We start from the raw sequence: 288,358 nt of genomic DNA, 5'->3' as shown, positions 1-288,358 counted from the left end.
TTGTTTTTATTGTTTTTATGTTTTTAGCGCTTTTAATATTTTAACTGTTTTTATGTATTTTACGGCTGTAAGCCACCTTGGGAGGGCTTCTGCTCTGAAAGGTGGCCAAGAAATGTTTTAAATAAATAATAATAAATAATACATAGCCTTTCCTGATTGGCATGAGATCTTGCAAGACAAGTTCAGCCTTGCGGTTTCTCAGATGACTTTCGCAATCAATGATCTTCCTATTGTACCACTACACACAACATCCCCTGCAGCATGCCACTGTTTCCAAGAGAAAGAGACAGGTCCATTAGCCTGGCTTCAGCTGTACATTCCAGCCATAGCTCTGGTTGCTTCCTATTGGAGGTGCAGCTTGGGTTCAGCATGTAGTCACTCCTGCAGGCACGTGGTGTGATGGATGCTGATTGGTACTTCTAGTGCAAACACTGGGGACAGTCCTTGCTGCCACCAAAAGGTCCACTGCAGGGTGCTCTTTTTACAGGCTGGGTGCAAGAGGGAAGAGGAGAAAGGACAACCTTTTCATCTAGGATTGATCCTCCATTCTTTTGCATTTACACAGGGCACAGCCAGAGTGCAACACGGCGTAATTACACAGCTTTCCAGTCCCCTCAGCTGTATTAATCTGTAGGGCAGAGATAGTGCACTCCAGATGTTTTGGACTACATCTCCCATAATCCCTGACCTTTGGCGATGCTGGCTGGCTCCCCATGGGAGTTGTAGTTCTATATGTCTGGAGCTCACCAGCCTGCCCACCCCCTGTTAAAGGGGGATTGGAGTTAAGATAGTACTCACTCTGCCACAGGCACCACAATAACTTTGTACGTCGTTGTGGGGAAGGAAGAGGGAAGACCTGCATCCCCTGATGTGGAAGAAAAGCCTGTTTGTGTTTAATACATTGGAGAAATTGTTCATCCTGCCAAGTTTAGTAAGTCCTAGTGTGATCAGTTGTGTTAAGTGCCAATTCTGCATGTTAAAGCTGCCTAGAGGCGGTTTCAAATTATGCACCCAATTTTTTGGAATGTAGAGGAAAGAAGTTTTGCTTATTTGGGTCAGATATGTCATGACCCTGTTAGTTCTACATGTGTGTCTGGCAGGTTCTACAGATTAGTAGAACTGAATTTGTACAGAATTCCTAAAAATGCTGCATTGTGACAGCCTAATTTAGCAGCTGTGAAGAGTACTTAAACACATGTTGAAAATCTTGTCATTCATACTGAATCAATTTCCCCGAAACGTCTGTGTTCCCTTATTTTTTGTTGATTGGGGGGGGGGGGAATCCAATCCATAACACTCTAGTTGTGTACATACAAATGTATCATGCTCCCACCACCACAGCTGTAAACAGTTTACATCATTTATTAGATGTCCCATATCATTATTGTTTATTTTTCACATACACGTCCTACCATTCCTTGAAGGAGCTCAGAGTAGCATTACTGGGGTTGTCCCATTTTATCCAGCATACAGTGGCTTGCACAAAGTCACTTCGGTATTTAGATGAGATTTGCATGATTTAGCACTGCTTTCTGCAAATAATACTACTCCTAGCTGAACCTGGGAAAGTAGCATGTACAGGAGAAGGCTAGAACATCTCCCCTGCTGAGATTTTCGTGCATAGCTGCACACAGAGAAGCATTAATCACGTGAGCCCTGCCTGAAGCGATGCAGTCCACACACTGGCTTACCAACTCATTGGGAAACTAGGCTCTATACAGATTCAGCCTGAATAAGGACAATTAGTCTCGGCCCCCCTGACCAGGGTTCTGTTTGCACTGGCTCTCAGTTGCAGTGGAGGCTGGTGGCTCCGATTTCGGTGGGGCTGTGAATTGATTCCAGGTTTTGATCAGAACCAGCCAGAACTCTAAGGGGATTACCCAAAGTGCTGAATGCAAGCCTCAAAATCAGCACCTTGGATAGCTCCTTTAGAGTTTTGGCTGGCTCTCGCTGAAACCCAAAATGAATTTATGACCCTACCAAATTCGGAGCCACCAGCCTCCACTGCTCAATCATACTGGTATGCTTTGAACAGGTTCACAGATGGGAAACCTGCTCATTTTCTCCCAATGATCATGGAAGTAGGTACACAATAATGTGGAGAAATATTAGCATGACCCAGGAAATAAATTTCTACTATTGTGTGGCTACACCTTTTCCAAGCACCACAGTCACAAGAAGTCACTTTAGTGGGCTCCATAAACCACTTACTTCACACTAAAGTTCCTTCAGGTGTTCATGTACCTGCTAGTATAATCAAGTGCAGAAAATAAGAGCACTTTACATGTGTGAGTGGGCTGTTGATTATGAACCTGGGTCCTCCTGCACAAAGCTTTTCTAGAATCACGATACTCCTGCCGCCCCACTGTGGAAAAAAGTCCTGAACAGTGTAACAGAGCCCCCTAGAGCATCTGTGATCAGGCCACACCTCTGGAAATCCACAACAGATATCCAGGGTTTTACTCCCCAATATACATTCAGAGATGAATCTTTTTACGATACCTAAGCTTGATGAAACCCCTTCATGGATCACTGCCTTGTTGTGGAGAAGGGGCTTGAGTAACTCAGTGAAGCCATAAGCTATGCCGAGCAGGGCCACCAAAGACGGACAGGTCATGGTGGAGAGTTCTGACAAAATGTGGTCCACTGGAGAAGGAAATGGCAACCCACTCCAGTATTCTTGCCAAGAAAACCCCACGGAACGTATCACAAGGCTAAAAGATATGATGCCAGAAGATGAGCCCCTCAGATCGGAAGGTGTCCAATATACTACTGGGGAAGAGCAGAGGGAATTTCCACATAGCGCCAGAAAGAGTGAAGTGGCTGGGCCAAAGCAGAAAGGACACTCAGCTGTGGATGTGTCTGGTGGTGAAAAGAAAGTCCAATGCTATAAAGAACAATATTGTTTAGGAACCTGGAATGTCAGATCAATGAATCAAGGTAAGCTGGAGGTGGTCAAACATGAGATGGCAAGACTGAACATCGACATCTTGGGCATCAGCGAACTAAAATGGACAAGCATGGGCGAATTTAATTCAGGTGACCATCATATCTACTACTGTGGGCAAGAATCCCTTAGAAGAAATGGAGTAGCACTCATAGTCAACAAAAGGGTGGGAAAAGCAGTACTGGGGTACAATCTCAAAAACGATAGAATGATCTCAGTACAAATCCAAGGCAAACCATTCAACATCACAGTAATTCAAGTCTATGCCCCAACCACGGATGCCGAAGAAGCTGAGGTTGATCGGTTCTATGAAGACTTACAACACCTTCTAGAACTAACGCCAGAAAAAGATGTCCTCTTCATCATAGGGGATTGGAATGTTAAAGTAGGAAGTCAAGAAATCACCAGGATAACAGGCAAGCATGGCCTTGGTGTACAAAATGGAGCAGGACAAAGGCTAATAGAGTTTTGCCAAGAGAACACGCTGATCATAGCAAACACTCTTTTCCAACAGCACAAGAGGTGACTCTGCACATGGACATCACCAGATGGTCAATCTCAAAATCAGATTGATTATGTCCTTTGCAGCCAAAGATGGAGAAGCTCTATACAGTCAGTAAAAACGAGACCTGGAGCTGACTGTGGCTCAGATCATGAGCTGCTTCTTGCAAAATTTCAGCTTAAATTGAAGAACGTAGGGAAAACCACTAAACCATTCAGGTATGACCTAAATCATATCCCTTAAGAATATACAGTGGAGGTGAGGAATAGATTTAAGGGATTAGACCTGATAGACAGAGTGCCTGAGGAACTATGGACGGAGGTCCGTAACATTGTTCAGGAGGCAGCAACTCAATCCATCCCAAAGAAAAAGAAATGCAAGAAAGCCAAGTGGCTGTCTGAGGAGGCTTTACAAGTAGCTGACGAAACAAGGGAAGCGAAAAGCAAGGGAGAAAGGGGAAGATATATCCAACTGAATGCAGAGTTCCAGAGAATAGCAAGGAGAGACAAGAAGGCCTTCTTAAATGAACAATGCAAAGAAATGGAGGAAAACAATAGAATGGGAAAGACTAGAGATCTCTTCAAGAAAATCGGAGATCTCAAGGGAACGTTTTGTGCAAAGGCGGGCATGATAAAGGACAAAGAAGGCAGAAGCAGATGAGATTAAGAAAAGGTGGAAAGAATACACAGAAGAACTATACAGGAAAGATCTGAATGTCCCTGATAGCCATGATAGTGCAGTCACTGAACTTGAGCCGGACATCCTAGAGAGTGAAGTCAAGTGGGCCTTAGGAAGCATTACTAACAACAAAGCTAGCGGAGATGACAGTATTCCAGCTGAGCTATTTAAAATCCTAAAAGATGATGCTGTTAAAGTGCTGCACTCAATATGCCAACAAATTTGGAACACTCAAAAGTGGCCGCAAGACTGGAAAAGGTCAGTTTACATTCCAATTCCAAAGAAGGGCAATGCCAAAGAATGTTCAAACTACCACACAATTGCACTCATTTCACATGCCAGCAAGGTTCTGCTCCAAATCCTACAAGCTAGGCTTCAGCAGCATGTGAACCGAGAACTACCGGAAGTACAAGCTGGGTTTCAAAGAGGCAGAGGAACTAGAGATCAAATCGCCACCATTCGCTGGATCATGGAGAAAGCAAGAGAATTCCAGAAAAACATCTATTTCAGCTTCATTGACTATGCTAAAGCCTTTGATTGTGTGGATCACAACAAACTGTGGCAAATTCTTAAAGAGATGGGGGTACCAGACCACCTTACCTGTCTCCTGAGAAACCTGTACGAGGGTCAAGAAGCAACAGTAAGAACCAGACATGGAACAACCAATTGGTTCCAAATTGGGAAAGGAGTACAACAAGGCTGTATATTGTTGCCCTGCTTATTTAATATATATGCAGAGTACATCATGAGAAATGCCGGGTTGGATGAATCACAGCTCAGATTTAAGATTGCCGGGAGAATTCTCAACAACCTCAGATACGCAGATGATACCACCCTAATGGCAGAAAGCAAAGAGGATCTAAAGAGCCTCTGGTTCAGGGTGAAAGTGGAGAGTGAAAAAGCTGGTTTGAAACTCAGCATTAAAAAATCTAAGATCATGGCATCTGGCCCCATCACTTCCTGGCATACAGAAGGGGAATAAATGGAAGCAGTGACAGATTTTATTTTCTTGGGCTCCAAGATCATCGCAGATGGTGACTGTAGCCATGAAATTAAAAGACGCTTGCTCCTTGGGAGGAAAGCTATGGCAAACCTAGACAGCATAGTAAGAAGCAGAGACATCACCTTGCCGACAAAGGTTTGTATAATCAAAGCTATGGTTTTCCCAGTAGCAACGTATGGCTGTGAGAGCTGGACTATAAAGAAGGCTGAGCGCTGAAGAATCGATGCTTTCGAACTGTGGTGCTGGAGAAGACTCTTACGAGTCCCCTGGACTGCAAGGAGGTCAAAGTCAAATCAGTCCATCCTAAAGGAAATCAACCCTGAGTGCTCATTGGAAAGACAGATACTGAAGCTGAAGCTGAAATATTTTGGCCACCTAATGCGAAGAGAAAACTCTCTGGAAAAGACCCTGATGCTGGGAAAGACTGAAGGCAAAAGGAGAAGGGGACGGCAGAGGATGAGATGGCTAGATAGCATCACCGATGCCATGAATATGGACTTGAGCACACTCCGGGAGAGAGCGCAGGACAGGAAGGCCTGGCGTGCTATGGTCCATGGGGTCATGAAGAGTCGGACACGACTTAACGACTGAACAACAAAGCTTGATGAAACTGGCCATTCCTTTTATAATCTAAGTTCAGAGCCACATACATTTCTGACTGGGCTCCTAGACCACTGACAGAGATATAATAGCTCTTGCTGTTGGACAAAACAAGTCCATCTCCACGTTTAGGCCAGCCCTTGACATCATCTGGTCCCCAGCATTTCACCTGGGGACTGGCTTTGCTGCATGGGGGCCTTCACCAACTGGGGAAAGCTTGCACACAGCAAAGCCACCCTGAGGCAGCAGCTAGAGGAGTAATCCAGCCACCCCCTCAGTGGGGGCCACTTTGCCTGTGCTCCATTCTCCTCAATGGAGGAAGGCGCAGTGTGAGCAAAGCCACCCCAACAAGCTAGAACACTGCAGCCATTGTTTTGGTCAGGGCAGCTTTGCCCCCACTGTACCTTCCCCCACTGGGAGGATGAGTGGCACACTAAGCAAGGGGAATCCTCATTATCTCCAATCATTGATTGGAGATAATATGGGGATCCCCTTCCCCACCCTATCCCCAAGCTCCTGGTAGCCACCAGGGATGGAGCTTGGGGAAGGGCCCACAGAGGGAGCCGAGTCCTCCATGCCCCAATGGGGAACCATCGTGGGGCAATTAGTTCTGTGGGCCAGCGGTTCTCCCTTCTTGGCGTAGAGTGTTCAGGTGAGGATTAGCCTGTGGTGGCAGCCTGTGATTTTGGCAAAGTCTGGGAAGGTAGAGAAATGAAATTTGTCTCTTTAATCAAGCACAACTGTAGCGGTACCATGTGGACACTGAACAATAGCAGCCAGGTGCACAGAGCCATGTTATCATCTGGAAAGAGCTAGCAAAACAATCTTTGGCTGCAGTCCTAAACACAAATACTAGTTGTTGGGAATACTGCAACCTTGCCTGCAAGTTACAGGAAGGTGGCAGTGTTGCAATTAGCTAGTTAATGCATGGGAATTTTGGGCATAGCTAGGCTTTGGATTTCTATAGCCTACAGTGTGGCTTCCTGCAAGATCACCGCAGGAAGATCTTCCTCTCCCCCTGCCCCCCGACCATTGCTGGGAGCATATGTGTGTGCACTCACTCTCTCTCTCTTGCCAGTGTTATAGAAAACAAAGAAATGGACTGATCAAACTTTGAAACTATATGCTGAACCTGCATTTTAATGTAAGAAACTATAAGTAAACCATTTTACCTTTTCTTCACTAAAGAAGGATGTGGTCTCTTCTTTTTTTAGCCTTTGTGTGCATGTGGGACTGGTAAATGCTCATTCTGTTCTGCCTTCTGTTTTTTCTCTGCTAACTGCCTTTTTAAGGCAGCAGTACCAAATAATTTCCATCACTAGAGAGTAAGCCCCACTGAAGACCATGGAACTTATATCCAAGTAACACACATAGGATTGCACGTCATTGTAGTGTGTATTTTCAGGCAATACTGAACTTGTATATTATACTTCCAAATCCAATAGCACAGAGAGAAAAAAACCCAATCAAAACTGGTTGTTTTAGTCAACAGCAAGGGATGGAACATGGTGGTTTTTTTCTCACAGTATACAGCTGTGCATGGAACATGGTGGCTTTCATTCAGAGCATACAGATGTTTTGCTGCTGGTTCACTACTGGCTTCTAGCTGCAAGTGATGGCTGTATTACAGAGGGAATTTGGGGGCTCCTGTAGTGAAGTTTTTTTTAATGATTTGTCTATTTCAAAAATTTACACACACAAGAGAAGTATAACTTACTTTCATAATTATATTTAATATAGTATACATGAATAAACCACATGCAATTGTTGCTTACTTATCTTTATTGGGGGCGGGGTTCTACATGGTTTTTGATAAAGCAAATAGCTGCTGGTTTTAACTGATCGTTGAATTGTACACTTTAATCATTGTATTGAGTTTTTAAATGTTGTTAACCACCTTGAAGTGCCTTGGTGAGCAAGGAGGCATACAAATATCTTAAATTAATGAATAACCACATACAGCAAGGTAAGGGGAACTTGGGTCCATGGGCCAAATCCAGCCTTCCTGGCATCCAAGTCATGCCTTCTTTCCCCTGACCACTGATCATTTGATGGGTTTCCAGCTTTTGCATGTTTTTCCCAGTTCTAAAAGGTGTAGTGGTTAGAGTGTTGGACTGGGACTTAGGAAACCTGGGTTGTAGTTCCCACTGGGCCATGAAGCTCACTGGGTGAATTTGGGCCAGTGACTAACTCTAAACCTAACCTACCTGTCTCTCAACTCCCTGGGTGAATTTGGGCCAGTGACTAACTCTCAGCCTAACCTACCTGTCTCTCAACTAATTCCCAACTTAGCCTACCTGTCTCTCGACTCATTGAGTGAGTTTGGGCCAGTGACTAACTCTCAACCTGACCTACCTCTCAGGGCTGTTGTGAGGATAACATGGAGAGGAGGAAGACCATGTAATCCACCTTGGATTCCTTGTAAGAGGGGAAAAGGCAGGATATAAAGGTAACAGTATTTTTTTAAAGGTTGAAAAGCCTCTCCTAAGGCTTAGTTAGTAACAGGAAGAGCTTTAAGCTAAATTATGCTGGCACGTTTGGTATTTTGGTCCCACCCATTTTGCCTTGGGCTCCACCCACTACTGAAATGTGGCCCCCAAGAGCTCCTCCCAACTCAGTTTTGGCCCTTGGGTTGAAAGAAATTCCCCACCCCTGCCACAGGGGACCAGGAAGACTCCCTACTTTGTCCTCTAGATAGAGTTGTCCTTTAAGATTTATCATTATTTCTCACATTTCTATCCACCAAGGACAGCGTGAATGGGGTTACATTAGGATGCTTACTACAAAGTAGGTTAGGCTGAAAGATAGTGGCTGGGCAAGACCCTCAAGTTCATTTCATGGTGAACAGACACTTGAGTCACTTTGGTCAACTCATTGGCACCAACTATTGGCTGTACCCTCACACTGGATATGGAATGGCAGAAACCTGACCCATAATACTGGTGCAAGTACATCAGTCAACGTTTGCAACTCATTAATGCAGGCCTAGGCAACCTTTTTGAACTGTGGGCATATTTGGCCATTTAAGAAACTGTCCTGGGCACCACCACAGAATGGCTGCCATGGGAGGCATGGCAAAGGACAAGTTACTTGCCCAAAAGACTGAGTATGAGGCAGAGGTGGGGTCTTAACCACAACATACTAAACAACTCCTTTGGATTCACTGTTTTCAGCACCAATGGAAACCTACTTCACAGCAAAATATGTTTATTTTAAGTGGGAGGGGAAGAGTGCCTCAGTGGATGCCGAGAAAGGTGTCCAGGGGCCCACTGGTGCCCATGGGCATCATGTTGCCTATCCTAGCACTAACGTATCAGAAATAAAAGCTGTATTTTTACCCTGTTTTTGAAAATAAGCCCTGAAACAACCAAGTAGGAGTTTAACATGGTTCTCTCACCTTCCCTTTCTAAATATTTGCTCTCCTGAGATCAATACCTCTGGTTAAGTATGGGGCAAATGAAAGCTGTTATTATTAACACTCAGACGTAGATCACTCTCAGCACAGCCGGGTGCTTTAATATAAAACCAGGCTCTATAAAAAGGGAAAAGTCAGAATGCTGTGGTTTGGCTGGAGAACCCTACCAGATTTCAGCAGTTCTCTTGCTGGAGCCAGAGTGCAATTCTAGTGCCAAACATTAAGCTGCACAGAGACACTGTATGGACAAAACTTTGCTTTGTCAAAAACCCCTTCTCCAGGATGCTAGGGCTCCTCCTTCTGGTACTCCTATCCTTATATAAGGCAAGCAAGCACCACATGTTAATGAAGTCATGTTGACTAAAACAATACAAAAAGGATTGTGCACTCTCTTGCACACAGACAAATACCACCTTTCTAAAGGAAGGATGAGACTCTATGGTTGCTCCAAGTGCTTTAGTCTTAGCGGTACATGTGTTTCTTGCTTTTGGTTCCCAATTATTGCCAGCCACCTGTTCTGTATCCTGCTAGAAAAGCACATCTTTGGGAGGTCAAAGAACAGCAGCTTCTCCCCATAAAAGGAGTAATTTTTCCAATTCGTAATCTCTCTTGTCTCGAAGAGAAAAAATTCCACTGCACCACTTCCTAACTCTACAACAATTGCTTGCACGTTTATTAGCTATTGTAACACAACTCTATTTATTGTTTAAATTCAATATGTTGACAACAGAAACACACACCCATCATTTTTGGCTTCCAACCCCTCTTTGGAGCTTTAGTTTTATTCAAACACACAAAACCCAAGAGTTTTATTATAGGGCTAATGACTCCCATAATTCCTTCCTCCATATCTTATTTTGACAAAACATTACTGTTCTTAATAGCAGATATCTGTTAATCAAGTACAATCAATGAAACGGCAGTTATCGATGCAAACATGTAAAAAGTTGAATGGAACAATGAGTGATAATGTAACAGCTCCAAATAGAAAGCATGCACCCCAAATGTTGATTCAAATGTTTGTCTCTTCCTATACAAAGAACATGTCCCTATAGGAAAAGGTATAAAACCACATGCAGATCACCATGTGTTAAGATTGCACATGCATCTGAGTGCGCCTGACAGTCCCTCTGGGTGAAAGGTACTGCTGCTGAATGCGAGGTTGATGAATGGGAGAACAACGGCTTTCCAGAACTTGATCCTGGATGAGTACGCCAACCTGGCTTGTATCACGGAGACCTGGCCTCGATCGACACTTTGTGTCATATCATTATGGTAACGCTATATCCATCTTGCACATATATACCTCATGGGACACACAATGACATTTGTTGTGGTATTTTGGATAATGTGGAATAAAAAGCATGAAATAACACAATATGGTATACAGAATGTGTAACGTGCTCCAACAGTTATCAGTGCAGTTCAGTACCACTATAAAGCAGTAGTGTAGATCTAGCCCTGGTTGGATGAGACTGGAGGAGTAAAGCTCTCCCAACTTTGCCCTCCTGGGTTCTCCGTGTTGCATCGGGTAAAACCTGTGTGTGTGTGGAGTCTATTGTGATTCTGAATGTGGCTGTTCTGGGCAGTATAAGGATTCTGTTGGTGCACTGCCTGCCCTGCTGCCCATAGTCTCCCTTTCTGAGCTAGGCGGGATAGTTTTGGGGATGGTACCACTGTGGGACTTCAACATACATGCTGAGGCTGCCTTGTTAGGAGTGGCTCAGGAATTCATAGCCTTCATGGTAACCATGGGTCTGTCCAACTTAGTATCTAGTCCCACTCATTTGGCAGGGACCGAACTTTGGATCTAGTTTTCTGCACTCAGTAGGATGATGGCTATCTGCACGTGGAGGAACTTTCTGTAGTTCTGTTGTCATGGACAGATCACTACCTGGGGTGGGGCTTAGACTTACTGGAACTCAGATCCTCTGCAGGGATGGGGGGGGGGACGATTAAGATGGCCTACTCCAGGAGACTGATGGATCTGGATGGTTTCCTGATGGCTTTTGGGGATTTTCCTTGGCAGATGATTCTATCAAAGCCCTGGTTGACCTCTGGAATGGGAAAATGGGAAAATGGCAGTTGACACAATCACCCCTGATCATTCTCCCCCTACGGAGCAGAGCCAAATCAGCCCCTCATTTTCCAGGGAGCTGGGGACAATGAAAGAAGCAGGACAGCAATTACAGCAGAAAACTTAGAATGAGTTCGACCAAACACATGCTAAAGTTCGTTTGAAAGCCAACTCTGTGGCAGTGAGGGCAGCAAAGAAATCATACTCCTCCACCCCATTGCATCTGCACAGAGTTGCCCAAAAGAGCTTTTTCAGGTAGTCAAAGCCTATTACACTCTGGCCCATGAGAAGAAAACGTTGCCCACTTGATAGCCTGTTGTGACTCAAGTTTCTCAATGAGGCAGATTATCTAGATCCATTTCAATCTGGCTTCAGGCCTGGTTATGGGACAGAGGCTGCTTTGGTCACCTTGGCAGGTTATCTGCACTGGGAACTGTACAGGGGGAATATGTCTGTGATGTTACATGTCTGTATATATAGAAGCTGTAAGTATAATAATGTGTTCCTGTTATAAGTCTATGGTTATGGTGAGTGTCTCTAGAGTGAGAATGGGATGAATGACAGGAAGAATGGTGGATTTGCATGTGTCAGATGATTGGCTGAGTGAGTGAGGAGGGGTGAAGTGTGTGAGCTATAAAAGCTGGGGGCTGTGCTGTGTGAGTCAGATAGGGCTCGGAGACAGGGAATTGGTGTGTTAAGATTTTAGAACCGAGGGGGGGGGGTCTGTAGTGATTGTGAAGTGTTTGATTTGAGAGTGTGATCTGGTGTATGGTGTTGGGGCTGACATCCAGGGCCCCACAGCCCATGGGAGCGCCCACATGACCAGCCAGAGAGCAGCTAGAGAGAGAGCAGCAAGTTGATGATGGCTTCAGGGCAGCAGAAGCAAACTCCATTTTATTCCTGTAGTCATGATGGCGCTGTGATTTACACATGTTTAAAATGCAAAGCAGCACGTCCTCAGAGTATTTTTTTAAAACAAATCAGGGTTGGTGTACAGTTTTCTTGGTGGTGTGGATCTAACATACCAGGAATGTAGAAGTTGTAAAGCACGGAACTGCAACAATGTCGTGGGGAGAGAAGTGTTACTGGGGTGCTTCACAACTGAAGTGATACACATGGCCACCTGAAGGGGCCCCCATTAGATCATTAAGTCCAGGGTCTAAAATGACCCACTGCATACAGCGGTTGGGGTTCTGAGCTTACAAATATAGAATGAGGACTGTTAGGTCTTGCAGGAAGTAAATGTAAATGGGCCATTAGAGTATGAGATTTTAGATAATTGGTCCTCACAGTATCACTGAGGGAACATTTACATTTTCTGATCATGCTGTCATAGTGGTTCACTCCAAAATATTCTCGCAATGGTCAAGTAATGGTCAACTACAGATCCTTCTGAAGGAATGCCTACTTTGTTGTCAATTGAAAAAGGGCCAACCCTTACATTAAAGCAGACTGTCAATTATTTAGTTTATTATTACACTTTTTACCACAGTAGGGGAGCAGCATGGCAATTTTCTGCCTCAGGTAACATAATGTCTTTTTAAGCTATAAAAATTGAATTTTTATAGATTAAGTTAGTTTACAAAGGACAGACAGCCCAAACTACCGAGTGGTAGCGCTTCACTAGTTCCTGTCTCCCATATATTTTTTTCCCTACTTATGCAAGTGATGAAGATGGATGGCACGTTTTGTTAGAACTCCTGCATTATTTTAATAGTAATCCATAACATTTGCTCTTTATACGACACATGCCACTACCCACGTTTACCACTGTTTGAATCTTTAAAGGGCCAATCCTAGCAGGAGATCCAGAGAGCTCTGGCATTGGAACCTTTGACATATCCAAAGCCCTCCTTGGCTCATGCCAGCTTTGTGGAAGTGAGGGAGGGGTGGCGTACTACTCTGTTCCTTTCCGTTCTGGGGGTGAGGGGATAGGTTGACTGATTTCCTTTCCATTACAAGCATCAGGAAAGGAAATTATTATGCCTGTTCCAGAGTTGCAAATTTTCCTTCATGTTGGGGTTTTCCTTCATGTTGGGGTTTTCATGTTGGGGTTTTTAATGTTGGGGTTTTCATGTTGGGGGTTTTCCTTCATGTTGGGGTTTTCCTTCATGTTGGGGTTTTCCTGTTGGGGTTTTCATGTTGGGGTTTTTCATGTTGGGGTTTTTCATGTTGGGGTTTTCCTTCATGTTGGGGTTTTCCTTCATGTTGGGGTTTTCCTGTTGGGGTTTTCATGTTGGGGTTTTTCATGTTGGGGTTTTCATGTTGGGGTTTTCCTTCATGTTGGGGTTTTTCCTTCATGTTGGGTTTTTCCTTCATGTTGGGGTTTTCCTGTTGGGGTTTTTCATGTTGGGGTTTTCCTTCATGTTGGGGTTTTCATGTTGGGGTTTTTCCTTCATGTTGGGGTTTTTCCTTCATGTTGGGGTTTTCCTTCATGTTGGGGTTTTCCTGTTGGGGTTTTCATGTTGGGGTTTTTCATGTTGGGGTTTTCATGTTGGGGTTTTCCTTCATGTTGGGGTTTTTCCTTCATGTTGGGGTTTTCCTTCATGTTGGGGTTTTCTTGTTGGGGTTTTCATGTTGGGGTTTTTCATGTTGGGGTTTTCATGTTGGGGTTTTCCTTCATGTTGGGGTTTTCCTGTTGGGGTTTTTCATGTTGGGGTTTTCTTTCATGTTGGGGTTTTTCCTTCATGTTGGGGTTTTCCTTCATGTTGGGGTTTTCCTTCATGTTGGGGTTTTCCTGTTGGGGTTTTCCTGTTGGGGTTTTTCATGTTGGGGTTTTCATGTTGGGGTTTTCCTTCATGTTGGGGTTTTTCCTTCATGTTGGGGTTTTCCTTCATGTTGGGGTTTTCCTGTTGGGGTTTTCCTGTTGGGGTTTTCCTGTTGGGGTTTTTCATGTTGGGGTTTTCATGTTGGGGTTTTCATGTTGGGGTTTTCCTTCATGTTGGGGTTTTCCTTCATGTTGGGGTTTTCCTTCATGTTGGGGTTTTCCTGTTGGGGTTTTCATGTTGGGGTTTTTCATGTTGGGGTTTTCATGTTGGGGTTTTCCTTCATGTTGGGGTTTTTCCTTCATGTTGGGTTTTTCCTTCATGTTGGGGTTTTCCTGTTGGGGTTTTTCATGTTGGGGTTTTCCTTCATGTTGGGGTTTTCATGTTGGGGTTTTTCCTTCATGTTGGGGTTTTTCCTTCATGTTGGGGTTTTCCTTCATGTTGGGGTTTTCCTGTTGGGGTTTTCATGTTGGGGTTTTTCATGTTGGGGTTTTCATGTTGGGGTTTTCCTTCATGTTGGGGTTTTTCCTTCATGTTGGGGTTTTCCTTCATGTTGGGGTTTTCTTGTTGGGGTTTTCATGTTGGGGTTTTTCATGTTGGGGTTTTCATGTTGGGGTTTTCCTTCATGTTGGGGTTTTCCTGTTGGGGTTTTTCATGTTGGGGTTTTCTTTCATGTTGGGGTTTTTCCTTCATGTTGGGGTTTTCCTTCATGTTGGGGTTTTCCTTCATGTTGGGGTTTTCCTGTTGGGGTTTTCCTGTTGGGGTTTTTCATGTTGGGGTTTTCATGTTGGGGTTTTCCTTCATGTTGGGGTTTTTCCTTCATGTTGGGGTTTTCCTTCATGTTGGGGTTTTCCTGTTGGGGTTTTTCATGTTGGGGTTTTCATGTTGGGGTTTTCCTTCATGTTGGGGTTTTTCCTTCATGTTGGGGTTTTCCTTCATGTTGGGGTTTTCCTGTTGGGGTTTTCCTGTTGGGGTTTTTCATGTTGGGGTTTTCATGTTGGGGTTTTCCTTCATGTTGGGGTTTTTCCTTCATGTTGGGGTTTTCCTTCATGTTGGGGTTTTCCTGTTGGGGTTTTTCATGTTGGGGTTTTCATGTTGGGGTTTTCCTTCATGTTGGGGTTTTTCCTTCATGTTGGGGTTTTCCTTCATGTTGGGGTTTTCCTGTTGGGGTTTTCATGTTGGGGTTTTTCATGTTGGGGTTTTCATGTTGGGGTTTTCCTTCATGTTGGGGTTTTTCCTTCATGTTGGGGTTTTCCTTCATGTTGGGGTTGCTCTGGGGACTGGGAGGACTGTAGGATCTGTAGGATCCTCCCCCTTTCACCTTTTTCTGACATCATAGCTCTGACGCTGGGGATGTAAGGGGTGGTGGACATTACTCCAGGGGCTAGGAGAGAAGTTCTAAGGTTAGACCTCCCCAGCATGGTCCAGTGGTGGACCACTCTCTCCATCCTCAGAGGGGGAGATCCGTACAATCCTATGACACTCCCAGGGGCAACAGGATTGCAGCCTCAAAGGTTATTAGTAGAGTTGCAATATTTAAGTGATTAATTGCTCAGATTACTCAATTTAAAAAAACTTTTAATTGAATAAAAACATGCCCACTGTTAAGTAGTCATCAGATTTGAGAGGGATAGATGGATGGTTGATAGGTAGAACAAGTGCTTACAAAACCTCAAGATGATAAACATGATCTTAAAAGAGGCATTCCCACTTTTCTCTCACAAAGGAAGGAATGCCTGTTCTAAGAAGATACCTGCTATGGAATGTATGCATTATCTAAAAACAAAGTAGGCTCCTTGCTTGAGAAATATTGTTTTACTTATACACAAATTTAAATCAATATATCAACAGTGCAATCATATGCATGTCTACTCAGAAGTCCCATCAGGTTCAATGAGATTTACCCCCAGCTAAGAGTGTATAGGATTGTAGCCTAAATTGACTAACACTCATATGATCAATCACTTAAAGACCTATGCAGGAGTTTGCCTGTTCATGTGTAGGGCTAAAGTGTGGAGGGGTGGGTGGGCATGTAAGCCCTGCCCCCAGCATCTCCTGTACTTCTCAGCTTCAGACACATGAAGGTCTGAAGAGGGCTGTGTAAGTGAAGGTCTACACAGAAGATAAGTGCACAGGGATGCTGGGGGTGGGGCTTACATGCATGCCCATGGCCCCCTCCACACTTTAGCCCTACACACATGCAGGCAAACACCTGAATAGGGCTAAAAGTGTCTTTAAATCAGGTTCCCTAGTTCTTGGGGAATGGAAGGCAATGTCCTCAGGGGTCCAGTGTATGTGATAAGCTTACCATTCTTGGCAGAATACATGAACTGAGACACACAGTATTCCTTTGTATTTACAAAGATATGTGTGCTTGGCATTTCACCTCTCCATTCTTACATCTTTAAGGGACAAACAGAAAAAAAACAAAATCAAATGCAGACCTGACGTTCTCTCCTTTGCATCAGTGGTTTCTAAACTTTCAGTACAGGGCTCACTGTACTGAGTGGGGGAGCAGAAGGGAAGCAGCAGAGGGGGGATGGACATGGGATCTAGTAACAAAGAAGCCTTCAAGGAGAACTGTCATTAGGTGGCCAAAATATTTGAGCTTCAGCTTCAGTATCTGTCCTTCCAATGAGCAGTCAGGGTTGATTTCCTTTAGGATGGACTGATTTGCCCTCCTTGCAGTCCAGGGGACTCGCAAGAGTCTTCTTCAGCACCACAGTTCGAAAACATCAATTCTTTGGCACTCAGCCTTCCTTATAGTCCAGCTCTCACAGCCATACGTTGCTACTGGGAAAACCATAGCTTTGATGATACGAACCTTTGTCGGCAAGGTGATGTCTCTGCTTCTTACTATGCTGTCTAGGTGTGCCACAGTTTTGTGGCCATTGTTGAGTGTTCCAAATTTGTTGGCATATTGAGTGCAGCACTTTAACAGCATCATCTTTTAGGATTTTAAATAGCTCAGCTGGAATACTGTCATCTCTGCTAGCTTTGTTGTTAGTAATGCTTCCTAAGGCCCACTTGACTTCACTCTCTAGGATGTCCGGCTCAAGTTCAGTGACTGCACTATCATGGCTATCAGGGACATTAAGATCTTTCCTGTATAGTTCTTCTATGTATTCTTTCCACCTCTTCTTAATCTCATCTGCTTCTGTTAGGTCCCTGCCTTCTTTGTCCTTTATCATGCCCGTCTTTGCACAAAACGTTCCCTTGAGATCTCCGATTTTCTTGAAGAGATCTCTAGTCTTTCCCATTCTATTGTTTTCCTCCATTTCTTTGCATTGTTCATTTAAGAAGGCCTTCTTGTCTCTCCTTGCTATTCTCTGGAACTCTGCATTCAGTTGGGTATATCTTCCCCTTTCTCCCTTGCTTTTCGCTTCCCTTCTTTTCTCAGCTACTTGTAAAGCCTCATCAGACAGTCACTTTGCTTTCTTGCATTTCTTTTTCTTTTGGATGGATTTCGTTGCTGCCTCCTGAACAATGTTATGGACCTCCGTCCATAGTTCCTCAGGCACTCTGTCTATCAGGTCTAATCCCTTAAATCTATTCGTCACCTCCACTGTATATTCATATGGAATACGATTTAGGTCATACCTGAATGGTTTAGTGGTTTTCCCTACGTTCTTCAATTTAAGCTGAAATTTTGCAAGAAGCAGCTCATGATCTGAGCCACAGTCAGCTCCAGGTCTTGTTTTGACTGACTGTATAGAGCTTCTCCATCTTTGGCTGCAAAGGACATAATCAATCAGATTTTGAGATTGACCATCTGGTGATGTCCATGTGCAGAGTCGCCTCTTGTGCTGCTGGAAAAGACTGTTTGCTATGATCAGCGTGTTCTCTTGGCAAAACTCTATTAGCCTTTGTCCTGCTTCATTTTGTACACCAAGGCCATGCTTGCCTGTTATCCTGGTGATTTCTTGACTTCCTATTTTAGCATTCCAATCCCCTATGATGAAAAGGACATCTTTTTTTGGTGTTAGTTCCAGAAGGTGTTGTAGGTCTTCACAGAACCGATCAACCTCAGCTTCTTCGGCATCCGTGGTTGGGGCATAGACTTGAATTACTGTGATGTTGAATGGTTTGCCTTGGATTCGTACTGAGATCATTCTATCGTTTTTGAGATGTTACCCCAGTACTGCTTTTCCCACCCTTTTGTTGACTATGAGTGCTACTCCATTTCTTCTACGGGATTCTTGCCTACAGTAGTAGATATGATGGTCACCTGAATTAAATTTGCCCATGCTTGTCCATTTTAGTTCGCTGATTCCCAAGATGTCGATGTTCAATCTTGCCATTTCATGTTTGACCACCTCCAGCTTACCTTGATTCATTGATCTGACATTCCAGGTTCCTAAACAATATTGTTCTTTACAGCACTGGACTTTCTTTTCACCACCAGACACATCCACAGCTGAGTGTCCTTTCTGCTTTGGCCCAGCCACTTCACTCTTTCTGGCGCTATGTGGAAATTCCCTCTGCTCTTCCCCAGTAGTATATTGGACACCTTCCAACCTGAGGGGCTCATCTTCCGGCATCATATCTTTTACCCAGGATTGCTGCCGTGCAATGTGTGGAATGTTCCTCTGATGAATTGTTACTGAGTGAAGTTCCCAGAACCCTAGAAGATTTTACACAAGCAAAGTCTTTCCTCAAGATAGGTGATCATGTGCAACATCTCCTATGGGTGCTCCAGACATATCAGGATAGGTTTACCCTTGTACCAGAAAAACTACTCACTTTTTATATTGTATGAACAAAATCCTGAGAAGGGAGGAAATTTAACATCATTCCATTTTTATGTTTCTTGTTCAAGTTTAACTTTACATGCTTTCGTATACTCCGGGTGTGTAGCCACATTGGTCTGTTGCAGCAAAACCAAAGAGTCATATGGCACATTAATCACTAACAAATGTACTGTGCCTAGGGTGGCCAGATGTAAAGAGAGGACAGGGCTCTTGCACCTTTAATATTTGTGTTAAAGAGGGCATTTCAGCTGGTGTAGCTTGTCATGCAAGCTACACCTGCTGAAATTCTTTCTTCTACACAACTTGTATAGGTTCAGGACAACTGTCTTCTTTTCACATCTGACCATCAGGCACGAGCTTTTGTAGGCAAGAGGACACTTTATAGCAGGTGCTGCTTCCTGAAAGATAGTAGTATGACTTTACTAATGAATTCAATCGGACTACACATATATACAAAGATGTGTTTTGTTTTGAAAGATGCAGAATGCTCTAATTCTGAGACATAACAGAACTTAATACTTTCAGTGCTGTTTCTGCACATACAGGATTACGCTGTTGTGTTAAGCACAAAAGCAGTATTAAATATCACCTACTGAAACAACAGGATTATGCTGTTGTGTTAAGCACAAAAGCAGCATTAAATATCACCTACTGAAATAAGGCACCTATTTATCTTGTGGCTTCACACATTCCAGCCAAATTCTTAACATTGTTTCCAAGTCAACTATAAATCCTGGGCATCTTTGGTATTTGCCAAAGTATTTTTGCCCCAATTGTTTATGAAGAAGATTTTCAGTTCAAATGAAACTGATATGACAGGACACTAATTTATTTCCTTGTTTACTGTCATGCAGCTTCAGTCGTTAATAATACGTTCGAAGGAGTAAAGGAAGGTTTTAAAAACCCAGGTGTGGGTGCATCATAATGCAAGTTTCTTATTACTGATGAAAAATAAAACAACAAAAAAGTAACAACAGTGTTCAACTTCTGAGTATTGGCTGAAGAGAAATTGCACATAAAACCTACTGGAGATATTGGGGAACACAAATGTTTGGCTAAGATGCCTTCTACTTGACTGCTTGAAATATTTTTCCACTGTGCATGAACCAAAATCTGTTTATATGAATACATTTATATACAAATTAATCCCATTGCTCGGACAATACAAGCCCTTTTCTTCTTCTACAGTTGTGATATGTTAGAAAAGGGATAGGCATGGCGCCCATGGGCACTAATGTGCCCCCAGACACCTTTCATGCTACCCACCAAGGTGCCCTTACCGTCCCACTTTTTAAAAAAATTAACACATTTTCTTACCGGCAGCTGAGATTGCTGTTTCTGTTGGCACTGAGTTCAAAGGAGTTTAGTGTGTTGGGGCTCGGACTCCACCTCTGCCCTGTACTCAGTCTTTGGGGCAGGTTTACTTGTCATTTGCCAGCCTCCCATGGCAGCCATGCCCAGGACAGATTCTCAAATTACCCAATGTGCCCACAAGCCAAAACAGTTGCCTACCTCTGTGTTAGAACAACAATAAAACTTTTGCCAACCCTGATTTAAAAACAAAAAACAAAAAAAACTCTTGTGTGCAGTTTTGCATGTTGAACACACTGAAAGCATAGCACCATCACGTCTACAGGAATAAAATGGAGTTTGCTTCTGAAAGCCTAATCACCTGCTGCTGCTCTTGGGGTGGTCACTTGCCCACCCTCCAACTTTGACCCCATGGAACAGTTCCCTACTTTTGGTGAAGAGCAGGAAGCTGGATGTGGTTTTTTTTCTTTTTTTACAGAGCGCTCTTATATTGTTACTGGCATGGTGGAGCAAAGAGAGTGGTCTGAGTTGGATAAAGAAATGGGCAAAGCCCAACTTCTTTGAGGCAAGACACTGAGCAGCAAGAAAGAAGAGAGAAATTTAGATACTCTGTATTCATGGTGAAACTAGCAGATACCATGCATGCTGTCGCTTTAGCCTCCCCGCCACCTCCAATGTCCATTGAAATACCAAGCAAGACAGAGTTATTGTTCTGTACTATAATCTATAGGATAACTTGCCTTGGGTTTATTTTATTTAATTTTTTTAGGTCAATGATGCTCTATGAATGATGTGGGAATCAGGGACAAAAAATAAATGGCTTGAACCCGGTCTAGACGCAACACACAGTCATGTGTATTATTTCTCAAAATAAAAAGCAGTCTTGGGAGGCTGCATGTTGAAGCAGAGGAAAGTCAGTAGGGTCTACTGAACGTTTTCGCCTCTTGTAAAATTGCTTCCCCCCAACCCACGACTGTCGATCACAATCCCATGGTCTTTACCAATCGCTCTTTAATTTGCAATGCTGAATAGATGCCACAACAGAATGGTAAAGGTAAAGAGGCTGGCAAAATCGATGTCAGCGCCTGCCTTAGGCTGACAGTAGGGTAAGATTCATTTGTGTGGGTAGGACAAAGAAATCTCAGTCTGACTCCTCGGGCAAAGAATCCACGGTGCAAAAATGACTGTAGCAACCCTGAATACTAATTGACACACTTTAAAGTTTTCTATAGAAGATTTTTGTATTTAAACGATCAAGGCTGGGTTAACTGAAAAGGCAGCCCACCGTTCATGATGGAGGCTTGCTGAGACTGTAAAGAAGGAGTAAGTGCTTTGACATTACACGTAGCACATCAGTTCTCAGTAGTCGCGTACTTGAACTGCCAGAGTTGGCACTGCAATACTGTTGTACCCAAACCATGTAGAAGTTTTTAACAGCATATTAAACACTATGCAGAAGGAGGGAAGCCCACACATTGGAGCGATGAATATGAAAAGCAAAGGAAGTGTCAAAGCGTGCTCTTACGATTTTTAAGAAATAGAGTAGCATGAGGAGAGAAGAGCGGTTACCCCAAGCGCCACCAGTTCTTGTTCTCTCAGCTCTGGAAATCTGAGCAGCCACCAAAGCAGGCCTACATAACTTTCAGCACCATCCTATGCATGGTTACTCAGAGGTAAATCCCACTGAATCCAATGGGGTATTTAGGATTGCAACTGTTGTGATCTACCAAGCCCCCAAACAGTCCGCTGCCAGCCATGTTTTGCAGCCTGCCACATCATTGCCAGTCTTCTATTTTTGCAGTCCCAGCCAGGCAGAAAAATCATGTTTTGTTACCAAACATGGCCAGTGTACTGTGTTTGACTTGGTGGTCACAGGATGCCCTGGGCTGCTCTAGACAGCCCATCTGTTTTGCCAGGACCAGCCCTACCATGAGGCAGTGTGATATGACCATCTCAGATGGCCGGTGCTGGGCGGCAGTGGTGGCAGCCACCCTGTTCTTCCTGGGCCCCCCAGTTGTTCCCTTCTGTTAGAGAACAGGGCCCTGTATGCCACATGGCCTGACCTGGGTCACCTATGCTAGCCTGTTGCCTCAGGTGCAGGGGGAGGATGCCATTCCATCATCAGTATTGAAATAAGAATCAACTGCCAGTCCAGCCAGCATCTGTACATAGAGTGAGTAGGGTGTGCTATGTTGTCTTTTGCTTCAGGCAGCAAAGTGGCTTGGGCCAGCCCTGCATTTTTCTGAAAAAAGCTTCAGAACTTTGTTTTCAAAGAAGACCCTCTAGTAACTGCTAACTTGCCAATAGCACAGATTTGAATATAACCATACTCCCTTCAATGGATTATCCCTCCTAGGTAATTATTAATTAGTGAAGTTTGCTTTACAACCTATTTTGTTGTGGCTGTTCAGTACACAGAGAGGATCTTCAAGATGTGCACTGCATTTTAACTTCAATGGTTCCATACCTGCAGAATACTAAACAGCTGCTGCTTCTGTATAAATTCCGATTAGCATTTGCCATGTTTAATGCATTGTTTATACTGTTCTGTCTCATATGAAAATAATATACCTTTGCATCATTCCTGATGCGAGAGCTCAATGTATGCATATACATTTTCATATATTACAGCTGTACTCATATACCCACTTACCTGGGAGTAAGCACCACTGAACTCAATGGGACTTACTTCTCAGTAGACAAGTATAGGATTACACTGTAATATAATTGCATCACTATTGGGTCAGCCATCAGAGCTAGATATAGTCTTTAAATACATTTGGTTGTAAAATACATTTTAAATGTAAAAGTTTTAAATGTAAAATACATACATTTAAAATACATTTCAGTGGATTTTTAGTGCACAACCTAATTTTAAAATCAAATATGCAACTCTCTCTCTCTCTCTCTCTCTCTCTCTCTCTCTCTCGGCTCATGGCAGGACAAAATACTGCAATACTTGTTTAGAGGAACAACTTGCTTAGGCATCTGTAAGTTAAATGATCAGCACAGGCCTCCACTATAGATCTGCCCTTTACAGGAACTTCCTCAAGACAAACAACAGCAAGACAAAACACAAGAACCTTAGCTGAACAATAAGAACATGGAACAGTGCCACCCACTGATTGGAGTTGTTGCCTATATAATCATTACAACACAACTTAAAATTGTTTTAGGGCACAATCCTATGGGGATAGGCGGCCGCCTCCAAACTCGGAGGTGACTGCCTATCCAATGCAGGGCAGGAGAAGCGCAGAGAGGATCATCCCCTCCATGCTTCAGCCGCCCTGCATTTGTGGCTAGACAGCCGATTTTGGCTGTCTAGCTGTGAGAAGGCGGAATGGGGAAAACAGCTGCCGGACAACACATTGAAATGTCCTGTTTTCGCTGCTCCACACTCCTCTTCCAAGCACAGGGCACGGGGCCATTCCGAGCTGCCTGCAAGGCAGTGGGGGAGCAGGGGAAGGTCATTTCCCAGAAATTGACATATCCTATGGTCATCTAGCTGCTGACTAGCGGCCGTAGGATTGCTCCCTTAAAATAGTTTTTTTTAAAAAAAAAGTTATATCTTGTTTTTCAGCCAAAATTGGCTCCCAAAGCAGATGTACTGGTTGGAGGCCAGGGGAAGAAAGTATCAGATGATGATATAGTATAGATTTTAGGCTTTTTCCTCCAGAGCCAGGGGGGCAGGAGGTGCTGCAGATGGACTGGACCTGGATTTTTCTTTTTGTTGATTGTTTAAAATTGTTTAGGGTGTCTGTGTGTGTGCACGCTCGCATGAGAGTGAGTGTGAGTTTGTGCTGTCTGTTTATATGTTCGTATGTAATTGGTTTTATACTATGTATAATATTGTATTTTGTAATGTTTTTAATCTCTGTAAACCATCCAGAGCACTTCAGCTATTGCGCAGTATGGAAATGTAATAAACAAAAATGACATGACATGACGAATTCAGGGACTGGCTTGTTAGTAAAGATGCCATTCCATTTATCTTAGATCAAACATGCAACTAAAACCTTCCCATTCCCCCCTCCCACACCCACACACAATAATGCCACTAGGTACTTATAACAAAAACATTTCAAGAAGATTACCATACATTATCTCAGTAATTCTTACAGGATGGCTATGTTTGGATGTAACGGCAAACCATAGTTTGGTCTTAAGGGAATGAGTGTTAATGTAGGGATGTACGAAAGTCACTTACCTTTTCACGGATTCTGTTCATGGTGGGGGGGAGGCGTTCCGTCCCTCCCCCCGGAATCCTCAACGGGGGGGAGGTGATCCGGTCCTCCTCCCTGGAATCCTCGACAGCCAGCTGTGCTCTGCAGCAGCTCCACGGAGCAGCCAGCCAGGCCCAGGCCCATCTGCAGCCGGATTTCCAGCCGCAGAGGGCTCTGGGTAAAAATAAAAAAAACCCCATATGCAAATGGCGGCGGTAATGGCCACTGCCATTTGCATTCCTTATTTTTCGCCGTCTTAGTCTACGTCAATATTTACGTAGACTAAGACGAAGAAAAGAAAGGGGAACGCAAATAGCGTAGTGGACGCTATTTGCGTTCCCCTTTCTTTTCTTCGTCTTAGTCTACGAAAATATTGATGTAGACTAAGACGGCAAAAAATAAGGAACACAAATGGCGGTGGCCATAGCCGCTGCCATTTGTGTATGCGTGTTTTTTTTTTAACCCAGACGTGATAGGCTACGTAAGTCTTTACATAGCCTATCACATCTATGGGGGGGGGGGGAAGAAAAAAACACAGACTGCAAATGGCGGCGGCGGTGGCTGGTCTGAAGACCAGCCGCCGCCAAAGTCGCCGCCGGAGCCGCCGCCAACCGGAACATCCGCCCCAGGTAAGTCTCGTCCCGGGGGGGATCTGCTGGGGGTGGGGGGGTGGCAGGCCGTTCCGCAATAGATTTCGGGGGGCCGAATGCACTGGCATTTGGCCTCACCGAGATCCGTCACGGAATTCTCTGACATCCCTATGTTAATGAACCTTGAGCCTGCAGGTTTCCCACTCCCTTCTCCTTAGGCATGCCCTATGAGGGGGATATTGAAAGCTCTTAGTTCTGTTTTCAACAAACTGCAGTTACTTATTGTGTCTGAACCTAGACAAAGTGTGGTTTCTGTTAACTATGGCTTAGAGCAAGGGTGAGCAACTTGTGTCCCAAATTAGAGTGGCCACTTATGGAGTTCCAGAAAAGAGGAAATGCATTACCCAAAAGTGGGCACAGATTTGCATAACATTTGCATGTGCTAATTTATATGTATAGGTGTGCATACAGAAATCATTATTATAATTTAGGGAGAAATACAGTACATCTCAGCATAGTGTGGAAGACTGTAACCAGGTGACCTGTGTGCCTTGCTCTGTTGGCTGTCCAGGTGCTGTGGATGGGCAACTTCAAGGTCCAACTCTTCCTTCTGAGGGTTCTTTATCTGTAAACTGGACTTTGACTGGTTGGCCCTTCAGCACAGGACATCTTCAAAATAAAGGGCAGTCCTCTGGCAGCCCTTCAAATAGAAAAGTGTCCTCTGTAAAGAAGGGCACATGGCCACCCTATGTTTTGGCCTACAACTCCCATAGGCCCTAGCCAACATAGCCAATGGTGAGGGATGATGGGGGTTGTAGGAGAAAACACATGGAGGATCACAAATTACCCACCCTTGCCTTAGAGAAAGAAGCCAGTTTCAAAGCATGTTTACTTATCTTGGTTTGTTTTCCTAAACCACAGTTAACTCTAACTACAGTTTGTCTGGGTTCAGACATAAGGAGCAGTGGCAGTTAGTTGAGAACAGAAGCAAAAGCTTCCAGCCTCCTCCTCAGGCTGCGCAAGTAGCGGTAAACCAGGATTTAACATGACATGTGAATCAGGCAGAGCCCTGCACAGTAGGCGAGTGCTGCGATATCCATACTGCAAATGGGTAGAGGGAAAGAGATGAGAGAATGGTAGCTTGCCACCTTGTTAATTCATGACTGAGGTAAGACTTTATCCAGGGATTTCCTTGTCCAAAGTTTACAGCTATACTGCACCGGCTCACTAAAAGCACAGCTTAGATACGAAAACATATCTTACCTCATTTTTGGATGTGGCTGAACATTTTACTGCATCATTCTCAGATGACTTTGAGCTGGCATGTTAAAATATCCACCCGCACTTGGGGGAGAAATGTGCGTGTGTGCGCACGCGTGTGCGTGTGATGAAACAAGCACTTCCCCATGTATTCCACAGCCCTGACTTCAGTGCCATTTTGGTACATTTGTGAATTTCCCATTAGCGCCATGCAATCAAAATCAAAATTCTTTGATCAGAGAAAGGTGCTCATCAGTATTTCCTTTGGAAGACAAGCTTTTACCCACGAAGTAACTGTTTATTATGAAGCCACCTTGAACCAGAAAAATAAAACTCTGGACAATGTTCCTATCGGTGATGATAGCTACCCTTTTCTCTGAGCCAATTGCTTTAATGGCCCTGCATTTCAAATGCTGTTCTGATTGACCTCTGCATAAAAGCATCCACTGCTAGGCAACCAGGTTTTTTGCTGGTCTCTTGGGTGGCCACTTGAGACTGGTTTCTTTGTATTTATATGCAAAAAACAACTTCAGTTGGCCCATCATATTCTATATTCCCTTTGCTATTTATTATCTGACATATTTTTGCTTGGATAATAACTTATTGCCTGACAGCTATAATCCTGTATTTGTGACAGTCCATTTTGTTGCTATAGAAATGAACATAGTGTCAGAAATCCAGCATCGTTACAACTTGACTGTGGTTGGAAGAAGCCATGGGCTCAAAAGCAGGGGGGAAAGCCATTTCAAACTCAAATATCATCAGCTGTTAGCTGGAACACTAAATACAGCCGAAAGAAATGAAAGGTCAGGCATTTTGCTTAGTGAATTTGTGTTTGAAATATTAAATATTCTTGTATTTACATCCCTCAGAATGCCAGATTTGGCCCTGGAGCTGCCAGCTGCTGATTTTTTTTTTAAATTATGCTTTTGTTTTCATCGTTCAAGCCTACTTTGGAAGGTTCTGGAACACTACAAGACAAAGGAAATGTTGACATAGCACCCTTCCCCAACCAGCTGCTGTCCAAATGTCTTTGACTTCAATTCCTATCAGCCCCAGCCAGCATGGCCAATGATCAGCAATGTTGGGAATTGTAGTCCAAAATATTTGGAGGTCACCAGGTTGGGGAAAACTGGCATAGTATGTAGAGCGGGATTGGGCAAACTGTGGTCCTCCAGATGCTTTGGCCTACAACTCCCATCAGCAGTAGCCAGCACAGCCAATGATGAAGGATGATGGGGATAGGCCAAAACAGCTGGAGGGTCACAACACATCTGTGGGCATACCCTTGATATGAGGGTATCACAGAGCCTCTGTGATGGCAATTTCCACCTGATACTTTCTTCTTAAAACCTAGTAGCTGTTTGGAGAAATGTAATACATTCTCCATGAACAACTAAGACTGGTTGAATATTGCCAAGGGGGATGTATTTCTTGCCCCAAACAAGAAAAAGGGGAGATAGCATGTAAAATTACTTGTAAGTGGCAACTGTTTCTTGGAATCATCCGAATGAGGCAGTGGCAGTTTCAAATATGTATCTGCTGTTTTTAAACAATAAAGATTTTCAGTGACAAAAAATTGCTCTATTATTAACATCAGTGGTTGCAAACATGCAGTTTTAGCACCACCTAAAAACTTAAGAGGCAATGTGGCACTGTGAACAGAAATGCAGACTTAGATGGGAAAGATGTAGCATCAAAGCCCTATTCTGCCACTGGGCCAATCACTATCTCTAGCATACCTACCCTACAGGAGTTTCGCAAGAATAATATTGGGGAGACAGTAATGCGATGCCTTCTGTGCTGCTCTGAACTAGGGATGTACGGACAGTGTAAAATCTGCTCCATCTGTGTTTCGTGGATTGTCCATCTCAGATGACTTTGAGATGGCATGTTAAAATATCAATTTTTTTCCATCATCCGCTCATAGAGGGATGTGATTCCCCCCCGTCATGCAGAAATATACGCAAATAATTACGTAAGAGGTTTCGCAACAATTTATGTAATTTACCCTAGTACGTATTGTCCCCATTCCATTCAACTTTCCTCAGCAGAAACTTGTGTTTTCCTACGAATAAATATGCGTAAATTTCAGGAAAGTAAAAAAAAACATCCAAAAGTCCATGGACTCTGTGCAGCCTGAGGGGGTCGCTCCGCAGCGGATTCCGCAGGTCAGATTCTTAGAAATCCAAGCTCATTTTAGTCCATCTTGAATTTCTCCAGCATCCCTACCCTGAACACTTTGCAGAGGGGGATGGAAACAAACATAATAGAGATGGTAATTCACACAAACACTTTCGCTGTCATCCCTTCCAGATGCTTCGCATCCAATATTTCAGAGTGGATTCTGCTCCGTGTGGATCAGACATGATGTTGTAAAAAGTGGCTAGATCAGTCTTGCCAACATTGTGCTCTCTAGATATTTTTTAACAACAATTCCCACCATCCCTGACTATTGACCATGCTGGCTGGTGCTGATGATAGTTGTAGTCAAAAATATCTGGAGGGCACCAGGTTGGGAAAGGGTGAGCTAGCTGAACAAAGGGTGCTCTCATGGGTACTGTGACTGAATAAAGTTACACCCAAATTTTGTCTCACACCTATTACATTAAAGGGAGCATGTAAAACATTCACCATTCTGTTAAAAAGGGTGGTGTCTGGGTAGCAACATGTTGCTTCATGCACTGTGGTCATATCCAGTCAGTAAGAATAGCTATAAGCAGACTAAACAGACTTTAAACTTTACCAGCTGGCTGTCTCCAGCATACAAAGTTGGGTGTGCCATGAAAATATTTAGATAATAAGCATCGATTCTGATGGATAATGATTTTACACAAGGAAAAGCTCTGTGGAGCTTCTAAGTGCCATCATTTCCCTTTATGAACTTACAAATGGCTAGAAGAGATGTTATAAGTGCTCAAAGTCACCAGACAATTGAGGGTTTTGTTTTCATCCATAACGCTTAAATGTTGTTTCCTAAACCACTTCGTAATTTTAGACCGGACATCTCTATTGTCAAAAATGCTCATTAGTGTTACAAACATCTCCCTTCTGTGTTCTATCTCCAGTAATAAAAATCACATGCCTATTCAAATAAGTGCAGGAGAGGCTCAAAATTAGTTTGCACAGTTCATGTGGGGAAATGCCTAGTAACTAGCATTTCTAGGCCTCCTTCACATATAAACAGAGCAGCGTGTGAGATGCTTCTCTCTGACAGACCACCACACTTAGGGATGTGCAAATCAGCAAAACTTGAGCTGGCCAAAGTTCTCCAAGATCATTCTGACTTGAGTCCGTATCAGATACATGCTCTGCTTTTTTTTGCATGCAAACCAATGTGTATTTTTTGTGCATGGTTTTCAAATGTATGCATCAATTGTACACATCTTTGAAATGTACATATTCTTCTCCCATTGATTAAAGCATATTTGTGCACATTTTTCAAAAGTACAATTTTTTTCAAGCACATTTTTCAAATGTATGTATGCTGTTGAACTCTTTTTTTTTTTAGTCCACAAATCATAATGCAAGCTCAAAAAAAATTGGACTTTGACTGCAGATTGTATCTGAGCCCATGTTCGCTCTGGAAGGTGTCAACTGGGTAAATCCTGATCAAAAACAAACTGAAACGAATTTCTCATACATCCCTACCAACACTGCACACACTATATGTGCAAATATTGCAACCACATGGGTGGGGTAACTTGTGTGAATGCTTCCTAGGGCTACTTGAGGAATTTGATCATTCTGATATGAATGAATTGATCTGATCTGCATTTCCCAGACTAATGTGTGGCTGGGAATAGAGGTATCCACCCAATTTTGCACTTCCTGGACATTCCAATTCAGTTCTCAGCTCAAAAAAGTAACAAAATTGTAGGTTTGAAAATGCGTACCTTTTGAGATCAAATAAAGTTTGAGAGAAAATATGTTTAAAAATTCATACAACTCAGAAGCAACCACCGATCCAATGCAGGGCAGGAGAAGCACGGACGGGATCATTCCCTCCGTGGTTCAGCTGCCATGCATTTATGGCTAGACAGCCGATTTCGTCTGTCTAGCCGTGGGACCTCGGAGTGCAGGAATCAGCGGCTGGATGACACATAGGATGCGTCGTACCAGCATTTCCGACTTCCTTGCCCCGACATGCCCCCAGGAACGCCCCATTTTTACTCTTCCGAGCACGGCGCATGGGGCCGTTCTGCACTGCCTACAAGGCAACACGGGAGGGGGTGGAGGTCAGTTCTCAGGGAACCAACCTATCCTATGGCCATCTAGCCACTGACTAGCGGACATAGGATTGCTCCCTTAGTAAATGATAACTTACCATGGTATGAATTAGGAATGGATGAATCCATCAAACTTTCTCAGTTTCTTGTTTTTCTGATCTTAAATTCATGGAATCCCGTTTCTCTATCACTTTGTGGGTTTTTTTTTAAAAAAACTCCACAGGAACAGTCATATGTATTTTTGCATGAATTTTCCTAATATATGCATTTTATATGAATTTTTGCCTAATGGGTATTCATTTTTACAAATCATTTAACCTAACATAATGCATTATTGTGCATTATGTTTACTAATATATGCATATTTGGGTCCATTTTCCCATAATATATACATTTTTACACATTTTGTATTAGAGAACTACATTAAAAAATGTGGAGAAGTGTGAATAATGAAGAATAACTGTGTTTCACTTTGCATAATGGTTCAGAAAGTGCAAATCTGGTAGGTTTCCATTAATTTCTCCCCTATCCCGAGTATGAATACGAACAGATGGAAGTCAGTAGTGCCCACCCTCTTGGTGAAAGGAATTTTACCACACATGCATGTCAGCCACATAGAAATCTACGGAAATCAGGAGAAGGAGTATCATGCTGCTCACCATGGTATGCTGCTTCCAATGTGGTTGGACACACTGTGTAATGTATAGAATGGCTGGTGAGGTGGCAGACTGAGGAGGTAGAATTCTGGATTGTACCAATTCATATTGGAAGTTGCGGCTGTTCTTTGAGCCACCAGCAGCCCTCGGGCCTTACAATGAAGAGCACTGCACATACATTCATTCCTTTCTCCTCCTTCTTCCATTCTGACTGGCAGCAGGGGGAAAGACACTGTCTTTAAATACTCCTCTCCATGAAAAACTCTCTGCAATAGAAAACTTACACAACAGAGAGGGGTTGGTAAGAATCTCTCTCCTAGTGTGCTAGCTTATTTGCAGAGAGGTGCTTTGTTTTGTTTTTGAGCATTGGAGAGGATTCTAAAATGGCATCACCCACCCACAGCCTGAGGTGGTGCAGACCACTCCCACTTCATCCCGCTGCATTGTGTCAGTTGGGTCCAAAAATCATCTTACAAAGGTACAGCATTACCTTCTAACCACCCTCTGCTCATTCCAAAAGCAGCATTAGCTCCCCAACCACTTCATAACTGCCATTTCTCACAGGCTGTTTTTAAATCACCTTGAAACAGCTCCAGGGTGGCCACCCCCAGAACTGAAGAAGCATTTATGGTCTATGACAATATCAGGCACATGTGAGATGCTTTGAACCAACGTTATTATGTATCATGTTTGTACAGCTAAAAGAATAGAGCCCCAGCAATCGTGGGAGGCACCACTAAAAACATAAACATTTGGTGCAAATGTCAAGGATTGTTTTTTAAAGACCTTGGCTTTTTATCAATTACAAAGGGTGTACCCAGGAAACAAAGGTACAGGGGGCGTGGAAGTAACAGTGCGTCTTAGCTTTTCTAACTTACCCACTCCATAATTGAGATTCCTCAGAGACAATTGATGAGAATGGCATGTGAGCATACCACATGTCTACAGGTACCTGCTTTCCTTCCACCCCTGCCCGCAAGCCCCAATCTGGCGCCAGGAAATAATGGCTGTCAAGAAGCCAACCAGATGACAAACATAGTCTAGGTTTGCATACACATAAGCTAATTTCTCCCCCTACATATTCACTGTTCTTCCCCCAGTCTTGCTCCTTTTCAAATATTGATCTCAGCAGGCATTACTCCACTAATGCACATAATATATATTTTCACAATCTACATTCACCTTCAAAATGCAAGATGCTACTTAGGTTTGCATTTTCTCCTCTCTCTCTCTCTCTCTCGGTTGATGGGAGAGAGCCCCTCCCTCTCTTTGTAACAACAGTAAAGTCCATACAAAAGAGCTTCTTTTGTTAAAAAAAAAAGAAAGATAAAAAAGAAAGTATGCAAAGAATTTAGAAAGTTTGCTTTTGCTCCTTGAGCTACAAATGCTTTCTATATGAGAAAATTAGACTGAGCAGACTCACACGAGCTCCATGAAAGGTGATCACATTAGAGTTGTTCCTCTAAGGGCGTGACCTATCAATTCATACCAGCCAGCATCTGAACTCACTATTTTTTGGTAGAGGATGAGAAGGAGTCTTTTTACTACATAAGTCAAGGGTCCCCAACCTTTTGGGACCCATGACCACCTTTGGGAATATGAGAAACTGCTTGGGCACCACCACAAAAGGTCTCCCATAGAGGATGTGGCTAGTCACATAATGGCTGCTGTGGGGACCTGGCTAGTCAGAAGACAAGCAATTCATCCAAGAAACTGAGTACAAGCACCAATCCACGTTTTTGACCCCAGAGAAGCACAAAAAAAATACCCAGCTAAGGTTGCAATCCTATGCATGCTTACAGGGAACTTAGTGGGAATTGCTTCTGAGTAGGCCTACATAGGATTGCTCTGCTCATCCCACACACACCTTTTCCTAGCCCCAAAGGAATGAAAATGAATCCAGCCTGAAAAGGAAAGAAAAACTTTTCCCTACCTTGACCCCAGGCTCAGACATGCTGTTCCCCACTTGGCTCTCTCTGTCCTCCTCTGACATCAGAGCCCCTGCCCAGAAAGGTGGTGTGTGTGTGTGTGTGTGAAGAACAAGAGAAGGGGATAGAAAGGGAGAGAAAAAGAGCGAGGGAGGAGGAAGAAATAGCAAGAAAGAGGGATGAGAGGGAAACAGCAAGGCTAGGAACTAGGAAGGAGGGGGAAATAGCGAGAGAAAGACCAAAATAGGCTGGGGGGGGGACAACGAGGTAAAGACATGTGGGCAGAGAAAGAGTGCAGCCAGAGACTAGGAGGAAGGGTGAAATAGCAAGGCAAAGGGGTAGAGGGTAGAAAAAGAGCAAGAAAGGGGGTTGGGGGAGAGAAATAGTGAGGCTAGAGGCTGGTAGTGGGGAGTGAGAGCAAAGGGGAAAGGTCTGTGTGTGTAGAAGATGATTGGGCAGGCCCGTGAAGCAACTCTTTCCTTCTCTTCCTACCCACGGAATAGCTGATCAGTGGCAGGTCCTGGAACAGGAAGGAGAACCTGGGGCCCTAACATTAAAAAAATTCGTCATTAAAAATAATTTTTTGAAGGGGGAAGAGAGCTTTGCAGGTACCATTGAAGACCACCAAGGGCACCTCATGTTGACCCCTGATCTAAGCTACTTGCCTTGATGTTATGCTTTTGCTGTTAGATAGTCCCACCCTGCTCTTCCTTTGAGATGGCAAGACTCACGGCCACTAATTTATATGTGACCAGCTCCTGCTTCCTGCTACATGACCTTTCATCCTAGTTGCTTCCTAACTCTACTTCCTCAGCTTCTCACCTGAAACCCAACCCCCAAATGGAATCTTGGATGCTCAGTATTCCCACTGTGAGCCTCCCAGAAACTCACCAGCTTTCTGCTTGCCTTGTCATCCTATGGGGCATTGCAACTTCCCCAACCTGAGGCCCTCTAGTTGTTTTGGACTGCAACTCCCAGCACTCCTGACTACTGGCTGAAAGGAGTTGAAGTCCAAAATATCTGGAGGATTCCAGGTTGGGGTGGGGAGTCTGGTCTAGAGCCTGACTTTTAGGTGGAGCATTGAAATCTGATTATTACTAGCACAACGTTCCAGCTGAGCTGGTCCAGCTTCCGCCAAGGCCATCAACGTCCACCTAACACCTGCAGTAATGGGAGGGTGTTTCCAGATAGCGGACTCCCAGAACTACTAATCTAAAGGCATTGTGCAGCTAATCTGTCTTTTTCTCCATAATGGATTTTCTGTGGTAAGAAAAAAAGACAGAGAGATCATCAGTGGGAAAACACAGAAGGGTTATGAGTAGAAGATGATGTCTGGATGTTTCGTAAAATTCCATGAATGAGGCAAGGCCATGGCATGGTCAAAACCTCATCTGGAAGCACCCTGTGTCAGAAACGTGCTGTCACCTTTAATGACCTCTGCATACTGAGGAAGACACTCACTTTAAGGACAGGAGTAAAGAAGACAGTTTATCTTCCCCAGGTTGATCACATTTAGTACAGTCACACAGGGTGCTTTTTAGTGGGGTTCCCTGCTATGCAAAAAGTCACATTCCCTATGGACAAGGACAGAAGCACCATGAAAATGGGAGAGTGCATCTCACTTCTATAATGTTCACCCCTCCACCACTGCAGAAGAGAGGGCCATGTGACTCCTTTTTAACGGACGCCTCTCTCCTATTTACTGAACCCCACTCTTACATAGACATGTTCATCACACTTTGACTGGGTTCGCACAACAACCCACCATGGGCAGCCATGTCCCCACCTCCCACCCCACACTTTTGGTGCACTTACTCCTTTGGCTTTTTCTCTCAGTTTTCAGTGCTTCTGCTACTGGGTCCCTTCTTTCTCTTACTCTTATTTCTCCCCTGAGCCTTTGCAACTGTGCACAAATTAGCTGATAGGCAACCTCGTCTTATCAATTTCCTTGCATGTTACCTATTCCACTTTGCCCAAGGGAATTGACCAGGCAAGACTCCACATATTGGACAGCCATAAGTGTACATTTTTGCACTTGCAAAAGCCTGGGGGGAGGGGATTATGACCTCAATTGCACATTTTTGAGGCATCAAAAACAACAACAACAGGGGAACAAAAAGGGGTACTGATAAGAGCAGGGAGAGGGAGACAAGTCGGGTTTTGCTGCAAAGTCCCCTAGGATACATGACAGAGCTGACTGGAGGACTGAGGGGGAATGTGGGGGAGAACAAGCCATGGCAAGCCTGATCATCTGTCGGTCGTACCATGGGTTATTCTGTGAACAACCAACCCACAGTGGCTTATTTGCAGGGTATCTTAGAATGATATGCAAATCTGCCTTTTGACTCACATGAATGAATGAATCATCATGGATTAAGGAAATAAGCATCAAGCTATACCTGATGCTTTTCAATTCATTAAGAGATGACCATGAGAGATCAAGGGCTATGTGTGCATTCTTGCATAAACCAGCCTTCTATGCAAGCAGTAGAAGAGCTTGGTCTATGTAAGAACATAAGAACAGCCCTGCTGGATCTGGTCTGCACATAACGACAACCCAGAGTATGGCTGAGTATGGGCTGTTGTTGCATCATGGAGGGTTGTTGAATTGTGGGTTGTTGTTACAAATGAACCCTGAACTATGTTTAAACTATGGGTTGTTAACCGCAAACAATCCAGGAAGAGAAAGCATGGTTTGTTGTTGGGTTGTGAACTCTGGGTTGTTCATGGTTAACAACCCATAGTTAAACCATAGTGCAGGGTTTGCACATAACAACAATTCACGATTCAACGACAACCCATACTCAAATCATATTCAACTCTTACTCTGGGTTATTGTTATGCATGAACCAGGTCAATATGTATATTCAGTCCAATATCCTACTTCCTACAGTGGCCAACTAGATGCCTATGGGATGTCCCAAAGCAGGACATGATGAGGGCAGTCGCCCTCTCCCACTGTTGTTCCCCAGCAACCAATATTCAAAGGCATGCAGTTTCTGATCTTGAAGGTAGTATACACAGATCATGACTAGTAGCACTGATAGACTCATCCTCCATGAATTTGTCTCATTTGTTGTTAAAGCCATCTAAACTGATGGTGGCTGTTACCAATCTTGTCACAGAAAAAAATCCACAGTTTAACTGTAGGAAAAATTCTATGAAATTATTGGGGCAGGGTCGAACAAGTGCACTTTTTAGCCAAAATCCAAGTAACCTTCGTAACAGAGCCAGGCAATGAGGAAGTTGTAGATTTACACCTGGTAGATTAAAGACTTTAAAAGGAATGTGGGATGAACGATTTGCTCACATAATACAGAATGTAAGCCGTTGTATGCTGCCTTTAAGGCTCAGGTGTACAGTGACATTTTGGGAATTGGGAGTTAAAAATTTGTCAAAGAACAGCCTGCACCGAGACAACTCCCAAGCTGATGCTGGCAAACGCTGCAGAAAAGCTTTCTTTTCTCCCTGAGGCAGGAAGACACACCCGAACTTCCTGCCAGAGTCACTTCCTGAGCTTTCAGGTCCATCCCCTATGAATGAGCCACACCTCTGGGGAGCTTTCTGTTTCATGCCAGAAAATATCAGTCAGCCAATGCTGTTAACTGTGTCAGGGTAGTTTAATTCAGAGTGCCCCCCCCCCCGTCCCCTGCACACACACACACACACACACACACACACCTCTCTTTCCTCTTCTGAGCCTCAACAGTTCAGAAAGAGAAAGCTTTCCAGACAGGGATATTTCTGTAAGCCAATCTACTACTGAATTGGAGGCTCTGAGAATTAAGGTCACAGCTTACTGTGACAGCTCCTTTACATGTGGTGTTTTCCTATGGAGAGCAGAGAGATGTCTGATGCACTAGACGTGGGGAGCGTCTTCCAGCCCCAGGGCCAGATTCAGTTCTGGAGAAACTCTTGGGAGCCACATTCCAATGGTGGGAGGGGCCAAAGGGGGTGGGGCCAAAAATACCACCATATTGTAGCTTGAAGCTCTTACTGCCAGCCACTCAGCCTTAGGAGAGGCATTTCAACCTTTTGGAATGGGGGAAAACTTGTGCGAAAGCTGGGAAGCCACTAAACAATTGGTGGCCAGCTGGAAGGAGCTGGGGCCAGGGGAAGGGGAAGGGGAAGTGGCCCCCTGGGGACCCCAGAAGTGCTGCATTTGGCCCACAGGCCTGAGCTTCCCCAGACTTGTACTATATCATCATGCAGTCGACCCAGCTAGCCAGAGACATTGGACAACACAGTGCCGATCTCTCAGGAACAAAGGTGGAAGCTATTTTTGATGCTGAATGAATCGCCATTTCAACCATTCAAATGTGGCATTTAAGGGGGTTGGCCCCAGTGGCTGGCATTATGACATGCCTGCTGAGACCCCCTGCCTACAGGTGTCCCCTGCCCTCCCATCACTGCTTCACTCACTGTTCACTCTGCTTCCATCCCCTCCCTCTGGCCCAGAAGGCCAGGCAGGAGAACACGCAGCAATGGTGAGGAGGTGGTGGAGACAGGACTCGGGCTGGGGCCAACCCCCACTGCCGCCCAGACAGAACGGGTGAGGTGAGGAAGCAGGCAGCAGCGGCCAGTGCTTCTCCTCCCTTCCTCCACCATTCACTCGTTTTCCCTCCCGTTCTGTTGGGAAACACTCTGCTAGGTAGCTGAGCGAAAGACTGGCAACGGCCCTGAGGCCCAGGGGCACCAGCAGCCACCAGCAGCTCGTTGCCTCTCTCCAGAGGTGAGTGAGCTTGTTGCAGTGATCTGCCCAGAGGGGGGAGGCAAGGAAGGAAGTGGCAGCAAAGAGGAAGTGGGGGGTCACTGATTTACAGGTGTCAAAGGAAACTCAACAGGCAAGCAGATGATGCCGATAGTTTACCTGCTGTGTTGGTTTTTCTGTCTGTCAGAAATGGTAAATCCGGGTTGCAGAACCTCTTTCAACTGAAGGCCACATTCCATTTTGGAGAAGCTTTCAGGGGCCGCATTCCAGTGGCGGGTGAGTCCATAGGCAAAAGGAGCAGGGCCAAAATGCCAGCATATTTTAGCTGAAAGCTCTCACTGCTACTAACTCAGCCTTTGGGGAGGCATTTCAAGCTTTTAGAATGGGTTAACTGCACAAAAACCAGGAAACCACCTGGTGGTTGGGGGAAAGGTGGTTTGGCCTTTTGGGGAAGCTGGTCCCCAGAGGCCCAGATTTGGACCCCAGGAGAAGGGATTTGGATCCTGGGCCTGAGGTTTTACACTCCTGCTATAAACAACGGGGGGCTGTCGAGCTCCTTGCTGGCCACAATACACTCCGGGGGCTCTTCTACACCAGGCTTTTACTCTAGTTCTGCTCTGCCCCCAAGTCAATCATGTCAGATGACACCCCCCCATTGCTCATGCAGTGTTTCTTGCCCTAAATGCATTTTTAAAAACTATTTGTGGGAGGTTTTCCAGTCACAGCAGCTTCCGTGCAGTTTGGGAGTCCATGTGACCTCATCTGGCTTCAGCGCAGGCTGGTGGAAGTGGCTGTGATTTGCAGGAGGGAAGTGGTGGAGGAGGGGTTGTATATAACAGGAGATTCTGCTTTCCTTTCCCAGTGTGAGAGAGAGAGTTGGTAGTAGGAGAGTTCTTTACTATTGGATTGTGCTAGTGCGGCAGTTCCCACTACCCAGCCCTTCTCAGTTTCATTTCTTAGTCTTCCCTTTCCCTTAAATCCTTCTTTGTGTGTGTGTATATTTGGCTTCCCCCCTCCCTTCTCAGTTACTATTCCTTCCCTTCCCATTTTTCAACTCTTCATCTATATTCTTATAAAAAACAAAAAGTACCAAAAACAAACAAACAAACCCCATTTTCTCTTCCATAGGCTTTAGACAGATAGTTAGTGGTAGTGTTATTTCCCTTCTGCCCACCCCTTAGCTTGTATAGATACTTTTTCTTTCTGTAGCTGCTTTTCTTTTGGTCCTGTGTGTGTGTGTGTGTGTGTATCTGTGTGTGTGCTGTGGGCACAAGCAGTGTGTGGCCAAAGCAGTACACTAATACACAGTCCAATATATATTGTGGGGCAAAGCACTACACAATACACTTTTGAAGCATCTTAGGGGTACCACCACCCATGGTGCTGCCCTTGGCAGGAGCAGAGGTGGGCATGGGCAAGGTGCTGGTGGGGCCAGCAGCATTAGCAGCCAGGCTGACTCACCTCCAGTCCGGCTGGTTTGTCCTGTTCTTGGGCAGCTGTATCCCAGTCAGAGCATTGCCTGGAGGTCACTGTTTCAGGAGGTAGGTGCTGGCGGCAGCAGCAGCAGCAGCTTGGCAGGAGGACCATCTCCTCCTTCTTCTGTAGTGGGAGCGGGGAGCCCGGGGCCCTCCTTACTGCTGCCCTCTTCCTCTGCCAGCCTCTGCCACCCATGCCCGCCCACCATGCCACCCTCTGCGCAGTAAATAAACTCTGAGCGGGTGAGACACTCTTCTTAGCCTGTCCCACTTGGTTCCTCTGCCACCAGGGGGACTGCACCAGCCTTGAACACACGTGTGTCTCTCTCTGCCTCTCCACCGCTCTGCCAGCCTGCGTGCTGCCCTCCTTGCTGCTGCCCTCCTCTGCCAGCTTCTGACACCCATGCCATGCTGCCCAGTTTGTCCACTGCCAGGGAACTGTGTCAGCCTTGAACGTGCCCACCTGAGTGTGGCTGGCTGGTACTGCTGGTGGCTATGACTTAGCTCCCTGTAAGATGCCCCCCCCTTTTAAAAAGAAACACTGGGAAACTTTTACCTGTGGCAAAAGCCTGTCACTTGTTTGCCTGTTGCTTGTTTTCCCCTGTGTACATCAAATGATCATAAGAAGGATATGATCAGGCTAGGCGATATGCATTTTTAAAAAATGTTTGTTTCATCTTACCCTTCCTTTTACAAATGGGGAAAGGGGCTGTCCAAATGATCAGGGGCTGTCACAACTCCTCTATAAGGAAAGGCTTCAGTGTTTCGGCTATTTAATTTAGAAGAAAGGCAAATATGAGGAGGGATGTAAAATTATACGGGGAGAAAGTGGAGCAGTACAATAAATAAGCTCCTCAGAGTTCAGTGTGACTTACTCCCAGGTAATGTGTATTGCAGCCAAAGAGAGGTTTAACTTTTTTCTTCCCTTAAGGAGAAGAGTTCAGGTCATCCAGTGAAGCTGAGTACTGGCAGATATGGGACAGAGAAAAAGAAAGTACTAGGGGAGAGGGATTATTTTGCACTTCCAAAAACCCTACACCAGAGATTAGGGATAGTGACCTCCTAATTGTCACCTTAAACACCTTCTGATTAGGATCTTTAATCTCCTGTGTAGCTTGACTTTTTTTAACTGCTGTGTTTTTTTGTTTTTGAGAAAATTTATGCATGGCTAGCACAACAGTTGGCTGGTATACCAACTACGCCCTTATCTGGACAGAGGTAGCCTAGCTACAGTTATCCATGCTCTGATAACTTCTCGTCTGGATTACTGCAATGCGTTATACGTGGGGCTGCCTTTGAAAATGGTCCAGAAACTTCAGCTGGTCCAAAATAGGGCAGCAAGATTGTTAACAGGGACTGGCCTGCAAGCTCATATTACGCCAGTACTTTTCCAGCGGCACTGGCTGCCAGTCCATTTCCAGGCCCAATTCAAAGTGCTGGTATTGACTTCAAAGTCAATACCTTAACGGCTTGGGGCCAGGTTACCTGAAGGACCGCCTCCTCCCATATGTGCCTGCCTGGACATTAAGATCATCCTCAGCAGCCCTCCTCCATGAGCCCCTGCCAAAGGAAGTGAGGTGGGTGGCTACTAGGAGGAGGGCCTTTTCTGGTGCGGCACCCCAGCTGTGGAATGAGCTCCCTAGTGAGGTTCACCTGGCACATACATTGTATTCTTTCTGGCACCAGGTGAAGACCTTTTTTTTATTTTCCTAGGCATTTTAGCAATTTAGCTTTCTAGACTTTTAGCTTTGCTGTTTTAAATCTGTATTTTAAATCTCTGTATTGCTGCTAGGTACAAAGAGAGCTTTGGCTATTGAGCAGTATAGAATGAAATAAATAAATAAATAAATAAATAAATTTTATAAAGCCACTGGACCTAAGTGTCTGAAATTTGGCAAGTTCAGTCATCTCCATAGGGGCTGCTGCATCCCCAAATTCCATGCACTTATGTGGAAGCACACAAAAAATATAGCTCTTTGCTTTGACAAAGTTTCTTGAAAAAAGCAAATTTTACCTGTGGCTAGCACAACAGTCCTAACTGAACCTGTCTGAAATCCGGCAGGTTCAGTCACTGCCATAGGGACTGCCAAGTATCCAGATTTCATGTATTTAGCATAAAAACTAAAAAAAAAAAGTTATGGCCATTTCTGTTCTATGAGTGCTACACACTGAACTCTAATATGGTAGCCCTGCCACCTGGGTTCCCACCAGTACTTAAAGCAAAGTGATGTGTCCATACCTTGTCGACGTGCAGAGCTAAACTTGAAACATTTAAATATTGTAACAGTCGTAGTGATGCCAGCTGAAGTGAAGAATGAACACGGATCTAAATGGAAAACTTAGCCGTTCAACAATCATTAACAGCTTTACTATGATAGGAGGGATGTTTGGACATTCCTTCTGAGCACCTCTGAGCTTGACTGAAGAAGGGTTCCATTCTTCCCTTATGCTCTTCAAAATGGCAAAAATGCTCCCCAGAGGGCATCTGAGATAATCACACTCCAGTAAATGAAAATTAAGCACATCAAGTTGCCACTGAAAAATTTGGGAGAGAGCTCATTGTCAAAAAAAACAAAAAAAAAAGCAGAAACCTGAATATTACAGCATCTGTTGTGTTTGCAATGATGTACTGCTGTGAGTGCCATTTCCTTGCTAGTAACATTGCTGAAACAATGCTAGCAGCATACATAAAAAGCAGCGTATACAAAAAAAGAAGAAAAAGAAAGAAACACTTTTGCATGGCAGACTGCATGAGAAATAGCATTAGTTGGGGCATATTTGGGTGGAGTCTTGCGGCATCAACAAGCTTCCTTCTAAAAAAAAAAAAACCCTTAGCTCTGTGCTAAGTAAGTGCAGTGCAAGTCAATGGGAATTACTTTTGAGTAGAGATATTTAGCAGGGCAGAAGTGGAGATTTCAAAAGAACAGAAGTCATCCCAAAACAACCTGCTGACTTGAAGTCTCATTTGGGGAAAAACAAAGCACATCAAAGTGATTAACATTATGTGAAGGTGCTGTGCTCCTCTGGAAAAGCAGAGATTCAAAACAATAGACTTCCCCACCCTGTTTTTGGCTCCGTGCTGAGTAAGTGCAGTGGAAGTCAATGGGAATTACTTCTAAGTAGACATGCTTAGCAGGCTGTTTTCAGGATGGATGTGATTTCAAAAGAACCCCGCCCCCCCATGCAGACTTTAAGGCTCACTTGGGGAAAAACAAAGCACGATCATGCGCAGGTCCTCTCCTCCGTGCAACTTTCCCTTCCTCCTATCAGCTCTGCACCTCCCAGCTGGAACCGAAGGCAGTATCGCTAGCTGAGGTCACACAGACTCCTAAACTACACTGAAGCTGGCACCATGGGAAACCCCCTCACAAAAGGACTTGGCAAAAATGCAGGTTTTACTGCATGAAAATGCACAGTATTTGCAGGGAGGGGGAAATATCATGTGCCATGATTATCTGTGAGGCGCAGTCGCACCAGAGTAAATTCCCAGTGTAGGTGGGCCCATCCTGGACCCTTTCCTGTCTAAATATGCATAAGATTGCAGCCTTTGTCTTTAAGATGCCACAGGAGTCGGTTGTTTGTTGCTTTTAACAAAAAAATTCTTTCCTCCATTTTATCTCAGGGTAATGATCTACTCCTTGCCTATGAAGGTATGCTCTAAACAAACAAACAAACAAACAAATTCAAATGTGGAAGCAAATATGCAAAAAAAAGAAGTATATACACGTTTACTACACAATCACTTATCCAGGGGGAGTAAGTCCTCCTAAACTCAATGGGATTTACTTCTGAGTCCATATTTATAGGACTTCACTATTAAAATACAGAGATTTGCTTAATTCGATTTCTGCTGCCTGCTTCTGTTTGATTTATCTGGCAGTACAAAACGTTTGAAAAGCTTGACGCTCTGAGAACAAAGACTGGGCACCTTGTCACAGTGGTGCTCAAGGGCAAAATGAAATTCTGCATTCAAGAGATGAATTACACCTTTGGAAAGGAAGAGGAAAAGCTTTATACTTCCAGCCATAGAGGTGGCCCAACCCTTCTTAGATTTGGCCCATAGACGTAGCCCATAGTATCCAACCTGTGGTCTTTCACCTTGGCATACTGCAGTCATTTTCTGAATGAATGTTGTCACAAATGCACACTTGGTAAAACTGCTAGAAGTGCAGCATGCCCAAAGGCCTGGCTTTGATGACTTAACTAATACTACAGGTTTGTGTACTTGTCTGAGAAGGAGGTGATTTGGGAAATCAACTTTTAAAAACCCTTCTTAATTACTTGCAAAATACTTACATTCCATTTAAATCTTCACCTTCCTGTGACTCATTTAATCGTGTGCATGGAATAAAGGCAGGTCTCTCTCAGAGCTAGATCTAATGTTTATTAATGTTGGAAGGCCTTCATATTAAAGTTATGTAAAGTTGGTTAACCTGTGATGAAAAACAAGCTGTAAGTTTGCCAAGTATTGTTAAAGCACTTTTCCTACAGGTATTTATAGAAAAGGAAAACACACGTCTCCTTATGGCTAGGGGCAAATGTGTGTGCATTTTAAGATGAGGAGTCTTTTGAGCGGCATTGAACAGTTTCAGAAGACCTACCTTCCTTCCTTCCTTCCTTCCTTCCTTCCTTCCTTCCTTCCATTCTTTCTTTTTTTAACTCTTCAGAAGATGAGCTGGCATTTCTGTCATTGCGAAAAGGGAAAAGAAGTCCTAGCTCAGTGGTAGAGCACTTGCTTTGCGGGCAGAAGGTCCCAGGTTTGATCTCAGGCATGTCTAGGTAGGGTTGGAAAAACTCCTGCCTGAAACCCTGGAGAGCTGCTGCCAGTCAGTGTCAACAGTACTGGGCTTAGATGGACCAATATTCTGACTCAGTATGAGGGAGCTTCCTATATTCCTGTTCCTAGGTGAGTCTAAGCGTGTGCAGCATTCCTACCTGTAATCATGAAGTTACACTGGGCATTATCAAATGGCTGGATTAACTATTATGCTATATACATTATAGGAGGGGTGCAGAATTTCTGGCCTGTGAGCCTAATCCTGCCCATAGGGAACCCCGATCCAACCTGCACTGCCTTTTGAGGTTCCTCCGGTGGGTGGGGTTTAGGCTCCAACTCCGACCCCCTAGGGGAAACTCCTTGGAGGGCATCGCCAATTGGAGATCAGAGATAATAGCAGGCATTCCCCTGCTGGCAGGTGGGAGCAATGCAACCCCCCACCCTGTTATCTCAGATTGGAGACAGCAGTGGAGATGCCTGGCAGCAGGAGTTAGAACTCACCCACATGCCAGGGTTTGCGCTCCTCCCCCTCTCATGGGCAAGTCGCACCGCCTCTCATTCCTGCTGCTATCTCTGATCTCAGAGGTAGCAGTGGGAATGAGAGGTGGCAGGGGTGGGGACTTGCTGGTTGCTCCAGTTTCATTGGGACAGTGAATCCATTCTGGGTTTTAGTCAGAACCCTAAAGTAGGGATGGAGGAGAAATCCGCTACAGATTCAAATCAGGCCAGATTCTCAAGAATCCGACCTGCAAAGTCCACAGCGGACTGACCCCACTCACCTCCAGGTCCACTGGATTTCCTGCAGGGTGGCTCTCCAGCTCTGTCAGTGCCGCCAAGGCCCTTCTTCCATGTGTCGGCTGTCAAGGGCTTCCTTAACGTCTGGTGCGGGGGAATAAGGGTCACAGTGCGGCTGGAAGAAGAGCCACCCTGCACAATCTGACAGACGTGGCAAGGCTCTAGGGAAACCCATGGGTCCCCAAGTGGCCCGGATTTCCCTGATGCGGACCCCCCCCCCCAGACCAGAAGTCATGGGGTTCTTACGCCCCTACTCCAAACAAGCTATCCAAGGTGCTGAACCCATTTTGGGATAGGGTTCAGCCCTTTAGTTAGCTCCTTTAGAGTTCTGACTGGTTCTGACTAAAACCCAGAATGGAGTCACATGCTTACCAAAATTGCAGACACCTAGTGGGTTCAGGCCCTCTGTTGTACAATCATTTCTCCAGCTGCCTGTTGACTCCCCAGCTTTCCAGGGGAAGACATCATGAGGTCCCAAGTTCAGAAAATATTCTAAAACTGAACTTCAGAAAGTAAAGTATTACAATTGTTTGCAAGTTAAAGTCTAAAGTCTAAGAGTCAGAAACGGTCCATAGTTACCCAAATCCTTGGGTCCAGTGGTCCAGCGAAGATCAGTGGTGAAGCAGTGAGAGAGCAACATGAAGAAGTGAAATTAGGCTCTCGCTACCTGTGCTTTTATACACTTGTTCTGGCCGGAGGTGAGAACCCCAATGAGTGGTGAGGTAACCATCTTCCAATCAAAAATGGGTGTCTGTGGTTTTTGCCACTCACATACTGCAGAAATGTGGTTCACATTACAACCTTCTTCAGACCAAGTGACAGTTGACCAAACCCAGTGACTGTCCTTCAAACATTCCTCCAGCCATACCAACATATTATTTACAGTCATCCATTTTGCTTAAACTTGAGGTTCCCACATGCAATTGCCCACAATCCTGAGAAATACTACTGTAGGTAAAACCAGTTGCTATCGGGTGCTGGCTCAATGATCATACACATTTACAATTGTCCCAGTAAGTATACCTTTATTGTGTAGGATTGTAGCCTTAAAGCTCTTAGTTAAAGGTGTTACAGTGTCCAACTAAAGTGGACATTGTAACTCTTTCATTTACTCTTCTCTAATAAACACAATTATGGTGTCTTGAAAAACACAACAAACACATTCTATAGGGGTGCAATTAAAATTCACTGAAGTCCTTGGCTTGGATCCTGAGCTAAGGGAATGGAAGGACATTCATGGATGAAAGTTCCCTATCCCCTTCTCCTTCCTACAACCACTGGCACCTCTTGAGAAGACCCTCTCTGGAGGGTCAAGGGTCCATCCCAAACAATGTGGGATGAGGCATGGGAGCTTTTAGGGAAGGGAGTTAGCTGCCCCATATTGGGAAGATCCCACCTCTCTGTGCCTCGTCCCACATTGTTCAGGGCAGATAATTAGTATTATAACCTGGCTGCTAAAAGGAAGAAAGAAAGAAAGAAAGAAAGAAAGAAAGAAGACTGGATACTACACTTCTCTGAATTTCCTTCCGTTCAGTTAGCCCAGGATCCAAGCCACTGTCTGTAAAATGTAACTACTGAGAAATGTGAACATTTTTAAAAAATTATATTATTTAAGGGATTATATACCACCCTTCATAAACATCTAACCCAGGGCAGATTACCATTGTGAGTGGCCCTTATACACTGCAAATGTCAGACCAATAAGCACTATTGCATTACCTATTTAGCATTTCCCAGTCTCCTCTGTGACTTCAGTTCTTAATTTCCAGCTGACAGAATGCAACAAACAGTTTCAGTTAGTTCACGTTTGATATTACACAGCAGACTCAAGCAGAAATGTCAGCACAAACCTGTTCTTTTGTCAGCAATCCACTGTGTAAGGTTGCCAAAAGTAAACTGCAGCCCCTTCGGAGACCTACTGTTAACCGTCTTAAAATGACAGAGTGCCCTCTACTGGTGATAAGCGTTGCATGCCCTAATATTGTTCCAGTCAAGAACCTGCAAAGAACTGTGGAACCAAGCACCGAGTGCTACATCACAGCTCTGTTTTAATTTATTAATTGCATACTATGAATACGGTTAAAAACACATCTGCATCCCTCCCTCCTCTTCTACGGGGCCTACAGATGTGATGAAGGGAAAGCAAGCAACTAGTCAGGCGTCCCCTTTTTATTTTATAACCTTTCATGAACTTGAAGGCTTGCTCACAATTTTACAACTTCTCGGTTGATCTTAGTATAGGTACTGCTGTCAAGCCTGCGTGGAGCTATCTGTTCTCCAGACACCACTTTCTGTGGTTCAGCAATAAGTCCTACAACATCCAGCATTCTCCAGCCAGCTTAGCTGACTGGGCAATGCTCAGAGGTGAATGACTTTTTTTTTTCTGGCCCAAACAATGGTAGTGGTGAATAGTGTAGCATTCGTTAAACTTTGAATAGTTTTCCTTGACACCGATTGGTGTGGAACTCAAGGACTTGCGACCTTCCACAGCATCTAGTTTGGTTATTTAAGTCAGTTGTTCCATCCGTGAGTGTGTGCCGCTGCTGTGCATGCCATTGCTTCTGTAGCAAAAATGACACCACCCCCACACAAGTGGGAGGAATTAGCAAACTTTGAGGAAGACCAGGCAGAAGCATTTAAACTAGTGGAGGCTGGTGGCTCCGATTTCAGTAAGGTAAACTGTATAACCTGGGCAACCTGCATAAAATGTTGTGGTGTTGAGGATTTCAGCCACACTATTGCCTCCCTACTCCCATTTTCTGCCCACTACCCAACAGACAGTCAGCATTCTGTAGCCACTGAGCACACTCAGCTCTCCTTGGGCTGTTTGGGGGCTTTTTTCTAAGGATGGCTTTAAGCGGTGGAGGCTCCAATTTCAGTGTGGCTGTGAAGCCATTCGAGGTTTCAGCCAGAACCAGCCAGAACTCTAAAGGAGCTATCCAATGTGCTGAACCCATTTGGGGGATGAAGTTTGGCACTTTGGATAGCTCCTTTAGAGTTCTGGCTGGTTCTGGCTGAAACCTCGAATGTATTCACAACTCCCTGAAATCAGAGCCTCCACTGCTTAAAACCATCCTTAGAAAAAAGCCCCCAAACAGCCCAAGGAGAGCTGAGTGTGCTCAGTGGCTACAGAATGTTGACTGTCTGTTGGGTAGGGGGCAAAAAATGGGAGTAGGGAAGCAATAGTGCAGCTGAAATCCTCAACACCACAACATTTTATGCAGGTTGCCCAGGTTATACAGTTTACCTTACTTGTAAACTGTGTAATCCAGACTTCCCCAATGTGGTGCCCTCCAGAGGTTTTGGACTACAGCTCCCATCATCCTCAGATAGCAGATGCTGGGAGTTATAGCCCCAAAGATCTGGCAGGCACCACATTGGGGAAGGCTAGTATAACCTCATCAATTCTATATCTGGGTCGCAATGTATCATTTTGGGGGAGAAATATTCAATTTTGCCACTAGAGGGCAATCTATTTTCCTCTGAAAACTATATTGCAATTTGCCAGGATTTCCCCAAGTCATATTCGGATGTAAGCAATCGATGAATTTAAGATAAGGATGCGAATATGCAACCCACATTTGCAATCAGTAGTTGCACTCACAAATGATAGCAATACCAGGAAGAACTCCTGGGATAATTCTTTCTTAGGTCCTTCTCCGTGAGCCCCTGCCAAAGGAAGTGAGGCGGGTGGCTACTAGGAAGAGAGCCTTTTTTGCTGTGGCACCCCGGCTGTGGAATGAGCTCCCTAGTGAGGTTCACCGGGCACCCACAGTGTATTCCTTCTGGCGCCAGGTGAAGACCTTTTTATTTTCTCAGGCATTTTAGCATTTTAGCTTTCTAGACTTTTAGCTTTGCTGTTTTAAATCTGTATTTTAAATCCCTGCACTGCTGCTAGGTTTTATTCTGGTTTTATTCTGGTTGTATTGTTATATTGTGGTTTTAATGCTTTTATATTATATACTGGTTTACTGTGTGCTTTTTGGTTTTAATTTTTGTGAACTGAGAGCTTCAGCAATTGGGCGGTACAGAAATAAATAAATAAATTTTCAAAACTTGACATAAGAATGCTGGATGAGCAAATCTCATCCTCCCCACAGAATGGCTACCACCTTTGTTTCCAGATTGTATTTTTATGTAACAGGAAGATATTCAACAGGTAAAGCTTTCCCTATCACTTTATCCATGCTGAGGGAAAGCTTCCTTTCTTGCATGTTTGCCTCCCATCACAGAGCTATTAAGGGGACAGAACCCTGACTGGAAGAGAGAGAGAGAGAGAGAGAGAGAGGCAAATCTATCTTCCGCTTCCACTGATGCTGAACAGTGTGCGTGCTAATAAATCCTTCTCGATTGACTGATTAGATCAAATATTCACATAACATTTGCTTCAGATCTAGAGCTAGTTACAAATTGAGATATGTGACTGATCTTTGGTTCACCATCCAAATGCAGGATTAAAAAAAATACTTAATTTTATTTATTAATTTTAAATTACTCTTAGGCCACCTTTAAGGATAGAACCCTCTCAAGATGGTATAGAAGATTTTTTTTTAAAAGCATACAAAAGTATACAAATAGGCAATAAGTAAATATATAATAAAATACTACTAAGCACTATAAAACAGATATAACACCAATAAAACCTACAGTCCACAGATTATGGGAAGACCAGAGAAAACAGGTGGGTCTGCAAAGGAAGGGCCTAACAAACCCCTGTTGGAAGCTGATTCCAGAAGTGCAGGGCCACCAGGATTGCTAAGCAGCCATCCTAAATCCCCAGGAGGGCAGCTAATAGGCTGTTGGATGCTACAGACCTCCCTGTTGGCTCTTGGACCTTCCTCTCTGCAGGCAGAGAAAGCCTGTCAGAGGCCTCCTTGTTGCATTGTTGAAAAGCTTCGCTAGTGCCAGCTCCAGGTTTTTGAGGACCCCTGGACAAGACACCCTCAACAGGCCCCATCCCTCAGCGACTCTGCCTTCTCACCACCATTGTCATGAGCTGCTATTGCTCCTCATCTCCTCCCTCATCATTACTACCACCTGCTTGCTTGACAGGCAGACAGCCAGCAAGCCAGTAGGCAGTGGCATCTACTGTTCTTCCTTTTCACCACCACCATTGTTTGGGCCAGAGAGAAAGGCAGGTGAACAAGCAGGTTGCAATGGTGAAGAGAAACAAGTCCTGGGGGCTGCTGTTAGTGGCCCCCTGCTGGGGTGTGGGTCCTTGGCAGGTGCCCAAACATGCCTACCTTTGACACCAGCCCTGAGCTCCACTGCCATCACTGTTTTATTTATTTATTTATTTATTTATTTATTATTGCATTTATATCCCGTCTTTTTTCCTATTGCAAGGCACCCAAGGCGGCTTACATGATCCTCCTCCTCTCCATTTTATCCTCACAACAACAACCCTGTGAGGTAGGTTGGGCTGAGAGTGTGTGACTGGCCCAAAGTCCCCCAGTGAGCTTCCATGGCCGAGTGGGGACTAGAACCCGGATCTCCCAGCTCCCAGTCCAACACTCTTGCCACTACACCACACTGGCTCTTCCAGTTCCGCTATTACGCTCTGATGGCTGTAGTGGAACGCTCAAGTCAAGCTTGGGTTATGAGAATTATAGAATCATAGAATCATAGAATCATTGGGTTGGAAAGGGCCTACAAGGCCATCGAGTCCAACCCCCTGTTCAATGCAGGAATCCAAGTCAGAGCATCCCTGACAGATGGCTGTCCAGCCTCGTCTTGAATGCCTCCAGTGTGGCAGAGCACACCACCTCCCGAGGTCATTGGTTCCATTGTCATATTGCTCTAACAGTCAGGACGTTTCTCCTGATGTTCAGCTGGAATCTGGCTTCCTGTAACTGGAGCCCATTATTCCGTGTCCTGCACTCTGGGATGATTGAGAAGAGAACATGATCCTGGCCTTCCTCTCTGTGACAACCTTCCAAGTACTTGAAGTGCGCTATCATATCTTCCCTCAGTCTTCTCAAGGCTAAACATGCCCAGTTCTTTCAGTCTCTCTTCATAGGGCTTTGTTTCCAGTCCCCTGATCATCTTTGTTTCCCTCATCTGAACCCTCTCCAGTTTGTCTGCATCCTTCTTAAAGTGTGGTGCCCAGAACTGGACACAGTACTCCAGATGAGGCCTAACCAGTGCTGAGGGGAACTAGTACTTCCCGGGATTTGGAAGCTTTGCTTCTATTAATGCAGCCCCAAATAGCATTGGCCTTTTTTTGCAGCCACATCACATTGTTGGATCATATTCAGCTTGTGATCTACAAAAATTCCAAGATTCTTCTCGCTTGCAGTATTGTTGAGCCACGTATCTCCCATCTTGCAACTGTGCATTTGGTTTCTTTTTCCTAGGTGCAGAACTTGGCATTTATCCCTATTAAATTTCATTCTGTTGTTTTCTGCCCAGCGCTCCAGTCTATCCAGATCACTTTGAATTTTGTTTCTGTCTTCCAAAGTATTAGCTATCTCGCCCAATTTTGTGTCATCTGCAAATCTGATCAGCATTCCCTGCACCTCCTCTTCCAAGTCACTAATAAAAATGTTGAAGAGCACTGGGCCCAGGACTGAGCCCTGCGGTACTCTGCTCGTTACCTTTCCCCAGTTTGAGAAGATCCCATTGATAAGCACTCTTTGAGTCCGATTCTGTAGCCAACAGTGGATCCACTGGATCGTTGTTTCATCTAGCCCACTTTGAGTTAGTTTGCTAATCAGGGTATCATGGGGCACTTTGTCGAAAGCTTTGCTGAAGTCGAGGTATATGATGTCTACAGCATTCCCACAGTCCAAAAGGGAGGTGACCTGATCAAAAAATGAGATCAGATTCGTCTGGCAGGACTTGTTGTTGACAAATCCATGTTGGCTTCGAGTAATCACTGCATGGTTTTCAAGGTGCTTACAGATGGATTACTTTATCATCTGCTCTAGAATTTTCCCAGGGATCGATGTCAGACTGGCTGGTCTGTAGTTCCCAGGTTCCTCCTTTTTACCCTTTTTGAAGATAGGGACAACATTAGCCCTCCTCCAGTCATCTGGCACTTCACCCGTCCTCCGTGATTTCTCAAAGAGAATGCACAGTGGTTCTGAGAGTTCTTCTGCCAGTTCCTTTATTAATCTAGGATGCAGTTCATCTGTCCCTGGAGATTCGAACTCATTCTAAGTAATTAGGTGTTCCTTGACCATATACCTATCGATCTCAAGCTGCAATCCTGTCCCTTCGGCCCATACTTTGCCTTTGCCAGAGGGGGTCACAGACCCTCTTTTGGGAGAAGACTGAGCCAGAGTAGGAATCTGCTCTACTGCCTTTTCTTTGTCATCTGTTATCATTTCCCCATCATTATTTAATAGCTGAACCACCATTTCTTTCCTGTCTTTTACTATGCATGTAGCTGAAGAAAGCCTTTTTGCTGCTTTTAGCATCCTTTGCTAACCTCAGCTCGTTCTCAGCTTTAGCCTTCTTGACGCCATCCCTGCAATTCTGTGCTACCTGCCTGTATTCTTCCTTTGTAGCTTGGCCTTCTTTCACTTCCTGTATGTGTCCTTTTTTGTTTTCAGGTCATCTCTAAGCTTTTTGTGAAGCCACACTGGCTTCTCCTGTTGTCTTCCACCTTTTTTTTTTGTTGGAATTGTTTGTAATTGTGCCTTGAGAATTTCCTTTTTTAAAAGCTCCCACCCATCTTGGACTCCTTTTCTCATTAGAGTCACTTGCCATGGGACCTTACTGATCATTGTTCTGAGTTTATTAAAATCAGCTTTCCTAAAATTCAGGGTACGCATTTGACTACACTCGGCTTTTGCTTCCCTTAGAACTCAAATATAACATGGTTGCTTTCCCCCAAAGTTCCTGTAACTGCTACTTTATCCACTATCAGAAGCCTTGGATCTGCCAAATCAAGGCCTCCTGATTCCCCCAATATGCCCTCAGAAAGGCCAAAAGGTATACCAGCCATGGAGCTGGTGTATTTCTTTTCCCTCATATTAAAACCAATGGGAGGAACTTTTGTGGGGGAATGGACCATCCAGTGGCGGGAGGAAAAACACAAACAAAAAAGCCACCTCTCCAACTTTTGCCATGGCAGGCATGAACCCAGTAGCACTTCAGAAATTATGGTTCCTCCATTGTGGACTCTCCCAGAATTGCTCTGTAAGAACAGAGGGAGGGGGACTCGTGATAATGAGAAATTGTATTTAATAGAAGGTGAGCACACTGTGCATGTTCTTTTATAGCAGCGATGGGGAAGTTGTGCCCCTCGATGCTGTTGGACTATAACTCCCATCACCACTAGCCAGCATAGCTATGGTAAGGGGTGATGGGAGTTGTAGTCCAACAGCATATGGAGGGGCTTTTCTAAAAAAACTCTTAACATCAACAAAATGCTCAGCATCATGTAGGTAGCTGATATGCTGTTCACCCTAAATTTTCAGAATGGCCACTTTCTAGATGGTGAAATTTGAGTTCTTGGCATACTGTCCACTGAAGCCTCAGGATATAAGCCTCAGGTATCTTTCCTTTCCTTTTTGTTTCAGAAGCCTCTCTCTTGGTTTAATTTCCTCAGTGGAATGAACATGCTTCCCACAGCAACACTAAGCTGAGGAAGCTAAAAATGAAACCGGGCAAACCATAAATGTTTAAAGCACATGGCAAAGCCAAAGGGGAGCCAGCCAACGAATCAACTTGCCACCTCACTGCTGCTTTATTGTTGATGTGTGGAAGTTTTGAGACGTTTCTGTAAATGCCAGACAGTAACACTGAAATGATCTCCTGGACTTTCCCTTGCATAGGCACATCATGCTGCCAAGCTTCTGTCAGTCATATCTCCCTCCGCTAGACTGAAGTCAAGCTGGCTTGCCCACCACTGCAAACAAGGAACAGCTGGAGGAGCCTTTGGTGCAGAGGAATGATCTTACACGTTGTAGCCATTCACTAGCTTGATGGACAGAAGGCGAAATCTCATCCTGTTTGGATCACACTGCCGGCTTCCCAGGCTGTATGCTGCAGGCAGCTCTCCTGTGCCTTCCTTCTGTCCCCATTATAACAAAATTGCAGAAACAGTTACAGAGACACGCTAGGGTTAGGGATGGACAGATCTGTCAATTTCTGTCTCGGTTGGGTTGCTTTTTTATTAGGGTCACGTGGATTTGGTCCTGTTTCTGCATGATCTTGCAATTATTCTATTTTTAAAAAATCCATGCATTTGCACACATTTTTCCTAATGAATTTTTGCACACTTTTAAACATACACATATCCTCCCAAGTACTTTACATTGCCAAAATGCAGTTTTGTGTGCATTTTTCTCAAATAAATGCATCTTGTGTGCCCTTTCTCCAAATATTCACATTTTTGTGCACATGGAATAAGATTATTTCTTTATCAGGTTAGTGTGTCTTTCCAGAGCAACCTTTGAGTGATGGGTGGTCTATCATACGAGGCTTTTTTATTGATAAAATGTCACCAGAAACCCATCCTGCTTGGTCGTACCTCTAGCTAGTCAAATTTTCTACAAGAGTGGTCACTTGAAATTCTTTTAAACCCTCTTCCAATTATGTATTCTGAGGCCATTTTCCAATTTTTTTCTGTTTCCATCATTGACACTACTAACAGGAGTGTGACCAGATGCTTGTGGAATATATTTGTGTCCAGAAACGTTATCAAATGAACTTTAAAAAAGATCATATGGTATGCTTTAGCATGTTATTTTCGATATTTGAGCCAATACTGCCTTCTGAACAGTTTTTACTAAGGGGCAAGACCACCACATGTTAATAAGACAGGGTTCACATAACATGCTAACCCACTATGGGTTATTGTGTTGTCAGAACGCAGCGCATCTTCCACAGGGTGGTTTGTTAATAAACCAGTGTAGTTTATTTTTCTCAAACAAGCCACTTTTAGAACACATCTGGGTTGTTCAGACTGGTTAACAAGCCACCCTGCAGAAAACGCATTGCATTCAGACAACATGATAACCCATCCTATGGAAAAAGCACTGCATTAAGTCAACACAATAACCTACCCTGCTGAAAACACGCTGTGATCAGAGAACACGATAACCCACGGTTCAACAACAACCCACACTGGGTAGGTTGGTGTGTTGTGTGAAACCAGCCTAGGAGTGCCATGTTCCCTGCATCCTCCCCCCGCCCCAATTATTAATGATGGGGAAGGCCTCTTCCTGAGATCTTGGAGATCCATTGCCAGTCAGAGAGGAGGCAACACTGGGCAATACAGACTAGCAGTGCGATCTGGCATTAGGATGTTGCCCATGTTACTCGCAGCCAGGATGACACTCACCTAGGAACTGAGATTGTGCTAGTGTGTGCAACAGCAGTGCCTGCTCCATGTTTTAGGCAGCCCTTGGGCAAGGCACCCTGAATGAGCTCCCCTCACTCCATCAGGCTACTCCCTCACTGCCACCATAACCATCTGCTGCTGTTCCTCTTCCTCATCATTTCTGCTTGCTTGCCTGCCAAGCAATTGAGCCAGCGAGCCAGCAAGCAAGCGGTGGCAGCTACCCCTACCCCTTCTCCCCATTGCTGCTGTTTGCTTGCTTGCTTTTTTGCCCTCTCCATCTGGGCCAGGACCAGGGCGAGAGGGGGGTTAGCAGGCAGGTTGCCGTGCTGAAGAGGAGGAGCAGGTTGAGGGCAGTGGAGGCTGGTGGCTCCAATTTCAGTGGGGCTGTGGATCCACTATTTGAGGGATGGGGTGCAGCACCTTGGATAACTCCTTTAGAGTTCTGGCTGGTTCTGACTGAAATGCAGAATGGAAATTGGAGCCATTAGGCTCCACTGGTTGAGGGGGCTCTTGTCCGTGGGGTCCCTGATGAGGTGTGGACCCTTGGCAGGTGCCTGACAATGCTGGTCCTGAAGGCAAATTAATGATGATGATGAAAAAGAAAAGGCACACGCAACCATTCTGGCTAGTCAGTCAGCATTTTTATTTGAAATAACAATGCTTTGCATGACACAGTTTATACATTAAAAGCAAAACGATTGCCTTCATTCCACATGGTGCAATACTGAAGTGGCAGATCTGAAGCAGCGCAGGAAGAGTCTGTACAGGTATATATAGATAAATAGAACTCTGGGTAACTCAAATTAAACCAAGTCTTACAGAGGCTACCAAAAAGAACAGTGAATTAGCTAGACACATCACTATATACACAAAATGCAGGGAGTAGAAGGGAAACTAGAAGAGAAGATACGGGAGACCCTGGAGGGAAAAGTAACTCAAACTTTTTTTGCATATATAGCCACATGTCGCTTTAATTGCTCAACACAAATATTATTTTTTATTTAGTCCTCATTGAGGGCAGAATATACACAAATGATGTTCAAAGAACACAAGGTAGATGAAAATAAACATACAGGGTATGAGTTGCTCTTCATTATTATTTTTAGTGAATGTGTAGAATAAGAGCTCTTGGTGTTTTAAAATTATAAGCTTCTTTTTGTGCCTAGACTTTACACCAGCCTTTCCCAATCTGATGCACTTCAGATGTGTTGGACTGCAACCCCCATAATCCTCAGCCAAAGGCCATGCTAACAGGGAATGATGGGAGTCGCAGTCTAGAGGGCACCAGATTGGGGAAGGCTGCTTAACACAAAGTGAGAACAGTTTCCTCCTCCTCCTCCTCTTCCTCCTTCTTCTGGCATCATATATTTGCTGCTGGCATTATGTTTTTTTATATTCAAAGTTTCTGAACAACCATACTGGGCTTATGGTCCTACACTTTTCCTAGCCTGGCCATTGGATTCTTTGAAAATTTAACCTCAACAAGCCCTTTATCTAACAATGTAGTACAAGGGTGGGCAGATGTCAGGCTTGTCTAATGTATTTTGTTTTTTTTAATGGGACCACAAGATCCACCAGCCAGAACCAGGTGCAAGAGACATATGCTTAGAATGAAAGAACTGAGTGCCTCCAAACACATTCTGAGCAGAGGAATATGTTTTCGGTACCAGAAGTGAGCTGAACCCACAGTCCTTTATCACAAGCATTCACTCCTGGTTATCCTCAGCTCTCTTCATTTCAGCAGCCTAATATAGATGGAAAAAGCCATTTTGCTGTTGCTATTGTTAAACATTTGGGAGTCAGACATATTTGCCCATTTACTGCAAATCATTCAGAGATGCAACAGTGGATCCCAATCTACACCCTGCCCATCCCTGATCTAATATATAAAAGCTGGTTCTATGCCAACAGCACGTACAGAATAGTGATATCACATTTGCAGAGAAAACAGAATATATGCTTTGCTGTTTCTCCAAGGACAGGACTCAGTCGTTTTTGAGATAAGACACAAAAAGCTGGTTAGGCCTGCATAAACTGCATCCTGTGGGAAGGGAAAGATGGAATGATCACGGGCATTTCCCCTCCAATTCCTAGAGAGAACTAAAATGGCCGTAGAATGGTGATATGCTTTATCTTCCCAAATAATCCAAGTGTTTCCCCTTCCACAACACTGTCACTGAGCCACATCAATAGTTACCACCATCTTCCCACCCCATTCTTGTGCAAACATCTCTGAGGCAACCATGGATGTAATGGGAAAATCCCATGTGCCTGGCTGCACCGTCTTGAGAAGATACCACGCATCACCACTATGCAGCAGGACAACACAAAAACCAAAGATTGTCTGTGGGGCCTGATGACTATTTTAACCACTGCAGCTTGAATTTGGGATGTGGAGTAGGCAGCCATTTTATTTATTTACTTATTTATTTAAAAGCAGTGGTATCAACACATGACTTTTTTAGGGGGGAGTGGGGGGTTCAGACATGGTGACTCAGCCATCCTAACGAGGCAAAGGAACAAGAATATCCACATAATTGATAGGGAAGAAGCCCGACTGGCCATTTAGCATCCCTTCATACCAGTTTTCATCAATCTGGTTTGTGAGGGTAATGATGTCACCCTCCTTAAAGCCCAGCTCCCCTTCATTTTCTGGATCAAAGTCATACAAAGCTCGACAGCATGGCTGGTCCAGAGGAAAACCTACAAAGAAAGGGGAAAACAAAAACAAAGTGTCAGGGCCTTGTAGGCTATAGCCAAGATTTGAGTAGAAGTAGCCTGGAAGGGCTTGGGCCTATTCAGTCTCTGGAATGTCAGAGTCTGTGTGAGCCTATCTCTGTCAGAGTTCTCAGAGCAAAGCCAGGGGGAATCACCCAACTCCCTGCTGGTCTGGCCTCAGCAGGCAGGGAGGCTGGAAGCTGTCCGTGAGAACCTGACAGAGGTGGGGTGGGGTTTGCAGAAGGGTCGCCCAGGTTGAAGCGTCACTGCTGTCAGATTGCTTGAGTGTGTGTGCTGGGGGGATCGGGAAGCCTGACACAAAGCAGTTTAGGAAAAGCACTATTGGCAAAATGGGTATTAACCACAACAGACAGATGGAGCTTCTATGATTAGGAGCAATGGACAGTACCCAACTGTGCCATTCCATTAGTGCAAATGACATTGTGCTAGTGGAAGCTAGGTTCCAAACTATACACAAGAATAGAATCCAACTAATGTTATGTTTGTGCAAGCACTCCTGTGCAACCTGTTGTGCAACTGGTTGTGCATTCTGCTTGTACAACCCATTGTGCAACTGCTTGCGCAAGCATAATGGGCAACTGCTTGCACAACAGAAAGATTTACTGGTGTTCTATTAGCCCTATTTCAGTTTGCTTAATGACACCATAGGATACTGCCCAATGTATCTCTGATTGTTAAATGTTAAATGCCTCCGTTATTATAATTTTGGCACCAGGTCAAGACTTTCTCATTCTCCCAGGCCATTTAGGAATCTGCTATCTTAATATTTTGAACCACTGTTTATAGCCTGTGTATTTTTAGTTATGCTGTAAAACTGGTTTTCTTGCTCTCTCTGCTGGAAATTATTATGCTGCAATTGGTTGCTTTACAGTATTGTATTTTGATATTGTATTTTATTATTTTGTGTTGTGGCCACTGAGAAAACAAAGTTATTGGGCAGCCTATATAAAATGGCCATAAATAAATATTTATTTATTATTTTATTTATTATTAATTTATTATTTAAATAAATAAATAGGTGCAAACAGGAAGGGATGTGGCTCAGGGGCAGAGCACCTGCTTTGCATGCAGAAGGTCCCAGGTTCAATCCCTGGCGTCTCCAGATAAGGCTGGAAAACCACTGGCCTGAAGCCCTGGAGAGCTGCTGCCAGTCAGTGCTGACAACAATGGGCTAGATGTTCCTAGTCAGAAGGATCTGACTCAACATAAGGCAGCTTCCTATGTTCCTCTGCTCCAGAAGTGAAGCACTACCATCATGAACAGCAACTTTGCCAGATTTTTGTCAGGAAAGTGGTACAGTGGGGAAATGTTAACCCCTCCTCTCCCTGTACCACTGCCCCAATCTGGCTCTATTTTTTTAAAACAAAGCTACACAAATGCAATTGCACATTTAATGTTTGACCCTATGGCAGCCTTGCACTAAGCTGGACACAGCCCACCAGCCATGTAAGGAGGCCACACAAGGGCTCAATAAACCTCAATAAAAGGACAGGAGCCCAGAATGCCAACTTAGGGCTCTTCTCACCTTCAAATCCTCATTGGCTGAATGCATGGTGGTGTAAGTGGGATTATGCCTACCGGCCCCATCCTTGAGCTCCATGCATTGGTTTGGATCCAGATTTAGTAATTGAAACGAATGGGGCTTGACTTAGTCATGACTTACCCACACCACTGATTTCAATAGGTCTATTCTAAGTATGACTAAATCTGAATCTAACCCATTCAGCACGAATGGGGTTCCACATATATAGGTTCTGCATGCATGATCAGGAACTCAGATTGGGTTCCCCATGACATGGAAGAGCCTATGTCAAGGGTGGGCAACTTGTAGCCCTCCAGATGGTTTGGTCTACAATTCCCATCAGCCCTTGCCAACAGAGTTAATGGTGAGGGATGATGACAGCTGTAGGCCAAAACTTCTGGAAGGCCACAAATTGCCCATTCCTGGCCTGTGTGGATATGGTTGTGTTCATATAGAACTCGGTTCAGATCTTCCAGTGACCGCACAGAGGTTCAAGTGGGGCCAGCAGGTGCAATCCCATTCCCCACTCCACACGTTCAGTCAACACAGATGTTGATGGTGAGAACATGGCTCTTGTTTCTGCAGGTCCCACTCTGTGTCTTCTTCTTTTGTCTTTGCTCTCAAGTGGTTTGATCTAGCTAGGAATAATTGTATCTATGCCAACCCAGGCATATCAGAGGAAGGGTGGGGAAAAATATGAAGGATAATTAAATGATATATGCTGCTTTAGAAGACGCACCTAGAGGAAGGACCCTGCCTCTGCTTTTCAATGCTGTTTGTATCATCTCCAAAGAGAAACTGAGTGCACGTCTCTGGTGGTGAATTGCATGAGGTGTTCCCATATCTGATGCCATGCATCTTACCACCTTTGGGGCATTATGTCAGGAATGCAAAACACTGGTACATGAGTCACTCATGTGACTGCTTATCTTCCTTCAACACAATTTCCAAACCAACTCTCAGAGAAGCTTTCCTGTCCTAGGGTCTTCAGCCCCTCCTTTCCAGTTCCTCTTACCTGAGGGCTTTGGGGTGGTGGCATTAGAGATCCCTCCATTCTGTTGAGTATTCTCACTAAAGTCCAAGCTCATGCGGGGCTTTGGCTGGTATTCTCTCCTGGGCTGAACTGATGCCTCTTTTATCCTGCCAGAAGATGAGCAAAGCCTGTTAGATTATAGCAATTTGTCAGCAAAACTAAGACTATTAAAGGCAAAACCCTAGCCTGAAGGAACCAGAGGGTCTCCAACAGACAAGCTAGTCGGGTATGCCATTACGTATATCTTTTACTATGTAGACCAGCCTTCCCCATCCTGGTTCCCTCCAGATGTGTTGTCTAACACATGGATGGATGGTGGATGCTGCGAGCTGCAGTCCAACACATCTGGAAGGAACCAGGTTGGGGAAGGCTGATGCAGACTCTAGGTTGCCTTGGTGAAAGCAACAGCCATTGTCCTTTGGGCCCTAAATCAATTACCCATTTTTAATTTGTTATCATGACTTCTCTGTCACAAAAACCCAATGAACCAAGTGGATGAAGCTGGCCGGCTTCCCAGCAAAGAGGTGCTCCCTGTGCTGGGAGAGTCTGCTTGGACTTCCCTTGCACTTCATCCTGCATATAACCTACTCACTGGGCCCATGTATACAATGGCCTTAAGATTCATAATGAGGCCTGCTTTACCCATTATGTGAGACATCCATTACTATGTCTTTCTCAGGCTACACTGAAGATATTGTAAAGGTATCCTTAACAATGTATACTCTGAATTCATTTCATTCGTTTTCATGTATTATATTTCTATACCCTATTATATTTCTATATTCAATGGCCAACACTCTCTGGGCAGTTTACAAAGATTACAAAGGTCCCAGGGCATGGCCAGAAGGCACAGGAGGCAGCCACCTTGCTTGAAGCTAAGCAGGTCTGGGTCTGGTCAATGCTTGGAGGGGGGACCACCTGGGAACCACATGTAGCCACCTTGAGTTCCACAATGGAAGAAAGGTGGGATATAAATATAAGAAAGAAATACAAATAAATAATTAAAACCATAAAAATATTTATTTCATTTCTATATTTCATTTCATTTATTACAAATACAATACAATAACATAAAACCCATGTACAAAAACATAATAATTTTAAACAATCAACTGAAATCCCAGGACTCATGAAAACAGTATCATATGCTGTCAAATGCCTAAGAGCAGAGGGAAGTCTTAGCCTGGCAAAAAGGTGGCAATGTTGGTGCCAGGTGGAGGTCACTGGGGAGAGTGTTCCATAATTGGGGGTCTACCACCGAGAAGGCCCTCTTCCTTGTTGCCATGCTCCATGCCTCCCCGCAAGGAGGCACTGGGAGAAGGCCCTCAATCGATGAGTGTAGTATACAGGTAGGTTCACTCCCATAGAAGTGCTCCCTCAGGTATTGCAGGCCCAAGCCAGGTAAGGCTTTATAAGTCAAGACCAGCACCTTGGACTGGATTCAGAAACATACAGGCAGCCACTGCAAATGAGCTGGCATTGGTGTTACATGTTCAGAACTTCTAGTCCCTGCTATCAATCTGGCTGCTGCATTTTGCATAATCTTCAAAGGCAGGCCCAGTAACATCATCTGGAAATTACCAGAGCATAAACCACTGAAGCCAGGTTATCCCTGTCCAGATAGGTACAGGAAACATGGGTACTGCTCAGCTATGGTCAGGGAGTCCTTGATGAGTATATAAGTGTTGGAAAAACCTGGCTTGTTGCCCTGGAATGCATGAAACAGCCCTAAACAAATTTAAGCTGACATGCGGCACAGGGGTTTCCAGGCAGACTGTAGCACCTCAGCCAGCACTGAGCTGCTCAGACCAAGGAGCCAGGCTGCAAGAACTTGCTATATAGGGGCAAATCGGACCTTATTGGCTCCTCAGGTCACCGGATCCTGCTGGGTTTGGGAACTGTAATCGCCCTCTAGCCATCCACAGCAGCTGAATTCCAAAGTAGCAGAGATCAGGCTCACAGTGGCTTCAAGCCGCCTGGGTAGCACAGGGCGTACGGTGACTGAGCCCTGCTGCCAAAGCCCTGGGGCCTTACACCAGGGGTGGGCAGAAGGTAGATCTCCAGATGTTTTAGATTCCACTCCTAGAATCTGTAGCCAGCATGGCCAATGGTCAGGAATGCCGGGAGCTGAAGTCCAAAACACCTGGAGGCCTACTTTCTGCCCACTCCTGCCTTAGACTGTGGTTTTCGACTTTTTGCAGTTTTCCCTGGAAACCTGCTTGTTAAAGTCCCGCTCCCTTTAAAAGGAAACGGGCATTTCTGCAAAGCGATCATGTTCTGCAACTGGAAGTCATCGTTCACATCTGCAGTGGGGCTGAGGCTGTGCAGATTCCCAGGCTCACTAACCCTCTACTGAACGCTCTGTTGGCAGAGTGCAACGGCGTGGACTTGTCCAAGGTGGCTAATGTTAAGAGCAGCCTGCGGGGGCACACAAAGGCTACAGCTGACCAGAAGGGCAAAGACACATACATGCAGCCAGAGCTGCACTGCTGACAGCCTGGATCATTAAAAAACAACAACACACCAAACAAACCAGTGAACCACAAGCTCTGCAAATTAAGAACAATCGGAAGTCGAACTAAGTGCAAGTCCAGCACAGGTACGCATGACTTTGAGGTGAACAAGGCCACCATAATCCCCGCATCTACACCCATGCCCTAGATAATAAAAGAAAGTTACAAAACCGTTCCTTTTTGCAATTATTTCATTATTATGTCACCAGAATTGCCACCCAATATTGCCTCATGTGCAATTTGAAATTTCTGCAGATTCTGGGAAATTGGATTCCCAAGACCGTAACTCTTCAAATTTACCTCAAAGAAGCTCAAACAACTTTGATGACAGGAGCAAAATTCCTAAAAATTTTCCAACCTCGTTAACTTTTAAAAAATCCAAACAGGTCTCGTTACCAATCATTCCTACCAAGGACTAAAAGAAAAAGATGGGAGCAGGACTGCGCGGAGTCATGGCATATGTTAAGAGTCACGAAAGGAGAAGAAAGCAAGGAAGTGAGTGAGCAAACAGCGAGCCTGTGAAAGACACAGGAGAGGCCCCACTTGATTCACACTGGATTGGTCTCTTCCTCCCTTCCCCCTCTTTTTATGCCCAAGTCGCCCTTGGGAAATGTAGTTTTCTAAGGGCTGCTAACATTGCAGCCTTTGTGGCCAGATGCCAGAGAGAGAAGGGAGAATCTTTCCTTCCTTCTTTCTGCTTGCTGCTGCTACCAAAGTTGGGGAGGAGGAAAGGGAAGGAGGGGACAAAAATTTGAGGGCCCTACTCCTTGCCTTGTTTTTGAAGCAAGTATTATGAGCCCCAAGAGTCATATTTCTGAATCTGAAAATAAAAAAGAGTGATCTCTCTGAAGGGCTTCATTGTCCCTCAGCAGCAACCACCAACACAGCTAACGGAGATATATTCTCCCCGTCTTGACTGGTCGTGGCATCCCACTTGCTCGTCCAATCAAAACAACATGCAAAGTCAGGAAGGCGGTTTTATACCCAGCATTGGCCCCAGGGAACAAACTCGAGGTGCCGGATGTAGTACTCTGCTGTTGAAACTAAACAGCTAGTTTCGGGATGGGACATCAGCCTGGAACCTCATGTACGCTTGTACACGTTTCTAGGTGGAAGTGCCGTGAACACATATAATGAACAAACACACGAAGCACAAAGTCTTCTTGTAGGAGAGCATCGTATTGTTACGTTTCTCCAGTCCTGGGATCCCGAGGTAACCCAGTGCTCCTCCCTAGCTCATCTTTGCAACCACTGAAATCATGATGGATGCAATGCTAGCCTGAATTTCACTAAACCTGGCTGTCAGAGACAAACTCCAGAGCCTATCCCCAGTAAACTATTTTCATTTTTAGATGTCAAAAATACCTATCCCATGAAACCCAGAAATGCTTCAAACTGTGTGTTACAGATTTGGATGATGCATTATATTTGCCATGGGGGATGCCACCAAAACCAAGATGCCACAATGGTGAGTTCTCACCCCCTACGCACACACACACCATTATGTTTAGGCATAACATTGGACACTGCAGTCACACTGTAAACCTCCATGCCCCATCCAGTGGCCAATAGGACATGGAGCACGTACACGGAGACTCAAGAAAGTGATGGCAACATCCCCATTTACACATGCACTGACTTGCTTTCTTCCAGACTCGTAAGAGGATACCTCAAGTCTTCCACTGGCATTTATTGCTGTTTTGATCAGATTAGAAACCACACTGGAAAGGGCATCACCTATGTGGTTCTTAACCATGAAATAGCAGTAAACCATGTAAGCAAAATCCTCTGCATGTTCTCTTACTGGCATGGGAGCAACTGGGACAGCAGCTATGCTAGTAAGTGCATATCTAAAGAAAGATCTAATTGTGGAGGTGGGGGTGATGATGACTCACCACAGGGAGGATGTTTTGGGTGGAAATGTAACATGCTCCAGCCTTACGTGTAGCTATGCATTTTATTTAGTGGAACCTGTAACTAATTGGAATTTGCTCCTGTCTTCAACACACACACACGCGCACACAAAACCACAATGCAATTTCATGTCAGTTTTTCTGGCTCGACGCCAAAAGCAAACATGCAATTTGTAATTGTTGACTACCTCTCTTCCAGCTTGGAACTAACTTGCTGGAGAATCTGTGTGGCTTGCTTGTGGTACTCCAGCTGTGCTTGTACCAGTGCAGTAAGCTGGCTCACTTGTTCAATCTGAAAAGAGAAAGCCTTAGTTCAACATTACCATGCAAAGAGCTTTTCTTAAGGCACCAGCCCTCTGACACTGAAGAGGCAGCGAATACAGTACAATTCACATCGAACGGGATACTGGAAATGAATGCAAACTTGGATGCAAACTTGCATTACAACCCTTGAACGGTTGCATTACAACCACTGTGATGTAAACTTGTAACGTAAACCTGGATGTAAACTTGGAATGTAAACTTGGATGTAAACGTGCATTACAACCTTTCTTCACCAAGGCTGGCCAGAAAGTAGCCTGCAGGTCTACTTTCTATAGTCCACCATTGGCCATTTTCTGGAAGACCACCTAGTGCCAGATGTTTTCTGGTATAAGTACTAAGTCAGGAATATGCAAACTGCTGCCCTCCAGATGTTTTGGACTACAACCCCCATGTTTCTTTACCACTGGCCATGCTGGCTGGGGCTGATGGGAGTTGTAGTCTAAGACATCTGGTGGGCGCCAGGCAACCTAATCCAGGACTAGATGGTCTGGTCCGGCAAGGCACTTCTTTTGCTCCTAAGCAAGAGTGCATACACAGAATCACTTGGCACAGATGATGACTCAATTACTAAGGGAGAGTGGGTGTGCATGCTAGCTTTGCACATCTAAAACGCGACCGGCAGACTAGATTCTAGTTTTTTTTTAAGAAGACCATGCAAGACTAAAGTTTTGGACTTCCACTTGCAGCAGCAGCCCCAGCCAGCATGGCCAACGGTCAGGAATGCTGGGAGTTGTATTCCAAAACATCTGGAGGGCACCAGGTTGGAAATAAGCTGCTTTAGAGCATATAACCCAAGGTGGGGAACCTCTCTCAGCCCGAGGGCTGAATTCTGTTTCAGAGAGGCTCTTGGGGGCTACATTCCAATGGTGGGTGGGGCCTATGGAAAGGGGTGGGGCTGAAGGCAAAGGGGGCGGGGCCAGATATAAACACATGCCAGCGTATTGTAGCTGAAAGCTCTTCTTGCCACAAACTAAGTCTTAGGAGAGGCATTTCAAGCTTTTAAAATGGGGAAAAACTGCACAAAAGCTGGGAAGGGGTGGGATCAGAGGAAGGAGACGTGGCTACTTGGAGAAACATGGAGGACTAGTTTTGGCCTCTGGGCCTGAGTTTCCCCACCCTGATATAACAGTATCACCATATCTCATTCATCTTGAATAGCATTCAGAGGCAGGTCACTATTACTCCCATGGTTGGATTTAGATCTGAAGCCAACTGGCGATGACATACCAAGGCCATTCAGTGAATTCACAGCTGAGCTATCATTTGTTCTGTAATCTGTGTTTCTCAAATCCAGCTCCAACACTATCCAAGGTTTACCAGAGCAGGTTCTTCCATACTCTCATTTGAATACAAGTTGGTAGCACGTAGAATACTTTACTGATGGAGGCCAGTCAGCCAAAACATTTCCCAATGTCTTGACCTTGGAACTCCAGCAAGGCAAACTCACTTTTCTAGCAGGATGTTTACATTCATTTGTTATATAAGACTTGATCTTAGAAAGCTAGATCTGCAAACTCATGAAAGAGTGTCTAGGAAACATGAATACAAAACTCAGTTCTTTGGTTTTTTGTTAGTCATTTTAGAAAGTCATTAAACTGCCAACAAAAATGTCAATATCACAATGTATTCAAAGGATGTAAGAGGAAGTAGCTCACATCCATCTCTAGCAGATTAAACATGCTTGACTCAGCAATTTCCTTTGACTCATCAAACTTCTCCAGAGCTTGACGGAGTTCCTCATCTGGGATTTTGCCTTGTCTTTTCTTCTTGTAATCAAAGTCCAGGCGTCTGCCTTCTAATTTCTTAAGGTGGTGCTGAAAAAAAGGAGAGAGTGTCACAGATTTTAAGAGGGTTAACAACTGGAATTGCTAAGAATGGCTATTGAGAATAGTGCTAATTCATCTCCAAACAAGGAACAGGATATATCTTATTTTTAAAAAGGCAAGCTGTAAGAGAATGGGAATGCTTAATAATTAAGAATTTAAAGAACTGAGTAAGTAAAAAGTAGTGGTTGTATTAAGGGAAGACACAAGCAAGTTCACAAGGAATTCTGGGTAATTTATATAAAACCTAATTCACAAGGTGGCCTGGATAATCTCTAAACAAAGATGAATGTTAAGTTAAAGTCCTATCACCAAGGGTTAAAGGATTATTTGAGGGACGATGAGCTACAGACTGTAATGTTCAAGGTCAGAAGTTTATCGGGACTTTGTTGGATGATCAATTTATCATCCAAGGTCAAAGGTGTACTTAAAGTTTTGCTAATCAGTCAATGGTCAATAATCAATTGTCAATAATAAATTTTGTGTAAGGAATGTAAACACATAAACTGGATGTGTGTGTGTGCGTGTGTGCGTGTGTGTGCATGTCTTATAGGTAAGGGGTAAAAGTTGAATTAACACCTTTCAAGTCCCATCTACAAAAGCGAAAACATAAATTCAGAACTAATCTTACCTTATCTGAAACATATATCTTAAGTCTCTTTGCTTATATCTAATCTCTTAGGAATGTTGAGTAACAATTGTTTGGATATATGTGTGTGTTTATGTGTGTCTGCTATCTGTGTATATGTTTGTATGTAAACTGTTTTTACATTATGTACAAAATTGAATTTTACTATTTTTAAGTTTTTTCAATCTCTGTAAACCACCCAGAGAGCTTTGACTATTAGACAGTTGTTGTTGTTCAGTTGTTCAGTCGTGTCCGACTCTTCATGACCCCATGGACCATAACATGCCAAGGCCTTCCTGTCCTGCGCTCTCTCCCGGAGCGTGCTCAAGTCCATATTCATTGCATCCGTGATGCTATCTAGCCATATCAAAGGAGATCCCCTTCTCCTTTTGCCTTCAGTCTTTCCCAGCATCAGGGTCTTTTCCAGAGAGTTTTCTCTTCGCGTTAGGTGGCCAAAATATTTGAGCTTCAGCTTCAGTATCTGTCCTTCCAATGAGCAGGCAGGGTTGATTTCCTTTAGGATTGACTGATTTGACCTCCTTGCACTCCAGGGGACTCATAAGAGTCTTCTCCAGCAGCACAGTTCGAAAGCATCAATTCTTCGGCGCTCAGCCTTCCTAATAGTCCAGCTCTCACAGCCATAGTTACTACTGGGAAAACCATAGCTTTGATTATGCAAATGTTTGTCAGCAAGGTGATGTCTCTGCTTCTTACTATGCTGTCTAGGTTTGCCATAGCTTTCCTCCCAAGGAGCAAGCGTCTTTTAATTTCATGGCTACAGTCACCGTCTGCGGTGATCTTGGAGCCCAAGAAAATAAAATCTGTCACTGCTTCCATTTCTTCCCCCTCTATATGCCAGGAAGTGATGGGGCCAGATGTCATGATCTTCATTTTTTTAATGTTGAGTTTCAAACCAGCTTTTGCACTCTCCTCTTTCACCCTCAACAAGAAGCTCTTTAGATCCTCTTCGGGTGGTATCATCTGCGTATCTGAGGTTGTTGATAATTCTCCCGGCAATCTTAATTCCAACCTGTGATTCATCCAACTGATACGTTCCATGGGGTTTTCTTGGCAAGAATACTGGAATGGGTTGCCATTTCCTTCTCCAGTGGACCACATTTTGTCAGAACTCTCTGCCATGACCTGTCCGTCTTGGGTGGCCCTGCACGGCATAGCTTATGGCTTCACTGAGTTATGCAGGCCCCTTCGCCACAACAAGGCAGTGATCCATGAAGGGGATTGGACAGTACAGAGATGTAATAAAGGAAATTAAATTAAACAGTACGAATGTGAGCCTAATTTATGAGAACCAACTGATTGTGGAGATGATTCTGAGGTACCATACGGAACAAGAAAGTACAAATATGCTATAATGTTTGAGGATATCAGCTAATTTAACACCTAAAGTTCATGCCAGCATGCCTGAAAGCTGGTTAACTTACTCAGAGTACAGGTTAAACATACTTGGACTTAGAAGAAAAGGCCTTCCTATTGAACTACTAATATCTAGACATCTTTAGCAACAAGAAACATAAGAACTTAAGAAGAGCCATGCTGGATCAGACCAAGGGTCCATCTAGTCCAGCATTCTGATCACACAGTGGCCAACCAGCTGTCGACCAGGAACTCACAAGCAGGGCATGAGTGCAACAGCACCCTCCCACCCATATTCCCCACCAACTGGTGTACATAGGCTCACTGCCTCTGGTACTGGAGGTAGCACATAGCCATCAAGACTAGTAGCCATTGATAGCCTTTTCCTCCAGGAATTTGTCTAACCCCCTTTTAAAGCCATCTAAACTGATGGCCATCACTACTTCCAGTGGTAGCGAATTCCATAGTTTAACTATGTGCTGTGTGAAGAAGTACTTCCTTTTATCTGTCCTGAATCTCCCACCAATCAGCTTCATAGGATGACCCCAGGTTCTAGTATTTTGAGTGAGGAAGAAAAATGTTTCCCTATCCACATTCTCCACACCATGCATAATTTTGTAGACCTCTATCATGTCTCCCCTTACCCTCCGTTTTTCCAAGCTAAACAATCCCAGCTGTTGTAACTTTCTCTCATAGGGGAGATGCTCCAGCCCCTTGATCATTTTACTTGCCCTTTTCTGCACCTTTTCCAGCTCTACAATATCTTTTTTTAGGTGTGATGACCAGAACTGTACACAGTATTCCAACTGTGGCTGCATCATAGATTTGTATAGGGGCAGTATGATGTTGGCAGTTTTATTCTCTATCTCTTCCCTAATTATGCCTAACATGGTGTTTGCCTTTTCTTACAGCGGCTGCACATTGGGTTGCCATTTTCATTGAGCTGTCCACCACAACCCCAAGATCTCTTTCCTGGTCAGTCACCACTAGCTCACATTTATGAACTACTGAAAACGTTTATGAACTATTGTTTTTATCTCAGGCTATTCTGTATTGCAGGGGTGGGTAACTTGTGGCCTTTTAGATGTGGTTGGACTGCAAGTCCCATAATCCCTCACCATCAGCTATGCTGGCTAAGGCTGAAGGGACTTGCAGTCCAGCAACATCTGGGGAGGCTCAAGTTGCTCAGCCCTGCTTTACTGTGATGTTTATGTTTTTATAATTGGAAGAAGTGTGTGTGGGTTTTTTAATAATAAAGATGAAAAGCAGATTCAGAGGGTTTTTTCTCCTGGTGAGAGCAATCCTATGGCCCCTAGACAGCGGGGGGGGGGATAGGATAGTTTGGATGCCTGGATCCGAGGTTGGAGACAGCACTCCGATCTCAGACCCAGAAGTCCAAGCTCCCCACCCCCTCCCCCTTGCAACCAATGCGGAGAGAACTGCGCCAGCTGCCTCTACGAGGTCACAACAGCAAACTCAGAGAGGAGGGAAAGGGGGCAGTTCTGGGGGCATGGAGGGGACAGGGGAAGTAGGGATAAGAACTATTCTCAGCCCTCCCCAGCCTCCTTCCCTCCCTCTCAGAAGAGTCCTAGCTAGATGGGCAAAAATGCCTGTCTAGCCAAAATGCAGAGTGGGAGAAGCAGAGGCCAAGATCGCCTCTGCACTTTTCCTGCTCTGCACAGGGTGCCTGTCAGCCTCCAAGTTTGGAGGCTGAGGGGATCTGGACAGGATTGCACCCTTAATCATTCTCGTTAGTGCAAAACCAGAACTGAATCCACCTAAAACAATCCTTGGTGTATTCTTTGTTTGAAGCATACTAATCAGTTATAGATAGTTAATTGAGAGCAAGAAGCACAACAAGAGTGTCTGGAAGTCCACACCTTTGCTATTATAAACACTGTGGCCTAAATAAAGAGACAGTACAAACTAGTATGGGATGCAGTGAGGAAATACCCACAGATTCCACTGCAGAATGTGGAGCATAAAATGCTTGCATTTCAGATGAAGAGCTGAGGTCATGTCAGAGAGCTGTTTAAATATGAAACTGGCAAGTCAGAGTGAGTGAAGGCTGAGATACACAGAGCAAGGGAGCCACGTGATCATATTTTTAAAATATATAACCCTGTTTAGCTAAATATGCAGCTTCCTTATTTTTAAAAGACAAGCAACTTTTTGCTTACATAATATTTATTTCCATATAGTTGATGAGATAATTTCACAGGGTATCCAAGATCAGCAGTGCATCTTAACTGCGCTGTTATTTATTTTCTGACAGCACACTGCTTCCCCGGCTGTGTCTGTTCAGCAGGTATCTTTTGAGGGTTATCGACTAGAACACTGGAGGCAGCCCTAGATGGCCTAAGCCCAGTTTACCACAAGAATATCTTCTCCCATATGAGCCTTCCCAGACTCCAAGATTTTTAAGAGACGCTGTTCCAAGATCTTATTTTTTAAAAATTGTTATTTCCATACAGATGCCATTTCACTAGCCCTGAAGTGGCACGCAACAAAATCTGAACAGTACACGAGGGTTTGCAATGACAGCAAACTCCATCAACGTTACAGGCCTGCCTTCCCTGACCTGGTGCCCTCCAGTTCATTTCCACTTCAACTCCCAGCATTCCTGACCACTGGCCATCCTGCATGAGGCTTATGGGAGTTGAAATCCAAAACATATAGAGGGTACCGCGTTAGTGAATACTATTACAGGCCTAAGGGCTAAAACAGGCATTACTTCAGGGCGCAATCCTATCCAGATGCCTGCCAGCCTCTGAACTCGGAGGCTGACAGGTGTCCTATGCAGAGTGAGGGGGGGTGCAGAGGCAATCTTCGCCTCCACGCTTCTTCCATTCTGCATTTTTGCTAGATGGGTGTTTTTGCCCATCTAGCTAGAGGTCTGCAGATGGGCGGGGTGGGGGGAGAAGAGACTGGGGAGGGCTGGGGATTGCTTGTATCCCCACTTCCCCAGTCCCCTCCCCTCCCCTCCCTGCCTACAGAACTGCCACTCTTCCCTCCTCACTAAGGTAGCTGTTGTGACCTTGGGGTGGCAGCTGGCACAGTTCTCTCCACACCAGCTGTGAGGGGGAGGGGGAGAAGCGCTGTCTCCAACCTCAGATCCAGGAATCTGAGCTACCCTATGGCCCCGCAGACACTGTCTAGGGACCATAGGATTGCTCTCTTAAATCCATATCTAAGAACTATATCATTTTCAGTTTTACTCATTTTATAGTAAGTGTGGGAACTCCCGTTCAGATCAGAATCCTTCCATGGATGGGGGGGGTAGGGGGACTTTTAAGATCTGGATTGAGCCTCCTGTACCTACTCTAGAGTAAAATGGGGGGGAAGAGATGTAGATCTGCTAGATACAGATTTAAAGTAACGTCTGTTTTGGCCCTAATTCTCATCATCTCAAAGAATGATGAGTAGAATGAATAGGACCTTCTCAGTGGTGGTGCCACAGTTATAGAACACCCTCTCCAGGAAGGCCAGCCAGGCTGTTCCACTGTTTCACAAAGCTTGTTAACCCTTTTTATTTGGGCATAAAGTTTGAGATGGCATCATGGCCGGAGTCTTTGCCATTATACAGCTCTTTTTGGTGTATTTACCAAAAATCTTTGTAAATCCCTTGAATATTTTGTTTAAAATGCAGTAAGTACACTTTTATACTATATGTTATAATCACTAATGTTACTGTGGACTCAGTGATTCGAATTCTGAAAGGACATATGTCCACCTGAGAATTCAGCTGTTGTGGATTAGTTTTTAATAGGGCTGCACATTTCTTTTGTAAAACAAGGGCTGTTTGTCATTCATTCGGGGATGGGGACTTATTTATTTGTTACATTTATGTCCTTTCTTTCCTCCAAAGAGCCTAAGATGGCATACAAGGATGGCGTCCTTCTCCTTTCATTTTGTCCTCAAAACAAGGTCAGGCTGAGAGTCAGTGACTGGCCCAAAGTCACCCAGTGAGCTTTATGACTGGGTGGGACTTGAGCCTGTGTCTCCTGAGTCCCAGTCCAACAGTTTAACCACTACACCACACTGGCTCTCACTCTAACCACTGCACACACTAACCTTTCTCCAGTGGCAGCAGAGCTGATTTCAGCAGCCATATCCTGGTAGCTGCCACTTTATTTTCACAGAATGCCTTGGACATTCTCTTGTACAAAATGTTGTCCAGTTGGAGTCACCATCATTTTTTTGGTGGCTGCCATTTTTTCTCCAGATATCCTGCAGTTACACAATGACCTGGATCACATGACAACCCACCATGGTGATCACCCATGATGGGTTATCATGACATCCAAACCTGGTGCACTTTCCACAGGGAGGCTTATTTTTCACAAACAAGCCACCCTGAGGACCCATGGCTCATTGTTGGGTTGTTCAGGATGGCTTGTTCTCAGGGTGGCTTGTCGTCACGTCCGACGCCGGCACAATGGCCTTGGCATGGCTTGCTGGAAAGGGTTACTGAGAGCTTTGGCTATTGGGCGGTATAGAAATGAAATGAAAAATAAATAAATAAATAAATAAATAAATAAATACCGAGACGCTCAGCAAGAGTAGTGAAAAGCCCTGCTGCTCCTTGTAATCTCACTGGTGCTGCCACCATCCTCCCTCATCTCTTGTCAGTGCCCTCCACCCTGTGCTCCTATACACTGAGAAGAAATGAAACCAGATGCATTCACAACCTTTTTTCGGTCTTGAGCAAGTGCACAGATGCAAAAGTCCATTGCTATGAAATTTGCATAATTTTCCCCTCAGCTTTACTGCTCTGCCATGCAATTTGTGTATTCTCAGTGACCAGATTCAGTGCTCTGCCATGAAATTTGTGTAATTTTCCCCTCAGTTTTACTGCTCTGCCATGAAATTTGTGTAATTTCCCCCTCAGTTTTACTGCTCTGCCATGAAATTTGTGTAATTTTCCCCTCAGTTTTACTGCTCTGCCATGAAATTTGTGTAATTTTCCCCTCAGTTTTACTGCTCTGCCATGAAATTTGTGTAATTTTAGCAATCGTCCTCACTGCTCTGTAACCCACATGTATATCTGACAGCTAACAATGGAGACCAAGGGAGGAAGGCAACAAGCATGAAGGGACGGGGAGCCAAAAGTGGCCTGTTGCTGCCCAAGAAGGAGCTTTTGGGATGGGGTAATTACTGCAGGAGTAGGTGAAGCAGTTGCTTAAAAAAAGGTGTTTGCTAGCAAGAGAAGCACGGAAGTGGGGGGGGGGGATGAAATTGACAAGGACATTGACAAGAGGGGGATATCAGTATGCTGGGTTAAATAGCAGACAAGTGGTCTTGTACTCTTGCACAAGACCCCCTAAAATATACTTTTTAAAGGCTGCAAATGCATTATGGCATTCATAAGCGCTCAGAAAATTTATTCCCTTTGATGTCTGATGCGGGGGGAGGGGGGAGGAATTTCCCTCAAAAGCAAACCCAGCGGACCAATTGCAGAAAGGGTGCTGATGTAGGGACCAAGGAAATGAGGAGTTCTGCTGCGAAGGTGCCTGGAATACATGCTGGGAGCTGGTGGGAGGACTGAGGGGGAAAACAAGCAACAGCAAGCCGCAGAGCACTTGATTGTCTGTTGGGTTAGCAAGCAAACAACCAACCCATGGTGACTTATTCTCAGGGTGGCTTAGTGTGACATGTGAACCCTCCCCAACATCTGGAACGTTTTGAAAGGCCACCAGGATGTGGCTGCCAAAGTGAGCTGTGCTACGGCTCCCATCACAAGCAGCAGCAAAACTAAGAAACAAAGAAACAAAACAGTGATATATACTTTTAATAAATAATTAATATTTAATAAATTAATATTTAAGTAATAATTGATGGGATTGTGCAAACAGCCCTCTCCTCTCAAGAAATTTCACATGACTTATTTTGGCCTCCCTCAAAATTCCTCAGATGTTTTCCCAGAGAGAGAACCTCCACATTTGCTTCGAAGTTTAGTTCTGGCAAAATCCAGAGAGAACATAGAGATATGGGTAACCTCCAACCCCCATGCCATTTCTCTAGCCTTACCAGAAGCCTTTGGTCTTGCCTCAAGGGTTCCTCGGAGGTTTCACTCAGGTAACACCCCCCCCCCAAAAAAAAATTTGCTTCAAATTTTGGTTTAGGCGACAGTCCTGTGCAAGTACTATATATTTGAGTCTGAATATTAATTATATTATTTTCTTTCACAAGAGTTACTCTTCTTTGTATTACTGGTGCTGTTGCTTTTATATCATGGAAGAAAATGGACAGTAATTTGAATTTTCCTATTTGATCAGAACAGTTGTATGCTTTTACAAAAGCTTGAGTTTTGAAAGAAGACATAGCAGACTGCATGTTTAGGTCTTAACTAAAGGCTCCTTCACACGGAGCTTTTATCCTGAGATTGAGATTGCTCCTTCATGGAAGTTTGCGGGCTCTTTACATGATGCTGTGACCCTGCCGTGACCCTCCCAGGCGTCTCCTGCACTAAATGCCCTTTGTTCTGTTTTAAAATAGATCGCAGATAATGAGCTATCAAATTACCCCGTTGTGTTCCGCTTGAGTTCCCTCCGTGAAAAGAGGAAAAGTGGCAAGAGGAGGAGCAAGATCACTGAAAGATAATGGAAGACTCAGATACAGGGAGAAGGAGGGGGAAGGGGAGGGGGGCAAGGAAGCAGGTGAAAGAGGGAGTCGTTGTTATCCTGCATTTAAAATGGAAGCAGAAAGCCCCGTTTTAAATGCAGGGTTTTAGGCTGGTGTGGAGATGCCCTAAATGTTATAAGAGATATGGCATGGCAACTGATCTGTTTTTCTTACCTTGTGATGTCTGGATAAATGTGGCGTTACTGAATGGTGTGTTTCTCTGCTCCCCCTCCCATTCTTGGCTGTTGGCTGTGGGTCAGGGCAATGCTAAATGTGCTGCGTTTAGTTTGCCATTATGAAGAAGAGCAGGCAAAAAGATCTAAAGCAACAGCAGCTCAGTGTCTCTTGTAATGGCCACTTAATTCCTTAGCAAAATTCATTTATGGCAATACCTGTATTTCCCTCAGATCTTTGTCATGGAGATTCTGAAGGGGATCAATAAAATTCTGTTTCACGTCAATGTCCAAAGAATCTTTCACTTCAGAAAGCTCCCTCATTGCTTCCCCAACATCCTCTAGAGCTGGGCCTGAAAAAAATAAGAACAGGATCTTCTCTGTCGTGATGCAAATACAGAAAGGAGATGTTTCCACATTAACATGGAGCAGTAAGGTCTAAGAAAATTCATCATAAAAATAAAATTTTATACTTGGCTTTAGTAATTTGTCAGGAAACAAAACCATGTGGCATTTTTGGCAGCAGGACATCTAGACTTTGAAAGCCATAGCAAACAGCCACCAGAGAGACGTTCCAAATTCTAAGGGTCAATCCAAACCCAGCCCTGGGATGCCGGTTATTTATTTAGGAAACCATTTATATCCCACTCTTGCACCTGGAATTAGGCCCCTAGAGCAGCTTACAAGTGCAAACATGATTAGAAATAAAAGATCATACGTGTGGCAGGGTGTGGAAATGAGCTTTTAGGTGAACTGAGACATACATCCCTAAATGCCTCGATGAGTAGACAACACTCATAAGATCTGTGCACCCCTTTTCACACCTCATGCAAACAGGGCCTACCTGTGTAAGAATTCATGCCAGTACATCCTGGTTCAGATTGAAGATAATATGTGTGTTGGGGCTTAATGCAACTATGCCAAATGGCGTGTGCACCTTGCACAGTTGGACTTGTGTGAAACAGCCCAAAATTTTAAAGACGTTTTATACCTGATGTGCTAGTTTGAGAAAACCTGACAACTTTGACCTACGATGCTGCTGCAACAATGAATTTGACTGAAAATTAGGGAGCCTGTATTTGCTTCATGCTATTCTCTAGTTGTGAACATGTAATTCATTAAAATGTATTAGGCCTAAAGATTGCCCAAAAGCAATTTGGCAAGGCAGACACAGACATCCCACAGAAGTTGGATTTGATTATTCATTTTGTACCAGGTTCTCTGCACACACTTACAGATGTGTTTCTTTCTATCCAGCTTGGCTGCTAGCACAGAAAAAAAATGCCTGTCTTGATAAGTCTGTGAAGTGGAAGATTCACGTTTTGGAACCCTGGCAAGATCCAGTCCAAGGTAAATGATGCCCATTGTATTTTACAAGATTAAATGAGAAGAAATCAGTTACCAAAGTTGCATTCATCTCCAAGTTCTCTTCCAAACTTTAGCATTGCATCTGCTAGCAGTGCCTCAGCTTGAGGGTAACCAGGTCCCTTTTCCTGGCCTCTAATTTTGGACATGGTGTTGAGCATGCTGAGTTTAGCTCTGGAAGCTGCAAACAGATAAACAAGCGAATCAGCAAAGAGACAGTAAACTGGGGAGATGAGGAGAAGAAGACAGCATATGAATGAAGACAGAATTAAGATAAGAAGAGGCATCACAGCATTCTTCAGTGAGCGGGTGAACTTGGTTTCCTCCGAGAAAACTGAAATGACAGGTGTGCATATAGGATGGCCACTTATGCATTGCCAAAAAAGAGGAAATGCATTGCTCCCCTCGCCAATGAAAAAAGAGGACAATAAAAACATCGCATAAAATGTGCAAATACTCATTTAAACGTATAGATGGACATTTTGGAATAGTTACTATCTTTTATGTAGAAATACAATAGATCTCACCATAGCGATAAAGACAGTGACCCTGATATCCAGGTGCTAACTGCTGATGGGCAACTTCAAGGCCCTGTTTTCCCTTGTAACAGTTCTTTATCCTTAAAACAGACATTGCAGTGGGTTTGACACCAGAAGAACTGGCGAGGAGTCAGATTTGAACTGACACAGTGTCCTATATGCTGTTTGAAAGCTTAGATACTTGTGTAGCTTAACATAGTAAATAGATATTAGTAAGCTTTAGCTAACCAAGGTAGGCCCCTTGTATAACAGGCAGCTTTTTAGTGGGCCTCTCATATGCCTTAACTGGTACCAGGAAAGTACAGCCACAGCTGTTTGGCCTATGTGAAGTGATCTCATCCTTCGAGATAAGGACGTTGTTCTTCTCTCCTGGGAGATGCGAAAGAGAAGCCCCCCTTCTCCTGAGAAGCTCCTGAACTACAGAGAGATGCCTATAAAGTCCAGCAGGCTGGTTTTGCTCTTTGGTCTGGCTCCAAGGGGGAATACACGCGCTACCAGCTTGGAGAAACTTGCCGGTCCTAGGGGAACCTTTTGAACACTGTGGGGACCCCAGGGCAAAATCAGCTGTGGCGAAGGTCTGCTTTGTCAACTGAAGGGACATGAGCTTTCTTTGCATATTCTTTCTGCCTCTGTTTATCATCTTTCTGTAATCAATAAACTGTTAAGCTGTTCCGTTTGTGATTTTGTCCTACTTTGGCATATCTGAATCTGGTTTAATTGGGACCTAAGTAAATCAGGACCACAAAATCAATACAGATGTGGACTGGACAGTCCTTCAAATCGAGGATGCCGTCAAATAGAGGTCTGTCCTCTGTAAAGAAGGACACCTGGCCACCCTAAAGCAAATCTTAAGTCAGTCGTCAGTCTTGCACCTTCCCCCACAGTTCAGGTGAGCTGCCTGTCCACCACTGCAGCTGCTGCCTCCACCTCTTCCAACTGGGGAAATTTGATGAAGCCATAGAAACAATCCTCTTCCTGCATGGCCACCTCAGATAGGGAGGACTCTGCATCATTTGCTTCCTCCTTTCATTTGGAGCCTTGCACGAAGAGAGCAGATTGCCGGCCCTCCTCCACCTTGCCCAGCCCTGCAATGAGCAGCAGGCCGAACTGCAGAAGGCTCTTGCAGACTTGGTCCTCTAAATCTTTGTGCCACGTTCCAAAGGAAGCTGTTGCTGAAGACACATTTTGAATGCACAAAACATATGCATCTCACTTCAGTTATGCAGGTGCATACAAATATAAATGGTGTATTTTCTACTTCAGATATATGCACCCTGTAAGCAGGAAAGGCTTGGAGCCTCATGCGTGTTTATTTTGAAGGGGACTGAAGTGATTTGTTACTGATGCAAGACACATATAATTTGTATTTGGGAGTACCAACAATATTTTCACTGTTAGCAGTCTCTGAGTACAAACATCTCATAGGAAGCAACCCTTATTCGTGTGGTGACTCATCTATTTAAAATGTGTTTGGGCTGAGGTACCTCTGCAGAACAAACCACTGAGTAACACACAATATATGTACCCTAACCCACCTCACAAGACAGGAGGAAAATTATAAGAATACTGTTGCACAAGATGCCAATGGGATACGGGATGGGAAATAATAGCTTCAATACAAGGAGCTATAGTAACTCCCCAAGCACCATACACTCTGTTTGTGCCACTGAAAATCCTTCTTAGGGGCACTAAAGCCAACTACTGCATTGTTTCTAGCCCTCTTGAAACCTCAGGGAATAGCCATTCCAGGCAAGAGCTGTTGCAGAACTTCCTTGTAGTCCTCAGTTATAGACTGGGCTATAACTAATGTCCATTCTCATGAAGGAAATCTGTCTAAAACCCAAGTTTATCCCAAAGGGACAACAACAGGGTATTTCAGTCATGTCCTCCATGTGTCCAGTGTTGCTGGCTCCAACTGCCCCTGAGGCATCTGAAAATGGGTGCCTACATGCCTACCCAGGATACCGGGGTGTTAAACCTCTTTCAACCTGAGGGCCAACGTCCGTTTCAGAAAAGCTCTTGGGGGCCACATCACAGCGGTGGGTGGGGCAGGGCCAAGCATGGCAGCATATTTTACTCTAAAGCACTTACTGCCAGTACCTGTGCCTTAGGAGAGGACTTTGCAACCCTTTAGACTGGGGGAAAAAGCTACTCAAAAGCCAGGAAACCACCAACAATTGGTAGCTGCGGGGGGAAGGGGCACAGCCATCTACCCCTGCTGTACATGCCCAGGCACCCCTTCTCAGCCATTCCACTGAACACATGCCAGCAAGCATGGTGCTTTCCCCCATCCATGAGTAGACTGAATACACAGAGGTCACGCTGATAAGAGCTAAGAGCACTTCCATATGTGCTCAGCATGGTGAGATTTGATTTCCACGCATTCAAATCTACCAAGCCATCTAAGATGGAAGTCACTCATGCAGAAGTCAGCACGTCGCTTCTAGTTCTACACGCAACAGAGTTTTTAGTACTAGGATGGGAGGAGATGAGGTTGTTCAGATGTTCAGTCTGTGACTGTGTCTGTGAATCTAACATTATTTCAGCCAGATGTCACAGCTTCTTGCCTCATTAAGCAGCCGGCACATTTCAAGGGCACCGATTGGAGCAAATGTTGGTGTATTACTAAGCCTGAGAACATGAGGCTCCATCTATTACTGGCATATTCCCCCTGCTGTTATGCACAGAATGACCATGGAAACCACACTACAACCACTGATGGCCATATTTTTTCAGGCTTCTTACATCATGAAGGCTACCCTGCATATGAGAAAACTATCGGTCTCTGAGGAGCATTTCACTTTTTTCTTTTACATGCATGTGTAAACACAAAATACATACATGTACTAAATACACATTTATCATGAATATATATACACACACACATGTGCACATACATACACCTAAGTGCACGTGCACGTGCACACGCACACACACACACACAGAACAAATATGCAGGTGCACACATGGGAAATAGAATTGGCATGCAGTGGTAAACATGGGCAGCCCAGTGGTGAAGCACATGCTTTACATGTGTTAAGACCCCAGTTTTCTCCTTGACTTCCTGAGAATGGGTTGGATCCAGGTTTAAGCTGGATCAACTGTGCTGGCAGAAGTAGACTTCCCCACCTCCACTGTCCCAGGGCATCCTAAAAATGTTACACAGAGAGCCAGGAGACCCTGCTGAATGGGGTGAGCTGCAATGTTGGGAAGATCCCCCAAAATTGGGCAGAGGGACCTTCTGCGAGAAGAGCTCTTCCTCTCACAGAAGGGCACTTCCTGTTGTGAAAGGCAGATCCTGGATCCAATCCAATGTGAGGACCTGTTCCCAGTCAGAGTAGACAATGGCCTGGCTTCTGACATCCATTCTGCTCATGGAACAGGGCTTTACCATTTCCACCTCTCCCCTGCAGCTCCCCAGCGTCCCTCAAAATCTACCCCTGGGAGTCGGAACACGATGGCACATGGTGCAGGGGACTGCAGGAGGAAGGGAGGGTGGGCAAATATTGGGCGTCCCTTGCACCTTCGCTCATATGAGAGCACAGCATAAGACAGCTTCAGGTGCTGCCCACCTGGTTTTCACTGTGTATAGTACAAAGCAATTCCGAGTGCTGTGGTCCTAAGAAATATGAGGCGGTGAGGCTCTGTTGGGGAAGGGAAAGCCGAACAGCTTTTTACATCAATTAGGATGTTCCTTACAATGAAGATCATTTCAGAACTATGCTAACAAGTTTAGATCCATCAGCCCAATCTCCCGGCTTTTGCTTTCCTGCCAAGTTCTGCCATGTCTCCTCCTTGATCACAGTAATTGAAAAGCTTTTAAAACCATTGATGTGTATTACACTTCATGGAAGAAAGAATGTTCACTGGGTTGCACTGTGAGATAAATGGAAAAACAGTGATCTAGAAAAAGGATGCAATGGAGGCCTGTCCAAAAACTCTTCTCTATGTGGTATGGGTTGTATGTAATGTTAGTCATACTTAGAGTACAATCCATTGAAATAAATGGGACTTACGTCAGACTAACATTAGATACTGCCCTATATGTATAAGCATGAGGGGAAGCAGACATTATTCTTTACTCTTCTTTAAAGCATTATCTTAAGTGGCCTTGGAAAAGGACAAACAAGCTCTAAATCCAAATACACTCTGAGTCATAGAGAAGCGCCATTACCTGGGTTAGGCTGAAGGTATTCTATTGTCTTGGTCATTATTTCCATCACAGCCCTGCTGGTGACATCCACTTTCTGCAATTACAGAATGAAAGATAAAGGGGAAGATGGAATGAGGATGGACAAACACATTCAGTCCTTCGGTTACTTTCTATACTTATTTCTCCATAGTTCTTTGTATTTGTGTCATTTACCACATATAACAGCAGTTTTGTCAACAGGAACTACAAGTTAACTGACCCAATTAACCGCTCTGTTCCAAGTGACGTGGTGTGTGGCAGAACCCCATACCTACTATGACAGAAGGGATATAATGCTGCAGAATCGCCTCATACAATCCCCTCTTAAGTGGGCCAGCATAGGAAAAGAAGCCTCCAAGTGGCTGTAGTGCCCACTGGTCCTCACAGCCACCTGTTACAGGTGAGCCTGCCTCCAGATCTCACCTTGCCCTGGTTTCTGGGAAGGAGAGAGCTGCTGCCCAGTCACCCTCTGGCAGTACCTTGCTTTTTCTTGCAGAGAAGATCAAGGAAGTCACTTCCTGACTGTTTTCCTTCCTTGTTCTCTCTTAGGTTGACATTTCCTGCCTGCAGTTGGGAAGGGGAAGAGTAGGGAAAAGCATCCAGTGTCAGGTAGGACATGAAAGGAAAACAACTGGGGAGCAATTTTCTTCTCCCTCCCTCTCTCCCTCCCTCCTTCTTTCAGCAGGTTAGTGTGCAGCTGCAGCCCTCTCCTTACCCAGGGCATGATAAGGGCTAGAAAGGGGTGGTGATCTCCAACTGTGGGTGCCTGTAATGGCTGTCAGGACAAAGAGTTGCTACGGGTTCTGGGTGGCCTATGAACATGCAGTGGCTCACCGAGAGGCTAACAAATGAACTACACCTTACTCTCAGAGAAACCTAGTCCCAATAAGCAGTTGCAGCCTTCTAGGCTGAAACAGTGAAGATCTTATATTGTATCTCCTGCATGGATATGATGTAAGGAAAAACTATAGTAAATGACCTGATCCATTTACTATAATAAATGACACAATTGATCCACATTTTGAAGGGCAGGGAGAAAGTCCTGAAGTTGCTTCAGCCCACACCACTAGAATTAAACCCTGAACTGACTAAAGATCAGTGGGAATGTTATATCCATACCTTTCAAATCCTGCTCCCAACACTGCTGTTGGCATATTGGGTGTGATGAGATACAGAAGAGTAGGGGCAGTATAGGACCATTACTTGGGACATGATAAGTCTGTGTTACTTACAGATAGGAATGGGTGAATCCCCCGACGTCTGGTCCTTGGGGGGCGGGGCTAGTTTGCAGGACAGCTCTCCAGCGGTCTAAAAGGTGGGATATGTAAATTGTGGCCTTTTACACCACAATGTATGTAGAAGGAAGTGCTTTATGGCCACAAATGCCATGAACTACACAATTTACAGCTGTAATTTTCCTGCAATAGGTTAATGGAGCCCGCCATCAACCTATTGCGCCTTTTTCAATGCCAGAGAGCTGTTCTGCAGGAAATCTGAAGGACCTGGAGCTGAGTGGAGCCAATCCACTGCAGGTTCTGGAGGTCAGATTCTTGGGAATCCAGCCTTATTGGAGTCCACAGCAGATTTCTCCAGCATCCCTACTTACAGATGACGCTATAGTAGCCCTTTCCCCCAGGACTCTTTAATGGAGTTTTGCTACTATTAAACCATTCAATACAAATCAGCTGCAAACATTCTCTGTCTCCTGGGAAGGCAATAGGAATACTGGAACTGGTTTCCCATTTCTTTCACTGTAGCAACAATGCCAGGTTTATTGGGCCCTTCCCCACCACCCTACCACAAGCATCTTGAGATCTCGTTCAGTTCCTACCTTTTGTGCACAAAATCTCACTCACATAATTCATGCATGCTACAGTGGATACGCAGATCCCTGCCTCCAAACCTATGTGACTGAAACCAGCACAACCCTGCTGGCTTGCCGACAGCTTGGGCAGAAATGGGAAAATAGCCCTTGCTTAGCTACTGCTGCTAACCAAACCTCTATCCAGTTCTTTTCACACACACCTGCATTGATGTGTATACACAGCTATCCACTTGTGTGACTAATCTCCTCTCCATGGCCTCTATTTCTTCACCCACCTGCTTCATTGTCTGATGACAGTAAGCTCTTTGGGCGGCTGGGGAATAATTAAAGTTGGCTGGGGAATAATTAAAGTTTATTATGTGTCGTTACAATGCTTAGCACAATGAAGCACTTGCCTAATTGAGGTCGCCAAGCACCGACATAAAATGGAAAGGCAAGAACAATAAAAGGAGTGAAGGAAGAATTAGAAAGAGCTGCTCTAGTAACACTGAACTGCGGATCCTCAATTCACCTGTCACTCATTCATGAAATTCAGACAAATATTCTCTTGAATGCGATGGGGGTTTTCATTCATTCATTAATTAAATGTATACCCCACCCCCCATTTTATCCTTACAACAACCTTGTGAGGTAGGGTAGGCTGAGCGAGTGTGATTGGCCCAGTGAAATTCAGGGCTGAAGTGAGATCTGAACCTGGGTCAGCGCAGCTCTATATGCTTCACCACCACACCACACTGGCTGTGCAAAGACTGAAGAAGAACCAAGCGACACTTTTTCTCTGGATACATAGTCTAGGCCACTTATCTGTTTAAAGTGGATGAACTGGCCCTAATTTTAAAAGTTCAAGATTCCAAGAAGAACAATGGAATACCACCTGTGTGGGGTGACATGCAATTTCCAAGGTGCTTTCAGACACAATACTCTAAAACTGAGGGCCAAGCTAGATCCGACATTAAATGCAACTTTGCATTGATCGTACATGTTTGAAAAAGGCAGATAGCAGCCACAGTGGTAGGGGCTAATGAGTGGTGCAAATAATACATTCGGAGAATGATTTCATCAGAATTGCAGCAGGGTAGAAAAGGATTAAATTGCCCTTCCCCGCCTGCTGCAATCCTGATTATCTGCTCTTCCCTCTTCCAAGCCGACTTAGGGATGTACGGATTTTGTTAAATCTGTTCCGTCTGTGTTTTGGGGGTCATCAGGTGTCTGCTCATTGATGGAATCGGATTTTTTTTTTTTTAAGGATGCCTGAGAATTTCATTCCACTTGTGCCTTCTATGAATTCGACGTGCAGATTCCAAAGCAGACAGGCCTTTTCCGAGTTGCATGGATACTGTGGACTTGTGGACCAGTTGTTGTTTTTTAACTTTGAGGGGGATTTGCACAGATTTTCTCTTGCACTAATTAGCACAAGTGCAATTTTGTGCAAATCCCCCGCAAAAGTAACAAACTGGTCTGCAAGTCCACGGAATCTGTGTGACTTGGAAAAAGCTGGTCTGCTGAGGAATCCACAGGTCAGATTCATAGAAATCAAAACTCATTTGAATCCATTGTGGGTTTCTTCAACACCCCTAGCAGTTGCTATGTAAAAACATTTTTTTAAATCTGCATGTTAAATACAAAGTTGCATTTAACATCATGCCTAGTTTAGCCCTGAGTAGCAGTTACAATAAGAGTTTTCAGATCCACCTCTGTTCTCCTCCATGTGTACAGATCTTCAGAGTAGATTTTAAAATAGTTTTGCCACACAACTGTCATGCAAGCAACAACTACTGAACTTCCTTCTTCTGCAGTGAACTGATGTTTCCAAAGTGGTGCCCATGGACACCAATGTGCCCATGGACACCTCTCTTGGCTCCCATCAGGCTCCCTGCCCCTCCTGATGTTTATTTCAATTCTTAAAATTTTAAAAAATTAATTATTTTTAATTGGCATACTCCAAAGCAAAGGGCTGCTCTCCACCCCCATCTTTATTTATTCAAAATAGTTTTGTGTCTTGGAGCTGTGACCTCACCTCTGTCTTGAACTTAGATGCTTGGCAACTTACTTTTCTTTTAGTCTCACCAGTTTTCCTTCTACAAAATGATTGTTTTGTGACTGGCCATGTCCAACATGGCAGCAGTTTTATGAACGGGCAACCCCCCGTGGCAGCCATTTTGTGAGAGTGCCTATGACACACTATCAACATTCCAAATGTGTCCAGCACCCCCAAAAGATTGAGGATCCTGTCCTCTTTTGCAGCTGGCCACCCTAGGGTTCACTGAATGTGCTTTGAATGACTGGACAGGGACAGTAAACAACTCCGACAGGAGATCTCCAAGATCTCCACTGCAAGGTAGAAGAGCAAAACTCCCCTCTGGAGATCGTTAAGACTAAGCAACCCTTTAATTAGGATCAGTTCATGTTATTCTGCTGTATCAGTGGGAGGACCACTTCACCACACCTGCTGTGCACCTGGCCTTCTTGTTCCTTTGCTGTGGAGGTGTTTCTTGACCCCTCCTTGTCCTTACCCCTCAAACTCATGGCACAGCTGTTTATTAGAGCAAAACTATATATAGTAATCAACTCCTTTCATTGCAGCCCACCGATTTTTAAAATGGCACATATAGGCAATCAAACAAAGACAGGAGAAGGAATACATGCGAGAGCTAGCTCATGTCTGGACATCTTCTTCCCATCCACGTCTGCAGCTGTTAGGTTATCATTCAATTCTCTGTGGCAATCCATTTTGTCAGTTTTTGTGGGTTCAGTAAACAAAAGAGATCAGCAAACATTTCATAGGGTTTGACAGATCAGTTTGTGTTGCTGAAGTTGTTGAAATTCGCACCACGACCCAGATGTAGTCACAGTGGACAATTTGTAAGACATAACAACTTGGATACAGTTGTGCAGCCCCATTCACCTCAAAAGATGCCTCCAGTCAGCTTAGCAAGGCTCAGATCAACTTCATGATGGAGATGTGCATCAAGAAGCACATTCATGGCTTCTGGTTTGGGACCAATGTAGCCCTGGCAGTTTCCACGGACTCTTCGTGGGAGCTTTCTCAAACAGCTTTTTAAAAGGTTGAAAAACCTTTTCATCTCCCCCCTAGAATTGAAAGGGGAGGCAAGGCAAATAACTCTGGATTTTTGCCTGGATTAAGGTAACCCGCACGTGATAGTGGAGGAGCTGGAGGCCAGGGTTATCCCCCCAGGGCTGTACCAGCGTGAAAAGCTGTAATGAGACTTATTTTATAGGAGAAAATAGGGCTGGCATGTTCCATAACAATATATCCTGCAAGAAAAATCAGCAACCTATGAGAGACGATTTAAGAACTTTGAACAATATTTGAGAACATCTGAGGACCTGTAAGATTTATTGGAGAAAATTATGGCTAAACCGAGGAGACGAAAAGGGCTTGCTTCAACTCCTCCCACAGCTGCTGTGTCAAAGGTGCCGAGAATAATTTATGATGATGAAAACCCTATCTTTGCAGTTTTCAGGACTAGTTCAAAGGCTGGACTTAATTCAAAATTCCATCACTGATATGCAGAGAGCCGTGGATTTAATTAATGTGTCACAGAAAAAAATGGAGACTAAATTAATGAGCTTGAAGACTGAGTGGCAAGAAATGAAACTGCGACACAAGTTATTTGTAAGAATATATCTGACAGAATTTCTCAATTGGACGCCTATATGAAGAGAGCCAACATACGTATAGTGAGGATTAAAAGTTTGTCTAATGATGTGAAATTGTCTACTTTTGTGGATAAACTTTTGCATGAGATACTTTCTATATCCTCTGATTATTCTCTTGATATTGAGCAGGCATTTCATGTGCCAAATCCTAAAGGTAATGATTATACAATTATAGTTCAATTTGCAAAAGTCTCCACAAAGTGTTATATCCTGAATTTGGCAAAACAAGCTGGAAGCCTTTCCTGGAAACAGGATAAAATTATGCTGTTCCCAGATTACATCAAAGAAGTGGTGAATAAAAGAAGGCAATTTATCAAAGCAAAGAACCTGGCAAAACAAATGAACTTACAATATTACTTAAAATATCCTGCTACACTTTGTATTGTGTCTGAAGACCAGATGAAGAAGTTTACGAATCATGAAATGGTGAATGAGGCTTGGGTGAATGTTAGAATGCATGAGAACTCTGTCACAATTCAATGAAATGGAATTTCTAAACCAGTACTGTTAACTACTTTTGTGTAGCTTCCATGATCTAGGCTAACTCAGAAGAAATGATTTTATACATATTTCTTTACCTTTATGTATTTTCTTTTTATTATTTTTCTCTCTCTTTCTCTTTATGTTTCTTCTTCTACTTTAAATTTTAAAATAGACAAAATACCTAGTATAAAATATTATTGACTGTTGAAGATTCATCTTAAGTTTTATTATTATACAATACTATCTTCTCTCTTTTTGATTATTATTATTATTATTATTATTATTACTAATATTCAGGCTTTTGGGAATGAAGTGTAGAAGTGTTGCGTTGATATAAAAGATTGTTTTACTAAATTGTAAGATTGTATAATAGATATAGTTTTTTAAAAATAGAATACCATTGGAGGTTGGGAGATGTTGGAGTTTAAATTTAATTCTTAAGGGGTGGAGAGGGGGAGACAGGGAGGGAAGGGGAAAGAACTTGTTTCTTTTTTCTTGACTTCCTTCCTTCCTTCCTTTCTTCCTCTCTTTCTGTTATTATGGTGTCCTAACTAAAATATTGTATGGATGAGAACCGAAGTATTGAGTAGGTTGTTGGTAATTTTGGTAGTGTTTATAAAGATAAAATAAATAAAAATATATTCAAAAAAGAAAAGAAAAAAAAGAAGCACATTCACACTGGCAAGGCAACCTGTGTGGATCTTTCTTCCTGGACTGGGGCATTAATGTTCACTTTCCAGATCCTTTTATTCACTCTGATAGCACATGATAGGATAAAAGCAACAGTACCTCCTCAATACAGCAGTAATAAGATATAGATATCATTTACATATCTGATTTCCTGTGCAGTATATTTAGCATTTTATTGCACTTGAGACTGACACCTGATTAAAGCCATCTAAGTTGGTTAACAGTAGGAGTTTTGCAGGGCAATCCTATGTCTACTCAGAAGTAAGCCCCATTGAATTCCATGGAGTTTACTCCCAGGATAGGGTTGCAGTCTTAGCTGAATAAATCTACATACATTCACATATGAAAAGCAGGCTTCATTTTCAGATGAAGTATACCTGTATCACAACAGGCATCCTTTAGAAGAGGCACTCCCGCCACCCTTGGTTTTTGGAAGACTTTGGACATAAACAACTTGCAAAAAATCAAACTTTGCTGCCCACTCAGGGCCACAGTCCAAAATTCAGTCAAAAAGTTTTTAACCCACTGATTGAACTGAAGTTAGATGCATCACTGTCACTGCACATGCTTTCGCTTCCTGAGACCTCCAGCACAAGTCTGTTGATAAAGAGACCTAGATGTTTTGGCATACAACTCCATCAGTTGTAGGCAGTATAGCCAAAGGTGAAGAATGATGGGAGTTGTGGTCCTCCAGATGTTTTGGCTTACACATTGCCACCCAGCCATAGAGACACGTGCCAGCATTGCCATGCACACCTACTCTGTTTCTCCTTTTACAATGAAGCAAAAATGGGGATGTTTTGTCCTCCAGATGATTATAGCACCTCGTTAGATAGGCTCAAGCTCATGCAACATCTAAACACAAAGATGTGGGCGGACAGTTTGTTCTAAAAGATAAGCATATTACTCAAAACCACACATAGGTGTGGGGCTGTTGCCCATAGCTTTGCTTTGCAAACAGTAGCTTCTAGCAATATTTTTACATGACACAGGGACAATGCTTGCCAGCAAGGGCTTCATGGGGAATGTCCAAATGTGTAAGAACCACCATGGTCATGGTGTCCAGCCATACTGTGTTGACTGAATTAGGATGTGGCCACTTGTTATTTGTAGCCCTTGGTCAAAAATAATGAAAGGTAACTGAGTGATGCTGTAATAACATAAGGGTATAATAGTGATTACTGTCAAACTTACTCTTTCCATTTCTTTGAAGTCCTCATCTAGCTTGGTTCCTTCTGCTCCACCAACCTTCTCACTCACTTTCTGTAGAAGGAGAAAAGCAACATGATAAATCCAGGTGAAACTGATACACAACAGTAATTTTGCTTCAAGGGTTTAGTTCCTAGTGCAGAATGGTTTTCCTTGATGAAGGTATGGATGTCTACCTATTTCACTTGGAAACCAAGAAGACACTTTCCTCTCATTTGGGTCCACTAGTCAACAGTATCAGAAGGCAAGGCAAAGAAAGAGGAGAAGCTATGCCAGATGGCTGTTCTGGCAGGAAATTAAGAATGGAATAAGGATGCAGAAGCATCCCACTATTTGCTCTGAAAGGAGCCTGATCCTTCACTCACAGTCCAAAGTTAGTCCTACTTAGAGTAGATCCACTGAAATGAATGGGACTTATGTTAATCATAACTAACTTCAGTCCCATTAATTTCATTGGGTCTACTCGAAGTAGGACTACCACTGGATCCTGCCCCAAGTGTTTTGCACATGCTCCAACTGTGTGCATTCAAAACACTCACAACTGATGCTCAAAGCGCCTACTGCTGCCTCTCCTGCCCACTTCAGGGCCCACAAAACTTAACTGGGGCAGGAGAAGGGGTGGTGGCTCAGCGGAAGCAGCACAGATGCTTGTTGCAGCCATTTCCCATATGGGCAAGGAACTGGGACCATATGTCCCATGATACCCCACAGGGAATTGATGCTATTCATGAATAGCATCATTTTCCCATGGAGGATGCTCAGTCATGTGGTGGGACATAACAAAATTTATGGGCTGTGTTTGGCTTTGCGAGTCACAAGCTGTGCAGACCTAACGTAAATGCATTTCCTCAGAGATGGTTTTAATAAGAATTCACAATCCAGCTAAAAATTCACATCTGGAAATGTGCAGCTGGAAAGGCAGTCAAGAGCTACCATGGAAATTCCCCCCAGGTTTGTTACTGGTTACCTGAGACGGGATATTGGGAACTGCAGGTTGGCAGACTTGGTTGGCAAGGAATCCCAACTCACTGGCAACCCCCCCCCCCCAAGCTCGGTCCAAGTGAGCTTCCTTGGATAATGTAGTGGGTTAAACTGTATAAGACAATAGCCAACATTTGGCCTTTGTTCTCCCTGAGGCCTAGTATTCTCCCACTCCAGCAGGAGGAGAGGTGCAGCGCCACTGGCCCGTCCCATCCTGCCAGGTAATTTAAGAAGCCTGGCAGCATGTGGGAGGTGCCCATGTTGGGATGGCTTCCCACACCAGCGTTACACAAATTTCTCAAGGGTTGGCACTGGACTAGAAAGGTGCTAGGGCTTCTCATGTTACCCTGGTGGCGTGGGAATACATGTGTGGGCTTAAGCAGGAGCGAGGAACATGTGGCCCTCCAGATGTTATTGGACTGCACCACCCACCAACCCTAGCCAGCATAGCCATGGTGAGGGGTGATTAGAGTTGCAGTCCAACAACATCTGGAGGGTCCCAGATATTCCCCAACCCTGGGCTAAAGGCAGGTCCAGAGTCTGAAAAGGTTGAAGACTACTGTAACAACTTCCCTCAGCAACTCCTAAAGCAGCAAGAAGGATTAAATTCAACGTGGGACCAAATTTGGGAGAATGGGTCTTACAGCGGTGTGTATCGCCAAGCTACCAAACCTTCACAGAGCAGCATGCTGTTTTCAAGAGCCAGTAGATAATATGCATCATAACAGCACTAGATAACAGAAGATACTTAACAAAACAAAACATTAAGCGCTTAGAACACGTAAAAATTAGAACATGCACTAAAGAGGGACATCAAATAATATTTAAAATTCATACAACCATTTGCAGCATTCTCCCCCTAATGTTCTCTGCTGCTTTAGCAAAATCTGCCCAGTCCAGGTTACCTGGATATTTTTGTTAGCTAATTTTAAAAAATCATTACTTAAATCTTGATGCATCCAAGGTCTTTGTTTAGGCTCTTCTTGGTAGGAAACCCTCTGATCCACAATTATACCTTACTGATGAATAAAAAACAGCACTCTGTAAGCTAATGGGATAAGTATATCTTTCACAGCTTCTGAGTACCAAGGGCATAAAGATAGTTCCATATAATGGGCCCAGCTCAGCCAAAGTCAAGTGCTGCTAAGCTGCACTGTTTTCACTGCGAAACATTTATGTCCTTAACTATTCCACTGAAATCAAAATGATCACGCCACCATCGTTTTGAGATTCTTATTTCATTTTCAACACTTCTATCCCACTTATTTCCCCAAGTGGGAGGTGTTTTGAGATCTACCATTTATAATATTAGAGCAAGAAGATCAATAGCCATGCTTATTCCGTATTAACATACTGATTTGTCACAATTACTAATTCAGATTATAATCAACATGCATCCTTAGCTAGCTAATTAAAACCATCACGAAAAGAAGAAAACATTTAAAGATTTTTTTAAAAAACAAAAAAGAAAACCTCCAACTGTTTTTGACTATGTGTGAATACAGATTACAATTTTGTCACATATTTTACCTCACATTTGCACCCAATGTGTGGTAAAATTCTCATTACCATTTGGGAGGATGATGCAGGTTACAAAGCTACCCCAGGATGAGAGAGAGCACTTATTCTGGAATAGCGTGGTTGCCTGTATGGGCACTGTGTTAACAAAAGATTGATTGAAGTGTTTAAGAACTCATATCTTTGCGAAGGTATGGCCTTTAGCAAGGTTGCTACACCATGTCTTTTCTGGCCATATCTTCCGGTAGGTCTGAGTACGGTCAATTCCTGGATGGGAGACAATCTGGGAAGCTAATGTATTCCATCTTGAGAATTATGATAGAAGAGAAGGGGAATATAAATTGTTTCTGTAATGGCCCTCTTCATTATAGTATGCAATTTATATAGGTATGCACATGTGTATACATGCTACCCCACTACACTGTACATTCACTATCACATGTTTATCACTCTTTTGCATGTACATTCTCTCTCTCTCTCTCTCTCTCTCTCACACACACACACACACACACACACACTGAATAGTTTTTACCTTCCAGACTGATAAGTAATATTAATCAGGCAACTACCCAAAACCAATATGAAAAATTTCTTTCTTAAGCTTTATCTATCTTATTGAAAGTGGAAAACCACATGGAACGGCAGTCAGGTGACAAAAGCTATGCTGGAAACAGGAGTATGAGAAATTAAGACACTGTGTGAGAATGGATTACTACAGTCATGCCTGACTGGATGGCACTGAGGTTAACAAAGAACAAGCCAGGCAGGACTTCTAATAGCTGGCACGACTTCCAAGGGAGGACAAAAAAGAACCCTGCAGCATCGTGGAAGAGAACAATCCGAAAACTGAATGGTGTTAAACCATCTTGGAGCACAATCAGGGAAGCCAAAGCATGATGCAATCAGCCCAGAAGCAGCACTCTCAACAATTCCATTGATTCCCTCACCCTTTTAAATACAGGTTTTTTAATTGTGTCCAATTCATCTATACTAGGGGTGGGGGACTTGTTGGCCAAAACATCTGGAGGACCACAAATTCCATCAGCACTAGCAAGTACAGCCAATGGTGAGGGGTGAGGGGAGTTGTAGGCCAAAATATCTGGAGGGCCACAAGTTGCCACTCCCTGGTCTATACCCTTTGAGCTTATAGAAAAAAGGGTGACATACTGTCATCAGACTACATGCCACTCTACACAGTAAGATAAGCAAAAGACCGGTCTTTGCCCCAGAAGCTAATGATCTAAATTCTTATTCTTATTATTGGTTTTGTTGTAATATTTTTAACTACCTATTAATTTATATTGCTCTTGTATTGCTTTATATTGATTTTAAACTGTATTACATATTTATTGTAAACCACTTAGAGATTTAAGGATATAATAACCGGTATACAAGTGCAATGGAAATGCAGAAGATCACTGTCATTTCAAGGAGTTAATGGTGCACCACAAATGGGTCCTTCTCATGTCTAGACTTCTGCTTGGGCCTGTTGGTTTTAGTGGTTAGCTGGGCTTCTTCTCATTAGATTCCCACAGCCTAGTTGCCTGTCTGAGATGGCACAGCTTGAGAAGCTAGCAGACGGCTTCTGATGACATCTCAAGGTTGGCCACTTGTTGTTAGCAGAATAGCTGGAATGGGAGTGATCTCTGCTAGGCTACTGCCAAGCGTTCTCGAAGTCATTGGAGTATAGCCAGAGTAGGAGGGATCAGTGGGATAGTAAATGTGTCCCTGGGACCCACCCAATTCAGAACCTTGACACAGGGTGATCTGGAAGGGACTGTGTACTTATGGCCATTATTGGAATCATGTTTACTCTATTTTTAGGAAAGCTGATTTTAATAAACTCAGAACAATGATCAGTAAGGTCCCATGGCAAGCAACTCTAATGAGAAAAGGAGTCCAAAATGGATGGGAGCTTTTAAAAAAGGAAATTCTCAAGGCACAATTACAAACAATTCCAACAAGAAAAAAAGGTGGAAGACAACGGAGAAGCCAATGTGGCTTCACAAAAAGCTTAGAGATGACCTGAAAACAAAAAAGGACACATACAGGAAGTGGAAAGAAGGCCAAACTACAAAGGAAGAATACAGGCAGGTAGCACAGAATTGCAGGGATGGCATCAGGAAGGCTAAAGCTGAGAATGAGCTGAGGTTAGCGAGGGATGCTAAAAGCAACAAAAAGGCTTTCTTCAGATACGTGCATAGTAAAAGAGAGGAAAGAAATGGTGGTTCAACTATTAAATAAGGATGGCAAAATGATAACAGGTGACGAAGAAAAGGCAGAAGTGCTCAATTCCTACTCTTTTCTCCCAAAAGAGGGTCTATGACCCCCCTGGCAAAGGCGAAGTACAGGCTGAAGGGGCAGGATTGCAGCTTGAAATCGATAGGTATATGGTCAAGGAACACCTAATTACTTTGAATGAGTTCAAATCTCCAGGGACAGATGAAGTGCACTCAAGAGTAATAAAGGAACTGGCAGAAGAACTCTCAGAACCACTGTCTATTCTCTTTGAGCAATCATGGAGGACGGGTGAAGTGCCAGATGACTGGAGGGGGGCTAGTGTTGTCCCTATCTTCAAAAAGGGTAAAAAGGAGGAACCTGGGAACTACAGACCAGTCAGTCTGACATCAATCCCTGGGAAAATTCTGGAGCAGATGATAAAGCAATCCATCTGGAAGCACCTTGAAAACAATGCAGTGATTACTCGAAGCCAACATGGATTTGTCAACAACAAGTCCTGCCAGACGAATCTGATCTCATTTTTTGATCAGGTCACCTCCCTTGTAGACCGTGGGAATGCTGTGGACATAATATACCTCAACTTCGCTTTCGACAAAGTGCCCCATGATATCCTGATGAGCAAACTAGCTCAAAGTAGGCTAGATGAAACAACGACTACAAAATCAGACTCAAAGAGTGCTTATCAATGAGATCTTCTCAAACTGGGGAGAGGTAACAAGCGGGGTACCGCAGGGCTCAGTCCTGGGCCCAGTGCTCTTCAACATTTTTATTAATGACTTGGAGGAGGAGGTGCAGGGAATGCTGATCAAATTTGCAGATGACACAAAATTGGGTGGGATAGCTAATCCCTTGGAAGACAGAAACAAAATTCAAAGTGATCTTAATAGCCTGGAGCGCTGGGCAGAAAACAACAGAATGGCATTTAATAGGGATAAATGCCAAGTTCTGCACCTAGGAAAAAGAAACCAAATGCACAGTTACAAGATGGGGGATACATAACTCAATAACAGTACAAGCGAGAAGGATCTTGGAATTGTTGTCGATCACAAGCTGAATATCAGCCAACAATGTGATGTGGCTGTAAAAAAGGCAAATGCTCTTTTGGGCTGCATTAATAGAAGCATAGCTTCCAAATCCCGGGAAGTCCTAGTCCCCCTCTACTCAGCACTGGTTAGGCCTCATCTGGAGTACTGTGTCCAGTTCTGGGCACCACACTTTAAGAAGGATGCACACAAACTGGAGAGGGTTCAGAGGAGGGCAACAAAGATGATCAGGGGACTGGAAATAAAGCCCTGTGAAGAGAGACTGAAAGAACTGGGCATGTTTGGCCTTGAGAAGAGAAGACTGAGGGGAGATATAATAGCACTCTTCAAGTACTTGAAAGGTTGTCACAGAGAGGAAGGCCAGCATCTCTTCTCGATCATCCCAGAATGCAGGACATGGAATCAAGGGCGCAAGTTACAGGAAGCCAGATTCTGGCTGAACATTATGAAAAATTTCCTGACTATTAGAGAAATACGACAATGGAACCAATTACCTAGGGAGGTAGTGGGCTCTCCCACACTGAAGGCATTCAAGACGAGGCTGGACAGCCATCTGTCGGGGATGCTCTGAGTTGGATTCCTGCAATGAGCAGGGGATTGGACTCAATGGTCTTGTAGGCCCCTTCCAACCCTACTATTCATACTATTCTATGATACTATCCCAGGGAACCCCACTGGGATTCTGAAAGGCTCCCCAGTGGCAGTAGGGACCTAAGCCTTGTTTCCTTGCTCTGTAGTGTTCTACTTCTTCTTTAATTACTTTATTAATTTGCTTCTGTTTAATACAATGTTTAGCCTTCATCCATTAGTATGTTTATTGTATTCTGAATCCTAAAAAGAACCATTTCATCTTGGCATCGTAAGTAGTATAAATAAATAAATACATACATACATACATACATACATACAACTTAGATCTGAGTGGAGAAAAAACAATAGTAATAAGGGACAAATACAAGCAAATGCTGTTTCTCACACACACACACACACACACACACACTCACACATTTGGTTGGGGACTCTATATGTTCAATGAATGTGCAGCAGCATTGTGGCTGTCATTGTGGCAGCTGGCCATTGCACATCTGCAACATGACAACACATTGGGCTTCTCCACATGGGGCTTTTATCCTGCGATTGAGATTGGTCACTCACGGACATTTGCGGGTTCTTTACATGACATCATCAACTTCCAGCGCCTCTCTTGTGCTTTCTAAGCATTTCTGTGACTTAATTTGAAACAGAAACAATGTAGTAACAAAAAGATCCGGTTTCAATCTGTTTCCATTTGTCTGTGAAAAGAGGAAGTCCGGCAATAAGAGAAGCTAGACCACACCACCATCTAGTGTTTGGATAAATGAAACATACAGAACTTGTGGATAAAGAGGGGGAAAGGAGGAGAAGGGAAGCGCATGTAAAGGGCCCATTTCAATCCTGCAAAGAATCTGGAAGGAGAAGCCTTGGTAAAATCACAGGTTTAAAAGTTTAAATCACAGGTAAAATCACAATAAAAAGCCTCTGTGTGGAGAAGCCCATTGTCTTGTATGTGTGTAGGTAACTCATCCCTAATCTGGGACATATCCTTTACAGGGTTCCTGATTGCAAAGAGAAGTGCTACATGTCTGGGTATGAAGTAGATATGACACAGAACGTGCATGCAGTAGCAGCACAGGCTGCTGGCCTCCAGCTCTCTGCATGCTCATTCAACACACCTGAACATTGGCACAGAGTTCATCCCTACCCATATTTCAGTTGGAGATGCAGACTAAAGGGCCAAGTCAAAGGTGTGAGTTTTGAGATGGTTTTGAAGGAAGAGAAAGAGGCAGCATTCTGCAGGTGTTCTGGGATGAAGCTCCAGGCATAAGAGAATATGGGCAGAGTCCATTTGGAAGCCAACAGCAGTAAAGACATGGGACAAGAAGATGTCAATATGTATTTTAAAGTAAATGTTAAAGTATTTTAAAATAAATGACCACAATTATGAGAGTATGGCACTTATCTCCTATGCTATAATTCCAAGTAGTCCAAGTTTGCCTGTGCAGGTCTAAACACCCCAAATACTAAACAGGATACTGATCAAGGGAACAGCAGCCCAAAGACTTTAACACATGGAGGTAACTCTGTAATTAATCCATCGCTACTCATATGACAGAAGAGGAGATCAAATGGACCAAGGCTTCATTCTCAATTTCTTACGCTACTTAAGAGTATCCATCTCCAAAGAGGAGTTGGAGCGAACATTTTTATCCTTCTTTTAATAGTGTTTCCAGGATGATAAGTACCTGCAAGGTGTTTTGTTTTTAGAACTTTGGCCTATGTGTTGTAAAGGTCTGATCTGCACATCTGCTTTCTTGAATGATACAAGTTTCTCTTTAGGGAAACAGGCCCCTAAAGTTAAGGTGGCCACTTAGTTTGATAGAGAAGCAGATAAGTTAACAAAACGAATACAACAAATAGAAGGATGTGGAGTGCTGCCACCAGCCATCCTTGCACTAGCATGGAGAAAAGAGCAGAACACTGTCATAACAATTCCCTAGCAACAGTGGTGCAGTCTATACAAAAAGTGGATGGAGTTGTGTGTGTGATGGTTTTTTATAGGACGAATTCCAGCAGACACTGGTAAACAATATTTATAAATGTTAAGAGAATTACAATTTTTCTGAACATTAACCACAAAACTGAAAGTACTCTAATATCCCTATAATCTCTAATAACCCTTTCACTATTGTAACAGTTCACTATCTGGCTTTCCTTGCCATTGAAGATCTGTATCTTGTTAAGACAGCTGGTGATCTGTGTCTTTCTCTGTCTCGTTCTTTAGCTGCAGGTCTCCCAATCTACCTGCTTCTCACAGCCATTCTGTCCCACGTCAATCTTCCCACATCCAGTCCTTCACTGTCTGCGGCACTCTCCAAATCCAGTTCTTTCGGCTTCACTCTCCTCCCTCCCTCCAACTGCCTCTCAACCGTCCCCCCCATCCATCTTCCTCCTTCCCAACATTCCATTATTGTAGTACTTGCCACATGTGATCTCCACTGTCAGGAGCTACCATGGCCAAAACTGGACATCCTCATCTCTGCATGCAGCTGCCCCTATGTGATGAGCAGACAGAACTACACTTTGGAGCATCTTTCTGGGCAGAGAAGTATTTCAGGACAGCTCTATACTGGCCCCTCTGACCCCGGTTGGCCATTGGGCTCTCCTGGACAGAAAGCATTGACTAGCATCCTTTTGGGGCTGCGAATTTGCCTATCAGCAATAATCTTCTTGGATCTACTGTGTTTTGTTATGTTCTTTGGTTCTGACTTGAGTCATCAGTTCTGACTACTACTCTGGCTCCTCAGCAGTGACTCCTGGCTCGACCTCCTAGTTTGACCATCCCGCCCGTGCCACACAACATCTGGCTGCTCTCTGACAGATGCCCACTCCTCAGCCCTGCTACCCAGCAGCTGCATGAATCTTTTAGAAGGCAAAATGGTACAATTTAAGAACTACAGCGAGAGATCAAAGGCAACCAGAATCAGGCTACAAGAAAGCACATTAACATAAATGAAAATCTCTGGACCAAATTCATCATATGGTTAGTCATACAAGTTCCCGCTTCCAAGACAAGGCCCTAGCTTTATGGCAGATGCCATGTGCAACTTTGCACATAATAAATATTTGTGAAAAAGTGTCGTAGGTCAACACTCAAAGGCACTGTCAGTTGATCTGTGCAAGTTGAGGTGCCTTTGTGGGTGATTTCATCTATGTATGGTGCTTGACTAATCATGAATTTGTCTTGGAAACGCAGTTGGCATGATACAGGAAAGGAGGAACTAATAAAGGTTGGAATCCATTTGTAGTCTTGCATGCTTTAATCAAAATGTTTCCCTGCTTACACTTGAGTTCTGAGTAGTGTGCTGCTATATGCATGTGATCATGTTTATATTTGTAGGGTATAATAATATGGTATGCTATATTTGCCACTCTCTTAGAAAAATCAGTACAAGAAAAAAGAAAAGAGTATTTGGAAACAGAGCTTGATCAAGGAGGGCTACTCAGTCACAACCTGGACACGCACTGAATTATTCACAAAACATTCCCAAACGCATACAAATCCATGGAAAAAAGTCAGGCAGGGCAGTATTTAGTCTTGCGGAAAAACAGTTGAGGGCCACCTGATCATGCATATCCTCCTGCTCTTCCCAAGAGTTGTGGCTAGTACATTTATCCTAACCTCAAGTTACCAGGATTCTGCAGCTGGGACTTGCAGGCTGCCTCATTCCCCCTCATCCCCAATTAAAAGCCCCTGCCAAAGAGATCACCACCATTCAGACACACTGTCCTTAGGCTGATATCTTTAGTCTGTGCCAGACCTGTGACTGGAGGCGGCTGGCCAAGTGCACCAACATATGCAGATGCCACTTGTATTGTCAGCTGGGAGCTCCTGGGCTGAATCGGCAAGTCATGATAGCAAAAACATCTGCTGAGTCCCCCTTGGGGATATCAGAGAAATCCATTTGAGGGGTGGAGTTCAACAGGTTTCCTAGCTTCGGCCCCCTGGACTTTGTTTCAGTTCCCGCTGCGACACCCAACTTGGTCTGCAGCGATTTGGGCCAATTCATGGATTTTCTGGGCATTTTGCATATTTTTGTGCAGGTTATGCAATATGCACAATTTTTTGAGTAATTTCTGAGCAACTTGAGGAAATTAAGGAGATCTTGTGCAAATTCTGGCTGAATTTGCACAAATTGCCCAGAAATTTGTGGAAATTGTGGAACCTGCAGGGAAAATGTGCAAAGAAAAGTTCTCAGAGTTCACAAATGCAAACTCTGATTCACAAATGCAAATCGAGTCATACACAGCTCTGGAACTCTGTCAAGTAAAAAAAGAACCAGATTTCCCAGCAACGTACATCCCTAAGAAGAACCTAGGGGAGAGGTGGTGTCAAGGTTTAGCCAAACCCAGACCTGGAATAGGGGTCACCTCAGAGGATCAAGGGGAGCAGGACTCACCAGCAGACCCCTGCAGTGTCAGCAGCCCTAGGGAGACGTGAGACCCAGACATTCCAGATGCAAGATCAACGATCTCCACACTGGTTGCTTGGGTTCCTGCACGGCTCCTTTCCTCAACATTTCCAGATTGGGTCTATGAGCTAGAGTTTCCCCATAGTTGATTGAAAGATATGCGCTCTCTCTCTCCCTCCCTCCCTCCCTCACACGCACACGCACACGCACACACACACAAAGGATGTTTGGTTCCTATGACAAACAAGGATGTAAGTGCCGCTCAATGTAACAAGGCAAATACCAAGTGCTGGCACTGTAGTAATCTAACAGCTAACTTTATTTACATATGAGGAATGTACCTGAATATGTGTCTGGAAGCAACCAAAACCCTGTCAGTGCAATGATTGGCTACAGTTTCCCATTTAACCCTAAGAATATTCTTCTTGGGTTCTATGGATAACTCACTTAATACGAAGCACCAAATCTTAATTTACACTCTTGTTAGCAGCTGCACAAATTCTGGTTGCTTCCAAATAAAAAATGGTAGTAACTCCCAGAATGAAAGAATGGTTAGGTAAGAACTGGAAAATTGCAGAGAGGGCAAAGTTAACACAGGCCATACAAGAGCAGGTACGGAGAAATAAAATGAAGAATTTTGAAATATTTTGTTTACTATTTATTAACTAACTTAAAAGACAATATAATTTTTGTGTAAACAAATGTCGGTGTTCCACATTGAATAAATCTTCATGCAGTGTAGTGTTATATGTACTTAATAAACTTTGGAAATAACGTGTCTTACATGGTCAAATTAAATTAATTTAAAAGAATTGCAAAGGGATGGGATGAAACAAGGGAGCTAATACACTGTGCCATGCACTGCTTAAATACTATGTGGGTGATTAATTACATCGCCCAAGCCATTATACACAAAGGGATAATAAAAGTACTTAGTAAAATGCATTTTTAAAAGCAGTTTCAAAGCAGCATGACAGATATTTACAAGAGTCAACTTTATCCCCCATTGTACGGCTTTTAAACAGAATGGCTGTAAAGGTGCTTGGCTAACGGCAGATGTGTTAATATACGTTTGATGACCTTCCTTTTATTTCCTGATGGAGAAATATCTGCCTTTAAAAAGCCAGCTTTTCGCTGTGCCAGATCTCATAAGACTGTCCCAAAATCTGCTGTGAGATAAAGATCTGTCACTGCGGGTTTGTAACCTAGGCTCAAAAGCAAGCATTAGTCGTGGTCTATCTGGTCCTCTAGCACAGGGTGTGTGTGTGTAGGGGGGGAGGAAGCGTATGACCTCTGACACTTTTCTTGGCACCCGCTGAGATGCCCTACCCTTCTCACTTGTTCTTTTTTTATATATATATTTTCCCCATAGGGGCAGCTGGGATCACTTCAAAGCTAAGGGAGGGCTTCTAGCCACTGCCAATTTCCCATGAATGCCTCTGGGCCATGTGTGAGGCTCAGAGACCTTCTTAGGAAATGAAGATGGCGGGCAGCTGCAGGTCAATGCATTCCTCTGCAACGCACCCAACCAACAAGAAAAAGAAGGGAGAAAAGGCAAAGGAAGCCCTAACTCCCCAAAAGGATCCACCCTCATCTCTGCAGAAATCTCTGCCAGGACTGGCCTCAAACATTTTGCTGCCCAAGCAGAAGAATAAGATGGCGCCCCCTCCCCATTCCATGGACTGCCGTAGAGTAGCAGTTGAAGTTTTCTTCAACACTGGTAATGGGACAGTGTCCTCCACTGCATCGGAGCAGCAGGCATACATAGCTCTGTCCTCCAACTGAGGGGAACAGATGGTGGCTCCCTCCCAGGATCTGCTTCCTGAAGCAGTCGCTTCACTTGGTCTAATGGTAGGGCTGGCCCTGGTCTCCCTTGATTCAGGAGAATCCTTCAGAATACTGACACCCACAGGGACAATGGTGTGTGTGTGTGGGGGGGTGATTCTTCTGAGGGCAGGTAATCTTTATTCTTTCACACTAAAAGTCCACCTTTTCAGGAATCAAATGAAGTACACATCCAGTTTTGATTTGGAAAACAGTGTACCTTGCCTGTAAGACATTTGGAAAACACTCATCTATAGCCATTGGTACAGGATCTAACGCACTAATGCTGTAGCAGCACCTCTGAAAGCATAAATAGCAGTGTTTAGTCAGTGCTGATATACATGCTATGCTTTTGTTCATATTGTTTGGAGCCAGTGTCGAATTCAAATTATCTGAGGCTAATCTTACATTCTTTTTAAAGCAGATTCCTTGAAGCTCTATGTGCAGCAGTTCAAGGCTGCATGATGTAGAATAGATATTCCTGTTAGTCGGGCATTAAAAACAAACACGGAGTACATGAGCAAGAGCTGAGATCTAGTTTGGCAGCAATGGTACTTGCTGCATATTCTTCTATCTTGCCAGCGCATCGCTGCAGAGTCTGTGCTGCAGTGCTATTGCTTCACATCTAAAGCTGCACGTCCACAGGGGAACAAAAGGCAATGTAGGCATGGGAGGACAGAAGGAACAGTGGCGAGGAAGTGCTTGAAAGTACAGAAGATCTGCCTTGCCCAACGTCAGCAGCAGCACCGCACAACCACAGGACAAATGATGCCAGCAATGATACATTGCACATCCTAAAAGCAAATCTGGTCCTGGTATTTCTTATTGGCGATTGTTAAAATTGTGTATATATGCGCATGCATGTGTGCGCATGTTGTCTGTTTATATGTTTGTATGTAAATGATCTTTATAGTACGTACAATATTGTATTTTTACGGTTTTTAATCTTTATAAACTGCCCAGAGAGTTTGGGATATTGGGTGGCATAGAAACGTGATAAATGAATGTATCAGTGTTGCTAATTTCAGCTAACAATTTGCACAGCATAACGCCAAGTCAGCAATGGTTGAAAAAAACAACAACCCAGCAACACCGGAAACATTTTAAAGTAATGGTGCTGCTTCGCTATCATTATGGAAGCTTGCTAGAAGTACTTCTTCACACAGTGCATAATTGAACTATGAATTCACTTCTACATGATGCATTGATGGCCACTAATTTGGATGGCTTTAAAAGATGATTGGACAAATTCATGGAGAAGAAGGCTATCCATGGCTATTAGCCAGTGGCAGCTGGTGACTCCAGTTCTAGAAGGGCACTAATTCTATTCTGGGCTTTAGTTACCAGCTGCCAAAACTCTAAAGGTGCTATCCAAGGTGCTGAATCTTATCCCCAAAATAGCTACATGGCTACATGCTACCTTCAGTATCAGAGGCAGTATGCCTAGGTACACCAGTTGCTGGGGAACATGAGCGGGAGGGTGCTGTTGCACTCATGTCCTGCTTGTGACTTTCCCATCGACAGCTGTTTGGACACTGTGTGAACAGAATGCTGGACTAGATGGAGCTTTGGTCTGATCCAGCAGGGCTCTTTTTATGTTCTTGTGTTCCTAATTGGAATATGCAGATAATGATGGCCTACTGTCCAGGGCTAAAAGGATCACCAAGACATGTCGCACTTTGGAATAATTGCTATTACTATTTTTAAATTATATTTCAATTGACATTTCAAACAAGAGTGTAGCTCTTACAAAACAAGACATAACAAACCAGCGACACACTTGCAAAGAGTAGAGTTGCATAACTGATGGGAATGTTACAGGGAGAATGCAAGTGCATCAGTAGAAGTTATCTGTATTATGCTCAGTCAAACCAATTGTGGGAGAGCATCAGACAAGAACTTGAGATGAGAAGGTGGAGGGTTGAGATTGGAATATTCTTTGTCTGCAAACATAATAAATGGGAACCATGTTACCATGATCACATCTTGTTTTGTTATGCCCTGGAGTATTCTGCATATTCAGTTTTCACCCAGTGCAATTTGCCAAAGATCTGAATCCCTTTGGTGACATCCAGTGTTTTGCTACCATCAATCTGGCTGCTGCTAGCAGCAATATAAAAATATCTTTATGGACTAAGGACACAGTCCTATGCATGCTTAGACAGAAAAAAAGCTCTACAACTCCTGCCACCATGACTGTCTGGCAAATGCTGGGAGTTGTAGGACTTTTTCTGTCAAGACATACATAGGATTGTGCTCTAAGTTGTTAAGGGAACCTTGAAAAAAATCAGTAAAAGGCCCAGCATAAATTCTGGTACTATATCTTGTTGAACTCTCTGGGAGACGCTTCTCAACACTTGTTGCCAAAATAGTTTTGTATCCAGACACAGCCACCACATGTGGAATTAGCTTCCCCACTCTTCGCATCCCCTCCAACATAAAGGGGATAACATTTTATTAATGTGATGTTATCTGACTAGTGTTAGGTGCCAGCTATGTACTAGCTTAAATGTTGCTTCACAGTTAGTAAAATAATGAAAGTGTTGCTTCACAAACATGTACCGATGGAGCAAAACGTTTTCTACATTCAAGTTTCAAGTGCAGGAAGAAGAGTTGACATCTACCATTTCTGAAGTTCCAAAACCTTGGCAGATAGCATCAGCATGACAACACATGATGTGGATGAAGCATCCCCGGCTGAAAACAGCTGGTTACAAGAATGCACATATCAGGCTGAGTTATTGTCATAATAATACGTGACCTCAGAGTAACATCACTGCGAGAAGGACACTGTATCTCTCTGCTTTTTTAAATAATTGCAATCTGCTAACTATATTTAGGATGCAACTTGATGTTTCAAAGGAGGTTTTATTTGATTGATAAAGTTATGTGATACTATTTTTCACATTGTCCAGAGCACCTTCAGGGAGAAAGCATGGCTAAGAAATAGGATCCATCAAATCCTCAAGGGCAGAACTAAACAAGTGTGCACTTAGGACCTCTGAAGATTGTATAAGGCACTCTAGAATAACCAGTCTTGGTTTTAGTAGGCGGCTATCCAAATACTCTTACAGGTGACTGAATCTATCCTTATAGGTATCTGCAGAAACCCTTTGTATTGGCCTTAATACATTGGTATGTATTTTTCATCCCTAGTGTGTTTAAGGTTAGTGCAACAGCCCAATCCTATGCATATTTATTGTGAAGTAAACTTCACCATGTTCAACAGGTATGGAACACCATATTCACCAAGTATGGGTGAACAGGATTTCAGCCCTAATATTTTAAATGTTAGTGTCCTACGTAATAATTGTAGCATTGACATATATTCAATGGCAAAAAAATCCAGAGATATTTCAGAAGAGAAGTGCCTTTGCACCAACACTGCCACATGTCTTTGCTGTAACTGCTGCAGATATCACTTGCAAGGCCATCCCAATAGCAGAGAGCTAGGGTGTCATGCAAGCTACACCTGGCTGAAATTCCCTCCTCTGCACAACCATTTATTTATTAATTTATTAATTTAAAACAGTTATATCCCACCCTATATCATTAGGATCTCAGGGTGGCATACAGATAAAATCAATTTAGACAGTATAAAACAATAAATAATTTAAACAGCCAAAAACGTATTAAACCATTAAGCAAGCTAATAGCAATTTAAAATCTAAAACAATAAAACAGTTAAAACAGTGTGCTTCTTTAGGGAAAGCATTTAGCCCTCAAAGGCTTTGATAAAGAGCCATGTTTTAACTTGACGCTGAAATTAAACCAATGTCTGCGCCAATCGGGCCTCCAAGGGGAGGGCATTCCATAACTGGGGTGCCACAGCAGAGAAGGCCCTCTCCCACGTCCCACCATAGTATATGTCTCCCACTGGTGGGACGCAGAGGAGGGCTTCTCCAACAGATCTCAGCCTTCGGGCAGGCATATATAAGGGGAAGCGCTCCCTCAAATATTGAGGTCCCAAAATACTTAGGGCTTTAAATGTCATCACTAGCACCTTGAATTCTGACCAGAAGCGTATCAGCAGTCAGTGCAATTCCTTTAAGACGGGTGTTATGTGATCTTTGCAAGATGTTCTGGTCAACAGTCTAGCTCCTGCGTTTTGCACTAGCTGCAACTTCCAAGTCGTCTTCAAGGGCAGCCCCATGTAAAATGCATTGCAGTAGTCTAATTGAGAAGTTAAAGGTGTAGGAGCCCTGTTTTTCACCTAGCCACCCTAATTTCTGCATGACACACCATGCCCTCTAGACACACTTTACTTGCCTCTGCCTCGGTACAGCCAAGAAGCTTCAGAGTTAAAATAGTTAATGCGTTTTTAATACATTTATCTTACAGTGAAGCATTATTCATTTGTCTGCCAAAAAAAATAATCAGTCAATCTGGACTCCAATAAACACCTTCACTCTAATATCACTAAGCTCTCAGAATTATGCAGGTCACAAGCAGCATCCCAGCTTTGGCTTGAATTATATGTCACTCAACCTCTGTATGCATCAAAACGCTGGCATTTAAACATTTTTGTGACAGCTCACCCTCTCCAGCAGGATTGCTGAAGATTCACCTTATCTTTACTGGAATATTTGCTAGCAAAATGTCCATCATTATGATTGGCAGGAGGGATTGTCTATAGCAAGGGGTGAAGGGTGCATCTCTGTATGTTGATCAGAGCCATGCAAGATCAAATGAGCTGGAGAAGACCCCTTGAAGTATAGGGGGCCTAGCTGTTCAGGCAGGCATTTGGGGTGTGTTAGGGTTTTTTTTAGAGAAGTGTTGTTTTGTTAATTTTTGTTGGTTGTTCAGTTGATTATGTAAATTTGTTACTAGTATTGTATGTCACCTAGAGTGGCTGGGTAGCCGGCTAGATGGGAGGCAAATAAATAAGTAAATAAATAAATAAGCTAGCCTTCTCCAGCCAGCCAAAGTTCCCCTCCCCTCTACTCATTAGATGTTCCTGCTTGCCCCAGGGTTGCTTCTAACTTCTGCATCTTGCTTCCAACATGCAGTCTCCCCCTACCCCCATTCCATATGCAGAGTCCTAAGAATATGTATAGTTTGGGGTGGGGGGAGAGAGCAAAAACACAGGAGCAGCTTTCTAGTGAAAACTAACAAACCGGGTAAGGTTAGATTGGTCCCCTTTTATGTTAACAATCTGTTTTCTGAATTTCACTCACCAGCATGTTTTCCTACTTTCAAATCTTTCATTGTACATCAGCTTTCCCCAGCCTGCTGCCTCCACATGTGTTGGACAACAACTCCCATCAGCCCTCTATCTGGGTGGGGATGATGGGAGTTGTTGCCCAACACACGTAGAGGCAGTGGGCTAGGAAAGGCTGGTGTACACCAATGATATGATCCTGTTATCTGCTACACAAATTGGACTGAGGTGGTCACTCAAGCAATACAGAACTGTTTTTCAAAGTGAATAGTTAAAATGGGGATTAAAAGAACCATTAGAATCATCATTTTTGGAAACTGCCCTCCTTGCCACAAATGACCCCTTGAAGGATAGGAACTAGTACTAGTCCAAAATCTCAAACTAGTTGGGGAATTGGTGCCCATGGAAGCCCGATCTGGAACTTTTTAGTCTCCAAAATAAAAAGTAAAAAATGATTATGGTGAACATCATAGAGATTTGTTTAGTTATCAATGTTTATTTTTATATGTTATTTGTATACAAAAATGAAAGGTGGGATGAACATGTGGAGGATAGAGGGTGGGGAAATGGGGTTGTTTATTTATAAATTAAAAATGTTTCAACAACACGTTAATTAAAAAATGAATAGTACAATGAAAGTGGATACAGATCCTCCCCTGCCCCAGCGCCTTTCATAACACTTGAACTTGGTCACTCAATGAAATTGATTCAAGATAGACAGAAGGAAGAATTCCTTCATATGCTGTTTTATGAATTTAGAGAATCCTCAGCCACAGCATGTGGTGATACTCAGTGGCTTAGATGGGATAAAAGGGGAATTAGAGAAATTCATAGAGGATCTATCAGTGGCTATTATATGATTACCAAATAGTAAGCTGCCCAAAGAACACCCTGGTTGGGTGGCATACAAATAATGTAAATTAATAAGTATGTGGCTAGCCATTATGGGAAACAGGTCCCTGGACAAGATGAGCTTTGATTAGATTCAACGGGGTCCTTATGTTTGGATATATCATTGCTGATTTTTATTGTACTAGATATGGCATATGGGCGGAATATTAGTTTGGAATTTGAGACATATTCAAAACAAAGATGTTCCTTCATTTGGTGAGGGCATGCATGCCAGCACAATTCCTGCCTCTCCAGCTCAAAGGGTCATGTAGCAAGTAATGCAGAACATCCCTGCATGTGACCTTGGAGAACAATTGCCATTCAGAGCAGACACTACTGAGCTAACTTGACTTCGTATAAGGCAACTTCCTATGTTCATAATCATTCACATCTGAAGGGTTTTTTAACAGGCTCTACAGAAATGTTACCTTTAAGATTACTACATCTCCAGTAGTAGGACAATATAGCAGGACAAGGTTTGTGCAAAGAAATTTTGTAGAGGTAGGCATCCCGGCACCCTCCAAATGTTTTAGACTACAACTCCCACCAGCCCCAGCCAGCATGCCAATGCTTAGGGTTTACGGATGTTGTAGTTCAAAACATCTGGAGGGCACAGAGTTGCCTACCCCTGTTGTAGATTATAGGAGGACACGGTTTGTGTGAATAAATAGATATAAATGATTTTATTGCTATGCTTTTGGTTCCTCACATCTCCTACTAGTTTTACTTTTATAAATGTTGCGATGTTCTTATATTGATATTAACATAATGTTTTGAAAGGCCAATATTGGTTATATTTTCTGTGCCGAAGTCATTGGTGAGACCTCTTTGTTTAAAACAATATACTGAAACTGAAAACATATGGCATGTACATCTTCTGTTGCAACCGGGCATCCATATTCCCAATTATAATATTTGGCTTACAAGAAGAGTATAAAAGTTAATTGAGGATTTCAAAAGAGAATTCTCATGTTAACTGGAGATGGAGCAGTAAAATCTTGCTCACTAATCTAAAACAACAACAGTAATAATAACCTGCATCTTTAGTCCTTTCTAGGATTAAAATAAGGCTAGCTTTTCAAAACTCTGGTGAGCTGAAGAGGTAATTGCCTCTTCACAGGACTGCTTCTGTGATTCTGATCATCTTTTCTATGACTTCATTTGGATGATCCTGTAAATTGCAAGATAGATTAAAATTAGTTTGCTTCCCATGGCTCAATTAATTATATTTTAATAATAACTCTGTGTGATGCCTCATCTTTAATAAGCCACAGCTTTGCAAATTAAAGGTTTCATTTATTGTGAGAAAAAAACTAGCTCTCTTACTAGCATCATACTTAAATTCAGCAGCCTTGACTACAGCTGGAACATTACAGCTGGCAAAGCAGTCTGTCTGGTGCTATGTTAGGTCTGTGTTGATTATTCTTTTTGTTTGATGCTTCTAAGTCAAGTTGGCTTGGGATACTACAGCAGGCATTGGGTTTGGATGAGAGATGTACAGTTCTAATCCCATTTCAACCTAGATATCCAACACAGGTAGCATTAGGGATGGGGGAGAATTTCTCCCCGAAACTTCGGGGGGGTGAGTGCCAACGCATTCGGTCCTCCGAAGGTTGTTCGGGGAGAAATTCTCCGCCCCCCCGCCCCCCGCCTCCCCCCGCCCCCCGGGATGGGACTTACCTTTCATGAATGTCCCTCCTGGCGGTGGGTCCCGGCGGCGGTTCAGCAGGTCTTCGTCAGGGGTGGGGGTGGCAGCGGCAGACGGTCTTTCGACCGGCTGCCGCCACCACCATTACAAGAAAAAAAAATGCCCCTGTGATAGGCTACGTAACGATTAACGTAGCCTATCACGGCTAGATTTGCAAAGTCAGCCGTGATAGGCTGCGTTAATCGTCATGTAGCCTATCATGGGTGACTTAAAAAAAAAACAAAAAAAAGCGCGTACGGATAATGGCGGCCCCCATAGGGAGCCGCCATTCGCATTCCTTATTTGGTCCCTGTAGTCTACGTAAAGATTTACATAGACTACGGCGAAAATAAGGGCAACGCAAATAGCGTTGCCCTTATTTTCGCCGTAGTCTACGTAAATCTTTACGTAGACTACAGCGACCAAATAAGGAACGCGAATGGCGGCTCCCTATGGGGGCCGCCATTTGCGTACGCATTGTTTTTTTTTTCAAAGTCCCCCGTGATAGGCTACGTGACGATTAACGTAGCCTATCACAGCTGACTTTGCAGATCTAGCCGTGATAGGCTACGTTAATCGTTACGTAGCCTATCACAGGGGCGTGTTTTTTTTCTTTTTTTCTTTTGAAGTTCGCGACCGGGGAGACGGGGCGCTTCTCCCCGGCCTGAATTTCGGCCGAGCGAGGCGGGAAGCCTCCCCCCTGGCCTGAATTTCAACCGGGTGAGGTGGGAAGCCTCCCCCCCCCGGCCTGAACTTCGGGGGGAGCAGCGAAGCGCCTCCCCCCCACCGCGAAGCAAGCTGCGAGACCAGGTAAGTGACTTTCATACATCCCTAGGTAGCATTACCCCGAAGTTCAAAAGTGTGGGGTCCGTATCTCATTTCATATTGGCTTTGCATTGGATATTTTGCTTTCTGTAAACTTTTTATTTTATTTAAATAAATAATCCCACCTTTCCAATACAAAATGTTGCTCAAGGTGGCTAACAACAAAATCCAGATTAACAAAATCTTAATTAAAACATTAGTATAAAAACAAATACATGACAAACACAATTTAAAAACACAACAATAAAAGAAATAAATAGCACCAAGCAATTAAAGCTACGGCTGTGTACCACTTGGGTCCAGAGCCCGAGTAACGAGGCAAAGCAGGCTGATTCAGAGGTGCCTCATCTTGCTACAAAGCAGATCAGAACAGCACCGAGGTGCCCCGAACCGAAGCAGGTCACCTACGAGGTGCCTCGGTCTGCGTCATACATTTGGAGCTCTTCTTATGACTTTGAGCAGCCCAGACAGGCTCCTGAAAGATCACACAGAGGGGCAGCAGGATGAGGAGGGAGGGGGAAGGGGAGAGGATGTGGAGGCACCAAATATATCAATTTGAGAGAGATCCAGCCACTTGGAGGAGCAGGAGAAGGGGAGAGGAGATGGAAGAGGAGGGAGTGAGCTTTGCTGTGAGTCAGCCTCTGTTTGCTCATTGTAAGAGAGGTGGTGTAACTGGAAAGGACTGTCTGAATGTTACTTGGCTAGAGCAGTGGTCTCCAAAGTGGGGTTCATGCACCCCAGGTGTGGGCACAAGACAATCCACTGGGGTATGTGAGCCGCCTGATAACTAAGCAGCCTCCTGCTGCCCTGACAAGCTGCCACCGTGTGCAATGATGGTGGTGGCAGCAGCAGCAGGATGGGACGGGAGCTGAGAGGGAAGCTCCATGGCTTTTCTCTCTGAGCTCCAGGCCTATCCTGCCTCTGCTGGGGCCACTGGGAGCAACTGTGCCAGTCACTGCCAGGCATGGCTTAGGAAGCCTTAACCCCTCCCACGCTCCTTTGGCAGAATGAAGCTGAGAAGAAAGTGTGCGCTATGACAGCTATGTTAGTGTCTCCCCACCCCAGTTTATTCATTTAAAAATACAGAAAATTTCACTGTAGTTGCTTATCTTCCCTCCGACACACTTTTTCAATTCTCTCTCAACCATTAGTTTGCCCTTACTTTGAGAGAGAGAGAGAGAGAGAGAGAGAGACTTTCCCTTGTTCTTGGCTCCCCTCCACCTCCCCTTCTCAATTCCTGTATTCCTTCCCTTCCCATTTTTGATCTCTTTTCCCTTAAAAAACAAAACAAAAACCCTTCCTCTTCTGTTAGGATTACAGTTAGTCCCCCGCCCTTTGCTTGTTTGTAGTTTAGTGTTTGCTTTACTTTTGCTCGTGTGCGCACTTCTGCTGCGTGGACATGCAAACAGTGTGTGTCAAAGAAGTACACACAGTCCGCATTTCCAGAAACAGTGGGCAAAGGACTACACACATTAACAGGTATTATTTAAATAATATAATGCTACACTGTGTGTTGCAAAGCAAGCCAGCCCAATATGAAGCATCTTTGGGGTCTTGGCAGGGGCAGAGGTGGGCGAAGTGCTACTTTGCCATCCTGGCAGGGTTGCTGTGTTGCTACCTGCCTCTGTCAGTCCAGCAGACAACTGTCATTGCTCTTCAAGTCAGTGTGCCCACCTGGCAGGGTTACTGTCTTTGCTTCCTGCCTACCAGCCAGTGTTTTCCCAGGCAATTCAGCCAAAGAGACTCTGAGGTTATTGACTGTGAATAGGAAAGTAGCACTATTTGCTCTTCAAAGAAACCTACAGCAGAGTTTAGGGATAGTGACCTCCTCACTGCTTCAACACCTAACCTAATTATCCCTTTATGAACTTTGGTTTGAGTTTCTGAGAAAAGCACATTTTACCTGCGCCTTGCACAAAAACTAGTGGGCCAAACTGTCTGAGATTTGGCAGGTGGGATGCCCTCCAGGAGGGCTGAGAGGTTATGGCCATTTGTGTTTTCCCACACAAGTCAATGGGAAAATGTCAAAAACAAGTGATTCACCTGTCCGAATCTCACTCTCAGCTGGATCCAAGTTGAAGCAGATGGGGTCTGAAGCAGTCCAAAGTGGAGCAAGGCCGCTTTGGAAGATCTGAAGCAGCATCCAAAGCAGAGCGGGGGATCTGTGCACAACCCTAATTAAAGCCCCCCTTCAGGAACAGACCAGCTTATATGCCAAGGGTCTGCCTGAATAAAAATATCTGCCTGCTGGCAGAAGGACAATAGAGAGGGACATGGCCTGGCCTCCTTTGGCAGGGAGTTCCAGAGCCTGGGAGCAGCCACCAAGAAGGCCCTCTCCTGTGTCCTCACCAAACATGCCACTTTTGTTACCGTCTTATATTTTACTTGACATTAGACCCAGGCAGGGTTGCCAAATACCATCCTAAAGAATTGGACTTTCACTGAAATTATGAAGCAGCTTTCCCCCCGTATCCATTTATTTCCCTGTTCCCAGTCCTTCTGCTCACATTCCTGCTCCTGTGCTCTGTTATACATGCCTCTGCCTTTCATTCCTACAGTAAGATTTGCTCTGCATCTCTGTACCAAAGCAGCGGCAGCCATTGACATTTTACAACAGGCCAGAAACCTATATGCAGGGCTGGCCCAAGGCATTTTGCTGCCGGAGTGAAGACCAAGACAGTGCTCCCCTCCATTCCACATACAAAAGCCGACTGGACTGGCAGATTTATTTGTCTTCAGCAGTAAAGGCAGCAAGTTAACGTAGGGGGCATAGAGCAGCCTTCATGGCACACAGGTCTTTTCTCCAACAGCTTGCTGCCACCTCCCAGCATCTGCCGCCTGAGGCGACTGCTTCATTCTGCCTAATGGTAGGGCTGGCCCTGCCTATATGTACACAAGCACTGCACGCAGGGATTTTTCAGGTTAGGGCTGCTTCCACGAATACTTTGTGCCCAAACTTTAGGACTCCTGAGCAGATCTCAACCTGCCAGAGCAGTTTAGCAACCTCCAGAAGCTAGGATTCACCTGCTTGCTTTAAGGGAAAAATGAGCAGAATGGTCCAAAATTTCCCCCGGTGTTTCATCATGATGCTCTAGTAACTGCTGCAGCTCAAGCTTCTGCTAACAGTCCATCATCCCAGGATTAGGGATGTTGCAAGTACTCTTCTTACACTCTTATTTCAGATCTGTTCTAGTGCAGCCATGCCTAGAACTGGTCCCAAAATAACAGGGTGTAAAAGCTCACTGCAACACACAGTTGCACTCAATGCAAGATGACTACAGGCTGCCAATGTACTATGATTCACAGAAGCTCCAGCAAGGTCACTTATTGCTCCCAGGCATTTACTTTGCACTTCTGTCATCTCAGCAGTTACCGAGGGAACTTATGGACTGCTTTTATGGAGGATCTAACAACAAAAGCTCCCACACAGAAGACTTTGGGGCTTATCTATTTTAACTACTTCAATGCATTTCTATCCCACATTTCCTTGGGGAGCCAGTTACGCACTGCGAGAAAAGAGGATACACGTCGCCAAAAGAGAGGACAAAAGGAATTTGCATAAAATGTGCATCTATTAATTTATGTGTACAAATGAACGTGTAGAAACTATTACTAAAATTTAAATAGAAACGCAATACATGTCACCATGACCAGGTGACCTTTGTGCCTGCTCAGGGTAGTGCTGTTCAGGCGCTATGATGAGCAACTTCAAGGCCCCTGTCTCCTTTGTTATGGTTCTTTATCTTTAAACCGGATTTGGCATGGACAGCCCTTGAAACAGAGGACTGTCATCTGCAAAAGAAGACAGGAGGCCATCCAACCTTTCCTTCATGGCAGCATACATGGTCTTCCCCCACACATTTTGTCCTCACAATAATTCTGCACGGTGGCTTAGGCTGAGAGATAGTGACTAGCTCAAGGTCACCCAGCGAAGTTCATAGCTGGGCAGGAATTTGATCCTTGGTATATCCAGGCCTAGACTGACACACTAATCCCTACACCACCTTGGCTCTTTTACCTCATCTTATGTCTCTCCATCAGATCCTTGACCCTTTGCCATGGGAGCCTTAACGTTTGTACCAGACCCTAGTGAGAACGCCCCTGAAAAAGGTTTCCGCTTGGTGGTGGTAGTGGTGCTACCCACGGAAGCTGTAAACGCATGGAAGCCACTTGTCACGTGGTTGGAGCTGGTCTCATGAAGGGTTCCCATGTACTGCCCTTCCGTGCTGCCGGTGTAGAACATTTTACTGGGTTTATTGCGTACTTCCCCAGTAATCTCTCTGCATACATATTTTTAAAAATCATGAGCTGTGCACCGAACAGGCAGAATTAGTCCAATCAATGCAGAACATGCAATCATGTGCCAGAAGTTTCAATTCCCCACAACAGTGTTGGATAAAGCTCCTATTTCAATCGCTTTATATCATGCTTTCAGATATGTTTTTCAATTTACAAGGGTTTGAAAAAAACAGAGAGATATTTTTCTAAGCGCAAAATGACCATTGAGTCTTCCTTGTTTCCCTCTTTCGTGTGGAGATCTGTGACTTGAGTTAATTTGCCATGAAATGATAGGGGGGCAGGAGGGACAGGACAGAAATATGAATCCTAACTTTGTCTTAGGATTACCAGATACTTCCAGATTATCATATCATACCTAATTTCATAATATCAAAATAGCTTTCTTTTCAGATATATGTGTGAGAGCAGATTTCTGTTGTGTGAGAGAGAAAATACAAAACATTATATAGCAAAAGATCCCTTGCATTTGGAAATTGCCTAGTACAGTGTTTTAAACAAAACAGAAACAAAAGCCAGAGAAATAGTTGGCTTATTTGGGGCCAGATCTGTGTTATAGGTGAAGTAGGCAGCTGTCAGGGGTGGCACTATTCAAGAAGCACCTCTGTTTTCACTAAGTGGCCTTTAGGCAAACAATTTCCTCTTGGCCTCAGCTTACTATCTGCAACTAGGGATGTCGTGGGCATCCGGCAGGGGATCAAGGCTTGGTGAAAAATCTCTGGCTCGGGCCCTAAGACATCAGTCCATGGGTTGCTGTGCTTGCCCGACTCAGCGCGTGCCAAGTCAGACAAGGGCGGGGATCTCCAATCTCTCACCGAGCTGCAAAATGGTGGTTCTGCCTTTTTTGTAAGGGTCGATGTTATGCAAGTGGTGTAAAATCATTTCTGCCATTTACGCCTGTAAACTTGTGTAAATGGCTGCTTTCCAGCTGCTATTTGCATAAAATCGGCCTTTACGAAAAAGGCCGAGCCACCATTTTTACATGACATGGTGGTTTGGTGAGGGATTGGGCAGCTGCACGCTGCTCACCGGGCACTTGTACACTGCCCAGAGACTCACTGCGTGTGGCAGCCAGGGGTGGGCGGTGGGGGTCTGGCAAGTGGTGTGTGACCCAGACCACAGTGAGTTCACCCATCCCTATCACAATATACAGATAATAATACTGACCTACCTCATAGGGTGGTTGTAAGAATTGCAAGGAAATAACGTGCATGAAATGCCCTGAATACTCTAAATCACTCTATACATGTTAAGCACTGGGTTTTATCCAATGTTAGTTCTACTTTATCTCACACACCACTAGAATAGACCCATTGAAATGAATGGGGCTTAAGTTACGCTAACATTGGATTAGGGGTGGACGAAAGTCCCTTACCTGTCGTCCAAGGACGTTCGCGGTGGGGGGGAGGCGCTTCGCTGCTCCCCCCGCGAAGTTCAGGCCGGGGGGAGGCTTCCCGCCTCACCCGGCCGTGAACGCGAAAGTTTTTTTTTAAAAAAAAAAACTCCCCCTGATAGGCTATGTGACGATTGACGTAGCCTATCACGGCTGACTTTGCAGATCTAGCCATGATAGGCTACGTCAATCGTCACGTAGCCTATCAGGGGGCGTTTTTTTTTTTTCTTTGATTGCAATGGCGGCGGCGGCAGCCAGTCGAAAGACCGGCTGCCGCTCCCGCCCCGCTCAAACACCCGCCGAACCGCCGGCCGGACCCGCCACCGGGAGGGACATTCGGTGAAGGTAAGTCCCGTCCTGGGGGGGGGTGCGGGGTGCGGGGGGGGGGTTCGGAGGATTTCTCCCCGAAACTTGTTCGGGGGGCCGAACACGTTGGCACTCGGCCCACCGAAGTTTCGGGGAGAAATTCTCCGCCATCCCTACATTGGATACAATCCATAACTGCCATGCTGGAAACAGCTTATAAATCTGGACTGTGTGGCTGTTTCCAGTACGGCTGGCTCACCTCCCACACAAACTGAGATGCTGCCCTGACATCCCCAGCAACACAGCACCTTCAGTTGGCGCAGGGGTGCCCTTGCCCTGCCTAGGATGCCAAAAATCTTTGCAACGGCTTTGGGTCTATGTACAGAAAACTGGGGAAACATCAGCTTTGCTTACCCAGGCAAAGTATCTTGGGATGGTCAGATGAAATGCTTGCTGTTGTCACAATGTAACAAGCTTCCTCTGCAGATAACCTAGAGTTATATAAACTTAGCTCTCAGGGCAGCACTGTAATGACATAGCTGAACGACTTCCACGGAAGATTACAGCACCAAATCAATGGTTTTCACCACAGCAAACATTTTCACATAAGGTAAGTGCCCATTATAGTCCCTTTCGACGGGGATGCTGTTTTTTTCCAATTACATGAGTCAATCTTCCCAGTGGTGAAAATGGCTTAAGATTTCCAAGTAACCTTCTATTATTGCTCTCCATTGGGAGCTCCAGCACAATACACGATCCAAGAATAAATTGGGAGAATCCCATGGATGCAGCAGCATTAAGTTTCTTAGTGGGATGCTGGGATACATACATACATACATACATGATTGTCAGTTCCAAAATGATATTGTAAAGCAGAGGTTTAAAAACTTTTCAGACCTGCCTCACATCTGAAACTGCACCATGGGATCCACCCCACATTTCTAACCATATGCCAATTTCTTAACATATGCCAGTTTTTTCTCATTTCTCTCTCTTTAGGATGGACAGGGATCCATTACCTATACCCACAGAAACAATAAGCCCAGAGAGCTTTGTGGACCTCCCAGAGAGCTTCGGCTATTGGGCAGTATGGAAATAAATAAATAAATAAATAAATAAATGTTTGTAGTTGCAGTTGTCATGTATCAAACTAAGTTGTCACAGTCTTACTGTGCTAACAAGGATCAGTGTAGGGATTCAAATGCTTTAGACATGGGTTGCACTGACAATTACCCAGTGTTAACAGACTCAGTGTTTATTTAAGGAACAATGAAAACAAATTCACAGTAAACTGAAGTCTGGGATGAAGGCAATTAAAACCAGTAATCTCCAAAATCAATTCACACCCAGCCAATCCCTTCTTCCCTCTCTCAACAGTCGACTGGCAAAATTCCCACCCCCAAATGTCATTCCATGGTCCTTCACCTCACCCCTCTCACTTACTGTAATGCTCCATACTCCAAGCCATCTCTTCCCCTCTGCCTTCCAAATACCTCCCCCGCCCCAACACTAAAAGGAACTCTGTTCTCCTGTACAACTGGTCATCCTTTTCTCTCTCTCTCTGCCTCCTTTCTTCTCTTGAGAAAGGAAAGCAGAAACAGCAAAGATGGCAGTGGTGCAAACCATGTATGGGTCCCAACCCACTCATTGAAGTCAGTCAAATGTCACATTGTACCTCACAGGCAGTTTGGTCTCCCTTCCCCTTTGACCTCTTTATCTCACACACCGCTACCTGTAGGAACATTCAAGGCTTCCACCTCTGTGCCATTATTGCTCATCTTGAGCATAGGCTTTTGGTTCAGGACATTGCAGGAAGTTAAGGGAATAGGAGGCAGTCCTGTATGCATTTCAAATGACCATGGTTTACCCTAGTGCAGGAGCTGTTATCCAGTATAAATCTGAACAGCCTGAAACTAGATTTCCAATGATGTAAGTATTCCTCAGAGTTTTAGAGAAAGCTTGAAAATACCTCCTCCTTTTTGCGGGTGCTTCAAGATGAGGCTTTTATTGTGCAATTGCTCTGCCTCAAACTCAGAATTTTATGGGGGAGGGCCACCAGACAATGACTTCCATTTGTAAGCCTGCTGCTTTTTCCCACCATTTCTTCTGTCCTTTACCTTACCACAAAATGTCTGTTAAGGAGGGAAAGACAGAAGAGCTGCACAATGTATTCTGATTGTTAGTGCTAGAAGCCATCCATCTGGAAAACATCCTTTCTTTCCCTCTTCATGCTTTTCGGGCCCCAAAACAATTCAAGACAATTTGAATTCTTTAACCATCCAAGCTAAGTGATTTATGTAAAATTAAGCATGTTGGTGGGAAAGATCTGCCTTGACTGAAAGGCAGAGACCAGTTACAGTTTTCCTCAATTCTATTCCCATACCCTCCTATGTGACTTCCCATACCACCCTGCTTGGTCAAGGAAGCCACTTGGGAAAATCCTTGCACAGGCAACTTTTTAAAATGTTTTTAATTTATCTTTGCTACAGCGGGTCTACTAGACTGCAGCATGCTTTTTTCCTCTTTCTGGATAGATTCAGGCACCATTTCAAACAATCTAATGTAAATACAGTGAACACACATGTATTGTGTGTATGGAGAGCCAGGGCCTGCAGGAAAAGCTGCCACCACCAGGGAAGAGGAGTGCCTGCTGCTGCTGGGCCTGCTGTAACTGCTGCCGCCACCAACACCAGGCCTTCCCTGCGGACTTCTGCTGCGCAGACCACCAGTCCCTCCAGGACCAGGCCCCCAGGTACCAAGCCAGCTGTGCTGCTTCCACCTGCCCCTTCCTGGAGGGGCTACATAAGCTGGCTGGCTGAGGTGGCCTGGGAGAGCCAGGGCCTGCAGGAGAAGCTGTCACCACTGGGGAAGAGGCCTGCTGCTGCGCCGCTGTGGTACTATCACTACTGTGGACTCTTGCCTGGCAGTATTTTTAAAGGGGATTTTTTAATTGGTTTTTTTTTTAATTTCTGGGGGATTCTGTTGTGTTTTTAGGGGTGGGTAGCCTGCCTGATATAGGGTTCGCAGTGGCTTAGTGGTTAAGACGCTGAACTGCTGACCAGAAGGTCGGCAGGACAGCAGTTCGAGACCCGAGTGCTGCGTTACTGAGTGAGCTCCCGTCTTCAATCCCAGCTTCTGCCAACCTAGCAGTTCAAAAGCAAGAAATTGCAAGTAGATAAATAGGTACCACTTCGGCGGGAAAGGTAACAGCATTCCTTGCACCTCAGTGTTCAGTCATGCCGGCCACATGACCACGGAAGCGTCTTCGGACAGCGCTAGCTCTTCAGCTTAGAAATAGAGATGAGCACCACACCTTAGAGTCAGACACGACTGGTTGGGGACACCTTTACCTTTTTTTAGTCTGCCTGATAGGTGGGAGCAAGGGAGCATGTGTCCACCAGATGGAGGCAGTGGGGGGAGCATTAGGGGCCAGAACATACTGAGGCTGGGCAGCAGGCACTGGCAGAGTGCTAGGGGCAGGCCATGCCAGGTAAGGGGAACAAGGGGGAGATGTGTAATATCTGTTCACTGCTCCAGGCCTGTCCAGAGCTAAAGGATGGCTGAGGGAGGCGTGACTCCATCCTCTGGCCTTCGTTTGCTGCTCTGCAATGCCAAGTCTGTTACCCAGAAAACATCCCTCATCCATGACATGATCCTGGATGAGGGTGCAGACCTGGCATGTATTATGGAGACCTGGCTGGCTGAGGCCACTGATCCAACTCTGGCAGCCATGTGTCCAGCTGGATTTTCGTATGCACAGCAGCTGAAGGCTGGGGATCGGGGAGGGGGAGTGGCTGTTATCTACTGAGAGTCCTTGGTCTTCACCAGACCCCCTCTCCGGGAGATCAAGGTTGGGCCCGAAGGGCAGTCTGGGGATTCTGCTCATGTACCGTCCACCCCGCTGCATGACTGACTCCCTGGCCGAGGTGCTTGAGGTGGTCTCTGATGTGCATGTATAGTCCCCTAACTTATTGGTGTTGGGGGACTTCAACGTACATTCAGAGGCCGTCCTCACAGGAGCACCTCAGGACTTCATGGAGACCATAGCTTCCTGGGAGCTGCACCCTATTCCAACTGGGCCCACTCATGTAGCTGATCATGCGCTAGACCTTGTGTTTGTTTCTGGAGAAGCGGGGAGTGATCTAGAAGTCAGGGGTATATCCACCACCCCCTTGTCATGGTCAGATCACTACCTGGTGACGTTAGACTTCTCGGTTCCACAACCCTTCTGCAGGGGTGGAGGACCCATTAAAATGGTCCGCCCCAGGCGTCTTATGGACCTGAATGGATTCCTGAACGCGCTTGGGGATTCTCTGGAGCACGCCAACGGCCACTCGGTCGAGACCCTGGTGGGTGGCTGGAATGCCGCAATCTCTGGGGGCATTAGATCAGGTGGCTCCGAAATGCCCTCTCCCCCTGAACAGGGCTCGGATTGCACCATGGTTTAATCCGCAGTTACGAGCTCTGAAACAGGAGGTGAGACGGGTAGAGCGCCGGTGGCGGAAGTCTCGCTCCAAAGACGATCAGAAACAGGCTAGAGCTGTATCTTCAGCCTATCACATGGCGGTGAAGGCAGCAAAAAAGGAATATTATGCTGCCTCTATTGCGTCTGCAGAGTGCTGTCCCAGGAGGCTGTTCCAAGTGGTCCGGAGCCTGGTTGGTCCAGTGGCTCCGGAACCGCTGGAGCATTCTAAGGCCTCCTGTGAGGCCTTGGCAAGGCACTTTGCAGATAAAATTGATCAGATTAGGTGTGTTACTCTGCACGCTGTGGATACAGTTAGTGAGCAAGAAGCGGCCTGTGGCAAACCGGTTTTGTGGGATCGGTTCCAGCTTCTTCCTCCTGATGAAGTGGACAAGGTGCTTTCATCTGTAAGGCCGACCACCTGCTTACTTGATCCTTGCCCATCGTGGCTCATTATGGGGTGCAGAGAGAGACTGGGTGAGGGGATCAGGGCGGTGGTGAATGCCTCCCTTGAGGAGGGAGTGATGCCATCAGTCCTCAAGGAGGCAGTGATAAGACCACTCTTAAAGAAGCCCTCCTTGGATCCCCAAGTTCTGAACAACTTTCACCAACTCTCAAATCTGCCATTTTGGGGCAAGGTGACTGAGCAGGTGGTGGTGAAGCAGTTGAAGGCACACTTGGAAGAAACCGATTATCTAGACCCATTTCAGTCGGGCTTCAGACTTGGGCATGGGACAGAAAGGGCCTTGGTGGATGATATGAGGAGGGCTCTAGATAGGGGTGAATGCTCCTTCCTTGTTCTCCTCGACCTCTCAGTGGCTTTTGATACTGTTGACCACAGTATCCTCCTGGACTGCCTGGAGGGGTTGGGCATTGGAGACACTGTATTGCGGTGGTTCCGGTCCTTCCTCTCCAGCAGGTACCAGATGGTAGCACTGGGAGAGGAGGTGGGGAGCCACAGGGTTCCATCCTCTCCCCGATGCTATTTAACATCTATGTGAAGCTGCTGGGGGCTATCATCAGGAGGTTTGGGGTGTGGTGTCATCAATATGCGGGTGACACACAGCTCTACCTCTCATTCAAATATTCACCAAGGTTGGCCGTAGAATCCCTGTCCAAATGTCTGGAGACGGTGAGTGGCTGGATGGGGAGGGATAAGCTGAAGCTGAACCCTGACAAGACCGAGGTACTTTTGGTGGGAGACAAGAGGAGGCTGGGGGATGTTGACCTGGTGTTGAATGGGGGACGGCTACCCTTGAAAGACCAGGTCTGCAGCCTGGCGGTCATTCTGGACTCCCAGCTGTCCATGGAGGCTCAGGTATCAGCTGTGAGCTGGACAGCGCTGTATCAACTCCATCTGATACGGCGCCTGCGCCCCTTCCTTCCCAACCATCTGCTCCCATCGGTAGTACATGTCCTCGTCTCCTCTTGTTTAGACTACTGTAATGCACTCTACGTGCGGTTACCCTTGAAGGTGGTTCGGAAGCTGCAAATGGTACAGAACGCGGCGGCTCGCCTGATTAAAGGCAGCCACCGGCGAGATCACATCAGTCCAGTGCTGAAGGAGTTGCACTGGTTATCAGTTGTTTTCCGGGTCAAATTCAAGGTGTTGGTTTTGACCTTTAAAACCCTATATGGTTCTGGCCCAGCCTATCTTAAGGAGCACCTCCAGCAACACCAGACAGGCTGCTCAACAAGATCAGCCTCGGATGGCCTTCTCTCTGTCCCATCAGCCAGGACAGCTAGACTGGTGGGGACGAGGGAGAGGGCCTTTTCTGTGGTGGCCCCCACTCTGTGGAACTCCCTCCCTAGGGAACTCCACCATGACCCCTCTTTAATGAGCTTCCGCCGTGCATTAAAAACGTGGTTGTTCAGGCAGGCATTTGGGGTAGGTTAGGGTATTTTAGAAAATGTTTTTATTGTAGAATTTTATTGTTTTAAATTGTTTTATTATATGCTTTGTACATCGCCCTGAGTGGCTGGGTGACCAGCCAGATGGGCGATTAATAAATTTAATAAATAAATAAATAACTCATACATTGATACAGTGAGTACCATCTTATGTATATTAAACGTAATTCTAACATAAATATAGTGAACACACATTCACTCATCCATACAGTGAGTACCATCCTATGTATATTACAAAGTTTATGCACATAGGTGCTGTATGCACAGTTAGGGAGCCTGAAAAAAGCAAGCCCACAACTGCATATACGGACCCTACATGCAGACGCCTTATACATACGTATAAGGACTGTATGGATGGCAGAGTGAATGTGCACAGGCGGTGATGGCAACTCACCCTGCAATTTTGGTCTTCCCAAACACATTCAGTATCCCCTCCCCACATTTAGATCATCAAATTGTGCTTCAGATGTTCTCTTTTCAGTGGCACTGCACCACATCAAAAACTGCAAAACATTGTGTGGTTGCAGTGATTTTTGCCTTGGCATCAAAAACGTGCTTTTCAGAACCTGAACAGCTATTAATGAACATTGCCACAAAAGAATGAATGAATCCATTGTATCACACACACACACGCCTTACCGCTTCTCTCAACTCTCTCTGAAGGCAGAGCTATTTGCTGCTTTCAGACTCATTCATCTGACTTCCTGCATTAAGCCCATGCTAAATGGGAACGTCACTGGTAGACAGCTCCTAAAATTAGCCCAGATTAAATATGCAGAGAACGGAGGCTATTAAGCAAGTGTGACATCATACCAATGCTCTGCTAGACATCACTATAAAAAAAATATTGAGTGGAAGTATGTGAATAAGGAGTAGATTTTCTGTAGGGTTGTATGAGAAATTTGTTTCATTTAGTTTTTGATCGAGAAACTAGCCTTGAGAAGAGAAGACTGAGGGGAGATAGGATAACGCTCTTCAAGTACTTGAAAGGTTGTCACAGGGAGGAAGGCCAGGATCTCTTCTCAGCTGATCATCCCAGAGTGCAGGACACGGAATAATGGGCTCAAGTTACAGGAAGCCAGATTCTGGCTGAACTTCCTCACTGTCAGAATGGGAGCAATTACCTAGGGAGGTGGTGGGCTCTCCCACCCTGGAGGCATTCAAGATGAGGCAGGACAGCCATCTGTCAGGGATGCTTTGACTTAGATTCCGCACTGAGCAGGGGGTTGGACTCAATGGTCTTATAGGCCCCTTCTAACCCTGCTATTCTGTGATTCTAGGATTTACCCAGTTATTTTTTTTTAATTGAGGCATGATCTTCGAAGCTTCGAAGTTGTGAAGCTTCACAACTTCGAAGCTTCGAAGATCATGCCTGAATTATGGGGGGAAAAAACAGTGATTAGGGGATGCCTGAATTAGGGGGAAAAAAAACAGTCGCTAGGAGCAGTCCACCAATGCAAAAGACATAGAAATAACATGACCCAATGAGTTGTTGCATGAGGAAACATCCCCTCAGAACTGTTTGAGTTAGAATAGGAAGAGAGGAAGCGGAGGCCCAGTTTGCATAATCGTGGCTTATTTCCCCTGCCGTGCATGCCGGTCACATCCTGGGGGGATGTAGGCTGTTGTAGGGTTCTGGGTGGCTTGTTACTCAAGGCAATAAGCCACCCTGGCTGGGATTGCATGACATGGCAAACTATGCTGCTGAGGATAATTATGTGAATCCCCACAGCACATGACCAGCATGAGCAGGGTGGTTAGCAAGCCATAATGGCTTATTAACCACCTTGCGATCATGTGAATCAGGTCACGGAGTCAGACCCATGGTCCACCTAGCCCAGAATTGCTGACTGGCACTGGCTTTCCACGCTTTCAGCCAAGGGTTTTTCCCACCCTGCTTGGAGATGCCGGGGATCTTCTGCATGCAAGTATGTGCTCCACCACTGTGCTATGGCCCCACCGAATGAACACATGAAAAAAGGATAATGAACACAAAAACAGAACTAGGTAGAAAAGCACTGATACATCCCCTGTTCAGAATTTCCTAAATGACAACACATGGAATTGGGGATTGCAAAAGCCCCTTCACACATGAACTGTGGGAAGGGGCATAATGTGTGGAAAGGGGCTGAGAGGCCACACCTCAGGCTGAACTCCAGAGGCTGCGTAGCTCCTTTGCAGGTGTGAGCATCTGCAGGAAAAATGTACATCACATGCAGCAGAAGGCTTTCTGGGTGCATACAAATCCAATGCTCAATGAAAAGGAGCAACTAAGCTGCCGCTTTTTATCATATCCAGTGTCTGAATCCAGCAATGGTGGGGTAAACGCCAGGCCCCCACGGACCCCAGAAGACTTCTGTGCTCAACGCCAGCCACCCATCAAAAAATGTTTTTTGTCTGGGCACTGTGAAGGGTAGTGCTATACCAAACCACAGCTGCCACCATTTTAATTATTCCCACTGACACTGGGGATAATGAAGATGGAAGGAGCAGCAATGTGGCCCAGCACTTGTACCCTCAGCCTGGCACTGTGAAGACATCACTTGGCTGGAGATGCATTGCTTTCAGTGCTGCTGCTTATTCCCACTGCTGCCTGTCACTACCGATCCCCTCTACCTCAGTAAGTCTGGAGGACAGCAGAGGGGCATGGGGGGGGCCTGGAGGACACCTTGCCCAGGTGCCCTCCAACTTGGCACCAGCTCTGCTTGTCATGGTCATGGTGGGCCCAGTCTAAATCTGCACCCACATGCGCACACATGAACAGCTACCATAAAAAAGTAAACAGAGACAGGAGATCCAATTGCAGATCCCCAACACGTTGTCTAGTTTAGCCGACCCCTTATGGAATATTAAAAGGATGTGTGTCTGGAGGTAGCTGCGGACAGAAATCTGTATAACGAACTTCAGTGCCTCTTTTCTGTGTTAATAACTGAACAAGCAACACACTATTTAACACTAGAGTGGAGTTGGGTCCAGCTATGGTCATGACTAGGATGTATGAGAAACTTGCTTCAGTTCAGTTTGATCAGGATTTACCCAGTTTGCACCTTCCGGACAGACCGTGGACTCAGACACATTCTGCGCTGAAGTTCATACATTTCTGAGCTTGCAATATGATTCGCTAACTCAAAAAAATGTGTTCAACAGCATGCGTATATTTGAAAAATGCACAGAAATATGCTTTAACTAAGGGGAGAAGAATGTGGACATTTTAAAGATGCCCACAATTGATGCATACATTTGGGAAAATATGCACAAAAATACACAGGAATTTTCACGCCAACACCCGCCTTCCCAGCTCACAATCTGATCCAGGCTCGAATCAGAACAAGCTTTGAGATGGAATTTGGAGAACTTCATCGACAACACGTTTTGCTGATTCACACATCCCTAGTCGTGATTAAGGCTTGGTCATTTGAATTGTGCTGCAATGCCAAAGTCATTTTGTAATCCTTGGATGTTTTTTCTGAAAGGTTTCCCATTTGCTAATTCTTACTGATTTGGATGCAATTCTATCAATCTGGGCACTGCTAAGCACTTAAACTTTAAGTCTTAAAGGATTTGGGGCCCAGATCCTTACAACATTTGCATATACTAATTTATATGTATATATGCACATTTAGAAATAATTACTAGGATTTGTTTAAATTTTGCAGAAAGCAAAGCCAACCATTAATTTCCCATCCAGATCACACCAAATAAGATAACTTCTCTAATTAATTTGCACCCCACCCCACTCCCACCCCCATACCATCAACTCGGTGATCCTCTTCAGTTAGAATTAATTTGCAATGGCTGTGAACAGGTGTGTAAAAAATTGCACACACAAAAAAAATAGTGGGCCACTTCACATGATCAAAAAGAACAAGGTGGCTTGTTTTAATCCCTGGCATAATCTTAGCCCTACAACAGTCCATGGGCGATTTAAGGGTTTTTTTCCCCTTCAAACAAGCCATGCTGCCCAGGTTGAGATGACATGACAAGCCATTCCCAATCAGTTAATTAGGTATATGGCGCTCAGCACATGCTGAAGATTAAAACAAGCCACTGTGGCTTATTTTGATCATGCAAAACGGGTCAGTAGCTAACAATGTTTTCCATAGTCCTTCACACCCTGCCCCCTAAAAAATGGCAATTTTTGCAACAAAAAGGAATTTCAAAAATTTGGTAGAGCACTGATTGAACAGCAAGCCAAGGCTAAATCAGGGGGTCATCCCCAACTAGCTTCCCAATTCCTACAAAGATCATGCTCCAATGTTTAACAAAGTCACCTTCATTTAATTACCCCATTCATCAATAATTATTATGTCCATAAATTAAATTCAAAAGAAAAGAAAGCGCACAATTCCATTTGAGGACAGATGCCAAATTCTGGGTGGGTGGTGGGAAGTGTGAGGGCTGGAGAGTGGGGCAGAGGAGGTAGAGGAAAGGGATTCCAATGGCACTCATGGAAGGTTTTCTTCTAAGCTTGATTGTCATGCAGGGTGGTGATTTGGGGGGGGCGCACAGCACACAGGCAGGGAAGGGTTAACTCTTCACTACCCAACTGTGACTCCCCTGGAAATCCTCCTCCCCTGCATGACAATTAGAAAAGCTTAGAAAAAAGCCCTCCCATTGGCATGCAGGGCGGATTTGGGGGGAGGGGAGAGCTAGCCCTTCACTCCCCAGCTCTGATCTCCTTTGGAGTTGCCCCCTGAACTACAATTAAGCTGAGGAAAAACTTCAATTGGCACCAGTGGACACTCAGGGCTCCTGGAAATAAATTCAGGGCTGGGGCCCCATGGGCCCAGGTCTTCGCTATCAATATTTTTATTTAATCCATACATCATACTAGCATTTATTTTATGAAGGGATCTAGGAGGTTATCCCCCCCCTTTGCTATTGTGACTGTTACCTTTTGAGGAATACCGTTCTTCCTTTTCACGTCTGACTCCATATAAGGCAGTGATATATAACAAATCTTCTAATCTATCACCAAGATCACATTATAGAAGCAGTCTGTCTCGCCCAATCTAAAATCAGTACATGGGGTGGCTGACAATATTTGCTAGAGTGAAAGCGGCTTACCATGTTTATGACATCCCTCCATAGCATAACTATGCCTAGCAAATGTGTCTGCAGTTAAACATACACCTGTACTTTTGCAGATAAACCAATAGCCTTTGTGCAAAAGATGTACGAACTCTGTTTGGGTACGAACTCTGTCTGTTTGGATTCATTAGCTTTGATTCTGTGATCTGCATTCCGGCTACCAAGTAGCATGTTATTCCGTGAAACGAATTAAGCCTGCAGATGCTCCCTGCAGGCCAGACACCTTCAGCTCAACACAGGAAGGGGGAGGGAGGAGCCCAAAGGCCAGCACACACCTGTTGCTATAGCACTGTGTAAGCTAAGCAGGCATGGGCCTTTTCAGCAGGCTCTCTGTGTTCAAGGAAGAATACAGATATTTCTTTGTAAATGTAACAATCTATGTTCACTCTGCCTTAGCCCATACACCCTAATTAATCACACAGTACATAATGCCGCAGAACAGGAGAAAAAATGACTGCCTGCATGTCTATCCCTGCACAGCAGCAGTACATTCTCCAATATGACTCAGCCACACATTCATGTTAATACTCCAGCACTGCAGTGAACTTCCCTGCGGCATTCGCCTTTTCGAATGCCACCTCTCTCCCTCTGGGTATTATATCCCACACAGTCTCGGTTGCAGACGTGGCAGAGTTCTTTCGTTATAAAGACATACTAGCCCAAGTTGTTTATTTTAAATTCACAGAGGGGTCACAAGCAGGCACGAGAGAGACAGAATTTTTTTAAAAATGTTTAAAATAAAAGGGAAGGAAACTGATCGTAATTTATGTAAAAGTCTCTAAATTAGACGTAGGGAAGCTTTTCCGACCTGAAAGCCTTCGTTGTCTTGGTGGCCACGTATCAGGGATAGCATGGCAGCAGTGGGTGGAGCCATCCCACACATATATACACCACACACACACACACACACACACACACACACACACCACCACCACCACCCTGCATTTAGGCTTTGAAAAAGTTTTCCCCAAGCCTAGCTGGAGCATAATGGGGGGGGGGGGCTGTTTACAGGTAGCCTCCCCAGCTTTGACCTCCTTACTTGCCACATCCCTGCAGTAATTAGGCTTGGAAAAATTATTTGCCACATCCCCTGCAGCAAATAGGCTATTTCCAAACGTAATTACTGCCAGAAAGGGGAGAAGCACAGCAACGGGGGTGGGGTAGCCCTTTCCTTCCAGGCAGTGACACACCCCCCCCAATGCAGTTCCCCACGCCTGCTCTAAATAATCCTCGTGGATCACCTAAGAGAAAGGCAGCTTGATTTCCCCCAAAATTACATTGTTTCCAGTAATGGCACATAGCTAGCAACGCATGCATTTTAAAGTGTAACAACAACTGAGGTATTAGCTAAGGTCGAGAGGAAGATTACCCCTTTGTCCTGGAAAACATTTATTTCTTTTAAAAGTTATACCTCACCTACATGTTTATTAGAAAAAAACCCTAAGGCAGCTTACCACACACACACATACACACACACACACCCTTTATAAAAAGTCATACAATGACCAATACTACAATAATGACAAGACTAACAAGAATAGAACAGCACAAAGTAAAACATAACAAAATCACAGAGAGACATAAAAGCCATTAGTTTGGATTCTTCCTAACTTTTGGTTTTGTGAGCAGATAGACCTTCTAGAAGTGCAGCGCCTTCCAGGAATGTAATTCTCCTTCCATGAAGGAAGCTCTTTCCATGAACAGAGGAGACATGTTAGGATCCAAGCCACTGTTATTACTTTAAAAGAATTGGGCAGAATGGTCTTAGCTCAGTCCCTAAATGGCAATGCCAAGGGTGATCTTGCCTGGTGAGAATGTCCCAAAGCTGGGGTGCCACTACAGAAAAAGCCCATTCTCTGATAACCACAGGCCTAATCTCTAGACATGGCAGAACCCAGAGGAGAGCGTCAGCAGATTTTTTAATTTTTTTTTTACTGATGGGCAGGTCTGTGTGAGAGAAGACAGCCCTTCAGGGGAGTTCCAGTACATTTAGGATTTTATAGATAAGAACCAGCACTTTGGCTCCTAATTTGTTTCTGGACACAATTCAATGTACTTCTTCTCTGGAAGGACAGTACACTCATGGAAGGGGTCCTTCCATGAGTGGAGTGATTAAGCTGGATCCAACCATATGGGGTAGTCCATATAAGTGCTAAAAATATGCTGCACCAGTTTCTTAAAATAACTTGTAGGCCAATTTAAGTTTAAATCACACGTAACTGGGGTGTTCAGAGAGCACACGTGTGTGCATGTGTGTTTTGCAGCCATCAATTATACCTTTTACCAGCTTTGGCTAATTTGCCAGCTATGGCTTTTTCTGGATAGGGATAGCTTGGCCACAGCAGTACAGGCATCAGTAACCTCAAGACTGGATTACCACGATGCGCTCTATGTGGGGTTGCCCTTGAGGCTGGTCTGGAAGCTTGAGCTAGCGCAGAATGCAGCAGCTCGGCTGTTATCAGGAGCTGCTCCTTTTCAGCATGCAACTACTTTGCTGAGGGCTGCACTGGCTGCCTATTCACTATCAGGCCAGGTTTAAGGTAGTAGTGGCTAAGACGCTGAACTGCAGACCGGAAGGTCGGCAGGACAGCAGTTCGAGACCCGAGTGCCGCGTGACGGAGTGAGCTCCTGTCTTCAGTCCCAGCTTCTGCCAACCTAGCAGTTCGAAAGCAAGAAATTGCAAGTAGATAAATAGGTACCGCTTCGGTGGGAAAGGTAATAGCGTTCCGTGCTCCTCGGTGTTCAGTCATGCCGGCCACATGACCACGGAAGTGTCTTCGGACAGCGCTGGCTCTTCGGCTTAGAAATGGAGATGAGCACCATACCCTAGAGTCGGACACAACTGGTTGGGGACACCTTTACCTTTTTTTTTTACTCGTGTACAAAGCCCTAAACAATTTGGGACCACGATACCTGAGAGAGCGCCTTCTTCTTTACCAACCTGCCCAGTCACTCAGGTCATCGGAGGGCATGCGCCTGGTGGTTCCACATGGACCTATGGCCCAGACTGAGTCCATCAGGAAAAGAGCCTTCAGCGTCGTGGCCCCCTTCCTGTGGAATTCCCTGCCTTTGGATGTCACTTTTTGTGTTACTTTTAGCACCTCCTGAAGACATTGTTATTTCTAGAGGCCTTCCCTGAATGACCAGCTGCCATTTATTAAGTTCAGAAAGAAAGTTCATTCTTTCAAAATGTTTTAATTACGGGATTTTATTATTTTATTTTGTTGTTCGCCACTCTGAAATCTTTGATGTGGAGCGGAATGTAAATATTGTAAATAAAATAAATAAATAAAAGCCAAATGCAGTAGGGACTTCACAGAGCTGCTCTGGAGCTGAAATTCTTAAACATGCCAAAACTGTCATTTATTTTAAGAATCCTCACAGAGCATTACATAAGTTCCATTATACTGAGCCTTGATGAAGCTGTAACCCTTTCAAGGTGCTAGAAGAAGCACTGGTTGGAACCACGTCACAGCAAAACCCAGGATTGGGGGGGGGGAGATAACCAAAACAGAGAGAGAAAGGGAGGGACAGAGGTAAAGGGGACCTCAGGTCTGCCTCATATGGACTCCCCCAGCCCCAAGGCCATCTACCACAAACTGTCCTGTGGGAAGGATCCTGATAACTTTTTATATCTTAACATGGTTTGTTGTGATTTTATGATTTTGATGTTTTGTGTAAGTCAGTCACCTGGAACGATTTGTATCCTGAAACACAGCATATAAATAGTTGTAATAAACAATCCTTGCCTCTATTCACCTCCCATGAGGATAAAGAAGTGGGGAGTGGGGTGGGGAGAGAAGACACTGCAATTTTAGTGGGATTTTTAAGCATTCTCTTCTAGCAGTCAGGAGATGTATACAACACTGTTATTCGTCATGCAGGAATCAGCACCTGACAGCCACTAAGAGAAACTGGATCCCCCAGAGAGAGCACCACCTGGTCCCTCTACTTGCCAAGCAGAGCAACTCCAGAGCTGAAAATCCTTACCAAATTCTGTCATTTAATACGCTAAGAAGAGAAACATGGAAGCAAACCACTGACACAGAGGTGGAAGGTTAATGGGCCAATTCCTCCCCACACCCCCACAATAGCTCTCTGGCAAAACTAGTTGCCGACCAAGGTGTGAGGGCGAACAACATTAACTCATGAAATGCCAAACAATTTCTGAAGGGCAGTCCATCTTGATTGCAAAACTTTCATTGATTTATAAACATTAACAACATTAACTCATGAAATGCCAAACAATTTCTGAAGGGCAGTCCATCTTGATTGCAAAACTTTCATTGATTGATAAACTTGATTTAGCCTACCCTTCCTCCTGACATGTTAGCCATTTATGTGCAGGGAATTCTTCGTATGGAGGACCATTCAATGGTATGAGCTCCCTGCAGCCCCTCAATACAGTATGAAGTGGGACACTCCAGGAACAGTATGCTCCCTCAGTAACACTATGATAGGGAGGCCCATATTCTGTTATGGAGAAGCTACTCAAAACAGCACCAAACATTCTCTCCAATGTATATGGCCACTATGGAATGCCAGTTCTTTCCCTGGCAGCTGTTGCGAGAAAACACTATGCCTACAAAAGACTTCCTGCCAAGACTTCCTACCCTTAGCCACCACTGTATGGTTACTTGTAGTGGGGTGATGAGTCTTCTGGTAGAAGCCCCATACAAGCTTATTACATGGTCCTTTGTAAGGCATTACACAGCAGGGGTGTCAAATCTCTTCCAGCCGGAAGGCCAAAATCAATTTCAGACACATAAAATTGTACTGTTTGTACACGTATGAAAAGTATAAGTGCCTTTGTGTTATTCAGTAATTATTATATATCCAGTAACAGAGACAGAGCAACAAGCTGCTGCATCTCAAGGCACCAAAGCATCTCTTCCTTTTTTACTATTTGGGAAAATAGGGGAGAAAAACACCATCAACATCATGATAGACAAAAGAAATATTTTTATTATCTAGACTTCATCAACATCTTCTGATTTTGAACTTTCATTTCAGTCACTGTGGATTTCAGAGAGCTGCAGACTGGCACAGATTGAAACAAACTTTTCTGCTCTTTCATATCATACTTTGTTTCTTGATTTGACGTGTGTGTGTGCGCGCGTGCGTGCATGGTGACCCATTGGTTGGAATCCAGACTGTTAGTTGCACTTGGGCCCCACTTTATGAAAAGTTTGAAAACGAGTAACTTGGTTCCCACTGAAGTCACTTTGGTGCAACTGATTTAGTTTGGATCCAACCCATTATATGGACTTCTCTCCCAGCCCCCATGCTACAGATTATGGAGGAATCTGAAGCAGGTGGGAAGATTTGAAAGTTATACATGTCTTATATACAGGGATGTACACATTACTCAGTACTGGAGATTTTTCTTAGCTATTTAGAAAGCATTTTGTGGGAGTAAAGGGCAGATAAAACAATATTTTAAAGCTTTTCTCCATGTAACATCCCTGTAAAAGAGAAAAATAGCAAGGCTTTGAATTTTTATTGTTTGATTTCTTTGTTGTAAGCCAGATATTTATCCATTTATTTAATACAAGATATTTATCCATTTATTTTTTGACATTTATATGCCACCCATTAACAAATGGTCTTGGGGCAACTAACAATAAAAAAAGAAAACTGACACATACAAAATTAAAGTCATAAAATCTAAATGCAGCATAAAAAAACAACAGTGGAAGATAAAACAAATACAGTCAAACTCAGAGCAGCATCAAAAGTTTCACAAATATCAAACTCTGAAAATGTCACAAGATATTTTTAATACATAGCATGAGGTGCAATAGGAGAGCTGTTATGTGCCCATCACTGTAACCATCTAGCCTCCCCATTACTTATTTATTCTCACAAATGCAGCCTTAAATTCTTCAGTTCCTCTTTCCTAAGACAGAGGAAGAGGGACGGCACTATCGTTAGGCAAAGTGAAGCAGTTGCCTCAGGAACCAGATGCTGGGAGGTGGCAGCAAGGTGTTGGAGGAGAGACCTGTCTGCCATGCGACCTGCTCTGCGCTCCCTAAATTAGCTGCTGCCTTCACTGCTGAAGACCGATTAATCTGTCAGTCCAGTCGTGTTTTGCATATGGAATGGGAGAGGGCACCATCTTGGTCTTCAGCTCAGGCAGCAAAATGCCTTGGGCTGGCCCTGCCGATGTCAGCCTTTTCCTCAAAAGTACAGAATGAGCACTGGAGTCAGCACACAAACCACCCATGAGAAAAGGTCCAGCTTGACTCGGTCATGGCTGCATTCACTACTGACTGACCATATAACACTACTACTGTCTTTTGTTTTGCCTGGGAGGGAGATTTATAAGAAGAATATATGAACGCAAAACGAACATGGAAGCTTCAGTGCACAGTAAAGTCTTCCACATGCAACCATTGTTAGTTCCTAGAAAGTATGCTTGATGCATCTTTGTTCACTGGACCCCCTTTTATAAATAGGGCCTAGAAGTAGCATGACCAAGGCTGTGTGTCCTACATTACAGAGAAGAGCCTTCCATTTGAAGGGATGTCAGAGGACAGTCCTCTATTAGAAGGTGTCACCTTCTATTTGAAGGGCCGGTTTGAAGGTAAAGCACCTTAGGAGGGGAACTCACAGGTCTTGAAGTTAGCTATCTACCATTAGCTCCTGGACAGCAGACTGACTGAGCAGGCACGTGGGTCACCTGGTCACAGTCTTCCCCACTATGGTGAGATATATTGTGTTTCTCTTTAAATTATAATAATTGCTTCCAAATGTGTATCTGTACCTATAAATTAACATATGCAGATTTTATGCAAATCAGCACCCTCTTTTGTTCTCTTTTTTGGCACTGCATAAGTGGCCACCCTACCTAGAAGATGCAAAGCACGAAGCAGACCACAGCTTTCTTCTAGGAAATCACTTTTAATAAGGAACCCCATCCCACTCCCCCAAACAGCTTGCTACATCCTACCGAGCAGGAGATTATCCCTTACATTACCACAGCCCCCATACCAACATCACGGGGTAATTTTTGTGCTCAGATCTCTGCCCAGTTTGCATGGAACAGTAACCATCTGGCAGCATGAGGCCTCTCTCTCTCTGGGTCAGTCTGAAGTGTCTCTGTAATTGCATTTCCCCTGCTGACATTCCTGGATTAACTCCTCAGAAAGATATGTTTCTTCTTTACTTTCTATCAAACACATTACTGCATTAACCAAGACACTGCTGCCATGCAAAATAGTTAATGGACATCTAAGTCAACAATATGCTGATAGCTCTGTCAAACCTCACATTAAGAGGCAGAAATAAGATAATGAACCAATCTGCCTGCACAAGGATTTTTCTGTTTTGATCAGTGAACCACCCCATTTTCACTTCTAATGTATCAGAATCCTTCAGGCTCTGTGCTGACTAGGATTCTGTCCTGGCTTGTGTCCTGCAGCTCTATGCATAGGGTGGCCACTTATGAATCACCCCAAAGAGGAAATGCATTTCTCAAGGAGAGGACAAAAGAGGAAACAGATGTGCATACCGTTTGCATGCATATGTATAGATGCAAATATAGAAATAATTATTATAATTTAAATAGAAATACAGTACATCTCATCATAGCAGGAAAGACTGTGACCAGGTGACCTGTGTGCATTCTGCTCAGTCTGCTGTCCAGGTGCTGTTGATGGGCACCTTCAAGGCCCAGCTCTTCCTTCTGAGGGTTCTTTATCTTTATACCAGACTTCGACAGGACAACCCTTCAAATAGAGGACACCTTCAAACTGGCAGACAATTGTCTGTCAGCCTTTCAAAAAGTGGACTGCTCTTTGTAAAAGAGAGCACATGGACACCCTACCGATGCAAGAGGCTAATTATTCTTGAAAGCAGCCCACAACGTCAAGCAGTGGCCTGGAGCAGCATCGTTTTAAGTGGACATTTTGGGGTGCTTTTTAAGAGCAGCACTTTTGAAGTTCTGGGGAAAATATTGCTGCCACCATAGCCATCGGCCTCAACAAAGAGGATAAATGGGGGTAGGGAGATAGTGCATACACATGTACACGCACACACATACAATTTGCAAGTATCCGGTGCATCCACAAGGGTTCTTTGGTTCTTCCTATTAAAAAAAAAAATTACTTCACTGGTAAAAAACAATTGGATATTAGAATCTGTGTTTAGCTTTGAGTGTGCCAAGTAGCAGCCCAAAGCCACAGAGCTTCATGTTGTTGTTTTTAAACTGGTTGATTCACTGCTTGCAGTTCCATCTGTAGGGACTTAGGGGGGTACCTGGGTATGTGCATTTCCCATTCCCCTCACCCCATGTTCCCCTCGCCTCTCCTCTCACAAAGCTTTTAAAGTCTTCTCTCTTCCCCCACTCTTGCCCATCTGCTTTCCGCCCACCCCCTCTGGCACATGATGTTTAAAAATCGATGTCGTTGATATCTGCTATTTCATATGTTTTAAATCCTATTATTTAATTATGGCATAACAGGAACACTGTAGCGGAGTCAGCAAATGGCAAATTTGCAGCGGTGGAAAAATGTCCTAGGAGAGATTTTCTGGCATGCACTCTCAAGGACTTTGGGGGTTTGTTTTGTTTTGTTTAAAATTAGACCGTAGGTAATTCAGGAACCAAAGTGGAATCAACTTTGCTTCTGCCTGTTCTGAATTAATCCTTCCAAGTACGGGCTTACTGCATGACATTCAAGCAAAACGTGACTGTGATTATGAAACTGTAGCAGTTCTATGACTCTTTATGTTAAAAACACGCCGAATAATAATTTTGATTTGGATAAACAGACAGACAATCCAAATTAGCAAACAAGCTGTTATAGCAAACTGTACTGCCTGAAACTTGTTACACTTCCAATATTTTATGAGAGACTTCAAGGAGAGGCAGGAAATAAGTCTTAGAAAAGCCACTTTATTCTTCCATTCCTGAACTGAAATGCCTCTTTAACCATGTGCAGCTCAGTTATTTCACTGAGCACCTGAAACAATAAGCAAGTCTAATGACCAGAGTGATAGAGTATGATAACCTTGTATCTATAACAATCTATAATAATGAGGATGTGTGTCTGTCTGTCCAGCTGTCAGCACCATAGCGCCAAGACTGTGAAACCTAGACATCTGGAACTTGACACACATACTGAGGGGACTGTAGGGATGTCCCCCTTGGGGGTCTTTGATTTTTAAAATGCATTAATTAATCTGAACTAATTTAAATGGGTCCATTTGTTTGAAGCCTGCAGTACCATCGTCAGTCACTACACTTCCCTAACCAGTGCATAGCTTTGCAGTTGATACAGTTTGAAGCTGGGGGGGGGGGATAGACCCAGGGGCAGAGTTATATGCCTGCTCCCCTTGCTATGGGGCAGCCCCCCTCTTCAGGGAAACAGAGTGGACAGCCCCCTCCCTTAGGAGGCTATCGGGAGGCACCGTGGCACAGCCATGCCTAGGGGTTCCAGCGGCTGTGACTTCATTCTGACGGGGTGGGCAAAATGTGTGCAACTCTGACAGCTGTGTAACTTTGCTCAAAGGCTTTTCTGCATCAGCTAGGGGCTATTCCAACCTGTGTGAAGCTAAACCCATTCAGCAGCATCATTATAAGGAGCCTATAAAAAGAATACCCAAGTCTGTTATTAGAGCTTTTCTGGAGTGATAATAGGTAAGGTAACAACTTATGCAACACTAAAAAAAAAGAGAGGACAAAACAAGACACAGAGTTGCATAAAATTTGCATGTGCTAATTTATATGTATAGATGCAAGTTTAGAAATGATTACTATAATTTAAATAGAGACAGTCTGCATTTTAACCTAGTGGGTGACCTGTGTGCCTACTCAGTCTGATGCCCTGTTGCTAACTGTTGATGGGCACCTTCAAGGCATCTTCCCTGTTCTCCCTTCTTGTGGATCTTTATCTTTAAACCAGATTTGGACTGGATAAATAGAGGACTGTCCTCTGTAAAGTAGGACACATGACCTAATCACAGGTGTTCCTGAGCCAAACGAAAAGACTTCATTAACATATGAGCCATTTTAACCCATGGGCCATTTCACACATTACGTTTTTAGGTGTGTGCTTATTATTTTTTAAGTCTGTGTCTCGTTCAAACACAAGCATCATACAGGAACTCTCAGCAGAAAACCATGATTGACTGTAGTTCTTTGTTGGTTGCCTCTATGTACTGTGTAAAATAGCTTTATATGATCACTGATTTGAACTTCTTGGAGTGGGAAAGAGAACAGAGTCTTCTACACCGGCATAACCATGCAACATATTTTTCACGCAGTCCAGGAGACAGCCACATCCCAGTAAATATGGTGCAAGGCTGTGGACCTCCTTCCAAGCCAAATGCAGCTGAAAGGATGATGACTGACTGAGCTACCAAGGATAAAGGTGTCAAAAGGGAGGTATGGTGTCTCCGCCCCAGGTGCACGTGGATGCCAAGTACAAGCAAAGCTGAGCTATGCCCTTGGGATTATACCTGTGGGAGACTGAAAGAGCAATCCTATGGCTGCTAGACAGCGGCTAGACAGCCGTAAGATATCTGGTTTTCCGGGAACTGACCTCAGAGCCTGCGCTCTGAAGTCAGTTCCCAGAGAACTGACCTTCCCCCACTTCCGTGCTGCCTCCAGCCCCATGCTCCCTGCTTGAAAGAGGAGCGCAGAGCGGCCGACAAGGGGCCTATCTCATCCAATGTGTTGTACAGCAGCCTCCTCCCCCACTCCACCCTCCCACGGCTAGACAGCCGCAATCGGAAGTCTAGCCAAAAATGCAGGGCAGGAGAAGCGCAGGGAGAACGTCCCCTCCATGCTTGTCCTGCCCTGCATTGGATAGGCAGTTGCCTCCGAGTTCGGAGCCAGCTGCCTATCTGAATGGGATTGCTCCCTAAGTTACTAAATCTAGAACTCTGGCTGTTCACTTGAGGTTGCTTTTTGTTATGATAGATGCCTAGCATGACCCGCCATGGTGAGAATCTTGAGAAGTATAAGCAGAGCTTAGGGAGGATTTCCATATTCTTTTCATGCAAAGCTCACCAGGTGGGATGTTGCATTAACAGTACTGCACTCCACACACTTAAAAAGGTGCATGCACATAGGAATTAGTAGCAATCACTTCCCATAAGGTATCTACTGAGAAACCCATCCTTACAAAGGCTGTGAAATTTTTTAGAAAGATTTCTAAAAGAAATATTTTAGAAAGCACCATTTGTCACATGAATGCCATTTGAGAAGTATGCTTAAGACTGTGGTCAGCTTTATGTTGCTGCTAAGGGCTGTTCAAGTACTTTTCAGAGAGTGCTTTTAGATAGACAGTGATCAAAGCCCTCTATCTTATGCCCTGCCAACAAGATTCAGGTAAGTTTCAGAAACTTCAACCGGTCCAAAAAAGGGCAGTGAGATTATTAACGGGGACTGGCTAACATGATCATACTATGTCAGTATTTTTCCATCTGGACTGGCTGCCATCCATTTCCAGGCCCAGTTCAAAGTGCAGGAATTAACATTCAAAGCCCTAAATGGCTTGTGGCCAGGTCTCCTCCCATATATACCTGTCTGGTCTCTAAGACCATCTTCAGCAGTCCTTCTCTGGGAGCCACTGCCAAATGAAGGGAGGGGGTGGCCACTAAGAAGAGGGCCTTTTCTGTTGTAGCACCCAGGTGTGGAATGAGCTCCCAAGAGAGACTCACCTGGCACCTATGTTGTGGTCTTTTTGGCACCAGGTAAAGACCTTATTTTCCCAGGCATCTTTCAGTTTGTTGTTTTAAATATTTTAAATTCAGTTACTGTGTTTTAAATCTTTGCACTGCTGCTAGGTTTTATTTTGGTTTTTATTTTTATTTTATACTGTAGTTTTAAGCTTTCATACTATATTTTATCATGCTGTATTTTATGTTTTTAATTGTTGTGAACTGACGAGAGAGCTTCGGCTACTGGGCAATACAGAAATGTAATAAACAAATAAGGTGGGAGAGAGGCAATTTCACTTCCCATTCCTCCTTAAAAAATAATAAATCAGGTAGACAGGCCTCTGAATCCATCTAGCTGACTTACCAGCAGTGGGCAGGAATGGCAGTGGAGGAGCCATAGGATCCTGTGGATCTCGGTCTCTCCTCTCCCCTCCCTACTCATTGTCTCAGCCCCCTTTTCACCCTCCCCAATTCCACTGTGGTTGCCGTGGTGGATGGTGACTCCAGCTCTGGAGGGGCAGTGGTTCCATTCAAGGTTGTAGTTACAACCAGCCAAAACTCTAAAGTTGCTACCCAAGGTGCTGAACCCATTTGGGGGTAAGATTCAGCACCCTGCTGGTGGTGATTAAAACCCAGAATGGAATCACCACCTCTCTGGAACTGAAGTCACCAGCCGCCATGGGTTGCTGTGATGACTTGGAGGAGCACCCACTGCAATGGGTTGGGGCTGGGGGAACACTTGACATCAGATTCCCCCTCCCAAGGTTGTACAACTGTCTATGGCCCCAGAAGGAAGAATCTGACATATTCTATGGTCCCTGGGACACTCTCCCAGGGACCACAGGATTGCTCTGTTATAGAATCAAGTGGTAAAGTTTTTTTTTGGGGGGGGGTTCATACCTTTTCAATTTTCATGTAGGAGGTGACATGTTTGAATGCTGTCCCATGGGGAGGGGGTGCTCCCTTCATTTAGAGAACTATTGGGTCAGGGAGAAGAGCACCCATATTTTTCTAGGGATAGGGAGTCCACTTTTGTGAGGAGAATTTGAACATGCCACCTCCTACTTACCACCTCAGGCTGGATGCTCCAGCAAGAGCGTCATGATTTGATTGCATGAACTAGTCCAAAATGGCTGGAAAGTTAAGCTTTAAGAAAACCACCACACTCTCGTCCAAAGGTGGAAATATTTTTCTTTCCTGAAAACTAAGGGCATTTTCAGACCTGATACTTCAACAAACGTATGGAAGAAGTGTATTTTATGAATACATACAATTAGCAAGCAAAACAGTGCAGCAAGTGGACCTTTTCAACAAGGTCTAGAAAAAGCAGGAATCTAAAGTGCGAAGGTTCACATGCTGCCTGGCCAGCCGTTATCCTGTAATGTTTGCTGGTATATGCATCTCTAGGGCCGCGGTGGCTTAGTGGTTAAGACGCTGAACTGCAGACTGGAAGGTCGGCAGGACAGCAGTTCGAGACCCGAGTGCTGCGGGATGGAGTGAGTTCCCGTCTTCAGTCCCAGCTTCTGCCAACCTAGCAGTTCGAAAGCAAGTGGATAAATAGGTACCGCTTCGCTGGGAAAGGTAACAGTGCTCCGTGTACCTTGGTGTTCAGTCATGCCGGCCACATGACCACAGAAGCGTCTTCAGACAGCGCTGGCTCTTTGGCTTAGAAATGGAGATGAGCACCACACCCTAGAGTCGGACACAACTGGTTGGGGACACCTTTATTTTTTTTTACCTTTTTATATGCAACTCTGCTTATGCCCAGGGCCTGATCGAAAAAACTGCAATATGTACAAATACAGTGATTCATTTGAGATGGTCCTTGCATGAACAGTGATGGACAGCTGATCTTTCAAGCCAGAAGCAATTTCTGTTCCCCCAGTCTGAGGTCACAGAACTGACCGCAGGCCAATAACTGAGCTCTGGTTTTAATATGCATTTATTTGTTTGTTTGTTTATTTACTCATTTCATTTCTATACCACCTGTCAAGAATGGGATAGCAGAAGTGGGAGCCATGAGGGCCGCTTGGGTAGTCATGTATGAAGTAGCCACCTGGAGGTTGATTGTTTTTTGGCTGTTTCTCAGCCCTGCAGCTCAAGGCCATGCTCTGCTCCAGCTAACTGGGAAAATGGTAACAGCCGTGCCTGGTGGGGAGATGCAGCCTCCTTGGGGGGAGGGCTTGGATTGGGTGTTTCAAATCTGCCCTGAGTTGCTAGGGCTGGGCAATAAAAAAGGCTAAAGAAGGGGTGGGCATCTCGTCTTGGCCCTGATGGTACTAGGGTGTGCTGCTGGTAAATGGCTATCCTGAGAGGCCCGTGCTTTGGTATGTATAGGACAGACTAGCTAGGTTTATTGTTTTGCTCTTGGGAGTGTGTGCCTTGGTGTTTGGCATTTCTGGTTTTGATTTGAGTATTGTACCTTGCTTGTAATTTCCTGTACAACCTACTCCCTCTCCCCATTCCTTCCTCTTTGTTCCTTTCCCCTAATAAACTTTTATCCTCCAGGTAGTGTGGTGTAGCCTGTATAACTTCAGTGCTAAATACAGTGCCTAATGGCCTGGGAAGGGAGCTACTGGGTCAACTTTGGGGGAACCGATGGCCAAGTTGGGCCTGGCCTACCTTGCAGGGTTGTTGGAGTGAGACCAACAATCCTTCACACTGCCCAATAGCCAAAGCCCTCTGGGTGGTTCAATATCGTATGTTATTCACACAAACACGCACTTCAGGGACTGCCAGGAGTCCTCACATATTTTTTTAAAAAGAGAGAAACACACACACCAAGTATTTTCTGAACCAAGCCTTAGAATTTGTCAGATGAGAAGGTGATATGAAAGCCAGCCCTAATTAAATGCAAGGCAAATTGGAGTTTGCAATTGGGGTAATCTCGCACAGGGTTGGGCAACTTGTGGTCCCCCAGATGTTTTGGCCTACAAGTTGTCCACCTTTGATCTAGTAGTTTGACCAGAACAGAAAGCCTTGCTGCCATTCATCACTTGCTAAATAAGAACAATTAAGGTAGGCCCTGAAAAGGAATATCACAACAAAGATGGGTAGATTTGGAAACATGGGCGAAGAGAATCCTACTAGTTTGAGAATTGTTACATGTGTGGTGAGTACTAAGCAGATGACCCTGAGGTATACTACCAAATTAAGGAATGAACCGCCACCACAATCACTGCTTTTTTATCTACCATATTAGGTATGGGACAGAATTCCACACTAGCTGGAATTCCCACTTCAGTAGCAGGATCTAAAGTGAAGGGAAATATTTCCAGGGCAAAACCAAGGCTGGCTATTTTATAAGTTCTTCACTTGTTGTGGAAATAGCACATGAGATGGGTCTAGAGGCGTTCCTAAACCATGCTACATCTGCACTGCCTGTTCTGTCTAGGGCTCGGCAAAGTAACAGTAGCAAAACCATATGCTCAAAATGGACCTAAGCAAGGCCTGCAGCATGTAGAGAATGCAGTGGGTCCCTTTGTATGGCCAGAGACCTCCAATGTAAATATCCCCTGGGACCAAGCTAGACCTCTGCCTCACATGCCAAAAGGTCCCCAGTACGGTGACAAGGCAGCCCACTCATTGCAGCCCACTCACAGCATTTCATTACAACTTACTCTGGGCATGTGCAGAGGTGCCTGAATGGGTGGAGGAATCTATTCCAGATTCTATGATCACTCTACACTCTATCTATCTATCTATCTATCTAATCTATCATTTGATCTGCATACTGGCAAATGCCCTCTGGGTGGTTTACAATCATAAACCCAAACAACAACAACAACAACAACACTACAAAACAGAAAAATATAACAATCAAAGTATCAGAATAATACCATATTAAACATTAAAGACATTAAAATATTTAAAACATTAAGGAGCCAGGAGCCAGCAGTGAACTTTAATAAACAGAACAACAGATTAAAGATTAAATGCCTGCTTGAAGAAGGAGGTCTTAACCTGGTGTCTTCAGGTATGCAGTGAAGACACCAGGCAGATCTGCCTGGGACGTGCATTCAGCAGATGGGGGCCACTACAGAGAAGGCTCCTTATGATCTATGCTGTGCTTTAGAGTGGAACCAAATGGTTTGACACATCAGTAAAGACGGCAAAGAATTGGAAATGGTGTGTTATATATTATATTTTATCATGTTGTATTTTACGGTGTTAATTGTTGTGAACCACCCAGAGACTTTTGGCTACTGGGTGATATAGAAATGTAGTAAATAAATATAGAATTGTTGTTGTTGTTCAATCATTAAGTTGTGTCCGACTCTTCGTGACCCCATGGACCATAGCACGCCAGGCCTTCCTGTCCTCCGCTCTCTCCCGGAGCGTGCTCAAGTTCATATTCATTGCATCGGTGATGCTATCAAGCCATCTCAGCCTCTGCCGTCCCCTTCTCCTTTTGCCTTCAATCTTTCCCAGCATCATAGTCTTTTCCAGTGAGTTTTCCCTTCGCATTAGGTGGCTGGCCAAAATATTTGAGCTTCAGCTTCAGTATCTGTCCTTCCAATGAGCAGTCAGGGTTGATTTCCTTTAGGATTGACTGACTGGACCTCCTTGCAGTCCAGGGGACTCGTAAGAGTCTTCTCCAGCACCACAGTTCAAAAGCATCAATTCTTCGGCACTCAGCCTTCCTTATAGTCCAGCTCTCACAGCCATACATTGCTACTGGGAAAACCATAGCTTTGATTATTCGGATCTTTGTCGGCAAGGTGATGTCTCTGCTTCTTACTATGCTGTCTAAGTTTGCCATAGCTTTCCTCCCAAGGAGCAAGCGTCTTTTAATTTCATGGCTACAGTCACCGTCTGCGGTGATCTTGGAGCTCAAGAAAATGAAATCTGTCACTGCTTCCATTTCTTCCCCTTCTATATGCCAGGAAGTGATGGGGCCAGATGCCATGATCTTAGTTTTTTTAATGTTGAGTTTCAAACCAGCTTTTGCACTCTCCATTTTCACCCTCAACAAGAGGCCCTTTAGATCCTCTTTGCTTTCTGCCATTAGGGTGGTATCATCTGCGTATCTGAGGTTGTTGAGAATTCTCCCAGCAATCTTAATTCCGACCTGTGAGTCATCCAACCCAGCGTTTCTCATGATGTACTCTGCATATAAATTAAATAAGCAGGGTGACAATATGCAGCCTTGTCGTATTCCTTTCCCAATTTTGAACCAATCAGTTGTTCCATGTCTGGTTCTTACTGTTGCTTCTTGACCCTCGTACAGGTTTCTCAGGAGACAGGTAAGGTGCTCTGGTACTCCCATGTCTTTAAGGATTTGCCAGAGTTCGTTGTGATCCACACAATCAAAGGCTTTAGCGTAGTCAATGAAGCAGAAATAGACATTTTTCTGGAATTCTCTTGCTTTCTCCATGATCCAGCGAATGTTGGCGATTTGATCTCTAGTTCCTCTGCCTCTTCGGAACCCAGCTTGTACTTCCAGTAGTTCTCAGTTCACATACTGCTGAAGTCTAGCTTGTAGGATTTTGAGCATAACCTTGCTGGCATGTGAAATGAGCGCAATTGTGTGGTAGTTCGAACACTCTTTGGCATTGCCCTTCTTTGCAATTGGAATGTAAACTGACCTTTTCCAGTCTTGAGGCCACTCTTGAGTGTTCCAAATGTGTTGGAAAGAGTGCAGCACTTTAACAGCATCATCTTTTAAGATTTTAAATAGCTCAGCTGGAATGCTGTCATCTCCGCTAGCTTTGTTGTTACTAATGCTTCCTAAGGCCCATTTGACTTCACTCTCTAGGATGTTTGGCTCAAGTTCAGTGACCGCACTATCATGGCTAACAGGGACATTCAGATCTTTCCTGTATAGTTCTTCTGTGTATTCTTTCCACCTCTTCTTAATCTCATCTGCTTCTGTCAGGTCCCTGCCTTCTTTGTCCTTTATCATGCCCGTCTTTGCACAAGACGTTCCCTTGAGACCTCCGATTTTCTTGAAAAGATCTCTAGTCTTTCCCATTCTATTGTTTTCCTCGATTTCTTTGCACTGTTCACTTAAGAAGGCCTTCTTGTCTCTCCTTGCTATTCTCTGGAACTCTGCATTCAGTTGGATATATCTTCCCCTTTCTCCCTTGCTTTTTGCTTCCCTTCTTTCCTCAGCTACTTGTAAAGCCTCATCAGACAGCCACTTTGCTTTCTTGCATTTAAATATAGAATTAGCAAGATGTAAATCTATTAAGGATTCCCCCCATGCCCCCCCCCCCAAGATTGGCAAATATTGTTCACATGCTCAGTATCTCACTGATCTCTATATTAATGCAGTTAAACAGTTTATATCGACGTATGTTCTGGATAAATCTGGGAGTTTAATCTAGCAAGGGTGTTGAAGTACAGAAATCATAGAATTATAGAATAGTAGGGTTGGAAGGGGCCTACAAGGCCATCTAGTTGGAGTGCAGCTATTATAATTTTCCTGGCCCTACTACTGCACAATCTAGTAATGATGAGTATCAGGTAAAAAAAATCCAGCCAGGAAGACAAACATTAAGACATGGCTTACAGACATAATGCTTTATTTATAGATGGTGACATTGTTATTTGGTAGTACTGATAGACATTAAATTACTGGTGGATGTTATTTCAGTTTTCTAGGTCAACTATTTCCATTTCTAGGCTGCTTTCACTTCTCGCATGTTGGAAAAACAGTAAGTGCTTCTATCTGCACTGTGATTTAGAGAGATACCTGGGAATAATTGTATTTAGTAGGGCTATAGCAAAATGCACATTCTATGAACATTCCCCCCCCCTCGCACCACTGAAAATAAAGTTTAATAAACCCTCTCTCTCATCCTCCATACCCTTTTGTGAAAGAGTCTCATGTACTCTTGTGTACATCAAGAAGTGGGGCAGCAATGGCTGGAGAGACATGCCATACTAAAAGTGCAAAAACAGGGATTTTTTGATGAACATTTTAGCAACTTTTGCAGCAACAATTGGACCTCATTGGGGGGGGGACTTGGCATAGAACTAGTAACTACACAAATAATTGTTTGCCTTATTACTCTTCTACATTGCTGCTATTCAAAGTGTAGAAGAGAATGAAACACAGCCTAGGACACTTTTAATGAGTTGGGACCCAATGGGAAATTCCCAGCCAAAAAAAACAAAACAAAAATCCAAGCTGGTAAAATACAGAGAATATTTGTTCAAGAATCCATCACATGACACCTTTCCCATAATAAGGATTTGTTCCTGATCCTTCACATTCTATATAATAAACCTAGCATGCAAGCACATGGAAATTATTTCCAAGCCAGTCAGTGTACTGCAAATTACTTGACTGATTCAGTCACAATGTGTGCTAATAGGAATGGCCATGATTTTCCCAGTGAGCTAGGAATAATTCTTACAGTCATGAAAAACATCCAAGGTTGGCTTGACTTTGATCAGTGCCACTATATGGCTGATTGTATCTAATCAAAGGTCAGGCGTGTTGTTTTAGATGATATTGACAATTTAGATATTGATATTGACAATTGACAATGATATTGTGATCACTGTGTTTTGATGCAAGTTACTTCAAAATGTGGAACGTGACCACTAACTGCATGTTTAGGGGTGTGTGATTCAGCAAAATTTGAGCTCGCCAAAGTTCTCCAAATTCCATTTGAAAGCTTGTTCCAACTCGAGTCCATATCAGATTGAGAGGTTTGTTTTTTTTCTTTTCACATGAAAATCCATGTGTATTTCCATGTAGATTTTTCCAAATGTATGCAGCAATTGTGTGCATCTTTGAAATGTCCACACTCTTCTCCCATTGATTAAAGCATATTTGTATGCATTTTTCACAAGTGGGCATTTTTCATGTCCATTTTTTTGGTCTGTGAATCACATTGCAAGCTCGGAAATGTATGGACTTCTGCCATAGAATGAGTCCAAGCTCGTTGTCAGTTCAGAAAGTGCAAACTGGGTAAATCCTGAGCAAAAATGAACTGAAATGAATGTCTCATACATCCCTACCCATGTTATGGTCATCAAGGCGGAGGCCACTTCAAAATCATTCCATGTGACAGCTGTGACAATGTAGCAATGTGACAATGGCATTTGAAAGACAAAAACAAATGTGGCTTACGCAATTTTTCACCACACCGCTAGAAATACCCACTGCACAAAGATCTGCAGCAGCAGTGAGAAAATTATCCAAACCACTTGAGGAGCTGCTGTGCATTCACACACAAGTGTGTCATCTTTTAAAATCATATTTCAAAGTAAATGGGCTGGATCCAGATTGCTAAGCAGAGTTCCACTCACAGAAGTGGCGAGGGGGGGGGGTCTCTAATCTCTCACTAATGGAAGGGGAAAGAAGAAGAATTTCACTAATTCCCCCTTCCCATTGCAGCTCCCTGTGCCCTCCCCCAAATCTACTGTGGAATACTTTGAACCCTTCAGAACAGCATGGGAGGTGCATAGGCGGCTGCAGGGGGAATAGGCAAATATTGCTTCTCTGCTTTTCATTTGTGGAAGCCTTCACTAGATCAAAGTACTTTCTGCAAATGGAAGGGCTTCTTCCAATCCAATCCAACCCAACCCAACCCAACCCAACCCAACCCAACCCAACGTATATAAATACATTTTTGTCAATGCAGAATCCACCATGTCACCACTTTAGCAGGGAGCAGCAAAACACAGGCTAAACTAGATGTCATGTAGGAGGAGATCCATGACAAAGATCTCCCACAGTGTTTTTTGTTCTTGTTAAGCAGCCATGTGGTGCCTTTAATTTGACCAGGAAAGCAGAAAGGGATGGGGGGAGAAGTTAACCCTTTGCTCCCATGTTGTTTCCCTAATCTAAATCACTCCCCTAAAGCTGCTGGGGGGGTTTCTGTAGGGAAAACCCCCTAGAGCATATAGGTACAGCATATAGGTTTCTGATCTTCCTTTCAGAATGGGACAAGATTTCATCCTGCCTCAGAAAAGAGGTCAACAACTACATGTGTAAGGGTGTTCCCCAAGGGGGTTCTCCATCTCTGCAGATTTCCCCCATCATCATAACATTTTAATGATCCATCTGAAAACTCAAGGCTAAACAGAAATCAAGTAGGAAAGGGACTCCATCTGAAAAACTGACAGATTTGAGTTCTAGCCATCTTTCCCACATCACACTTTAACTGCAATGGATGGAACATTCCTGGGCATCTGCATGCTGAACACAATATAACCGAAACTAAGAATACACATGGCTACATATTCTGAATGTGGTTCCTTCATTTAAAGGACCCAGGCACAACCTGTGTCCTATCAAGTCAAAGACAGCCCTACCACTATGTATGGTGGCCTGTCAAAAGTCCTGTTTTTGTTGTCAGCTTGGAACTACAAGGATAGAGCGGGTTCCCAGTGCATGGCAGGCCACGTTGCTGGGCTGGTGTTGGCAAGGTCCAGGATAGTTCCAAGCAGTGGATAAAATCAGGACTCACCCTGAAAATGCCATAAAGTTTTCTCACAGAAAACTGAAACCTCCCCCCAAGCATAGGACCTTAGCTCAGCTCTGTCATGGCTGCTGGATTTCCAGGCAGAACATACGGCTTGACATATGACTAAAACAAAAATATTCAGAGCCCGGCAAATTAAAAGATCAACTCTCTTGTGACACACAACATTCATGAGGGACAGAACTGCTGTCAGGAAATTTGTCTTAAAAGAAGCAACCACTCTGGAGCCAACGGTCTCTTGTTGTTCACCACTCTGGAATCTGTTTAGATGTGGAGCTGTATGCAAATGTTGTAAATAAATAAATAAAATAAAATAAAATAGCAACATTAATTCAGTAGAGACAGAACAAAAAAGGGTATAATCCACTGAGTGCTATTCCCACCTAAAAATGTGAAATGCAACTGTGACCAAGATATATTTTAAAACGCAGGCAAGTATATTCATCAGCAGGTAGGGATGTACAGATTTCGTAAACTCCATTCTGTCTGCGTTTTGCAGATTGTCAGGTGCCTTTCATTCTGTTGTCTGCTCATAGACAGAATCAGATTTTTCCCAGTTTCCCGAATTTGTGCAAATTTGCATTTGCAAAAATGTGCAAATTCCCCTAAATGTGCACACACACCCCAAATGCGTATGTTCATGCTTTAGCCTATGGGGGAAATGCACATTTTGGTTGGTATTTTTTTATTGTACATTTTTCTCTATGACTAACTTTCATAAAATTCAAGAAAGTAAAAAAACTGCTCTGCAAGTCCCCAGAACCCTTGCAACTTGGGAAAAGCTGGTGTGTTGCAGAATCCGCAGTTTGGGTTCACAAAAATCCAAACTCATTTGATTCCATTGTGGATTTCTCTGACATCCCTATCAGCAAGACAAATTTTTTTCTATAGAATCAGTTAGCCAGGCTGGAAACATCTGCAGACACACACACACACTCACACACACACACACACAAACACACACACACGGAGAATTCAAACACTTTCAGCTGAAAAAGCTTTGGTGCAGTTTCCCTGGTAAATCTTGCTTTGTGAAAAAGAGCATCTGACATTATGCCACGGACAGCTTCCTTCAGTTAAAAAGGGGAAGAAAGAGAGAGAGTGACAGAGGAAGAATCAAGCAAAATAGCAGTTGGTATTCACTGTCACGAACAGCAAAGTCAAGGTTGCCTAGCAACAAAACAGAAGAAAAGTGATGGGTGAGCAACCTAAAAATTAAACTGTGGAATCTCTTCCTGGAAGTCCAGGTTTGTGAGATTTAAAGTTAACCAATGAAGTGTGTGTGCATGAGTGTGTGTGTGTGTGGGGGGGGTGAGCATGAGATGCGCGTGTGTGTGTGTGTGTGCACATACAAACAACACACACTTTGTGTGATACAGTGATGTAGCATTTATATATAAACCCAAGCAGCACATGAAAGTACTCGCACATTCTTGGTCTGGTTTTGTCTTTAGCATCTATTATTAAGAGGTACATTGTCTCTGCACAAAGAGGGTCCATTTAACTAAGATCTGGCCACTTTTTCTGGCTGGCCGCTATTGGAATATTAATGCTGGACAATTACAGTGAGATAGTCCATGGGTGGTATATATGAAATATTTGATACTGATCAGTTGCTGCACATTTTTATTCATTTTATGATGATATATTGTGACCCGCCTTAGGATCATTGTGTGACGGACAGGATATAAACTTTATAAATAGGTAACAGCATTGAACTACCTTAAATAATTTAGTAGCATCCACAAGTTTGGTTTATATAGTACACGGAACCCAATTTACACTCAGGCTGCTCTCAGGGATATCAATTCTTTATGACCATATGAGATTAAAGTTCCTCTTGGCTAAAGACTTAGATTTAGACTTAGATTTAGATTCAGATTTAGACTTAGTTCTCAGTGCCTGCAGTATTTAAGGCAGGGATAGCCAGCCTCTTTGCTACTGCTGTGCCAGAAGTCCTAAATTAAATTTTCAGCACATTTGTAGTGGTGGGGGTGACAAAAAGGGGTGGGTGGATAAATATACCCACAGTCTTTGGGCTGATCTACACTTACGGGGTTTTTTTTGCTTCCAATGAGGTTTCACTGCCCGTCTTTCACACTACGCAGTACCCGCCTCGAATTGGAACCGGAATTCCCCGCTTCCATGCTCCCGCTTTCAATACCTTGATATCCCAGTATTTCCCTTTAACATGCTCTGATTTTCTGCCTTCGCTACTGTATCTGGTCATAGTCCCCTCCCCTGCCTGTCCATGTAAGGCGGTGTTTGTATTTCCCTCCTGTCCAATCACAGCTCTCGATGGCCCCATGTCATCTTCCGGCTACTGATCGCATAGCTTCCTCAGCAGCCCCCATTTCCTCAGCAATAAGCAAAGGGCTGGGTGTGCGCGTGCTTGTCTGATCTCGGAAGCTAAGCGGGGTCGGTCCCAGTCAGTGCTTGGATGGGAGACCGCCTAGGAATCAGGCTTCCTGCACTGAGCAGGGGGTTGTTGTATCCCTTCAAATGAGATTAAGTTTTACCCCCTCCTATCCCCCGCTTCAGCTGGTTTTTTTTAAATTAAGGCGTTATCTTTGAAGAATCGTGGCTTCTCCGCAATTTTTTTTTCCTAATTCAAGCATGATCTTTGAAGATATGAATCTTTGAAGATCATGCTTGAATTAGAAAAAAAAAACATTGCAGAGAAGCCATGATTCTTCAAAGATAATGACTTAATTTAAAAAAAAAATCCGAAGCGGGGGATAGAAGGGGGTAAAACTTAGTCTCATTTGAAGGGATAGAACAACCCCCTGCTCAATGCAGGAAGCCTGATTCCCAGGCAGTCGCCCATCCAACTACTGACCGGGGCTGACCCTGTTTAGCTTCAGAGATCAGACAAGCGCGCACACACCCAGCCCTTTGCTTGTTGCTGAGGAAACACTGAGTGCTGAGGAAGCTATGCGATCAGTAGCCGGAAGACGACATGGGGCCATTGAGAGCTGTGAGTGTGGTGGGTGTGGAATCAGCAGAAACAGGAAGAGTTTCTGCTCCTCCAATGAGAGCCTCCATCTTTAAGAGCAGGAAAACAACACAGCGTTCGAGTGTGAACTGAGCTCGCGCATTCGATGAAGCACCGCAACAGGGAAAATGGGTGAGTGTGGATAATCATGTTTTAATGCGAGAACATTTAACCCGATAGGACACCAAATTCATTGCAATGGCCGGCGCAATATAGATTGGCCCTTTGCTGGGTTAGCAACCCTCTGCTAGCTGGCTTTACAGGGGCAGCTGTATTCCCCTCCCCAATGATGTTCCTAGATATTAGGGGAAAATGTAATTCAGTTGTGGGCCAAATTGGCCCCAGTCATCACTAGAAGCGCCACCGCGACCACTTCCCTGCGGCAGCGAAGGCCATTTAAAAAGAGAGAGAAATAAAGAGATGCCTCTGTTGCTTGCCATTGCAAAGCCTCTCGCCCTCCAAAATCTGTAAGAATTTCACCAGCTCCCGAAAGTATAGAAAGTGCCTTCCCACCTTTGCAGCCTGAAACAGTTTTCAGGGAACAGTTTTGGCCCAGCACAATAGTCATTAGGCTTTCAGTACCTTTAGATTAGGTCCTTTTGGCAGGTGAAGTGTTTCAAATCCATCCAGGATTTTAACAAGAGAAGCTGAACACACACCACTAATTTAAAGGTTCAGAAGCCCTAATATGGAAAGATTACCACCCCTGATTTGCCAGCCAAGCTTTTCTTTTTGGGGGTGGGGGGGAGGGGAGGAATAAAGTCAGAATCCATTAAATATCAGTTTAGTTGGAAAAGTGCACAGCCAGAGCTGTGGGCTTATTTTGTTAATGTTCCTGAATATTCCTATAGCAGTTAAAAAAATTTAAGGCAGTATTTTTACTGGAAGATCAGGTGATCATTATATATTAAAATATTGATAGCATTTCTTCAGATTCCTCAAGGAAACTTGGCAATGTGCAAACAGTGCTCAGAGAAAACCCGAAGAAACTCTGCTCATTCACTCATTCATTATATTTCTATACCACCCCATAGCTGAAGCTCTCTGGGTGGTTCACAAAAATTAAAAACCATTAAAACACATTATACAAAGTACAAAAAGAAAAGCGATTACATAAAACTACATAAACAGATAACACAGACAACATGTATCTAAAAACAATTGGTTAAATCATCAGCCAGGTGACCCAAGACCTATTTTAAAACTCACTGTATGCTGCCAAATGCCTGAGAGAAGAGGGCAGTTTTAACCTGGCATGGAAAAAATTACAATGTTGGCGCCAGGCGGGCTTCATCAGGGAGATCGTTCTATAATTGGGGGTCACCACCAAGAAGGCCCTCTCTTGTTGCCACCCTCCGAGCCTCCATCAGAGGAGGCACCCAGAGGAGGGCCTTGGATGCTGAGCGGAGCGTATGGGCCGGTTCATGCTGGGAGAGGCGCTCCATCAGGTATTGTGGTCCCAAGCCAGGTAAGGCTTTATAGGTCAAAACCAGAAGCTTGAATCAGGCTCAGAAACATACAGGCAGCAAGGGCAAGTGGGCCAGAATCGGTGTTACATGCTCAGACCTTCTTGTCTCTGTTATTAATCTGGTTGCCGCAATCTAAAGGGGTCCTTTCCCTGTTTATCCCCAGCATCTGATATTCCCTTCAAAAGCTCAGTTGTGAAAAGACCACGGGAGTGGGTTAATACATATGCAGCTTCTGTCTGTCACCAGTGGAGGCTGGTGGCTCCGATTTCAGTGGGTCTGTGAATCCACTCTGGGTTTCAGTCAGAACCAGCCAGAACTCTAGAGCTATCCAAGGTGTTGAACCTATTTTGGGGATAGGGTTCAGCACAATGGATAGCTCCTTTAAGGTTCTGGCTGGTTCTGACTGAAACCCAGAATGAATCCACAGCCCCACCATAATTAGAGGCACCAGCCTTCACTGCTTCCCACCTCATAACTTATAAGTGGCACAATAAACCAATACACCCACTTTAGCCTTGGAGTTTTCTTTTCTTCAACTGCTAAGGCCTGCATCCCATACATACCTCCCTCTCACTTGATGACTTACTACCTGGTAACAAGCAGCTGCCCACAGCTCAGTGGTAGATCACATCCTTTTGCAGAGGGCCCCAGGTTCAGCCCCCGGCATCTCCAATTACACAGATCAGGATGAAGGGAATGGGAAAGGCCTCTGCCTGAGAGAACTGGATAACTGCCTTATTTCCTCTGCCACTCTACATTTACACAACTTAGGTACGTGTAGCCTAATTCACTTGGCTGCGTAACTATTTCACACTTCTCATAGAGTGACTCTAGACGAATGAGAACGTACATATTCACCCATAGAAACCGGTCCAGTTAGTAGGACCGTTGTGTAAGGAGTAAGGTGCTTCGGAACCTTACCAGTTATCAGAAACTTCAATTTGAAACATTCGGGAGCCTTAGATTATGTGGGCAGGTGGTCTATTTATTTATTTTCTATCCCACCTTTCCGCCAAAGAATGGTGCTCAAGGCGGCGAACAATAAAATCCAGATTAAAAACAAAATTGTAATTAAGATATAACATAAAAACAAATTTGAAACACAATTAAAAATACACAGTTAAAAATTGCAGCTGTAATTTACACAAATTTAAAAACTCCAAAAATCCACTAGCTGGCCAGGTTGGGCCTGTTAGTGGAAGACAGAATGAAGTCTGGGGTAACAAGCCAATGAAAGCGTGTCGAGCACAAATCCCAACCAGATTCCTCCAACATCCCTAGAGAGGGAGCCAGCCTCCCTTAACAGGGAGTTCCACAGCCTGGGAGCAGCCACCAAGAAGGCCCTCTCTTGCATCCCCACCAAACATGCCACTGATCGTGGTGCTACCAAGATAAGGGCCTCCCCCAAAGATCTTAAAACCTGGGCAGGCACATATACACCAGGTCCCAAGCTATACAGAGCTTTATAGGTCATAATTAGCACTTCACATGCTCTCTGTAACTGGCCCAGTCAACAGTCTGGCTGCAGCATTGTGGACCAGCTGAAGTTTCCAAACGCTTTTCAAAGACATCCCCATGTAGAGTGTGTTACAACAGTCCAAATGCAATGTAACTACAGCACACATGACCTTGGCAAGATCAGACATCTCTAGGAATGGGCACAGTTGGCACACTAGTCTCAGCTGTGCAAATGCACTTGCTATATCAATTAACCTCTGACTTGGAACTACGGACACTATTTTGCCGTAAGAGCTGCTGGGTCGCCTAAATAGATCCTGCTAGCCTATCAGGACTAGCAGCAATAAGTATGGCAACTGGTTAGGCAGTGCATTTTTGGCCGCTGCCATCCTGAATTAAACAACTGTTTCACTAAAGAAATCATAATACATCTTTTTAACAAGTAATTGGTCTTGTTGGGGAGTCAGTTCCCAGGAACTCGACTCCCCGCTACCTTGTAGGCAATGTGATTCCTCCCTGGCTCCATGCTTGTAAGAGCAGGGTGGAGTGGGTGAAAAGGGGGCATTCCTGGGGGCGGGGAGGGGAGGAGATCACAGATGCACCATTACACTGCCTATGCACCGTCTGGCCTCTCCCCCCCCCACTCCAATGTGTCCCAGCTAGACTGCTGAAATTGTCCATCTAGCCACAAATGCAGAGCGGCCGGAGCGCAGAGGAGAGGTTGGCCTCCATGCGCCGCCCGCCCTGCATTGGATAGTTGGCCATCTCCAAGTTTGGAGGCTGCTGACTATCCCCACAGGATTGTACCCTAAGTTTACTAATTTTTATTTCCTTCCAAAGCAGCAGCAAGGTTTTCATACCAAATCAGATCCTCATTAATAAACCGTGCAAGTAATGCCCATGTATTAAATCACTTACTTAATGTTAAAAAGATGACATCTGTTGGAGAAGATCACTGTCTTAGCTCATAGAAAGTCATCCCCCACCCCACCCTCCTGCAGTTAATCTAGACAGATTTAGAAGGTATTTTGTTCTTTTTGCCTAAAACGTATAAAGGAGATCACAACTCTTTTCTCCTACTCATATTCTTTCCCCATAACCCTGCAAATAGATTTCATCATGACAACCAGGGCTGTTAATAGAAGCGCTGCTGGAATCATCTTACCTTGTGTTCATCAGTGCAGCTTCAACACTGCAATTAAAAAAAGAAGGGTGCAATGTTGCTCTCCAAGAGCAAGGATCCTGTTGTGCTGGATGAGGAACAGTGTGCTATGGCCAGGTGCAGCAACCAGACGCCCCCCACTCCTCCCCCTGAACATGCAGAGACCTAGGCTTTGGCCTGTGACTACACCTGTTACAGCCCCATCTCCTGCCATACAATGCCCAGAACCATCCAGGTGCTGCTGATGAGTGGTAATTGAGTAGACGCTGGGAAAAGGGCCCAGCTGACCCCACTCCATTTGGCTCAGCCAAGGACAGAACCTTCTGCCCTGCTCAGTACACAGAAGAGATTTTATCTTACATTTCTCAATTAAGTAACCATCATAGATCAGGACCCTGAACCCTCATCCTCAGGGGAGCCCGACCCCTTGTCCTCAGAGGAGCTGCAAAGCTGATAGTTCAGAAAGAGAAGCCAGTCACAGAAAGGCAGCCTTCTCCAACCAGGCACCCTCCAGATGTTTTGGACTACAGCTCTCACCATTCATGACCATTAGCCATTCTGGGGCTGATGAGAATTGAGGTCCAAAACACCTAGAGGGCACCAGGTTGGGGAAGGCTGCAGAAAGGTATCATAAGGCTTTCATCTTCGCAGGACCTAGTTTCCCAGAAATATCCTGCGGTCAGCTTCCCTGCAATCAGAGGTGGTTGCCTCACCATCTTTGGACTCTAGCAATGATGACACTCCCACAGCAGCACAACTTGAGGCTGCTGAAACAGGCCAGGGCCCTTTAAGACACAAAGCTTCAGTCAGTGTAGAGGCAGAGCCAACTAGCCTAAAGGCATCCGAAGTCCTGCTTAAGGCTTAGTCTTAATCTGCTCCTTGTTGGAGCAACATACAGACAACCCTGTCTGACTTCCAGCCCCACCAAGAGATTTCTGTGGTGCTCATGTCTTCCCATCTTGTTTCCCTGAGAAACTTGATCCCTGCTAAAAACCTGACCATAGCCGAACCCTGTAACCCAGGCTACATCACAGAGCTTCATCAGAACCCATGGCCTGAACAGTACAGTACCCAGTAAATTCCAAAGTAATCCCAAAAGTACAACGTGTAAGGTGGCTCATTTCAGATGGAAACATCAAGGGCTTTAATAGGAGTATCACTAGTGCTGTGACTTCTGTTTTTAAATACAAATGCTTGCGGCACTCTCTACCCAAACATCCATGGATAGCATCTTCTTAGAAGAGGCATCTCTCATTCTGCCTCTCACATGCATAAGGAAGAATGCCTCTTCCAAGATGATGCCCATTACAACCTATGTGTGTAACATCTGTGAAAACGAAGTATTTTTTTTATCCTCAGAACTATTTTATTCAGATGCAGGTTTATGCATTTGATAAACTAATTTAAACTTCTACGCTTAAATTAGCCAAGATCTAATTGTCATAGGGAAAGAATGTAGCTTTGTGGCAGAGCCCCTGCTTTGCATGCAGAAGGTCCCAGGTTCAATCCTCGGCATCCCCAGGTGGGGTGGGGGAAAGGCCCTTGCCTGAAATGCTGGAAAGCCACTGCAAGTCAGCATAAGCAATACTGAGCTAGAGGGACCAATGGCCTTACTCAGTATGAAGCAGCTTCCTGTGATCCTATCTCTTTAATTGAGTAACAATTTTTGTTACTACCTAGTTGGGAAACTTGCGTATTTAACAACTGTTGTACTGAATCGTTGAACACAGAATTTCTCTTTTCCTGGGAGGGGAAAAATGTTAACATGTCATTTTGCTTGGTAACCTTCTGTACTGTAACAAAATGCTAGATTTGATGTGACATGTTAACTCTGATGCAGGTCAAGCTCTCCTTTTGCTGTGATTGTTAGTTCCATACTTGTAAGGTGGCAGCACAGAAAGCTACAAGAGTTCTTTTCTTGGAGGTCAATTCTCTGCCTATAAATCAAATTCAAACAGGAAATTTAGGACTCTCATGCGTGACTGTGACCGATCTTTTTGCCCTCCCCTCGCCGCAAATAAAGGATTGTTTATTTATTTATTTATTAGACTTATGCCTCACTTTTCTTCCAAAAAGCTAAAATATAGTTCCCAGTCAGCCTATTCAGGTCACAGGGCCAAATCTACCTTGAGTAGAAGAAATGTGTCCTATACCTTCATACCATCCTCCAGGCAATGGCTATCATGACATGATTTCAATTCAGGCAATAATTAAGATTACGAAGACAGGGGGTTTAGGCTATGATCTTATCCACATTTGTCTGGAAGTTCCGTTCCACTTACTTATGAGTAGACATGCATTGATTATTCGGTCAGTCGCTTCCGACTCTTCGTGACTTCATGGACCAGCCCATGCCAGAGCTTCCTATCGGTTGTCGCCACCCCCAGCTCCCCCAAGGTTGAGTCCGTCACCTCCAGAATATCATCCATCCACCTTGCCCTTGGTTGGCCCCTCTTCCTTTTGCCTTCCACTTTCCCTAGCATCAGCATCTTCTCCAGGGTATCCTGTCTTCTCATGATGTGGCCAAAGTACTTCAGTTTTGCCTTTCATATCATTCCCTCAAGTGAGCAGTCTGGCTTTATTTCCTGGAGTATGGACTGGTTTGATCTTCTTGCAGTCCAAGGCACTCTCAGAATTTTCCTCCAGCACCACAGTTCAAAAGCAAGACATGCATACAATTCCACTATTAATCGAGCATTTGGCAGGCCATAATACATGGCTATTATCATTTCAGGGACATAGGAAGCTGTCATACACAGAATACATATAGCCCGGTATTGTCAACACTGACTGGCAGGGTTTCAGGAAGGTGTTTTTCGTGCTCTACCTGGAGATGCTGGGACTGAACCTGGGCCCTTCGGCATGCAAAGCAGGGGCTCTGCCACTGAGCTTTGGCCCCTCCCCAAGATTAATACTGGACAAAATACTGCACTCACAGCAATGGGCAACTGGTGAATTAGGATCCAGATTTAGACCTCAAGTCTACGTCTGACCCAGCAGTCATGCCAAGGGAACTGCGTTCATGTGTGTGAGGTTCTAGATTCTTTCCCCACTGGTATTTCCGTTCTTTCAATCTTGGTTCAATGTGTTTGCCCACTGGGTATGATGTTCTACATGACCATCTCACTCATTAGATTCACCGGAGAGCCATTACACAGGGCCTGTGGCACCAAGGCAGAATGAGGTGGCTTATCTTATGAAGCAATACTTGGGTTCTATAAACAGGAAAACACACACCAGGGAAAACTCACTTTTTATTTCCATTTTTCCCCATACTGTTAGCTACTTCCACTGGGCCAAGTGATGACTAATGAATGCAACCCACCGACTTATAGGCTTAATGGTGTAACTGCTGGTCTTCCTCCTGTCCCTGTTGATGGTGGCACAGGTGGAATGCTATATCTGGCATTTGAGCCATAGTCATACTTCCTTCTGGGGCTTCACTTTGGCCATTCTTCTTGGCTTGCCACAGGTAGGTAGTGTAGGGTCTTATTCATTTGCGAGGCCTTGAGGAACTATTGTTGATGATGGGGGCTGGATCTGAGATGCTGCCCAGGTGTGCATGGTAGTGAGCTAGCAAACCTGCCACCATCAAGAAGGACAGGAGGAAGACCAGCCATTACACCACTAAGCCTATAGGTTGGTGGGCTGGGATGGTCATTGCTTGTCCCAGGCTAAACTCATTGGTTTAAGGAATAAGGAAGAGGTCCATCATTTGGATTTAGATTATGAGATATATTTGATGAATGCTCCTAGTTAAGTTAAGGGGTATTATTGAGAGTCAGGTGGAAGAAAGGGAATTGAGCTACTGTAGATGAGAAGGCCCACAGACTGGAGCGCTTGAGAAACTATGGAATTCACTTCGGCAAGATGTAGTAATAGCCACCACTTTGGATGGCTTTAAAAGGGGATTGGACAAATTCATGGAGGATAAGGCTATCAATAGCTACTAGTCCTGATAGCTATGTGCTACCTCCAGTATCAGAGGCAGTATGCCTGTGTACACCAGTTGCTGGGGAACATGGCAGGAGAGTGCTGCTGTACTTATGTCCTGCTTGTAGGTTTCCCGTGGGCAACTATTTGACCACTGTGTGAACAGAATGCTGGACTAGATGGACCCTTGGTCTGATCCACCATGGCTCTTCTTAGATTCTTATGTTCTTAAGGTACTTGAGAGTTTCATCTCTGCAAAGACAGAGAACAGGCAAACACTCACAGGACTAGCAGATCTGGAGTGCTGTCTCAGATGGGGAAGGTAGGTGTCACCCAGCAGACCTGCTGTGGTGGAATCAGCTGCTCATCTACCAACTTGTGTGAAGGAATAAAGCTACAAACTCATCAGGTAACTCAGGCTTGAGCCAGAGATACTTTACAGCTACCTATCAGGCCAATTTAAGATGCAGTTTAGGATACTGACACTATGCTCCACACTGGTCTTATTCTAGTTTAGTAAAGCTGTGTCCTGTTTTAAGCCTAGCCCCAGCATCTTCAAATGAGACTCATCCAGAGCCATCAGCTAATAAAAGGGTGAATTCCTCCCAGAACCCCACACTTGAGAGAGTGAAAGAAAATAATATTTGCAGAGCTTCCCCCAGAGAAATAATCTCCACTCCACTTTAAATATTAGGCAGGTATACATCTGGATATCACACTGATGCCTCTGAGACAGAAGGAAATCTTTAAATCTTAAGGCAGGGATGGGTACCCCCTTTTCCTCTTTTTGCCACCTCCTTTTCTCTCTCTGTTTCTCTCTCTCTCTCTCTCTCTCTCTCCCTCCTATCCCACCCAGCAGGCTGCTAGGTGAGCTAGGGGATATGATAAGACATATCAATCTTATCAGAGATCTGAGCTGATTGTATGTGGACAGCTTTTGATATTAGGTTCAGGGCAGCATGTAATTGGGCCAATGGTCACATATGGCCCAGCCCTGTCTTAAGGGAACATAACCTTTGCTTCTGAATATGGCACCTTAGGGGCAAAATATATATATCAAAAGATTCTAGCTTTGTTCAAAATAAAGCAGATTTAATTAAGAGTATACCTCTGGTCCAGGGGTATACAGAGAAAGTGAATGCTCCCCTTCTATTTAAGGAAATGAAGTTGGATGCTGTCCATGGACAGCTGGTGCTGATCTAATCAGCCAATGTAGTGGCAGCAGAACACAGCCCTCTGTGTGACTGACGATGCCATCCATGCTGCATGCCAAAGCCAAGCTGCTACTGTTGTGAACTGGCCAGAAGAGAGTAGAAATGATGCAATTCTTTTCACATGAAAGTGGCCCCTTATTGAACAGATTGATGTTTTGAAACATTGCATTGGCCACCATTTAGGAAGGATTTGCACTCGGAAATTAACACTGGCCAAATATGAAATCGCACAAAACACGTTTGTGCTCCATGGCTCCTAATATTGCCAGCAATGGTTTCACATTCTAAGCAGATGCATTGGCTTTATTAAGCTGTAAACTAGGAGCTTAAGGGTTAAATCCCCCTTCCATATCTGCTTTGATCTCCATAATTATCAGCCCCTCTCCCAACAGCTCATGCTATTTGCATTTTTTTGAAAGTGCAGGTTAAATGCAAAGATGCATTTTCATGTCACATCCAGTTAGGCTCATGGTTGCTACATATAAGAAATGCCAAGGCTGTAGAATTGTTTGCAAAATCATGCTTAACTCATTGATGGAGTTGATCAAAAGCTGGTCACTTCCATTATACTCCTGTGAATATGAGTGGAATTGCTTTCCAACACTGTAAAGGATTAACTGGATCCAAACGATATTGCTAAAAAAGTGAGGAAAGCAGCTGGTACACCAGCTGAATAGACACACCACTGATTAAATTTGTTGTGGTGTATACAAGGCAACATACAATAGCTCTCCAGAAGGTCTGGATTATCATTGCATTTATATGCCATGTAGCCAAGTTGAGTATTGCACTGTGGCTCAAAAGATAGCATAGCAGACATACCCTCTTGAGCCTATAATTGGTTTATCAGCTGTTATGCTAAGTGTAATAAAAATGAAAAGGCAAGAGTATTTTTTGAAAAAAATCGAGTAAGAGCCACCGATATGAAACTTAAGGAATAAGGAATTCATGCAGATATCTTTAAAGGTTGGGGGGGGGGGGACATAGATAATTGCAATTCCCAAGATATAAAAGCTATTGGACTATGTTCAGAGCCAACATCTAACAATCCACAGATCCTTTGAATGGTGAAAGGAAGATTTTTCATTTTCTCTAAGAAATTTTCACTGGCACAATGAAACCAGTAAAAATTCTCCTTGACAAAAATAGCCTTCATTTGCATGCTTCTACAAGTGTTGCTTTATTCACATGGGGTATTTATATTCCCACTGGGAACTGATTCATACAGCTTGCATATTGTTATCACGTTGTATTTAAAACCCAATCAGGGTCAGTTTGAATGAGTATGTATATTTAAGTGCCCTAACTGATGTACATTCCCCCCCCCATTTAAAAACAGACACATGGCTCATGTGTACTTTCATCCCCATAATAACTGGTTTAGGAGTCTCATCCTTGCGTTTAATAGAATGAAATGGCAAAGAGATTAAGAGGAGGGGGGGTTAAGCAAAAGCAAGAAAGTTCACCTCAATGAATCCCATTCCTAGAACAAAAAGGATGAGGGCTATTGCAAAGATGGAGCATACAAAGCTGCCTTATGCCAAGCAGGACCAATGATCCACTTGGCCCAGTACTCCAGCAGTGGCTCGTAGAAGTCCTGCCTAGTTCTGCTACCAGAGATCCTTTTCATGACATTTGCCAGGAATTGAACTTGGTGCCTCCTGCAGGCAGAGTACATGCTCCACCCTGCATGCACTACAGCAGAGCCAAAATGTATCAGAAGACATTTTCATGAGATTTTTTCTTTTCTCACCACCCTTAGAAAGAGACAACTTAGCAGAATGTTCACCAAATATTCTCCACCATTCTTGGTGGCAGCTATTATCCCCCCACTCTGGCCGCCGCCAATACACAGACACATACAATGCCCTGGAATTACACTACATCCAATACATTGTGGAAGATGCAAAATGTGGGCCAGGCTGCCAACTGACCTTGAGAAGTAAAGAAAGAAGCAGTGCTGCTGCCACTGCTAATGGTGAACCCCCTTTGCAAGAAACTTAGTAAATGTTGCCTCTCCCTTGAGAAATTCATTCAAACGGTACCCCCGGTCCCACCTGCTCTGCCCACAAACGGGATGGAGAACTTTGAGAGGCCATTTGCACAGAGTTCTAGCATGTATAGACCAGTTCTTCCTTTTCAGCTTGGGGAAGTGTCAGGACCGGCCCTAAACGTTTTGATGGACAAGATGCCAAAGGACAAGATGCGTCCTTTTCCATTTCACATACAAAAGCCAACTGGACTGGCAGCAATGACACGGCATCCTCCACCATGACTGAAGGCAGCAGGCTAGCTTAGGGGGTGCAAGGCAGGCCACACTGATCACAACTCTCTCCTCCAACACCTTGCTGCTACCTCCCAGCATCTGCTGCCTGAGGCAAGCGCCTCACTCTGCCTAATGGTTGGGCTGACCCCCCTGGGAAGTGTGTAAGGAATACCCATTTGTATGAATGTTTCCTCAAGTTGAAGTGAGCAGACAACTCTATGCCTGTGTGAATAACCCTAAGATGAAAGTCTGCATCATACCAAATGAGCAGCCTTTGAAACTATCTTAGGAGCCCAAGTTATGCATACAAAACCTGAAAAGTCCACAATAGGTGAGCTTGTGGTATATCTCCAAATAGGAAACAGCCTGCCACTGATGTAAGTGGTGGGGAATGGAGACAGACAGACTCCCATATGCACACACTAAAAACCTTTGCTACAAGAAACTGGTTAAATTGGCTGACCGTTTCTTAACTTAGACATAATACCATAGATCCTGATGATTCACTGCTCACTGAAAGCGTATGCACAAGAATATATGCTAATATCTGAGACTCTTAGGTCAATAACTTTGCTTGGCTAAATATTTAATGTGCCATACAGAAGCGTATTGGTAGATGAAATGAAGAAATGTAGGTTGACAAATCAAAGTCAACTTCTGGACAGTGATATATGTAGTAATCATCTCAGAGGACGTGGTAGAAGTGCCATTCCTGGTACAAGAATGCAGATTAATAGTTGCAGTAGAATATATGATATGACCGTCCAAGTATCTGTCATATTCAACAGTTCCATTAACAATGGATGGTTAGACAACAGGAAAACAGGAGAATGTGATTGTTAACAGACACTTTTTAATTCCAGATCCTTTATACATGGTTCTTAAGGACCTGTGATATTAATGAGCTTTCATATGTGAAGACAGGACAATGACAAAGTGAAAAGAAAGCTGAATTGCACTCCTTGACATACAACGGGGGTGGGCAACTTGTTTTGACCTACAACTCCCACAATCCCTCACTATTGGCTGTGCTTGCTAGAGCTCATGGGAGTTGTAGGCCAAAACCAGAGGGCCAGAAGATGCCCACCCCAACATACAGGATGGCCTACAACACAAATTCGGAGACTCCGATGCTCCCCGTATGTTTAAGAAGCATCATATTTCATAAGGGACCATCTTCACCCATATGAAAGTTAAGGATCTTAAGGAAGTGAAAAGGCACTTCTCCAAGTATACCTGCAGGCTGAAATTAGGTAGGTGGTGAATGCGGAAAAGGCCTTCTCAGAGGTAGCACTCTGCTTGTGGAATGCACCTTCCTAGCTAGCATGAAGGCTCAATGGTTTTTAGTGACTCCAAGGTCATCTTAGTGCTGCCATTTTAAATTCTCACTTATTGCTTGCATTGTTCTTCGTTTCTGTTTTAAGTTTTAAAAGATCTTAATTATTCATTATCCTGGCCGCTTTTCATTTATCCTTGATACAGTTTATTCCATTTTATGTCAGATGCTTTAAACTTTATCTTAATAGAAAAACAGCCTATGAATATTTTAAATACGTAGCTGACAGCATCATGTTTTAAAAAATATATTCTGAGAATATTCAAGTAAATTTCAGGATCCCTTTTACTGGAATGTACAAATCCAGGCATATCAAGTGATGGCTGACATGTCCATGTTAAGCATGATTGACTGTAGTGGTGACTGATGTGAATGAGCCACCATAGATCAAACCTAACGTTCAACCAAGGCAGCCACCCAGCCGCAGTCACCAAGGCCCTGCTTCACAAATGCAAATACTGGATGATTGGCAACTGAATGTGTGAACGGAGTCTAATCAAAAAGCACTATGTTTGAGTTAGAATTTTTTCATTTTATCATTCAGTTTTCCCCACTTCCTCCCTCTCCTTATTCTTCCTTCAGAATTCCCCCACACACACTCTATTTCTGTCCCTTCCCCTTCTCTCTCCGTCTCCTAGCCAAATTCAGCGGCAACAGCACACAATGCTTTTACTATCACACTATTGGGCTACGTAGCATGGGTCGCCAGCTGCAACAGGCTGGAAGAACTGGTAACCAGCTATGTGCCTCTGAGAGAATGGAGAAGCTATGCAGACAATAAGGCCTTTTAAAGACAATAGAACCTCACAATGGCAGGACATGCCCCTGACCTACAACCTTGCAGGCCACATTCCTGCTCACCAGAAAGTCACTAGTCTTGAACAAAGGAACTTCAAAAAGTGAAGGAGTCTCCAGTGTGAAGCAGCTGAATGACAGCTTATCAGGAAGTTTAATTCTATCTCCTGTGGCCTGAATCAAAGCAACATTCAATGTCATGGAAGCAGACTTCACCTTCCTCTTCTGCTCCTGCACTTCCTCAATGTGCCCTCACCCAATCTGCTGTCATCTAAAAAAAAGCTATATAATGATGGAGTTCCCATTCTGACCCACACTTTTGATGGACATGGGTAGTCTGTGGTGTTTGTAATGTAAACAATAGATATTTGTGGCCCTGGGTGAATTTCAGACAGAGAAGAGACTTCAAATGAATCCACAGACCTTCAGTATTACAGGCCAGGAATATAGCAATGGTTTTATCCTCAGAACTACCATGTGGTGTGTATTAGTTGAGGGAAGACTTTCTCAACCTTGGGTCCTCAGAAATTGTTGGCCATGCAGGCAAGTAATGGTGGGAATGGTAGTCCAACTGCATCCGGGGATCCACAATTGGGAAATCTTAGCTTATGGCAACCAGACGTTTTGGCAAGTGTTTTGGCAAAGAAGGCAAGTGCCTCCTCTGTAAGTGCATAGAAGAGTACATATGCAAACCAGACCCTCACCTCATACCTTGGGTGTGGTTTACTGTATCGACAGAGCCAACAGCAGTGATTCACTGGACAAGCAGTCAAGACTGCAGACCTGACTGCATGCCATAAGCTGTATGCTCTGGAACCTCCTACTCCTCTCCAGATGCATCCAAAGGCTTTTGATCAAACATATTGCCTCTCTCAACAATAGAATTCATTCAACTCATGCTCAGTAAAAAAACAAATAAAAGAAGTCTACTTTATTGTTTTAAGTAAAACATATTTGTAGGCCACTTTAAAGTGAATCTTCAAACAGTAAGACTGAAATGTTAAGACACACAGTTTTCTAGTTCTGGGTCAGTCTCCTCACAACCTTAATTTTAAAGGTTTGCCTTTTGTCATTAAGTTTTATTTATAAGCATATGGACAACATTGTATTTAATATGTGCATGAAATATAATTCTACAAGCCCTACGTAACCAGATCGCTGGTCAATACGGCAACATTTAAGTAGCATCACAACAGAAACAGCTTCCTAATCATTTCATGTTACTAAGACTGAGCACAGGAAGAGATGGCTGTAAGCATTTAAGACACACCCATGGATTTAAATGAATATAATTGAGGAGGTTTAAAATTCAGACCTGTTTGTGCCACATAGATCTTTATACAGTAGAAGCAGTTCACTAAAATAGAAGTCACAATACTGTATTTAGGAAAACATTGAGACACACAGTTGAAAGCCAATCTTTGTAAGCTGACACAAAATAAACCAAACCAACACCCACCTATTATCATTAACCAAACCAGCTCCTACCTATTATTGCTAATGTTTTTAAAAGGAAAAATATTTGACCTGCAAGTTTTTAAAAAGGAAAGCAGATCTGAAGTATTCTTTAAAGTTTCCACCAAGACTTTTGTTCCATTACTGAGGGGGGGGGGGATGTAACTGTTTGAACATTTTTCAAGACTCTAAGGGAGCAATCCTATGGCTGCTAGACAGAGGCCAGACGGCCACAGGATATCTGGTTTTCTGGGAACTGAGCTCGGAACTCATGCTCTGAGGTCAGTTCCTGGAGAACCAACCTCCCCCACTTCCATGCTTTCTAAGAGGCACTGTAGAATAGCCCTATCCTCTGCGTTCACAAGAGGAGTGTGGAGTGGCCGAAAAGGGGCGTTCCGGGGCGGGGAGGGCGGAAATGCCTGTATGACACATCCAATGTCTCGTACATCAGTCTCCTCCCCAGCTCAGCCCTCCTGCGACTAGACAGCCGCAATCAGCTATCTAGCGAAAAATGCAGGGCAGGAGAAGCGCAGAGGGCAGGAGAAGCGCGGAGGGAACAATCCCCTCTGTGCTTCTCCTGCCCTGCATTGGATAGGCAGTCACCTCCAAGTTCAGAGGCAGCCGCCTATCTGAATAGGATTGCGCCCTAAATATACTTTGTATTCTCTAAAAAATACACATAAAAAGGAAAGCTAGCATCATGCCTAACATGGCATCATGCTAATCTACTAAATTATTTATCAGATACATAGTTAGATATTGGTTGGTTGTATTTAGTTTTGATATTGTTGCATTGGCTGTTTTTTGCTTCTATCGTTAGCCACTTATAAAAGTGACTTATAAATATTAAATGGGGGATGGGGAATAAAATTAAAATCAGTCCACAAATCCCTTAGGGCTTAACTGTACAGTTAGCTCTGTTGCTCTAAATCTGTTCTTGTATTTTGAATCTCTGCATTGCTGCTAGGTTTTATTCTGGGTTGTATTTTTATACTGTAGTTTTAAACTTTTACATTTTATATTGCATTTTATGATATATTTTTTGGTTTTAATTGTTGTGAACTGTCCAGACAGCTTCAGCTATTGAGTGGTATAGAAATGTAATAAATACATACATATTTTTCAAGTGCTCTTAAACCATCCCATGCTCTTAAACCCATCTCCCATTTGGATAGCTACAATGCACTGTATATAGAAATGCTTTTGAAAATGGCCCAGAAACCTGGTCCACAACATGACTGAATGATGGCTAAGTGTCATCTTCACTGTCTCCCAGTCTGCTTCTGGGCCCAATTCAAAGTGCTGGTTTTGACCTTTAAAGCCCTTCACAGGTTAGGACCACAGTACTTGAAGGATTGGCTCTTCCCACGTTTCTACTCAAATCCTAACGTCTTTAGAGGCTCCCCTCTGAGTCCCCTATCGTGTGAGGTGCAGTGGGTGGCTGCTAGTGAAAGGGCCTTCTTCACAGTGGTACTCCAGTTATGGAGTGCTGTTTTTAGCATCTATGTATTGTCTGTACAGCACCAGGCGAACATTGCTTTATTGTCCTAGGCCTTTGAACATTTGCTACAGCCTTTAAAAATATGTTTGAGCTCTTATGTTTCAGTCTCTGCTCTTTGGCTTTTCAATGTTGATTTTTACTTTTATGCTGCACCACATTTGACTGTATTGCTCATGTTATTGTTCTTGATTTTTAATCTGTTTCCTTTTTACCTTGTGATCTGCACTAAAGATGTTGTTATAGGGAGGCTAGTATAAATACGTAAATAAGTATTTTAATTAATAAAATAAATTCCACCCCTCTCCTTGCAGCACTGCATTGCTTGCTAAACTAACTAAGTGTCCTGTACTTATGGTACTTTAAAGACCAACAACTGTATTATGGCATAAGCTTTCACAGACTGTAGTCCACTTCATCAGATGTAGTTTTATTGAAAGTTTCAGGTATATATGCAGTACACATGATTGGGAAGGGGGGAATTGTGAACAGCGAGGTCAGAGGGAATTAAAATGCAGAAAGTACTCACATTGACAGTGGCCATTCACAAAACATTTATTGCTGATAAGCCCAAACATCCTGGGACTACGTAAACCAATTAACACATGCAGTGTGATTTAAAAACAAGCTAACACCTTTATCCTGATTCAAACCTAGAAACAGAACTGAACTTCTTGATGACTTATAACCAGCATTGCTAAATCTGCAGCGCTTTATTGCTTAGAGAGTGGAGTGTGGGTTTCTGTCCAAATAAATATCTATTTTTAAATATTTGTCATTTATACAACACAAGAATTATGCACATGGAACTTTACAGACTCTCATATGAAAAAGACAGAACCCTGCCCCCATACTCTACACTACCAGCTAGATAGACTTGGTATGAAGATAACAGCCTACCTTTCCTAACAGAGAAAGGTGGCACCAGTACACATTCAAAGAAGGAATTCCATGCACAGGGACAGTAAGGAAGAATGGGCAGACCTGTATTAGACAGCAATTAGACAGTCCAGGTTTTGGAGTCCCTTGGGCAAGATGCCCTCAACAGGGCCATCACTGTGAGGACTCTCTCCCTTCTTGCTTTGCTCCCAGCTGCCTGTTCACTTTCCCTCTCTAGGCCCAAGCCATACAACTGTCCAGAGGGAGAGCTCAAAGCAAAGAAAGCTGCCCTATATCTCCACGCTTGTCACTGTTTTCATGCTCAAACAGGAGAGATGAACAGGCAGTGACAGCGAGGAGGACGAGAAGCCAGTAAAGCCAGGGGGGTCCAGGATTGATAGTGGGAGCCCTGCAAGGGGGTGGGCCTAACAATGAGGCCTAGCCCTGACGCCAGCCTTGACAAGAGCCTTGAAAAGATGGCTAAGGCAGAGTCAAAAGCCAAGAATTAAAGAAAGGGGTTGAAAGCGATGTGGAGAACCCAGATGGAAGTGTAATCTGGGAAAGCCAGATTGCCTCCCACAGGCACAGGGCTCTGAAGAAACACTATAGTTCATCCCCAAACTACCTACTGCCCTACAGGTGCCTGGATTTTACTGTACAGTCAAATCCAGGCACCAATTGGAGGCACCTTCCACACCTTCACATTTCACCCACTCCCCTTTCCCAGTGTAGCTCATACAGTCACACCAAAACAGCCCCTTCCCTTTCACAGGAAGGTTTCCCTGCCCCCACTACCCAATACTTTATGGACTAGAAACATGTTGGCCTTTCCTCTCAGCGCATCAATGTTTATTTCTGTGCAAACATCTCATCTTCTCTCCCCAGAGACCCTTCCAGCGCTGGCTGGTTATGGCTCAGGGGTAGAGCACCTGCTTTGCATGCAGAAGGTCCCAGGTTCGATCCCTGGCATCTCCAAATAGGGCTGGAAAAATTCCTGCCTGAAACCCAGGACAGCCACTGCCAGTCAGTGTTGACAACACTGGGCTAGATGGACCAAGGATCTGACTCAACATAAGGCAGCTTCCTATGTTCTTAGTTGCAATGTCCTTAATGCCAACTATGGAGTTTTCTTCCCCCTCAGAGAGGACTCTCTGGAGAAATAGCCAACCAGGTCTGAGTAGCCCTGGGCAAAGTGCCCTTTGACCACCGCCACCCCACCCAATCACTCTGGTAAACCCGCCCAGATTACCTTACCAGGTAGTGGGCAAAGTGTCAGGTGGCACTGAAATGAGCAGCTGCAACCACTACGAAGTTCATTTCCCCCAGAATGCCTCAGGGCCCTGTCAAACTTAACACCCATCTGTTACGCTATGTCACAGCTCCAATGTATTCTGGGGAAATGAAGATGGCAGTGGCTGCAGTCACTTGGCCTGGCGCTTCTTCTCCACTCTGAACCCCAGTCTGTTTGTTTGCCTCTTATTTAAAGAGACAAAGGCCAGTGTCAGCTGCAGTGGGCGCTAAACAGGACAGACAATGGGCATAGCTGTGTGCATGGAAAGCGATTGTTATGGGGCTCAATGAGCCCACTTACCTCCTTTCCACTCCCAGCCTTTTGTGGGAGACCTTTTCAGTGCCTCCCAGGAACAACTGGCAGACCTCCTAGCTGAAACCTTCTTGACAGAAATGGCACAAATTTTGCACAGTGTTTTGCACAAGTACCGTATATATGCTGCCTCTAAACCCTGCTGTGGAGTGAGTAACTCAAGCAGTATAGCCTGAACATGCAACGTAGATTAAGATCTACAAGATCTTAAGATCTAGTAAGTGTGTTGAGTTTAGGATCCAAATATATAAAAGCTTAGTTAGACAGTCATTTGGGGGAATAGGAATTTGAATAAAATATATCCCCAAGATCGCCAAGAAAGGTGTGCATTGAATACAAATGGTCAGATTAAGGTGTATTAGTACTCTTGGCTATACCCAGGAACACTGCTGAAGCCATTAAACATTTATATTTGCCAAGCATTACCAGAGGCATCTCATCAGGCTAGCAAGGAGACTACCTGCTTATCCCAAATGCAGCATTTTAAAAAAAAAATTCTATAGAGATCCAGCAACGAATTTCAGTAGCTGTAAGCTGAAAATCCAGGTTTTAAAAATAAAATAGTTTACAGCAACATACTTGCATACTAACCAGCTCCATGAGTCACAATGAAGCTTGAATTAAGTTATCCTACCATAAAGGAGATCCGGAAATACTCTTAGCAAACAGATCGCAAGGTAAATATATGTGGACATTACATAAAATGTGAGATCGCTGCCACTTACCAAGGCAGCCTTGCACAAATAAGAAACAAAATGCCTCACACACACACACGTCTCCACACACACACACACCATGTGTAGGGTTGTCTGATGGGTAGCCTGAAGAATTGTTCAGCCTTCATAAAGCCAATGAGATGGGGCAGAAAGTCGTATTCAGCAGAGGAGAAGCCCATCAGACAACACCTCTTAATCCCCACCAGTGTGGATGTGGGGCGGGGTGTGTGGGGCTTTCCTGAGGGTGCTATTCAGCAGCCACAGCCAAGTTCTACCTCCTGGCATATCTCACTCACCAATTTAAAGGTAAAACAATTATCTGGGTTGCCTATTTGGTAACCCTACTCATACAGTTCATTACTGGACAATAAATCTGTTTAAAATAGGGTGACTATGGTAGGGAAGACTATAAGGGCTAATAAATGGTGACTTCTCTAATCAGATCTTATGCCCGTGGTTGTTTCCTGGGTGGCTGCAGTAATAGCCTTATGTAAGCACTATAAAAGCTTCTAAATCAACTAGAAAAACCACCAAGGGTAATATAGTTTCTTTTATTCCACCTCACAATTCCCAAGTGATTACAACAGCTTTATGTAGCTTTTGAGCTCATTCCTATAGGATAAGAAGGTCTTTTCATCAGCTTCAGCGGGCAACATTGTAAAAGAGGTAACTAACGAGCCCTTAAGATCCTGGTCCAAAATCTGATGGAAGCTTTCCTTTTAAGTTCAGTCTCTGTTGCACAAGTATGATCAAACCAGCTTTCAATGGTGCCATTTTAGTGCGCTCAGCTAGAGATGACAGGACCATGCATGTTCAGATTTGCAAACTAAAAATACAGCATTGCACACCCTCACAGAAGCTCATAAGCATCACTTGAAGTATGTAACTATGATGGAACAGATACTTATACACGATACAGACACGGGCATCTGCTCATAGGGGCAAGGAGGTGCAACTGTAGCTCTATTCTGAGAGTGGCAACAGCACCTTGCGCTGCGCACACCTGCCCCATCGATCTCTACACTCCAGTACCCTGCAACACAGGTGAAGCCCCACTACAGGAAGTCAGTAAATTAAAACTGGAGGTGGGATTTGATCAAGCTCAGTTGAGAGTGGCTGCAATGCAAATGGTAGAATGTGGACCTGGAAAGGGCGGTGAGGCTGACTTTCTGGCAGGCCCAGCCAGGCAGTGCCATGGCCTGTTAGGCTCTTGGTTTGGTAGCCTGTCATGAAAGCAAACAGGCAGTACTATGATGGGCTCCCTCTCTGACGGTGACAAAGCAAATCACTGACTTCTTGTCCTGTTCTACCTTGTCCTGTTCCACCTGTTGGCAAAGCACCTTAAAATGCTATGCTTTCACCCATAAAGACTGGGAAAGTGATGAAATGTTATGAGTTTAGCCATCCCAAATTTCATTCATGCTCATGGGCAGGAAGGGGCAAGGAGGGACAATTGACCCCCCGAGGATGAGTCATAATCTCACATTCCCAGCCTTCATAAAAACAAAAAAACCCAAGTCTCTAGCCCTTGTAGAACCCAAGATATGAAGCAAAATGTGCAGCCACTATTCTGCCTTTTCATTTTGTGAAAAACTACCCACCGTTTAGTGTCTTTAGCCAATGAATGAAGTCACATACTTCTGGGTGTGTTAAGCATTTGTGTGTGGGGGGTCTTTTCTATTAGGAAGTAATTGTAGCCCATAAAAAACCATTTAGAAACCCAGGCATTTCCTGCAGCTGGTTTTGGGCGGTAGCGTGTCTACCAAAAAACAAAGACAGGAGTTCATGATCTTTCTAACTCAGGTTTTGTTAATATTTTTTCTGAGTTTTAAATATTTTAAAAATTACCTTGATAATGTCAGCAGATAAAGTTCATCCTTACTATATCCATATTGCAGGAGGCATGACTGTGGCTGAGGAAGTGTGAGTTACACCAGTCCTGCAAAGTAGCCTAGTGTTGTTATTCCCATTTTGTGTAGGGGTGTGCATTATCATAGTATATGACAACTCTGCAGCATAGTCCAGTGCTGTTGGTATTTTAGGGAAATACAGTGAATTTTCACAGCCTACTCTGCAACAGCAGTGCAATTTATTAAGGGTTAGAACCAGTGGAGGCTGGTGGCCCCCGATTTCAGTGGGGCTGTGATTGTATTCTGGGTTTTAGTCAGAACTCTGAGGAGCTATTGAAGGTGCTGAACCCTATCCCCAAAATGGGTTCAGCACCTTGGATAGCTCCTAAAGAGTTCTGGCTGGTTCTGACTGAAACCCAGAAATGAAATCGCAGTCCCACTGAAATCGGAGCCACCAGCCTCCACTGGTTACAGCGGGTTGTTGTGATTATATATCTTGAAGAGAACCTGCCATTTTTATCTTAGGAGGCCCAAGCAGAACCTCTCCCCATATCTCTTTTATGGTTGGCCTTGGAGCTGAGATAGCATGCCACGCAGCTCCACAGAAGTTAGTATTTTCTCATGTATTTTAGAAATAAAGAAAACTCTTGTGAAGGTAGATAATCTATTGTGTATTGCCTATACAGCACAGCCTAGCAGTGGGCTGCAAGCTGAGCAGATCAAACCCCCTCCCCCCTCCCCATATTAACCATGATCTTCAACCTTGTAATGAATGGCCTTTGGCCCAAAGGGCCATTGCAGGGATGAAGGGAGTCATGGAAAGAACTGAGGGTTTCAGCTGTGGGTGGAAAGACATTGCCTTGACATCAGGTCTACCTTCTCAGAAACAACAGGCGGGTAGTTCTGGTATACAAATTTCTTTAGATCTGGTGCCCGGCTGCTGAGTCACCAGATCTACTGGAAATGGTGGACCTGTTCTCTGCTGCTATCAGGGCATTTTTTAAATGTGCGACCATACACAAAATGTACAATTCAAGGAGAAATATGCAATTCCCAAAGAACATTGCTGTAGTTCAGAAGCCAAGCCATGCAAAAGTTGTATTCTTAGCTGATGTAAAAAGTGGCTGATACCAATACCAATGTGAAAAGTAAAGTGAATAGTCCAGGCTCCTCTAAAACCCTAAAACTGATCAAGCATATCCATTTCTTCTCCCACTGCTAAAGACACTCCCCACAGACTCCACTGCTAATCTCTAGAGCTGCCTTCCTCAACCTGGGGTCCTTCAGATGTTTTGGACTTTAACTCCCACCAGCCCCAGCCAGCATGGCCAATGGTCTGTAACGCTGGGGTTGCAGCCCAAAACATCTGGAGGGCACCAGGTTGGGGGAGACTGTTCTACAGGGTGTTCACCAATGTTTCCAAGATGAAGGAAATCATTCTAGGATGAGTCATGTGAAGTTGTCAATGTTATGATAAGGGCAGCAGTGCCATAAAAGATACAATATGATATAATCTCAAGACAGCTGAATCAAGGTAAGCTGGAGGTGGTCAAACATGAGATGGCAAGATTGAACATCGACATCTTGGGAATCAGCGAACTAAAATGGACAGGCATGGGCGAATTTAATTCAGGTGACCATCATATCTACTATTGTGGGCAAGAATCCCTTAGAAGAAATGGAGTAGCACTCATAGTCAACAAAAGGGTGGGAAAAGCAGTACTGGGGTACAATCTTAAAAATGATAGAATGATCTCAGTACGAATCCAAGGCAAACCATTCAACATCACAGTAATTCAAGTCTATACCCCAACCACTGAGGCCGAAGAAGCTGAGGTTGATCGGTTCTAAGAAGACCTACAACACCTTCTAGAACTAACACCAAAAAAAGACGTCCTCTTCATCATAGGGGATTGGAATGCTAAAGTAGGAAGTCAAGAAATCACCGGGATAACAGGCAGGCATGGCCTTGGTGTACAAAATGAAGCAGGACAAAAGCTAATAGAGTTTTGCCAAGAGAACATGCTGATCATAGCAAACACTCTTTTCCAACAGCACAAGAGGTGACTCTACACATGGATGTCACCAGATGGTCAATATCGAAATCAGATTGATTATGTCCTTTGCAGCCAAAGATGGAGAAGCTCCATACAGTCAGTAAAAACAAGACCTGGAGCTGACTGTGGCTCAGATCATGAGCTGCTTCTTGCAAAATTTCGGCTTAAATTGAAGAACGTCGGGAAAACCACTAAACCGTTCAGGTATGACCTAAATCATATCCCTGATGAATATACAGTGGAGGTGAGGAATAGATTTCAGGGATTAGACCTGATAGACAGAGTGCCTGAGGAACTATGGACGGAGGTCCGTAACATTGTTCAGGAGGCAGCAACGAAATCCATCCCAAAGAAAAAGAAATGCAAGAAAGCAAAGTGGCTGTCTGATGAGGCTTTACAAGTAGCTCACGAAAGAAGGGAAGCGAAAAGCAAGGGAGAAAGGGGAAGATATACCCAACTGAATGCAGAGTTCCAGAGAATAGTAAGGAGAGACAAGAAGGCCTTCTTAAGTGAACAATGCAAAGAAATCGAGGAAAACAACAGAATGGGAAAGACTAGAGATCTCTTCAAGAAAATTGGAGATCTCAAGGGAACGTTTTGTGCAAAGATGGGCATGATAAAGGACAAAGAAGGCAGGGACCTAACAGAAGCAGATGAGATTAAGAAGAGGTGGCAAGAATACACAGAAGAACTATACAGGAAAGATCTGAATGTCCCTGATAGCCATGAGAGTGCGCTCACTGAACTTGAGCCGGACATCCTAGAGAGTGAAGTCAAGTGGGCCTTAGGAAGCATTAGTAACAATAAAGCTAGCGGAGATGACAGTATTCCAGCCGAGCTATTTAAAATCCTCAAAGATGATGCTGTTAAAGTGCTGCATTCAATATGCCAACAAACCTGGAACACTCAACAGTGGCCACAAGACTGGAAAAGGTCAGTTTACATTCCAATTCCAAAGAAGGGCAACGCCAAAGAGTGTTCAAACTACCACACCATTGCGCTCATTTCACATGCCAGCAAGGTGATGCTCAAAATCCTACAAGCTAGGCTTCAGCAGTATGCGAACCGAGAACTACCGGAAGTACAAGCTGGGTTTAGAAGAGGCAGAGGAACTAGAGATCAAATCGCCAACATTCGCTGCATCATGGAGAAAGCAAGAGAATTCCAGAAAAGTGTCTATTTCTGCTTCATTGACTACGCTAAAGCCTTTGATTGTGTGGATCACAACAAACTGTGGCAAATTCTTAAAGTGATGGGAGTACCAGACCACCGTACCTGTCTCCTGAGAAACCTGTACGAGGGTCAAGAAGCAACAGTAAGAACCAGACATGGAACAACCGATTGGTTCAAAATTGGGAAAGGAGTACGACAAGGCTGCATATTGTCACCCTGCTTATTTAACTTATATGCAGAGTACATCATGAGAAATGCCGGGTTGGATGAATCAGAGGTCGGAATTAAGATTGCCGGGAGATTTATCAACAACCTCCGATATGCAGACGATACCACCCTAATGGCAGAAAGCGAAGAGGATCTAAAGAGCCTCTTGTTGAGGGTGAAAGAGGAGAGTGCAAAAGCTGGTTTGAAACTCAACATTAAAAAAACGAAGATCATGGCATCTGGCCCCATCACTTCATCATATAGAAGGGGAAGAAATGGAAGCAGTGACAGATTTTACTTTCTTGGGCTCCAAGATCACCACAGACGGTGACTGTAGCCATGAAATTAAAAGACGCTTGCTCCTTGGGAGGAAAGCTATGGCCAACCTAGACAGCATAGTAAGAAGCAGAGACATCACCTTACCGACAAAGGTCCGTCTAATCAAAGCTATGGTTTTCCCAGTAGTAATGTATGGCTGTGAGAGCTGGACTATAAGGAAGGCTGAGCGCCGAAGAATTGATGCTTTCGAACTGTGGTGCTGGAGAAGACTCTTACGAGTCCCCTGGACTGCAAGGAGGTCAAATCAGTCCATCCTAAAGGAAATCAACCCTGAGTGCTCATTGGAAGGACAGATAATGAAGCTGAAGCTCCAATATTTTGGCCACCTAATGCAAAGAGAAAACTCCCTGGAAAAGACCCTGATGCTGGGAAAGACTGAAGGCAAAAGGAGAAGGGGACGGCAGAGGATGAGATGGCTAGATAGCATCACCGATGCAATGAATATGAACTTGAGCACGCTCCGGGAGAGAGCGCAGGACAGGAAGGCCTGGCGTGCTATGGTCCATGGGGTCACGAAGAGTCGGACACGACTGAACGACTGAACAACAACAACAACAAAGCAGAGACCCTCAAGCCCTATGGAACAAATTATGATTACTGGTTCAGCCTCAATTATATGCTAAAGCCAAATACTTCAAGCGATGCTGTTGGAAGTCTCCCTAAATTTAAAAGAGAAATGACATCTCCCCTAACCCCAATGCAACAGATACAAAGCGTGACTTACTTCGCATGTACCCTACATTCAACAAGCTTGGGATGCTTGAGGGATTGCATCTTTATGAATTCCTATATGAAATGACCGTATCTTCAGCTCACAGACTGAAGTGTGGATCAGGACTTAGCCATCCACTGGTTTTTAATGTCTTCTAATGTTAAGATGCTGTTCTCGACAGTTTAAGCATAACAAAATAAACATTTAAATAAGTCTTTTGAGAGGATTTTTCCCCAGAACACAACAATTGCAGATTTATGCAGAAACAGAACAGAATTATGGCTTAGAACATGTAAAAGTGACATGGACTGGAAACAGACGGGTGTATCCATCCCTACAAACTTAATAATTTTTGGTCCAAAAGGGTTTAAGCCAGTCAAAAAATTATCCACAGCTGCAGTCCTATACCCTCTTACCTGAGGACTGAGGAAAAAAACAACAACAAAAAATGGAAGGGGAGGGTTCTCCCCATTTTTTTCCAAGGACATTTTTTTCCTGAAAAATTCAACAACTTTGGATTACAAAATTCTTTTTAGAATGACGAATAAAATGTGTAACACAAGGTGTTCCTATATTGCTACCTGGTCTTTACACCCCCAGAATGATTGCTATGTAATTGGAAGACTTATGCAAGACTAGAGATGTAAAATTTCTGGAAATGTTGAAGCCATGAGAAAAAAATTTTGTAAGATTCCCAGCATAGCTATTTCTTCCATTCCTTACTGAAATTATTGATCTAATGTATCTTTTACTGTCAGACATTCAGGGATGCTCCAAAACATGCTCAGTTTCCCAATGTCTGACTAGAGTCACTATACTTTAATATGTGTAGAAAATATGCATTATTAACAGTTTGGGTTTTGTTCTATAGGCCTGGTTCACACATAATGACAACTCAGAGTATGAACTCTAGGTTATTCATGGTTAACAACCCATAGTTAAGCCATAGTTCAGGGTTTGCACATAATAGCCCATGATTCAACGACAGCCCATAGCCAACCCGTACTCTGGGTTGTTGTTACATGCAAATCAGGTCTTAGAGACCTGTGTTTCTGGGCTTGTTCTGGTTAGATGCTGTAGCAGTCAATGCATGTCATTCTAAAACCCATATGCAAGAGAAACACTAAGTTCCCTGTCACTACCACCACATGTGATAGAACAGTGTACATGTTATCCTACCTATGTTTCTTTTTTAAAGAAAGTTGAGGCTTGGGTCTATGGAACTCACTGCCACAGTTCCCAGTTAGACCTCACTGTTAGGGAATGCTACCTCAGCTATAAAACCTTTAACCAATGCCACCAAAATAACCTGCTATAGCTAAAAGAAATTCAATAGCCTGATTTCTATGGCATAAGCATGAGACTTCCACCACCACATGGAAAGAAAAACTAGGGAAAATTGGTTTTTCCGTGGCTTTAACATTTCTAGAAATTTTGCATCTCTACCTGCAAATAAACACCATTGAATTCAATGGGACTTATGTTTGAGTATACAGGTATACACTTGTATTGTTAATGTGTTTTTGTGAAAATATTTAATACATTTCTTAAAAAAAAAAACCTTCTAATGCTTAATTAGTGTGAGGTAGTAAATTTCAAGAAGCACACAATTTGCTTGGATTTTGATTTCAATGGAAGACAAAGCAACTCATGCAACACACTGAAAAGGAAATTCTGAAATGCCACTGAAGATTGACTTGCCAATCTAGCCCAATGTGAATTTCAATCCAAGCACAGCCCCTAGCCCTGAATTCCTAGGTCTGCCTACCCTCTCTTTCCTTTCCTGTCAACAGTAAACAGTCCCCGGTGTTCTTAGAGCCTGTATTTAAGTTCACTTATTCTCTCTCTCTCTCTCTCTCTCTCTCTCTCTCACACACACACACACACACACACACACACACACTTCATTGGCTCTTCTTGTTCACTCAACATCCTATTTTCTCTTCTGGTTTCTTAGCCCACTGTTTTAATTCCTCATCTACCCTGCTTCCAGCACTCTCTTACCAATCAACTTCTTATGCTTCAACTTCCCAGTCTGGTTCTCACATAATGACAACCCTGCAATATGGCTTAAGTATGGTTGTTAACCATAAACAACCCAGGAAGCAAACCCATGGTTTGTTAATGTGAACTGTGGGTTGTTTGTGGTTAACAACTCGTAGTTAAACTGTAGTGCAAGGTTTGCTCATAATGACAACGACAACCCATACTCAACCCGTACTCTAGGTTGTCATTACCTGCAAACCAGGTATCTGTGCCTCAGCCCATTCATGTGGGATTTCTGGAAAAATTTGAATTAGGAACCTTTCCAGAAAATATTCCTTTTCCCAAACATCTAAAGAGACCGATTTCATATGTTTGAGTTACCTTGTTTACTAAATGTCTGTCATTTTAATTTCATTTTATATGCTGTATAAATATCTGAAAAAGTTTTTTTCCAGAAGTAATTGATATGAAATTTGATTTTGAAAAAAAATAGATTGGTAAAGTGCACTTAGGATGACACATGAGGAAACCTCTGAATAGGGCTTTCATGTGGCACGTTTCGACTGTTAGATGTAAAAAGCTCCCATTTTCAGAATGTTTGTGGGGATGGCTTAATATCAAAGCAGTTCAGCCCATAGTAGGGGTGGGGTAGGAATAAAGAGAACAACTTGTTCATAGTCCAAGATATCATAGGCTAAGGCACAGATCCCCAACATGGCACCTGGGGGCACCTCCAATGGTACCCATGAAGGAGTCTATTGGACACCACACGGTCTCTTTAATAAGGGCTTGGCTAATTCGGCTAATTGCTGGCAGTGCAATACAGCTAATAGTTTTTTAAACATATGTTTTGGTAATGTCCAGTAGTTGCTTCTTTTGACGGGGGGGGGGGGTATTACACAGATAAATTTTGTACTGGAACAGTCCTTAATATTCACGGACGTACACGCATGACACAGCCAAAGATCCACAGATGCCACAGGTAGCTGCCACAGTGGTGAACCACTGATTAGGCATTTTGTGGTGGTGCCCACGGCAGTTTCTCAAATTCTCAGATGTACCCACAGGTCCAAAGAGGTTGGGGACCCATGGGCTACGGCACTATAAACATAAACAAAAGTTACACAAACCACATACATATGGTAAAGGTCTACAGAATATGCTTAAAGAAATGCAGGGCACATGACACTAATATGGCAGTAAATGTCAGTATTTTATAGCATCAGAAATTAACTCAAACTGCAACTAATTAGCTAAAGGTCTGCTAGAATACATTTCCCCGCAAATGAGTCAGAACAGTATGTCATATTTCAAAGATTTGGTGACCCATTTTCCTGTGTCTAACAGATCACACACACAATGTCACTGTTTTATTTATATCCTCTGAAAGGTTGGCTTATCTTAATTATTTATAGGAGGACAAGCAGAATGATGCACTTATGCAGGCACTTGTTCTTCTCACACAGAAAACTAACTCAAGTCAAACTATATCTCTGACGCAGCTGTGACTTATGTTTCCTTCTCAGTATAAACAAGCAGCGTCTGCCCATCTCACTCAAGAGACAAGTTTGCCGCAAATGGCTTTGGGGCGGGGCATGTTAAAATCATAATGAATTATGAAGTCACAAATTCCAAGGAACAAATCTTAAGAATTCACTAGGCAATGTTGTCACTGTCCCTTAGAAATAAAACCACATCCTTTTCTTTCAAATTCTATAGAGTTTCTAGCTAGGGCAAAGCTAGAAACTTTATTTAAGAGAAACATTCTCTTTAAAAATGGATACGGTTGATATTATGCCTTCATCTTGTAGAGAAATAGTTGTGGCATCAGGAAAAAATATACCGGGGAGGCACTCGAGGAGCAAAATACATTTGGCGGATGGGGGTTGGACGAGCTTTATCCTACATATTAGATTTTTGGTTCCACCTGTTTAGAGAGTTTCCCAGATAAAGGACACATAAAATAGTCCCTGGATTTTTGTGTGAAACTTTAAAAAGCATGGTAGGTGTGCTGGTCCATGGGGGGGTGGGGGGGTGGGGAATCAAAATCTAAAGTAGGGAAATACCTTTATTAGTTCCAGACTGTGAGTGTGTCATCATTCCACAGGAGCATTATAAGCTTGTGGAATTCTTCCTGGGAATTTCAACTTTTGTTTAAAAAAACATAACAAGCTTCTAGTCCTTATTATTTCTAAAGTATGATTGAGAATGTGTGGAAAATGACTGCTGAAATCTCAGAAGCCAACAAGAGTGGCTGAACTAGATTTCCAGTGGTAAGGCATCCAACTTCCATGCCCCATATAGCGCCTTGCTTTTCCCCACCAAAATGAGAATTCTAGAAGTGGAAGAATTAAGACAAAAGAATGGAAATATGCTTCAATTATATGGGCTGCAGAACTCAGCTTTCCATAGTGCAGAATTTGGATTTACCTTGGTGAAGGATTTCAAATTCAGGGGTGGAGGGAGTCCACACAGCTCTGACAGGGACATTTCCTGCAGAAAAAGAGTCCGCCCCTAGCAGTCTACAGTATGTTGAGCACACTGTGTGTTTGATTTAAAATGTTTTGGTTTGTTTTCCAAGTATTCAGGAGTGCTTCAAAGGGAAGGACTGGCCTCCAGACATATTTATTTTCCCAAATGCGCCTGGGCCACATGTGAACACAGACATTCGCAGGAAGTAAAGACGTTGGGCATCTGGTGGCCGGCACTTCACTCTGAAGCACTCTCTGCCAGGAAGGAAGGAAGAGGCTGATCACACTGTTGCCTAATTTTATTTATTTATTATTTACTTATTGCATTTATATCCCGCCTTCTTTCCTCCTTAAGGAACCCAAGATGGCATACATAATCCTTTTCCTCCTCCTCCTCATTTTATCCTCACAACAACAACCCTGTGAGGTTGGTTGTGCTGAGAGTCTGTGACTGGCCCAAAGTCACCCAATGAGCTTCCATGGCCAAGTGGGGACTAGAACCCAGATCTCCCATCTTCCAGTCCAACACTCTAGCCACTGCACCACACTGGCTAATAAAGGGGGGAGAGAGCAGCAGTGCATTCAGATCCTTCTCTTGTCAAGTTATTTGACTTAATCTCACCAGTTTGCCTCTCTGCAAAATGGGTGTTTTGTGACTGGCCTACCTACCTCAGCAGCCATTTTGTGAATGGGCACCCCATGACAGCCATTTTGTGAATGGAACTCATGACTGTCAAGACATCCAGAAAATGAGATGTGGCCCATGGTCATTTGGGGCCAAGAGGAAATGGCTGACATTCTGCTGCTGTAGGGATAAAGGTTGTCCTTTCTAGCTGCTTCAGATTAACAGGATGATGTGCAAAGGGAACCCAGAGAAAACAAGGCCTGAGCATACTCCCTCCCTATTTCCACCCCTGGCTTGAGGAGAGCAGTGGTTGCAAAATAGAGCTGACAGTGTGGAGTATCCAGGTGCCTCACAGAATCCCCAGGCTTCCATACCTCAAGTGCTTTAAGTACAGTATATCATATCCATTTTAAAAAGAAAGGATTTAAAGAGAGAGAGAGAGAGAGAGAGAGAGAAATGAGAGAAGAAAAAAAGGATGGATATATATATGAGCAATTATCTCTGGCCTAGCCTGAATCTTACAGACTAAACATAGCCAGTTAACAAAACATGTTTGTAGATTCCAGTTTGTGGGGCTGGAACAGAAATCTCACGCAATTTTCCATTTAGCCACGCCTCCACCATTTTGTGATTTAGAAACTTCTTCATCTGGCCTTCAGAAAAAATACAAAATGTAGCAGGATATTTTAAGTGATATTGTAAGTTCATTTGTTTTGCCAGATCTTTCGCCTTGCTAAATTACCTTCTTTTATCAGCAACGTCTTTGGTGTAATGCAGAAATACCATAACTTTATCTTCCGCCCTCTCTTGCCAAACGCAGGATATAATATATGACTGCCCCAGGTCTGTGGAGCAGTGTCCAACCACAGTGGTAATAACACACCACAACCTGGTGCCCTATTTTTAAGCTCCATGTTGCTTTGACCATTCTATTTTGGCATGCTCAGCTCAAGAAAACCAAAATGGCCATGGCTGCAGGAGTGACATGGGCTTGGTAATGACAGTGCCTTGGCATTCTGCACAGATGCACAACCATTGCCAGTCAATCACTTCTCATGCACAAAAGAGGGAATATGATTGCATCTCCCATCACTCCCTTACATCGTCCAGCTCTCTCATTCCTGCATCCCAGTGCATTCCTGCATAACAATGCAAACAGGTCACTAAAGTGGCACATGGAACCTGCCGCTAGAGTGCTCTTCCAAGTGCATATTAATGCAACTAGAGCTGAACAGCCATTTTTAGGCCCAGAGATAATATTTCAGCCTACCTCATTTAAACATTCAGGCATGAGGAAGTCTACATTTCACATTATACCAGGAAAGGGAGAACCTCCTCAACTTATTCCCAAGAGGAATAATGCACATGCTCCAGATTTCTAAGGGAAGAAAACTATTAGGGGCATGTTATATTAAGTTCTTTGTATTTTTTAGTAGGCAGGTATGCAACAAGAACAAGAAGCAACAGTAAGAACCGGACATGGAACATCCGAGTGGTTCAAAATTGGGAAAGGAGTACGACAAGGCTGCATATTGTCGCCCTGCTTATTTAACTTATATGCAGAGTACATCATGAGAAAAGCCAGGTTGGATGAATCACAGGTCGGAATTAAAATTGCTGGGAGAATTCTCAACAACCTCAGATACGCAGACGATACCACCCTAATGGCAGAAAGCGAAGACGATCTAAAGAGCCTCTTGTTGAGGGTGAAAGTGGAGAGTGCAAAAGCTGGTTTGAAACTCAACATTAAAAAAACTAAGATCATGGCATCTGGCCCCATCACTTCCTGGCATATAGAAGGGGAAGAAATGGAAGCAGTGACAGATTTTATTTTCTTGGGCTCCAAAATCACCGCAGACGGTGACCGTAGCCATGAAATTAAAAGACGCTTGCTCCCTGGGAGGAAAGCTATGGCAAACCTAGACAGCATAGTAAGAAGCAGAGACATCACCTTGCCGACAAAGGTACATCTAATCAAAGCTATGGTTTTCCCAGTAGTAACGTATGGCTGTGAGAGCTGGACTATAAGGAAGGCTGAGTGCAGAAGAATTGATGCTTTCGAACTGTGGTGTTGGAGAAGACTCTTACGAGTCCCTTGGTCTGAAAGGAGGTCAAATCAGTCAATCCTAAAGGAAATCAACCCTGAGTGCTCATTGGAAGGACAGATACTGAAGCTGAAGCTGAAATATTTTGGCCAGCCACCTAATGTGAAGAGAAAACTCACAGGAAAAGACCCTGATGCTGGAAAAGATTGAAGGCAAAAGGAGAAGGGGATGGCAGAGGATGAGATCGCTAAATAGCATGACCGATGCAATGAATATGAACTTGAGCACACTCCGGGAGAGAGTGGAGGACAGGAAGGCCTGGCGTGCTATGGTCCATGGGGTCATGAAGAGTCAGACACGACTTAACGACTGAATAACAACAAATGCAACAAGGTGAACAGATGCCACAATAATTGTCTTAAGATACGGGTGGGCAATTTGTAGGCCAAAACAACTGGAGGACCACAACTCCCACCAATTTAACTTGGCTAGCGCTGATGGGAGCTGTATGTCAAAACATCTGGAGGTCTGCAATTCCCTGATTTTCACAACTGAGCTGCACGTGGTGATTTCTCTGCCCCTAGCACTTCCAGCAGGCCTGCCAGTCCTACATCAAAAGAGACTATAGCACAGAGAAATGGGATAAGAGAATTACAGGTGGCCTTCACTTTGAAAAAAAATTCCTGTTTTAACCCAGCTAGAAGAGAGAAAACTAACTTGAACCATGAGCGCTGGAGGAAAAAAAATGTATTCATCATTTCCTTGCTCAACCTGGAAGCAGAGACAACCCTGCCCTGTATACATGATCTTGGAAGCCAAAGCACAATAGGCTTTATTATTGTTGAAATCAGGCATTTGACTGATACTACCCCAGAAAGAGGAACTACAGATCAAATCGCCAACATTCGCTGGATCATGGAGAAAGCAAGAGAATTCCAGGAAAATGTCTATTTCTGCTTCATTGACTATGCTAAAGCCTTTGATTGGGTGGATCACAACAAACTGTGGCAAATTCTTAAAGAGATGGGAGTACCAGACCACCTTACCTGTCTCATGAGAAACCTGTACAAGGGTCAAGAAGCAACAGTAAGAACCAGACATGGAACAACCGATTGGTTCAAAATTGGGAAAGGAGTACGAAAGGAGTGCATATTGTTGCCCTGCTTATTTAACTTATATGCAGAGTACATCATGAGAAACACCGGGTTGGATGAATCACAGGTCAGAATTAAGATTGCCAGGAGAATTATCAACAACCTCAGATATGCAGATGATACCATCCTAATGGCAGAAAGCGAAGAGGATCTAAAGAGCCTCTTGTTGAGGTTGAAAGAGGAGAGTGCAAAAGCTGGTTTGAAACTCAACATTAAAAAAACTCAGATCATGGCAACTGGCCCCATCAATTCCTGGCATATACAAGGGGAAGAAATGGAAGCAGTGACAGATTTAATTTTCTTGGGCTCCAAGATCACTGCAGACGGTGACTGTAGCCATGAAATTAGAAGACATGGAGGAAAGCTATGGGAAACCTAGATAGCATAGTCAGAAGCAGAGACATCACCTTGCCGACAAAGGTCTGTATAATCAAAGCTATAGTTTTCCCAAGAATAATGTATGGCTGTGAGAGCTGGACTATAAGGAAGGCTGAGCGCCGAAGAATTGATGCTTTCGAACTGTGGTTCTGGAGAAGACTCTTACGAGTCCCCTGGACTGCAAGGAGGTCAAATCAGTCCATCCTAAAGGAAATCAACCCTGACTGCTCATTGGAAGGACAGATACTGAAACTGAAGCTCAAATATTTTGGCCACCTAATGTGAAGAGAAAACTCCCTGGAAAAGTCCCTGATGCTGGGAAAGACTGAAGGCAAAAGGAGAAGGGGACGGCAGAGGATGGCTAGATAGCATCACCGATGCAATGAATATGAACTTGAGCACGCTTCGGGAGAGAGTGGAGGACAGGAAGGCCTGGCGTGCTATGGTCCATGGGGTCACGAAGAGTCGGACACGACTTAATGACTGAACAACAACAACAAAAAAAACAACCCCAGAAACAACAAGGCATCAATGTGTCAATGGCATTTATCTCCATTTAGCCAAGCAAGGAGAGACTAGAAATTGTGCACAAGCTGGGTGTTTTTTAAATGTTCAAATTGATGCTGGTTTGGTTTACATGGTAAGCCAAAACAAAGGGTTTCACAGTGACCTTGCAGTTACCAAGATGGTAACTGGCACCAGCTAAAGCAAAGTAGTAATTTCCATAAACTCAATGTTAAGTTTCCCCTTTCAACTCGGCATCCTCCCTCAGGGCCAGGAGGAAGATTTTTATGCATCAGAAAAGAAGTGTGGTTTGCAAGGTTTGAATGCTACCCTAAATGCATTTATCCCTGCAAATACATGGATTCGGAAGACACTGTATGTATAGGCTCTCCAGTGCACAAATGGAAGCAAGAAAAAAGCATGCACAAAAACCTCACAAAACACTTCTGGCACTACTCAAACATTGTAAAGTACATGACACGCGCGTGCACACACAGATTAATCTCTTTGCAGTTAGTATGAACATGTGAAGCAGCCCTACTACATCTTTGCTCTTGAACATGCCTCACTGAAAACATGTTTTGTTTATCCGTTTTAACCCACCTTTCTCCGAAGGAGGATCAAGAGGCATAAGGAAAAAAAGAACATGAACAGAAATTCAGAAAATAAGCCATATTAAAATAAAGCACCATGAAGAACCAACATAAAAATCACATCCACCCAGATTTTTTATCTATTTGGCTATGCAGGGCAACAGTGACAAAAGCACAAATCTGTGAGGCTCTGAGTTGGAGGATGCCTGGGAATCCAGGGTTGATGGAGAGAAGAAGCAGTGAGCTAGTGGAGACTGGAATGATGAAAAATGCAGGCCATAGTAGGAAATCTATTGGGGAAAAGGATTATGGCAGCCTCCCCCAACTTGGTGCCATCCAGATGTTGTGGACTTCAACTCCCATCAGCCCCAGCCAGCAGGGCCAATGGTCAAGAATGCTGGGAGTTGTAGTCCAAAGCATATGGAGGGTACCAAGTTGGGGAAGGCTGAGTTATGGGGTAGGATGACGCATTCAGGGCTCTGGGAGCAAGAGAAAGTTGCTAGGAGGTCACTCAGGCATGTGAAAAGTAATTGTTACTTCAGAAATATAGCAACCACTGGTTTTAAAAAGCTACTGAACTGGCTTCTTATGTCAATATCTACATTATAAATGATCCAGACCATTTCTTTTGGGGCGTTTGATTGAGACAAAAAGTGGAAAATAACCTCTAAAAAAGAGCATATTGATCACTTCATTGCTTAGAGCACAATCCTATACACGTTTGGACAGAATAAGGCCTACAACTCCCAGCACGCCCCAACCAGCCATGCTGGCTGGGGCATGCTGGGAATTGTAGGCTTCTTTCTGTCTAAACATGCATAGGATTGTGTCTTTAGACTCTGAAAGTGGGTTGTGTTTATATGCATTTCTTCCTAAACATATGTTCCTGACTTAATCCAGCTGCTTCCTATTGCTTTGGGCTATGTCTGAAAAGTGCCAGTACTTACTCCCAACATGTCCCCACTGGACAAAACCTTCCAAAGTAAAGTTCCATAGAAGAAATATTCGAGATCGAATTCCACAGAACACGTCCCATCACTTGTAGGTGCTGGTTATCTCTGAAAGTAGTTGCAACTGCTGCAGTTGGTTGAAAAGGGCCTTTGGTAATCCATACAGAAATCTCTTCTCCACCAAGTCCACTTAGGGAGCAAGTCCACTTAGGGAGCTCCTACCAGCATCAGAGGGGACCACCTATCCAATGCAGGACAGGAGACGCACAGAGGGGATCGTTCCCTCCACGCTTCAGCTGCCCTGCATTTGCAGCTAGACAGCCAAGGCGGAGCGGGGGAAGCAGCTGCCAGACAACACGCTGGATGTGTCATACTGGCATTTCCGCCTTCTCTGCTCTGGAACGCACCCCAGAACACCCCGTTTTCACCGCTCCTCACTCCTCTTCCAAGAGCAGAGTGAGGGGGCCATTCTGAGCTACCTGCGGGGTAGCTCAGGAGGTGGGGGAAGGTCGGTTCCCAGAAACCGATGTATCCTATGTCCATCCAGCTGCTGATTAGCAGCCATAGGATTGCTCTCTTACTCTCCTAACACCTCGTGACAGATATATACAGGCACTCTGTTGCAAAATTTATACAACCACCACACATATTCTCATCGACATCACATACATGTTTGGCCTGTTCTTGCTCTGCATGTCTGAGCAGGGATAACTGTTCTTATGAGCACCTCTGTCATGCTTAAGTGAGCATATCTGAAGTATTAATGTTAAATCACAGCATCACCGTGTGGTGAAGTACTTGCAGCCAAGCAGAAAGAAGTTATTCAACTTGCCCATAGGAAACCTACAGGGAATGCTGAAGACAGACAACATGTCTCATGCAGCTCACATTAGTACCTTAGTGACACACAAAAGCTTCCCTCCATAGCCAGCCACAGCTATCTGAAGATTTCTCTTTCCAAGCGGCAACTGGTACGATCAAACTGTTGAGTTTAATCCACCCGGCACATTAGTTTTAAATGGTTTTCTCTTCTTTCTCGCATCCCTTACCCGTGTATTAGCTTTTCTTGTATTGGGTTCTGTGTTTTTTAAAGTTTCATTACACTGTAAGCCACCTTGACATTTTTAACAAAGCCAGGGTAAACATGTTTATCTAAAATATGACCTCCCTTGCCTAGAATATGTCATTATGCGCTCTTGATTTCCAGGAAGTTTCCTTTTGAGAACTTCTGTTCTTAGCTGCAACCTTGAGAAACTTTTTTGTAGAGTCCAGTGTTATCTATAGTATACATGAAGACTGACCATGTATTGGAAGAGGTGATATGGTTCGTTTTAATCACACAATACCATAGCATACAGAGCTACATGCCTATGGGCAAATTACAGCACTGCACAACATTAAAGTTGTGGGACCATGTCAGCTGAACAAGTCACTCCTAGTTTACACATCTATAAAAATATGGATACTGGGACACAAATAGACAAAGTTCCAAGCTCTTCTTCATATGGAAATGAGCCTCTTTTATTTCTCCAATCCTGTTACATCATTCCCCACCCCCCACCCCACAGTCTATTAAGCCAGAGATAGAGATTAGGAAACTGATTGCATATGCATTTGCCAAAGAAAAAAGAATCAAGGACAGTGACAGTTGTAAAGTTCATAAAGGTATTTATATAACCATGTGGTCTGTATTAAGCATAAGAGATAGGGAGGGGAGGGAAAATCAGCAAATGTGCTAGATAAACTAGAACTGAGAAGTGGTTATGCATGAAGTATGAAATCCTGGTTTTGCAGGTTTTGCCTAGCCAAATCTTTGTTGCTGAAGCATTAATAAAGTACAATCAAGCAGAAGTCAAGCATCTGAATAAATCTGCAACTGAAATGCATAGAACTTAAGCATGTGCTTAATTCTCCCATTAAAAACCAGTGAGATTTATGGGAGCTTAGCACTGGTTGGATCATGACTATTGGCTTTACACATGGAGATTTTTGCACCACCTAAATAATAAGACTTTATACAGGTTACAGGGTGCATAAGGCCTCATGCATGAAGAAGTTCTATCTAGTCTGTTTTCCACATCTACACCATTATAGAGAACCTCGGTTTTGTATAAAACTAGCCTGTCACTGTAGGGTTAAGGTGGAGAGAGAACAGAACAACCTTCATCATGGTTTTATAACTACTTTATTAATGAGCTAGGATTGCTGGGATGTGTCACCTTCCATCTTGTAGCCAGCTGTAAAGATACATAACCTAATGTCAGCATTTGTACTCATTTGATAGATTTTCCCTTACTCTTAACTAGAGGGTTGTTCTCCTATAATTCCCCTACAAAACAGCAAATATCAACTACTGTGGTCAAAAGGAGGAAGAGAAAGGTGAAAAGTAAAACTGCTCGAGTAAATATAACTGCTGTCAACTACTCAAATACCATGTGTGTGCGCATAGTGTGGGGAGGAGATCCATATTGTCACCTGAGCAGCTGAAAGAAATAATTACTAAATCTGGGCAAGAAGCAATGTAAGGTAAATAAGTAATCAATAGCTTCTAACTGTTTGCTTCTGGGGACCACATTCCTGCATATATGCCCTGCCCGATATTATGAGTGAAAGAAATAGAGCTATTACAACAGGTGTCTTGTCTCCTAAAGGTGAAAGCTGACTGATCAAGGAATGAGGCCAGATAACACAGACTCTTCATAGCTGGGTGCAAAAGGACATGGGTACCATTTCAGATTTAGGAAGGTGGGGAAGGAGAAGCCAAGTTCTACAGCAAAGTTCAACAGCACACTCATGGACACATTCAAAATTAAAACAAAAACAGTAGTATATTGTAAGAACATGTATCATCACTTTCTTCAAGCGAAGAGATTTACACCTTTTGGGATGCATATCTACTACACAGGCCCTTTTAAAGGTTTATACATAGACATTTGGTATGCCAGCTGCAAGAGATGAAGATGCTCCTGAAGAATAATCATTTGTGACTTAAACATAACATGGTATTGTGCATGGGGGGGCACACACACACTCTGTCTTCTTGCCTAAGTGGCACCCCTGCACAAGGAACCTCCACTACCAACAGCCTGTGCCCAACTCTTATTTCCCTGTAACAGGAGTTTAAGTATAAATTCTCAAGAAAAGGCAATTGATTCTGAATGCCATTTTTAAACCACTACTGTGAAGGAACACAATTCAGAGTAACCATCCGAATTATGAAGTCTACTGAACAAACCACAGCTGCCACTTATGGGTGAGCATTACTGTTGAACTGCAACACCTTAACTGAGTCCCCGTGCTTTTATAGGCCATTTGAAGAGGGTGTATAATTATTTTTGTTCTCAAATCCACATAGTGTAATACATTTATTAGGCCAACTCAGAGATCACAAAAACTGTGCTAACTTTTGAAGATCTCCAGGTCTCTTCATCAGGCAAGATGTTAAAAAAAAAAAAGCAGGTTGGCCGGGGGAGGGGGAGTGGGGGGAGGCTGACTAGGTGTTGTCAGGATGTCTGCATGGTCAGAGTCTGAAGATAGTAATCCTGGAGGAAGAATTGCAGACATGTAAATTGGGCTCTGACAGGTGATAAGATGGTTTCAGGTTTCAGTGTCCTGGGATCGCTGGATAGAAGAAAGTCTCAGGCAACCATAGACCCTCCATCTTTGAAAATATAACCTCCAGCTGTTAACACAAAACTGTCTCCATCCAAGGTGAACCAGACAGATTCCTTGGTTCAACATCAAGACTCTCACCATCATCTGAAACCTTAATCCTGAGCTGTTTTAGAAGAGTGCTACATGTTACAATTGTTTCCTAGACATGCACATTTGTTTGTTTTAAATATTGTTAAAGACACATACTTTACTTCCAGAATTTACGCTTTTGCTATGGTGAACACTGGGATCTACCTTAATAGTGATGACATGTAGCCCACACCTTCATTTCCAGACTTTGTCTATTTATTCATTCAGGCAACGAAATCATATTTAGAAAGACATTGCTCCGTATCCTTGACTGGCTGTTGCACAACAAAGGAGCAAAAAGGCAAACATTACCAATGAGCAATACCATAGGCAACTTCTTAATTCACTAAAGCTAAGAACCTGTTTCGTTCTGCAAAAGATATAAACTCCTATGGCTGCTTCCAAACTCTGTTTCTAATGTATTTCAAAAATAGAAACAGCCAAGGCTAAATGGTAGGGAGAACTGTCCATGGTGCTGATCCACCGGGGCTGATTAGATCTCTACTGCCTAATTGTTGTTGTTGTTCAGTCGTTCAGTCGTGTCCGACTCTTCGTGACCCCATGGACCATAGCACGCCAGGCCTTCCTGTCCTGCGCTCTCTCCCAGAGTGTGCTCAAGTCCATATTCATTGCATCGGTGATGCTATCTAGCCATCTCATCCTCTGCCATCCCCTTCTCCTTTTGCCTTCAGTCTTTCCCAGCATCAGGGTCTTTTCCAGGGAGTTTTCTCTTCGCATTAGGTGGCCAAAATATTTCAGCTTCAGTATCTGTCCTTCCAATGAGCACTCAGGGTTGATTTCCTTTAGGATTGACTGATTTGAACTCCCTACTGTCTAATAGCATACATCTATTGGCTTTGATTCTGTTTCCTAAACTGGCCAGCACAGAGTGGCTGCCATTTGGTAGTGGCAGATCCAGCAAGATACTGATGTTGAAAAGGATGTAATTGCCTAATTGCATTAGTACACATGGAGCTTCACACAATACAAGAGGACAGGTGCCTGCCCCAAAGGTCTTACAATCTAAAATTTAAACAGACTGAATGTCTACAGGACTTCCACATGCTTCTCTGGCAAGAAGAACAATAACTCTGCACAAACATGCATTCCCGGTTGATGGAATCATCAGACAAGCTATGCATCCCATTTCTCCAAGTCCTCATTCAGTTAATCCTGTTGCTTTACCTCCTCCATATTAGTGGTGTATGGGAGGAGCTGCTATGACTAAAACCCTTTCCTGCTGAACACAAGTTTCAAGAATGATAAAGTAACATAAACATGCATTAAGTTATGTACGATTAATTTCATGCATATTCACTGAAATGCACAATTACCACAGTGTTAGACCACTTTGTAAAAGAGGAAATTGGCTCTTACAGCAAATAGGAAAGGAAAGGTTCCTCCTGTGCAAGCACCGAGTCATTACTGACTCCTAGAGGGGCGCCGCTAACGCTGGCGTTTTCCTGGCAGACTATAGTGGGGTGGTTTGCCATTGCCTTCCCTAGTCGTGACTACCTTCCCACCAGCAAGCTGGGTACTCATTTTACCGACCTTGGAAGGACGGAAGGCTGAGTCGACCTAAGCCAGCTACCTGGGACCCAGCTTCTGCTGGGATCAAACTCAGGTCATAGCAAATAACGTCTCTGCAAAAATAACTCACACTTTCATGGAGTCTGTCAGTCTCCTTCACACATACATGCATGCACATGCATGCACACATGTGCACACACACCTTATTATAAGAGCTGACACTAAATTACACCTGGTAAAAAGTGTTTAAAAAAAAAATCAGTCCCTTGGTAACAGCAGCTGCTATGTCTTCTTGCATTGTAAGTAGAGTCCCTTTACCAAGATTTCAAATATAAAAGTACTCTTTGGGGCTACGTTGTCAGTTTCATGGCATTCAGTTAAGCTGTCATAGCCCACTGCAAGCCAGTACACTAATTATATTGAGCCTTATCATGTTTTTTCAGAATTCTGAAGTGCTGGATTTCAAGAGCAGAAATTCATTTTTGCAGTGATTGACACCACATACCAATATTGCAAGCTGATCTTGCAGTCTTTGAAATACTTCCATCTGTGCTTCCTTCAATACTTTTTTTTAAAACCCAGACATTTGGTTGATTCTGCCATTCTCTGCTCATGATAAAACTATTCTAAAAACTGGTTCCAAACATGCATGTGCCACTCCCCATTACTCAATACTTGATGTCTAGCAACTGAATAGATAAGGGTGCAAGTTCTACAATTCCCAGCATTCCCCAGGGAACATTGGGAGTTGTAGGACTTTTTTCTGTCTAAACATGCATAGGATTGCACCCTCAAGCATCTTCATCATAAAGTACTGCATTTGATGTGACATCAGATCTGTAGGATTTGATCTGTGATGGTTAGGGATATATGAGAATTTTGTTTGGGGGGATGAAAACTCAATAGGTTTTTCTAGTTTGGCCCTGTGGATTTCGTTCCATTTCTTCCTGCTGGCATCGAGTTGATCTGTAGCGAATTGAGCCAATATACGGATTCTGTGGTGTGTGTGTGTGTTTTTAATGGAGGCAATATACACCAATTTTTGGTTAGCATTTGGGGATCTTGAAATTTGCACAAATTATGTCATAATTTAAAAAAAAAATTATTGGCAATCTTGCACAAGTGCACACAGCCTGAAGTCCACCTGTGCACTATGTAGCCCTGCAGAGGCATATTCCCCTCTTGTCAATATCCTTGTCAGTTGCATCCTCTCCACAAACATTTCCTTTAGCCCAGCAGAGCTATAGGCCATACTTGTGTCAAAGAAGGTATGGATTTTCCCCACCCTCCTTTGCTCACAAAGTGTGGAAGTAGAGGGTAAAATTGACAAGTTCTTTGAAAAGTACAGAATATGGCTCTGCTGGGCTAAAGGAAGTAGTGTGTAGAAAGGATGAAACTGACAAGGATATTGACAAGAGGGGAATATGCCTCTGTGGGGCTACACAGCAGACATGTGGACTTGCGCAAGATCACCAATAATTTTTTTAAAAAAATTACAACACCATTTGCGCAAATTTCAAGATCCTCAAATAAAAAGAAAATGGAAAAAATATGCACAAAATATTTCTGCTATAGGAAAAAAAATCTACTGCAGGCCGCCACCGCTTACCAGAATGGAAATGCTGTGGAATCCCATTGGGCTTAAACTGAATGGAATTCGCAGCATTCGCATGCCTAGTATCTTCACGCATACAGGCAATCCTTGATCTTCAAGTCATAAAGTCATGAACATGCTTGTGTGAACAAGACCTAAGTATCTGGCATAGCTAGTTTACTGAAGAGCCTCTCTTAAGGGGAAAGGTATCCCAAGGACCTTTGTGGATCTAGTAAGCCACTCAGGGTAGGCCATGTTTCCAATATACCTGCTTACAAAGGATGTTGATGACAACAAACCCACCCTCACAATTCTGAAGAAACTACAAGAACTCTATGATGCTTTAACTGGTCTAAAAGTACAGTGTAGTGAGCAAAAATTAGTACCTTTTGCAATTCTTACCTTGGGAGTTATCATAACATTCTTACAAAGCCTGATGTTTGCACTGAGGAACAATGACAGGCCTGCCAACCTGCCATCTTAAAAACTCAATGTCATTACAAAGAGTATGTTTTAAGAGTACACAGTCTGCTTTGTCTGAGCATAATGTATTCGTCTTGCTGGCTGGCAGCACTTAATAAATAATCACACTCTGAGCTGCGGCAACAGAATGGGCAGCAATAATTCTACCGCTTGTTCCACTACAGGTTTGCAACAAAGAGAATCAGGGACTGCAAGAGGCCTGCATGCCCACAGGGAGAACTTAATTGGATTCTAGAATTCAAAGCCTGTTACCAACCAGGAGAGAAAAGGAAACTTGCCCTGAATGGCAGAGAAAACAGCAAACAAACAAAAGCTACAGCTTATCAAGGGGAGGGAAGAGATCCTCAGAGCCATAACACTTTGGCACTGAAGTAAATTCAGGGAAGGTGCAAATAGGGTTAATGACTACCTTGTGACATTGTATTGCAAAAACAAAACATGGAGTTAGGAATAATTACACATCTGTCAAGCATGAACTGTGGCTTCCTGAGGAACTCCTGAGGCAATTCCCATATGCAACTTCTGCTTCAAAAGCAGCAAACTGCTGAGACATTGAAAAATACCCTCCAGGCACCAAAGGGCAGATTCCACTGGCAAGCCACTTGGTGGTATATTGCAGTGAAATCTGATTTCATAGCCAGTTTAACCTGCCTCAGGTAGGACTGTCATAGCACATAAAGGTGCCTGTAAAAAAAAGGGCATGGAGCCAGCAAAGGCCATAAGCATGCAGGCCAGCTCTATTTCTAGTCATTGGGAGCAGAAGAGGAGGAAGGAGACCATTTTCCCCAAGACATGGATGGTCAACATCATATCCAGCACTATTTGCCTTTACCGACATGAATGAAAACCCAATGATACTTAGGAGTGGCACATTTACGCACAGGCCTGTGAACAGCAAGGCTCCAGAAACAAGCAGATGGTGCCTAGATCATAGTACTTATCCATTCATACAGGAGTTGCCAACCGGTTTTGACTAACATTAAACTAGAGATGAATTGGGAAGTTCCTGTGGCTGCAAAGAGTCAAAGGAGACTCAAGGAATCTACATGGGAATTACACCGTTTTTTTTGGGGGGGGAGCATCACTTGGTGGCAGAGCACCTGATTTGCATGCAGAAGGTCCCAGGTTCAACCCCCAGAATTTTCAGTTAAAAAAAAATCAGGCAGGAATATCTGCCTGTTTGGAATAGGGATATACAGATTTTATAAAATCTGCCTGCGTTTCATAGATTGTCAGGCGCCTTTCGTTCCACTCATTGGAAAAAATCCTATTCTGCCAATTTCCCAAATTTGCACAAATTCACACTTGCACAAATTTGAAAAGCTCCCCAAAACAGGCAAGTCCCCACAAAATGCGCATATCCCTCCCCCAATGCATGTTTTCATGCTTTAGCCTACGGGGAAAATGCACATTTTCAGCTGGTGGGTTTTTTTTTATGTATTTTACTACCAAAAAAATTGCATAAAATTCTAGAAAGTTTAAAAAAAAATGGTCCATGAGTCCACAGAATCCATGTGACTCAGGAAAATCTGCTCCACTGTGGAACCCATAGGTCAGATTCATAGAAATCCAAACTCATTTGATTCTGGTGTGGATTTCTCTGACTTCCCTAGTTGGGAAAGGCCTCTGCCCAAGGTCCTGAATGGCCTCTGCCACTCAAGAGTAGACAGTCCTGATCAAGATGGACAGATAGTTTGAACAGGTATAAGGCAGCTGCCTATATTGTAAGCAAACTAGCAAAAATTCATCAATGGAGTTTTATACATATCTAATTATACAAACATATTGCATGCATGTACAGGAATAGAAATGACTTAAGCCTACCAGTTTATTTTATGTATTTATGTGCCACTTTTTAGGTGGTAAAGAAAAGCCTGCCCAAAAGGTGCTTAAGCTTTTTAAAAACTACTTTTAAAAACCAAAACAGAGGAATGTGAACAACAAAAAAAGGCGTAATATTAGCAAAATAAAAAAATCTAACTGCGGAGATCAATCACCGAGTACTGAAAGCTCAAAGGTCTCACTTAGCTTTGAAAAAGGAAACCAAAAAGCAAAGATCAGACCTCATCCCAATTCTTGTAACTCAGCTATTTGTTATAAGATTAGGAAAGCACAGCACAAGGAGGTTGTGGCGGGGATTTAAAATAAGAGCAAAGAAATCACAGGGATCTCAGACTGCCGCTGCACACACTACAGGCCACCCCTTTCCACTACATATGTACCTCTAGTCAAGCTCAGCAGTGGGCCTTGGAGAAGCCCTGCATGCCTTTCCTTGCAGCTACTGCAAATCATATGCTCCCTTCTGCAGTCACTCAGTCGAACATTATGTTGGCAGTGAGTTCAATTATGTGCTTTTCAATGCTTAAGTTAAAGCTGCCTTTGGAGTATGCATTCATAACCTTTGGTCTTTTAGAGTCATCCCTACTGTACAGCTTACAGCTCATTCATTTGAGCACGGATCTGATCATGCAAACAATCGATTTGCACCAGCATTTGACAGTGATTGGTTTCATAACCTAAGGGTGGCACTAGAAACAAGAAAATCTCTGCTTACAGATGCTGCCACTGGGACTTCCTTGTTCGCACTCGAATTACACCTCCTTGGGGCTGGTTCATGCATGCATGTACTTCACTCGACTGAGTTTGCACATTCAGCTGGAAATGAGATTAGGCACGCTGAGTTTGAAAAGTAGCAGCATTACAAAGTAGCTCATCCCACTTACGCACTGTAGGAAGTTCCAGGAGGAGTCTCCTGTTTCCAGGGAGGGAGCGCACACTGGAGACTGATGGTGGCTCTCTGGCTGAGCGGCGAGGAGCCTTTAACTGCCAACCTGATTTTTGGAGTATAACTCCCTTAAGCCCCAGGCAGCATGGCCAATGGCCAGGGACTATAGGAGTTATAGTCCAAAACAATTGGAAGGCACTAGCTTGCTTTCCCTGAGCTACCCCATTCAGCATTCTATTTGTATGTTTGTGGCAGAAGAACATAGAGCTACCTTGTATTAGATTTGGTATGTACATACATGACAGCTCAACCCAACACCCAGTTTTCAAAGGGGGGAAGAAAAGACAAGATAAAATTCAGTGCAACAACTCTTTTAAACATCAGTAGATCAGAATAAAGCTTGGTGTTTCAAACAAACTTAGTACATTTCATGTACAAATCCCAGCTCAGTTCCTAATGATTTTTCAGGATACAATATATCGATAGTCATGGAATATCTGAAATGAGGCCTCTCAAACACAGTAGCCTACACACAGAGACAATTATTTGTGTGGTTTGTCCACCCTTTCTTTTCTGGTGTAGTTGCCCAGCCTTTGAAAATAGGGCAGGATCTATGAATCTAGTGCCTGACTTCGTGTTTTTTTCCTTCTCCCTCCCAATCCCTTTTCCTTTTGTGTCATGTCTGAGCAGCTTTGGTGCATCCATCCTCCGGGATTCCACCCCCACCCCCCCATGTACACCTTGAACATCTGCTCCAAGATAATGAGCCTTAGAAATATGAACGAACTTAGGCAGTGACGACATAGATAACAGTTAATGATAAAGAGTAGCATTAATGCAAATTACAAACAGCTCAGTTAAATTCACTGTGAACGGCAGCTCATTACGCTAACTGCAGTTGGCCAAGAGACATTGGAAAAATACACATGTAGAAAGTGGAGATTGCTATTCCACCACATCCAGGCGTATGCTTCTATTGTTTTAGACACCTAGAGTGAATCTTATAACACATGACAAAATAAGATTACAAATGCTGAATGCTCAGCTTGTTAGGATGTCTCTATTGTGGTTAATTCAACAGGCATATTTAGCATGTATAAAAATTTGCATCTCATTTGATAGAATGACACAATATTTCTACCATTTCGCTCCTTGAAGGCTTTTTAAGAGTGGAACTTATCGGTTTAACTTATCTGCTTAAGAAGGTGTTCCAGTCAATGACTGAGTTGTGGGCGATGCATGATTGAACAACAATTACAGGCTAAACAAACGAGGCAGCCAATTACTGTAGCATGGAAATAAAGGGTTCCCTACCAACATATCTTGCTGACATGACACCATTATTCTGTTCAATTACTGTAAAGCAGGATGATAACATGATTATATATAAACAGCAGATTGAAAAGAACCTATGAGAGCAGCTGGATGGATCTAACAGAATCTAAGGGCTGACTGTAGGAATGAGAAAGATTTTTGTGTAAGCCTTAAACAGTTCTTTCTCTCTCCCCACTCCATAAAACAAGGGAGTTTTACTACTGAAAAACACAACTTCTTAATCACCAGCTCTAGAGTGTTTTTCACAATCACAAAAACCAATTAATGAAAGACAAGCAGCAAAGTGCAACTCCTCAGAATATCAATAAATGGGTCCTAATTATAAGAATGTTTGGCCAACAGAGCACATAGGGGAAGTATTTTTAATTTCCTTCTGCTGCAGAGGAAACCAAATAAGCAGTGATCAGCTGATTCCTAACCCCCTCCCAGCCCAGTTGATACCACAACTAATGATATTGAAAGACAAACGTCCAACAGGATTAACACAGACTGATTTCTCCTGTTCAGTTTCTGGCTTAGGTCATCCACCAGGATGGCCAAGGCAGTTTCAGTCCCAAAACTGGGCCAAAATCTAGATTAGAAAGGATCAAGATCATCAGCCTCAGCTTTAAAAAAAAATCCAAGAAACTTGCTAACCCAAAATCATGTGACAGCCAGCAAGTTCATGCATTGGTTAACTTTTAGCACATCAAAAACTCACAAATAAAAGGACTAGCTCTTCCAAAGCAGAAATTCTCCCATACTTTATCTCCTAGAGGTCATTCTTGCATGCCACAGGTGTCCAGGTGGGAAGGGGTTTCCAAGACTGAGACTGCAGTCCCTTACACTTACCTGGGAGTAAGCTCTATTGAACACAGTGGTAAATATACACAGGATTGCACTGTGAGTTATTTATAATCAGCTTATCAATAGCATGGTTATAGGGCTGTTGTTAGAAAAAACCTTGCTTCTAGAACACACAGACAGATGCCAACTTCTCTTATCATTTATCCTTTTGTACTTGGACAGCTTTAGCCACCATCCAACAATGGGCACTACATTGGGATCTCAGTTTAAAAGCAAACAGATGATTTTATACAAAATTGCCCAATGAATATTCACCCAGCACAGAATATTCACCTGGATTCCACAACCATGTTGTGCCTGACAGTGTAATTGGTTTCCTTATATTACTGCTAGGTACATTTTTGTGAAGAGTGAGGGAGAGAAGCTTAAGGGTTTCAAGAGCATTTTAGGGAGGCATGGAGACTCCAAATAGTTTCACATTAGCAGTTCAATTTGGCTGACTATTTGCTCATCCTTAATTTTGAAGCAACTGGGACGCTGAATAATGGAAAGAGTGCGCACAGTGAGAGATCAGAGATTTCATTTTAAAGGATCTATTTGTCAAGACACAAACCCACTGCTCCAGTTTCCTGCTGCAATTGTTGGTTGTAATTATTATTTCATTTATTTAGCAAACCTGTAATATTCATATTCAATTTTATTGTAATGAAGTAGTCCGCTATTATACACCAAACATTAATACTAACAGGGAACATACAGCGGCACTCCAGGAAGAAAAAAAAAAGGATCCTGACCTTGTTTCACAATTCCCCCTTTAGCCCGGGGGCGGGGAGTGCCAAAGGGCTGGGGCCCACAGAGGCGGCATGACATCCATAGGCCATATGTGGAGCACTATGGCCCAGAGGTTCGGCACCCCCGCTTTTGCAACTGCAGGCTAACACCAGACATTTTGCTGCTTTAAATGTTACATATGTATTAACATCAATCAATAAAAACACATTTTTGCAAGGGAAGACCTTCCCTTCACCAAAGCCAACAAGGGGAGCATATACCTTACTGTAAGAGTTGGTCCAGAAGCTGGAGCTCATGCGGAATGCAGCAGATTGGCTGTTGCCGGGAGCTGCCCCTTTTCAGCATGCAACTCCTTCGCTGAGGGAACGGCACTGGCTGCCTATTCGCTACTGGGCCAGGTTCAAGGTATCAAGGTATTAGAGTACAAAGCCCTAAACAACTTGGGACCAAGATACCCGAGAGAGCGCCTTCTCCCTTGCCAGCCTGCCCGGTTACTGTGGCCATAAGATGAGGTGCTCCCGGTGATTCTCATTCAATTTCAATGAGACTTAATAGGGACAACCTGTGCTAGATGGTCCACTCCTAAGCCCTCTACAGGCATTCAAAAACTGTCAGTGTGGAGGGCAGGTGGGGATGCAGGTGTCAGTCCCACCCGCTCCACCCATGACCGCCCCAGGTTGACAGGGAAGATCTGAAGGGGAAGGTCTGAAGTGGAATGGTAAGCCTGCACAGTCAGGATGCCTGATCCCATGTAGCATTGTAACTGCATTCAGGTGAATGCAGTCACAGTGCCTCTTCAGTCCTTTCTTATCGACATGGGAAGGTTGGTGGGGCAGGGGGTAGGACCGATAGCGCATCCCTGTCTGTCCTCCACTCTTGCAGTTTTTGAATGCTGGAAAAAGGCATGGTGTGGAGAATGTGGATAAGGCATGGTGGATAATGCTGGAAGAAGGCATGGTGTGGAGAATGTGGATAAGGCATGGTGGATAACGCTGGAAGAAGGCATGGTGTGGAGAATGTGGATAAGGCATGGTGGATAATGCTGGAAGAAGGCATGGTGTGGAGAATGTGGATAAGGCATGGTGGATAACGCTGGAAGAAGGCATGGTGTGGAGAATGTGGATAAGGCATGGTGGATAACCCTGGAAGAAGGCATGGTGTGGAGAATGTGGATAAGGCATGGTGGATAATTCTGGAAGAAGGCATGGTGTGGAGAATGTGGATAAGGAGACATTTTTCTCATGCTCTCATAATACTAGAGCCTGGGATCATCCCTTGAAATTGATTGGTGGGAGATTCAGGACAGATAAAAGGAAGGATTTCTTCACACAGTGCAGTTATACTATGGAATTTGCTACCACAAGACATAGTGATGGCTATCTTTAAAAGAGGGTTGGATAAATGCACAGACAAAGCTATTGATGGCCACTGGTCCTGATGGCTATATGCTACCTCCGGTATCAGAGGCAGTATGCCTATGTACACCAGTTGCTGGGGAACATGGGCAGGAGGGTGGGGTTGCACTCATGTCCTTCTTGTCAGTTTCCCGTGGGCAGCTGGTTGGCCACTGTATGAAGAGAATGCTGAACTAGATGGACCCTTGGTCTGATCCAGCAGGGCTCTTATGTACGTATGACTCCAATCCACACATTTTCCATGTAGACTGCATATGGTAACTTTTCCAAGCTTGGGGAGTTGAGAAAGTTTTGGTCGAGGACTAAATTAAAGGAAGTGAAGGTCTAGTGAGCCTTCAGGATAGAATTAAAATAGGCTAGAATTATCATATATACCCCTCTATTCCTTGATGTGGAAACTTTTTCTAATCAAAGTGTTCATGACACAATTTAATTTTTGTTCTCCAATGTAGATGTTGCATGCTACTAATGTAACTGCTGGACCACAAATGTGCATCAAAGGAGATATTGATGTCTTTATCACATGTGACAATGTACCAAAATTTTCCTATACAGATTTAATATCTGGGAAGGAGAATAGTCATACATGAAGTTGTGAACCTAACTTAGTACAGCCAGTGAGAAATAGAAATGAAGACATCTGAGCTCCTAAGCCTCCATTTAAGCTCTGGCCTTCAAACAAGATACAAAAGTGAAGCAGTGACAGAAGTCAACTGTTCAGTTCCATGTGCTGATCAAATTGTTTCTCCAGCTTTCTTCCATCATGGAACTCAAGGAAACATATGTAGGATTCCAAATTGGTCTGTCACAGCACTGTCCAGAGCCAGACCTGCTGCATTATCAAAACACCTTCAGAGCATATGCCCAGGACCAAGGGATAATGTAGCCATTTCCAGTGGAAGCAGGTGGCTCCAATGTCAGTGAGGTGATGAATCCACTCTGGGTTTCAGTCAGAACTCTAAAGAATCACCAGCTATCCAAGGTGACTCCACTGCCATGTTCCTCAGCATATTTGGTCTCTCTAGCTAAGGTTGTCAACTTTTGGTTTCTGCATGGGTCAAGGTAGCATTAATGACTCTTCAGACCTCACTATAGTACCTACTGTACAGAAGACATGATTTTATGTCAAGATACTGGCTGGTTGGCAATAGTCTATTTACCGAGCATCCATTGCTGACATTCTACCAATCGATTGAAGTTCCTGAAATGCTTCAGGGGATCTAAATTACATTGGAATCACTTTGTTCTGGAATCCAGATCAGACGGCAACCTTACAGTTACCTGGACAAGACTTGAAAAGCAGAAATGTATATCAAAAGCACAGCTGAGCTGTTGGTTTGAAGGAAAACATCTGTCTCCGGGTTAAACAATTCTGATGCCAAAAATACTAGGTCATTAAGTAAAACTGGTAGTCCATCCCAACTGCTTCAACTGTTATGCCCTGCTGCTTTACCATGACAAATAACAGCATGTGACATTAGCTCAGCGTGAATGCTGAGATGGCAGCCCTTTGATGTGAACCAATTATTTCTGCCCCATGTTAAATATTACAGTAAATCCCACAGCTGCAGGAGTCAAACAAACAAGGATCTTATTAAGCTGGTTACCAGGTTTGATTACCAAAACTAGAAAATTAAGATAATCCACCCACATGGTTAAATGTGACCCTTCTTGCAGAGAACGCTGCCACATTCTAGCATATGCACATCTCCTCCTTTCATCATATATAACATAATGTATTTTGTAACACACTCAGAATTCCACAAAGCGCTGGTTAGGTTTCTAAGGACATCTGCCACCATATCAGATGGAGAAGTATTTGTTTCACACTCAGAGTTTAAATCCAGGATTGACAGAGCTGCAAAAGGTTAAGTTAAGCAGTGATCATGATAATAAATGATAACTCTGGAGAAAATTATCATATGTATCCCCAAAGACAATTCCTACACAATTAAATGGCAAAGGCAGAAAAGATTATAAACATGCAAAACTATTACAGAAACTGACTTAGGAAAGTGCAAGTTCACAGAATTATTTACCAGAGAAAGTTTAGACTCCCAGTTAGTGGTTGCTTAGGACAGTACACAACAAAGGGCACAACTAGGACAGACACACACACCTCTTTGAGTGTTTGTTTCTTTCAAACCCCCTATATCACTTCTCTTAATTGTTAGCCAAGCTGTCCCCAGCTCACTTCATAATGACCTGGTTTGCATGCAATGACAAGCCAGTGTACTGATTGAGTATGGGTTGTTGTTACATACGAACCCTGCACTATGGTTTAACTATGGGTTGTAACCTCAAATAACCCAGGAAGATGGTTTGCTGGTGGGTTGTGAACTCTGGGTTGTTCATGGTTAACAATGCATAGTTAAACCATGGCACAGGAGTCACATGTAATGACAACCCACAGGTTCAACAACAACTAATACTCAACCCATAGTCTGGGCTGTCATTACATATGAACCAGGTCAGTAAGTCTGGTTTTTCCTAAGGTTTCCCAGAGAATAAGCTTTCTGAACTTTTCCTGACACCAGATACAGATCTCCTGACAGCCTCTTCCTCCTACATCCCTTTTGCCCCTTTCCAAGCATCATTTACTAGCAGGTTGCATGGTGTTTATTTTCTATGCTTCCTGGCCCATTTCATTGAATCACAGGGCACAGGAAGCTAAAAGTCTCATAAACTTGAGCAGGAAGTGACATGCCTAAGCATGCTCAGGAGCATCCAAGCCAGTTAAAGTGAGACCTACAAGGCCTTGCCCGACTTCAGAGAGTCCTTTTTCTTGCCTGTTTCCCTAGCCCTTCTCAAGTATGAGTGCTTGGAAACCCATTGTTGGTGGAAGCAGTGAGCCACGTTAAAAGACAGAACTTAATTCAAAGTGGTTTAGGTTCAACTCATAATACTTAATCATAATTACTTCCAAAGGCGGGGGAGTTCAGCATATGAACCCCCTAATTCCAAAATTGGATGCCATCACTACTTCATCAATAATAAACAGAACAGTTGGTCACATGGTTGACTTTCAACCTTGCAACATCAGCCAAAAGGATTAAAAACAATAGCGTAAGTTTTTGTTAATTAAAAAAGTATCCACAAAGATAAAAGAATCAAGGATAAATCAGCAATTTGGGGGAAAAAAAACCAATTAACTCTTTTGTGTGCATGGAGGTATGAATGGTGGTTTCATGCATAAAAGGCTCATTTTTAAAAGTTCCTTAATTGAGACGAAGTTTTACAGACGATTTGAAATCAAAGTGGGGAAATGAAATAGGGATGCAAGTATATATATTTATATTGTGTAATTGTATTGACATATATGTACGTACTGAGACGTAAAGCTACTGTCTTTACAAGCCAGGCCCCAGCATTTAAGGCCAAGCAGCAAATACTCATATCTCAATATTGCAATATAGGATAGAGGTTCCCCTGGGTGGGATAGATCTGAGAGCCTGCATAGGAAGAGAGCCTTTTCCCCCAAATGGATTACAAGCAGGATTTTGGAATTGGAAACATTGGGCCAATCGGGTCTGGAGGGTTCAGTTGCATGTTAATTTAGCATGAGCATAAATGAGCAACAAGATTACTATGATCGGGTATCATTTCCTCTGAAGATTAGGGAGCAATCCTATGCGGATAGGTGGCCACCTCCAAACTTGGAGGCGACCACCTATCTGGAGCACGGCAGGAGGAACACAGAGGGGGTCATCTCCTCCGCACTCCAGCTGCCTTGCATTTGCGGCTAGATGGCTGATTTGGGCTATCTGGCCATGGGACATCGGAGCATGGGGTCGGGAGGCCGGAAGACACATAGGAAGTGTGGAAGGCACTGCCACACTCTCTACCCCAGCCCCAGGAAAGCCCCCTTTTGCCCCACTCTGTGCTACTCTTACAAGCGCAGAGCACAAGGAAGATCTGCACCGCCTATGAGGCAGCGGGGGTGGGGGTGGGGAGGCAGTTCTCTGGGAATGTGGGCTTGGAACGTGGGCTCTGAGATCAGTTCCAGGAAACTGACCAATCCTGTGGCCATCCAGCTGCTGTCTAGCAACCATGGAAGTTGTAGAATTTTTTCTGTCTAAGCATGCATAGGATTGCACCCTTAATATGTGCTGATGTGTCACAGAGATCCTATCCCAGATGACAGGTCTAGCAGGCTTAAATGCTTAGCTCAGGAGTGGGGAACCTGTGGATGATGTTGGATTCCAACTCCCATCAGCCCCGGCCAACATGGCTAGTGGTAATGGGCAATGGGAGCTTCAGTCCAACAACACTGAGGGGGTCATAGGTTCCCCACCCCAGGGTCAACATTTCAAAGCAACAGACAAGCCATAAAGGTAAGAGGGTGACTGTCCATCTGGATACGTTCATTTACATTTGACAGATACCTACCAAAAGTCCTTGGTTACCCTAGAAAGGCTGAAAATGATCAAAGAGCTGTAAGAGAGAGGTTGGCTTGGCTTGCACAGAGGTGTGTGCTCCAGTTAAATGTTGAGCAAGACTCTGCTTGGGTGCTGCTTCATAAGAATTTGCTGATCTTAGACGGAGAGTAGAGAGATATTTTGCTGCAGGTCAGGCTGGCTGGCAGCTCCAAAGGGCTTCCCTCTAATCCCAGTGCAATAAGGCAAACCACTTGCTTAAAACATCTGGAACACTGTTTCTAGCAGAGTCCCTTGCACGCTCCACTTACAACATTCTGGCTCTCTTTACTGCACACTAGGATCTGGATTATAGAGGGTAGTCTACCAGAATTAAATGTGCTAAATCCTGCATGAGAGGCTAGATTCTCTCTTTGGAGTCCCTTCTAACTCCATGATTCTCCTTGCGCGACTGGGAGAAAAATGGATTAGATTTTCTCCAGCCGTCTCCATTGCTAGAGCCACCTGAGAGCTCCATCTAGTTTGACACTTGGCAGCTTTGTAAAAGCTCAAGCCCTTTTCCTCCCAACTGTAACTTCAACATTTGCCAAACTGGTTTATGGCCCTTACATTTGACTCATTAGGAATGCCATTAACAGCATTCCCAGTGGGGGCATTTTAAGCCTCTCTTAAATACATACTACTATGTGATTGACCTGCAGGAACCTGCGTCTTGCTCCTTTACTATGCAGCTTGGTGCCCTCCAGATGCTGTGGACTACAACTCTCATCAGCCCCTGCCAGCAAGACAAATGGCTAGGCTTTATGGGATCTGTAGTCCAAAACATCTGCAAGGCACCTTGTCTACCCCTGATGTAGAAAGAGGCAAAAGATGACTCTTGCAGGCATCATAGGTCAGCTATGTCCATGTGGGACTCAGGTCACATTTCTACAAACAAGACTCATGCAGAACAAAACTCATGAAGAAACATTGCTACCTTCTGTGAACCATCCCTTCTGGGGGGCTAGCAAGGGAACAAGGCAGACAAATCTGCACTATTGCCTCCCTCATTTCCAATCAGACATATCTGAACCAACTTTGAGTTAACCCAGTAAGTTTACCCAGAGAACATTGCACCTCTTTCTCATAATATGGCCAAGCAAACACAGAGACGCTCTTGCTCTCTCTCTCTCTCTCTCTCTCTCTCTCTCTCACACACACACACACACACACACACAGTGTGACACAATAAAGGCCAGCATTTACTGCCATAGAAAGGATGATGTTGCAAAACAATAAACTTTTAGTCTGGAGACATCTTTCGGGCCATTCACACATTACGTGGCAGTTGATCTGGGTTTGCCCCCAAGCGTATACTCATCAGGGCACTGCAGCTGGCTGCCAGACAAGTGGGCCTGTGTAATACATGCGTTTGCTGACACATTTTGGTCACAGTCAAATGTTGGATTTTTAGGTGTACATGTAAATAGTCTAATGGCTTAAAGTGGCTCAACTCCCCTTGGAGGAGGTAAATAAGAACCTCACAGCCATGTCAAATGAAGTACCACACTGGCATACCTAAACGGTTATTTCAGTTTCCTGAAAGAAGCTTGGATGTTGGGGCAGGTGGGGGTGGAATAGTACCTACAGATATTGAATCTAGATGTAGAGTAGCCTTAGTTTCTAGCCACGTACGCATCAGACCCCAATCCTTTCCAGCATTTCATCAGGTACTTAAGCATTCCATTGCACATATTACACAGCAATGAGAGAGAGCCAGTGTGGTGTAGTGGTCAGAGTGTTGGACTGGGAGCTGGGCGATCTGGGTTCTAGTCCCCACTCAGCCATGGAAGCTCACTGGGTGACTTTGGGCCACTCACAGACTCTCAGCCCAGCCTACCTCACAGGGTTGTTGTTGTGAGGATAAAATGGAGAGGAGGAGGATAATGTAAGCCGCCCTGGGTTCCTTGCAAGAGGAAAGAAGGCGGGATATAAAAGCAATAAATAAATAATAATAAAGTAAGAGACCCATATACTGCACCAAGAGAACACTCCAGCAAGGAGCTACAGCCCATACTGTCAATTCTCTGTTTCATGTTTTTGCATGGAACTCGTCATTATCATACCCTCGAATAGGTTGTGAGTGCCAACAGGATTCAAGCCAAGATGGGGCCATGGAAAAACAAGAAGGAGGTATCAGCTCTGGGGAACCCCAAGCTTTGCAGAAATTATAAATAAAGCGAAACTAAGGGGCATCCTCCCCGCAAGAGGTTCAATGAGTACTGAGCATGCTCAGTAGCCACACAGTGTCCATTGTTCAGTTGGAAAGCACACCAGAAAATGTGGAGCTGGGGCAGAAGCTCTGCTTAGGGACAGTGGCTAGCTGGGACCTGAACCAGAGCAATCATGTCAGGAGGGAGGCCACACAGCAGCATCATGTGGCACGTCCTGCTTGCCTATGCATTCATAGGCCCAGGTTCACCAAGTTATCCGTCCATATGGCAGGGACACCAGGCCACACTGACAGAAGGTATGCATTTCTGAAAACTCAGGGACTTCCCAGGTTTTCAGAAAAATATTAGTTTTCAGACTATAATAAAAAGAGCCACCCCATGCCCAATATCTTCACAAGGACTGAACATGCTCATTGCCCCTCCAAGCAATGACACAAATGTTGAGATGGCTGAAATCAGTTGGCTGGGGATGGGGGAGAGGCAGAGAGGATTGGGAAATTCATCGAGTAGAGCCCATACAGATTGTAGTATTCTGGAATGGGGAAGAATTAGCATCAGACCCCAATTCCCTCCCTGGATCCAGTCCAGAACGCTATAAAACCTTTGAGGGGGGAACTGACCGCTTCACAACTAAAAAAAAAAGTCTGGGAAGATTTATTTGGATTTGAAAGGAAAACACCCAAATCTAATTAATCTCCCCCAATGTTTCTTTCTCCACCTTAACGTACCTTGCAATCCGTGGTGCATCGCACCCAATTCAAATCCCTCCTAACATTCTCTCATACAGAAGAGGGGATCAAAATACCACCCTCACCCCACTGAACTGCTCAGGTTTGGAGCCAGATGAGCAGCTTTTTGCTCACCTAGGGAGTTAGAGCTATAAGGTATTTGAGCTACAGCACTGGAGCACAGAGGCTCAGGGCTACAGAAGTCAGATACTACTCATCTAGCCCCATGCTATTGCTGCTCAGGGGGGTGGGGGGGTGGGGGGGGGAGAGGAAGTTGTCTAACTGCTCCTCTCCCTCACCCTACATTGGGCACTCAACTTGCGTTTTCAAATACCCATTTGTTGCATACATTTGCATTTTGAAGTGTACACCTAAACAAGGTAATGTGTGAAACAACCTAGAGATGTACACAGGAGGCCAAGCCAGGAACAGGAGCCATGCTGAAAAACAGATTTAATCCAAAAGTCCACATGGAACGTGCAAGTGTGTACAGCCTCTCTTTACCTTGTGCAGCAGAAGGATAAGAGGGATTTCTGTGTGTTAGTCTTGTCAGATGAACTTATAGTGCTTCCCAATTAGCATAAAGAGATGAATCAAGGTCAAGGAGTCACGAAACTCATTTCCTCAACTCTGACCACTAAGCATTTCATGGAGATCAAGCTAGACTAAATGCAAATTTCTGGGGAGACCACATTTAAATTAAGAGTTAAATTGTTTATTTTTGGCAAGAGACTTATCACTGCAACATTTTGACTTTTATTTGTTTATTCAGTCTTTTTTAATGTTCAGTACTATTCTTTAAAAATGATTTTTTTTAAAAAAATGAGGTTTTAAATGGTACAATTATATAAAATGTGATTTAACATTTTAGGTTACGCTCTAGGCCTTCAGAATGATGAATCACACTTTGCTGCACAGAAATAGGTTTTAAGATTACAAATTAATCAGGAAGACATGCTCAGTATTTAATTCTTGCTTATTAACCAGCATGAAAGTTTCAAAAGTGTCAGACACAGAGTACAAGCAGAACACAGTAAACTTGGGGGGATTCCACACCCACCCACACAATCCAAACTTGTTAAACTCACAGGACTTTTATCATCTATTACAATGGGAGATGGAAGCATGTCTGCTAAAAACATTGATCAAAATAACTGATTAATGCAGCAATGTCATTGAACTATTATTCTACTGTCCTCTACTTTAAAAGCCTGCCTAGCTAAAAGCTTTTGCAACTCATGTGAATAGTAGCGGCATTCAAAAGTCTTCATGTAAACTACAGAGAATTCTCTTGACCTTATTTTAATTTAATCTTGACCACCAACTGAGTGCCAAAACGTTCGCTTTCCCTCTTCCAAACCAGTTCAATTGGAAGTGCTTTTAATATGGCTGGAGGCCTACAGGAAGGAAACGGTGCAATGAGAAGACAAGCAACACACATTGTCTGTTACAGCTGTGACAAACCATAGTGAGCTGATGTCAAGGGTACTGAACACAACTGTAGCAACACAACATCACATTTCCCTAAGAAAGCATTTGCCAGAGCTCAGCCTGTTAACAGGGTTGGAAACTGTCTATTAATGACATTTTATCAAGATGATAAAAGAATCAGGGCGAAGATGTGAAGGGATGTGCTAGTAGTAGAACTGTTCCATTAAGTTAGGGTGGGAGGTCTGCGCTTCCTACAGTTAAGATGATGCAGTGGTGCATGCAGCAGGGCCTTGAAAGAAGGCGCACTGTCGCTCCGCATCCTGTAAGCAGATTTGCTAGGGCAGTATGTGAAATGGCAAGAGGCTATTGTGAAGTCACTTCATCAGAAGCATCACGTAACATGTGGCCTTCATTGAGAAGAAAATAAAGGCAGAAGCTCCATGGCAATTCCTTATTAAGAAAGGAGCTGTTTTTCCCCAGGTTTACACCAACTTACACCAACTTCAACTGAATCAAAGTCTGGTCCTTGGATTACAGTCCAAAAGGCAACTTGACAAGCAAAGTCATGAAGGCTGCAATCCTACACACACTTCCCTGAGAATAAGACCCACTTCTCAGTACACCCACGTAGGGATGCTCTGCATAGCATTTGGCTTGACTGCCTGAATTAGTGTAGCTCCTATGCACACCGTAAGCTCACGAACAGACAAAATAGTATTTTTTTTTAAGGAACATCCTTTCAAACTGAGGGCAGGAGGATCCCCTACCCAAGTTGGGGTGGTGGTGGAGCAGATTAATCTTTGCCCTGTACTGAAACAGTTTTCTGGCATCTAAGTTAAACCTGAAAATATCTATCAGTCAAAACACAAACACCTCATCTTTTGCTCAGGCTTCTCGCCTGAAAGTAACTCACATTCTACTCAACTCCAGCCCGGGATTTAAACGCCAGATATTGGGACACCTTGAACATAAAGTTTCAAATAGTTCTACTAAAGATCGAAAGCCGGCCAAGCAATCCAAGAGGCAGGACACCTTGAGAAAAGGAGGGCCGATTTTCCAGCGGAAAGATCGGAGGGGCGGTGGGCAGGGAAAGGCGCCCACAGCTCGAGGGACGGTGGCGCGATGGCGCGCCACGGGAGATCAAAGCCCGGTGACTACATCACTGCAAGGTCACCGGATAACCCGAGTCGCAGCCGGGCGGTCAACCGGGGCAGGATGGAAACAGGGCCACTGACCAGCGCTGCCCCCGCCCCGGCCCCCGCCCCCTCCGCCCGTCCGCTGTAGACGCTGCTGCCCCCTCCTCCACCCGAGAAGGCTGCCCGCAGCAGCAGCTCGCGGGAGGGGGGCGGCGGGAGCAGCAGCCCCACCCTCGCCGTGCTTTGCGGTGGCTCCGCCGCCGGGAGCGGAGGAAGAGAGCGGCGCGTGTCTGGCTGGAAGCAGCGCCCGAGCGAGGAGGGCAGCGTCCCGCGCCTGCCGCCGAGCGCGGGGGCTCCGCTCGTTGAAGAGCGCGAGCGCGACCGCCCGGAAGCCCCCTCCCCGCGTGCAAACGGGGGGCTCGGCGGGCTGCGTGCGGGCCTCCCCCTCGCCAGCTCCCCGGGCCCGCCGCGCTCCCCGCGGCTTGCGGCAGGCCGCCCGGGGCCGGGCCGGCACTCCCCGCCTCGCCTCCCCGCTTCTGCTGCAGTCACGGGGGGCCCTTCGCTGGCCCACGCCGCTCGGGAGGCGCGCAGGAGGGGCGCGCGAAAGAGGCGGGCGGGCGGCAGCCGGGGGGCCCCAGCCGCCCCTTCCATCCGCGGGCGGGCACCACGCGCGGGCCTGGCGACCCCCCGAAAGCCGCCCAGCTGCCCGCGCCGGCCCCTCCGCCCCCAGCCCGCGCGCGACCTCCCACAACGCAGCGCCCCCAGAGGCTCCCCGCGGCTGGCGCGAGGAGCGCCGTCCGGGCCGGGCGGAGAACGCCGCGTCTCCCGCAGCGCGGGCTGCCCTCCCCGCCCGCCCGCCCTACCTGCGTGGCTTTGTGGAACTGCTTCTTCAAGCCCGCCACGGACATGGCTGCTGCGGCTGCTGCTGCCGCCGCGGGGCGATACCGGCCTGAAGCGCCGAGCGGGGCTGCTGGCGGCGGCGGCGGCGGCGGCGGCGCTTGCACGGGGGCTCGCCCGCGTCTCCCTCTCCTGCCAGCCGCGCTCGCCGCCTCTGTGCGCGCCTGCCTGGCGGCTGGGGCTGCGGTGCAGACGGACCCTGACGTCAAGGCGAGGGAGCCCGGCCTCTTAAAGGGGACGCGCGACGCCCCCGAGCAGAGCTGGGACGCCGGCGCTGCCCTCGCTCCCCTGCAGTCCGACGCTGCAGCTGCAGCAGCCCGCAGCGTCGGTCCCCGACGGCCCTTGAGGGCCCTGGGCGGGGCGCCCGCCGTGGGCCCCCTCCAGCGCGCCGACCTGCTCGCCCCCGCGTCCCTGGCTGCTCCCGCTCTTCCTCGTCGTCGCTCCCGCTTGCTCCCCGGGGAGCCCCGGCATCTGCTGCTCCCCCTCCTCACCACCTCCGTTGCCTGCGGGCAGAGCGCGGGGGAGGCGAGCAAGACGGCTGCAGCGGTGGAGCAAGGCCGGGGGGCGCCCGGCAGGTGGGGCGCGGGCCCTCGGCCCCGCCCCGATCGCATGTTAGGGCGCTGCCTCCCCGTGCCCGCGAGGGGCTTTCGGCAGCCCTGCCCTGCGCGTGTGGAGTCCGAAGTGCACCGCGCTCATTGGCACCAGTGAGCCCAGGCCTACGATCAGCTGCGTAACTCCGTGGGGCTGATGCCCGTGTAAGTCGCATGGGATGGCAGCCGTGAGTGCCTGGCTTCACGAGCTCAGTCGTCGGGCAGCAGCCTCAGCGGGAGGGAGGCAAGGAGCAGTGGCGAGGGGCTGCAGGACAGAGCGAGGAGTACCGTGTGACTTGCCCCGCAACACCTAAGCCAGCCTGCTGCCTCCGGTATGGTGGAGGATGCATTGCTGGTGCTGAGATAAGATCCAACAGCCAGTCCAGTTGACTTCTCCACGTGGAAAGGGGCGTGTGTGTGTGAGCGAGAGAGAGAGAGAGAGAGAGAGAGAGAGAGACCTTTGCCTGAGGCAGCAAAATGTCTTGGGCCAGCCCCTGGCCATGAATTCCAGTCTCAGCACGGGCTGAAATGTACCGAGCAAATTCGCTATGACAACCCCAGGGTGCAGTGGTGTGCGCAGCACACTGTTTTGGAGGAAGCAGATTTAAGGTTTGTGTAAGCTGGGGGAAATGAACTGCTAAAGCAAGGACTTGTTTACGTATTTAAGACTAGAAAGCTGCTCCTTCTTTTCATGGGAGAGGGGGTGGAGGGAGGCAACTTCATGTAGACTTGCTATAGCAAATACTTATTTCTGAAAACAAAATGCATCGGATCCAGCTCTCTAGACCAGGCTAGTGTGAGTTGTTTCAGTAGTATTAGTTATCTCCATGGAGTGAAATCTATGCTGCACTAGTCTGCATAGAGTTGGATTATATGGCAATTTATTATGGATGTAAGTTCAAAGCTTGTGTTCATCATTTCTTACTGTCCCCAGAAAAGACATCTATGGTTATACTTACCAACCAAATTTGATGTATCCATTACCTGGCTGAGCCCACAGGACAAAGCCACCAATTCTGTTCTAAATCCCCTAATTGATTGACTTAGTTTTCCCTTTAATGGTGTGCAGCATCCTATCTTTGATCCAACACCTTACAAATTATCTTAAGGCTGCAATGCTATACACACTTACCTAAGGGTAAGCTCCACTGAAAACGATGAGAATAATGTCTGAATAGGCATATATAGGATTGTGCTGTAAATCAGCAGGAAATTAATAACTCCCAGAAGGTTGGTAAGTCATTTCAGTAAAGCTTACACTACACCTGGAAGGTAGGTCAGCATTAGTACCCTGATATTGCAGATAGAGGGCTGAGGTAATGGTTTGCCTGATACTATCCAAATAGCTCATTGCTGAGGTGAAATTTGAATAAGAGGCAGCCTGGTTCACAGCTTAATCTCATGCTGCCTGATCCTATGCATGTTTATTCAGAAGGCTTACTCCCAAGTAAATGTGTTTTGGATTGCAGCCTGAGACCAAACTAGATGAGATGCCCTCAAGCAACTAGCAGGTGCATGAATGGCTTTTGGAAAGTAAACCGTAGGCATGAGGGCAAGTCTGAACCAGGACCCTGCCATGGGGTACAGCAGGGCTTTAACCCTCTGCCCTCTACTGTAGTCCCACTCTGCACTGGGCCCTCCACACCTGCTCATTGCATTAGAAAAAAACTCCCATTGCAAATAGCAGACATGGGAGACCCAATCCAGATCTGGCCAGCAATGGAGGACAAAGAGTTAAAGTCCCACTGAACCCTGCACTTTGCCAGGATCAATGCTTGGTCTTTACTCTTAAAAGGCTGTTCATGCAATTGCTAACTGCATGAATGACATCTCCTCTAATCTGACTCTTACTTACAATACCTGCTCTTTTTGTCTTACTCCATAATTTACTTTACCAAAATAGGACAGCTGTTAGCTCTCTCTTAGAACCAATCATAAAACTATAGAAGCCATAACTCTTGCCACATTTTGTATATTGTAAAATGTTGCTTATTACAAATGACACTAACAGCCTAATCTGGGGCATTTTACTATGGGACTTAGTAAGGCTGTGTGTCCCCTTCATGGAACACTGCCTTGTTGTGGCGAAGGGGCTTGCGTAACTCAGTGAAGCCATAAGCTATGCCGTGCAGGGCCACCCAAGACGGACAGGTCATGGCAGAGAGGTCTGACAAAATGTGGTCCACTGGAGAAGGAAATGGCAACCCACTCCAGTATCCTTGCCAAGAAAACCCCATGGAACGTATCACAAGGCTAAAAGAGATGACGCTGGAAGATGAGCCCCTCAGGTCGGAAGGTGTCCAATATACTACTGGGGAAGAGCAGAGGGTATTTCCAAGTAGCTCCAGAAAGAGTGAAGCGGCTGGGCCAAACCCGAAAGGACACTCAGCTGTGGATGTGTCTGGTGGTGAAAAGAAAATCCGATGCTGTAAAGAACAATATTGTCTAGGAACCTGGAATGTCAGATCAATGAATCAAGGTAAGCTAGAGGTGGTCAAACATGAGATGGCAAGATTGAACATCGACATCTTGGGAATCAGCGAACTAAAATGGACAAGCATGGGCGAATTTAATTCAGGTGACCATTATATCTACTACTGTGGGCAAGAATCCCTTAGAAGAAATGGAGTAGCACTCATAGTCAACAAAAGGGTGGGAAAAGCAGTACTGGGGTACAATCTTAAAAATGATAGAATGATCTCAGTACGAATCCAAGGCAAACCATTCAACATCACAGTAATTCAAGTCTGTGCCCCAACCACTGAGGCCGAAGAAGCTGAGGTTGATCGGTTGTATGAAGACCTACAACACCTTCTAGAACTAACACCAAAAAAAGATGTCCTCTTCATCATAGGGGATTGGAATGCTAAAGTAGGAAGTCAAGAAATCACCGGGATAACAGGCAAGCATGGCCTTGGTGTACAAAATGAAGCAGGACAAAGGCTAATAGAGTTTTGTCAAGAGAACACGCTGATCATAGCAAACACTCTTTTCCAACAGCACAAGAGGCGACTCTGCACATGGACATCACCAGATGGTCAATCTCAAAATCAGATTGATTATGTCCTTTGCAGCCAAAGATGGAGAAGCTCCATACAGTCAGTCAAAACAAGACCTGGAGCTGACTGTGGCTCAGATCATGAGCTTCTTGTTGCAAAATTTCAGCTTAAATTGAAGAACGTAGGGAAAACCACTAAACCATTCAGGTGTGACCTAAATCATATCCCTTATGAATATACAACGGAGGTGAGGAATAGATTTCAGGGATTAGACCTGATAGAGTGCCTGAGGAACTATGGACAGAGGTCTGTAACATTGTTCAGGAGGCAGCAACGAAATCCATCCCAAAGAAAAAGAAATGCAAGAAAGCCAAGTGGCTGTCTGATGAGGCTTTACAAGTAGCTCACGAAAGAAGGGAAGCGAAAAGCAAGGGAGAAAGGGGAAGATATACCCAACTGAATGCAGAGTTCCAGAGAATAGCAAGGAGAGACAAGAAGGCCTTCTTAAATGAAGAATGCAAAGAAATCGAGGAAAACAACAGAATGGGAAAGACTAGAGATCTCTTCAAGAAAATTGGAGATCTCAAGGGAACGTTTTGTGCAAAGACGGGCATGATAAAGGAGAAAGAAGGCAGGGACCTAACAGAAGCAGATGAGATTAAGAAGAGGTGGCAAGAATACACAGAAGAACTATACAGGAAAGATCTGAATGTCCCTGATAGCCATGATAGTGCGCTCACTGAACTTGAGCCGAACATCCTCGAGAGTGAAGTCAAGTGGGCCTTAGGAAGCATTAGTAACAACAAAGCTAGCGGAGATGACAGCATTCCAGCTGAGCTATTTAAAATCCTAAAAGATGATGCTGTTAAAGTGCTGCACTCAATATGCCAACAAATCTGGAACACTCAACAGTGGCCACAAGACTGGAAATGGTCACTTTACATTCTAATTCCAAAGAAGGGCAACGCCAAAGAGTGTTCAAACTACCGCACAATTGTGCTCATTTCACATGCCAGCAAGGTGATGCTCAAAATCCTCCAAGCTAGGCTTCAGCAGTACGCGAACCGAGAACTACCGGAAATACAAGCTGGGTTTCGAAGAGGCAGAGGAACTAGAGATCAAATCGCCAACGTTCGCTGGATCATGGAGAAAGCAAGAGAATTCCAGAAAAACGTCTATTTCTGCTTCATTGACTATGCTAAAGCCTTTGATTGTGTGGATCACAACAAACTGTGGCAAATTCTTAAAGTGATGGGAGTACCAGACCACCTTACCTATCTCCTGAGAAACCTGTACGAGGGTCAAGAAGCAACAGTAAGAACCAGACATGGAACAACCGATTGGTTCAAAATTGGGAAAGGAGTACGACAAGGCTGCATATTGTCACCCTGCTTATTTAACTTATATGCAGAGTACATCATGAGAAATGCCGGGTTGGATGAATCAGAGGTCGGAATTAAGATTGCCGGGAGATTTATCAACAACCTCCGATATGCAGACGATACCACCCTAATGGCAGAAAGCGAAGAGGATCTAAAGAGCCTCTTGTTGAGGGTGAAAGAGGAGAGTGCAAAAGCTGGTTTGAAACTCAACATTAAAAAAACGAAGATCATGGCATCTGGCCCCATCACTTCCTGGCATATAGAAGGGGAAGAAATGGAAGCAGTGACAGATTTTACTTTCTTGGGCTCCAAGATCACCGCAGACCGTGACTGTAGCCATGAAATTAAAAGATGCTTGCTCCTTGGGAGGAAAGCTATGGCAAACCTAGACAGCATAGTAAGAAGCAGAGACATCACCTTGCCGACAAAGGTCTGTCTAATCAAAGCTATGGTTTTCCCAGTAGTAATGTATGGCTGTGAGAGCTGGACTATAAGGAAGGCTGAGCGCCGAAGAATTGATGCTTTCGAACTGTGGTGCTGGAGAAGACTCTTACGAGTCCCCTGGACTGCAAGGAGGTCAAATCAGTCCATACTAAAGGAAGTCAACCCTGAGTGCTCATTGGAAGGACAGATACTGAAGCTGAAGCTCCAATATTTTGGCCACCTAATGCGAAGAGAAAACTCTCTGGAAAAGACCCTGATGCTGGGAAAGACTGAAGGCAAAAGGAGAAGGGGACGGCAGAGGATGAGATGGCTAGATAGCATCACCGATGCAATGAATATGAACTTGAGCACACTCCGGGAGAGAGCGGAGGACAGGAAGGCCTGGCGTGCTATGGTCCATGGGGTCACGAAGAGTCGGATACGACTGAACGACTGAACGACGACAACAAGACTGTGTGTGTGTGTCTGGGTGGGGGAAGCCATAACAATGAGCACAAGCAATGATCAGGAGGAGGTGTTGGGGTGAAGATGACCAAAGATGACCATGAGATGTACCAGAGAGAAACGATCAAGACAACAGGTCCAGGCCTTAGGTTAACCCTTTTGTACAGCGCCTGATTCCCAAACCACATGGGCATAAAATGTCATATTATTGGAAGGGATAGGTAGAGATCCCACTTCTGATTGGTCAGTGGGTGGTTAATCACCCAAGTACCTGATTTTTGATTGGAAGATGGTTGTCTCATCACTCATTAGGACACCACATCTGGCCAGAACAAGTATATAAAAGCAGAGGTAGTGAGAGCTCTTTGCTGCTTCCTCTTCATTTTCTCACTGATTCAACCCTGATCTTCTCTGGAGCACTAGACCCAAGGATCTGTAACTACGTATCCTTTCAGACTCTTAGACTTTTACCCCTTTTCTTCACATGCATAGAGGAACCTAATAATGCTTTAGCTTAGCTTTTTTGTATTCAGGTAATTTACAGGAGGAAGTAAAAAGGGGAATTAGTGAGTTTAGCATGTTTTAGATTCACTTTACAGTGCAAGTAGAATGCAGGAGGGTGTTGAGGAGGAGTTATAATGAAGATGTTAGAAGCTCAATTTGTTGCCTCATTTGTTACATTTATACTACCAGCTTTGACAATTGCGATTTTTTTAGTTAATCTGATTTATGTTACATTCTCTTCCACTGCCGATAATGTGAACAGAAAAAACTTCTAACACTCACATAACTACCATGCTGCTTTTCTTAGGGCGCAGTCCTATTCAGATAGGCGGCCGCCTCCGAACTCAGAGGCAACCGCCTATCCAATGCAGGGAACGATCCCCTCCGTGCTTCTCCTGCCCTGCATTGGATAGGCGGTCGCCTGTGAGTTCAGAGGCGGCTGCCTATCTGAATAGGATTGCGCCCTAAGATAGCTAATTGTCACAACTCGAGGCTAGGCATTCCAAATTTCATCCATACTCATGGGAATTCACAGGAAGGGGCAAGGAGGGGCAGTTAACCCCCTGTGGATGAGCCATAATCTCCAGATTCCCAGCTTTCATTAACCTCCCCCCACCCTCAGTCTTTAGCCATTGGTAGAACCCAAGATATAAGGCAAAATGTGCAGCCATTATCTGCCTATTCGTTTTGTGAGAAATTAGCCTCCTCCCACCTTTTAATATTTTTAGCCGATGAATGGAGTCATAGCTCCAATGAATTAATAGTTTCAATGGTTAACACACCCACTGTCTGGGTGTGTTAACCCTTCTGGATGTGTAAAGCCTTTGGGGGGGGGGTCTTCCCTGTTAGGAAGTAATTGCAGCCTGAAAAAAACACACATCAGAAATCCAGGAGTTCCATATATCTGGATTTGGCAGTAGTACGTCTACTAAAATGCAAAAGGTAGCAGAGACAGGAGTTCATGATCTTTGTAACTCAGATCTTGTTAATATTTTTTTCTAAGTTTATAAACATTTCAAAAATTATTTTGGCAATATGTGAAGGTAAAGTTCATCATTATTACACCCATATTGCAGGATGCAGGGCTGAGAAAGAGTGGGTTACACACGTCCTGAAATGGATTGTAGCAGCAGGGCAATTTATTAAGGGTTAGAATGGGTGGTTGGGTGATATATGTTGTGTGTGAGTGAGTGTGTGTAGCTTTATTGTTAGCTGATGTAAAAAGTGGTTGATAACAATGTGAAAAGTAAAGTGAGTAGTCCAGGCTCCTCTAGAACCCTAAAACCTGATCAAGCATATCCATTTCTTTTCCCACTGCTTAAGACACTCCCCACAGACCCCACTGCTACTTTCTAGAACATCCCTCCCCAACCGGGTGTCCTTCAGACATTTTGGACTCCAGCCCCAGGCAGCATGGCCAATGGTCCGGAATGCTGGGGTTGGGGAATGACTGTTCTAGAGAGTGTTCAGCAATGTTTCCAAGATGAAGGAAATCATTCTAGGACAAGTCATGTGATGTTGCTATTGTTATGATAAGGATAGTGATACCATAAAATATCTGATAGGATAATCTTTGTGCACTTTGGGGTGTTTTCCTCTTGTTCCTAGGTGGGTTTTTTTATCCCTCACCCCAAATAAAGTTTTGTTGGAGTTCATGATGCTTCCTGAATATAACACTCTTCTGTGTTAGTGCTGCTACCATCAAAAGTTTCAGGCCTAGGGCTTGAAACAGAGGGTGCCAGTTTGGACTCCCATTTCTATGCCTCAGGGGTGTCCTGTAAGGTCTGAGAGCCCCCTGGCTCAGGCTGAGATGGATGTGAGGGGTGGTGGCAGCCTACGCTGAGAATTGTCTGTCCCTGCCTACACTACTGGGAGCCAGAGCAACTCCCTTCCTTCCTTCACATCCAACCACACACTGCGGTGGAGCTTTACCCCTTGCCCCAGAAAAATCACTGCAGATGTCCATGACACCTTTCTTATCTGGGACTGTGGAAGAGATCACTTTGAGAATTCCACTAAGTTTCCGGACTTCTGGTTGGAACCAATGTCGCCCTTGCAGCATTCTGCGGAGCCTCCGCGGGACACTATCTCAAACAGCTTTTTAAAAGGTTGAAAAACCTTTTCATCTCCCCCCTGGAATTAAAAAGGGGGGCAAGGCAGCATCTGGATAAGATCTTGGAGAAAAGTACTTTCCACGAGGCAGCGGGGGGGGGGGTGTATCCCAAGACTACCCTCCCAGAGCTTAACCATTGCAAAAAGCTGTTTTGAAACTCCTATCTAATAGGAGAAAACAGGGCTGACGTGTTCCATTGTAATATATGGATTAAGAAATATCAACAACATCCAAGGGATGGTTTAAGAAATATCAACGATACTGGAGAATATTGGAGGACCTGCAAGATTTGTTTGAAGAGAAACATGGCTACAGCGAGGAGAAAGAAAGGAATTGCATCACCGCCCCCGTACCTCCCTTGGCAAAAGCTCCAAGAACAGAAGATATAGGGGAATTATTTACTCTGATAAAAACTTTATCTTCACAATTTGCAGAGCAAGAGGTTAGATTCAATTCAAAATTCCATCACCACTCTGCAAGGGGCTGTGGATTTAATTAACACTTCTTGGCAAAAAATGGAGGCGAAGGTTAACGAGCTACAAGATAGGCTGACAACGAACGAAACTACAACACAATCTTTTTTCAAAAATTTCTCTGTCAGAATTTCCCAACTGGAGGCCTTCATGCGCAGATTCAATGTACGTATTATTGGTATTAAAAATTTGCATAGTGATGTAAATTTGCCTACCTTTTGTAGACAAGCTTTTGCATGAGATACTCCCTGTGCCATCTGATTATTTACTTGATATTGAGTAGGCATTTCGTGTGCCAAATGCTAAAGGGACTGATTATACGATTACAGTCCAATTTGCAAGAATCTCCACAAAGAATTATATCCTGCGTTCAGCAAGAGAGGGTGGAAGTCTTTTTTTGGAAACAAGATAAAGTTATGTTATTTCCAGATTACATCAAAGAGGTGGCTGATAAAAGAAGGCAATTCATCAAGGTGAAAAATATAGCAAAATAAATGAACTTACAATATCACTTAAAATATCCTGCTACATTTTACATTGTTTCTGAAGGTCAGATGAAGAAGTTTCTAAATCATGAAATGGCGGAGGCATGGCTGAACGTAAAAATGTGTGAGATTTCTGTTCCAGCCCCATGAACTGGAATCTTTAAACAAGTTTTCTTAACTGTCTATGTTTAGTCTGCATGATTCAGGCTAGGCCAGAAGATAACTTGATTATACATATATTTGTTTGCTTTCTTTCATTTTTCTTCTCTTTTTTTATTTTTCTTTAAATTCTCGTTCTTTAAAATGGATATGATATGCTGTATTAAAATATATTGTTTGAGGGTGTGTTGTGCACACTCATTTATATATCTAGTATAAAATATATCACTGATGGTTGTAAGGTCACTTCCAAGCTTTATTATTATATAACATAATTTCATCATCATCACTATCATTATTATTATCATTACTATAAGACTACTTAGTAAGACTTGGTTGGTTAAACTGTTAAGCTTTATTATTACTATTATATTTTAACTTAAGGGCAATATATGGTTACTGGGAATGAATTGTAGGCCTGCTTCCTTGCTATAAGACTGATGATATGATATTGAAATGTAAGGTTGATTATTGTGACATTGCTAATGTTATAGGCATAGTTTTTAAATAGAATGGGATCCGAAGCCCGTGTGTATTGGAGTTTAAATTTAACCCTTTAAAAAAGAAAAAGAAAAAAAATCCTTTTCTTTTCTTTTCTTTTTTTCTTTTCTTTTCCTCTCTTCTCCTTTTTGTTATTGTTGCATTGTCTTAAGGATACTGTATTGTTGGGAAATTGTAGTTATTGATCAGGTCATTGGTATTGTTTCATTTATAAAGACAAAAATACATTAAAAGTATTTTCAAAAAAAGAGAATTCCACTACGTTTCCGAACACTGTCCACCCAGTGATAAAGTTTACCAGCAACTCTGCAACCGAAACCCCAAAGGCAGCCTTCGTGGATGTCCTCCTCGCTAATGAAAACCATCAAATTGCCACAGACTCGTATTGTAAACCTGCAGATGCCTGCCTATGCCTTAACTACAAGTTATGTCATCCAAACCATCTAAAGATGAGTGTTATATCATTTGGCTCTTAGGATAAAATGCATATCCTAGGAAACCTAGGAATAAGATGATTGAGCAGGTGGTGGCGATGCAGTTGAAGGCACACTTGGAAGAAACCAATTATCTAGATGCATTTCAGTCAGGCTTCAGGCTTGGGCATGGGACAGAAACAGCTTTGGTCACTTTGGTGGATGATATGAGGAGGGCTCTGGATAGGGGTGAATGCTCCTTCCTTGTTCTCGACCTCTCAGCGGCTTTTGATACCATTGACCACGGTACCCTCCTGGACAGCCTGGAGGGGTTGGGCATTGGAGACACCGTATTGCGGTGGTTCCGGTCCTTCCTCTCCGGCAGGTACCAGAGGGTAGCACTGGGAGAGGAGGTTTCGGACCCGTGGCCACTCACTTATGGGGTGCCACAGGGTTCCATCCTCTCCCCAATGCTATTTAACGTCTATGTGAAGCCGCTGGGGGCTATCATCAGGAGGTTTGGGGTGCGGTGTCATCAGTATGTGGATGACATGCAGCTCTACCTCTCATTCAAATCTTCACCAAGGTTGGCCGTAGAATCCCTGTCCAAATGTCTGGAGACAGTGAGTGGCTGGATGGGGAGGGATCAGCTGAAGCTGAACCCTGACAAGACCGAGGTACTTCTGGTGGGAGATAAGAGAAGGCTGAGGGATGTTGACCTGGTGTTGAATGGGGTACAGCTACCCTTGAAAGACCAGGTCCGCAGCCTGGGGGTCATTTTGGACTCCCAGCTGTACATGGAGGCTCAGGTGTCAGCTGTGAGCCGGACAGCGCTGTATCAGCTCCATCTGATACGGCGCCTGCGCCCCTACCTTCCCGACCATCTGCTCCCATCGGTAGTACATGCCCTGGTCTCCTCTCGTTTAGACTACTGTAATTCGCTCTACATGGAGTTACCCTTGAAGACGGTTCGGAAGCTGCAGCTGGTACAGAATGCGGTGGCTCGCCTGATTAAAGGCAGCCGCCGGCAAGATCACATCACTCCAGCGCTGAAGGAGTTGCACTGGTTACCAGTTGTTTTCCGGGCCAAATTCAAGGTGTTGGTTTTGACCTTTAAAACCCTATGTGGTTCCAGCCCAGCCTATCGTAACGAGCACCTTCAGCAACACCAGACAGGCTGCTCAACAAGATCAGCCTCGGATGGCCTTCTCTCTGTCCCATCAGCCAGGACAGCTAGGCTGGTGGGGGCGAGGGAGAGGGCCTTTTCTGTGGTGGCCCCCACTCTGTGGAACTCCCTCCCTAGGGAACTCCACCATGTCCCCTCTTTAATGAGCTTCTGCTGTGCATTAAAAACGTGGTTGTTCAGGCAGGCATTTGGGGTGGGTTAGGGTATTTTAGAAAATGTTTTTATTGTAGAACTTTATTGTTTTAAACTGTTTTATTATATGCTTTGTATATCACCCAGAGTGGCTGGGTGACCAGCCAGATGGGCGATTAATAAATTTAATTAATAATAATAATAATAATAATAATTGTGAACTTGAGTTGAGTGCCAACAGGACAGGAGCCAAAACAGGGACACTGAGAAACAACTGGGATGTATTGACATATTCGGGTAAACCCCTAGGATATGCTGCCGATGCTGTTACCAGTCCTGGGTCCTGTATCTTTAATAACAGCTAGACCTTAGCAGGTGAGAATACTTATTTCCATGCCATCAAAAGTTCTAATCTGCTGATTTCTGTAGATCAAGCTGCCTTAAAGACACAGAAGCAGGAAAAGGAGGGCAGATTTGTGTGTATGTGATTAGTTCACAAGCCTAGTGACTAACTCCTTTTTATGTGGCAGCTACAATAGTAAAAAAAACAAAACCTGATGCTATCACCATATTTCTTCTTTTGTGGTCCCAGTAGGCTTTTTAAAAGCCAGCTCATAAGATGTGCTGGAGGCTAAGTTTTCCCTCAGACCAATGCGAAGCGACTGTGGTTCCCCGCCGGGTTTCTTGTCATAGTGGCTGCCACCATTTTGAATATTTGAGGCATGGTGGGGATGCGCCATAGCTCCTTGTTACATGTGAATCCGATCAAGGTGGGCTGTTGGGATGGTTGACAAGTTACCCAGAACCCATGGGCTGTTTTAGGATTGCGGGTGGCTTGTCAACCACCCCAACAACCGACCCATTGGGTTTGTGCATAATGAGAAGCTGCAGCATGCTCCTGCTCTGCCCCGAACATTCAAAATGGTGGCTGTCACCATGATGAAAAGCCCCACGGGGATCTTCATCCATGGTGGCTTCTTGTTAGGTGGGAACCGGGCCTCAGAGTGCATATTCAAGACCACTTAGCACATAGATCATAAAACCAGTTCTCTTCGAATCATGTTTCACAATCTGGATTGCATGAGTGATGCAGGTAGGTCATTAATGCTCTTATTGGCGGAGGGGGGGCAGGGCTTTAGATGGCTATGTGTATTACTTCCGTTATGAAGTACACACCTAACATTTCTCTCCCCCACTCCCCAATGCCAGTCCATGTTTTACAACTGCTTCTACATTCCTGATATGTTAGAAGAACAGCAGCAACTGTTTGCTAACCCAGATTTTTTAAAGAAGAAATTCTCTGAGCATGTGCAGTTTTGCATTTTAAACACAAATCATAGCATGACCATGACTACAGGAATAAAATGGAGTTTTCTTCTCCTGCTCCCATCTGGGTAATAATTTGAGGCCCTGGACTTTGGCCCCCAGCTCCAGCCCTAGTTGCACCACTGGACATGAGCATTCTAGTCCACTTGCATGGTTGTGATGAATGCAGACAGGGCACAACAGTGTGATTTTTTCTATACATGTGACAAAAGAGTGGTCTTCTCCCAGGAAGAACATCATATGCAAGCTACGATACGGAGGTTCCCAAAATGTACCAAAATGCAAGCTCATGGCTCACATGGTTTATTGCTCACCCGAGTCAATTACTCCTATGAGTGCAAAGTACAGCAGTGAAATGGATTTGGTGAACCAACTCGAAGCTGAGTGGTTGTTTCCCACTCAGCAGAGTGTAATTTGTTTTGATTTATTCTCCACCCCCCCACACCCGATAACTGGCAAAAGGATCAGGTGTGGTTTGTATTCATCAGAATGTCTTTTACCAATTTATTTATTTATTTATTATTAAATTTATTAATTGCCCATCTGGCTCGTCACCCAGCCACTCTGGGCGATGTACAGCGTACAATAAAACAGTTTAAAACAATAAAATTCTACAATAAAACATTTTCTAAAATACCCTAACCCACCCCAAATGCCTGCCTGAACAACCACTTTTTTAATGCACGACGGAAGCTCATTAAAGAGGGGGCATGGCAGAGTTCCCTAGGGAGGGAGTTCCACAGAGTGGGGGCCACCACAGAGAAGGCCCTCTCCCTCGTCCCCACCAGTCTAGTTGTCCTGGCTGATGGGACAGAGAGAAGGCCATCTGAGGCTGATCTTGTTAAGCGGCCTGCCTGGTGCTGCTGGAGGCGCTCCTTAAGATAGGCTAGGCCAGGCCAGAGACATATAGGGTTTTAAAGGTCAAAACCAACACCTTGAATTTGGCCCGGAAAACAACTGGTAACCAGTGCAACTCCTTCAGCACTGGAGTGATGTGATCTTGCCGGCAGCTGCCTTTAATCAGGCGAGCCGCCGTGTTCTGTACCAGCTGCAGCTTCCGAACCATCTTCAAGGGTAACCCCATGTAGATTCTAAGCCACTGGGATGTGTTAATCCTTCCAAGTGATCAATTTCCAGTAGGCATTGTGGAATAAGCAGTTTGTACCTGACAGAAACTATGCAATGCCACCTTAGCTTTCCTCAATCTGTCCTTCTTCATGTTGCATGATTTCCAGCTCTTTAAAAGCATTTGTCTTTTCATGCCTTCTTTCTCATACACCCTTTCCAGGTTCATTTCAAAAGTGCTATCTTTGTGCTGTTAAAGCCCTAAATGGTCTGGAGCCACCAGGGAATCGCCTCCTCCCGCATGAACCTGTGTGGAAACTCAGGTTGGCTCCTGAAGCCCTTCTTGCAGTCCTGCCACTGACAGACATTGGGTTGGCGGGAGCAAGACAGCGAGAGCGACCCTTTTCAAATGAAGCACTCCACTTATGGAACAAACTCCCCAAAGAGGCGCATGTGGGCCCCTCCTTTCCTCTTTCAAGCAGGCACTGAAGACAGTGTTGTTTCAGTAGGCATTTGTTAGTGAAAGCCTGTTACGATTTGTTGTTTTCTGTCTGCCCTGTATAGTTTTAACGACCCATTTTTTATTTGGGAATGCTCCAATGCATCCACACACTGGCGCTCCTGATGTTGTGCTAGCAGAAACTAACACATGTGCAACGTCAATAGTGCTTGCTAGTGCAAGAAATCATGCTTGCAAGGGTTATTGATGTTGCACGAGTGTTGGTTTCCGCTGGCACGTCAGTAGTGCTAGCCCACAGACACTGTTGGATCCTTTCCATGGTACTCTGTACTTTTTGTTGTGATGTGTTTTTACTTCTGCGATCTGCCTTGTGTCTGTTTTTCAGAGAAAGTATCTCACTCATTCTCACACACGCTGTCATACGCATACAGACATAGAGAATAAATATGCATACACCTATGCCCAATGCACACCTTTATTTCACTGTCACCATGTTTACTGGCTGGCTTACACAGCAGTAACTGGCTCATCCAGTGGTTTGTATTGGTTGAAGGAATACATACTTGACACACAGCCTGCTAATGGAACAGAAAACCCTAAAACAAAGCTAAGAGGTGGTGGGGACTCTTTCAGAACACGAGAAGTGCCTGGTTAGCTCAGCTTAAGCCCCAGCTAGCACAGCATTCAGCCAGATGTCCCTTAGAAGCTCCCAAGCAGAGCATAAAAATCAAAATGTGGAGAGCTACATGCAAAACTGTGCATAATCTACATGGCCAAGGGGCACAGCCATATCTCGGCAATGCTTTTCACTCATTCCCTGGTTGCTTTTCCATTTTCTCATTGCCAGTTCCCCTTCATGGATCACTGCCTTGTTGTGGCGAAGGGGCTTGCATAACTCAGTGAAGCCATAAGCTATGCCGTGCAGGGCCACCAAAGACGGACAGGTCATGGCGGAGAGTTCTGACAAAATGTGGTCCACTGGAGAAGGAAATGGCAACCCACTCCAGTATCCTTGCCAAGAAAACCCCATGGAACGTATCACAAGGCTAAAAGATATGACGCCAGAAGATGAGCCCCTCAGGTTGGAAGGTGTCCAATATACTACTGGGGAAGAGCAGAGGGAATTTCCAAGTAGCGCCAGAAAGAGTGAAGCAGCTGGGCTTAATGCCACCCCTGCATTGATATAATTACAAAAATCAAAAGCAATCCACCATCTATTACAGCACAGTTCTGGCATTCTAATCACTAGTCATTTGTAAATTCACTCTCCCCCTTTCTAGTTATTTCAAGTCCACTCTACATAACCATTTAAAAGATTGATATATCTTATTATAAAACTAATTTGGATTTTTTTTAATTATTTCAGCTTTTCAGATCTTTCCTTCTGCCTGCAATAAATTCAGAACTCCATGTGCGCGCACTGCAGTTGCTGTCATATGCACATGGGTGCATGTGTATGCACACAGGTAGCTGCCGGAGCCGTCCATTGTGTCATGACTATTTATAGTGGCATAGGGGAGTAAGGCAAGTGGGTCAAAGGCATTGGCAGCAGTAGGGACAGCTTGTATTTATCAGGTTCCTATGGATACTTTTCCATTTGTTCTGAGAATATGAACAGAATCCTTGAAAAGGTAGGGCCATGTAGGTGGGGCCCTATCAAGCTGAGGCTGATCAGTTCTGTGAAGGCCTACAACACCTTCTAGGACTAAAAAAAAATAAAAAGATATCCTCTTCATCATAGGGGATTGGAATGCTAAAGTAGGAAGTCAAGAAACAAATAACCGGGATAACAGGAAAGCATGGCCTTGGTGTACAAAATGAAGCAGGACAAAGGCTAATACAGTTTTGCCAAGAGAACACGCTGATCATAGCAAACACTCTTTTCCAACAGCACAAGAGGTGACTCTTTGATTGTCTCTTTCATCAACTACCAGGAAGCTACACTTGAATTCAGACAGCCAATCAATCTTGAATTGCCCAGGAACTGTGTATTACTGCCAAACCACTCTATCCATACTGTTTTTAGTTGCTGTCTCTGGGAGTTCTTGCCTGCTGCTAGGATTCTCTTCTTTGTATTATATCTGGGGTAGGCAACCTGATGGTATCTAGATGCTGTGGACCACAACTCCCGTTAGCCCCAGCCAGCTTGGCCAATGGTCAGGGATGATGGAGTTGCAGTCCACAATATTTGGAGGCCAGCAGTTTGCATACCCCAGACTTATATTTTCTCTGAGAAGCATAAGAACAAAGGCTGAGCCAAGAGACAAAACAAAACCTTCCATAGGATGCTACAGGGGAAAAAATTGCATGCCCCTAGAAAGTGATGTTAAAGGCCATAGATTGCTTTTTCCGTTTTGGCCCCAACCCTGTGAGATGCCCATGTGGCTCCCATCATGCAAAATTTTTACAATGCAATCCTATACACATCTACTAAGACGGAAGTCCCATTGAGTTCAATGGGGCTTACTCCAATATAAGAGGTATTGGGCTGCAGTCTTAGATGCCAAGTTAAGTCCTAGTTTTTCACAGAGAGGGCTTTAGCATGGGCTAAGTGTGGTTCAAGTCCCCCCCCCTTTTTTTCTTGTGTTCAAATTTCCATCGCTTCTTGATCTACTGTTGCTTTAGGGTAGTATCCAACAGTGCTGCTGCGCTCCTGCCAATTCTGTTGCACAAGTGGGACACACTGCTTGTGCAATGGGGATTTAGCACTTAATTCTGCAAGCTCCCAAACAAGCAGAAATGGTAGATCAGGACAGACTGGCTGAAGTCCATTAGGCAAGCTCCGCTGACCTGCTCCATTCTGGAAATGAGCATTTCTGCTCATTTCTGGTTGTTATCCAAAGTTCTAAATCCCTGTTGCACTAGCTGTGGGTCCCACTGTTGCTTGGGCAGCGATGGATACTGCCCGTATGTTATTATAGATGCTGTTATTATAAATTTCTGTCTTTTGTTATTTGTAAATATATATTTTACTGTTATGCTGTGTTTTTTAAAATGCTGGGCTGTAATCCATTCTGGTCTCATTTGAAGAAGAGTTGGGTTTATTTAATTACACTAATTTGTTTATTTACACTGTTGCACTTGATTGTCTGGATCATTTGATATAGATTGGTTGCAAAGTGGTTAGAAGCCATCAACTTATTATAGCAGTGGGTTCTTCCTTTCCTCATTCTAGTCCTTTGACCAGTTAGGAGAAATGGGGGACTGGAGGGGCTGGTGAAGTTTATGCCTCTACTCTGCAGGCAAAGCTAGTGTAGGGACGCATCCTGTCCCAGCCAGGGTAAGGACAGGGCTGATGCTTGTTGCTATATAGCATCTGGCGGTGATGGCTGACTATCATTTAAGTCATAGTGAGCAGATGGATGTGAACAAATATGTGGAAATTGATTAGCCTGTGATGTTTAAGTTAAACTTAACATTTAAAATGCCTTGGGCAACATAGTTTCTGTGAGAGGATTATTTTATGGCAGGGCCAGATCCAGGTTTAAGAGGCTTGGTGTAAAGTCCTCTCTGATGGGGCCCCTCCTTTATTGGTAAGCCATGGTGGGCTTACCTACACTCCAGGTAGTGCTGGGTGGCTCGAGACACCATTTAAATGCCCCACAATGACACCGTGTCAGGGGCATCGTGAGAAATAACTTATCAGTGGGTGTCAACTGAGCGGGAAAAAAAAGCCTCAGACTATTTTTCATTTATCGTAACTTCCTAACCCCTGCATCCATCATGAAATTTTGCAGGTTACTTACCTAGAGATGTCTCTACAATATAGGCCATTTTAATACAACTTTGCCTAAAAGAGGACCGCAAGTGAATCCATTTCCTCTCAAACATTACAGACAGAAGTACGCCCAATTTTGTCAAAAAGTTATAGCCATATGTTCATATTCCCCTGTAAGTCAACAGGGAGACATACAAAGCCTTTGATTTCCTGAACTGAGGCTTGACTTAGACCTGAGGCAAAGTGGATCAGGCCTGCAGCGGCCCATGTCAAACTGGCACTTTCTGAACTAGAGTCTGAAGCAAATCTGGACTTTGGTGCACACCCCTATTTCCTATGCTGCAGTTGAAAACAGGCCCCAGTTTGACCTGTGACTCCAGTGAAGATTGGTTTATTAGATATGCCACAAACCTTAGGTCTAACCGAGGGCCAGTTGAAATCCATGATATGAATCCTAGTAAGTTCAATACTTGTCCCTGGGTTTATTTTTGGCCTTGAGGTTCTTTGGTGGAAATGTAAATGCAAGAGAGTCTTCTGGGGGCTCATCTGAGCAGAGAAATACCCTTTTTTCCCCCTTTGCTCTGAAGCAGTGACTAACATTTCTTCCGGGAATTTCTGTTTGAAGGAGGAATGCCCACGAAGCATGTTTGATTCTGTTGCTTGGGCTGAGTCTCAGTATCTGTGAGGCACTGTGCTATTTCAAGAAGGCACCAGCATTTCCTTTCCCAGATACAGCAACGTCGCTGGAAATTAGACTTTGAATCCTGGATGATTTTGCGGTTTGCTGTCTTATCTCACTAGGCTCACTAATGCAGTTTGAAATGTTCTGTTAGCCTTGGTTTAAGCCCCGATACGAGACAGGCAGACCATCTGCTCCTGTGTTTGATGGGATGCCAAATTCACTGGCTGGCAAATTGTTCCTTAGGTTAAGTGGACAGACCTGGTCGTAGCTTTGTCATCTAGGTACAGAGGAGACCTTCGTCTAGGGTGGCCGCTGAAGTCATTGCCCAAAAGAGAACAGAGATTTGCATAAAATGTACACCTGTTGCTTTATATAGAGATGCAACTGTTAAAATTATAGTAACTATTTCTAATAGAAATATTTGTCAACCATGGCGGGGAAGATGCTGCCCAGGTGACCTGTGTGCTTGCTCGGTCTGCTGCCCAGGTGCCAACTGCTGATGGGCAACTTCAGGGCCCCTGATCTCTGATCACCTGCTGCCAATGGAAAGCCCCTCCACTGGACAAACCATTCAGAAATTTCCTCTGAACTCCCCCCCACCCCCTGCATTTGCATCCCCCCTGAAATGCATCCCCACCCCCATTTTGAGAAAAATGATCTTGGACGTTTTGGGCTCAGCTTTGCTAAATATGTGGATGAGGTCACGACTGGTGCTGTTGTGCTTCCAAGATCTCACACTGGTCGGCTTCACTTGGATAGGATCTGCAGCAGCGCCATTCTAGAGCTGATTATTATAGAACTGTGCCAGCGGGGGCTGGTGGCTCTGATTTCAGTGGGGCTGTGTATCCATTGTAGGCTTTAGTCAGAACCAGCCAGAACTCTGACGGAGCTCTCCAAGGTGCTGAACCCATTTTTGGTGATGTGGTTCAGGACCTTGGATAGCTCCTTTAGAGGTCTGGCTTGTTCTGACCAAAACCCAGAATGGATTCACAGCCCCACTGAAATAGGAACCACCAGTCTCCACTGAACTGTACACTACATCATGAGCAACTTGGCACCACAGTCTGGACTGGTCCCAGAACTTGTCAGGATGCTCAAGCAGGTAGAAGGTAACACACATCATCCCACTGCGGCTTAGCCCTACCCAGCTCTGCTTGGGCTGAATTGTAATACGGATGTGTATTTATTTACTTACAATATGTATATCCCACCTTCCTGTCTAGTAAGATACTCAGACTGGTGTACATCACCAAGAATGAGAACAACCAGGTTGTCAAGGGGCTTTGAGGCAGAAGACCAAACTGGCAGTACTGTGGCTAAACATTAAGTATAAAAGTTTTTGTTTTGTTTTTTAAAAAAAAAGCAAAGTAAGGAGCTACCCATCTAAAAATCGAAAAGAGGAAGTCACTGCAGAAAAGAAAGAGGAACAGGCCAGCAAAGCACAGGTCAGCCCAAGAGGACAAGAGATGCAGTGCAAAACTGAGTTCAATTGATATGTTCTCAAGTGGGTAACCGAATCAAACGTCACCATCATGGTTTTGTTTTTTCTTTCCTCCACCCTCCCAAACCCTTTCTTTGTGTCTCATGTCTTTTTAGATTGGGAACCTGAGCGCAGGGACTGTCTGATAGTTGATTCTTGTAAGCTGCTCTTTTGACTGAAGGGCAGGATAGAAATGCTTTCAATAAATAAATAATAAAAACAAAACGAAGTCCATAGGCATACCAAAACAACAACAACAACAACATCATCCCACCTTTCCCCCAATACTGGAACTCAAGGCAGCTTTACAACATTAAAACGTATACAATTAAAACCTATAAATAGAAATAGAAATATAAGTGTACAAAAGTTAAAAATATAATTAAATCATCGATATTAAAATTGTAAAAATACTAAAACATTAAAAGACAACCACAACAAAAATAGTATCCATATGTCATATTTTCACAGGTCCAGACTAGTTATCCCCAAAGGCCTGCTGGAACAAAAAAAATCTTTACATGCCTATGAAAGCATATCGAGGGTGCCACTCTCGCCTCCCTGGGAAGGGAGTTCCAGAGCCTTGGAGCAGCCACTGAGAAGGCCCTCTCCCGCATTCCCACCAGGTGTGCCTGTAATGATGGCAGGATGGCAAGAAGGACTTCCCCTGAAGATCTCAGGGCACGAGTACGCTCATAGGGGAGAATACGCTTTTTCAGATAACCTGGACCCAAGCCGTCCAGATGGGCTCTCTTTCTTTAATGACATTCAGATGCCAGACAAAATGCTTTTGTCTGGCACCTGACTGTCATTAAAGAGAGCCCATCTGATCTCCTGAGGTAGGGAGTTCCTCAGATGGAGAAATCTCTCTTGCAAATTCTCACCAGCCACACCTCCAATGCTATCAGGAAACAGAAATGCTTCCCCTGATGAACAATGTGGATGAACAGGATCGTGCGGCAGAAGGCTGTTCAAGTCATGTGCCCAAGAGCTTTAAAGGCAATAAGTCACCACTTTGAATTGACCTGAGAAACAAACCAGGAGTCAGTGCAGCTGATATAATAATGGAGACACACACTTGAAAAAGCTGGCCACACTTAAAACTCTATTTAGCTGCCATATTTTGAGCCAGCTAAAGTTTCTCAACATATACCAACGGCTTAGAACTAGGGATGAATTGTGTAAAACCTGTTCCATCTACACTTCGTGAATTGTCAGGCGCCTTTTGTTCTGGTGTCCACTCATTGATGGAATCGGATTTTCTTTTGTTTCTGAATTTGCGCAAGTGCACATTTGCACTAATTTGCACTTGCAAAAATGTGCAGATCCCCCCAAAATGTGCAAATCCCCCCAAATGGGCATGTTCATGCTTCAGCCTATGGGGGAAATGTGCATTTTCAGCTGGTTTTTAAAATGTTTTTGTATATTTTCTATTACTGAATTTGCACAGGATTCTGGAAGGTTAGAAAAATGGTCCACAAGTCTGCGGAATCCACCTGACTGAGGAAAAGCTGGTCCACTGCAGAATCCGTGGGTCAGATTCATAAAAATCCGAATGCCTTTGATTTCTCCTCGTGAATTTCTCAGAGATCCCTACTTAGAACACACTACAGCAGTCCAGTCTTTGTAACTGAAGCAAGGGTGATCATAGCCAGGTCCTGTTTCACCAGGAATGGTCCAGTGCATCAGCTGTACCTAAGCTGTACAAAAGCACTCCTGCCCACAACTGCCACCTGGGTCCAGATGCATTCCCAGGCTATGAACTTGATCCTTCAGGGGAAGCAAAAGTTTCATCCAAAATCAGCTAGAACAACCAAAAGATCTTGTCTAGATTAAGTCTCAGTTTGTTAACCTACATGCACTCTATTACTAAACTCAGACACTGGATCAAGGCTTGAACAGCCTCTCTGGGACATAACGGAAAGGAGAGAGAAGTCAGTGTCCTTGGTATACAGAATAGCAAAAACATTGCCCCCTAAGCCCAACCTAGCCAGGCAGTCCAGAAGGATAATACGGCCAATGATATCAAAAGCTGCTGACAGACCCAGCACAAACAACAGGGACACTTACAGACACAGTCCAGCTGCTGGTGTAAATTGCCCACCAGAGGCTCTCATTCCCCAGACAGGGTCAGAAACAAGACTGAAATAGATTCAAGTTGTACGAGTTGATTCTGGAGATGTAGTGTGGATGACTGTCCTGCTTTTAGACAGCGTTTTCTTTGGATGGCCTGTGGATTGCTGCTAATTCTGTGATCCAAATCAGAATATATTCTGATACTGCCATGCTTTTAAGCAAGTGGTAGGAGCCTTCCTGGCTTGTTAGAACATTGATGATGATGCTGGAGTCCATAGCAGATTCCTTTAGACCAGCCTTCCAGATGTGGACTGCAACTCCTATCATCCCCACCAACATGGCCAACACATCTGGAGGGCATGGGGTTGGGAAAGGTTGCCTTAGACAGTTAGGACACCAGCTAGAAATGGGGGCCGGACTCCTGTAATAATTTTTATTATTAACATTTATATGCCACCTTATTTGAAAATAAGCCATTTAGGGTGCAATTTTTTCCTAGACAGAAAAAAGTCCTACCACTACCAGCATTCCCCACCCAGCCGGGCAAGTTTTGTGTCCCATTCTACCCCCCTGCAGCCAACTGAGCTCCCACAAAGGATCGGGGGGGGGGGGCTTCTTGAAAAATGTGGGATGGAGGTGGAATCACTCCAAACTGAGCTTGGATCATTAGACAAGGGAACTCACAGAAGGTTTTCTACTCCCCTGTCCCCCAGCAGAAGCAGCAGCACCCCCATGCCACATCCCATATTGTCCAGGAGGGCCCTGCAATCCTCCAGAGATGCTTTGTTGGAAGCATCCAGGTGGCCGAGGTGGGATAACAAGACAGGAAACCTGAAATCCCATGATCTTCCTTAAGTTTGACTTTATCTTAGGATCAAAGCTAATTAGCCAAACTCTAGGAAATCTGTCATCCTTTGCCTCTCATCACCCTGCAGACAATGCAGTTCCATGCAGAATCTATCCCATAATGGTTTCATTAAGTTTCTAATTTGTACAGCTTTACATTTATTTATTTATTTATTTATCCATCCATATCTTGCCCCTTAGAAAGCTCAATGCAGTTTACATGGCTCTTCTTCTTAAGGTGCCATCTCCTATTGGAGGTTAGCTATCATTACAGCTACTTTCATTTTTGATGCCGCTGCTCTGAATAATGGTACAGAAGGACAGCTAAACCATTGCCTCAAATTCTTTAACCATGATGTTCATCTTCCCGTTGATCTTTTCCCTTCAATTTTCCTTTGCATAATAAGCTGGAGTATGGCATATTTACATGACTAAATTAATCAAAAACTTGATGCAATTGTCAAAAAATAATAATACAATCCAAAAATAAAAGCATAACTATGGATAAGTATTTCACTAGGACTGATGTTGACTTGAAAATCAATAATAAAGTGAAACTTCACCAGTTGTGAAATGTCTCTTGGGGAGCAGTGCACTTTACTACATGTGCTGTTGGTTTTTTGGCTGTTGTTGTTTTGTTTTGTTTGCCAATATGGAAGAGGGGAAATCACTCTGTTACTTCTGTGTTAACAGAAGCCTTACAGTCAATATCAATTACATGTATCTCCCAGCTTCATTTCCTGTACTTTAGCACCATCATGTGTTAGACTGGAAGAATATTTTCCCCCAAAAAATAAGTCTAAAAAAATATGACTCACATTTGATGAAGATTGATGTAATCATTCTTTAGAAGTTAACAAAGATTCGCTCTTGATGACCTTTGAAACTCACTATTATAAGAGAAGCTTACACAAATAACTTTAAACATTTGTGATCCTGCCCTTCAGTTTTGCAATGTCCAGGGGAACTTACAATCTCAACATTTTAAAAACACAATCAACATATAAAACAGTTAAAACTTTACTAAGAGCAGCACTAACAACAGAAGACAGATTGAACAGCCATAGCAACTAAAACAGATATAGCCAACAATATATATTTAAAAAACCTGAATGAATAAATAGGCCTTCACCTGGTGCTAGACTCATAAAAGACTTGGCACCAGGTAAGCCGCTCTGGGGAGAGCATTCCACATCTGACACAACAGTAAAGTCTCCCTGGTTGCCTTGCTCCTGTGTTGCACCAACATCTAAGAAATGTGATATCTTTCTAATGATTATTTGTAACTAGACTCAGGTATATTAATTTTAGGCTGCAATCCTATACACCACCCTTTCCCAACCTGATTCCCTCCAGATGTATTGAACTACAGCTCCCAGCATTCCTGATAATTGGCCATGCTGGCTGGGGCTGATGGGACTTGACGTTCCAAAAATCTGGAGAGCACCAGGAGGGGGAAGGCTCCTATACCATTGTACTGGTAGTTAGTACCATTGTAACATTGAACATTGTTCAACACAGTACTTTCAAGTAGACATGTATAGGGTTGCCCTGATGCAGAGCAATCCTGTGCATGCTTACTCACAAGTGAGTTCCATTACGTTCAGTGGAGCCTACTCCCATGTAGGTATGTATTGGATTGAAGCCTTAGGGCACAATCTTATGGGGATGGCTGTAAGCCTCTGAATTCAGAGACTTACGGCCATCCACTGCAGAGTGCGAGGTGCTCCTTGCCTCCACCCCATCTCCTGCTCTATATTTTCACTAGATGGGCTCTTTCTCCCATCTAGCTGAGGCGCGGGGAGAGGGAGGGATGGAGGCTGGGGATATGGAGACCGCTGGCCTCTCCCACCCACTGTGACACCTCGTTCTCTTCTGAGGTCGCCTTCATGACCTCAGAGAGGCAGCCGGCCCAGTTCTCTCTATGCCAGCTGTGAGAGGGAGGGGAGCTCAGACTCCTGGGTCCAAGGTAGGAGTGCTGTCTCCAACCTCGTATCCAGGAATCTGAACGATCCATGCCCCCCCGCCCGAGTCTATCTAGGGGCCATTGGATTGCTCTCTTAATGTGTTAATTTTAATGCCTTTATTTTGGAGATTGTCCTTTTGCATGTCTGAGTAAAAAACAATTTTTTGTGTGTGGTTTACATATAGTTTTCAGGGCCTTGAAATGCTGCAACAGTATTTATTAGCTTGTTTAGTTTTCTATGCTGCCCAACAGCTGAAGTTCGCTAAGCAGTTCACAACAATTATCTGGGTGATTCACCTTCATTGTATTCCTGCACATATTGTTTTTTCAACAATTTGCTGGAAAGGCTACATATTAGAATTGACGTACATTTTACTGCTGAAGAAGGCAAGTTTTAGATCTTCTTTTGCATGTACATATATAATATTGTTGGATTATTAGGCTCAGTGTTGTTAGGTCCTCTTTGCAGACCAATGCAATGCATTTGGGTTCAATTAATTTACTTTGCTCATTTATATTAAAGGCTATTGTGTAATTTAGAATTGTTTCCTTAGCTTCTACGTTTGCTGTGGTCTGGCTCTTTTTTGTTTTAGTTATTTCCTTTGGTAACTTTTTGATGTTTCTTGGCCCTTTAGAAACTCAGGTTACAAGCTGTACAGCACTTTGAAGTTTAAAGGCAGGCTAAAGCCAGCACCCTGAATCGTGCTGGACTGGGGGACAGTGAAACTGTTTCTATGCTAGCAAGATCTGTTCTGTGTGGTCAGTCCTGATCAACAATCTAGCAGCAGTAGTTTGGGCCGCTTGAAGTTTTTGAGTAGTCTACATGCACAACTCATTGCAACAGTCCAATATGGATGTTGCTTACAGTCGGGTAATCTTTGTCCTGGAGAGTTTGTAGCTGTTGCATCCACCTAAGCAGATGAAAGGAACTTCATCTACCAATGTCATTTGTAACCTAAAAGTCAGACCTAAAAGAACCTTCAGATTTAAAACCTGGTCCTTCAAGGGGAGTACAATTTTGTCTAGAACAGGGAAAGAACATAAGAAGAGCCCTGCTGGATCAGACCAAGGGTCCATCTAGTCCAGCATTCTGTTTACACAGTGGGCAACCAGCTGCCCATGGGAAACCCACAGGCAGGACATGAGTGCAACAGCACCTTCCCACCCATGTTCTCCAGCAACTGGTGTACACAGGCATGCTGCCTCTGATACCGGCAGTAGCATACAGCCATCAGGACTAGCAGCCATTGATAAGCCTCCTCCAGGAATTCTTGAACATCACCTTCCTGAATAGATCCACCACCTATCCAAAGTACTTCTCTGTCTTGTCTAGATTAAGTTTTAGTTGATTGGCCCTCATCCAGTTGGGCGTCATCAGCATACTGATACTGCACTCTGAATCCCCAGATAACCTCCAGGACTGGCGCCAAGACTGGGCATTGTAGGGCCCCTATTGAGGCCATGGTCCAGTAGGGGCCCACTGCCAGTGCCTGGGGCCTCCTGGCCCAGCTGCTGCTCCTTCTTGCTGTTGCCACCTGTTCATCGGATGGCCACTTACACAATGCCAAGAAAGAGGACACAGATTTGCACACATTTTTCATTTGCCAATTCAGATGGACAGATGTACCTTTCGAACCATTTGCCTGCTCAGCTACCAGTTTGTCTGCTCAGCCTGCTGTCCAGGTGCTAACTGTTCATGGGCAACGTCAAGGCCCCTGCTCCCCATTCTCATGGTCAGCCCTTCAGATAGAGGGCTCCCCTCTGTAAAACAGGACACATGGCCATCCTAGCTGTTCACCAGCTCTCACTGAACGACCAGGCAGCAAGACAGCAAAGAGCAGGCACAGTAATCCCTGCATGCCTTGTTCTCTCCCTCTGTTTGGCTGTGTGGATCAGGCCCAGAGGAAGAGGCAAGCAGTGAAAAATGTGAGGAGGAGGTGGGCCCTCTTGGGAAAGCGGGCCCACCGAGACCACCTTGCTCATGGGCCCCAAAACCTGGTACCAGAATTTCCTTTCTTAATGGCTTCATTTAGATATTAAACAGCATGAGGAGGGAAATATAGCCCTGCTGCCACAAGCCAGAGAAACAGCCCCTCCAAACCACCTTCTGGAACCAGCCATCCAGAGAGGAAAAGAACCACTGCAGCACAGTGCTCCCAATCCCCTTTCCGGACAGTGGGTCCAGAAGGATTCCATGGCTGATGGTGCTGAAAGCCACCAAGATCTCCTGGGGAATTAACAGGGTCACACTCTTCCTGTCCTTCCATGCCCCCAGGGAGTCTGAATGCCAAAACCAGGGCTGAAGCCAAAAAAAAGATATAATCAACAGGTAATCCAGATAACCAACATCTTTCCAGAGAAGTTACACAGCCACTCATTCAAGCAAGAGGGCAGCAAATTCACAGCAATGCCCAGTACAAAGTTAAAAAACTGTAAAATGAGAGTCAAATAAAAAGTGTATGACAGCTGCACGGGTGCTTCCTCCCACCCACACCAACACAACACACACAATACATATCTAATTAAAGACTGCCCTCTACTGGAAATAGTTAAAATCGGCCATTTCTTTTAAAAACCCAGAACAACAAAAACCAAATCACCACAAGAAATTAAGCGATGGAAGTAAGTAAAAATTAAGAAAGATGCTCTTAAGCACGTAGGCTAGTATCATATTCACCATTGCCCCACTCCTTTCAATAGCACCATGGTCTTCGTGTGACATCGTGGGTCCAGTTCCCATGTGCAGCTCTCCACACGTTACGCCTATGCACAGATAGGCGTAAAAAAGGTTATTTGCAGTAACACACTCATAAGGGATCTACCACAGGAGTAGCCTCCTGAATGCTGAACAAGAACATCTTTCATGGCAACCTGTCAAGCTATTTGAAGATGTTGCAATTTTAACATGGCACTTCATCAAGAGGCTGAATCTATTTGTTCCAGGCTTAGGATGGGTAGGGGAGCTCCATCTAGCAATAAGAGAAATGGGCACCTGTTGTGGAGAAGGTCTCAGGCAGTTTGAGATCCATTTGGATGCACAGCACTGATCTCATTCCAATTTAATGATTTCTTGGGAGCCTACAAGTCTGCTCATTCATTTCAATGGAGACATCGCTTTGCATGAGTAGATCTGATCTTTCAATGAAAACAGCTTGGAGTGTACCTGGGTCTTTCAACTGGGACAACTGGGCACTCTTTCCATGCTTTATATAAGCTTAATTCAATTGGAGCACATTTGCAGGGCAATCCTAGGCATGTCTAATCAGAAGTAAAACCCACTGAGTTCAAGCAGTGGTAGTAAAGTATCTATAATAGAGCACCCTTAAAACGGGCTCTGGTTTGCCCCCGAAACCTTAGGAGTCCCCTGTCCATCATCCAATTAGAAAACAGACTGAACTGTACAAATCAGGAATCACTACAGACAGGTTGCAATACTAAACTGTTGATTAGTGCTCAAGACAGAGTTATCACAACAGGGAAATGTTCCACTTTGTTGATGTCTCAGGGAAAAACTCCTAAGTAACCCCCCATCTTATCTCTACTCCCCCCCACTTAATTTTTTGAGGGGGAGGGGTTTAAAAGGGAAAATTTAAAAAAAAATGAAAAAAAGCTAATCCTTGAAAATATACCAATTTCTTTTCAGCATTCAGGGCTCAAGCCTATGCATGTTTAGGCAGGAAACAGTCCTACAACTCCCAGCATTCCCCAGCCTGCATGGACCTGTAGTACTTTTTCCTGTCTAGACACGCATGGGATTGCACCCTAAAATTGTTTAATTGGAAAAGGCTCACAGGGGGAAAGAAAATGGTTTTAGATAAAGTTTATCTAACACGGCTGGAAACTTTCCTACCACTAGGTGGAGCATCAGGCGCACCTAATGGGAGAATAAAAAAGAGAGCCCTGGTGGGAAGCCCCCATTGTCCATATATATGCTAAGAGGAGGCTCTGACTTGTTCCACAGGTTCCTGGGCCCTGCTAGAGGAGGTAGGTAAATGATAAATAAAATGTGCATTTAAAGCTGCACAGAATTTGTTTTTAAAGACATCACTTAAAATCTCCAAAGGTCTAGAAACTGTGTTTGTTAATTTAATTCTCTAAAAGAAACTGTCAGCAGCAAAAGGACATGCAACCCAATCCAGCTAGGGCCATATCTGTGCAGAAGTAGGCCAGTCTGCTATGCATACATTTCCTTCATCTTAAGTGCCCCATGCAGGAAGCGGGGCTGCAATGGTTGTTGATAGGACCAATCCCTTCTTTAGGGGTGAGAAACAGGGTCTGCATCCAGCCCTCTGCTTCCCCCTCCCGCATGCTGGAATGGCTGCTATAGCACCAGATTGCTATAGCAATCTGAATGGGGCTGTAGATGCACTGCCCACCTGGATGGGCCTTTTGTCAGTACAGAGGACTATAAATTGGTACATAATCTGTTTCTAGTGGAAAGTATGTCTATTAAGAATTCTTGCTGAATACCAGTGGAACCAGAGGATCCAGAGGGAGGGGAGCTCTCATATTGCACCAGGGTTTGAAGCAGGCAGAAGGACCTCAAGTTTCTAACATAGCTTCTTCTTTGTTGTCAGAAACCTCCCCCTCCACCAGTCCATTGCATGTGACAGAGGACTCTGGAGGAGGAATCTGCCCAGTGGGTGAATCTTGCCAAGCTTTCATCAGCTTGGCACCCCAGACTTTGGCTTGTTTCCCCACAAGCTGGCCCGAATTGATGTGCACCAAGTCAGACCAGTTCACAGATTTTCTCTCTCTCTGTTTGGGTGTTATTTGTGTAAATAGAAACTTGAACAAACTACCGCTGAAATTTGTACAATTTACACAGATTTTGATTTATGCAAATTTTTAAAAACCCGAAAAAGTTCCTGGATTTGCAAGCTGAGTTAAGGGCGCTGTGGAAATCTGGCAAGCCGAAAAAGGACTGGTTTCCTGGTGACAGACATCCCTACTCAGGAGAGGGACGTAGCTCAGGTTGTGCTCAACCAGGAAAAAGCTTTTGGCTGCCCTACGCTCAGTGTGACTAGGGAATGGAGAATCAGCTAAGCCTGAGCTCATCGAAGTTCTCTGAGTTCCACCTTGAAGCTCGGTCCGCTTCATTTCCGATTGTTGAGTTTGTTTGTGCAAATGGGAAAACTGCGCATTTGGTTATACATTTTTAAGTGCACTCCCAAATGCATACTTCCCCCGTTGACTAAAACATGAAAATGCTCATTTTTCCAAAAATGCGCATTGTAAAGTTTCTTCTACAGTATGCATTTTTCGAGCTACCACCACAAACCCGGGAATGTGTGAGCTTTTCCCCCAAAATGCACTCACGATCAGAGGTAAGGCAAGTTTTGGTCACAAACTGTAATGAAATTCCCTTATATCCCTAAGCATGACACGGGAGACCTTTGAATTCCTGACCAACTTAGGGAAGGAGGTTGGTGCTGCCATATATCCTGGCCAGACCAGAAGCTAGCACCAGAGAGCCATGGGCCAGTTGACTCTGGAGACTAGATTTGTTCGAGCTTGGCCAATGGATTGAACCACAGACAGTTGTTCTTCAAATTGAGCCCTTCTGCATATTGCAGAATGCAAAAGTACAGCAATTAATGTTAGGATATAAAGCAAGATGTAAAAGAGAACTATATGATTGGATACATGGCTACTAGCTGATGAAACACAGAAATAACTGCTTAAAGAATTAATATTTTAAAAATAATGTAGTTGATGTTATTTACTAGGAACTGATCTTTCATTACTCATCTCATTTTTAAAATCTCAGAATTAATAGTCAGATACAATTCAACTTAATCTGACAATTCAGAAACATTCAGCTTTCCTAAATGAATTGTTGATGCAGCGACGTATCATTAACGGAAGGTATTCATTTGTTTATAAATGGATTCTCATTACTACATTCTTTGGCTGGCATCTTTTTTATTTCACCAAAATGAAATTTACACAAGGCTAATGCAGAACACAGGCCTCCAGAGAGAAAAATATCTAAGGATATGAACAACACTTGGATAATTGGTATTAGAAATAAGCTAGGATTTGGGTAAGAGCAGTTAATACTTTTATTAATTATGCCTCTTTTGTCTATATCCACTGACAAAACTCATGCATTAATTAGTACAAGGCTGGGGTTAAAAAAGGTTGTACACTCTTCACTTCTGGAGATGTTCAAGAGAAGGCCTTGGACATAGGCTATTCTGCCTGAGGACAAGGACTTGAACTTGATAGAGTCATCTGTAAAAATGAAATGTATGAATTTGTCACATTTAAATCCAACAAAATGTAGGAAACATAAGGTTTAAGCTAACCAGGAAATCTATAGGCTGGCAGCCACTCCACCTAATCTTTTCTTGGACCTGGAAGGTATGTTGCTGTACATAGCCAAAGTCTTTTTCTCTGATTCTTAAGTTGTTCCTGTAACTTGTTACTCCTGTAACTTAACGATCAGTGTTTAGTGCTGCAAAGTTGCCTGTAATTCCTCATTCGGATGCTTATATTTAATTTGAATAATTCTAAGTGCGTTTTGCTATATATATTCCCTTATTCTATAGGCATCTCTGACAGGCAGACCATATACACTCGTGATTTCTCTGAAGAGTGTCCTGGACTCAAAATAATGTGGGCTAGCAGGTTACCCATGTAAAAAAAAATCTTCGGTGCAAGCAGCGAAAGGACATGGTCTTCAAGGTTTGAAACTGACTGGAAACGGTAGGAGTTGTAGTCCCACACATCTGGAGGGCACCAAGTTTAGGAAGGCTATTCTAGAACTTTAAATCTATGATTGCATACTAACAGCTGATTGACATGTTCAGCAAGTGGATGTCACACTTCAGACTGTTGGTTTAACACCAAGGGAAAAGGACTAGGCTAATGTTCTCTCTCTTCTGTGCTACTTTTCTACAAATAGGTGCATTCAAATATGCAATCCCTCAGATGCTTTGTAAAGCAAGAGATGATTTTGCTGTACATGTAGCTCAGCTCTAAAAACAGGAGCAGCGGATTTGGAATCCCCCTTTATTTGAAGAAGATGTTGGGAATTAGAGCTCCCCTTCCTGGAACACCATCTGTTCATCCTGTATCTCAGGATAGATCTTCATCCTTCTTTGAAGTATGTCTGGTGGGAAGCAAAACTTTTTTTGGCTCAGAATTTATCGTAATCCAAAACCAATATGTTCCCATACTCGTAGAGGAGTCTAGAATCAATCAGGAAAGAGGATCAATCAGGAGAAATTTAAAAGCAAAAAGGAGTGGAGAAAGCAAGTAAATTACCTCAAAGGATTGGTCTCCATTCTGGGTGAGGCCATCACTCAGGTGCAGAAATAATGAGAAATGATACATATAGATTCCATGAAGTGCAACCCGCCTCAAAATTATTTCAGCCAGCAGGCATAAATATTGGAGCACAAATCAGAAACATGACGTGTTTTAAGAAAAGGAAAAAAAGGCAGTGAATATTTTCGATGAGTGGTACCCCATAGTTTCTATGTACTATTTTTATAATGTACATTGTACTATTTTTATAATGTACTTATCTGGAATAATTAAACAGCAGATACGACAGTATGGTATACCATTTGCAGGCCTGTCACATAATCCAGTCCATCTCACATTATCCAATCTACCCCACATTGCCTAGGTTAATTTAAGAGTACATTAAAGCACTTAAAACATACATCTTTTCATATTTTTCTAGTGAATGAGATTCAGAAATTTATTCAAGCACCTTTCCTGCAGAACTAAACTACTTGTATATTTAGGAAATTCTATTTAAATCTCTGTTGATTAAGCAATAAAATCAGTCCAAAAAAAATACAATAATGATTATGTATCCAGGTGTGAATGTTCGTTCTCATGTTTCTTAAATTCCTATGCTAATTAAATAATTTAATGGGCTGCATCATCTTTGCATGACAAAGGAGAGTTCAACCCCTTCCATATAATACCTAGTGTTAACCAGAGACACCAAGCAAGCATACAGTCGTATAGAAGTTCTGGTGATCTTCCTTGGCGGGGTTGTTGTTTTTCTGAGGGGGAAAACCATGCAAACAGGGGTGCCATTTGACAGGCCACTGGTGTGGAGTGCCTGCTTCACTCAATGTTATCCACATGGTGAAGGGGAGGAGGGCAAGCTTATAATGTTACAGAAACTGTAAGAACATTAGAATAATATGCACGTGTTACCTTATTGAATTGAGTTAATCCCCAAAGGCAGTATCCAATAATGTCATTCGGCAAATTCAAATAGCATTAGTGGAGCTCTGCTGAATCTTCCCATTGTGCAACTGGTTGCGCATTACGCTTATGCAACTGGTTGCACAAGTGTAATGCACTAGTTGCGTAAGCGGAATGTGCAACTGGTTGCACAACTGGTTGCACAAGTGTTATGCACTAGTTGCGTAAGCAGAATGTGCAACTGGTTGCACAAGTGTAATGCACTAGTTGCGTAAGCGGAATGCGCAACTGGTTGCACAACAGGTTGTGTAAGCATAATGCACAACTGCACTTCTGCTAACGTAACTTTAGTTGGATTCTCCCCTTGCATAGTTAAGAACCTAGTTTCTGCTAGCACAATGTCATTTGCGCTAATGGAATGCCACAATTGAATACTGCCCTATCAGTTGCAAATGCATAAATCTGCTTTATATATCCTGTAAACAAACAGTGTACTTCCTTACACATATCTTCAAAGGCAGTTTAAAATAAAACATTTAATATTAAAGACAATACGAGAACAAGTTGTCAAGCAGTCCTCAGTATCCCATTTCCTAGAAGCAGCTTCTTTCTAACCAGCAACAGGTTTCTGTTGTAACAATGTATTTTAATGTATCTTTGTTCTAAAGGGATAATCTTCGGGAATTAATCAAAAAGCCTAGTTTAAACATTATCCTAGTTGTGTGGGAGCAGGGTTTTTTTCTGAGCGGCTCCTGTGCAGTTTAGGTAATGTTTAAATGACCCAAGGATGTGGGTGAGCAGTATCACATGGCTCACAACCATGGAATTTTTACCTAGCTGGGAGGAATATATTCCGATTCCATAGAAAAACAGCTCCCACATTGCTAGTGAACATTTAAAGCATACTTTCAAAATCATATTTGCCTTTGTGATCCCCCAAGACAGGAGTGGGCAGCATGCAGCTCTGCCACCCCCAGATGCAGCCAAATAAATAATAAAATGGCCACATTAATACTGCAGAGTGCTAAACAGGGCACATTTAGCTTGTTCTGAAGTTAAATTCAACTTGTATAGTGCTTTGTAGCCACTATAGAACATTATCCAGGTCAAATTTAAATTTGGCCCGTTTAGCACTCCACATTGCTAACGAGGACATTGGGGGGGGGGGGCGTCTGGGTGTCCTGCGGTATCCCACAGAGTGTGGCCTTTGGGGGCCAAAATGGTCTCTGGGCCCCTCAAAGTTGCTCACCCATCCTAAAAGAATGCTAATTAGCAACTTTCACATCATTTTCAACATGAACTCGTCCAGGCAACTCTACAGCTCTCTACAAACATATAGTTCTGTTTTTATAAAATGTATATGGTATACTATGACTACAAGAGTAGTCTTTGAAATAATAATGATATAAACATAAACTTATACACATAATATTTCAGGGGCTTCCAGCTAAAAAGACAAACTCAAAATCATTTATTCAGAGGGAATATTTCTTAAATAAAATTAAATACATTGCACACTTAATAAATTTTTTCACAGTAAAAAAGGTACATGTCTGCTGAATGGATTCTAAAATATATTCAATAACCATTGCTTGTATTTACTTCACACTTTTCTTTTTGATGGTATTTTGCATAAAAAGCGAATTTAGAAAATGCCTATCATCTTAGCGATAATAGGTGTTTTTTCCCCTAGCAGATAACAAATTAGGTCCCAGAACGCCAAAAGAATTATAATGAAATTTGCACGCCTGTATTTGTGAGTGTATTGCATAATCCACTAGCACATTCTCTTGCACACTCCCCATTAAAATCGACAGGAGCTGTGCAAGAAGAGAAGCTGCTGAAGTTCCTAATGGGTTACACCCAACAGTGGTCCTTGTTTAATACAGCCTCTAAAAGAATGGATAGAAGTGTTTCTTGTTTCTTTAAGACTTTCTAATAGTATTTCTAATTTGTATTTTCATTGCTTTAAGGCAGGGGTAGGAAACTTGTGGCCCTTCAAGTGTTTTGGCCTACAACTCCCATGATCCCTTACAATTGGCTATTCTAGCTACAGCTGATGGAAGTTGTAGGCCAAAACACCTGGAGGGCCACTTGCTTTAAAGCAATTATTGTTGCTTTAAAGCCAAATGCTTACACTGCTTCCAGTTGTAACGGGAATATAACTGATATTGAATGGTTCTAGAGCAAATCCCTAAAAACCTTGGGTTTCTATAGAAGATGATTAGCGATTAATTCCTATCTGAAAGAAGATCTACAGCCAAATCTTGCACTTGTTAACTTAGAATCAAGTCTCACCAACAGCGACAGTGCATAATTCTTACTAAGGGCTGTTTCATGTTTTACAACGACAGGCGAGCCTGCCATGTTTACGTTGGTGTGTATTTACTGCATGTTTGGAGATGAGAATGTCTTTTTTATACATCATGTATCCTATGCAAATAGAGCAAATACACCTGCTCCCATAAATTGTGAGTCAGCTGTGTTGCTGTAAGCTGGCCTTCACCAAGCTGGCGCCCTCCAGATGTGCTGGACTACAACTCCCAGCATCCCCAGCTATTGGGAGTTGCACTTCAACACATCTGGAGGGCGCCTGATTAGGGAAGGCTGCAGCAAGCCAATATCAGGAACAGAGTCAATGTGCAAAAAAGGGCCCCTTCCTCTCTTTCAAAATTCAGTTCATCAGCACCCCTAGATCATTTGTTTCACAAGAGAACTGTATTCTTCTGCCAGCTTCTTCTGCTCATTTAGTTTTTCCAGCACTGCATCCATTAAATATGAAGCAAAAGGAAACTAAAAGAGAAACAAAGTAAGAAAAATGATCAGTGAAGTCTATATTTTTTTTTCAGCTAAAAAACATTTACTAAGTATCTTGAAGCCATTAGATTTCACTTAGTCCTGACACTGGCACACTTGCCCATGTCTGTTCTCTCCTAAAACGGATCCTCCTGATTAGTGTGTGTAACTGTTCCTTATCATAAAAATGATAAAAGAGCAGAATAAAATGAAAAAAGATAAACGCCTTATTGAACAATTCATGGTTTACTGACCATGTTAATGATGTAATCTGCAATACCAGCAGCTCTGTCATTTATCTTCAATCAGCTGATCAATATGAGGTTACAGTCATCTCTGGGGCACTTATAAGTAGAAGCAGCACTGCATGCTGACTGCTCTCAGGAGAGACGGAGCTATCAATATAGCTCCTACTGCTGGGGGCAAATGCTTTCTGAGGCATCCAGTGAAACTTTGGAACAGAAAGATCTCTTCATAGATCAAGATGCTATAAAGACACCTACACAAAATGCGAACTGTGGGGGACAGGGAGAACACCCAACAACAACCCTGCACTGACTTTATTTGGAATTGATGGTCAAGTTGGAAGACAACATCCTGATCATTCTCAGGATGACTGCAATGATCATCAAAGCCTTAATTACATGGCAACTCACTAGTCTTCATCTCGTAAGAGCAGCAGTCCTCAATGGAAATGAAGAGATTATTACTATGCTGCGAACGGGTCCTCTAAATCTACACCAAATCTGTGGATTTGCTATAATGTTGAGAATGAATGGGCCCCAAAGCAAAACAGTGAAAACAATAACTGGAGCAAAAATAGCAGAAGTTAAACCATTTCTGCTATTGTAGGTTCAGTCAGGGGGTGGGGCTGAAATGCTCAAATGGTAATCTAAGCTTAGGTTGGGGTACATGTGACAAGAAGCTGCCAGATGAATAGATTAAGGAATCTTGGGAAGTCAATCTGCTGATAGCACTGTGTTGGACTGAGACCAACACCAGCAGAAGAAATTCTAGTTGTGGCAATGTTCAGCAAAATGTTATAGAAGAGCTAGCAGAAGAGTCACACAACAGGAACTTAGCACAAATGGACATCTTGAGATGTTGTGCAAAATTTTGTGCTAGCAGACATTGTGCAAGAGACTGCACAGTGCCTTAAACTAGCATTGGTACCCCAACATGGCACTTGTGTGAGACTCTCACTACCTCCTACCCATGTGGCTTTCGCTGCCAGCCACGCCGTGGCACTTCTGTGGGAACTACTCAACTCCCATCTGTGGCAGGTGGTAGCCATCTTAGATCCCCCAACATAATCCCCTCAGGACCACCATCAAATCATAGGCCAGCCTCTGTGTGCACAGGTGTATTTTTTGGTGGTTTTGTTGACATCCCATGTAAAAACCATGAATATCCAGAGGATCCATGCATGGGATTCATATTTTTGTGCCATAGCAGTGCTGGAAAACAGTAGATCTGTAGTATTTATTGTGCAATCTATAGACACCAATCTAAGCTCTAATCTGTTGAAGGTTTTGGGGACAGGATCCTGTATCAAAATCATGCAAATACACAATGAACTGTTTTTGATTTACTAGACATGATATCTACCTTCTTGCCAATTTGTGACTGTCCATGCCCTAATGGTAGCCATTTTGTAATGGCAGCCATTTTGTGACCTGGTGCACTTCTGCAAAATTCCAAATGTGCCCTCAGGCCCAAAAGAGTTGGGGAATCCTGTGCTAACAGAAGCAATTTGCTGGATTTCAGTTCTCTTTTCTCACACAAGGATCTTGTGCTAAATCAGGAACAGCCCTTCTGTTTGCAAAAGGGTCTTTCCGCTTGCTGAAGGCTAGTTCTGAATTGAACCCATAATATCCAAGGGCCACTACACTTCAACAAAGGGAGCTAGGCTGTCAAATGGGCTCCACAGAAAGCCCTGTACCAGTAGAGAATAGGGAGTTTAATGCCTCTCCCTCTTTGGAGGCTACACATTCAAATGTATATTAAGCAACATTGTTATAAGTAAAGGTTAAAAAAATGCCCTTCTCCAGCCATGTCTTCAAAGAGGAATTAATCCAAAAAAAGTCTTATTAGTGGACATAAGCAAATGACTGCCTAAACCCCACATATATGAGAAAAATAAGATAAAAATAAATAGAAGTGAGAGAACTATGTATACATGAAGGTTTATTTTGCCACAAGAACACTGATCCAGTCGAAAGCACACACATGACTGTGGACATTGTTCTCCCCACCCTCTATACAGGAAAAATGTGAGGTATGAAGTAGCCTTTGGTGTTCCCACTCTCCAAAGTCTCCCAAACTTATCCTTCACCATGCAGACCACATTTACTTTCAATACACCTATATTTTTCCTAATAAAGTTGAGCTTTAGATGAATGTATTACTTCATCACTGTGTTGGGCTCATATCATTCTATAAACCTGCTCTTCACTACATTCTAGGGCTGCTCTGTCACTGTAAAATGATTTTTAAGGAGGTGTTTCTATCTTAATCATTCAGTGCAATCAAGGATAAGAGAAGCTTGAAATGTTGCAGATGTCTTGCACATTTATCAGCTTCAGGGACATGTTCTTATCTAGTTCTCTTTATAGACATACATCCTGCACTGCATCTTTGCAGTCTTCATCTTCGATAGAAGCCTGTCACAGTTTTATTAATGGTTTAGTAAATATACTGAAGTTTCTTCTATGTGTTCATAATTCCTGAATAAAAAGAAGGGTTTCCCCTATACAGTCCAGTGGAAGTTTGACTGTTGGTCAAGTATTCTCTCCCAACATGAAAACAAGCACAAATTATCACTTACCTTATTGTTATTACGATGCTAATACCTCCTTATATAGCTAGTATCTACACAGATCTATTTTTAAGTGATATCAGTACAGTGGTGTAGCAGTTAATTTTGAAGTGCAGGCACTCTTCATGACAATACTAACAGCCATGCCCCAAGGAAAGTCCAAAAATCCAGGCAGCTGTGTCATTCCATATCAAAAAGCCAGTTCTAGCAGTTTTCATCTCCACCAGGAGCAAGTCTTTTGTAAAGCTAATGGCTCTTAATGCCCATTCAAAACCAAAATACTTTGCATTACAACAGGGAACAATATATTGTTTCTGAGAAAATCCATTTCACTCCAGCTACTGTGAAGATTGCAGCTAAGCTCACAGGGAACAGGAAAAGCTGACAGGGGTGGCAGATGATGTCAGCATCCCTGCTAGCAAACGGAAGCCTGGGGAAGAGGAGTTTAAATGGAGGTAGTGCAAACCAAAGAAGTGGGTCTTAGCTGTTTGAATGAAATGATAGAAGGAACAGGATAAATGTTGGTGGAGGGCAACATTTTATTTCTTCTAAGATTTATACCCAGCCTTTCTACCTCTCAAGGACACTGTCATGAAGGGAAGTAGTACGGAAAGGCTAATCTAATAGGACACCAGAATAAGTGGCTTGGGGACAGAAAGATATACAGTCAGGGCCAGAAATATTGGAACAAGGATAACTGTTTTGGCAGTTGGTCTCTGTACACCAACACATTGAAGTTGAAAGGAAACACACCCAGATGGGAGTGAAGTCAGGACTTTCAGCTGTAATTCAAGGGGCTAGACAAAAGTGGGGCACTAACCATTCAGGAAGTACAGCCAGTGGCATACACACACATCCATCATTGGTGGCTCATAAGTAATGGAACAAATGGCTGACAAGCAGCTGCATGGCCACGTGTGGCCTATTTCCTGGGTACCCCATGACCAATCCAGCAGATAAAAGGCCTGGAGGTGGTTCTGAGTGTTACATTTGCATTTGGTGGCTGTTCATTAAAACTCCCAACTTGAGGTCCAAAGAGGTGTCCATGCAAGTAAAGGAGGTCATCATTAGGCTGAGGAAACAAAATAAACCCATCAGAGAGATAGCAAAAATGTGGGAGTGGCCAATACAACAATTTGGAACATCCTGAAAAAGAAGGAATGAACTGGCAAGCTCAGCAACAGCAAAGGGCCTGGAAGACCACGGAAGACAACTAAAGTGGATGACCGCAGAATTCTGCTTATGGTGAAGAGGAACCCTTTCACAACACCTAGCCAGGTCAAGAATGCTCTTGCAGAGGTAGGCATGTCATTGTCAACATCTACAGTCAAGAGACGGCTTTATGAATGTAAATCCAGAGGCTTCACAACAAGGTGCAAACCACTGGTAATGCTCAAGAACGAAAGGCCAGATTAGCCTTTGCCAGCAAACACCTAAAAAGCCTGCCCAGTTCTGGAACAAGATTCTTTGGACTGATGAAACCAAGATTAACTTGTACCAGAATGATGGGAAGAGAAAAGTATGGAGAAGGAAAGGAACAGCTCATGATTCAAAGCATACCAAATCATCTGTCAAACATGGTGGGGGCAGTGTTATGGCATGGGCATGTATGGCTGCCAATGGAACCGGGTCACTGGTGTTTATTGATGACCTGACTGCTGATCAAAGCAGCAGGATGAATTCTGAAGTGTATAGGGCTATACTTTCTGCTCGGATTCAGCTGAATGCTGCCAAACTGATAGGACGCCGCTTCATATTGCAGATGGATAATGACCCAAAACATACAGCAAAAGCTACCCAAGGGTTTCTCAAGGCAAAGAAGTGGGTTGTTCTTCAATGGCCAAGCCAGTCACCTGATCTCAACCCAATAGAGCATGCTTTTAACTTACTGAAGACAAGACCGAAGGCAGAAAGACCCACAAACAAGCAGCAGTTGAAGGCAGCTGCAGTAAAGGCCTGGCAAAGCATCTCGAGGGAGGACACTCAGCATTTGGTCATGTCCATGGGTTCCAGACTTCAGGCAGTCATTGACTGCAAAGGATTTTCATTCAGGTATTAAAGGCGATCCTTAAGTTTGAAATGATGTTGGTTTGTTCCATTACTCATGAGCCACCAACGATGGGTGTGTGTGTATGCCACTGGCTGTCCTTCCTGAATGGTTAGTGCCCCACTTTTGTCAACCCCCTTGCATTACAGCTGAAAGTCCTGACTTCGCTCCCATCTGGGTGTGTTTCCTTTCAACTTCAACGTGGTGGTGTACAGAGGCCAACTGCCAAAACAGTTATCCTTGTTCCAATATTTCTGGCCCTGGCTGTACCTGCCAATCTTAGTCTCATTTTAATTAGGAATTGAGTTTCGAACAAATGAGTAGACCAAAGTTCTGGGTTCAGTGCTCAGGGTTAGCACAGCACTCAAACAAACCCAGGGAGCCCAAAGTGCAACAGCTGACTACTCTACATTTACAAGTGGGGAGCTGGGAACATTCACAGTGGGAGGTGTAGAAACATGCACTTTACACCCACCATCTCTGCTCACTGCTCACATGCACATACATGAACACTTATTGGCTGGAGGGGACAGGGAGGAAAGCGAAGGCCTGTTTCATTCTTTCCCTTTGCCACTCCTTGTTGCCCTGCAGTTTGGCCACCCCAAGATATCCGTCAGGCTAATTTGATCCACGACAGATTGATTTAGAGTCAACTAGCTTCAACAAAGATTAGTCTTCATACTTTCCCATTTGCATTAAAATATAAAGTTTGTACTGCTTCCTTTCCTATGCTGTTGCATGATTTAGTGTTTGTTGAGATCTCCACTGGGATACTTTGCACCTCACGCAGACATAGCCTGCAACCTGTTTATTCAGCCAACTTTGTGTGACGTAATGTATAACCACTTTCCATAAGCCACACCACTGCAGAGCTCAGGTTGCATTATGTGATTGAAAAGCCAAGGTCCAAGCAATGGGAAACAGTTTTTCCCAAGTTTGTGACAGCTCTGAAGTTTATGGTGCTTGCATTATGTAATGGATAATACAGATCCTTCTCGATCTGCCTATCACATAGGTTCCAGCTTCTTTTAATGTAAGGATGCTCGAAATGTTCATCTCTGGGGGTTTCAAGACAGCAATGCCTCCTGAGAGAAAGGGCAGGCATCAGAAAGGCAACTACTAATGTTCTGCTAGAAATGACTTCAGGGCCAGTGAAGTCCACTAGGAGACGATTAAATCTCTCCTGGCAGCTAGACAAAGGATGTGAAGGGAAATCAAGCCAAGGGCTAACAATGGGCTCTGCCAAGAGGGCTGTGAAGAATCTCTGTCCAACTACACTAAAAAACTAATTAGAGTTGGGCCTAAGGAGCCAACTGAAAAACAAGGACAACCATCTTCCTACTGTGTCTACAGCAGCTGAAAGGCCATTCTACAGCTGGGGTACAACAAAGGGCCAAGCCTTAAGACCACTCACTGGCTCCTGCTCTTGTTATCTGCTTTGTCTAAATGAACATTTCTTTTGTTTGCGGTAGTGAACAAAATGGCAGCATTAGTTCGTGATAAAAGATTTATAGGACCAGTTTCCCATAAGCATGGATTACAATGAGCAGGGAAAGAAAAATGGTCAATGACAAGCAGGAATTGGCCCTTAAACATTAGCAAATATTTGGTGTCTAATAAGAAACAGCACTAAGCCATGGATTTTTTCCACCTTGACTGTTACCCTTCCTCTTGGCAGAGTATTGATCGGATGGGAGACAGAACCACCAATGTGTTTGTGGTGAACAACAAGGGAACTCTGTTGGTATTCCTAGTTTTTGCCACAGATCTGACTTTCCTCATTTTGCCTCTGTCTTGCCCCTGGCTTGGCAGAAACCAGGTCTGACAATTGGTGCTCTTACACATGCAAACGGACTCTGAATTAGAATGACTGTATTTTAGGCAGAACGAACATATGGATCAGCCCTTTAACTGAAGGCCTTTTATCTTCAGGAGTAAGGAAAGTTTCAGCACTGAAAGAAGGGGCAGGGTCCCAGCTGTGATTTGGCTGCTGTGTGTTGGTTTCTGTTTCTCAGCCAGATATTGCAGCCAGCCAACCCCAAATATTCAAGACTTGTAAATATCGACACTTTAAAGATAAACCAGGGTTAAAACGCAGGTTATTTCATTAGGTGCTGATCCTGAGCACACAGTGTTGTATTTTTTCACCAAACTTCACTTCGAGAATAAGGATTTTGAAACACATATTTTCACTTTTAAAAAAGAACAGTACAGAAGGAGAGACTAAATAAGGGGATCTGTTCCATTATGGTTGACTATAAGCTAGTGAAATGTATGTTGGCTATGGTATATAATTACACTGCTCACAGGGTATTCTAGGTTTTCCATGCCAGTATGGATCCCCTGCTCCCTCCTTCACACCACAGAACCATGCCAAGGGTCCCTCTGGTCCCTCTGCATGCCTTCCGCTTTAAGAACTTTTAGTAACTGGAGAATCCCATCATTTTTTCTTCCCTCCTCCCAGGATTTTCTGAATGAAATATGTCTTTTCATAAACAGGATTGCAGAAATATGTTTTTAAGTGGCAGGATTTGAGTAGCAGGCACTTGAAGATGATCTATAAGCACTGTGGTCACTAAGGGCACAATCCTATATTGAAGATCCGCTGGATGAGGTTATAGGATTCTGCAGAAGCCCCACTACGCCAGTGGAACACCCCAGACACACTAGTGGAACACTCCGCCAACAGTGCCGGCAAAGACAAGGCTACAGCAGGGTTGTACAACAGGCTGAGCCTCTGGGACTGGTGCAGTGGAGTCACTGTAGAGTCATCTTGCATGCCACTTAAATACTGATTTTGTCTTTTCTGCTTATGTGTTTTCCCCTCCCCTCCCAGGCTGAGCACACACTGTATACAGTGGCCATTCTGCTGGTGTAGCGGTAGCATATCCACCCCACCCCACCATGATGTGAGTATAGAATTGCTCTGTAAAAGACCCGAATGGGCTATTTATGTAAAACAAGGGGCATCTCTACACCAGCCTAAAATCCTGCATTTAAAATGTGGCTTTCTGCTTCCATTTTAAATGCAGGATCACAACGACCCCTTCCCCCCATTTCCTTTTCCTCCTCCCCTTTCCCCCTCCTTCTCCCAGTATCTGAATCTTCCATTATCTTTCATTGATCTCGCTCCTCTTCTTGCTGCTTTTACTCTTTTCACAGAGGAAATTGAAGCAGAACACAACGGGGGTAATTTGATAGCTCATTATCTGCGACTTACTTAAAAACAGAACAAAGGGCATTTAGTGCAGGACACGCCCTGGAGGGTCATTGCGTCATCTAATGGGCCTGCAAACTTCCCTGAAGGAGCAATCTCAATTGCAGGATAAAAGCTCAGTGTGAAGGAGCCCAAGAATTCCTTGGAAACTATCTTTCCCTCTGCCTGAAATCAATATCCTATGGGGTGGGCAGAGTGTCACATTATGCAGGAAGAATGCTCAGATCCAACTGACGATTGCTCAGGGTCTGCAGAGCTGAAGAGCAGCACGTTCTGGCTTCAGCCAGGGGATTACCCTCTGACTCCCAGGAAGAATATCACAGGAAAAGAGAAGCCAACCTGGCCCCATACATCAGCCAGAGAAGGAAGAGCTGCAGGAAACTTGATCTGCCCTTTTCTGCCAGAAAGAACACCTATCAGAAATGTGTAACTAAGAACTAGTGCCTGAATTTGCTCTTTCCCTTCTCCTTCCAATCCCCTTTCCTTCTTTTGTTGTGTCTTTTAGACTGAATGCCTGAGTGTTGGGATTGTCTTATTACAATCCCTGGGGAAGGAAACGGCAACCCACCCCAGTATTCTTGCCATGAAAACTAAATGGATACCAACCAGAGATATGTTGGTATACCATCAGAAGATGGGACTCCCAGGTCGTAAGATGATCAAAATGCTACTGGGGAGGAACAGAGGATAAGTTCAACTAGCCCCAGATGTGATGACGCAGCTAGCTCAAAGCCGAAAGCACGGCTAGCAGCCGATGGTGCTGGTGGTGAACAACTAATCCGATGTTCTAAAGATCAACACACCACAGGAACCTGGAATGTAAGATCAATGAGCCAGGGCAAATTGGATGTGGTTATTGGGGAGATGTCAAGATTAAATATAGACATTTTGGGTGTCAGTGAACTGAAATGGACTGGAATGGGCCACTTCACATCAAATGACCACCAGATCTACTACTGTGGACAAGAGGACCACAGAAGAAATGGAGTAGCCTTCATAATTAATAATAAAGTGGCTAAAGCAGTGCTTGGATACAATCCAAAAAATGACAGAGTGATCTCAATTCGAATTCGAATTCAGGGTAAGCCATTTAACATCACAGTGATCCAAATATACACCCCAACCACAGATGCTGAAGAAGCAGAAGTAGATCAGTTCTATGAGGATCTGCAGCACCTACTGGATAGTACGCCAAAAAAAGATGTTATTTTCATTACAGGAGACTGGAATGCTAAGGTGGGTAGTCAAACGACACCTGGAATCACATGCAAGCATGGTCTGGGAGAACAAAATGAAGCGGGACATAGGCTGATAGAATTTTGCCAAGACAACTCACTGTGCATAACAAACACTCTCTTCCAACAACCTAAGAGACGACTTTATACATGGACTTCACCAGACGGTCGACACCGAAATCAGATTGACTACATCCTTTGTAGCCAAAGGTGGCGGACATCTATGCAGTCGGTAAAAACAAGACCTGGAGCTGACTGTAGTTCAGATCACGAACTTCTTATTGCATAATTTAGAATCAGACTAAAGAGAATAGGGAAGACCCACAGATCAGTTAGATATGAGCTCACTAATATTCCTAATGAATATGCAGTGGAGGTGAAGAATAGATTTAAGGGACTAGATTTAGCAGATAGGGTCCCGGAAGAACTATGGACAGAAATTCGCAACATTGTTCAGGAGGTGGCAACAAACAACATCCCAAAGAAAAAGAAAACCAAGAAGGCAAGATGGCTGTCTGCTGAGACACTGGAAGCAGCCCAAGAAAGAAGGAAAGCAAAAGGCAACAGTGATAGGGGGAGACATGCCCAATTAAATGCAAAATTCCAGAGGTTGGCCAGAAGAGATCAGGAATTATTTTAAACAAGCAATGTGCGGAAGCGGAAGAAGATAATAGAATAGGAAGGACAAGAGACCTCTTCCAGAAAATTAGAAACATCGGAGGTATATTCCAGGCAAAAATGGGTATGATCAAAAACAAAGATGGCAAGGACCTAACAGAAGCAGAAGAGATCAAGAAAAGGTGGCAAGAATATATGGAAGATCTGTATAGGAAGGATAATAATATCGGGGATAGATTTGACGATGTGGTCAGTGAGCTAGAGCCAGACATCCTGAAGAGTGAGGTTGAACGGGCCTTAATAAGTATTGCTAATAACAAGGCAGCAGGAGATGATGGTATCCCAGCTGAACTGTTTAAAATCTTGCAAGGTGATGCTGTCAAGGTGATGCATGCCATATGCCAGCAAATTTGGAAAACACAAGAATGGCCAACAGATTGGAAAAAATCAACTTATATCCCCATACCAAAAAAGGGAAGCACCAAAGAATGTTCCAACTATCAAACAGTGGCACTTATTTCACATGCCAGTAAGGTACTGCTCAAGATCTTGCAAGGTAGACTCCAGCAATTCATGGAACGAGAATTGCCAGAGGTACAAGCTGGGTTTAGAAAAGGCAGAGGAACTAGAGACCAAATTGTCAATATCCGCTGGATAATGGAGAAAGCCAGGGAGTTTCAGAAAAAACATCTATTTCTGTTTTATTGACTATTCTAAAGCCTTTGACTGTGTGGGTCATAACAAATTGTGGCAAGTTCTTGGTGGTATGGGGATACCAAGTCATCTTGTCTGCCTCCTGAGGAATCTGTATAACGACCAAGTAGCAACGGTAAGAACAGACCATGGAACAACGGACTGGTTTAAGATTGGGAAAGGAGTACAGCAGTGTTGTATACTCTCACCCTACCTATTCAACCTGTACGCAGAACACATCATGCGACGTGCTGGGCTTGATGAAGCCAAGGCTGGATTTAAAATCACTGGAAGAAACATTAACAATCTCCGATATGCAGATGATACCATTTTGATGGCTGAAAGCAAGGAGGAGCTGAGGAACCTTATGATGAAGGTGAAAGAAGAAAGTGCAAAAGCTGGGTTGCAGTTAAACCTCAAAAAAATCAAGATTATGGAAACCAGCTTGATTGATAACTGGCAAATAGAGGGAGAAAATGTGGAGGCAGTGACAGGCTTTGTCTTTCTAGGTGCAAAGATTACTGCAGACGCTGACTGCAGCCCGGAAATCAGAAGACGTTTACTTCTTGGGAGGACAGCAATGACAAATCTTGATAAAATAGTTAAGAGCAGAGACATCACACTGATAACAAAGGTCCGCATAGTTAAAGCAATGGTCTTCCCCGTAGTAACCTATGGCTGCGAGAGCTGGACCATAAGGAAGGCTCAGCGAAGGAAGATCAATGCTTTTGAACTGTGGTGCTGGAGGAAAATTCTGAGAGTGCCTTGGACTGCAAGAAGATCAAACCAGTCCATACTCCAGGAAATAAAGCCAGACTGCTCACTTGAGGGAATGATCTTAAAGGCAAAACTGAGGTACTTTGGCCACATCATGAGAAGACAGGATACCCTGGAGAAGATGCTGATGCTAGGGAAAGTGGAAGGCAAAAGGAAGAGGGGCCGACCAAGGGCAAGGTGGATGGATGATATTCTGGAGGTGACGGACTCGACCTTGGGGGAGCTGGGGGTGGCGATGGCCAACAGGAAGCTCTGGCATGGGCTGGTCCATGAAGTCACGAAGAGTCGGAAGCGACTGACCAAATAAACAACTAAAAAGCTACTCTGGGAGCATTATTTTTGGCTGAAGAGCAGGGTAAAAATGCTTTTAATAAATAAATTTGTTCAGCAGCTGCCCAGAGATACAGCATTTGTTAATCAACAACATTATGAATAATTTTCTTAGGTGGCAAAGCTTTTATCCCCTTTAGGTATTAGCAAAACAGAAAATACAAGTGGAGATGGAATGTATACCAGAGGAGTGCCACAGTTTATGACTAGACTCCTGGGGAATCTTTAAACGACAATAAAGAACAAGTAGTGCTCACCATGAAACTGCTCCCTCCCAAATTCTAATGTAGCACTAAAATGGTGCATGTCAGCAATAAAAATAAAACGTCTATGACATTTTAAATGTTATCATACTGTCACAGTGGAATAAAATTAGCTTGAAAAATGATCTAAAGGGATGTGATGCCGTTCATTTATGTATAACAGCAACAGCAGCAGTTTCCCTGTGTTCATAAAGGTTTCTCCATTAAATTTACCTCCAGTCAATAATTAGGAGTCTACAAATAAACCTAGGCAATTAAATCAATACTGTTGGGCAATTATGTTCTAGAGGCCAGGCTCAATGGCACAAGAAGACACTATATCAAACTTCAGTATTAAGTGATCTCATGTACTTTGCTGCAAGACATTTTGCAAGGAAAAAAGGAAGCATGGCAGAGCGGGGGGTGGGGAGAGAACAAGGCCAGCATATCACAAAACTGACGTCAGTATCTTGAATGGGATATGTAAATCATACATAGAAGCTGTGTCTTGTGTAAGTCTCTTAGCATGTGCTCAGTCCCCAAAGAAGAGTGTTTTCATACCAGCCAGCACCTGCCAGGAATGTGTTCTCCAGAAAACTGGCCTGATGCATGCAGTAATGGCTCCTACAGAGAAGTGATTTTCCAAAGGCTTCCATGTGGAGGTTGCAGCATATGATACCACCTTTCTTCTCATAATTATATACCAAAAAAGTCAGAAATCTCCTTTAGGTTCCTACTCACAAAGTTTTGTTCTCATTCAGGCCTCCTTCACATGGAACATTTTTCCTCCAGCAATCTTACTTAAACACAGGAAAAGTATGCACAACACTGGTGTGTTGAGGAGGAAAATATGCATGTTTTTTGTATTTTGCCATGTGCCCACGTGTTGGGAAACCATGGCAAAATCTTGAGATGAGGAAGTTTTAAAGACCACATGTGTTAAAAGGAAACTGAGAAGCAATCACTTTGGGAGTCTATGAAAAGGGGATATAAACAAAATTAGAAGACACTCTATAATACAACTTGAATCCTAACCCTACACTAAGACTGAAGTTCTAGACACACTGACATGGCAGTAAGCTCCGTTGAACTCAGCAGAGCTTACTTCCAAGTAAATAGGATCATGTTATAAATGGCTTAGAAGTCCTATTCATTTCAGGAAAAGTCTCCAACACCCCACTCCTAAGTAAATGCACCCAAATGGCAAACTAAACCTCTGCCTAATGAATTTTTAGTAATGGTGAGAAATAAATTTTAAAACGGATACAGATAATGTGTCCTTTGCACTTGAACATATCTATTATGTACTGGCACAGATGCAACTCTGGAAGTTTTTTAAACCACGATTAAGAGACCAGGAGTGGGCGGTGAGATCACAACCTTAACACCTCCCACCCCTCAACACCATCTTTCTTTATCTTCTCCAGAGATAATGTTACTTCAGCTTCAATAATAGCTAAGCTAACTGGAGTTCCCCATTAACTAGGGTTTCTAACCAGCTTCAAATCCTCATCTCAAATCCTAGCTATGAGATAGCCTGTTTAGCATCAGCCATTAGGATCATTAGTGACAATGTAATACTTATCCAGGGTGCCAAAGGTATTCATATTTGGAATTCATGCCAAGGGATAAGAGGGCCACATTGAGAAAGGGGGGAGGGAGAGGGAAGGGAGTACTCAATCCTGCTGCCAGCTTCCAATCTCTTAACCACAGTTAAGGAATCACCAGAATTACTTGTGAATCAACTCTATAATGTATAATTCACACTTCCTATTGACTTAAGAGTCACATTTCTGGGATTTGTGGGCAAAGGAACTGTTGGAATTCCTTTAGCAGAATGTGTTTTCTAATTTTAAATTAATAGCAGCTGTCACTATGATATTGGATGATAGGTTTTGTTCATATGGTGAAAATGTGCAGTACTTTTCACTGGCAGGATAGACTGAATTAATCTTTGAAAAAGATTCAAATTATTTTAAACATCCCCATTCTCTCTTTCTAAAGAAAAATCACACACTATGCCATCTGCACAACACCGAAATGCTATTCTTTAAATTCCTCCCCAAATCACAGAGAACCCATTAATAAAATTAAAAGGATAAATATATTGCAGTGGGAAGAAGTTTCAAAATCCAGTTTATGTTGTCAGCCATCTTGAAACAAAAGCTAGCTATGACTAGAAAAGCAGGGCTCTCACCTGCCAATAAGCTGCCCTTGATCACTTACAAGAGGGGAGCCTCCCAGCAGACTATGTGTGTATTAAAAAAAAAGACTTGAAAGAGAAGAAAAAGTATCACACAGGTCACAGCGGCAGTCTCAATGGACCCCTCAGGGATTTCAACTAGTCTCAGCCTTGTCATCCTCTATGCAGCTTTCCACTCTGCCCAGAAAATGTCGATAGGAAAATGTTTGAGGGGCCTCTGGTGGAAATTTTTTCATTCTTTCTGCATTGACAGGATGCCAAATCAATATTTACTTCCCACTAACAAGCTGCTTGAGGTCTCAGTAGAAAATATTGTAGAGAATGCGGGAAGACACGGTAATAAACAGCTGTCTGGCTGTGAGGAAAACATGAATTGACTGGAAACAGGTCCATAGGAAAAGGTCACTGAAACCCATGAACTCCTCAGGTGTCCATATCAACTACTAACTTTAAAGGCACATAATAAAAAAATCTCTTTTTCCTAAGACGTACAAGGGAATGGATCCTTTTCTCTCCACCAAGGATATAGATGGACTCAATAATTTAATTAATACATTTGCCAAGATGTATGCTTGTCTCCCTAGACGTTTTATTTTCCATCTGAAAAGTGAGCTCAAACAAATGTGGTATTAACCTTTCCTCCATCTCATGCAAAGCCTCTAAGCTTAACAGAAAAGAATGCTTAGGAAATACACTTTGAAAATTCTAAAATATATTTTAAAAAAGAAATTAAAGGTGTTTTTAAATAAAAATACATTTAACTATAGTTTAATTAAATCTGCACATGAACCTTGCAAATTAAAATGAGCTCTACCAAGTACTCCAAAGCTATTCAACACACCTTCTTTTCCCCTACCTGAAGTAGGGAGGGCTAAGTAGAGGCTCTTGGGTGCCAGTGTCATCATTTTCTCTGGCCCCGTCCACCTCTCACCCCACTTGCCATGTTGGACAAGCAGGAGGCTCCTCACCTTACAGGTGCACCTCTGAGTGGGGAACAAGAGGTGACTTCAGAGGAGTGCTTGCCAGGTGAGAGGTGTTGCCTTGAATACTGCTTTTAGCTTGGCCAGCGCAACTCCCCAGGTGATTTCCCACTGCGAAATGCCAAATAATCACTGAATCCCTGGCATCATTATGATCACTCATTTCTCAATAAAGTGGCAGGGGGAAGAGGGTAGTCAGCTCTCTGGGAAGCAGAGCTTCACATGCTGCTTTGTGGCACCAGCCAGCCAGCTCCCCAGGGGACATTTCTGAGTGTTTCTTACTCAGTGGGTGGGCTCTACTCAAATGAGAAAGTGGGAGATGGCTCCCGAGACATTTGCAATGACACAACAGCCTTTGACAATTTCCAGTTTTCCAACAGGATGGGTGCCCACCAATAGGAGGAGCAGAGTGAGACTCTCCCACACTCCTTTGGCCTGGTCAGCACTAGATTCTTCTTTCTGAAAGCTTAGGGTCCCTTCAGCTAAGCTGCCAAAGGTGAGAGATGATGTCTCTCAAGCAGCTTGACTGGGGTGAACTCTCTTCCCCATACCCTCTGGGCTGAGGAAGCTGGCCACTGTTGCCAGTAGGCACAGCAAATTTTTCAGGACAATGTAGCTTCTCTCCCATTAAATAAACAATTGCCTGCCATGAAATAAACAAGCACCAGCCATGGTTATAATTAATGAAGGAAGAAAATTGACTACCTGCCCTTCAAGAAGTTTCTGTAAGTAGCACATCCATTCTTTATCACTTTCATATTCAAGTTTCATCTGTTCTGTTTCCTAAAAATGAAATAAATATTGATGCCTAACAACTGGTCTGTTTCAGTGTGTAGGAGTTAGGACTACCATCCCATGGCAGCATGACCCTTTTATCTGGAGGTAGCAATGCTGAAGAGAGATAAGAGTAGGAAGAGAAGAGTCGCCTCTCTCAGCCAATATTAAAACTATGCTTTCTTTTCTGGACCGTAGCCTTCACCTTGCTGAAGCCCCACTGTGCTGTTAACTTGGATGTCAGCTCTGTGCCTTCATCAGGCAAGACCAGTGGGCCTCCACAGCCAATAAACCAGCAGTTATGGAACTTTATTGCAAAACATGGTGGGTTGCCATTTTAGCATTTGGGGGTGTGGGGGGGGAGGGCTGCTGTTTGAGAGACATCCCCAATGCCCTCTCGGCTCCATGCAATAAGTTATTTGAATTCTCACCCCCATGTTTACTAGCAATGCTACCAGTTTTGTAAAAACAATTGTTACTATTTTTATGAAACTGAAATACGAATAAAACTTAAATTAAGGGCACAATCCTATGTTCACTAGACGGTGGCTAGATGGCCATAGGACTGTTCAGCTTTGGGGAACTGTGCTCCGAGGCTGGTTCCCAGAAAACAGCCTCCCCGCCCCCTCCCCTGGCGCCTCAGGTGCCTAGGTGGCACAGATCATCCCCAGGCTCCGCGCTCGGAACAGCAGCGCAGAGCAGGGCAAAAGGGGGCATTCCTGGAGGCAGGGAGTGCAGAAGTGCCAGTACGATCCTTTCTATGCATTGTCCGGCCTCCCCTCGCCCTGCTCCGAAGTGCAGTGGCTAGACAGCTGAAATCAGCTCTCTAGCCATAAGTGCAGAGCAGCCAGAGCACGGAGGAGAAGATCCCCTCTGCACTCCGCCCACCCTGCATTGGATAGGCAGTCACCTCCGAGTTCAGAGGTGGCCACCTATCCTGATAGGATTGCTCCCTCCATTATGTATTCCTTAGGGGACCAAAATTTGGTTTAATGAGAGCTTTCTTTAGGATCAAAAATTCTTCATTGATAGGGGAGTGCTGATGAAGCAACTGATATTATGTTTAGGCAGGAGTGGAGGCCTGAGTGCTTTGAGATACAGGGAGTTATCTTGAAGGGTCTTCCTTGTATAGAGAAAACTATGAAGGCAGTTTTCCAGTGGGAGACAGACTGACAAAGTAAAAAAAGTGCGAGAGCACAGAAGACATTCTGAAAGCGATGGATGAAAGTACAAAATAAGGAATGCCTCCATTAATAGTAGAATCCTGTGTTGGATTAACACTTCTTAGTAGCATGCATCACTTGCAAATACCTGACAGTAGCATACATGTGTTTCATTAGCGTGTAATACTTCAAAGGATCAGTGCTGTGACATGAAGTAGTACAGAGAATCAAGATCTCTACAGCAGTTAAGAAGGGACACTTGCTTAACAGTGTCAAGAAACAAGGAAATGAGAAAATAAAATACATACTTAATTCAGGTAACATCCACGCAACTGATTTTTATTAGGTCTGGGGCTGGGGTTGGGAAGGACACTTTTAATACAGGGTTTTATATACAATCTTTTGGAAAACATTTATGTGGTATTAAGTTATTAAATGGCTCACAGGATTGGATACAGAGAGTTTTGTTCCTTTTACTACCATGGAATTAAGGCTAAAAGGCTTAGGATGGTATTGCTTCTTGTTCAGTTGAAAAATCATATGGGGCTATTATTTAATGGCTCTCTTAAAACCTCATAATGGGAAACAAAACCTTTTCCAACCTGGACATGTTAGAGATGCACATGGCACAGTTCCTATAAAAAAGAAAGTGGAGCATAGAGAAAGGGACAACAGCAGATTAAATAGTTGCTTACTACAATAAAATCTAAAAGAATAAAAAAGGAAACTCACGGGGGTATCAAAATTACCAAATCAAGTGTTAGCAGAAACTTACTTCATCATCTTCAGCATCAAGTATATCATCTAAATCAGTCTTCGAAATATTAAGGATAGATGCTGCCAAGTATTGGGCACGGTGAACAGATTCTTTGGAAATGCCACCGCCACATTTTTTCTCTTGTTGAATTTTTTTAGTACATCTGATTCGAGTTCTCATTTCTTTCACGTTGTGCTGTAGCTCAGTGGCCAAAGTCTAATGAAGAGAAATTTTTAAAAAGTGTATTATCAATACATTTCTAGATAACCTTTTGACACATTTGGGGCTTTCAGGTGGCATATAAGAAATACTTGAAAGCATGGCTGCAGTTTTGGCAGAAGTCAGAATCAAAAGAAAGTCGGCTATAAATGACATATATACATATACAAGTTAAAATACAGACATCAGAAAGAAAGAACAGATACACACACACACACACACACACACCCATCTGAAAGAGTTCAAGCAATCTAGCAACACCTCTGTTTGTTGGACATATATGTTAATAGTATCACTGGAAATAATGCAGTTCTGGATTGACTTCAGACAAACTTTGATGTGTTTTATCTGGGCAGTTCTACAAATAATAATCTTATTTATTATTTTAAAATAACCTCAACACCAGGCGCTGTACAATAATTAAATTAAAAGTAAGAAACCCATGCCCACAAGCTTACAATTTAAATGCTGAATCATATCTCCAGAGCTGCCCTGGCTGTTATCCTTTCATTTGAATTTTCCTTGATTTTAGACCTATGTTTTGTTCAAGCCCTCAAACGGTTTTTTCCCTGAAAACACTTAACGTTTTGTCCTACAAATCAAAGTACATACATAACTCATATTTTCATAAGACCATTGTTAAAACCAGTGCATCACCATCAAAACCACCATTGTATTATGGGCCCAGTCCAGGCCACTGAGTACAGCCCCTTTAACTGGTAAATGTTTCAGGGGAAATTAGTAGACTGCATCAGTGCAGTATTATGCAGATTACAGGATTTAGGCCTTGCTAGCCTGTTCGCTGATCCAGCTTTAGTCAAAATAGCCTCTATTTCCATCATCAGAAAAAATAAATCAAGTGCAGATATTCTTGACCTTTCCACAGAGCACAAGAATGAACTCATGGACAGCAGTAATCTGTGGACCACAGTTTCAAATTGGTTTAGATTGTAGACTTTGGTTCCACATTTGCACTGGCACATTCAAGAGTGGTTCACAAAACAATCCTGTGCATGTTTACTCAGACGCAAGTCCCACTGGAGCAATCTCCCATTCTAGATAGGGGTCATGTATTTTTTTTCAGAACTTTTTTAACATGGAATTTTATTTTGAAATAAAGTTACAATACAGGCATTAAAAAGAACACATATTACACAATGAAACTGGCTTCTCAGCCTGTATCCCTGCATCAGGAGAGACAATGACCCAGCTTGAATGTAACAAGAAGCCACCATAGGTGAATTACCCCATGGAGTTCTTGTCATGGCGGTGGCCGCCATTTTTGAATATTTGAGCTGTGGTGAGGGGCGCTATAGTTTGTTGTTATGTGCCAACTTAGCGAGGCTGGGTTGTTGCAGGTGGCTTGTTCACCATTCCAACAACCCACCCTCGCCAGGTTTGCATGTAACGGCAAGCTACGGCATGCTCCTGCCATGGCTTAAATATTCAAAATTGTCCCTGCGGAAAAGAAACCCCATGGGGGAATTTACCCCTAGTGGCTTCTCGTTACATGCGAACCTTTAGACCTTAAAAGTACATGCTATTCGTGAAACAGATTAAGCATCTTCTCAGAAAAGGTTAAATGTGAACTGGCTCCCAGAAAGAAGTCAGTCCAAGAAAAGCTATCACATTACATTCTGTAATGTGGAAATAACATTATATACTACACTGCACGAAGAGTTTCAGACAGCATGCCCAACAATGCAAAAACTTACTACCTTCAATGGCCCAATCTTACAATCCAGCACTCTGCCAAAGGGGTGACTGGATCAGGTTAAATGTCCTGTCACTAGTATGGCCTTCCCCAATCTGGTGCCTTCCAGAAGTGTTGCACTACAATTCCCAGGTGGGAGATGTGGTCCGACACATTTGGAGGGCAAAGGGGAAGGCTGCACTAGTAGTTATTGGTGGTGGCAGCTGACTTTCCAAATCCATCCATCCTTTTTTTCCTTCCTGATGAAGGGAAGTAATAATGAAGGGAGACCAAAACAGATGAAAGCTGAGGTAAAATATATTTTGATGAGTAGTTATGAGGTGGTGGTGGAGGGGAACTTTGTGAAACTCTAGAGAGAGTTCCTTATTGTGCTACACAGGCAGAAGTTGAAAGAGGTGTGTAAAGACACAGGATTTCTCTGCTAGAGGGCAGGGACCAGAAGGCTCTTCTAAATTTTGCACAACTCAGCAGAGACTAAAGAGAATAATATGCAATTGGCATGTAGATGCTGGTGATAGGCTCATACACACAAACACCCAAGCAGAGTTGCAGCCATTGGTACTGCTACTGGTTGCTGCTTATCCTTTACATGACACCTTTTGGGTAAGGTGACAGAGCCATTCTCCAGGGTCTTCTGGGCCCATCAGTGCCACCAAGCACACCATAAAATCGCAACCTCCTGCACCTAAAGTAAGGAACTGAAGAGCGGATTTGCCTCACAGGGACAAAGAGATGTGCAAGCTTCTCATTCTACATCCATAACACTAGATATCAATGTTGCAATCCAGCACATTGATTTCAATGGTTCTTAAGCTCGTCTAAGTGAATACCAGTTTGCAGCCCAAATGACTAATCACCAAGAAGGACTTTAATAACTCGCAGTTGACTGATTTTTTTTGTTTTTGTTTTGTTTTCTCCTGTGCTAGATTCTCAGGGCAACTATAAAATTATTCCCAGTGTTCTCCTACTATCGGTGCCACAGGGGAAACATTGCAGTGTTGAATATGTTTTTAATTTTGGTAGCAAATAATTAAATGGCGAAGTGTTTGAAGCCTTCACAATGGATGCTCACATAGGTTTTAGAAGCTCATGATCTATTTTCCCACCACAGTATTACAGAAGATAGAATTCCCCCTGTGAAAACCTACCAACGCAATCCTTCTTAAGTAGCTAATAAGTTCAGTGCTGAGTATGTAAGGGAATGATCAAACAGTTTCACCAGCAATACTAGCTCATGATGGTATGATGGAAAAGAGAGAGAACTACATAAATAACAGCGAATCTCTGTGTAGGTTTACAGTGATCACACCTGAAATATTCAGTCAGCTTTAACCAGCTGGCATTCAGGCATGATCAAAACAATGTATTATCTGTCACCTGAAAGAGCTGGCTTAGTACTGGCAGCAAATGGGAGCCAAACTCTGATTAAGCAACAAATAAGTGGCTCAGGATTTTTAAAAAATGTGAGGAGAAAGAGGGAAGAATATATAAATATGTAGAAAGGGGAGATATACAGTCAAGGGTTCTATGAATATCTGACAGTTTCCTAATTATTTTGATTATAAATTGCTCTAAGAGCTAAGGTGATTATACATTTTCCTAATAAACAAGCAAGCAAGACAGCAGAATGTCTTTGGTATGCATGATTATTTTTTTAAAGACAGAAATGTGTCAGATTCCTCCCACAGCCCTGGGTAAAGCTGTTCACATTACAATTAATAAACACGAATCTAAAGTGAGAGTCTTGTGGCCTGTTGCAGCAAAAGGAGCAGTCCAAAGGAAGCCAAAGATGAAAAGAGCAGGCTAGACAAAACCAGCATAAGAGGCCCAGTACAGGTGAGGTTTCTGCTGTTTTAGTCAGCACTGGGGTGGGGGTGGGGGATGGCTTATGGGGGAACCGTAGTAAACATGTAAAGTCACAAACCAACCAAGGAAAGGAGCATCAACCATTTCAGATTTCAGTAGGGTTTTTCATTGCCTTCAGATTTCAGAAGGGATTAGGAATAAAGTGTCCAAATCTCTCCTCTTGGAAATAGTCAGGTTTAATTTGCCCTAAAGCATCTGTATTGCATTCAGGTGGCCAACAGTTGTGCTTTCTACTTACTGCCCTGTCATGAAACCACTGGAAAGTCAGACCAAAGCCCTTTGAGGTAGGTTTCCTAGTATATTGTCCAGTCTGATTCTTCTCAATGGAACAATTTGCTGTATGATGACCCCTTACAACAGAGAACCTGTTCGACTTTTTAAAATAGTAAGGGTTTGTGAACCTTTTACAGGGCCATTTGGTTATAACAACAGCTACAGGCAGAACAATCCTATGTTCTCTGGGACAGTGTCCCAGGGACCATAGGATATGATGGATCCCTCTTCCTGAGGCCGCAGATATTGATCACTCTTTGGAGCCCTCTGTTTATTGCCCTTAGGACTGCACTCTAAATGTACAAATCCGGTGAGCTGGTCAGAAATAGGGAAATCCTGAATAATCATATGTGGTCTACGATAGGAGGGAGAGATGACATCAGTCCTCCCACCCTTAGGAAAGAGAGAAAAGATGGGATCTTCATCTGAAGTTGAAAAACTTGGAGAAGCTATGCTCGTGTTTTAAAGAAATACTGGGCAAAGAGAGAATTTCCTGTCACACTAAGTGGGCAGTCATCATACATTAGGGATGTACGAAAATCACTTACCTGTTCGTGGATTATGTTTATGGGGGGGGAGGCATTCCGTCCCTCCCCCCGGAATCCTGGACGGGGGGGGGAGGCACTCCGTTCCTCCCCCCTGGAATCCTCCTTGGCTGGCTGTGCTCCGCGGCAGCTCCGCGGAGCAGCTGGCCAGGCCCAGCCAGGCCAGAGCCATCCGCAGCTGGATTTCCGGCTGCCGAGGGCTCTGGGGGGGGAGGAGGCGTACGCAAATGGCGGCTATGGCCACCGCCATTTGCGTTCCTTATTTTTGACGTCTTAATCTACGTAAATATTTACGTAGACTAAGACGGCGAAAATAAGGGGAACGCAAATAGCGTAGCGGATGCTATTTGCGTTCCCCTTATTTTCGCCGACTTAGTCTATGTAATTATTTACGTAGACTAAGACAGCCCAAAATAAGGAACGCAAATGGCGGCGGCTGTAGCCGCCGCCATTTGTGTATGCCTTTTCTTTTTTTTTTACCCAGACGTTTTAGGCTACGTAAAAACTTACGTAGCCTATCATGTGGGTGTAAAAAAAACAACAACACCTGCAAATGGTGGCGGCGGCAGCCGGTTGGAAGACCAGCCGCCACCGCTGCCCCCTGGAAGATCCGCCCCAGGTAAGTCTCGTCCCGGGGGTATCCGCGGGGGGGGGCAGGGGGGTGGCGGGCCATTCCGCCACAGATTTCGGGGGGCCTAATGCACTGGCATTCGGCCTCCCCGAGATCCATGGCGGAATTCTCTGCGATCCCTATCATACATACATCATACGTCTTTGAACTAAGACGAACTGGACTGCACAAATTCTAGGAAATGTATTTCACTTTGGCCTCACTTGCCAATTGTTTCATAAGAGAAACAGAGAGCCCTACTCCTAGGGCCGATCTACACTGCACCCGCCATCACAATGAATTTGGTGTCCCATCGGGTTAAATGCTCTCGCATTAAAACGTGGTTATTCACACTCACCCATTTTCCCCATTGCAGTGCTTCATCGAATGTGCGAGCTCGGTTCACACTCGAGCGCTGTGCTGTTTTCCTGCGCGCGCTTGTCTGATCTTGGATGCTAAGCGGGGTCGGCCCCGGTCAGTAGTTGGATGGGCGACCGCCTGGGAATCAGGCTTCCTGCACTGAGCACGGAGTTGTTCTATCCCTTCAAATGAGACTAAGTTTTACCCCCTCCTATCCCCCGCTCCAGATGTTTTTTTTTTAAATTAAGGCGTTATCCTCGAAGAATTGGGGCTTCTCCGCAATGTTTTTTTTTTTCTAATTCAGGCATGATCTTTGAAGATTCAAAGTTGTGAAACTTCACAACTTCGAATTTTCGAAGATCATGCCTGAATTAGGGGGAAAAAACATCGCGAAGCCCCAATTCTGCATGGATAACGCCTTAATTTTTTTAAAAAACATCCAGAGCGGGGGATAGGAGGGGGTAAAACTTAGTCTCATTTGAAGGGATAGAACAACACCCTGCTCAGTGCAGGAAGCCTGATTCCCAGGTGGTCGCCGATCCAACTACTGACCGGGGCCGACCCCGCTTAGCTCCCGAGATGAGACAAGCGCGTGCACATCCAGCCCTTTGCTTGTTGCTGAGGAAACGGGGGCTGCTGAGGAAGCTATGCGATCAGTAGCCGGAAGAAGATATGGGACAGTTGAGAGCTGTGGTTGGACAGGAGGGAAATACAAACACCGCCGTATATGGACAGGTGGGGGAGGGGACTATGACCAGATACAGTAGCGAAGGCAGAAAATCAGAGCACATTAAGGGGAAATACTGGGATATTAGGGTATTGAAAACGGGAGCACGGAAGTGGGAAATTCCAGTTCCAATTTGAGGCGGCTACTGCGTAGTGTGAAAGGCGGGTGGTGAAACCTCATTGGAAGTGAGAAAAGGCGGTAAGTGTAGATCCAGCCCTAGATGCTGAAATGACAACACAGATGTTTTATTTTAAACTGGCCTGGTGTCAAATGTAGAGTAAAATGAGTGGTACACAAAACTTATTAGTTATAGGGAGATAAAGGAAAACAGTTTTTGCTCACTATCAGGAGGATCACTCTTGCTATACCCTAGTGGCACTATAAGCCAAACATGGACTGCAACTGTCAACAAAGTTCTCTGCTTTGGTTCATTCAAACATAATGCCAAATCAAAGTTTGGTAAGGGGGAGCACCTTGCAGACTCCTCCCTCCTCCCCTTTCATGCATGAGTTCCTGTCTCTGCGCCCAGTTTTTGCCAACAATAAGTTGCCATGACATGCAAATTGACACATTATTAGTACTACTTTACTTTCAAATAATGGTTCAAGGTGAGTTTACAAATGGCATTTTGGAGTTTAGTGCTAACTATGGTTTGCCAGCTTAGATGTCACAGCAAGCTAAGTGTAGCAAAAATCAGGAAGTGGAAGAGGGAGCCTGCACACAAAAGAAAGAGGGAGGGAGAGTGTATGAGTGCTAGGAGAGCTCCCAGTTGCTAAACCATGATTCAACGTTATGCATGAATTAAACCATTGCTTTTAGGATTGCAGAATCAAAATTTTCTTCTTAAAAACACAGCATGTATGTATACGTGCACAGAACAACTGAATAAATGCTTCCCTTAAATTAAGCATTTACTCCTATATAAAATTGCTTACAGTAATATGAAGCTTGTTTATTGGTGTGCTGGGTAAGGTATTTTACTCTTTACTCTTCAGTGTATTCAGAACATGTTCATTAGAGAGGCAATGTAAATGCATTTGAAACATTTCTAAAGAGATTTCTCTAATCCTAAAATCCATTTATCATTTTCCTGTTATTCATTTTACAATCTGAGATTTGGGTAATCTGGAATCAATAGTTGCAATGGACTACTCCTATGATACTTCCTAATACATCTTCAGAATAGCTTGTTTCTTTGATATTTTGGCAGATTATCAGCAGACAGCTTGAAGAGGGAGAAAACTGAAGAATATGGAGGTAACCAGTAAAACAGAGAAAGAACAAGGAAGTGTTTTAATAAATCCATGGGAACAAGTCAACAGAAACTAATGGGAATCTCTTCATTTATTTCAACAGAGTTTCTTGGCTCCAGGACCACTTGTAAACGTGGGTGATACACTTCTTTTATGGTTTTTGCTCACACCTGCATAGATGACTGGTAGGATGCATTTCTCTAGATATGAGGAGATGAAAGGGGTCTAGACTGCATGTGGCTTGAACACAACACCCTTCCTATTCTGACCCCCCCCCCCCAGCCTGATTGATCCTGTGTTCTGCTGTAAAAAGACAGTGTCAGAACATGGAACCTCAAGCTGAGCTGGGAATGCGAAGAGAAAACTCTCTGGAAAAGACCCTGATGTTGGGAAAGATTGAAGGCAAAAGGAGAAGGGGACGGCAGAGAATGAGATGGCTAGATAGCATCACTGATGCAAGGAATATGGACTTGAGCACGCTCCGGGAGAGAGTGCAGGACAGGAAGGCCTGGCGTGCTATGGTCCATGGGGTCACGAAGAGTTGGACATTACTGAACGACTGTACAACAACAACTGCTGGCACCAGCTTGATTCTTACAGGTCCCTCCCACTTACAGTGTGACAGCAGCCACCACCAGATCTTCTGTGCTAGCACCAAGGATATGTTTTCACACAGTGCAGGAGTACCAAGCTATCTACAGTACAGCCTCTTCCATCTAACAGGTATGTGCATTTGTTTAATCCAAAAAGGGGCTGGGGGGGGGGTGAGAAAGCCCTGTTAGTATTTAATTTGTATTTAATAAAAATGAATTAAAATTAATCTGAATTAGCTAGTTTCAAATTAAAGTTTTATTTCTTTGGCATTTCTCTTCTGTATTTTGTCTTTGGAGGAAAAAAGGTGCATGCATGAAAATGGATGGTGGGTGGGCAACAGGGTCCTTGTTGGGGGATGGGATTCTGCCCTCCAGCTATTTTCCTGCATATACGCCTCCCCCCACCCTGCCCAATGCAAACTAATGGAGGCAGCACCATCTCTATTGACTTGCATGGGGGGAAAGGCTGCACTTCCAAAGATGAACTGAAATCTATAAAAAACAAATGAACTAAATCCAAATTAAAACAATATGAGTAAAAGTTTTATGAAAGAAATAAATTATGGAAATAATTTTAAATCTGAAGAAAGAAAGAAAGAAAGAAAGAAAGAAAGAAAGAAAGAAAGAAATCCCCCCCACCCCAGTGCACATCCGTAATACCTCAGAGCCATGACAGTAGCCCTGTTCCTCCTAGTACTAGAAGAATCTTGTGCTGGAAAATTAGTAGGTTTATAAAGGCACAACTCTGATTACATTGCAGCAACCATAGTGGGGTATAATATCAGAATAACAGGAGAAGGCATCTTCTTGTTGTTATCAGTACCCCCAAACTTTCCTTTAAGCATTTCAGTTTCCAAGAAGATTAAATGTCCACAAAGACCTAGAAAGAAAGGTTGCACTTTTACTGACCACATTTGATATTCTCTCAGAAAATATGTTTTGAGTATTAGCTAAAGTCCGCCAAAATTTTGTTCAGCTTTGTCAGTCTGAGCTTTGATCTACTGGCAACTAATAAATTAAGAACAGCTAGTCTTGTTGGATGCTTAGAGGACAGACCTTTGTACTAAAACTGTTGGTGTTGCAGATAGTGGAGCATTTGTATAGCAAGTACTGTATTTTTCCAAGTTACAGTTGAATGCTGAGGGCAATATGACATTAACAAGACATAAAACCAAGGTTCCAACAAAGATCTGTGGAATTCAAGTTTTGCAAATGATTCCGGATGCTTTGGACTGAAACACACTTAGTCTTACACTACTCAACTTCAGACTTTTATCAGTGTCATATTTAAGAGGAAAAATGAAAATACTATTTATTTTTAAAATGTCTATGCCACCGAACTGCCAAACATGACATTCAAGGCAGGTTACCATTTCATAAAAACAGAACAATGGTTAAAAAATCAACAATAAAACAGGCAGCAGGAAACAATGAAAATGTAACTACAGATGCCCTGTAGAAAAGAGCAAGAAAAAAGTCAGGGCACAGTGCAGGAGTCCTTGGAAGCATCAGACAAGACCCTGGGAACAGCAACATAAAAAATATAAACAGTTGTACCATTAACAAGATTGAAAAAGAGAGAAGAAAAGACAACCCATTCTATATTAGGTTAATAGTGCGGACTTCACCTCGCACCAAAAAGAAAGCAGAGATGGCATACCGTGAATAAATCTTGGAAAGGGGTTCCATAAATAATCAGCATCATCCAACACTGCTAGCACATGCTCCAGCACCTTGCTCCAAAATGGCAGATGAGACACTGGGCAGTAGTTGTTCCAAACCATTGGATCTAAACTCTCCCCCGCCCCCCAATAAGGCCTCACCTCTTCTTCCTTCAAGGCGGTGGGGACCACACTATCCCCGAAGATGCATTAACTACCTCCAAGGTGATAATCTCCAATGCAGCTCTGGCAGATTTCACAAGCCAGTATGGGTGAGGGTCAAGAAAGCATGAAGGCCTCAATCCTCCAAGCAGTATGTCTGCATTGCCATGCTGGACAAGCTGAAAATTATCCATACCAGTATGACTGGATGGTATTCCAAAGAGGCTTTCATCACCTGAAAGAGATTTGCTGGACAACATCCAGCAGATGCAGTGGTGGTGAAGTAAGAGTTCTTCACCACCATCATGGATGGCTACAGAGTAAGATCAAAGATGGATTTTTAACTGTGTTTGATCATATTCATTTTGAGTCTTTGCATTCTAATAGTCAAGCCTGTCATTTCATTGCCCTCAGCTCCTCAAAATACCACAGAACTGACATGGTTCTACAAGGGTGAAGGATGTTTGGGAGTGATTGTATTGATGGTCCACCCCAGGTCATCTCGTCATTACAAGCGGAGGCCAGGGGCGCTGGCTAAACCTGCAGGAAAACTATTCAGATTCATCAGCCTCCAAGAATGGACTATTCAATCTAGTTTTCCACCCATACAGAGCTTACAGATAGCCTGAAGGTCAAATGTGATTAGGTAATGATCTGTCTCCATCTGACAATGGAGTCACTATTGGCTCCCCCACGCACAGATCATCTTCCCCTAGTCCAGTACAGAAAACCAGATCCAAATAGGTCCTGCCACATGTCTTGAGCCAGATATAATTTTGAGACAGACCCATAGTTGACATGGCAGGTATGAAATCCTGAGCTGCTCCTCATAAGGCAGCCTCGACATAAATGTTAAAGTCCCTCAAGTCTACAAGCGCTGGAGTCCCTAGCACCAAACTTGGGACCACCTCCATCAGTTCAGGCAAGGAGACTACTAGGCAGCCTCATGGATGGTACACTAACAGAATCCCAATCCCAATCCTGTCCTGGGTTCCCAACTCCAGATATAGGCTTTCAAAACTGGCTTTCAAAACTGGCTGACTGTTGGACAGGGTACCTGAACTGGCAGATAGATTTTTTATAGGACCAAGAGCCATCTCTGTTACTTGAGGCACAGGTGGCTTCAGTGGCACAGAGTGCCTTCTACCAACTTTAATTGGTGGCCAGCTGAGCCTCTATCTGGACAGGGTTAACCTGGCTTCAGTTGTCTATGCTCTGGTAACCTCCAAATATGATTACTGCAATGCACTCTACAGGGGGCTGCCTTTGAAGATGGTTCAGAAGCTGCAGCTCATGCAAAATGCAGCGGGCAGATAGGTAATGGGGACCAGAAGGTTCGAACATATAAGATCAACTCTGGCCCGCTTGCATTGGCTGCCTGTACATGTCCGAGCCTGATTCAAGGTGCTGGTTTTAACCTATAAAGCCTTACATGGCTCGGGACTACAATACTTGATGGAGCACCTCTCCCGACACAAACCTACCCATATACTACACTCAACATCAAAGGTCCTCTTGTGGGTGTCTACTCTGAGGGAGGCTCGGAGGACAGCAACAAGGGAGAGGGCCTTCTCGGTGGTAGCCCCCCAATTATGGAATGATCTCCTTGATGAGGCCTGCCTGGTGCCAACGTTGCTATCTTTTTGGCGCCAGGTCAAGACTTTTCTCTTTTCCCAGGCATTTGACAGCATGTGATAAGTTTTTAATCGATCCTCCATTTGTTTTATGGTTTGGCTGAATGCTGATAGTTGTTTTTAGATATAAATTGTCTCTGTGTATACTGTCTGTTGTATGTTTTTTATATTTTTAAATTTTGCATATTGTAATGTTTTTAATCTTTGTAAACCACCCAGAGAGCTTCAGCTATGGGGCTGTATAAAAATGTAAATAAATAAATAAGATTCTCCTCCCCCCTTTCAAGTTGAGCTTGGTGCTGTACAAAATACCTCGGTGGACACATCTGGGACAGGTTTCAGTGACACTTGGCCAGGTCAGCATGCTCTTCTATAATCAAATCAGAAAAGATCCATCCTTTTCCCTTAGCCGAGCTGCTCAGTGTTTTGATGGTGTCAAGATACACATTTTGGTTAATTCAAATATGTCTCTGAAGATATAAAGCCATATAGCTAGTTGACAGTAGCTGTATATGCCATTTCCTATTATAAGGGAGGAACCAGCATTAGTTACAAGAAGTTATAGCCATACCTAGGTAGTTAAGGGCACAATCCTATGGTCTCTGGAGACTTCCTGGGGACCATAGGATTTTTTGGATTCCTCCTCTTGAAGCCGTAGGTTCTGCTACAACTTTGGGATCCCTTCCCATGCCCAGTTCTCTACCCCTTGCAGCCATTGCAGAAAGACCCATGGTGCCTGCTTTCCAAGGTCGCAAAAGTGGCCTTGGAGGACCTTTTATATGTCAAAAAGGGCCCATTCTGGTGGGCTCTAGACAGGCTCAGAGGCCTGTCTAGAGGAAAACAAAACAAAAGGTGGATGGAGAGATGAAAATCTGCTCCATTGCTCCTTCTGCCCTACCAACAACAGCCGGGCAGGGCACTGGCTACTCAGAAGCCTCTGAGTGCAGAGGCATCCTTCTAACGGCCCTAACTGACTGATTACTGGACAGGAATAGTGTCTTGGATAATGCAGCGAACAATCAAATGCCAGACATCTGGACAAAATAGTTTTTACAGAGATGAGTCATGAAAAGGTGAGAAGCCTCTTGGGGAATACATTTCTCTTTAAAGGGGAACTCTGCCAATATTTCAAGCATTAGACCTACCCCCCCAAACCCCTTCTTCATGATAGACGGTAACAAGTAATCCCACCTTGCAGCCTAATTTAATACTTTTTGATCTGGCATTTCTTCAAAGTAACAATATCTAGTTGGAAAGCTACAAGGTATTAAACGCTGTGGCAATGTGAACTATATAAGCATTAAAAAAAATTAAATCCCACTTTTCTGCCTCAACAGATAATGCTGTTCAAAGCATTATCCATCATTATTAAGAGATCTAAATCTGAATATACATGTTGGTTGTTGAAGGGTGAAACACTAAGACCTGGTTGTTAATGAAGAAGAAGCAAGGGAGACAGGAGAAGGCTGAGGGAACATCATCTTCATCTGGACCCCTCCCCATCCCCCAGGGCTAACTTACATCAACTGCCCTGTGGGGAAGAAGGACCAAGGGAGACAGTAGCAGGCTGAGGGGAATATCACAGCCTGCTCTAATTGGACTGCTCCCACCAGGAGATAAGAGGCAAAGCAGGGCCATTCCACCAGCCATGCTGAAAATCTGTTTTTTCCCCTTTTCTCTTCCTATCCCTTTTCCTTGTGTGTCAATGTCTTTTTAGATTGTAAGCCTATAGGCAGATTCATTGTAAGCTGTTCTGGAAGCCTTTTGGGGGGCTGAGGAGTGGCATAAAAATACTTTCAATAAATAAATAAATAAGAATGCCTGTTTGGGAGCCACCGGGCAAGGCTGGCCTCAAGGGTAGGCATGGTCGAGCACCTACCAAGGGCCTACACCCCACCAGGGTCTCACTGACAAGAGCTCCTTGGAGTGGCTTCTCCTCTTCACTGTTGCTTCTCCTCTTCACCATTGCAACCTGCTTGTTTACTGTCTCTTGCTCTGGCCCAGACAATGGAGGTAGTGAGGAGGCGCAGTAGATGCTACTGCCTACTTGCTTACTGGTTCTCTGCCTGGAGTTATAGCAGTTTGTGCCAATGGTAGTGAGGTCAATTCACAGAGGGAGAGGCCCACTGATGGTGTCTTGCCCAAGGGCCCTCAAAAACCTGAAGCCAGCACCGCCACCAGGAGAAGTCCTGGGTGGACTTCACATGGGAGGAGCTAATTGAGCAACCCCTCCTCGTAACAGCACTGACCCAGTTTCCATAAGGGATTATTCTGGCATGGAGAAGAGGCTACAGCATGGGCTCTTCATGTTACCCCAGCAGCACTGCAGCAGCTCTCTGTCTGCTGCTGTAATGCAAGAACATGCTCTAAGCAATGAATGGCAAGCACAAAGTTATTTATGCTCCATAACCTCATATAGGCCAAACCTTAAAGGATTGTTTTTGTGTGTGTGTGTGTTTTGTCATCCAGGCAAGAAGGATATGATAGTTAACTACAGTCTTAAAGGGTTATATCCAATGGTGGCCACTCTGCTGATGGAAGATATTTGCCAGCGGAATGGGGAGGGGCAGTTTTAAGCGATTCTCCTTCCTGCCTGCAGAGCTCCCCCAACCTGCTCCACAAGGTTGGGGGACCCTTTGGAACAGATTTGGGGGCTGCATGGGCAGGTGCAAGGGGGATGGGGTATTGCTAAAAATTGTCCTCCTCCCTATTCTGCTGGCAAACATCTTCTGTCAGTGGAATGGCCACCGTTGGATAGAACCTGAAGTAGTAATGCCAGGCCACTAGAGAATCATGACTGGGATCCAAAGGCTGCACATACTCTACCCTCTTCCTACATCAATACCTCATGTATCTGAAAAGGCAGCTCACAAAGATCAGGGGACTCTGTGGAGCAGTGATCCATGAGGTGTGAGGGCATGCTGCCAGAACTGGAAGCCTTCCCTGTGCATGAGGGAAAGAGTGTAGTGCACATACGTCTCTTTGGTTCCTGGTCCATGCCTGGCGTTCACTGAACGTGATACAGAATATTGCTAAATGGAAATAGGACTTTGGATTGTTTCTGATACTGGTGTTGCAGAGTTCTTACTTCTGCTATGCTGCTCTTGCTAACACAAGAGGAGGAAGCCAAAAGCATAAGGAACCCATGTTTCTAAACATAGCTTGGATAGGTTGTGAAGTTGCATATTCTGCTCAATTTATCTTCAGCAGCAGGCAAGCAAGATTTAGATGAATATGAACAAAAGGTGTGCTGTTCAAGGAATAATTTCATTCTTGCTATTTGAACTATAAAAGTAACAGCTTTTAGAGATCATTATTTATGGCCATTAGAGTATATTATTGTCAATAAAAGTTTCAGAAACTACTGTACGACATGAACGTGGGCCCAAATTTCAGGCTATAATTTTTAAACGTCCTTCCTTTTGCTTCACTGGCTTTCCCTCATTGTTTTGCAATCTGAGCACTAGAAAGTCACTGCTACATAAAAAGACAGTTCATATGTTGTTGGTGGAAAGTACCTTTCAATTATCAATTAAACAACAATTAACAGTAATTTTGTTTTACAACATGCTTTATCTCTAAACATAGCATATTGTTTGTCTTAATTCATCCTCATAGCATACCTAAGCATGGAATATATATTATTCCTATTTTACAGTCTGGGAATTAAGATTGACCAAGAGGTAGACTTGTACATTCAAATACCACATCAGAGTTTGCAGATCAGGGGTGCTGAACCTCTGGCTTGGGAGCCAAATCTGGCCCAAGTGGGGTCCCAATCTGACCCTCTGGGGTTTCCCAGATGGTGACTCCTTCTTCCCCTGGCCCCACCTTCTTTTCTCCAAACCACCAATCGTTTTGTGGTTTCCAGGCTTTTGCAGTTTTTTTTCCCATTCTAACACTTTGAAATGCCTTGCCTAAAGCTTAATTACTGTCAGTAAGAACTTTAAGCTAAAATATGCTGGTATTTTTTGTATTTCCGGTATTTTTGGTCCTACCCCTTTTTGCCTTTGGCCCACCCACCGCTGGAAGGTAGCCTCTGAGAGCTTCTCCAAAACTGAATTCGGTCCTTGAGCTGAAAGAGGTTCAACACCCTGGTATAGATGGTGCATCCTACCACACAGACTTATAGATATATCCAAAGGAGTAATTTCAAGCGAGTCACTTTCAGTTTGCATAAACAACCTACAAATGTCCAATTTGTATGTTGTTAGCATGACATCCAAACTTGGACACTCTGGGTTGTTTATGGTTTAAACCACCCAGAATTAACTTACAATTTGTTATTGGGTTAACTCTGGGTTGTTTAAACCATAAACAACCTAGAGTGTCTGGGTTTGGATGTCACACCAACAACGTATGAATGGGGCATTTGTAGTTTGTTTATGTAAACTGGAAGTGGCTCACATCCCAGCACATCGTGGGTTAATTAACCCATGATTTGCGGTCATGGCTCTATTTGCTGTCCAAACTGGCTCTATTGTCACACTAACATAAGAAGAAGGGTCCATAGCTCAGGAAGGGGCTATGCCTTCCATGTGAAAAGTCCCAGGTTCAATCCCTGGCATCTCCTGGTAGGGCCAGGAAAGACTCCTGTCTGAAAACCTGGAGAACTGCTGCCTGTCAGTTCTGACCTGTATGGACCAATGGTCTGACTTGGTTCTGAATTGCTTTTTTTCTTTAAATCAAGAAACAATTTCAAGTTTTGATCAATATCTAGATAGCAGCAGACCTGAAATTCACAGTACAGCAGCAGTCTTTATTAGTCCCAGTACAATGGGAGTTTATCCATAAAGTGATATCCATAGTCAAAATATAGTTGGTTGCACATACAACAACTAAAGGGGGAAAACATTGTTCTATGCACTTGCCCCCTTGCCTCAGCAACCTAGAAAAGACCACATTTCAAGATAACTTTGCAATCATCCTGTATGGCGGCATAGGCTGCTGCCTGAATCATAAGAAGAAAGGGAAGCAAGCAAACCAGTTAAACCTATTCTAGACTGTTTCCGTAAGCTAGCCAATACTTATAAATAAAGCAGCTCCAGCTTTCCTAGTTCAGCTTCTCCAGTTTGAATCCACTCCAGGCTCCATCCTGACTTCTTTCTGCAACAGTTGTCTAACTTCAGTTCTGGTTCTCTCAAATTCTCTCGTCTTTTCTTCTCTTTTCTACATCTCTTTTCCTTCTCTAGCTACTAACTCTGTTTTTTTAGCTTTATTTTTATATAGTATTTTCACTTCCTCACCCAACTTTCAGGCCAATCAGAAGGAGAGCAGAGTCCTGGTTTAGTTTCTATGTCTCCTTAATTGCTAAGTTCCTGAGTGAAACGCTTTCCTTTCTGTGACCTCTTTCCCTTGTAAATGTTAAATTCCTGGGCCTCTCATGCAAAATAGACTTTAAAACAAACAGCAACCATTATACAACCCAGCAACCAAACACAAAATGGCTGAAAGTTGCATTCCTTCACATCCGGTAAATATACCCAAAGGATGTTTCAAGAGAAGAAAATATTTTCAGTACACCAGATCTGGATCAACAGACAGCATTGCTACATTACACGAATTCTTTAAAACAAAATATACTTCTGTATTAGTTACGTGAATCTGGTTTGTAGACACTTGCCCATGAGGATTCTATGAGCAGCTTCTAGAAACCTATGCTGCCCATTGCCATTTGTCTGTATTGGATCAAGAACTTAATTTTTTTTTCTAAATGTCTACATAGATGGAAAGATTTTAAAACATTATACAATTTTTGGAGGCTTTTACAGACACAATTTTTACATGGTAATCAAAAAACACAACAGGAAATGTTCTTTTTTTGTTGTTCAGTCGTGTCCGACTCTTCGTGACCCCATGGACCATAGCACGCCAGGCCTTCCTGCTCTCCGCTCTCTCCCGGAGCGTGCTCAAGTTCATATTCAATGCATCGGTGATGCTATCTACCCATCTCATCCTCTGCTGTCCCCTTCTCCTTTTGCCTTCAATCTTTCTCAGCATCAGGGTCTTTCCCAGGGTGTTATCTCTTCACATTAGGTGGCTGGCCAAAATATTTGAGCTTCAGCTTCAGTATCTGTCCTTTCAATAAGCAGTCAGGGTTGATTTCCTTTAGGATGGACTGATTGGACCTCCTTGCAGTCCAGGGGACTCGTCAGAGTCTTCTCCAGCACCACAGTTCGAAAGCATCAATTCTTCGGCGCTCAGCCTTCCTTATAGTCCAGCTCTCACAGCCATACATTACTACTGGGAAAACCATAGCTTTGATTATACGAACCTTTATCAGCAAGGTGATGTCTCTGCTTCTGACTATGCTGTCTAGGTTTGCCATAGCTTTCCTCCCAAGGAGCAAGCGTCTTTTAATTTCATGGCTCCAGTCACCATCTGCGGTGATCTTGGAGCCCAAGAAAATAAAATCTGTCACTGCTGCCATTTCTTCGCCTTCTATATGCCAGGAAGTGATGGGGCCAGATGCCATGATCTTAGTTTTTTTAATGCTGAGTTTCAAACCAGCTTCTGCACTCTCCTCTTTCACCCTCAACAAGAGTCTCTTTAGATCCTCTTCGCTTTCTGCCATTAGGGTTGTATCGTCTGCGTATCTGAGGTTGTTGATAATTCTCCCGGCAATCTTAATTCCAACCCGTGATTCATCCAACCTGGCGTTTCTCATTATGTACTCTGCATATAAGTTAAACAAGCAGGGCGACAATATGCAGCCTTGTCGTACTCCTTTCCCAATTTGAACCAATCGTTTGTTCCATGTCTGGTTCTTACTGTTGCTTCTTGACCCTTGTACAGGTTTCTCAGGAGACAGGTAAGGTGGTCTGGTACTCCCATCTCTTTAAGAATTTGCCACAGTTTGTTGTGATCCACACAATCAAAGGCTTTAGCATAGTCAATGAAGCAGAACTAGACACTTTTCTGGAATTCTCTTGCTTTCTCCATGATCCAGCGAATGTTGGCGATTTGATCTCTAGTTCCTCTGCCTCTTCTAAACCCAGCTTGTACTTCCGGTAGTTCTCGTTTGACATACTGCTGAAGCCTAGCTTGTAGGATTTTGAGCATAACCTTGCTGGCATGTGAAATGAATGCAATTGTACGGTAGTTTGAACACTCTTTGGCGTTGCCCTTCTTTGGAATTGGAAAGTAAAGTGACCTTTTCCAGTCTCGTGGCCACTGTTGAGTGTTCCAAATTTGTTGGCATATTGAGTGCAGCACTTTAACAGCATCATCTTTTAGGATCTTAAATAGCACAGCTGGAATACTGTCATCTCCACTAGCTTTGTTGTTACTAATGCTTCCTAAGGCCCACTTGACCTCACTCTCTAGGATGTCCGGCTCAAGTTCAGTGACCACACTATCATGGCTATCAGGGACATTAAGATCTTTCCTGTATAGTTTTTCTGTGTATTCTTTCCACCTCTTCTTAATCTCATCTGCTTCTATTAGGTCCCTGCCTTCTTTGTCCTTTACCATGCCCGTCTTTGCACAAAATGTTCCCTTGAGATCTCCGATTTTCTTGAAAAGATCTCTACTCTTCCCCATTCTATTGTTTGCCTCGATTTATTTGCATTGTTCATTTAAAAAGGCCTTCTTGTCTCTCCTTGCTATTCTCTGGAAATCTGCATTCAGTTAGTTATATCTTCCCCTTTCTCCCTTGCTTTTTGCTTCCCTTCTTTCCTCAGCTACTTGTAAAGCCTCATCAGACAGCCACTTGGCTTTCTTGCATTTCTTTTTCTTTGGGATGGATTGAGTTGCTGCCTCCTGAACAACGTTATGGACCTCTGTCCATAGTTCCTCAGGCATTATGTCTATCACATCTAATCCCTGAAATCTATTCCTCACCTCCACTGTATATTCATCAGGGATATGATTTAGGTCATACCTGAATGGTTTAGTGGTTTTCCCTACATTCTTCAATTTAAGCCGAAATTTTGCAACAAGAAGCTCATGATCTGAGCCACAGTCAGCTCTGGGTCTTGTTTTGACTGACTGTATGGAGCTTCTCCATCTTTGGCTGCAAAGGACATAATCAATCTGATTTCGATATTGACCATCTGGTGATGTCCATGTGTAGAGTC

At 44.0% G+C, this 288,358-nt stretch overlaps 2 protein-coding genes across 5 annotated transcripts in view; both read right to left on the bottom strand.

Annotated features, from left to right (window-relative positions):
* Positions 1-55,608: 55,608 nt before the first annotated feature.
* SH3GL2 (SH3 domain containing GRB2 like 2, endophilin A1) lies at positions 55,609-214,552 on the bottom strand. Of its 3 annotated transcripts, none has more exons than XR_014787371.1 (10): positions 214,361-214,552; positions 89,623-89,691; positions 81,732-81,804; positions 77,056-77,199; positions 75,873-76,006; positions 66,687-66,845; positions 64,896-64,999; positions 60,264-60,388; positions 56,809-57,690; positions 55,609-56,200 (listed from the first exon to the last, which is right to left on the bottom strand). XR_014787371.1 is itself a non-coding variant. In XM_084832133.1 (10 exons), exons 2-10 carry the CDS (start codon positions 109,344-109,346, stop codon positions 57,491-57,493), a joined length of 1,014 nt encoding a protein of 337 aa, XP_084688259.1. In that variant the 5' UTR covers positions 109,347-109,476; positions 214,361-214,552; the 3' UTR covers positions 55,609-57,490. The 3 variants fall into 3 exon arrangements, 2 of the variants coding, with proteins under 2 accessions (XP_084688259.1, XP_084688258.1); XM_084832133.1 differs by adding an exon at positions 109,341-109,476 and having other exon boundaries at positions 55,609-57,690; XM_084832132.1 differs by having other exon boundaries at positions 55,609-57,690.
* Positions 214,553-249,461: 34,909 nt separating this feature from the next.
* Positions 249,462-288,358, bottom strand: part of CNTLN (centlein) — a 267,130-nt gene continuing 228,233 nt past the window's right edge. For both annotated transcript variants that reach the window (XM_084834565.1, XM_084834566.1), the window contains 3 exons: positions 268,682-268,879; positions 266,675-266,752; positions 249,462-250,806 (listed from right to left, as the gene is read on the bottom strand). In XM_084834565.1, coding sequence (XP_084690691.1) covers positions 250,705-250,806; positions 266,675-266,752; positions 268,682-268,879 — 378 coding nt within the window. In that variant the 3' untranslated portion in view covers positions 249,462-250,704. The remainder of the gene's footprint in view (positions 250,807-266,674; positions 266,753-268,681; positions 268,880-288,358) is intronic.

Source organism: Heloderma suspectum, chromosome 2, assembly GCF_057233095.1.
Source record: "Heloderma suspectum isolate Gila_16-S chromosome 2, 16-S_ref, whole genome shotgun sequence".
Taxonomy (NCBI): domain Eukaryota; kingdom Metazoa; phylum Chordata; class Lepidosauria; order Squamata; family Helodermatidae; genus Heloderma; species Heloderma suspectum.
The sequence above is the reverse complement of the archived record's forward strand: the minus strand, read 5'-3'. Positions and strand labels throughout refer to the sequence as shown.

Bases quoted from the DNA above. Each gene is read 5' to 3' on its own strand.
- SH3GL2 (XM_084832132.1), bottom strand. From the start codon at position 214,405: ATGTCCGTGGCGGGCTTGAAGAAGCAGTTCCACAAAGCCACGCAG. The intron at 66,846-75,872 runs GTATTGCCATAA...CCTTTTTTTCAG, and splicing joins AAGATCTGAGGGAAATACAG to CACCACCTTAAGAAATTAGA. The intron at 60,389-64,895 runs GTAGTCAACAAT...ATCTTCTGGCAG, and splicing joins AGTTCCAAGCTGGAAGAGAG to GATAAAAGAGGCATCAGTTC.